This window comes from Mauremys reevesii, linkage group 7, assembly GCF_016161935.1.
Source record: "Mauremys reevesii isolate NIE-2019 linkage group 7, ASM1616193v1, whole genome shotgun sequence".
Classification (NCBI taxonomy): domain Eukaryota; kingdom Metazoa; phylum Chordata; order Testudines; family Geoemydidae; genus Mauremys; species Mauremys reevesii.
In genome coordinates this window covers 102,593,118-102,880,017 of record NC_052629.1, presented here as the reverse complement: position 1 = coordinate 102,880,017, position 286,900 = coordinate 102,593,118, and the positions used below count along the sequence as shown (strand labels likewise).

Here is a 286,900-nt window from a genome sequence, read left to right as displayed (position 1 = left end):
GGAGAGGCGCTAATGAATGGATGGAATTGAATGAAGGGGGAAGCTGCCCTCCTAGGTTTAAACTGGCTCAGCCGCCATTCACTCTGCACCGAGAAGGAAAGGAGAGCAGAGTGCTGAGCCTGGGAATCTGGAGCCGTGGCCCATGCGCTGCTAGTGGCTGTGCTTTACTAGCTGCTTGGCTTGCTGGGGCAGTAACGATTCCGACTGAGCTTTATGATGATCTTATTCAGGAGCTGGGTATTTTCCCCCAGGACCCATCGGGCAGCTTTCCAGATGCCAGAACACAGGGCTGGTGCATTCCCATGTTGGAAGGGGAGGCCAGTTACTACGATTCGTATTTATAGTTTTCAGGAGCCAGTGCCGCCTCTGCTGCTCCTGCACTAACTCCATACTTGCCAAGTTACAGAGGTGGTGGCACTGGCTGCCCACTGCCAGCCTCCTCTGGCAGCAGAATGCCAGGGGGTGGGAAGGAGAGCAGTCCCATGATCTCATTTCTATAGCACCTGCCCTTTGGGGACGTGCACAGCATCTGATGAGGGATTGAAATAACAAAGTTTGTCATAATTTACAAACAAACCCTTCCAACCTTTCTGGTGCAGAGCCTGGAGCCCAGCAGCCAGAGCAGCCCTGTACTCCCACACAAACAGGAAGCGAGGGGGAAGGGGTAAATGAAGGCAGGCCTGTTCCCCTACAGAAATTCTCCGGCTAGGGACGGGTCATGCCCTCGCTGCTGGTAACTAGCAGGCAGCACCTAAGATTTCGTCACACATGCTGATGGCAGGACCTGTGTTAGAGGGGCGAGCTGCCTTCTGGGAATTCCCTTCCCTTCCAAGGGAAGTCTGGGTAACCCAGACTCTGTAAATCCAGAGACCAGAGGCACTGGTGCCTCCTGCTAGTCTACAAACCCCCAGCCAGCAACAGCTTTCCAGAAGAGTTGACAGATCCGTGTGACGTGAAAAATTCACACAATTCACGCACTTCAACATCCATAGACACCACCTCCACTATTAGCCCCAACTCTCCAATTGCCTCAGTCCTGACCTCTGGGGACCAGGAAGGGCATTCACTCTCCACAACCCATCGCAGTCAGGCACTTCCGCACAGTCTGCCAAGGTGATGGCCAGTTACTACCAGCAGTGTTGGCTTTGTGATGAGGAAGCCTCCGAACCACCAACTTATCTCACAAGCTAGCAAAACCGCCATGAGATGGTTCTGGCTCTGGACTACTACCAGCTTGGGCTGGATTAGCACTGGCCTACTAGGGTGAAAGGTACCATATATCTCATTCCAAGAGCAGCCACCCGCCCCCAAATCCCTTTTATTACTGATTTACAGATCTGTGTTGAACAGTTCAGTGTTATCACATTGTAACTGCTCAATGATGTACCCGCTTCTCCTGCAAACATATTTCATGATACACATTGTGGATCCAGTAATCCAATAAAACCACCTCAGGACCCACTGCAGTTTATGGGGAAAGCCCCATTTTTAACAAAGGTAGATCCTAGTTTAATCCCAAAAGTTTAGAACATGTTCTTCAGCACTAGGCACCTGTTAGTACAGAGAACTGAGAGCTCCCAGGTACCAATGTCATTGCAAGTCATAATTTACGTACATTAACCAGAGACTATGGGGACAGGCACTTTAGAAAGTAGCTTAATGGTGAGCATGAGGAGCATGGACTCACATGGATCTGAACAGGAGAGCCATTGTGCAACATTGTAACAACAGGGCACTTGATCTGAGATGGGCAGGGCCACCGCCAGTGTTAGCATACACCCCCAGAATGCAGCATACCCAGTAGGAACCTTCAGGGAAGAGGGTATTTTTAAAAGTCCCAGGGAGAGGACAACTAGCAAACTGGTCAAAGATCAAACCCAGAAGAAGGATGCTCTGATGGTAGAACAATGAGGTCTCTGCCAGAGATTTGCTGCAGCCATTTTGTAGATGGGGCAGAGAAGGCACATCAATAGTGCATGCTTCTTTGCAGCAAAGCTGCTTTTCCATCCATAAATAGAGTTCTGCATTTTCACATCACTAACTTGCCTATCAATGCATGATATTGGGAAATAGCAGGATCCCCACCCATGAATCCAGCTGGTTTTCGTTACAGCAGTAGTCATTTCACACATCAGCAGCTTATATAACCCCTCACCAGAACCCAAGATAAAGCTTTTATGGTCATTATGCAATCAAAGCAGCTGAAGTACTGGGCTAAGGTGGCAGAGAACCAACCCCTCAAGTTTCCCAGGAAAGTCTGTGTCTCTTGCTCCCACCAAATGAGACACGAGTACATAGCAGCAAGCACAGCCACCCATAGTACTGTAGTGATGGGACCCAGGTGGTGTTTAAGGGGATTTATGAAGTTGGCATGACAAGGCACGTCCCAAGTGTTCTGCCTTCGGAGGCTGGTTCTTCTGTTGATCCTTCAGCTTTTTGGAGGGGTGCCCATGCAAGAAGAAAGGACAAAATAAACACCCGCCTTGCCCCACCAGTGTGAATCTCTGTCTGTCTGTCACCATGGAAACCCCTCCCATATACAGCCCCATCCAAGATGACCTCATACCACCACAAAACAGACAGAGTGCATCACCCCACTCAGCTGTCTTGCCAGCAGCATATCTGAGTGCCTGGCTGGGGTGTGGGGCTTTGGAGAGTTGTTTTTCTGCTTTTGGGAAGTGGCTGGCAAATGAAGCACCATGGCATCCACTTTGGCTGGCACAATTTTTGGCCCCTGCTTACTTCCGCTCAGTGGAGGAACTTGAGTGAGTCCTTCACTCTAACAGCCATAAGCCAGCTGGAACAGCACGGGGTGCTAGACCACATCCTAGGACCATACAGTCAGACCAGCCCAACACCGCCTTCCTCGGCTGGAAGGTAATGCTGAACGGTGGCGACATGGCTTGTGTGACGCTGTCCCCCATAATGCTTTATGGGAATATGACATAACTGGAATATGTTTTGTGCTGCTTGTACCACGTAACATATCTCTGTAAAGGTTATGGTCTACTATATCTAGTCATCCCATTTGTACACAGATATTTTGTACTTGAGGTTAAGAATATTGGCTGTATTCTTGCTTGATTTCTAAGTAGCTTTGTGAGGCATTTGGTCAGCTTCTTTAGGAACCTACTGACTGCTATACTTACCTACATGCTTCCAGCTTCCATCCAGGATACACCGCACAATCCATTGTCTACAGCCAAGCTCTAAGACACAAGCGCATTTGCTCCAATCCCTCAGACAGAGACAAACACCTACAAGATCTCTATCAAGCATTCTTAAAACTACAATACCCACCTGCTGAAGTGAAGAAACAGATTGACAGAGCCAGAAGCGTACCCAGAAGTCACCTACTACAAGACAGGCCCAACAAAGAAAATAACAGAACGCCACTAGCCATTACCTTCAGCCCCCAACTAAAACCTCTCCAGCACATCATCAAAGATTGACAACCTATCCTGAAAGATGATCCCTCACTCTCACAGATCTTGGGAGACAGACTAGTCCTCGCTTACAGACAGTCCCGCAACCTGAAGCAAATACTCACCAGTAACCACACACCACAGAACAAACACACTAACCCAGGAACCTATCCTTGCAACAAAGCCCAATGCCAACTCTGTCCACATATCTATTCAAGTGACACCATCATAGGACCTAATCACATCAGCCACAACATCAGGGGCTCATTCACCTGCACATCTACCAATGTGATATATGCCATCATGTGCCAGCAATGGCCCTCTGCCATGTACATTGGCCAAACCGGACAGTCTCTACGCAAAAGAATAAATGGACACAAATCTGACATCAGGAATCATAACATTCAAAAACCAGTAGAACACTTCAACCTCTCTGGCCATTCAATAACAGATTTAAAGGTGGCAATTTTGCAACAGAAAAGCTTCAAAAACAGACTCCAATGAGAAACTGCTGAACTTGAATTGATATGGAAACTAGATACTATCAACTTAGGCTTAAGCCGAGACTGGGAATGGCTGAGCCATTACACACATTGAATCTATTTCCCCCACGTTAAGTATCCTCACAGCTTCTTGTCAAACTGTCTTAAATGGGCTGTCTTGATTATCACTACAAAAGTTTTTTTTCTCCTGCTGACAACAGTTCATCTTAATTAATTAGCCTCTTAGAGTTGGTTGGGCAACTCCCACCTTTTCATGTTCTCTGTATGTATATATATCCTCACTATATGTTCCATTCTATGTGTCCGATGAAGTGGGCTGTAGCCCACGAAAGCTTATGCTCAAATAATTTTGTTAGGGCTTGGCTACACTTGCAAGTTGCAGCGCTGGTAGAGGCTTTCCAGCGCTGCAATTACACCCTGTCCACACTTGCAGGGCACAACCAGCGCTGCAACTCCTGGCCGTACACCCAGGTCTGCTTGGGGTATAAGGGTTGCAGCGCTGGTTCTGCAGCGCTGGTCATCAAGTGTGGACACTCACCAGCGCTGTGATTGGCCTCCAGGGTATAAGGAGTATCCCAGAATGCTTTTAACTAAATTATTCCCTTTGTTTTGTTATGCAGCCTCTCTTTGTTTTGTTGTCTATTGAGCTGCTTCAAACATAGCTTCTGTTTGCTGTCATTAATCTGTAACTACTGTCAACAATGAAATGAGATAACCCCTGCAGGAGTTGAGTGTTTGCTTTGCTTGAGAGAAACGGGGAGGGGCAGAGGGGGGAAAGAGTATGTTGGATGCAGGTTGTTTGCAGTTAACAGTAAGGGGGTGGGAAAATTTTCTGATTTTGCCCAGTGTCGGTTCCAAAAATCCACTCTCTCTCTCTCCCCCCTCCGTCCCTGCCCCACACCCCCCTCTTTTGAAAAGCACGTTGCTGCCACTTGAATGCTGGGATAGCTGCCCATAATTCATCACTCCCAACAGCGCTGCAAATGCTACAAATGTGGCCACACTGCAGCGCTGGTAGCTGTGAGTGTGGCCACACACCAGCGCTGGCCCTGCACAGCTGGACGACCAGCGCTGCAACTACCAGCGCTGCAGATTTGTAAGTGTAGCCATAGCCTTAGTATCTAAGGTGCCACAAGTACTCCTGTTCTTTAGAAAGGAATTCGCAAGGTTAGGTACCCGATCAGGAAGCACTAGGGGAACAATGCATCTTGGAATGCTCCAATCCACATAAGAAGTCTTCCTGGAGACATACAAGATACCGTGTGGACAGTGGCTTCTGCCTGTAAAGACTGAGTCATGCATGGACATGTGACTTGCCCAGGTGACTCCAGGACTCCATCTTGGAGCTGGACTTTGCAGAGGAGTGAGGAGGGGGTCTCCACCCACAAGAGAAAGTCTATTTAAACCCCTGGGAGACCCCTCCATTTTGTCTTCAGCTGGCTAAAGAGGGAGCCTCTCCACCCCGCAGGATACTTGAAAAAAACTGGAACAAAAGACAGTAACTACAGAGGGTGTGAGCGATTGCTGGACCCAGGTAAAAGGAGATTAGTCTGTAAAAGGGAGCATTCTGGAATGGGTGAGGATCTTATCTGTATTCAGTTTGATTAGACTCAGATTTGCGCATTTTATTTTATTTTGCTTGGTGACTTACTTTGTTCTGTCTGTTACTACTTGGAACCACTTAGATCCTACTTTCTGTATTTAATAAAATCACTTTTTACTTATTAATTAACTCAGTATGTATTAATAGCTGGGGGAGCAAACAACTGTGCATCTCTCTCTAGCAGTGTTATGGAGGGCGAACAATTTATGAGTTTACCCTGTATAAGCTTTATCCAGGGTAAAACGGATTTTTTTGGGTTTAGACCCCACTGGGAGTTGGGCAGCTGAGTGTTAAAGACAGGAACACTTCTGTGAGCTGCTTTCAGGTAAACCTGCAGTTTTGGGGCAAGTAATTCAGACCCTGGGTCTTTGTTGGAGCAGACGGGAGTGTCTGGCTCAGCAAGACAGGGTGCTGGGGTCCCAAGCTGGCAGGGAAAGCAGGGGGCAGACGTAGTCTTGGCACGTCGAGTGGCAGCTCCCAGGGGGTTTCTGTGATCCAACCCATCACAGCTCGCAACACATATTCACACCCAGACAGGATTTCTGTGCTGGTGCATGAACTTGGGCCTCTTTCAATGTCATAGCTAACGCAGGAGAGGAACAGCTTCTTCTGCATATCTGAACCTCTTGATGCAGGATCCAAGATCTCCATCGTTCCCCAAAGCAGCAGACAAACCCCTGCCTTCAGAAAACAAGGCCCACTGACTAACTCGCATGAGACTTCTCCCGGCCTGAGCTAGAGTTGCTTTGCTGAGGTTTTGTCTACACTACAGTTTTTAGCGACACAGCTGTGTCATTAAAAGTCGGGCAGTGTAAATGCTGTTTGTCGGCACTTTTGCCAACAAAATACTTCCACCCCATACGAGCGGGATTCGTGTTGTGGACAGGAGAGCACTCCTGCCAACAACAAGCCATTTACACTGCCACTTGCCGTGGCACAACTTTTGCCTTTTTTTGGGAGGGCGAGGGGGGTGTGGAGTTAAGCATCTGCAAATGACTAAAGTTTTGCCGCGGCAAATGTCAGTGTAAACAGCTCGTTGTCGGCAGGAGCGCTCTCCTGTCGACAACATGAACCCCGGAAACCCAGGTGCCAGCTTCAGACATCAGGTCTCTAGTAGATAAATCCATCGCTCACGCTCCTGGCCCTTTAAGCAGCTGCATGCACCAGACTGCACTGGGAGATGTTTATATTACAATGTCACAACAGCCCTGCCAAGTTCCGCGCATCTGGAGTCTCAGTACACAAAGTCAGGAAAAGCAGGTCTGGGAGTCACAGCATCCCCAGGAGCGTCTTCTGCCCTGCAGGCCCCAGGGTTAAGTGCATTAATACTAGTGCCACGTTGTGACGAAGTGGGACTGGTTTTAATGTTCCCTCTGAATACTGTGGGGGGGCCTCAGCTCTGGCCGACCCTCTGTGGGTCCAGTCTGCTTGGTCTGTACCTGAGCCTGGAGCACTGGGTCTGTATGTGGCCTCTTTGGCCACAGTGATAGCAGCCCATGTCCCATTGGTCCCCTCGAGCTGGTCGGTTGGCCCTGACGCCGGATGTTCCCCTTGGGAGGGGGTTCTCCACGTTTTCCTCTTGGGAGGTCCCAGGATCACTCTCTTTCTGCATCATGGTGGGCCTGTTTCTTTGGGACTCCTCCCTGCCACCCCCCGACCGGCTCTTCACAAACTCAGCTTCCCCTTTGCCAGTATTCGACCATTCAATACTTCACTTATCTATGCAATAGCGGCATCCCAAATCAGTGTTTTGTGAGTGAACCATGCCTCCTGACCCCTCCTTCTGACCTTTAACCTCTGCTGAAAAATGATCTTGATTGTGGTTGCCGGGCAAGGAACCAGACAAAAATCCTTCAGGGATTTGAAGCAAAATCTTCCATAATAAGCAACCTCATGCTCACACTGTGACTAGAGCTGCTGTCCTATTACATCCTTGACAGAGGGAAAGGATGCTGCTTCTTCTATCAGTTGAGCTACCAGGCTGCAACTGCTGAGGTTAAGGAATGAAGTCTGTTAAATCCTAGCCTAGCCAAGCCAAGCGGAACAGTAGCCACTCTTCCCTATTCCCATCGGGCAGCACCCCACCCTGCACCGTCTGAACAGAGCCTTTGGGGGATCTGCCAGCTGCCCAGGTGAAGACTCTCACTTTGAAATATTCCCTGTTATGCCTGTCCCATTCAGGCCAGGATCCACAGTAGTCCAGAACAGAGGACAAGACATTGCTATCTCCAACCTAGAACCCCTTACTCCCTGCAGTGCCTCAGACAGTGAGTGGCTGGAAGTGTCACTCTACCTGCAGGATGGGAAGAAAGCCTTCCCATCAGTGCAGCTCACACAGCATGGCTGTTTGCTCCTGGACCACCAAAATGAACCCAGTACTAATCCAACCAAGATTTGTGGCACACCTGAGACACTGGGATTGCAGCTGTCACTTTTGACATGAAGGAAGTGAACGTCACTTGAGGACATAAGACTGCCACCTAAGAGACCCTCCCCTTCTAAGGACCAGCCTTCTGCACCAGCGTGAGAGCAGGGATTACCAAACAGCAGCATGCTGAGCCCCTGGGAAGACGTCACTCCTCCAGTGCCCCTCTGGTTAAACTATGAATAGCTTTGATGGACCTCAAAGCAGAAGGTCCCCATCCAGGCATCCTCAGCGGAGAGAAAGATCCTAGGGGGACGCAAGCAGAGAGGAAGAGAAATGAGGAACCTCTGTAGAGAGCACCTGCAGAGGGGAGAAGAGCAATGGCAGAATTCTTAGGTTCCAGTATTATTCCCTTCCCCAGCCAACAATGAGTATCAGGGCCGGCTCCAAGTTTTTTGCCACCCCAAGCAAAAATTTTTTCCCGCCGCCCCCCATCCCCAACTCTGCCCCATCCCAACCCCTTCCCCAAATCCCCGGACATGCCTCCTCCCCTGGGCATGCCACATTTGCCCTCCTACACCCCCTCCCTCCCAGGGTTGCCTGGGAGGGAAGGGTGAGAAGCGGAGTGGCAGCACGTTCGGGGGAGGAGGCGGAGGTGAGTGGGGGAGGAGCGGTTCCTCCGCCCCCTCCCAGGGTTACTTCCTGTGGCCCTCCCTGCACCCCCCACCACTGCAGCTCATCTCCGCTCTGCCTGCTCCCCTGAGTGCGCTGCCACTGCTCCGCTTCTCCCCCCTCCCTCCCAGGCTTGCCGCAAAACAGCTGATTCACACGCAAGCCTGGGAGGGAGCGGGGAGAAGCGGAGCGGCGGCACACTCAGGGAGCAGGCGGCAGTGGAGCAGAGGTGAGCTGGGGGGGAGCAGTTCCTCTCCCCCTCCCCCCAGTTACTTCCTGTGGCCCTCCCCGTGCCCCCCACCTCTGCAGCTCACCTCCGCTCAGGGCCGGCTCCCGGCTTTTTGCGCCCCAAGCAAAAAAGAAAAAAGGAGCTGGAGCGCCGCCCCTTGGAAAGTGCCGCCCCAAGGACATGCTTGGAGCGCTGGTGCCTATAGCCGGCCCTGGTAAGTATTGAGGGAAGGCAGAGACTGAAACCAAATCTTGCCCTTGAGCTGCACGTTGCCCCATCCCAAATCAACTATACTAGGACAGTGGGTGGGGCTGGGGCACAGCTGGTGGTTTGGCGCGAGAAGACCCCTTCTCCACCTCTCTCTCTCCTCCAAAACTACCTGACACTCTACATCAGCATCCCCCCGCCCCCGGACCGTTTCTGCTCCAAGCAAGTCTAGGACACAGAAACTGTCCCTTACAGCCCAGAGCCCAGAAGCTGGGGATGCTCCCAAGCCTAACTCCAGCACTGATTTCTTGCCAGTTTTTGTAGTGCCTGGGAGAAGTGAGATTTAGTGACTCAGTGCATCAGGAGTTAGCAGAGCCTACAGGTTCCAAGGAGTTAATGGGTCATATGGCATATTGCTGGGGAGTATCTTTGAGGACTTCACAGCTCAGATCATCATCCAAGTGCTCATTCACAGTGGTGCAGCAGAGTGCAAAGCCGCAGTAACACATCTACTAAGGCAAGCCCTAATGTGAGGAGCTAGTTCACTCATTCCAACAGAACAAGCAGGCCAGACCTACAGCTCCATCTAGGTACTTAGATGACCTTCAACACCAGAGTGCCTCAATCAATGCATTTGTATCTTCAACACCCCTCAGTGGTAGCAATGTATAATCCCCATTGCACAGATGAGGAATGGAATCATAAGGTGCTTTAAGTAATTTGGCCAAGGTCACACAGGAAGCCTGGCTGAGCCAGAAAGTGAACCAAGTCTCCCATCCACTAGCCTATCTTCCTCCCCACCCAGCTCACAGGACAGCATCATGTGACTGCAAAGGGGCTGACACTTTGCAGGTGTGTTTTTGAGCTCAGCCATATTAAGGGAGTAAAGGTTAATTGACCAACAAGCCAGGTACAGTTGAGTGGTAGCAACGTGGGCTTCCCAGCCATATTGTTTCATGAGAGCTCTCTCCCACCGATTAGCTTTCCTCTTCGCTCCATTACTGGCCATGACCTGGCCCTCATCCAAACACCGCTGGCTCTATGCCATGGCACCTTAGACTAGCCACACAAGACTCCAGAAGCCTGTGGGACAGAGGGAGGGAGCACAGGGAGAAGCTGTTCCTTAAGCCCTGTCCATATTGTGGTTAAGGCTGCTAATTCAGTTACAGTACTGTCCATGCTGCCGTCCTGGGAACAGTTCACCAAGCATAAGCATGACAGCCTTAGTCAGAATTGCTCTAAAGACCCTTCCTAGTGGAGTCTGAACAGGCTTGAGCTTGCAAAGCATGGATGAACTGTGCTCCTATTTTAAACCCTGTTCTTATCTGAACAGATTGTAAATGTGCTTAACACTGGCCCCCTGTGGGCCTGATTCTCCTCACCCACCGCAGGCATCAGGAGTGGCTCTCCCTTAGCAGCAGCAGGGGGAAGTTGGTAGAAAATAGAGAACCAGGCTCAAAGGATTAAGGCTCCTCTTCCAAAAGCTCTCCGGAATCCGAGGGAAGCAAGGACAAACACTTCTATCATTTGAACAGGAGCAGCTCTCTGCCGCTCCAGGGTTCCCTGTGCATCTATGATTAGTGTCAACAGTAATTTCCAAGGGGGGGGATAACTGAGTTCAGGTAAGGCAATTACAGACAATTGGCTGCTATGGACCATCCCTTGGCAAGAGCTGGATATTCCAAAAAGCCAGCTCTCACATATCAAAGGAGCTGCTGGTTTCAAAGGCAGATCCACCCCGCACATCCGAGGATCTGGTTCCCTGGTCTCCAGTGTGCACATGCTGTTCTATACACCCCTGGGTGGGAAGCACGGGCAGAGAATTCTGCACGCAATCCTAAATACCTCTCAATTCTCTCATTTCCTAGCAAAGCACAGCAATGAAGGAATTGATTTAGCACATTGGTTCTCAGACTTATTTAATCAGACCCCCGTTCTTTATGTCTGTGATCATTTACACCCACCCCAAGAACATATACCACCACCCAGCTCTGAAGGCAGAACAGAGAGCAGCAGCTGCTGGCTGGGTGCCCAGCTCTGAAGGCAGCACTACCTCCAGTGGCAGCACGTAAGTAAGGGAAGCAACATGAAAATTGATATTTGTCAATATCACTTTCCACAGGAAACTTAGCGCCCCACTGCCATCCTTCTGTGCTGCTGTTGCCACTCCAGGGCTGACAACCTCCAGGTGAGGGACTGAGAGAGGACAGCCTGAGTGGCAGGGCTCCAGCTGTCCCCTTTATTCCCCGCTTCCTGGGTGTGCATAGTCCTTCTGCACAAGCCCCCGCTGCCTGGGGCTGACAGCCAGAGGGTTTTTTGTTTGTTTGTTTTTTAAAAAGAGGGCAGCAGCTCCCTTGACACATTCCCATGCCTCCCTGGGAGGCGCGTCCCATAGTTTGAGAAGGGCTGATTTACAGGTATTGTTCAGCTCAACCACCACCAAGGGGCATAGGGGAGAGAAGACAACTGTGCACAACTGTGCGAAGGGCGTAAGCATCAAAAGAAGAGCCTTGTTTAGAGTGGAGGAAGGGGCTGTAACTAGGAGTCATTCATTCATTCATGCCCAACCACAGATCTCCATAGTCTTCTATCCTGGGCCATTCGCTCTAGCTGGTTCCAGGTATAGCCCATTTGCTATCAACCTGAAGGTACTGATGGTGTCTGGCCAGCGGATCTGGAGAATCCTTCTGAGGCAGCTATTAATGCCATCTTGTCTCGCTAATGCCTAGTAGGGTCAGGTTGTTGCTCCTCATCTCTGCTGCAACCTCCATGTGCCGATGGCAATCCTCCTGGCTGCAAGAAGGGTGACTTTCACCACCCAGCGTCATGCATCTTCGAGTTGAAGACCCTTCTTTTTCTAGGCTAAAAGTCTCTGTTAACTCTATTGTTGGCGTTTCTGTAGCAAGCTGATTTTTACAGGGTGGAGTTGCTAGCCCCACGCCCAACCCTCCTCCTTTACCCTGACTTGGGACAGGCAGATGGCCCCAAAGGACCTCTCTGGTGGAGTTGTAACTAGGAGTAATGGGAGAAAATGGAGCAGGGAAAAGTTTAGACAGTATCAGAACATTAGGGGTAGTCTACACTGGCAATGCTAAAGCACTGCTGCGGCAGCGCTTTAATGTGCCTCGTGTGGTCGTGGCGCAGCGCTGGGAAAGAGCTCTCCCAGCACTCTAAAAAAAGCCACCTCAATGAGGGGCGCAGCGCCCAACGCTGGGCCACTGTTTACACTGGCGCTTTACAGCGCTGCAACTTGCTGCACTCGGGGCGGGTTCACACCCCTGCGAGAAAGTTGCAGCGCTGTTAAATGCCAGTGTAGACAAGCGCTTAGCAGTATGGCCCAATAGACTGCAGAGTCACCTTCCCAGGCAAGTAGCTAAGTATCATTTAACTCACTGAAAACTAGACTGGTCAAAGCCCTGCAGGACAATCCTGCATTGTCAGGGGAATGGAAGACAGATTCATGATGTCAGCCAGGCCCCCTCTAATTTCTCTGAAATTGCCCTGTTCCACAGAGTTCCTGCTCCTTTCTCTACTCCCTGCCACTGTCCCACACTAGCCCCTGGAACTTGGGAGGTGGGGGAAGGAGAGAGATGAGACTGTCTCACGCTTTCAAGATGCATTGGTTATTTCCAAATGCGGATTCTCTCAGATCGAGGCTGCCCTGATGGGGCAGCACAGAGCAGTATTAGTAACAGGGACCCTGCCAACTAGTTCAGAGTTTTATCTCCCCTGGCACAGAAGAATCCAGATGTCAAGTATATTGGGACCTGATTACTCAGCAACTCATTCTCGAATCTCTTGTAAGAGTCTGAGCAAAAATCCATTGCAAGCCAGTAAGCAGAGGATTGAATTCCCATCACTATAGGCTCCCAATAGCAACCATCCCTGTGTTCTCTACCAGGCTGCTTCTGTCTAAAGGCTGCACATAAAGGGAAAAGGTTAGTTGTGCAGGGAGTAAATTCCTTTATTTTCTTTACAGCTGGTGGGCTACTCAAGACACCATCAGCATTTCTAAAAGCCCTGATCTCCAAAGCATGCAGACACTGGGGAACCTACAGACCAGGGGTCGGCAGCCTTTCAGAAGTGCTGTGCCGAGTCTTCATTTATTCACTCTAATTTAAGGTTTCGCGTGCCAGTCATACATTGTAACGTTTTTAGAAGGTCTCTTTCTATAAGTCTATAATATATAACTAAACTATTGTTGTATGTAAAGTAAATAAGGTTTTTAAAATATGTAATAAGCTTCATTTAAAATTAAATTAAAATGCAGAGCCCCCCAGACCGGTGGCCAGGACCTGGGCAGTGAGTGCCACTGAAAATCAGCTCACGTGCCATAGGTTGCCTATCCCTGCTACAGACAAATACTGTTTAAACAATCCTCAGCCAAACCAGCAGCAAGAAGATTTCTACAAACACTAAAGCATCCCACAATTCAGACACCTCTGCACCGGGAGAGCACTGACAGCCGCTTGTGCTGTGGGACACTGGGCAGCAATCTACATGTGGGGGTTAGGTACTGCAGCAGTTCCTTATTTGAGAGATCTGATGAGGTGTTAAGATCTCTACATGGACTGAAAGCTTCAGAAAACACACACACACACACACGGCAGATTTATACAGCTGTAGCCACTCATCAGCTTGACTCTGGCATAGCCCAGAACTCTATAAAACATGGCCCTCGAGTAATGGGGACATTTTCTTCTCTTATGCTGGAGCAGAAAAAAGAAACGTGAAGCACAGACTGGTAGAGAGGGTTGAAAGCTTGCCTCCTCTCCCCCTAGGTAGTTCTTTACAAAGCAGATAGCTCTAGTGAAGAGAAACTCTCTGCTCAGGGTTACATAAATGGATTCCCATTTGCCCACCTTACAGCTGTCCCCTTCTACCTTCCACCAACTACAAAGCTTGCTGACAGCATTAGACTCCACCAGCTTACTTGGCCTAGCTACAGGGCAGATGCAGTAAGGAAAGGCAACAAAGAGGATTAGGGTATAATTGCAGCCATAAACAGAGGCGGAATTGTTTATTGGTCCCACAAGTTTCAGGCAAAAGCGAGCATGTTATTAAGCTTTCTGGGCTTTAGATGTGTGTCTAACAAGCTAGAACTTGCAATGGCAGTTTCAGTGCAATTGCATCAAGAATATTTAACAGTTTCAAACATGCCTAATACATGCAGTGAGTTCGGAAACACCAATTCTCATTAAGAATCCTGATTTGGCACAATTGGCTTGGCTCACTGCATTAGTCTTAAATTCTGTGACTAACTCTTGAAAGATTTTACATGTTAAAATCCACTTGTCAGGGCAATGTCTAGAAATTAAGTGAAAATCCAATGAGTATTTATATCCACTGAACAAAACTTTAAATAAAAAAACATGTTGCAGTTTAGGAACAGAGAAATGGTGAGCTAGAGCCACCTTGTGGGAAGTATCTGCATTACCACTGTGCAAAACATTTGGCAAAAAGTGCATATTTGGGTCAAACAAACATTTCACCCTGGTGTCAATGCTGATGTTTTTCAATTCACCAAATATTCTGAAGAGTTTCAGTTTCTATTTGATCTGAAACTAGTTTTATTTTTGGAACTCCCAGCAAACTAAAACAAACGGTTCTTGGAACAGTTCTAATTTGCACCTCCATATTGCACATTTTGGGCCTGACCATACAGTCAGCTTTCCAGATATCCTGTGAATTTCATGCCTGTGAAAGATGCTGGATTGACAACCCAGGAGTTGTGTGGCTAGAGGAGACCAACCAGGTATAGTAAAGAGCAGAATAAGTTTCCTCCACTCTGCCCTGACTGCCCACCTCAACCCAACACAGACTCCAGGGATAAGATACTTCAGTCTCCATGGCCCAGTCAGTTCTTGGCCTCTCAAACACTGTTAAAGATTGGACTGACTATTGGTGGTTTGTCTGATGGGGACACTTGTCTATTTGGTTTCTGTCTAGGTCCTAATCATTTCACACAGAACAAGGACATCACAACTTGTTAATGGTTGATCAATATTGACTTAGCTTGGATTTAACCATCAGCCTCGAGACGAAGAGTTCTGAACCCCATTCCCACGCCTCTGTGCCATTAGACACCCATTTTTCCCTCCTTTACTAGTAGGACTAGTGCACAGAGGCCCCAGTCAGATCAGTGCCCCTGGTGCCAAACACTGTGCACAAGCAATAAAACAGTAGTGCCCCAAAGGGTTGTACCATACTACTGTTGAACCACAGCAGTGTGCACATCATGTGCCCAGTGGCATCCTGACAGCCTTCCTCCAGATGAAAGAAGTACTTGTACCTGGACTAGAAATGAGAGCTCTGAGCTGAAGTGGAGGTGGTATGTGTGCACACATTGGTAAGGCTACCCCAGCTCAGAGAGGCTCTCTACAAAAAGAACCTGAATGGACAGGAATGCTGGTGCACTCTTGGAAATAAGGAGGTGGGAAGTGAGCTGAGAACATAGATCCAAATCACTCATTCTAGAGAAACAAGCCACAATTTCAACCTCTCGCCTAGGCCAAGCTGTCTGCTCAAGTGAAGCTATGAACAGCATAGGACTCACGTGTAGTGAAGCTTAGTGCGTCTGACACACAGGAAAGAGCAAAAGAAACTCGAATCAGTACAGTTAAGTTTCATCGCACAGCAGAAGGCTACCACTCTCCTTACATGTACTGCCCAACTGGATGGCAGCTCCATCACTTTCCCTCCTGATCTTTGTGGCAGTTTAAATGCTGATGCTTGCTGGGTGGCAGCAGAGCAGATGAACTGCTTTCTGAAAGCAAAATTTTAGTCCAAGGTTGCCCCTTTACTCAGAACACCAAGAAAGAAAATACCAAGCAACCTCTTAGGTGAAGCCAGCTAATCGGTGCCATCAAAAAGGTGTCAGTGAGTAACAGTTCTGTTTATAGCCACTGTAAAGAGGCGCAAGAAAGAGCTGTGTTGATGGAAGAGTGAAGATTAGAGACATTTATCCGTCTGTTCTAGACTGGTGCCACAGAACAAGAGACCAGTGTCAAAGGACTCTCTGCAGGCTATGGCAGTGAGTGAACAGCACAGAGTGCAATCCCATGGCGAAGGGAAGCAAAACGTTTTTTCCATTTTCCTTAAAGGGAAGAAGGAACCTTGGAGCATTTATAGAAACTGACAAGAAGGCTTTGCAAGATTCCTTCTTCATGGCCCTCCTCAGTGCACCCCAATCCAGACCAACAGCAGCCCGGTTAGTCTTCAGCCACCTGCGTGTTAGTTATACTGGTCTGCAAAAGGTAAAGGGAAGAGCAGTGACTCCAGGCATCACTTAACTCAGCATACCCTATCACAGCCCAGATACTATAGCCGCATCTTTGCCCGTGCTAACGCTGCTCCAGTGTGTCACCAATCTGGAGAGGTTCATGAAATAACTTCCACCCCACACCTAGCCAACAGTGGCACTTTGCCATAAACACCCATGAGAGCCAACTCCATTTAAATTATATTTATTTGGCTCGGTTCATTTTAACAATTCAGAAGACAAGTGTTTGTACAGAGCTTACAGCAAGGCCCATCTTGCCACTGCCACACAGAAAAGATTCAGACACAGATCCACCTTTTGGGAGCCCCATCCCAGCCCAAGACGTCTCCATTTCCACTCTGCAGGGGGCACAGCCTAGAAACGGAGCCAGTACATGGCACTGCGGATCCGGTTGTAGTCTGGGAGCTGTTCGATGGGACCTGCGTGAGCAAAGGAGAATTAGTCACTTAGAATAAAGTGAAGAGATCCACCATCAGCTTCTCAATTCTATTGCTCTCTGACCCAATGACGCCACCACACCCAGACTCAAATCCTTACATGAAAACCTCAGTCCAACAGTAGAAAGAAACAAGTCTATGAAGACAGTTTAACTGGACAGTGGTTTTTAACACTACTTCCCATTTGTCTTGAAATCCCTTTTTCTTTTCTTATAGCTCCCTTTTGAAGATTCAAACTTAATCTTGGAGATCACTGTGCAGAGGAGGGGAACCCACCAGGCACTTAAGGGAGAGAAGCTGCTTGGGCAAGTTTGCCAAGGGGAACATCTCCTTGGCTGACAGACAGACATGCCAGATTAGCAATGCAAGGAGTCAAGCCCACTGATTCTTACATTAACTGATGTCACCACAGAGTAAGGAGATGACATTTGGCGGCCGCTACTGCGGTTCCCACCCACAGATTGAAGCTTCATTGTTAATCACATCTCTGTAGCTTGTAACGGAGCGGGAGGCTGGCCAGCAGCCCAAAGCCATTGTCTTAGCATCTGTGCCTAACTAGATTTTCAGAACATACTCTCTGGTGAACATGCTTCAGCATATCTGATGCACAAAGGCAGGGGAGACAGTAGTGAAGTTTCCAGGAGGGTAAATTAGACAGAGAAAGAAGCCAGAACAAACTACAAATTACTTTATACAGAAAACTTGCAGAGATCCACCGAGCAGACACCTTGCTCTCCATTATAAACAAAGACTCAACCACACGTTGGCTGCTTTTTAACCTGTGCCTATAACCAGGTCACTTACCTACTGCTGCGACTGCTGGGCATTTGTCATAGATGTATTTGCTGCAGACCTCCCGTACCATCCTAGCATCCACAGCCTAACAGGAAATGACAAGAACAGGCAACGAGTCATGTTTCTGATAGATACACATTTACACAAACTAAAAGCCGTTCAACTACCACACAATCCGACTGCCAAAGACCAAGAGATTTGACCCTTTCTGTTTATCTGCTCAATGTGACGCTGCTTTGAAGTTATTTGGCTACTTGTCTGCCAGGACAGTTACAGTATCCATGAGAAATTCCTCTTGAGGATATGGACAACCTGTGCCAGTCTATACAAGTAAAGTCTCTCAACTTATGTATTATATATAGTGCTACACAGTGCCAGGCAATGAAGTCCCTTGTTATATGGCTCTTGCGAGACTGCACCCACTATGTATCTGGCAGAGGGAGTTTGGGGATAAGTATTAAATCGACTTAGAAGTGAAGATTAAGAGTTCAACGTGAACCAGCCATTCTTGACCAGAAGGAAGAGTCAGCACAAGGGGGGCCTTTGGGAAAGATCCCCGGAAATACCTGTTAAAGAACACTTCTCTCTCAATATTACTCTAATGCTGCCATCTCAAAGCCAAATGGATAAGCAAAGGAGAACTTTATGACCAACTTTCTGCTTGTCAGTAAAATATTCTGGGTGGAATATCTCAAGCCATTTCTAGTTCAGGCTTCTGGTTAGAGAAGGTCTAACTGGCATATACTCACCGAGGCCTTTCCGGCTGAAGCTATATCCTGGGCATCTCATCAGAGGTGGAATTACTCAAATGAGCCCACATCACTAATGCTATAGACACTCACGTCAGTCACTTAACATGGTTTTATGTTGTACAACTAACCTAGAAGGGATGAACCAGCATCTAGATCTAGGGTGCAGGAAGGTGGTGTGAAAACACAGAACACAAGTATAGTCTTATGTTTGGCAATTCCACTATATATATTTCAGTTGTTTAACACCGACCCTGCCTTTGACTTGCCAGGATAAACAGTCTAATTAAACAGGTAAGTGCCTTAGATGCCAGTTTCTCAGCAGCAGATTTTATGCCCAACAACAAACACCTGGAGTAAGGTTAAGAGTGCTCCCGTAAGAACTGATACATACAGCAATTCTGGCATCCCATTCAGCTAAAGATATACGGCGGCCGTAGTTCAAGAGATGACTCCCAATATTTTCACATACAGGTGTGGTACCTGGGAAAGATGTAGAGATTCATTAGGAAAGACCTCACGTTTTGAGCAAGATAGTCAAAGGCCTTGCAGCACATCATAGCTAAGGCTACGTTTAGGTCCCGGAGGTCATGGAAGTCACAGAATCTGCTTCAGTCCCAGCGGCTGTGGGACTCTGGAGCTGGCAGCCAGCAGGGCCCTGGCCAGGGTTCCAGCGACAGGTAACTGCGGCAACAGGCCCCGCCCCACAAGATTCTAGTGACAGACTCCTGAGGGGGCCCTCCTCAGAGTTCCGATGACAGGCAACAGCCTTGCACGAGGGACGCCTTGGTGAGCAGCTGGGGTATCCCCATTTTCTCTTTGGGAAATATGGTCACCCTGCAGCTCCCAGCTGCCATGGGTGAAGGGAGCCCCCCCATGCAGTTTCCAGCTGCTGCGGGCAGAGAGGGAACCCCACAGCTGAGAGCCACCAGGGTGGCAGGGGAAGCCATGGAGCCACAGCAGCAAAAGTCACAGACAGGTCACAGCTTCTGTGAATTTTTGTTTTTTGTCCGTGACGTGTCTTGACTTTTACTGAAAATAACCATGACAAAATCCTAGCCTTAGTCATAGCATGACCACCAGTTTGGAAAAAAGTATGCAAGCAGCCCATACCATTAGTCAGCTTACAATAACCCAGCACCCACATGCTCCTTTAGTAGTTTATCCTAGGCAGCTCCAGTGGGAGCCAGAAAAATGCATTATGACTTCCACTTCTGGAGACCCTGGTTCACACCTAACTTGGGTCATAACTGAAACCAGCTGGATGGTCTCAACGTTGCCCTTAGCAGGCCTCACAAGGGTGGTGCCTAATTTGTTTTGGCACTGCCACCTTTGCTCAGGAGAGGCCCATGGATTCAAGGCTAGCATGGAGTGTTACAGACTAGGATCCAGAATTAACAAAGCTGGGGTGGTAAATTAGGACAAAAACAAAGGATATGCCAGCTCAGGGCTGAGGAACAACCTTGCATAATGCCTGCCAGTAGCACCTTGCTTCTAGCCAGTGTGCCTCCTTTTCAGGAGGGGCAGAACTTAGAGTGTTAAATAAATGCAAAGCAGCTGTTCCGTAGATTAGAACATACCATCCAGCTGAGCCACCAGGGCATTCCGTAGGATGTTCTTGGCTCTCTTCACCTCCCCATCTGTCGCACTCGTGCACAGACGCATCCTGAACAGGAGTCAAAGGGAATAAGGGGCTCTCAAAGACCTTCCACTAGTACAGGATGAGACGTGATTACCTCCACCCACATTTATTTTGAACACTACCCCTCAAATTTTCAACCTCTTATACAAACTGAATACTAGGTCTTCAACCCTCTTGCTACTAACTAATGCACCAAGAACGAACCTTCCTCATGTATTGTTCAGAGTGGCTACGAACTCAGTAATGAGTAGCACAGAAAGCTGACAGTTGGCCGGAGAAAGCACAGTGCTAGGCCAGTCAGAGCATACATGGGGGGAAATGAGAAATAGCTTACCCTAGCAGTCACAATTGGGAGCACCTCAATGGCAGGTGTGTCACTCCAACTTGGCAGCCACAAGTAAGAAAGCAAAGGGACCAGGGCATGCTGCCAGCTGATAGTCCACTGTTATAAACTTCAATCACTCACAATCTCTGCTGCCAGGATTGTTAAGAGTTGCAAATGGGAGTCAGTCACTGACCACTACCAAGGGATTCCAATTCCTGAGGGTTCTGTGCAGTTTGGTCTTACATCCCTTTCTAGTCCCTACAAGTCTTACATCCCTTTCTCCCATCCAGGGTCTCTTGTCTATTCAGATAGCAAGCTCCCGGGGGCAAGGACTGTTTCCTGCTCTGTGTGTACAGTTCCTAGCACAGGGGCTCCCAATTTTTGTTGTAGCCTCTAGGCCCTGCTGGAACACACATAATGAACTCTAAGAAAGACTAAACAAATGTGAAGTCCCTCTAATCCTGACACTGAATGGTCCCCAGCACCAAGGCATTTACCAGTCAGTCAAGAGGGCTGAGACTGTGCATTATGTATCACCAGGTCATCTTTCCTAAGTGTAACAAGATGGACAGACCGTGCCTTTCTCATGCTCTGGGAAAGGCAACCTTGTTTGGGGTAAGAGGCCCCAACACTAGAACAACCTCTAACGCACCAGGACAAACAGGGACCACAGCCACCATTCAGGGAGGCCAGAGGGATAAAACTAGAACAATGGGGTGAGATTAAGGCAAAGGAAGATTCGGGTGGGATATGCGGAGTCATCTCTCTTATAGCCTGAAGAATTTCTTCCCAAGGGAAGTTGTGGAAGCCCCACAGGAAAGGAGTAACACGAGATAAAACTCTAAAAAACATAAGACTCTTCTTGACAGTACAAGGGCTTGAACTTTGTAGGATATAATAAGTTCTCTACTAGATGTAGTCTCCATAATAGGGACTGACCATACGCAGCAAATCACACTCACCACTCTCCCTGAGCAAAGTGCAGTGTATCTTCTATGTTCAGAGCATCAGAAACAAAATGGAGTCCAAAGAGGCCTGTGTCAGAGTAGCAAATGTTGAAGGTCTGGAAACTTTGACAGAGTTTATTCTCCACTGCAATTGTAGCCAGCCTGCTGGATTGATTCTGCACATAAGTAAACACCCTCAGTGATTCAAATGCTCACCTTTCCTTTGACAGCTCAAATGCTTCCCCCTGAGCGGTTATAGGGTCAGAAGAGCAAACAAGGTAGAGAGCACAACAGGATGCCATGTGAGAGCTCAACTCCAGGCTCCATCCCTCAGAGATGACAAGCTTTCATGGTAGAAAGTAGTGTGTACAGCCTGCTGAAGGCTTTTACATCTCACTAAACTTCTCTCCTTTCCCAGCACTGCACTGTGGAGATGGTACTCGGTACCATTCCAGAAGGGTACCAAAAGGAAGGTGGGGGATACAGGGAGTAGGTGGCCTGGAATTAGAGTGGACCACACTACAGGCATGCCCTGCCAGAGGGAGTCTCTGTACAGAGATAGGAGAGGTGTACACTGCGTTTTAAACAGGTCCTCACCACAATGCAGTTATAAGATACGCCTGTGTCATAGGGATACATATTACCCTGCTCTGCTTCAATACTATCACCACTAAATGAACATTTTGTCTTTGCATCACAGCACAAGTTTAGGGAAGGGATACTCAGGAGTGTGAGCACCTTGCTGGGAATCGCCCTACTCGGTCCTACTCCATACCTGCTGAGTGTCTGCAGTGCAGCCATCCTCTTTGAGAAAGCTGCATATAGCTCTCTCCAGAGAGGGCTAGCAGGACCTCCTTGCCACACCCCATCCAGCCCAAGAGGTGTCCCAGATCAGCCCTGGTTAGCATTTTTATCCTGCCTTCTGGATTCACAGACAAGCTCCAGCTCATGGGAACATTTCAGAATTCAATATTATACACAACAGCTTCCTGCTCAAGGAGATCATAATGTTAAGTCACTACAGCCGACTCAGAATGCCATGCTCCCAAGTCTCTTACCTTACCACCTCCAAAGGTGCGGTCATAGCGTCCTATGATCGAGTTAGCTAGAAGGAGGGGAATATTGTCTGGATTGGACCATTCTGGCCCCTCCACTGCAATAGCGACATGAGCCAAGGGTAAGGCATCGTCTCTGACACGGATCTGAAAAACATCAAGGGGCATGGCAAGAGCAGAGTGAGCACTGTGGCCTTCTCTCCAGGGTCTCGTGCAAAGCATGGGTTCATAACTTAGGGGATTTGGTGCTGTCATAGGCAAAATTGGCTAGCTTTTCACCTGTAAGTTCTTATATATAATGTGCCCATCTTGTCACCAGATGCATCTGGTTTCTAGACTCCATTAGGTCACAGATGAAAGTACTAGCCTCAGTAAGTTCCTAGTGGATTTTGGTCACATCTACAACCAAAACATTTTCGCAAGACAGGCAGAGCTGTGTAGGGTCTCAAGACTAGAACAGCAGGGCTGCCGTAGGTCAGGACTGAGGTGCCATCTACTCATACAAAGAAACTAACATACAAGTTTACACAGAGATTTCATCCCCTAAGTGACCAAGGGCTAGTGTCACAAAAGTATGCTTTGTATTCAAAGCAATCAGCTGTTGCCAAGAAGAATTTACCTCACTCCCAGTGAAACGGCAGGGTGGGGGGATGGGCACTGCATCCTCCTTGTATTCAAAGGGAACTCCACTCAAGTGCTGCCTGGCAAGGTCTACCAGTTCTTTGTGGGAAACACCTGGGAAGGGAAACAGAAGGAACAAGAGATCAGTACAGCTACTTGAGCCTCTGAAACACAAGGAAGAAAAATTAATATTATGTACTATATGATAGACAAGAGCCGTAGATATGACAGAGCGCGCGCGATGGAGTCTAAACATCAGTTTTCAAATATCAAGACTTCCTAGGGCATTGTTTCTCAAATGCGGCCACCGTGGCTGCCTTTTCTTGGGGCCACAGCCTCCTTGGTGGTGATGGGGGGCAGGGGAGGTGAAGCAGCAGCCCCTCCCCTGGGGCTGCCAGCAGTGGTTGGGCCCTGCCCCACTCTGAAGCCAGAAATGCCAGAGGAACACGCAGCTGGTGAGTTCCCCACATTTTTGGGCGTGATGGGGCTCAGGTTTCCAGCTTCAGCCCTGGGGTAGCAGGCTCTGGCCATGGGCTCTAGCGGTGTGGCAGTGGACTCCATTCCCAGGCTCACCACTCCCCACATTGCCCCGGTCTCCACTGCCTCCTCCAGCCCTGGCTGAATGGCTCCAGGATCTGGCCCCAGCTGGGCAGAGGGTGAGGCCCTTGGCTCACCACCCCTTGCCCACTGTCCCTGGATCCCGCTGCCTCCTCCATCCACGGGCTCCAGAGGCATGCCCATCTCCTCCCCATCATCCCTGGCTCCCATTGCATCTATCAGCCCCGGCCTTCAGCCGCACAGCAACAGTCTCCGGTCCCTGGCCCCAGATGCCAGCCTGGCCCCAAGGTGCTGGCCCCTGCTGTCTCCTTATCTACCTCATCAGTGAGGACTTAATTTGTCCCTCGGCTTACCGGGGCTGAGTAAATCTGCTGTGAAAAGTGATATTTGTATTTTAGTTAATATCACTTTTCACTGCCTGCCACCAGCTAACAAAACTTAAAAACAAAAGCAACCAAAAAAGCAAATGAAACAAAAGACAAGAACATGCAAAGCACCTTATTTTTGTTTCTATTCTGTTTAGGTCCAGTAAAGAATAGAGAGAACCGTACATTACTTTTATTATTGAGTTTGCAAACCCCCCCTACCTAAATGACAATGCTTTGGACATGTATATGCACATATTTGTTTGCTTTTCCTAAAGTTAATTCAGTATTTTAGGAAAAATTGTCAGAGCAGCCACCAGCAAGAGTTGGTCGCTGCACTCTGAGGCCACCAAAAATTTTGTTGAGAACCCCTCTCCTAGAGTCCCAGGAAACTAGCACTTACCTCCAGCTGCTGCCAGGACCATGCGAGGGGCCTTGTAATGAGTGTCAATGTACGTAGCTAGATCCCCACGAGTCAGACGCCTGAAGAGCATACAAAACATGTTAATATCCCAACAATCCAGACCTGGAGGAGATAGGTTGAGCTGTGAGGGCTGGGTGGTCAGGGAAGGCAGGTACTCAATACAACCGAAGTGATGATGTATTCAATACACCCTTTGTTATGGTAATAACATCTCCTGGGAATCTGTCATCTAGCCCTCCCCTGTGCTGTACCCTGGAGACAGGAACGCTTAGGGAATTGGGACTAGGATACTGAACCTTTCACCTCTAGGTCTCCAGTTCAAATCCAGCCTATATCAGTTGTGACCAGAAGTCATTACTTTCAGATGTCTGTTTAGTAGCCTACCTACTTGCTAATGGGTCAGTGTCCATGGTCAAGGCCATCACCATAATGGCACTCCTGGCTGGTGTTTTCAGAGGCACCACAGACTAGGTATAGGAGAGGGCTCTGCTCTTGGCCTAAGCAGTCAATCCCCCCTAGTGAGGGCTGAGGCACAATGGCAGGGAGTATGTGAGAGCAGCTTGTGTAGCACTGCTCGTACTAGGCCTATCGTAGGGCAACAGGACTTCAAACTCCAAAACTGATAATACAGCATCCGTCACCAGCAGCAGGAAGCACAGAATCAAGCCAAAAATTGTAAGTCTATGGTGAACAGATCAGCCACGTGGTAAGGCACCACCTGCTGCATGCAAATGGGCTGGGTTGGCTTCCTTGTGCAAATACTTTTGTTGCTGATGTGCTTTACTAGCATGTAGTTGAGGTTATGCAGCTCCCCTTTTATCAAGTTCAGTGATCCATAACAGGAACTGTGTGCTCCCAAGAATTGTGTGTTAGCGGAAAGGGGACTGTCCTCGGGTGTATATCATACTCCAGACCTAAAAGAGTGGATTTGCTGCTCACTTGATGTTCTCAGTGGTTCCCTCAACAGTGTGGCTCAGGGCAGTGCCTTGGTAAGCAGTAGCATGAAGATAGTCAAAGACTACATCTGTCAAGTTGCTGTCAATTTCCTGCAGCTCCTGAAGGATGGTGCTCCGTTCCTTCTCGACCTGAGAATCCTCTAGGCTGCAGTTCTGCACAATGTCAGCCAGAATCTCGACAGCTACAACACAAACACACACAATTTCAGCAATTCCTTTAACTGGGCACTACAGAATGCAGCAGGAAACTGAAGACAGGTCATAATCTGGAGGAGGAATGGGTATAGACTGGAACAAACACTCTTCCGGGACTCAGGAAAAAGGGGGAAGGTAGGAGACGGCGATGGGACAGGGTATGTAGGGCAAAATGGGCTAACATACTAGCTGTTCTCCTAGGTTCAAGTCTCCATTGGATCACAAAACAGATAAAATGGAATGATTTCAATATGTAGAAATCTCAACATTAAAAATCAGTTCTCAGCGTGGCATAACATTTTGCTTTTCAGAGGCATTATAAGACTGGTACAGGAATTACATAGCAGTTCAGGAGTTCCATACACTGGCAATGCAGTGTGGGTACCCAAAACTGGAGGAGATATGGGTGCAGCATGTCAGGAGTCAAATGTGGAGTTCACTTGCAGAAAATTTGCTATGTCTATGGTTTGTCATAGCTAGTCCTGTAGGTCTCAGACTCAGACTTTAAGGTCAGAAGGGACCATTATGGTCATCTAGTCTGACCTCCTGCACAATGCAGGCCACAGAATCTCACCCACCCACTCCTGTAACAAACCCCTAACCTATGTCTGAGTTACTGAAGTCCTCAAATAGTCATTTAAAAACCTCCTTGCTCTCATGGGCAAATACTACTTCACAAAAGAACAATACAAATTGAAATCTGTATATTGCAGTGTGGAGCTGCACTGAAAACAGAACCCACAGGAGCTCCATTGAGCATTTCTGACCTTTAATAACTGAGTTAACACTACCCACCTTCCCAAACCCATAAAACAGCAAAGGACTATCAAAGTCACTCTCTCACCCAGCAACATTATTAAAGGCTATCTACAGAACAGTAGTATAGTAGACCGCAAAGGCTTATTTTAGAAGAATATGAAGCTGAAGGCTTGAGCACCATTCCATGACTATGTGCTCATCAGTTAACCATTCAGGACCTGCAAGTGCTCAGATTGTCTGGGTACTAAGTGAACCATGGCCTTAGAGTCTTTGCTTTGTTCTACAGGCACCTGATAACAAGAGACATAAAAAGGTATTTCTCTGACCTCAAAATCTTGATGAGAGACTCAACAGTCCAATGGTCACACTACCTTTGGGCAGGTCTTTGGACAGGGCTTTCATGAAGAAGGCAGTCTGCTCCCGGGAGGTGTAACTGTTCAGGTGAGCACCCATACTCTCCACTTCCTTTTCAAAAGTGGCACAAGGACGTTTCTTTGTGCCCTAAAAGAAACAAATGTAGCTAGAAACTGGTTAGGTTTTTCCCTGACAACTAAAGAACCAAATTAATGACAGATCTTCACACAACTCAGGGTGCCACTTTAGAAGTAGCTATGAGTAATTTGTTTCAATCCCACCAGACGCCAATAGGTACTTACTAATGAGGACAAATGCAATTTTCAGAATGCCCTAAAATGCTTGTCACCATGAACAGAGGCTGACGTCCCAGTGAAAGCTACCATAGCATGGCTATTATTCAGCAGGAAGGCTTGCTTGCACTAAAGAAGTGCTGCTCAGCAGGTGACGAGAGACTCTCGGCCATAAGGAAAGTTCTGTTATTTACAGCATTGTTCATTTAGTGTGGGCTAAATACCAATACAAGCTTTCTACACAGGTTTGTCCAGTAAATGAGTTACCACAATATCAGCAGAGTCTCCAACTTGTTATATATTAAAATTGTGAGCAATACTTTCTTTGCCACAAACTACATGAGCAGCAAAGCAAGAGTGCTTCGTTTTTAATAATTTTCATATTATATAGAATATATAACACACACAATCCTAAATAAATAAACATAAAATTACTGATGTTAGGATTAAATAAATTAGAAGGGTGGGTTTTTTTTGTTTGTTTGTTTAAGTGGGCTAAATTTTCACTGTTTAAAATACTTAACTCCATAGAAAATTTGTTCTGGACATTCAAGAGTTAGTCACAAGGACCTCTGCACACCCTTCTTGCATGCAACACAGCCATTGATTTTCATGCCACTGACTGGTCAATTCACTGTTTGGAGCCAGTTAATACCATCCCATAACTAGCATGGGAAACACTATAGAGAGTTAGGCACGTAAATCCCCTGGGCAGTGGCAAGAGTAGAGTCCCCTGAACACTAACTATGGGAGTCAGTACAAAGATTCAGTGCACATTCACAGATAAAATGCCTTTTTAACAGAGAGGACAGCTTGAACTTTTATTTTGCCCTCGTTGGTGCCTAAAACAGCCCCATATAATTTGTATTACAGTTGAATCCAGAGGTCTGGATCAGGATTGGGATCCCATTCTGCTAAGCGATATGATATACAAGGACATTTCCTGCCCTGAAGAGCTTAAGTTCATTTTCCTTCTAACTTACACAAGGTGTGTTCATGCTTTGGTGCCCACACATCCTAAGCAGTGACAAGTGGAAGAAGTCCAATTTTCTAACATGGTTTTGACTCATGGGAACCAGAACCACGTGTGAATTGAAGTCAAACAGAAAATCTCAGGGAGTCCAGAGTGATGGTTTGATCATAATCAGCTGCATAGGGTCAATTCCTGTGAAAAGTACCAGACCTAGCACATCATCTCACCTTGAATGCCAGATGTTCCACAAAGTATCCTGTTCCATTGTTCTTCTCACTTTCATAGCGGCTACCTACCCCAATCCACACACCCACCTAACAGAAGAGAGATGAGCTGAATAAATACAATTAGGAAATGCAGCTAGCAACATATGCAAGTTTCCTGTCACTAAGTAACACCTGGAGTTTAAGAGAACCCCACTGCTAGTACTAGGACACACGCTACCACCAGCATTGAAGGCTAGTATTGTTTTCTTTTTTTAAAAAGAATCTAGTCTATTTATGCCATTTACCTTGCCACATAAGATAATACTTTTCTGAATTTTATCAAAGATGTATTAAGCAATGAATGGCTGTCATAGTTAAGTGTAAGTAAGTCTGAAAGCTAGTTCCATATAAATGCAGGTGGGAGATCTGGGCAGAGCAAGAGAGCATCAATGGACTTTTCATACATTTGTTGACTCATTCCAAAGTAAGTTGTGCCTTTTATTTAAGCTCCAGTTTGCCCAAAGTCACAATCAGGTAAACACAAATGGCTGAATCTCTGCTGCTAACTTTGGTTCCAACAAGGGCTGGTCTTCTTTGAAAGACTAGTACATTACCTGAACTGAGTTAACAGTGATCACGGGAGGATTCCAAACTCATCTTAAACTTACTGTGCATGTAGGCTGGTCAGATTCCTCAGAAGCCACACGGAGGCCGTTGTCCAGAGAAGTAACTTGCGTCTCTGGAATGTTATGGAGTGCCTGGGCATAGGTAGCTGCACCTCGATTTCTCATCAAACTCATCAAGGCTGGCTAAAGAGAAAGCCACCATCAAACAGCAACTCACACTATAATACAGAGCTACCAACATATAGATTGCCAAGAGTCACATGACGGTGCAGACCTAATAAGCTAGTCCAGCAGAACACAGATTTACTCGCTAAAGCTTTCCCACAGTAGATCCCTAACCACTAATGTATATATTTTAAATAAGATGTGCCAGATTCTGAGATCTCTGGATACAAGAACACGGGTGTGTGTGTCCGTCCGTGTCCCCACAGGCTGAACGGAAAAGGATGAGAGCAATCAAGTGGGCTCAAGGCAAGCCTCCAGAAGCAGGAGTTTGGAAGTGGTCTCATTGTTAGGCGTTCTTAACGTAAATTGAGATCTTTTGCAGGGCTTTAACCTCATCCCAAAAATCATAATCTACACAATGGGTCTCCAGAGGCTGATATCTGTACCTCTCTACTCTTCTTTCCTACGCAAAGATTTGGGACAGATAACCAGCGTGAGTTTATGTTATCCTTCAGGTTTGTATATCCCCATTTACCAAACTCTCATCCCACAAAGTGTATATCTTGGTAGATCTGTACTAAGTGTACAGTGTATACACATCCTCTCCATTGTAGGGATAACACAATGAAAGTGATACATAGATCATGTTTCTTTACAGTGGCTGCTTATAATGCATGTATTTACAATATATGTAGCAGATTACATATCAACTATGTCACTTCAAATTCAAAGCCCTTAGTAGTGCAAGTCCTAGCTGTATTTGAGGCCTGTTCCTTCAGCTTCAGCATAGAACACCACCATTTATTATTAAGGTTAAGATTTTGTCACAGTTATTTTTAGTAAAAGTCAAGGACAAATCATGGGCAATAAACAAAAATTCACAGAAGCCCATGACCCGTCTCTGACTTTTACTAAAAATAACTGACAAAATGAGGCTGATGGCAAGGAGGAGGACTGAAGTAGGGTGAGAAGAGATGAGATCCTGAGCACGGCTGTGGAAGGGGTGGGGGGGTCCCCCCAGCACAGCTTGGAGCTCAGGGTCCTCCCCCCCTTTCTAACTGGCCATGTATCAGTAAGATAAACAAATTAAGAAAGACTATCCACAAGCACCAACAACCTTGCCATAAAATGATCATGGTAGAAATGGGTCTTCAGGAGGTTTTTGAATGTAGAAAGGGGAAAGGCCTTGCAGACCAGCTCATTGTTGGAGATTTGCATGGAAAAGGGCAGGCAGATACTCATCGGAGAATCAGACAAAGAGGGAGTTGAAGGATGGTTTCACCAGCAGAAGAGGGGATAGAAGAGCAACACAAAATATGGGCCAATAAGAAGGGAAGGGTGAAGAATTATGCAGAGATTTGAAAATAAAGACAAGAAGTTTGAACTTGATATGGAGGAGGAGAAAGATTCAAAGGGTGAGAATTGTTTTCTCTAATTTTTTTTTACAGTTAATTTTGAGCCAAAGTGGAAATTTTCTGTAATAGTTTTGTGAATCCGGTGTACCTCAGTTTCCCCAATATTTTGCATGGCTATGGGGTGGGGGAGGATGGACGGCTATTTGGTCTCAGGGCAGGCTAAGGCCAGGTCTACACTAGGAACTTACATTAATATAACTACATTGCTCAGGGGTATGAAAAATCCATATTCCTAAGTGATGCAGTTAAATCAACCTAACCCCCCAGTGCAGACAGCACTAATTCGACAGAATTCTCACATTTACAAAGCTACTGCCTTTCAGGGAGGTAGATTAACTAATCTGACTGGAGAAGCCCTCCCTGTCAGCATAGGTAGCGTCTTCACTGAAGTACTACAGCAGCACAGCTGTGCTGTCAGAGACATAAGTGAATGTTGCCTAGCTGTCGGAGCTTGAATGGGTCATTACAATGACTGGCCATGGCAACCCCATATCTATGGCAAATCCAATCACCAGGACATTGACACCCAGCAACCACTGACCCACAGGGAGATGGCCTTCCCCACTGCACAGCAGGAAAGCAGAGCAAAATCCCACAGGTTGAGAACAAAGGACTGGGAAGGTGCAAGGTGGGTGGGATAAGAGAGGTGGCTGCTGGAAGGAGTAACTGCTCTCACCTGAAAATGACCAAGGAGGTCAGATGGAGAAAGACACAGAGCCTGAACATGAGGGTTCACTACACCCTGGCTGGGCTCTGGGCTAACCAGAAAAGATTTGAACTATGCTTTAATCTTCAGTTCTCTATGCTAACTTAAGGCCTTCCAGTGCTGTGCTCCAGTTCAGCAATAAACCCGAGTGTTTTGACAGTGCTATTTGAGTGTCACTGTAAATACCCGGTGAAGCGCATTAATTCCCGAAAAGCATACAAGTCTCTACCGGTGATTTCCCTCAGTTGGACTCACTGAACAGAGCGCTCAGTGTGAAGCCAGGAGTGCTGAAGCCACAGAGGTTCAGTCTAAAGAGGCAGTGAGGTGGCATAGGCTGCTCTGAAAGAAGAGCGAGACCCATAGAGGGTCTGGCACACAGAACAGATTCCTCCTGGAGATTGCTCTAAAGCTGGGGGCATAGCAGCGATCCCGTGGATCTGTGACAGTTTGTTCTGTGCATTTTGACAGTACTTTGCATTGTCTGCTACACTGTTTCCCCTAGATCAGCGGTATTGAAACTGTGGGTTGCGACCCAGTACTGGGTTGTGGAATATAAGGCACTGGGCCGCCGCGGCTCTGGTCAGCACCGCCAACCAGGCAATTAAAAGTCCTGTCAGCAGTGTGCTGCCTCCACCCCAAGCACCAGCTCCACACTCCCATTAGCTGGAAACTGGCCAATGGGAGCTGGGGGGGGGGGAGTGGTAGAGGTGGTGCCTGCGGGCGAGAGCCGCGCAGAGCTGCTTGTGTGCCTCCGCCTCGGAGCCAGACCTGCTGCTGGCCGCTTCCGGGATGCAGCACGGTTCGTTGTGCCAGGACAGGCAGGAAGCCTGCCTTAGTACCCCTGCTGAATGGGAGCCGCCCAAGGTAAGCCCGGGCCATAATCCCCCGCCCTGAGCCTCCCCAAACCCAGAGCCCTCTCCTGTACCCCAAACCCCTCATCCCTGGCCCCAGCCCAGAGCCCTGACCCCCTCCAGCACCCCAACCCCTTGCCCCAGCCCTGAGCTCCTCTCACATGCCAAACCCCTCATCCCCAGCTCCATTGGGTCATGAGCATCAATCTTCTTCAACTGGGTCGCCAGGAGAAAAGTTTGAAAACCACTGCCCTAGATAACTAGCTCTTGCCCATGTGGATTCTGCACTCAGCAAAAAGGGAAAGTTTTCAAAATAGGAAAACATAACTGCAAAACTATGAAGTTTGGCAGGAGGGCCTAAGGCAGGTGTAGCACCAGAAGCTACTTTTAACTCATTTTTTAAAAATGGATTGACATTATGCTGACATTGTCATAGTTGACTGGTCAGGCCTTTGCTGCAGTGGGATCTAGGGCTGAAATTCCCCTTTTTAAAATAATCATATCATCAAAATAAAGAGTTGTAGCAGGAATAATTTTAAAAAAGCAACAGCTACTCTCCTCTTTTACCCATTTTCCTACCTGAAATACGATTTGATAAGCTTTTAGAGGCTTGTCTTAATAGTTTTAAAACTTGAAATTGTTGTATCCAATAGATCCCCAAATTGGATAGCAGGATTTCCTTGGATTATGAACTTCAAACAGAAGGTGCAGTACTCTGCTCCCCCACAGCATCGGAAACTGCACCCAGTTTTGACATACACTGAATTATTTTAGTCGGGAAATAGATGTCTATTTACAGATGCCAATGAGATGTCTGGTTAAGACTAGTGTCTCAGCCAGAGACTACTACAAAGGAGCAAAGCCTCCCTAATGTATACAACATCCCAGCACAAACCCGGGAACTGGGTGCGCTTCAAGGGCTATACAAGCTTTTAAACTTCTTCAATGCTCGCTGGATCCATCGGTGCTGGAAGTAGGGGGGCTGCCGCACCCTCCAGCCTGGAACGGTTTCCATCCCATGCAGGGTTTAGTTTGGTTCAATGGCTCTCAGCTCCCCCACCGTACACACTGTTCCTGCGCCCCTGGCTGGATCCCTGCCGGGTGGGATGGGGCGCTAGAGCAGGGGGCGTGTAGGATTTAGCCGCCCGCAGGTGCAGCGTTGAGGCCCCGGGTCAGGCTGATCTACCTGCAAGAAGCAACGGGAGCAGCCGCGCTCCTTGGCCATCTCCGAAGCGAAGCACCCAGGCCAGCTGGTCCCGCCGCGGGTGTCTCGGGGCTCTCGGCACTAGGGGAGGCGGGACCCGACCGGACGGAGGGGGCACAGGCAGGAGCAGCGCCCGACGGAAGGGCCCGTTGGCCTCGGACCGCCCCCCCCAACGGGCACGGCTCCTCCGGCCAGCCCCGCGCACTGCGAACCGGGCCCCGCAGGGGAACGGGGCCCCCGCACCGCATCCCCCATCTGAGCCCATCCGCAACGGGACAGACAGAGCCGGGCCGGGGCCACTGCCGGTCCCCGGCGCCTCCCCGTCCCTGTGACCTTCCCGGCGGCCAAGGCGGCCGGGCCGGGCCTGCCCCGGCCGCCTCCGCAGCCCCTCCCCCAGGCCCCGGCGGGGCAGCGGCGCGCGGCCACTCACCGAGGAGCGGGGACCCCGCAGAAGGGTTCGGCCCGCGGCACAGCCGGCCCGACACACCGAGGAGGCCGCCATCTTGTCCCCTTACCACTACCGAGGCCTGACTGACCCCGAGCGGAGCGAAAAAGACGCATGCGCGGGAAGACGAGCCGTAAAAGCACAGGAGCGCATGCACAAGTAGGCAAATTGACGAGGGGGGGGGGACGCAGGCGCAGGGAGAGACGGTCGCATGGGCGGAGACTGGGACAGCTTTTTAGAGCATGCGCAGCAATGGGCATAGCAAGGCTGAGACCGTGTTGCGCCCTCTGTTGGTTGGAGGTCGAGGAGCCTGTTCCCTGCGGGGGCTCCAGGCAAAGGGAATGCGCAGGGGGGGGATCGCACTGGGCAGGCGGCCCAGCCCCCCTGGGGCAGCACCACGCTGCAGCCCACGAGCCCCTGCCCGGGCTGGAAGAGCCCCACTCTCCCAAGGGGGGTGGATACCTGCAGCCTGGGGCAGATTAGCCCTCGCCCCTGCTCACGAACCCCCACAGGACCTGGGCAGGGGCAAGGCCAGTCTCCTGCTAAACCTTGGGCTCCCCAGGCCAGGCTGCAGCAGGCCCCTGCCACTGACAGGCCCGGAGGGAGGCACCTGCTGCTGCCTGCTGGCCTGGCTCTGCATGGCCCAGTCTGCAGGCGGGAAACTCATCAACCCGGAACCAGAGCCGGATTAACCCTTTGTGGGCCCCTCTGGGGGCAATGGGCCATGGTGGGAGGGGGCAGGGGTGTCAGTCCCGGAGTGACGGTGCAGCCAGGAACAATGGGGCCCAGCCTGGGGTGGGGGCGCTCGGCCCAGGTCAGCACAAGGGCAATGTTTACAAACCAGCAGCCGCCAGACACACACTGGCCTGACTGGCCTTGTTCTGCACCACACGCCCTTCCCCCACCCAGTACCCCCCAACCCTTTAAGCCCAGTGCCCCTCAAAACTCCCCCAGACTCCCAACAACTGCACAGCACCCCATAGAGACACCCCCCCACTGCCCAGCTCCCCAACACAAAACCTCCCCCATTGTCCAGCTCCCCCTCCCCCAGACCTCCTGAGATCACTCCCGTGCTGGACTTCCCTGGGCAAGGGGCCAGACCCAGCCTTGTGGATAGATTAGACAGGTCCATAATAGGCCCATTCTCAGTGTGGGCTTGGCACCATTGTAAACCCAGTTCTGCTCAGAGCTCAGCGGCTCCCTCTCCCTCACCTCCCACCTGTCAGGCCCCAAGGCATCACCTCCATCAGTTTATCTCCTGCTGACAAAAATATCTGACACAATGCTCAGCCGTGTATAAAGCTGCAATAGAATGAGGCAAGTTTTCCAAACAGTGTTGGAGCTTAGCAAGATGTGAGTCCAGCCCCAGCAGTTTGGGTCAGGTTGAGCTGTTCTTTGAATACGTTAATTTTATATTGAATATAGTCATTCATCCCCTGTTGTCTCTCTGCTTCTTAGTGGCTGTTCCAAAGCCGGAGTGGCCGTGGCACCACCTAGCATTAGCCTTCTTAAAACAAAGTCAAACAATTGTAAAAAGTATTCAGCGGGACTGGTAGAATAAGGCCACGATTATAAATAAGGTAGACCAAACGGACAGTATTTAAGAGTGGCTATAACGATGTAATTTGATGAAATGGTCAGCACTGACATGGATTTGAGGCTAGCCCTGACAAATGTCACGTTAATAAATGGGAAAAATAGTTGCTTTGTGTAACAACACAGTTTATTGAGAAATATTCATAGTGATTGGGTTTTAAGTCAGATCATATTTTCAAATTAAGTCTTAGCAGTGCAACATGAATCAGGCTAGATAACAGTTAATTATCAGAACTAATTCCTGCTTCTGTTAACTCCTTTACAGGTCTAACAGTCTATTCACTGACTAAACACATTTTTCAGGTCCTGTATTTACTAGATGCATTAAGCTGTAGAGTTCTTCAAAGGAAGTGGTGGGGCTTGGACACTTGAAAATATTCTGTAGGAACAATCCTGTCCTGGGCAGCTAATGGACTGGATAAGCTAATGTGTCTTTTCCTTTTCTGGCATCTATGATTTTCTCAAGAACCACAACATGTACAGTATTGATAATAAATAGTAAGCAATACCTCTATGTCACTGAATACACCCCTGTATTCACACCTTACACAACTGCAATAATCTTTGTACAAACTATGCCTTGTGAGGTATCATTTGAAAACTAATAACTCATTGATCAATAATGGCATGGTGAAGTGCATGTAGCAACATTATATGGAAAGTTATGAATATAAGCTGAAGTTATGACTGAAATGTGTTGACCAGATAAGTCTGGGGAGTGGGTAAATCAGCTTCTCGAAGACAAAGGACAAACTGACACCTCTAGTCAGGGGTCATTGAAGTTGATTGGCAATCACTGGTCAAGTGGCCATTCTTTGGCAGTGAAGGGGGGGCAGTAACAGACCGATTTACATTTTAACCAACACCATGGAACCTCTTTCACTGCTCCATCCTCATAGCTGGAAGAAATTTCATCTAGAGGTAACCCTCAGGAAAATGCATTTCAAAGGGCAACCAGCCTATAAAAGGGGGGAGGGAACACCCTAGATACACACACTCTCTCTCTCACACACACTTTTTCAGCTGAGAAGACAAAGGAACCAGCCTTTGGATGACCCTTTGACCGCACTCCCGTCCCTTTTCTTTTATTAGTTGTCCCCCGCAATTAGTGGGTTTCTGAGGTCCTGTGGATCCTCCCCTTAGGCTGAGGGGGGGATCCGTTAGCATGCCCGCCCCATTTCCCGGAAACCCAATAGATACACTCCGCTTTACCAACATTGATTCTGAGAGAGGCTCTACTTGAAAATTTAGTCAGCCCTGGTGCTGGGAACATTTGATAAGAATTTTACCTTAAACTGAGTATAGTTTGTTTAAGTTTAGTTACTAGAAAGTGATTTATCTTTATTTCTGTTGTAACCATTTCTGACTTTAATACCTTTAATTTGTACTCACTTAAAATCTCCCTCTTTGTAGTTAAATAAACTTGTTTTATTCTTTATTCAAATCTAATCCAGTATTGTGTTTAAACTGAATTGTTTGGTAACTCCAGTTAAAGTAGCAACTGTTGTACAATGACAACAGACGAACATCTGGATAGTCCAGGAAAGGGCTGTATGGTGCCAAACACACATTCTTTGGGGAAAATCCGGGACTGGGAGTGTGTTGAAATCACTCTGCAAGTGGTAACCAATTCTGGTGGAAGCCAGAAGCTGCTTCCTGTGACCTGCATGCTGTTTGCGAGGGGCCAAGTTGGGAGTTACAGCAATGCATTGTGAGGCACCCAAGGTTGCAGGACAGGTGGTGACAGCTCCTTACTGGTCTGGATTGCACCCCAGAAAGTGATACTCTGATCTTCGTGTTCTCTCTCTCTCTATAATAAAATCTGTGCATATTCTCAGGTTGGCCCATGTGGCAAGGTCAGAGTTTGCTCTTGGTTTTTTACCCACAAAGTTGGAAATGGGATGCAGTGAGGGGACAAAATCTTAGGCAGCCTCCAGCCTGTGGGCTGGTTCAGTATTGCTCTTTGCAGGGAATTTTGCACAGTCAATAGAACTGTTTGTCTGGTTCAGTTGAAGAACATCAATCTAATTAAACAGCCAAGTGGAAAACTCTCAAGTGCAGCTTCTCTCCAGTAATATTTCATAAGAACGGCCATACTGGGTCAGACCAAAGGTCCATCTAGCCCAGCATCCTGTCTTCTGACAGTGGCTAATGCCAGGTGCCCCAGAGGGAATGAACAGAACAGGTAATCATGAAGTGATCCATCCCCGTCACTCATTCCCAGCTTCTGGCAAACAGAGACTAAGGACACCATCACTCAAGTTAAAGGGACACACACACACACACACACCCTGAGGGGATTCCCAGGGGCAGAAGATCTTGTGTGTGAAGTGGATTCATAAGCCCATGAGATCCCAGATCTCCTGTGTCTAGAGAAGATTCCCAGCAGAAGGAGATTTCAAGTTTGAGATAGATTCCCAGTTTGTCCAGTAGCTAAAGTGAGGTCCCAAGGGCAGATGATCTTAGGTCTCCAGTGTCCAAAGCAGATGCTCAGCAGTAGGAGATCTTGTGTCTGTTAGATTCCCAGTGGCAGGGAATCCCATGTCACCTGCCCTTGTAAACATCAGCCAGCTCAAAGAGTCCTCTGGAAATGTTCCTTGGTGGCTCCCTCTCACCTGGTCAGCTCCTGGGGACAGTAGATGCTGTTTTTGGTGGCTACAGTTTAGTGCTGGAATAAGTCTAAAAAGTCAAATAATAAAGAGATTGGTTTGGTTTCCCCCAACTCCCTGGAATAACTCCACATTCCTGTGGCTTCCCCCCACCACCCGAAGGCTCTGCACTGTGAGGAGAGCGGGGTGCAGCCCATTAACACGGTTCTGTTCATCAGCCAGCAGGATGGGACCAAGAACAATATGATGTGCTCCCAGCTCTGACTGGCCTGGAGAATGGGGGTCTCTCTCCCACAGGATCTGGGATTTTTTCCCTCTGCAGGTCTCCAGGCCCCTGCTGACACAAGGGTTTCAGGGCATGCACTTGGTTTCCTTGCATGGCTGCATGTGCAGTAGCCCAGAAGGCCACCTGAATGGGATAGTGTTAATGATGGAGTTTGCTCAGAGATCTGCATAACTGAGAAGCAACTGAGGAAAAGTGAGGCGGGGAAGGACAGCAGATGATGGTGAGGTGGAGAGAGAGCACATTGGCTAGGCAAGGGTGGGTAGGGGAGGCGCACACACACTGGCATGGCTGGTGGAGAGAAGCATGCTGGCCAGCAACTTGTAACAAAAGCTGCTTTCACATCTGTAAACCTGGTGGACTGCCAGGGAGATTGTTTTTCTAAGTGAAGCAGAAAGACTGTGCTTACTGTGACCGGCTGTGGCATGCTCTGTCCCTGCCTCCTGGTGACATAGGTGATGGCATCATGCACTGAGGCGAAGAGGTGGTGCTTGGTGATGGTTTGGCTGAAGAAGTTGCCTTTTTCCAGCTGGTCAATGACAGACGCTGAGGGGGAAAGGTGGCACAATAACACCAGGACACCCTAGAGTGAAAAGCATGAGGACTGGCCGATGTGCCCAGCCTTGACCTCCACCCACGCACCCTCCACACCCTCAGAACCACCTCTCTCTTTTTCTTTGCTCTTTACTATTAGCCTTTGGGATTCTTTGCTTTGGGAAGTGCTGGCAAAATGATCCGAGCTGGAATTCAGGGAAACAGGAATGCTCCCCTGGATGTGGTCTCTGTTCTGGGGTATAAACAGACTCTGGCATTGCACCATGGGAGTTATGCCTACTTGCAGGGGCTTTGGCTGTTCTCCTGAATGGGGCTTGGGAAAGATTCCCCATGCACATAGCCTGGCTCAAATTCAGCTATGGCAGAAGCTGATGTGACTCGTGTTGACCTCAGAGGGATTTACACCAGGGCTGAATTTGGTTCCTGACGTGGGATCTGAACTACTAGTCACACTGGGTTTGAAACCAGTTCTGTGAGCAGTTTCCATCTGGGTAACATCTGAGGCTGGTATGGTTTGGAGAGGAGAAGAGGAGACAGGGGAAGGTGAAACCAGAAGCCAGAACCTGACTCTGCCCCAAAGGAGGGCAGATGGGGATTTCAGTGCGACAAGATACATCCTCCTGAAGGGAGGACTTGCGATCAAATGGAGGGTCTACAGCTTTGCTGCACCCGGGCTTTGAGGCCTCCTTACCATGGCAGCCAACAAGAAACACATCCACTTCTATCTCCTGGAAATCTCTGAATATCTGCAATGGACACAAGCACAAAGAGATGAGTCGAGCCCCTCCACAGACTCCCATCCCTGGGGGGTCATGTCCCATGCCCAGCAGCAGCACCACACGCAGAATGGGATGGGGTACGAGATTACTAGCCAACTGCCCCAAAGCAGCCCCAGATGTCCCCTTGGTGCTTGCTGCTCTTTGATACCATGGACCTGGAGCCAATCTCCTATGGGCTAGCGGGCTGCCTGGAAGACAAGTTAGGGATGTGAAACATACTCTACATCTTGATGCCCAGTTTACAGCTGACAGGCCTGGGCAGAGAGGGTGATGCAGAAGATGTTAAAATGCCAGCATGAGGGAGTGGGTGCGTATGTTGGAGAGAACAGCTCATCTGCGACAGACAGCAATGGCTCAGAGGGAGGGGTGGTGGGTGATGGGATCAGGGAGGGGATGGGGACAGGTTGGAGCCAGTGTCTGGTGAGATTTCACCTTATCTGGTAGCAGAAGAGCAGAGCTGAGGCACTCAAGTTCCCAGCACTGGGTGTCTGAATGCTCCCACTTTGCAGAGCTCTGTAGCAGAGTCCCCAGGGCAGCGGTGCCTGCGACATTTTCCCTGCCTTTCCCCTTACGTTCTTTAGGATCTTTATGCAGACAGTATCCACAAAGTTGACAGGGGTGAAGTCCAGTATGAGGGAGTGGAGGTCGGGCTTTTTGAGACCTAAAGACTCCAGGGTGGGTTCATTGAGGGCTTTTGGGGTGCTGCTGGCTTGAGGCTCCAACTCTATCGTGCTTCCATTGGAGTCAACCACTGCAGGGCCAGATCCATTGCAGTCACTCCCCAGCTCCTGTGGGGAAGAAAACAGTGCCCCCACCCCTCAAATGAGATGATGGCATTCCTCAGGGAGCACCTCAGCCAATAGCAGATGAGCGTCAAACTGACTGACTGCACCGTATCAGCACAGGCGGCAGTGAGAAAGAGGTTTGGAAAATATCTATTTCCACTGGTGAAAAACAAGGCTTTGAAATGAGACGTTAAACAGAGGCTCTGACCCCTACTGACACCAATCACCCCAGTACACATCAGAGTGGGAGATGGCCCATGCCCTAGATTAATGACATATCTTATTCCCCAGGTGTCCGGGGAGAAAGAAGGGCTGAGGGCTGGGAGGGTTTTGTTGCTTGCTAATGGAGGCTTTGTGTTAATGATAGAGAAAACCATTGTGGTTGAGATTTTACCATGACATTCAATTATGTCAGGCACTGTAGGACTTGGATTTTTAAAGATCAACATAGATAAATACCTGCATGTTGGTCTCCATGTCAATATCTACAAAGCCGAGGTCATCGCTGCTGGGGTCAGATGCCTCTGAGAGCTTGGAGTTAGTTTTCTGTTACCAAAGCCAGATGGGGACAGAGAACGTTAAAGAGGGGTTAGTGTAGCCACACAGCCCACATCACCCCGCAGGAGGCTTGTCAACCTCAGCAAGGAGGTTTGGGACAATATAAGTCACAACATATAAGCAGAGCCTGATTCAGTCCCGTGAGTCACCTAGTCCTGTATCCAGTCTCTGACCATGGCCAGGTGCAAAGCTGGAAGGTGCAAAGCTGCCAGAGTGGACAATTCTGGAATAACTTGCCCATGGGGGAGGTATCTTCCCTAGCCCAGTACCTAGTGGTTGGCTTTATTCATCCTAAGATTTCATTTGCTCTTAGGACTGCCCTTATGCAATGAGTGGGGGTTTTCACTGAGCTGTCTGCAATGGCACCCACCCACCATTCTCTCCCCGTATGAATATTACCATTAGTAAATATATTCTACACCAGGCCTAGAGTGGAAGCTTCTGGGGCACCCCACTGCTAACATTTGCAAGATGGAAAACTGACCATTTATTCAGAAGTGGTGGATAGAGGATTGGAACTGGGTTCTATCCCTGGTTCTGCCACTGGCCTGCTGGGTGACCTGAGGCAAATCACAGCTACATGCCTCAGTTTCCCCATGCATAAAATGGGAGTAATCTGACCTCTTCTGTGCGGTGCTTTGAGATCTGCTAATGAAAAGTGCTATATAAGAGCTAGGTATTCCTTCTCTTTATTCCCTTTCTCTTCAGCCAGTTTTGATCAATGACAGAACTTAATCTCACCCCAAGACAGCTTAGGGTCCCTAACGGCCTCTTCTGAGAGAATTTGCCTTTTGAAAGTCCAAATAACTTTTGCCAACTGAGTCTCCTATATTTGCTCCTACTTGACATGCTCAAAGGAATCTAGTAAGTTAAGAGAGGCATGATTTCTCTGCAGATGGTATGCTGGTCTGTTCCCATCATATGTCCATGAGGGGGCGTATAAGTCCCTCTTTAATTATTTGTCTGGCATTGAAGTTAGGTTCATTAGTTTGGAATTCCCAAGATCACACCTTGCACTTGTGTCTAATATCCGACCACTCACCAAATGCTAGTGAATCACTGTCTCCTTAATTATTAACACCAGCAGCCTCCTCCCCAACCTTGGACACAACTCCAGTGTCAGGTGGCTCCCTGGGATTTCTTTTCCATCCCTGGTGGCTCCAATCAAAGTACAAATGCTTGTCAGGCTCAGGAACATTCCCCAGGGGCCAAGGCCTACCCTTGGGTTCCCCCCACCCAGGGAAAGATGAGCCCTTTCCAGTGTGGGTCCATCTTTGATTTTGAAGACTAGGGAGAGCCAATCTAGAGAAGTGGGGGCAGAGAGGAATGGAGAGCTCAGAAGAGGGAGTGAGAAGAGAGAAAGAGGAAGGAGGAGACCAAGAGAGATATGTAAGGAGAGAGGAGGATGAGGATATGGATGAAGGGAAGGAGAAAGAGAGACTGGAGGGAACCCCAGAAGGAAACATTTGGCAGAGACGAACCTTTTTCTTCTTTGCCTCTTCCTTCTTGTCCTTCTCCTGCTGCTTCTTCTGTTTCTTGAGGGCTTTCTTCTTCTTCCCAATGAGGTAATCGACATTAATGCCACTCTGCAAAAGATACAGCTCCCTGGATATGGAAGCCAGTGACCTGCTCTCTCCCAACCCACTTCCCACTGCATGGTGCAGGGAGTCGCCACAGCTGTTCCTGCACAGAATGGAGCGCTCTCCTTCCACATCCTTTTCTTGGCTTCTGGGAACAGGAGAGCTTGGAGCACTGGTTAACTGCAGGAGCAGAGCCCAGGAGCAGGATAGGAAGGGTTGGCTTGCAGTTAATGCAATGGACTGGAACTCAGGAGAGTGGGGGTTCAATTCCTGGCTCTGCCACAGGCTCCCTGGGTGACCTTGGGCTTCAGTTCCCACCTACCTCAGAGGGGTGCTGTGAGGAGAATATCGCTGGTGTGTGAGATGCTCCAACACTATGAGGATAGGGGCCATATTAGCCTTTCGCTAGATCCACTACATACTGGGGAAGGGAGAACCCGTGCACTGTAGCATGAGAGCCGAGAGAATCAGGACTGTGGAGCTGTGCTGCTTTCCCAGCTAGACTGGAGAATAGCACCCCAGGCCTGAAGTGACCTTCTGGCCAAGGTACTGGAGACCAGGCTGTAGAGAAGAGTCAGGCCTCGCCCCAGAGTGTGCTACGTGAGTCCATCTCTGCCCCTGCCTCACCTTCTCCTTCAGGGCCTCTGCATACAGCTCAGCGTTGGCAAAATACACTGTGGCAGAAGAGCGGAAAATCTTCACGCCTGGAATTTCCTCAGTCTGGAAACAAAGACATGGAGGAAGTTGTGGGAGGGACACTGCCTCCAAGGAGTGGGGAAAATCAGTAATAGGGAGAGCTAGAGACATCACAGAAAAGCAAAGCCATGCCCCCCTGCCATCTCTGGGCTCCTCTCCTCCTCAGCTCCCACCCTCGGGTTCTCCCATTCTCCTGCTGCTCCACCTCACAGCTTGGAACTGCCTCACAGCATCCCTTAGAGCAGTGGTTCTCAACCAGGGGTACGCATAGCACTGCGGGTACACAGAGGTCTTCCGGGGCTACATCAACTCATCTAGATATTTGCCTAGTTTTAACAACAGGCTACAGTACATAAAAAGCACTAGTGAAGTCAGGCCAAACTAAAATTTCATACAATGACTTATTTATACTGCTCTATAAACTATAGACTTTTTTTAATATTCCAATCAATTTATTGTATAATGATACGATAAAAATGAGAAAGGAAGCCATGTTTCAGTAATAGGGCGCTGTGACACTTTCATATTTTTGTGTCTGATTTTGTAAGCAAGTAGTTTTTACGTGAGGTGAAGCTTGGGGTACACAAGATAAATCAGATTCCTGAAAGGGGTACAGTAATCTGGAAAGGTCGAGAACCACTGCCTTAGAGCCCCCAAAGCCCCTGCAGGGTCCCACTACTAGCAAGGCCTGCAGCTTACACAGCTCAACTGGAGGGGGACCTGGCTTTCTAGGGCTTTGTAAAGCACAAGGCACACTTGCAGTGCTCTGGAAAGGAGGAGCTCCTCCTCCCCAAGGGGAAGGGAAAGTGGCATCCAGTCCCTGAAGGCCAGTACTCACAGGCACGGCTAGCACAGGGAAGCTCCTTCTGGGAAGGACAAATGCCTGACAAGGACTTTAACCTTTTTACTCCTGGATGTGCCCTACCTCAGCTCCCCTGGCTGCTCATGGCAGCGTTGGCCCCAGCATCCTGGGTTGCCTAATACATTCAGCAGCAGCAAAGGAGCTGGTCTGTCTTCGTTCATGGGTCCCCTCTGGCCATTCCCACAACTATCTCACCACCTGCTTGTACCTTGTTATATTCCACCACGTCTCTGTAGATGTCTGTGTTGGAAACCTGCCCCAGGATGGAGTAGCGGGGCCTGAGGGGAGACAGAGGAAGAGAGTGGGGTTAGCAAAGGTACCGTCGATCCCGCGGGGAATGATGTTGTGCCTTACATTCTGAGTACTGCCCCAGTGACCTGGTGGTGATATAACATTGACAGCCATGCTGTGAGAGGGCATAGTAGTGCTAAACCAGGCTAAAGCCTTGTGTGTGCCCACGAGCTGCCATTGGCTATGGCTTTGCTTCATCCATGGGTGGTGAAGGTGGGCAGGGGTACAGCATTAATAGCAGCTTTTCAGCAAATGGGCTTCTCAGACTGTGCTGATGTCATCAGTGGCTCATATGTGCCCATTAGCAGCTCCCCGTGGTGTGCACACAAGTATATAGACAGGGCAGGGCACTACTAGTCACTCAGTAGCACTTACTGGAGCTCAGAGGGAGGTGCATGGTATATTGGGACAGTGCTACTCACATCTGGGTCCGGAAGATGACTGTGAGCAGGGAAAACGCCACAGAGACCCCCAGCCCCATGTCTAGGTTCAGCAGAAGGGTGGCCACGAAGGTCAAGAGCCAGATGAGCTGTAGCAGACAAAGGCAGGGGAAGTGCTGGGGAAGGGGAGCAGGTTTGCGGTAGACACTGGCTACTTCAGTGTGACGTTCACTAGTGCACTGGCCATCACTGCCAATGCTGATGCTGCCATGCAGTCCCAGGGAGAGCTGTACTGTGGGAGGGACCTTCCTTCAGGGGAGATGTTAAAACAAGGCCCTGCCTGCCTGTCTCTAGTGGGAATCCCGGGTGGAAGTTAGAGATCCCAGGACGCCCTATGAAAAGGGTTATGGAGGGGAACGCCAGTGTCCTGGCTGACATCCCCGTCTTGTTAACATGCACTCTCTGATGTACAAAGAGGGATAAGCTCTTGCTGAATGCAGATTGGCTAGTGCATTTACCTGCAGAGTCTCTGTGCTGTTGGGATTCAGTTCCCTGCTCTGAATCCTGCGGGGATCTGGTTCCCCGCTCTGAAGCCCCCAGGGATGCAGCAAGGCAAAAGCCGAGATGGGCCTGAGCCGTGGAGGTTAGATCTGGATCCAGTTCAGGCCCACTGCAGAAATAGGCCTGCACTGTGAGGTTCAGAATCTGGTCCCTGTGGTTTGGGGTTCAGAGTCCTGGTTCTGACAAATTTCTATGGCCCAAATTCTATTCTCAGTTGGTTCAAGCCTGGTAGGAAGTGTCCTGGGGGAACTGTCACCTCCCTTAGTAAGGGGCTATCAGGAGCCAGACCAGGGCAGCACTGAGGACTTCCCTTTTGTGCCCCCCAAAGGCAGAGCCCTATGGGACTAGTGTCAGGGGAATCAGGCCCCATGGTCCAAGGCCCATGGAGGCCTGTTGTGTTTCTTACCAGATCTATGCGATTGGACCTCCACAGCGTGCGGATGTCTGTGAACTGCTTGAACATGCCCTTCAGGTTCACAATGATGATGGCAGCTAAGATGGCCTGGAAGAGAAATCCCCAAAGCTGTAAGGACTCAGCGGGCACTATGGGGCCACCCCAGGACCCCACAGCCTGATGACTCCAGGGGCCTGTGTTTCCCACAAGCACCTGCCTGGACAGAAAAGGGTCCCCACTATTACTCTGTCCTCCCACATGGGACCTGACCTGAGCGGGGCGGAGCACACACTGAGCGAGGAAGCTTTGACCCCCAGTTCAGTGATTCAGCCAAAGCCAGGGAGGGATGGGAGGGAAATGCTGCCAGGAAAACACTAACCTTCCAGTGGCACTCCCTTTTGTAGAGACCACTGAGTCAAACAACACAGCTGCATTTTTAAAGGCAGGAATGGAGCGAAGGTCATTAACAACCCCTCCTGTAATGAAGGGAGCTGTGGTAATGCGAAGGGGACTCTAGCCTCATGCAGCAGGGTGCTAGCTGGACTCCTGCAGGAGTCAGGATGGGAGCATTTCCCTCTGTGCCACTGCATCACACAACTGGATAGAAGGGTTATGGGTGCTTATCTGTCATCCTGTGATGCCTCAAACGCCAGATAGCGCTGGAGGAGGGACTCTGTAAGAGATGCATCAATGATCTGATCCAGTGCGGCAGAGGAGGATACTAGAGAGGCTGCACAGACCAATGATCTGATCCAGTGCGGCAGGGGAGGATACTTGGGAGGATGGACCAACTATGGGAACTCACTTGTCCCTATATTTTTATAGGACTTGTGGCCCGCTTTTGTCCTTCATGGGCTGATCTATAAGTGGTGCCAGTAGCTGTAATGGGCCTGGAGACTCAGGGTAACTGTCCAGACGGGTGAGGAGGCAGGAAGGCAGGCAGCGCTAGGACAATACATACTTTGGGCAGGTCTTGGAAGAGCTGCCCAATCTTCAAAATGGTCACTAAGATGACAAGTGAGGCGATAACCCCGGCCACCTGGAGAAGAGAGGCGAGATCAGGGAGAGAAGGGACAGACGTGAATGGACATTTCCACCTCCGATGCAGAGACACCACCTGTATGTTGTGTCTGATAGAGTGGGCGTCACGCTGGCCCCGAGAGAGCATGCTGGGCGAGAAGGGGGTGCAGGTGAGCTCACGTAGGCAGGCTGTCTGGCCAGTGATCCAGCACGTCTCCCTTAGGCCCTCTCATGTTCCCATCAGGTCCGCGAGTGCCAGAGCAAGTAACAGGCAGCCCTTGCCCTGCGGGTGGGAGTTATTTATGAGAATTGCCCCACTGCCCCCAGCTCTCTGCTCCCAGTGGAGCATCAATAACAATTAACCCTTTAACTACTTATTTGGTCTGGCAGATGATCCGGCCCATGAATGATGGGTAATTACCGCCCGTCCATTGCCCACTGTCACCATAGGTTAACACCCTAGCTGGCTTTCCACAGCGCCTTCCTGGGGTTTTCGCAGTCAAGCCAGAGATGATAGCGGAAGCTTCGTTGCCTCATGCTGGAATCCTCCTGGATTCCTCAGGGCTGAAACTGATGGGAGCACCAGCCACTTGGGACTCACCTGACTGTTCCCTCCAGTGGTCTCCTGCACCAGGGTCCGGGACATGGAGCAGCTGATGCTGAAGCACTGGAAAAAGCCACCCACGAAATTACAAATCCCCAGGGCTATCAGCTCCTGCAAGAGGCAAAGCAGTGCGAGGGGTCAGGAACTGCATGGAGGCTCCACCCTTGCTGGGCAGAGCAGAGCAGGCCCCCGCCTGGTGTCATGGGAGACCCCAAAGAGAGGGGCAGGCACTGCCCAGACTCAGATTCCTGCCGAGTGCGGGTGCCAAAGACAAAAACAAAGAGAAGAGAGGCTGGAGGGGAAAGCCCAGAGCGAAGCGGGGTCCTCACCTGGTTACTGTTCACCTTGTAGCCGTGCTTCAGGGCAAAGATCTTGCCCAGGGAGATGCAGATGGCATAGCCCACCACGGCGATGGCAAAGGCATTGCCCACCACCTGCCCAAAGTAACTGACGTTGGGAGCCACTGGTGCTTTCATCCTGCAGCCAAGAGAAGGAAACCCAGCTGGAAAGGGGCTTTCCCTCAGCGATGGCAGCCTGTTCCCCCTGGCGCAGCCCCACCACGCCATCCCCGGTGTCACAGAGGCTGCAGCAGAAACGCCTGCCATTCTCTGCCCATAATGAAGTGCCTGCTACAGAGCCCGGGCTGCACCCTCACTCACCCACTGGGGATGTCGCCCACAACAGCAATCCCAAACTTGGCCTTCAGGCCGGCTCCATAGGAGATCCCCGTGGAGACGATGATCTGAAAAGAAGGGACAGCGTGAGGCAAAGAGCGTCCCTGCCATGCAACCCCCACGAGCCTGCTAGAGAACAGCAGACACGTGCAGGCCTCTGCTCAGGGCCCTCCTTGGAGGGGGTCAATGAAAGGGGCCGCCCTAGGTGAAAACCCAAACTGGTGGGTAGAGCCCACCAGCTGCTAAGTGCCTCCCCCCAACCAAGGGAAGAGCCCCAGGGCCAAGAATCAACAGACAAAAAAAGAAATGAACTGGATCAGACCAGGTGAAGGGTTTAAGGAGGGGACAGGATGAGGACAGAGAGCAGGGAATCCCAGCCAGCGCCCACGGTCCCACGGAGTAGCCAAGGGCAGCTGAGTCTCCATGACCCATTTCACCCAGAGACAACTCAGGTCTGGTTGTGGGTTTGTGCTGGGGAGGGGATGGCTGTCCAACATTACGCACCACTAGCCTGGGCCAGATTTAACCCGGGGACCTGCAGATGGAAGGCGACCGGGCTGCCTTTCTGGGCTCTGAATGCAATTGTCACCACTGGGGCCAGTGGACTTACTGGCTGAGAGACCTGGCTCTGGGTGCTCCCAGCTGCGCCTCTCCTGGCAGCTGATGTAAGAGGAGCCCATCAGTAGTTCTCTCTGTCTGGCCCTAGCACAGCCCTTGCTAGCGAAAACTGCTCTCCTTGGACCAGTGGTTTTCAAACTTTTTGCACTGTGACCCCTTTCACACAGCAAGGCCCTGAGTGTGACCCCCCCATACATTGAAAACAAGAGGGGGGGATTCATTTAATTTAAGGGAGGCTCAGGGCTGTGAGCCCCCACCGAGTTGACAGCTTGCAACCCCCATGTCACCACCTTGCAGCCCCAAGGGGTTACGACCCCCAGTTTGAGAACCCATGCCTTGGACAATCCCAGGGAAATCTCAGCCAGACACAGTCCCCTCCCTGGCCGGCCCCAGCACACACCCGGCACTGGGGGACACATTCTAGGAAAACTGGGGCTTGCCTCTGGAACACCGGAGACTAAGCCAAAACCTGGCCATCTTTGGGCCACGCCGCCTAACCTACCCAAGTGCCAAAACCTCCTGGCCACCGCAGAGGAGACGAAACACTAGCACGAGGGGCAGCCACTAAACAACCACCAGTACAGGCACCCGGCAGAGAACCAAGCCCCTATTCTGTGGGGGCGACAGCCTGCCCTGTGCAGAGCCCCATGGGGCTGGGTGCTCTAGATGTCATGCCCCTCCTTACCGTGATGAGTTCTATGGGGATGGGCATGGGGAGCTTGGAGGCGAACTTGGCACTGAGCATCTTGACAGCGAGGATGGCGGCCATGGCTATCAGGCTAGTGACCAGGGTGCCCACGTTGGTCTGTGGCAGCTTGGTGCAGATCTCAATGAAGGCCTACAAGGAGAGGAGGAGAGGAGACCATGACACCAAATCCGTTCAGGAGACAGAGCCCCGGCGTGGAGGGGCCACCCACTGGATACGTCCCGTGGAACCAGAGAGTGTCAGCGCATGCTCACATTAAAGTCTCGGCACTGGCTGTGTTATCCCCAGGGCAGGGGTCCTGTCATCCCCTGTGTACATTTGGCAACTTGCACAGAGTGGGCCTGTGGAGGCTGGGGTCGCCAAGCACTAGAGCAATACAGCAAGTAATACTGATACAGACTGCATACCCATAGGGTGCTGCACTGGCCACATCCCAAGGAAAACCAGCCTGAGGAAGCCTCCTCACTGTCCAACCCCAGTGAACACCCAAGGAGCACTACTTGCTTGGGAGTTCTAGGGGAATCCCAGCTGCTGGAGAGACCCGCCCTTCCGTATAGCCCCAGTGCAGACCCCATCAGCCCTGGTCTGGCCCCAGCACAGGTCCCCATTAGCAAACACTGCCCCCTGGGAAATCCCAGCCCAGTCTGACCCCATTAGCAAACACTGCCCCCTGGGAAATCCCAGCCCAGTCTGACCCCATTAGCAAACACTGCCCCCTGGGAAATCCCAGCCCAATCTGACCCCATTAGCAAACACTGCTCCCTGGGAAATCCCAGCCAAGTCTAATCCCAGCAGACCCCATTAGCAAATGTTGCTCCTCTGGGAAAGTGGCAGACTGGATTCTTCCATAGTTAAGCGTATTTATCAGAAAACATTAGTGGCAGCATCTAAGATCCTGTGAGGGCAGATCCCCTGCTGGTGTATGTAGTCATAGCTCCACTGAAGCCAATGGACCCCACTGAAGCCCATGCAGCTATGACCATTGACATCACCTGAGGAGCTGGTTATATAAAATGACAAGTTTGGTCCCGTTCCATGTGACTAAGATTTGTCACATGACACCTATTTACCAATCAGCTGCCAGCAGCCTGGGTTGGTTCACAGCTGACCGGTTGAGAGTAAATACAGAATTTTGTCCCTATGAGATGTTCCTTCATTTTATGGATGGAACAAGTTGACCATATCCTGAGCTCCTGATTCAGGCAAATTCCCATGAAAGTCAACAAGAGTAAAACTGAGAGAAGGAGGGGCCCAGGGTTTGACCCTTAAGAATGTCTGTGGTCATCAGTCTGTTACTGAGGATCCCCAGGGGTTCCCCAAACTGTATGCAGCACCAGAGAATGTGTTTGTGCACACACACCTCTTGTCTGAAAGTGTTCTGTAACAGGAGATGTAGGATCAGTGCTGGAAGGGTTAAATCCCCCCACCCCCACCCGCCCTAGTTGGGCTCTACTTACAGCGAACATGGATAACGGCCCTGACTGCTCAGCCACCTCCACCCCAAAGACGTACTTCAGCTGAGAGACCAGCACCTGGACGGCAGCGGCTGTGGTATAGCCCCGCACCAAGGGCTCGGACAGGTAGGTGACCACAAATCCGAACTGCAGCATCCCCAGGGCCATCTGGAAAGAGACCCAGTGATAGTCGGCAACCAACTTCCTCTCGCAGGGTTCTCACCCCGACACCAGCCTCGCCTGGGCATGGCGGGGCGTAGCTAAACATAAGGGTCGTCTTGGGCAGAGCCGCAGGGCTTGGGGGACAGAACTACAACTACGCGGCTGCCACCTCTTTCAGTTTTCCTGAGGAACAAATAGAACACTTGTATTTTTGCCCCTAACAGCCCTGGGCTGGGATGCCCAGAGCCTCCTCTGCTTGCCCTGGAAGCTCAGTGGGACAGAACCTGGTAGGGTTTGGGCTGGGAGGGCCAGCCCAGGGGGCACCCAAGCTGCATGACTGCGGTTTGTGCTCAGGGCCGTCTGCACAGCAGAGTACACAGGGAGGGGAGGGAGGCCCAGTGACATCTCTATCACTTGACCGGGTGGCTGTTTGGGGGAGCACCCTTTGGAAAGGATGGGGGACAACACAGAAATCTGGTGTGCTGGGCAGAACCTGAGACCCCTGGTTCCCAGGCTGGTGGGACTGAGAGCGGGGATCGCACTTCATACAACCATGCTGATTGGCCTAGCCACAAGCGGAGTAGGGGTCAGCCTCAGGGCGGGACAGTGTCCCCAGTCCTGCTCTGGGAGGGGCTCACAAACATCACCAAGGGCCTGCAGTGAGCCCGGCCTCTGGACTGGTGCCAGGATGGACCCTTCAGGAATCAGCTGCGTGGCATCTCCCCCAGGACCAGCTCAAGGTCTCCAAGGGTAAATGCAGCTTGTGCCCCTCCAGGAGGGCCCAGCCACTGAGAGACGTGATGTGAGCAGCAGAGCTGGTCTTGGTGCTGGGGGGTGGAGGAGGAATGCCCCTTGCCCATGCTGTTCACCTGCCCTGGGGGGAATGGGAGCAACTGAGGCCCAAAGGACGAAGACAGAGCACGTAGCATGAGCCCAGCAGCACATGGGAAAGCTGCCACAGCCCCCAGATTCAATGGGTGTTTCAGGGAGCTCAGCCTGGACTGGGGGTGGGATGGCATGGCCCTCTCGGCCTTGGATCTGTCAGGGTCCCTGTGGACACTGGTTCTGCCCACCCACCAGCCTTTCAAACAACATCCTGGCCCAGTCTCCTGCCCCGCCCGGAGCACCCTACTCACCTGGAAGATGCCCACCAGGATAGTGAGTGTAGCCACCAGTTCCACCCTGGCGCTGTCTCTCCTTGCCTCGTTGAGGACTGTCTCATTTGTGCCATTGACCGGATCCATGAAGTTGCTGTTGGGCATCAGTGAGCCTGTCACACTGCCGATCATGACAGAGATGACGGCAAAGGGGCCTGCGTGGAGGGACAGAGGGTGAGGTCATGAGAGTTGCCAACTCAAACCTGTGCCCTGGCAGACTGTGTGTAACCGAGACCTGCCCACCCTGTATTCTCTTGGGAGCGGGGCACACCCAGGATGCCTCTGCTTATCACCAGTGGAGGGGCTCCCTCCTGTAGCCAGCACAGCCACCCGGCTGCTCGCTCATCTGTATCTGGCTCACGGGTTCACTTTGAGCGCTCAGCTAGGGATGTGCAAGAATCGCTTACAGGGGGCATGTGGCTGCTGGCACAGCAACTGCTGAGTGCTCTTTGTGTGGGCGGAGGGCTATGCACACACTCCTCCAGTCCTGTGCGTGGGGCGAATCTCTCCAGTTCCCTGGCAGTGGTGAGTGTGTGGGCCCAAGTCTGAGCTGTGTGCATAGGACATATGCTCCTTTCCTTGGTGATGCAGGAGTGCAACGTCTCCACAGGCCCCCCATCCTGGGCACCCCCAGCTCACCCACAGGCCCACCCATCCTGGGCACCCCTGGCTCACCCACAGGCCCCCCCATCATGGGCACCCCGAGCTCACCCACAGGCCCCAGCTTTCTGTTCATGCACAGCACCCTGCCCCCCCCCTCACCCACAGACCTCCATCCTGGGCACCCTGGCTCACCCCAATCACCCAACTGCCTGCTCACCCACTGAGATGTGCCTAGATGTTCCAAACAGGAAGTACAGGAAGACAGGATAGAAGGATGAATAGAGGCCAGTGACGGGAGGCACCCCTGCCAGGAGCGCATAAGCTAAACCTAAACACAGCAATGAAGGCAGGAGAGTTACTAGAGGCTCCCCGCCCATCCCATGCACCCCCCACCAATCCCCCCGCCCCTATGCCACCCACCCCAGCTCCCTGCCCTCCCCATCCTGCCCCACCCCTTACATATGCTGCCTTCCCCCATGACATCCCACCCTTCCCCCATCCCATACACACCCCACTCCAGCTCCCCGCCCTTCCCCATCCCATACACACCCCACTCCAGCTCCCCGCCCTCCTCCATCCCATACACACCCACCCCAGCTCCCTGCCCTTCTCCACACACACTAACACCAGACCCACCCCTGCACACACACACACACACACACACACACTCATAGCTCTCTGCCCGCCCATACACACACCCCATAATGTACTGTATACCCTCCCCCACAGCTACAGCAGGGCTACAGCCTTTGGCCCACAGGTGACCGGGATGGGAGATGCCTGGCTGCACCCCAGAGCGATCACCCCTAGAGGAATGTGTTTGCAGGCACTCCCATGGCCGAGGTGGGGGCTGTGGTACTTACCCTGGGGGAGGTGCATGATGCCCACACTGAACCCCGACATAATATCACCGAGGAGCCAGTCCCTGACTGGGTACCGGGGCAGCCAGCTCAGGATCGGCAGGAACTGGAACAGAAGGGACTTGGCAGCAGCACATGAGCACCTGGAGGGGTGGGGGAGCCACGAGTGAGGAGAAAGCTCTGGGCTGGACTAGGGCCTACAGAGTCAGAAGGGCTGGAGCAAGGGGATCCGGGCCTTGGCAGTCCCGCCCTGTCCAGGCAGGGGTCAATGCACTGAGAGCACTAGATCAGCTAAAGTCCAAACCAAACGCCCCCCCTGCAGGACCCCTGGACTCCCTCTGAGGGGCCGCTTCAGTAGGGACTGGAGCACCAAACTGCAGCTTTAGAAGCACCAGGTCAAGTCCGCATGCAGTGGTGGCAAAGTCCCGTGCAGGATACTGGCCCAGGGCATCACTGGCCTTCCTGCTCCTTCGGCCCTGGGCTGGCCAGGGGCCCAGCATGCCCTGGGGGGGATGCCTGGCACACAGCACTCCCCACCTGGCTGGCACTTGGCTGTGTGTGGAGTCAAGGAATAACAGCTCCGGCAGCACCAGAGGGCATGGGCCAAAGGGCGAGCATGGCATGGGTGCCCCCCAGCCTGAGGGGCTGGTGCCTTTACACCCCTTCCCCCTGCTCTGGCTCCAGCGGTGGGGCCTGGTGCTGGGCAGTCCCAAACACAGTGCTCTTTCCTGGGGACAAGAGCCATTTTAGCCCTGGGCCCCTGCATATGGACAGGGCAGGAGACAGCGGGAGCCCGGTCAGGCAAAGAAAAAACACCCTGCCAGAGTCCTAAAACCCTATCAGCAACCCACAGGGCGGTGCCACTTCCCCCTCTCCAGTGACTGGGGAGGTTTGTGAAGCGCCCCCTACCTTACGTCCCGGAGCCTGCTGCAGAGAGAGGGCCGCGGCGCCTGGGTTCTCGGTGCGATCTCCTCTAGCTCAGCCTCGCTCAGAGCCTCGCTGTCCGCCTGGGACGCCCAGGGGCGGCGCCGCAGCTCGCTGTGTTCCATCGTCCCGGCACCAACCCCACCCGCACTCAGGCTGAGACGAGAAGGGGAGACGGGCTGAGTGCTGGCAGTGCTACTGCCCCCCGGGGGATGCCCACGCCCTGCCGCCACTGCCTGGAGGCCAGTTCAGCCCTGTGTGCTGGGGAGTCCCAGGCCACGGGTGCCTCTCGGGGAGCTGTTTCTCCTGCCAGCTGAGGAGCTGTGCCAGTCTCCACCGCTCCATTGCCAGCTGAGGAGCTGTGCCAGTCTCCACCATCTGAGGCCAGAGTCTAAATCCGCTGAGCGATCCAGTGGGTTGGTGTGACCTGGCAACACTCACAGTTAGACTCTGACCCCAGGAGCCAAGGACAGGCCCAGCCTTTGGGAGCTCCCAGAAGCCATGGGGGCAGGAGAGAGCCAGGGCTCAGTGGGGGTGCAGGGAGCTCAGCAGTGCCGGGGGGCAGCACAGCATGGAGCCTGCTGTCTGGGGAGGACACCAGTAGGCAGACTCACTTTGGGGGCACTGGAGCATTCAGGAGCAGAACTACTCCCTTGGAGCAGCCCTAGGCCACTAGGAGATGGATGGATCCAGGGCCCTGCCTCTTCGGACTGCTGGTGCTGTGACTCCCCTGCACCTTATGATTAGGGGGCACAAGGCACCAGGATTTGGGAGGGGAGCCCCCTGCCTCTCTCCCACTCCTGTCCCTGCACCAGAATCTGGGCCCAAATCTCACCCCCAGGAACACTGCAGCCCAGGCCCTTGGCCGCGCAGCTCCGCGTCACTGCACGGCTCCAGGCTGGAGTCAGTGCTTGTCCGAGCCCAGCCTGCTCCCCCGGTCCGATCCTGCAAGGAAGTTGCAGCTCCATGCTCATTACCTCGCAGCTGGCTGCTTTGGAAATGATTCTGCGAGGGGGCAGTCCCTGGGCAAACCCAGAGTGATTCTGGGCCACAGTGTGGGCCCTACACTCACTGCCCACTTTGCAGTCCCTGGCATAGGGGCAGGCCCAAGGGCTTGAGGGTGCATGGCCAGTGTGCTGTGTATGTATTCCAGCTATTCTGGACTAGGGGATGGTCCGTTGGGGATCACTGCATCCCGAGTGCAAGTGCAAACAGCCCAGTGGCTGCTCTGTCTAGCCTATGCCAGGGACAAACAGCGACTGCTGAGTGGCCAGGAACAGGCTCCCTGCAGCCAGCCCAAGCTCCACAGGACAGCCCCATGCTGAGCCTGCACCTGCAGACTTTGCACTTTTCACAGGAGGGGGTTTTGTTCTCAGCAAGAGTAACTGACTTTCTAGGCTAAACGGGCAGCCATTGGTGGGGTTACCCACACACTCCATCCCCACCCCCCAGATACTCACATGTACAGCCGTGTACCTATACCCCCCCGCTCCCACCCTCTGACAGACTCATGTACAGCTGTGTACCTACACCCTCTGCCCCGCCAGCCATACAGATCTACAGCTGCTATACCTCCACACCTGCCCCTCAGACACATACCACCAATATCCACTGCTCTCCTTCCCTCCGATACATACAGATACAGCTGTGATCTTGTACCCTCCACCCTTGGCCCTAAGCCACACACATGCACAGCTGCATACTTATACCCACTGCTCCACCTCAACACATACATACAGCTGTGTACCTATATCTGTCCCCGCAAACACTATCATGTACAGCTGTGTACCGATACCCTCTACCTCCACCCCCCAGACACTCACATGTGCAGCTGTGTACCTATACCCTCCACCCCCACCCCAGACACTCACATGTGCAGCTGTGTACCTATACCCTCCACCCCCCACCCCAGACACTCACATGTGCAGCTGTGTACTGATACCCTCCATGCCTGCCTTCCTCCGCACATGTTCAGCTATACAAGTGCACGCACATAGGCATGCACACACCCCTCTCCAGTGAGAATTAGCAAGGATTTTAATTGCCAGGTCTGAATGTGTTCAGTGCTGGTGAAAGGGGCCAGAGCAGCAACCCTAGAGCCTCCATTTCTGCAGGCAGAGCCTGGCTTCCCGGGAGGGGTCATGGGAGGGAGAGGCACATCCAGCCTTTGGCATCTGTTGCCATTGCTAAGCCCTGGCTGCGGGGCGGTGGGAGGTGCTATCGTTGGGGCAGCAGGCCCTGCTCCCAAGAGCGACTTTGTCTCTTGGCCCTGGGCTCAGCCCGCTGCTCCATCTCACAGGGCCAGACCTCGGCTAGGTGGGAGCCGCCCAGTCAGAGGGCAGGGCTCAGGTACACAGGGCACAGTGCCAGCCCCCAGAGGAATGAAGCAGAGCCCACTTGGCTGTGGGAGCGGCAAGGGCTGGCCAATCACCTCTCCTTGCTCTGAGCCCCTCGTGAGACCCCCCACACAAAGCAGCGAACGAGCTCAGCCCTTCACCCCAGGCGTGACCCCTGCCAGTGCTCAGGGTTTAGAGCTACAGCCACCAAGGAGAGCTTGGCCTGTGCAGCTCCCTGGGGGCCTCACAGGGCTACAATAGCAGCACAGCCGTTCCTGCTTGGGCTGGTGCCTGGGCTCTGAAACCCAGCCGGGGGGATGGGAAGGCTCTCGGAGCCCGAGTGGGAACAGCTACGCAATTTTTCGCACCATCGTGCGAGCCCAGCGTGACCACCCAGCCTTTATTTAAGGGGCATCCCTGCACAGCAAGCACAGCACAGGTGCGGGGAGGGCTGCCTGTGGGGCACAGCGCACCCTGAATAGCTGGGCATGATGTACTGTGACTGCCCGCAGGCAGCCCCCCAGCATGCCCTCCGCTGGGGGCCTGGAGGAGGGCTGGGACGTTCCCCAGGGACCCCCTTAGTACAACAGTCAGGCCCCTTGCTTTCACACCAGCATCCCAGTGAAGGCAGTCGCAGCAGGGCACGGTGGGGATACCTCCCCGTGGTGCTCCGTTTCCTTGCAGCGACAGGGCTGATCAAGGAAGTGGGCTATTTCCCTCCCAGCCAGCCTACCTCAGGGAGAGCCTAACCCATCCGTCCCGTGGGGTTGGGCAGAGCCAGCTCTGCGCTCGGGGTCTGACGGCACATCTACACTGCACCGCCATCCCCGGCAGCGAGTGTCAGAGGCCAGGCCTATGGCCGGGACTCCTGGGGCTTGTGTAAGGTGAGCCCATTTGGGGGGCGGGGGAGAGCGGGATGGAAACAAACCACGTGAGAGACAAGGGTTTATTTTACAGGAGGTTTTAGGGAAACACCATTTCCCTCAGCACATTGTGTATTTTTTCTCAATTGCCCTCCAGTACACTGTATGAGTCTCACAAGCTTCCATGTAATGTTAAAACAGTGCAGGAGGTCCCGGAAAAATCAAGGATGGGTGGTGACCGTAGGCTCGCACTACGGTGCTAAAAATAGCAGCGTAGTTGTCCCCGCTCGGACTCGGAGAGCCCTTCCCAGCCGGGTTTCAGAGCCCAGGCACCAGCCTAAACGGGAATGGCTGCGCTGCTATTTTAGGCTGGAGTCTCCAGTGGGCAGCATGCCAAAAGTCATTGCTGACTGGTTGCTCTGGCAGAGGCCAGAGGCCAAAGTGGAACACATCGCAACAGCCACATGCTGACAACCCCTCCATGCACAAATCCACTGTCTGCACCTAGGGCTCTCATACCTCATGGAGATGGGGGCATAACCCCCATTAGTGCTAACTGGGTGTCCCACCCCTGCTAGTGCTAATGGGGTATCCTGCCCCCCTTGATTTGGGGCATAGCCCCCATGAGCGCTAATGGGGTGTCCAGCCCCCATGATTTGGAGCATAGCCCTAGGGATGGGTAATGGAGGTGATCTGTGCACACTCAGCTCAGATCCAGTGAAGCTGAGGCCAGGCTGAGCTGCTCCTGGTGCTATGCTGAGATGGCTGGAGCAATTTCCCTGCTGGGTGAGATGCCCCTCTTCCCTCTGGCTAGCTGCAGCTCTCCCCCTCAGCGGGAGGAGACTCTGTCCCGCGATCGCTGGTGCTTACCTGGTGTGGGGTGCGAGCTGCCGTGCCTGACAGCCCTCCAGTGAAGTGTACACGCTCCTTCCCACTATTAATACTTGACTGTGATCTTTGAGACACCACTCCCCCCTCCCACCCTCCTTCACCTGCCAAGAGGGCGCCACAGCCTCATGTGTCAATAGGTTTAAAGGGGCAAACCCTGAAAGTGCAGTTGCCAGGCTGGGGGCCCCTGGGTGGGCAATCCGGCCCCAAGGAGGCTAGGGCAGAGGCCTGTGGGTCATCTACAGGGGGATGTCTCCCTGAAATCCCTTCCCGCACTGCACACCCTCCCACGTCTCTGTCATGGCCCCACAGCCCAGCCGCCTCAGGAGAGCTGGGTGGAGATCCTTGACGTCTACCAATGTGACACCTCAATCAGCCACAGGGTGGCCCTGCTGAGCAAAGCCCTGTGCTTCCATGACAGAGTAACCGGACGTCTGGATATTAGGGGCTTTGTCTTATCTATGCAACTGTATCCTCTCCTCGTGAAAAAATGTGTCTTGATTTTTTCCACATTTGCTATCTGGTCACCCTACCCCAGGCTGGCTGGATGAGGCCTCAGGGTGAAATGTTCCTGCTGGCCTGTCCATCTCTTCAGTCCTTGCCAGTCGCTGACACTGGGGATAGCCCTCTGCCCCTTCCAGAGACCCTGGCTTCCCCCGGGGTGTGGAGTGGGCACTCTTCATCCACACTGCGAGGACCAGAGGCTAGTAGCAGCCCAGGAGCTGCCTGCAGAGGGCACCCTCAGGGGCAACTTGTATGTTTCCTACCCAGGGGCAAGTTGCCTCAGTCTAGGGCTGTTCCCCACTCAGAGCCATGGAAACCTTGCTCCCAGTGGATGGGAGCCTGGGGCAGCAGGAGCCTTGGGCATTGTCAGACCACGCTGGGGCGTGTATTGGAGTCTAGGGACCAGGGCCGCCTCTAGCGTTTTTGCCGCCCCAAGCACAGCTGCGGCCATTCGGCGGAAGGTCCTTCGCTCCGACAGGGAGTGACGACCCCGCTGCCGAATTGCCGCCGAATGGCCAGATGTGCTGCCCCTCTCTTCATTGGCCGCCCCAGGCACCTGCTTGCTAGGCTGGTGCCTGGAGCTGGCCCTGCTAGGGTCTCTCACAAAGAGACCCCTGGCACCAGCCCTTCCCATCTCTCAGGCAGCCAGATCCCAAACCAGACAGGGCTTTGCAGGTCACAGCCAACACCCCTAACCAGAGGGGGATGCTGCTCCGCTCTGTACCAGCAACAGTTTGGCTTCAAACAGCCCCCCGTCCTTGCAGGCCTTGGCCCTGCTGCCAGCCTGCTCATGCTGCATGCCCCTGACTTCCCTCCTCTCACGTCCCCGTCCCTCCCCCCGCCGCCAACTCCATTCCCTGTCACATCCCCAAGCAGCTCTGCACCTTTTCTTGTGCTACCCCCCAGGATCCTTTCTGAACCTGCAGCTATGCCCTTCCCTCTGCTCCTTCAAATCCTGCCCCAGACCCACTCCTCCCAGGCAGCCCTGTCCCACTATCAATGCCCCAATCCAGCCTTTTCCTGGGCACTGCCCCCGAACACACCACCAAGCACCACCTCTCAGGCTCTTTCACTGCCAGACCCCTTGATCTCCCAGCACTCCAGAGTGCCAGATCCTCAGTGCCACAGACATCCCTGGCTCAGCAGGAGTAACCTTGGATGGTCCTAGAACACCCTTGCCTACAGCCTCGGTGCTCCCATAGGCCACTGAGTTCTTAGGGCAATGCCCACTGGCAAAGGTGGGTGCTTACCAGAGGGTTCTACAGGGACAGCTGTACCTAGTGGCCTATTCTGTGTGCACTCACTGAGTACATGAGCTCAGAGCAAGGAGTTCCCTTATCTTGTTCCAAAGTTCCCTGTGAGGCTCCCTGAGTTCAGCTCAACCTTTCACATCTTCCAGCTCCCTGGGGTGGGAAGGGGTTGGGTAAGGTTTCAGTCTAGCATTGCTGAGTCATAGCCAGCCCTCCACCTGCGTGACTCACCCAGCATTAGTGGAAAACAAAAAGCACTCTAATTAGGCGCTGGGCCACTCACAGACACAGGTCCCCAAACCATCCCTGCCCGCAAGGGCATGCAGCCTACACATGATAGGACGCAGCAAGTGAATGGACATGGGACACTGAATGAAATTACCCCAGTGCTCATGGATGGGGCTCAGAGCTGCCTGGTCTCAGCAGGAACCATCCTCAGGTGAAACAACCTGTGGTTAGAAAACCCAGTGTAACCAGTTCCCATTGTGCAGACACTTGCGTGGTTATCCTGCTTTCTTCCTCTCACCATTTCTGCTAGAGGGCAGCATGACCACATAGCCACCGAAGCTAGGGTGGGTTCTAGATCCTGCAGCATCTAGCGCCAAAACAACCTCATCTCCAATCCAGAGCGTGTGCCATTTCAAGAGACTTGTCCTGTCCAGGAAGCCTCTCCCACACTCCTCTTGCCTTCTCTGGTGGCAGAGCACCTGCTGGAGACCATCTCCTTCTGCCAAGAGAGATGCTCATGGTCACAACACGCACTCTCTCTCCAGGCACTATCAGAAATACCACACTGCACGGGGTAGCTCTGCCTCTGTTTGGCCTCTCCAAACAGAGGCAGAGCTACTCTGTCTTTGTGCTTCAGCCCATTTCTCTAAAGAACAGTCACCTCCTCACTCGTCTTCACTGACTGTTTTCTCCAGTTGGACCAAACCTCTCCTACCAGAATATCATTGTCTGACACCCAGGGCTACCTACAGCTTCTTCTCCAGCCCCACTCCCTCTTAGAGCAGCATTTGGGATACTTGTCTTTCAAGTATCAGCCAGAAGATCAGGTTGGTGCATTTCCTAAGCTGGCTGTGGGTGATCAGCTGGTGCATCCCTTAGCACCAGGAGCTTAGGAATATCACCTGCCTAGCAATGCTAGCGCCCACAGCATCTCTGACTGCACTGTGCCCATCAGCGTGGTGTTCGAGTAGAGCCAGCTGAATGTTTCTAACAGCTGTTCAAGAGCATTTGGTCAAATCAAGTCAGCATACCTTGCTGGTATCTGGGCCCTTTCAGTCACTCTCAGGGGAACACTCGCACCAGTAAAGAGTTGATTTGCAAGGATGTTCACAGGAGGTGAAAGTGCCACAGATGCTTGTGCACTTCCTGGGTATGTGCACAGAGAAAGTGTCAGGCACACGTAGGGTGTGTTTTCTCTAGGGAGTTTTAATGCCTTCTTGGCAATGGGGGCTAGGAGACAGACAGATCTTTGTACAGTACCCTGCACAATGGGACCCATTCTCTGCATGGGCTTTGTGCAGTGCAATCATAATATTTACTGCTAACTCATACTAGCATGTTTGTGAGTGCTCCCCATGCATGAGGTACCCAGTCCCATGGGCATCCCAGAGCAGTTGCAGTGACAGGCCAGCAATGCTTTGCCAGGAAGATGGAGCTGAAACATTTGCACACAACACCCTGTAGGAATTCTGCTGGAGAGCAAGGTGTAAAGCCCAGGTCCATCAGTGGCTGGTCCATGGGGTGGGGCTGATGGGGCAGCGTGTTCCAGCATCCTGCGCTCTGCAGAGTCCACCCCTCTCTCTCCAGGGCCCATGGGCTGCTCTCAAACACGCATGTCCCAAAGGCCATAAAACCCCTGGTCTTCCAGAGGCCCCATCAGCTGGTGCAGCCTGTCCCAACCAACCAGATGCTCACTGCTATAGACTTGTCCTCCACCAGCCTCTATGCCAGGTGGGTGTGTCCCTAGGCCAGCTAGTCTCTGGCAGCACCTTCCCCAGGAGGGTCCCGCCTGGCTGTCTGGACATGCTGGGATGGCCCCTATGCCCTGTTGCTGTAGCTCCTCCCACTGAGCAGCACTGCTCATTCCTTCCCTTATCGGGGACTGTACCGGAGCTGTTCCAGTCCCCATAAAGCTATAAAAGCACTGCCACCGGTAGCAGCTCAGGGCCATTTACAGCCTTTTTATTGCCCCTCCCTGTCTCACTTTCCTCATTCTGTCACACATCCCCACTGCTACGCCCTCCCTCATCACTATCCCCATCTCTCCCCCGTCTCCTTTCACTGAACTTCAGGGCCAGTGTATCACTAACCCTAGTGCAAATCATCCATCCAGGAGTAAGGGGGCCAACTTTTTACTGACCACACAAAACCGAACACCCTTGCCGCACCCCTGCCCTGAGGCCCCACCCCTGCTCACACCATCTCCCCTCCCTCTGTTGCTAGCTCTCCCCACCCTCACTCACTCACTTATTTTCCACTGGGGGTGCAGGCTTTAGGGTGGGGCCAGAAATGAAGAGTTCAGGGTACGGGAGGGGGCTCCAGGCTGAGGCAGTGGGTTGGGATGCGAGAAGGGGTGAGGGCTCTGGGATGGGGCCAGGGAAGAGGTACAGGCTCTGGACTGGGGGTGCAGGTTCCAGGGTGGGGTCATAAATGAGAGGTTCAGGGCTCAGGCTGGGGCAGGCATTTGGGATGTGTAGGGGGGTGAGGGTTCTGCTGTGGGGCCAGGGATGAAGGATTCAGGGTGCAGGAGGGGGCAATGGGCTGGGACCAAAGGGTTTGGAGTGTGGGAGGGGGCTCTGGGTTGGGCCAGGGGTGCATGGTGGGGGGAAAGTGACAGCTCTCGCTGAAGGTGCCAGCTCTGGGGAAGGGAACCTTTTTTTTCTGTCACAGGCCATTGACCCACAGAAAAAAACAGGGTGAGTTGGCACTGTGGCTCCTGCCCCCACAAGGGGGGGGGGGAAGAGTCAGGGCATCTGCTCCCCACAGGGGCCGCACAAGCCAGATAAAATTAATCATGGGCCGGATCTGGTCCACAGGCTGTAAGTTCCTCACCCTTGACCTAGGCGTAGGAGCCAGATGGGGGACAAACATACCGGCTGCTTCCTGGGAACCACGCAGCACGGCAGCTAGCAGGGAGCCTGCCAGCCCCACTGCACAGTGCTGCCAACCGGACAGTCGATGGTTTGGTCAGCAGACACCGAGATCCCTTTTCGACCGGGGGTTCTGGTAAAAACCCAGAACCCCCTGGTCACCCTATCCAGGAGTTCCATAACATAGTCCATGTCTCACCCCCAGGGCATGCAGTCCTGTCATGGAGTCAGCAAGCAAAGCATGGATGACCCTCAGGTAGCTTCCACATCTGGGCTGCTCTTCTGTCCCCTCCTGCCCTGCCAGGACAGCCACCCCAGCCCTTTTAGCTGGGAGTTCATCCTCACCAGGGGAGCTTCCAGCACTGCCCCTGTTCCATTAACCTCCCACCCCAGGCAGGCCAGACAGTAGGCCTGGCCTAGCTCTGCCCCACCCCCTGGCCCTCAGCAGGCTACTAGCTCAGCATGGAAACCCCTTTCTCCCCCCTGTTACTTCCCTCTTCAGCGCTGGCTCAGCAGGCCCTGCACTGCCTTCAACCCTCTCTAGCCCTGACTCTCCAGCTTGGGGAGATCACAGCCCACCTCTCTACTCATCACCTGCCTTCACCCTTCCCCCACTTGCTGAGCCTCCTTGGTAGGCCCAGGTGCTGCCCTGCCATCTTTATTGGCCCAACTGGGAGCACCTGCTCTGGCACAGGGGCACTGGGCCTGCTTCTTTTAAAGGGGACGGGTCACCCTTGCTAGGGCCTAAGCAGAGGGCTGCAGGGCTGGACTGAAAGACATGAGGAGGTCTTGGGGGAGGGGAGCTCAGAACCCGGATAACTTAGTAAGGAATTTAGAGATCACAGCTCTTAGAAATTGTTTAAATTGGCCCAGTGGGCCTAATTCTCCTCCCCACTACACAGAGTGTACCTGGGGTAACTGCTGGCTTCACTGGGATTACTCCTGATGCTGCAACACAGCGTGGAGTGAAGACTCAAACCCCAGCTAGCCAAACCTGGCAAAGGGTGCTCTGGGAAAGGCCCTTTTTTCAGTAATAAAGGAGAGGCAGGTGTCTAATCTAGTGGCGATCTACCATAACCTTTGCGTTCAATTTCATGGCTTTCTCCTGGCCCTTCTCTTTCTCCTATTCCTTGGAGAACAGGATCTTGTGTAGGAGCGCCGGCAGGAGAGGGAGGGGCTGTCGGACAGGGCTCAGGCATGATCTCTAGCTTGTGAGCACTTATCGATCTCCTGCTATCAGTGGACTGTGGCTTAGCAACGGTGCTGCTCCCCTGGCACAGAGCTGACCCCTTGGTTTTTGAGACGCTGCTGCTTTGAACCATCCAATATTATTTGTACCCAGCCAGGGCCGGTGCAAGGATGTTCCGCGCCCTAGGAGAAACTTCCACCTTGCGCCCTCCCCTCCCCCTCGCACCCCCACCCTGAGGCACGCCCCCACCCCCACGGCAGCTCCCCCTCCGCTTAGGCGCCGCAAGACTGGGAGGCGGGAGAAGTGAAGTGGCCACGGTGTGCTCGGGGAGGAGGCAGGGCAGGGGTGAGCTGGGGCAGGGAGTTCCTCTGCATGCCCCCACCCCTACTTGCTGCAGGCAGCCCTCCCTGCGCTTCCCTGCCCCAGCTCCCTCTGCCTAAATGCCGGCGGCAATCGGGGCGGCTGAAGATCCGGTCGCTGCAGTCACTGCCGAAGAAAATGGCGCCCCCCAAATCCTAGCGCCCTAGGCGTCCGCCTACGTCGCCTAAATGGTAGTACCGGCCCTGTTTGTACCCACTCATCACTACAAATGTGTTCAACTCCTGAGGCTCCCTCAGGCTAGTGGCTGCTGGAGTCGCTTACAGCAGGGCCTTGTGAGTGCGAAATGCTGCCCGCTCAGAGGAGCATTTTACACCCCTTGGTTCCGGGGGATGTGGCAGCACAAAGAGCCAGGTGGGGGAATTGGCCCACAGTCATACACTGAGCCTCCCTTACTGGTATGGGCCCCTCACCCCAGAGCAGACCCTCGCAGTGCCAGGAGGCTCTGTGCTGCAGGTCAGGCTAAAGGGGTCTGGGCAGGGCTGTGTGGAGGGCCGAGGAGTGGAGTAGCAGAGGGCTGCAGGTCAGGAGCCTGGGGCAGTGGCTGAGCTGGATGGGGGTTGGGGCGAGCACAGCAGTGCAGAGCCTGCTCAGGCAGTCCTGGCCTGGCCAGTGCCCTCGGCCCTCCCTTTCACATGCACTAAAACAACAAATGAGGAGACCTAGAAAAGAGAAAACTGAAGGGAGGCTTCCTCGGTCTCTGTGGCCACCTGTCCTTGTGCAGGGAGAAGCTATTCTCCAACTACAGGCTGGCGGTGTTGGAACCACATAGCTCCCACATGGCTGTGCGGGGCTGGTCATTACAAGGAGCCTGCGCTTCCTGTAGGGATAAAAGCCTATCGGCCCACATCTCACACACCCACCCAGCTTGAGTGCCCCATGAAAAGGGGGAATTGTCCCCCAGCTTGCTGGGATCACGTCCTGCCTGCAGGATCCCTGCTCAGCCAAGGACAGTTCTGCTGACTTAAGGCTTCCAGATAATGATTCACGGGCTGTGTGCCTTGGCACTAGGGAGTTGGGTGGGGGAGTTTTGGGGAGTGCCTGCCCTGCTCCTGCAGTTGAATTAATCTCACAAGGGGGCTGGGCTGCCTACCAACTTTAGCTTGGAGTCTGTCCTCTGCTATGGTGCTGGGGTGTCTGGCTGTGGGGTCTGGCTGGGCCCCACTGGACTGTAGGTGTTTATATGGCTCTAGCACTGTAGGAGGCTGCAGTGTCAGCTTTCTAATTAACTGCTGGGCTCTTAGCTATTACTCCAAACATCTCCTACTCCCAGTGCCCCCCATTTTCCCCTTTTCACACACCAGTGCCTGCACATCTCCCTGTCTGTCTCATCCCCTCCCACTCACAGGGGGACTCAGAAGCTCTCTTGCTCCCACCCACCCTTCTTTTGCATGGTGCCCTTTCAAGTGGGACAGCTGGAGTGGTGGGAAGGCCCAGACTCTATGCCAGCTGGTCAGTGGCAGCTCAGCTCTCCCCACTCCCCAGGGAGATTAGCTGAGGTCCATGCACTGTATGGTACATGGGTCTTTTGGGTCAGACCTTCAACCCTATGTGGCCATCTCTGCACGGTTATTAAGAGCCTGGGGCACTTCTCCAGAGCTAGGCTTTCCCACCCGCACCCTTGCTTAAATCTTCCCCTTCCTGCCCCTCTAGTGTGCAGCATGCTGTGTTCCTGCTGACCTCCGCCCTCCACGCCCGATGCGTTGTGGACAGTCCGTACAGCGCGCTGGGCTTCTGTGCTGTAGATGGCTATAGTGACGGAACGAACTGAACCCCGGAGCAGAGTGAGACACAGGAGGGAGCCTAGGACTGTTTTATAGAATTTTATTTTCAAATCTGGGGCTTTCATGGTACAATTTTACACGGCCAGGGACGGAGCCCGTGGGCCTCTCCACTCCCTGCCAACAAACTGGGCAAAGGAGAGGAGAGGAGACAACCAACCCACCAGAGGATGCGCTCCGCAGCCGAGGCCACAGCAGTACAATCCGCAGAGTCACTAGCTAAGCACAGCTTCCAAAGATGGAGGGGGGTCTCCCCTCCCCAGAACATTCTCAGCTGCAAGGCAGCAGGTTGTAGTGGCACGGGAAAGGCCAGCAAGGCCTGGCACAAGGCTAATATCATTGCTGCTCTCTTTTTTTTGGCACATGTCACTAGCTCACCATTTGGCAGTTGTGTGAATTGCTGTCGTCTACAAAGAGTCAGAGGGAGGCACCTGCGGGCTTGAGCAGGATGCTGCCCTCCTCCCCGAAGTCGCAAGCTGGCTAGTGTTGGACAGGGCTGAAGATGGGGGCTGTGTTCACTCAGCAGTGCAGCCCGCGTGGAGAGCTCTGCATGGATGTTTCCTAGGGAGCTTTCGGGGGGTGCCGATGTAGTCCTCCACCCTAGGTGGCCGGCTGGAAAGCAGCAGCATTCTAAGAGTTAATGGCTATGGTCTCACAATCAACCTGCCCCACCCATATCAGCTAGCTCCAGCCCAGAGCTATATTGGCACCTGCCTCTCCTGAACACAGGGTTGTGATCTCCCACAGCCGTCCCTCACTGAACTAATGCTCCTTGAGTGTAAACAAACCGTTCATCCAACCAACCCCCTCCAGAAAAACAATTCCACAAAAAATCGCGTTCCATTCAAAACCCAATTACAAGCCAACCCAACCAGCTTTTTGGTGATAAGAAGTAGCCCAGATCCCCATGGACTCACAACAGGATGGAAGGTACAAACAGCATTTGAAGAAAGATGCAGTTGTAGAAATCAGTGTAACAAACAGAGCTCTAGGTCCTGGTTATATACAGCCTGAAAAAACAGTGTAAACAAGATTGTTCCTGAAAGGAACATGGCGCTGAGAAGGCGCCACAGGGTGACCAGCACAGATGGGGAGTCTGCATTCCCCAGCGTTGTCAGAACCTGCTCTTTCAAGACAGAAGGCCAATATCGTGGCCTGTGCTTTCTGCTCCACTGCACATTAGAGCTTCATTTCTGTAAACAAGTAGGTGTGTAACCCTCTTGCCCACCCGCCCATCTCTGGGGGGACTGCAGCACGCTGCCCTGGTCTCCACGGCCAGTCGAGGTGAGTGAAAACGTGAGCTGCAATGCTGCAGTGGGCAGTACAACCTGGGCGGGTGCGGGGAGTTTCCGCCACTCCTAAAGGGCCTTGCTCACGTCAGACCCGGGCCACGAGGCAGCTCTGATCAATTGCTTCCACGGCAGAAGTTCTCGTCCTCCTGCGCACACTTCGCTCAGGCTGCAGGCTGGAAGGTCACAAGGCCCTTTGCACTAGCTGCCAACTGTGGCATGTATTTGAGAATACAGTTTTTAATCACCATTAACATTTCCAAGGCTCCTGCTGGTGGCGGCATGGGCAGTGCCAGGGCGGCCAGATCTCAGAGGATGCAAACTACCTTCCATCCTGTTTGCACAATCACTGGAAAAACTTTCCTTGTGTAAACATTACATAATTTGAGTCAACATTACGCTAACGTGTTCTATGGTAATAAGGCAGTAAATAGGGTGTCATTACTCTGTAAGTAGGTGATAACCAGAGCAAGACACACGAGGCCACTGAGGGCTGCAGCCTGGAGAGAGAGACAGATAACACCCCACGCTCACTTTAGTAAACACATTGCTTTTGACAATCAAAATGGACTGCATTGGTGGTTGAGAGGGTATAGCCAGGCACAGACTGTTACCCATGGCAGGGGGAGGTAATGCCTGTGCCTCTGGGGAAAACAGCAGCAATACACCAGTTAAAGAGGGCTGGGGGGGGGGGTTGGCAAACTTTCTTTTACTTCCATTTTCATGTCGGGTTCAATAAGCAAAAATCCAGCCTATAAAATGACAGGGCTCATGAGGGACTCCTTGGGATAATCAAAGTCCCCAGCCCCTTTGATGTGGGGAGGAAGGATAAGCCGTCAGGGTGGCTTAAATGTCAAACTACAGTGTGTTGAAAACAGCTTCCCTCTCCCTCTCGACATTCAGGACATTCTGAGCTGCGGGCCTTTGCAGCAGACAGGGCAGCTCTCACTGCTGCCAGGGGAGCGTTGGGATGGCGGGGAGGGGTGCACACAGTGGTGGGCTGGAGCCGGTTCCCACAGGTTCCCAAGAACTGGTTGCTAAAATTAGACCTCCGTGGAGAACCGGTTGTTAAAGGGCCAGGGAGTGGGCAAAGAACTCCAGTCCGCGGGCCGGACCACCCTGTCAGGATTCCCAGCTGGGGAGGCTGAAGCTCCCCCGGGCCTTCCCCTGCTTCCCCCCAGCTGCAGCATGGCCAGCCGCCGGCATCAGCTGGGCAGCTCAGCTGAGCTCCGGAGTCATCCTGCTGCTTTGAGCTGCCGGCAAGGTAAGCGGGGAGGGGGCTGCAAGCTCTAGGGCAAGTGGGGCAATTTGCCCCAGGCCCTGCAGGGGCCCCCAGCCCCACAAGTATGCCTCCTCCTGCCCCGGCCCCTCCCCTGCTCCCCTCCCCTTAAATCAGAACTTTTTATAGGGAACCGGTTGTTAAGATTTTAGCAGCTCATCACTGGGTGCACATGTGTGGACATGCACATGGAGCCACCTGGGTATAAGCTCACTACGACCCTATTACTGGAATCTGTGCCCGACGGAAGTGCAGCCTGCAGTACAGGCCAAGGGAGATGCTGGCTCCTGTGTGCTAGGGACTGATGTGTAAAATGGAGATAAGAGGCTGCTCCTCTATTGCAACAATGGTGCCCTGACCAGTGCCCTCCAGCCATGCTCCCTGGCTGGCTGGGACCATCTCAGAGCTACTCCCCTTAGGCCACTTGGTGCTAACCTGGGACTTGGGGAATTGCCCACTCTTGGAGACAGCACAGGAGAAATCTCCCCACTCCCCTGCAGAGCACCCAGGTCTAGCTCCCATGGAGAGTGGTGTCTAGGCTCTCTCCCTGAGCCAATCTGTAACTCTGAGGCTCCTGGGGTGGGGTTTGCTCCAGTCAATATTAGGAAAAAAAGAGGACACTGCACACATGATGGTGGCTAAAAAAAATCAGTGTTCCCCTCCGTCCTCCCTGCTGAGAGGGGCCCACTGGGGACTCGGGCCTTTGGAGATGGACACTCGGGGAGAGGCCCAGAGCGTAGGCGCCTTTGGAAGGCTTCTCAGAGGCTTGTTTCACTCGGCAGGAGCTCTCACAGATCAGCTTTGCCTTCCTGTGTTCTAACCCTACGAACTCGGCAGGCTTTCCCACTCTGCCCGTTTCGAGCAATGGCTGTGTGATGCAACACAGCTCTAACACAAGCATGGGCTTCTACCCAGCACAAAACCTCAGTCCAGCTGGGCACAATTGGCAGCCTCTGCTCAGCACTCAGACAGTAGGAGACTCCTCCTGAGAACTGAAATGCATTGATGAGCTACAGCATATGCAGGACTAGAAAATCCAGGCTGCTGGGAGAGAGTGGGACTGGCCCTGGGAGCAGCAGGACAGGGGGGATGGCAGGGCTGTGGAGGCAGCGGGGCCGGAATAGCAGGGAGTACTGCAGGTCAGGACACAACACAAAGGGAAGCCTGGAGAAAGCCGCTCCCTGGGCTCTGGGCTTCCACACGCACAGCCCCACTGTGGAAAGGCCAGCAGCAGCCCCTCTAGTCACAGCTGGGACTCGCTGTCAAGACAAACACTGTCAGCATCACAGCAACGGGAACAGAACATTCCGTAAAAATAACCATAGAAATTCTCTTCTCTCTGATTACAAAGATACAAAATGTATAAAACCCTCCCCAGCCCCATCTCCTGTGGCCACCCCCACCCCACTCTCTCTCTCTCTCTCTCTCTCTCTCACACACACACACACACACAGTGTAGAAATGGTTCAGAAAGGAAGATTTCGGTCTGTTTGCTTTTGATATGTAACCAGCGGCACCAGCCTGGGTTTGCTCACGGTGTAGTACTTCTCCCCACCTCTGGGGTTGCCCTGTTGAGCAGGCGATTGGTCAGTGCAGCTCCATTCTGGTGCAGAGGTACCTGAGACCCTTTCCTCCCAGAGATGGTTTGCCTAACTCTCCCCTCCACGAGTTCTCCAGAACCAATGGGTGGGGAGGGCGAGGTAGATTTGGGCCTCTGACCACCATCATCAGTTCTTTTCTTGTAGGCGCCTGGCACCCAGGGACTCCAAACCTCTGCTGAAAGTGTCTGGCCAGGCGATCATCCCTGCTTCTTCCTTCGCTCTCGCCGCAGCTCGGGCCCCTCAGGAATGACCTTCACTTCTCGTTATTCTTCTCAGGGAAAAGGAAACAAAATTAACAAATGTAGCCTCTGGTGCCTTACTACCCAGGCCCAAGTGACACTCCCTGGGCTCTCCCTGCTTGGCCAGGGGCTTGGGAAAGCATCATGCTCACCTCCTGGTGCAATAAATAATGTTAATGATGAGGGCAGGGTCTGGCTGTGGCTCCCAGAAAAATGGCCAGGCCAGGCACATATAAGAAACAGAATACAGATCTTTTCCCTTGGCCATACCTATTCACCCAAGTGCCTGTGCCATGTACAGCTGAAGGCAACAGACAGATCTGTACCCTGCCATGCATTCTAAAAAGCATAGCTCAGAGCCACTTCCCCTCCGTCAGTACCCAGCAGGTGTGCCGGGATGGATGCTGAGCCCCAGAGGAGCATAGGGGTACCCCGTGGGACAGCTGCCCCTTTAGAGATGTTAGCACTTCCACCCATTGTACCGGTGTGACAGTGTCCTACAGAGCGTCACAACCAGTAAGTACTTTTAGGGCCTAGTTTCATCCTATGGGAGTTGATCCCGTTTCTCCAGGAGGCTTTGTGCTTTCAGATCCCATACTCCAGGTGGTAATACTCGGTTGCTCTTTCGTTTGTTTGGTAACTAAGTGGCTAGAAGATACAAACTATCCTCTGGCTATCTCACAGCATGGCCTGGACTGACTCGAAAGCTGCCCTGGAGAAGGAGAAATACTTACTCTGAATCTGGCGACAGCTCAGAGATACTGTGGGATGTAGCAGAGAGAGGTGGTGACGGGCACAGCACAGAGGGCGTTGAGGAAGTCTGCACAGCAGAAGGAGTTGCTGTGGTCTGTGGGCCAGAGGGAGTACTGGAGGATTGCACAGAGGACAGGACAGAAGAATTAAAAGAAGCAAGGATGGAAGAAAGGATATCTAATTGCTCAGTGGAAGGATGTCGGCTAGGGATTGCTTCCAGATTTTCCCTAGAAGGTTGTCTCCTAGACAGAGGTTCTAGATTTTCTCTAGAAGGAAGCCTTCTAGAAAGTGGTTCTAGATTTTCTCTGGATGGCTGTCTTCTAGAAAGAAACTCCAGATTTTCCCGTGATGGATGCCTACTAGGCACTGTATCCAGATGCTCTCTGGAATTAGATCGTCTGGATAAAAAGTCCAACTGCTCTCTTGAAGTTTGTCTAGCTAATGCTAGCTGGTCCCTTGAAGGCTGTCTTCCTGAAAGCAGGTCCAATTGTTCTCGAGAAATGTCTCGACTCAGTAAAGTGTCCATTCGATCTCTAGATACTTGCCTGTTAGGCAAAGTGTTGAGCCACTCTCTAGAGACCTCTCTGACTGGCCCACAGTCTAGTAGTTCTCTTGACCCAAATCGACTGGGTAAAGTATCTAGATGGTCTCTAGAACCCTGCTTCCTGGGTAGTGTATTCCCATGATCTTTCTGATCAGGCTTGGAAGCTAATGTATCTAGGTCTTCTCTAGACGCATGCCTGCTGGGTATATTTTCCAGATGTTCTCTAGACCCATGCCTACTAGGGATAGTGTCCAATTGTTCCCTTGATCCAGGCCTGTTGAGAATGGTGTCCAGTTCCTCCCTGGACCCATGCCTGCTGCGTACAGCTTCCAAGTATTCCCCAGCGTCGTTCCTACTCAGCTGTTCTCTGGACATCTGCCTTCTCATCAGCATGTCGAGTTGCTCCCGGGAAGAGTACCGGCTAGCTGGCTGAGAGAGGCTACCTGCACCAGAGTAGATTCTGCCATAAGAGGCAGCAGGAACAGCCCTGTGACCCAGGGTGGATGTTTTGTACCAGGAAAGCTCGTTGGTCATTCTGCCAACGGATGGTAAGCCTTGCAGAGCTGGAGGGTACTGGAGGCGATTCTTCAAAATCCCTGTGCAGACAGAAACAAAGTAGAAAGTGAAGAGAATCTCCGTGACAGTGCAAACAACTCTCCTCACTCTCTGCAAGAAAGCAAGGACAAAGAACTCGGCTTGGCAGCTTGGGCGGCCCTGCCCCTCCCCAAGATCACCCCAGGATGGAGGAAACTGCCACCTGTGTTGGCATGTTGCAAAGCTTTCAAGATCACAACACCCTGTGGCCCAGCACCACCTCACCTCCACAATGGACGCATGTCCCAGTTTACTAGACATGAGGAGAAGCCACTCCTGTCAGTGGCTTGCCTGTAAGAGTGCGGCACTCTTGGCTTAAAGCAGCAGAGGGGACATTACCAAGACCACCTCCCATTCCGTCCCTCGGCAACACGTAGGGGAAGTTATAGCTCCAGTTCAGCCAAGGGAAATTTCCCCCTTGTCTCCGTTCCTTACACGTTCTCTCTCTCCGACAGGCTCTAGCCTCACTTTCTGACTACGGGTGGATGGCCAGCCTAGCACACTGTCAGGGAGATGCTGGGCGTGCCAGGCAGGGGCACGGGGAGACTCTGGGGGTGCAGCCAGTGGGACACTCTGCCGGCTGGCAGCTGGATATATGTCCACCCAGGGAGCACTAGGCTGGCTGCTCTGAGGCTAGTTACCTTTCCTCTGGCGCTGGGTCTGGGTGAGGGAGTTCTCATCCCCGCTGGTCAGGGCCAGGTCTGGCTGGTTGTTGTTGGCAGCATCCTTGTTGATGTCAAAGCCCAGCTTCCGCTCAGACCCCCATTTCTGCAGAGAGCAGGGGTGAACCTCACATTCGCCCAGTGCTGGCCAATAGGACATCAGGTCATTGCCATCCACATCTGGAGAAGAACAGTGCAACATATCGGGGGAGGGGGGAGAGGAATCAGAGTTATTCCCAGCTGTGAACGGAGCAGGGCCTGCTATGACACTCACTGGGATAAGGTCCCAAGGGCTGCTTGACCACTAGTAACGTGCTGTGGGGCTTGCAGGAGCAGAACCAGCAGATGGGAGGGATGAGGCGCTTTCCCTGCCTCTGCTGGAGTCACCACATCTCCCGGTGGTACTAACCTCTCCCTGCCAGCAGGGACTGCTCCCAGGACCTCCCAAGCAGCGCTTTGCCTTTGGGAGGCCTTGCATCACATCAGACAGCAGCTACATCAGAAACACGCCCTGCGGGAGGAGACCTTCAGCTTGGTCTCCCCATGCTCCCTCCCTCCCAAGCTGCTTAGCCCCAGGCAGCCACAATGGCTCCCAGGCGGGCCCCCGGCCTGTGGCAGGGCTCTTGCATGGTACTTGCCTTTGGGAGTGGTGCTGGTGGGGTTGGTGAGGAGCCGCTCGCTGTGCGCTGCCCGTTTGAACTGGCGCTGGAACCGGCCTCGGAGGCGTACGTTCTCCTCGCTCTCCGACGACGGGATGGAAAGGCTGCGCTCCTCATCCAGGGAGAGGTCACTGTCTGAGTCAGAGTCTTGGTCTGTCAGGGCACACGCAGGGTGGAAGCGGTGGGGATGGGGGCAATCGGATGGCTTTTGAGCAGGGCAGGGAGGGAAGGGATCTTGGTTTCTGGGTTTTGCCTGCTAGCGTCCCGGGGTTATATCCCCCAGTCTAGCACTCCTCTGGCACAAAACACAGACCCCGTGTTTGGACATTCCCAGGCCAGGCCAGGGCCCCAGCCCCCCGAGGGGCCTGTGCTGTTGTTTTCACCCTGGGAAACTAATTGGCCCAAGGGGGGCACTGGGCACTCCCTCCTCCCCCCCAGGCTGAGCATACTCAGGAGTCGGAGTGACGCTGCTGGGAGTGGCAGGTGCTCAGTGTGCAAAGGTGCAGCAAGAAACTATCACCTCAAAGGCTGCTCACTAATGTGGGAAATGCCACTTGCTAGGGCAGCTTCTAGGCGGCACTGAGCCTTCTCACGTCCGCGGGCAGGTCCCAGGGGTGAGCTGGCTGGGTCTCAGCCTTACCTCCCCCTGCATCACGGTGAAACATGGCCACATCGAGGTCCGTGGGGCCGGTGTGACCAAGCAGGCTGTGATCCAGAGCTGAGCCCTGACGAGCCATCACATTCTCTCTGAAACACACACGGCAAAAACGCTCAGACCCCAATTCCTCACCTGGCAGCATCTGTCCCTGTCCTGGGGTAACGGAGGGCTCTCCTCTCACCTCCCATATCATATCTGTGCCTGGCAGAGAGGTCAACACATGGGCAGAGCCCTGGGACAGGGCAGGGAAGGGACTGGAACAGCAAGGAATGCTGCAGGGCAGGAGAGGAGGGCATTGGCAGAGCTATGGAGAGCTCAGGACTGGAGTAGCAGGGGGCTGTAGTGGGTCAGGAGTGGGGGGCACCGGCAGAGCTGTGTAGAGCTCAGGACTGGAGCAGCAGACAGGCCCATTATGGGTCAGGTGTGGGGGGCACCGGCAGAGCTGTGGAGAGCTCAGAACTGGAGCAGCAGGCAGGCCCGTTATGGGTCAGGCGTGGGGGGCACCGGCAGAGCTGTGAAGAGCTCAGGACTGGAGCAGCAGGCAGGCCCGTTATGGGTCAGGCGTGGGGGGCACCGGCAGAGCTGTGGAGAGTTCAGGACTGGAGTAGCAGGGGTCTGTGGTGGGTCAGGAGTGATGCAAGCCAGCAGAGCTGAGTGTGGCGACTCAGGATTGAAGGTCATAGCAGAGGAGGCATAGGTAGCAATGGTCCAGAAGGGCCAAGAGGTAACACCTGCATCTCCAGAAGAAGGCAATGCCCTCCCCATTCCATGGTGGGCCCCACTCCCATCCCGCTCCACGTCTGTAATTTCTCAGCTGTGGCCATGTGGGCCAGCCTCCCCCTCTGGCTGCTTCCTACCTGAGGTAGCCCCTCTGGCTGGAATGGGTGCGGGCTGAGCGCACGCTGCTGACTGAGGAGATGGTGGAGGCCCCCAGGGTGATGCGAATGAGGCCGCTCTCCTCAAACAGGGCCGTGTTATTATAGGCGTTGGGGCCCTGGCGAGGAAGAGACACGTGGAGAATTTGTTAGGAAGACTGCAGCAGCTGGGGCTCGAGATTCTCTCTCTGCCCGGCCCAACACTGTAAAGGGCGGGGGTGGCCTGTGTCCGTTCAGGAGTTTCCAGCCTCAGGCACCGCAAAGAGGTTCTCTTCCTTCACTGGTGAGGGTCCCACCAGCCTCCCCGTGGGGCACGGAGTTCCCAGGGACATGACAGTACATGAATTCAGACATGGGCTGTGGGGCTAGGACCTGGCCACGGGGTGGCTGTCTGGCTGAAGTCTTTCCCACTGACCTTCTGGAGCAGGACAGCAAGGACCAGTTAACCTGCATGCTCGGTGGGGAGGGTGGGCCCAGGGAGGGATTCCCTCTCAGGCAGAGTGCAGGCTCAGGGACGGAGAAGGCTCTTGTCTTTGGGCTCGCTCACTGGGGCAGTGCTCGTCCATACCCACCTGCGCAGCTCTAGCTGCCTCCTCGCCCTGACTCTTCTTGCCAAGACAGGCCAGTTTCCAGGCCTCCTGCACCTCTTCATTCAGGACGCAGAACAGAACCAACACGGCCAGGCCCTGTGAGGGAGGGGAAGAGAGGCTGTGAGCCTGAGTGGGGAGGGCAGGGAAGCACTCAGCACAGCCGGGAGCCCACACTTCCACTCTTCCTGGCAACGGGGCAGTGCTTTGGCCATTCGGGAGTGTGCTAACGGAGTCAGTCAGCTCTCCTCGATCGCACTGCCTGGCCCTGCATCCAGCTACTTGCGTTTCAGTCAGTCACGTTCACACTGCACCCGGGCCTCCAGCATAGCGCAGAGTGCTGCATCTGGACCCCTGACAGGGCAGCAGGGCCACAGAGCGGAGGCATTTCTGTGCTCACCAGACTCATGACTCCATTAGCCTCTAGAAGAGGAAGGGGACAAGCGGCTGCCCCTTGGAGAGTGCTTCCTGCTGGCCAAATTCATTGTGGGACTCTGGGGGAAGGGGACGGGAACAGTGCCTGCCATGCTATCCCACCTGACGCATGAGGCCCAGCAGTGGTAGAACCATTTTCTTCCCCCAGGAACCGGCGTGTCTGCTCTGGGGTACAATTGCTGGACACTGACAGAGCTTTGGGCCACAGACAGTTACTAACATGAATAGGCTCCAGCCAGCACAATGACTCAGTGCTAGGAGCTTGGCCTCCCAAGATTGGTCTCGCTGCTCTCTGGGCCACCAGAGACTTACAAGGGGGGCCTGCTCGCTGCAAGCTCCTGGGCCCAGTGGCATGGATGGGGAGAGAGGCTGCTCAAGGGTGATGGGGTCAGTGGAAGAGGAAAACTGAAACTGGGGTTGTCTGGGCAGCTCTGATGCTGTGCTGTGCACACAGTGACTAGGGAGCAGTCTGAAGGCACATGACAGCAGTTCCAGGCCCACTGGGGTCACAGTGACAGCAAGGCCTTGGCTTTGGAGGTGGTGGGGGATAACTGGCTATCCAGAGAAAGCTTAGGATGGGGTAGCTCAGACAGTGGGTGTTGGTGGCTGTTAGCTTTCCCCTGCATGCAGTTCTCAGCAGCCCTTGTGCATCCACTTCAAACATAGGCCCAACTCTTTGCCGATCCATTTTATGACAGCAGAAAACTCCTCTGAAGATGGTCATTATTATCCCATGATGTCCCAGAGCAGGGCTGCCTCAGAAGGGGTATCATTAAATCATAATAACCAACTCGGGCTTACAACTGAAGTCTCTTCTTGGTGCAGCGGGTCTCTGTTCCTCTACAGCAGTGGTTTTAGCCTATCATAGAATCATAGATAGGCTGGAAGGGACCACAAGAGATCATGTAATCCAACCCCCTGCTCAAAGCAGGACCAATCCCCAAATGGCTCCCTCAAGGATTGAATTCACAACCCTGGGTTTAGCAGGCCAATGCTCAAACCACTGAGCTATCCCTCCCCTCCCCATGTGTAAGGGGGTCCATGAAAGGTGGTCATTAACACAGAACAGTGGCTTTCAACCTGTGGTCTGCAGACCCCTGGGGGTTCACAGACTGTCTGAGATTTCCAAAGGGGTCCTCACCTCCATTCGAAATTTTTTAGGGGTCCACAAATGAAAAAAGGTTGAAAACCCCTGAGCTAGGCTACAGAATTAGCAGGCGAACATGGACAATGACCACTAGAGGGAGCAGTCAGTTCATGAGTGAGCGGAGCAGCAGGAGGGGGCCTGAAATCAGGAGCTCCAGGGCAGCACAGGGCTTTAGCTAAAGGAAGCCAGAATGTCTGGCGGATTAGTGAGCAGAGAAGGAGAGTGACAGAATGGAAGGGCACAGTCACTGCTGGAGGGCAGCTGCTCTAAGGGAACACCTCTGTCTGTGTAATGCTCCTAACAAAGGGAGGCTCGGTGGGACAGCTCTTGAGTGCCAAACCCACAGGGTGACTGGCCAGGGGGAAGCTCGAGGTGCTGAGGGGTTAGTGTCTGCCATGTGTTTGAAGTGTGCACCAACCTCAGCTTGTCTCTGTGCCATACATACCAGAGAGGCATGAACAGCTACTGTGTGTGTGCGTGCACATGAGAGAGAGCAAGCCCATCAGCAGGTGTGTTAGTGTGTGTGTGCATGCACATGCGTGTGAGTGGCAGAGCCCATCAGCAGGTGTGTCAGTGTGTGTGTGCATGCACATGCGTGTGAGTGGCAGAGCCCATCAGCAGGTGTGTCAGTGTGTGCGCATACACATGCGTGTGAGTGGCAGAGCCCATCAGCAGGTGTGTCAGTGTGTGCACGCGCACATGCGTGTGAGTGGCAGAGCCCATCAGCAGGTGGGGATTTGAGATGTTTGGAAGAATCTGTTTTGTGTTGCTTTCCTAAGATAAACCTGCTTGCTGAGTAAAAGCTCAATGTACAGCAGTGCTTGAAGTGGAAAGAACAAAACATGGGAGCTGCTGTAGTACTGCAAGGCAGGTCTGAGCTGGGGAGGAATGCATGGGGGAGCTGGAGAGAGGGGGAGCTCCAGGGCTGGGCCGGGCCATGGAGCCGAGCACAGGGGAGCTGGAGAACAGGGGAGCTCCAGAGCAGGGCTGGACCATGGAGCTAAGCACAGGGGAGCTGAGGAGCAGGGGAGCTCCAGGAAGGCTCCAGGGCTGGGCTGGACCATGGAGCAGAGCACAGGGGAGCTGGAGAGCAGGGGAGTTCCAGGAAGGCTCCAGGGCTGGGCTGGGCCATGGAGCCGAGCACAGGGGAGCTGGAGAGCGGGGGAGCTCCAGGAAGGCTCTAGGGCTGGGCTGGGCCACGGAGCTGGGCACAGGGGAGCTGGAGAGCAGGGGAGCTCCAGGAAGGCTCCAGGGCCGGGCTGGGCCATGGAGCAGAGCACAGGGGAGCTGGGGAGCAGGGGAGCTCCAGGAAGGCTCCAGGGCTGGGCTGGGCTGGGCCATGGAGCAGAACACAGGGGAGCTGGAGAGCTGGGGAGGTCCAGGAAGGCTCCAGGGCCGGGCTGGGCCACGGAGCTGAGCACAGGGGAGCTGGAGAGGGTCTCATGGGGGAGCTGGAGGAAGCACAGGTGAACGCTGCAGAGTGGGTGCCACCAGACCCCAGCTCACTGTTTCCCATCTTTCCTGCGCTCCTCTTGTCTGTCTTGTTTCCCTTTAACCTGCCTTTCCATTGTTTACATTTTCCCATCACTGCTCCTTGTCCAAAGGCACCAGTGAGAGATGCTCCCGAGGGGAGGGGCAGAGCTCCTGCTTGGCCTCCCGATGGGCAGGCTGGATGGAGAGTTACCTGGAGACTGCAGAGGACAGTGTGGAGGTAGTGGAAAGCCAGGACACTGTTGTTGACAGCCAAGAGGCCAAAGAGCCAGGTAGTGCTAATAACTAGAAGCAGAACAAAGGAGCTTCGCAGCGTCATGCTGGAGAGAGAGAGACAGGCAGACAGATACACACACACACACACAGAGACAGGGACGCAGAGGTTAGAATCTCTTGTTAATCTACAGTCTATCACTCAGAGACAGAGACAGAGGGGAAGTACACTCCTGTCCTGAGCCACCAGCTCCCCACTCCGCGCGCCAGCACCACAGTGGGACAATACACTCCCTGCAGCACGTCTCCAGCTCGTGGGCCCACACCCAGTCTGGACAGATCCCTACAAGCTGAGCACTGACAAAGCACGTAGGAAGACACAGCCCCAGCCCCAAGGAGCTTCTCTTCTGGATGAGACAGACAGGACGGTTCAGACACGGTATCCCCAGGGTGACCATTTGGGCTCAGGGGAGGCTCAAGGGATGGCTTGGAAGAAAGCAGTGAAGGCATGAGCGGAGAAGATGCAAAAGGGGCATTTAGGAGGGCTGGGAAGAGCGTAGGCAGCAAGATGGGGAGAAAGAGAAACAAGCACAGAGATGGAGGCTGGAACGGAGCCCTGGATACAAGGACAGGAAGCAGGAATGGAAATGGCAGCTGATGGGGAGCCAGTGATAGGGTTTGAGCAGGGGACTTACATGGGCAGAGCAGTGGGAGAGGAAGCACCTTTCAGCAGAGGGCAGATGGACGGACTGGAGAGGAATAAGGTGAGATGTGGGGGCCTGACAGGAAGAGGCTGTGGGAGTGGGGATAAGAGGAAAGGACGGATGTTAGAGAAGCGACTGATATTGGCAACAGAAGCAGTAGTGGAAAGCGACTTCAAGGCTGAATCCGGGTAACAGGGAGGCCAGGCAGATTTTGACAGTGATGGACAAGGGGATGGCTTGTGGGGAAGGGAGAGAAGTTCAGATACTTGTGCCAGGGATCAGAGCAGCAGACCCTCCACTGGGATCCTGGCCAATCAATACTCACAGAACCGATTTCTTCTTGGTCTCCTTCTGACCTGGGGAACATGACATCTTGGCCACCAGCAGGAACATCACCCCATTCATCTGAAAGCACAGAGAGTGGTTAGAAGCTGCTCTGCTGCTCCTACACGGAGGTTCTCTCTCTCTCCAGTCCTGCCATCTCGATCATGTGCCTCCACAAGCTCCTGTACCCGGGAAGCTGAACTCTGTGCAGACCCAGGCTCGTCCACCTCCTCCTCTGTCTGCTCTACACAAGCCCCACTTCTCTGGGCTACATACTTCCGCCTGGGCTTGGCGACATGTGACAAGAAAGGAAGCCCCGGGCGGGGCGGGGGGGGGAGAGAGCACAGGAGAAAGGAGCAAAGCTCAAGGGATAGAGAAAATATAAATGGAGGAGGGAAAGCAATGAGAAGAGGAAGAGGCATCAGAAACCAGGGGAAGGTAAGCAGAAGGCAAGGGCAGCAAACACATGGAGTGCAAAGAAGGGGAGGCCATGGGGGGGTGGGCCGGGACACGATATAAACACGAGAGGAGTTTACCACAATGACGACCGTAATGGGGCCTGCAAAGCTCCAGACCAGCTTATCGTGGATAGAAATCCAGCAGAAATCTGGATTCCCATAGCCCTCTGGGTCCAAGCCAACAGCCAGTCCTGAGGGGAGAAAAGGGAAAGGTCAATTCCATGACACAGCCACCTAGGAGACAGTGGGGTCACTTTGCACTTCCACTATGGCCTCTTCCACCAGAGGATCTCAAAGCAGAGACCAAACATTGGTCAATGCAGCCTCAAAACGCTCCTTGGAGAGCAGTATCATTGTCCTCATTTACAGATGGGGAAGACTGCAGTATAGGGAAGAAATGACTTGCCCCAGGCCACAACAGAGAGCTGGGGCAGAACCAGGGACAGAACCCATGTCTACTTACTCCCCGTCCAGTGCTCCTCCTTCCCCTCGGTTCCTGCCAGTGCCTCTGGCCAAGTTGCCATAGCAATGGAAATATCTAGCAATGGCTAAGCTGTCTCTCCTGCTTTGTGAGGTCTGTGTCCTATGCCTCGAGATGTCCATCTCAGCAGAGCCTCACAGCAGGGCATTTGCTGCCAAGAACACATGCCCCCAGTGGTGATGAACCTTGGGAAATGGATCGAGATGAATTGCCAAAGAACATTTGCATCTCATGCTATGAATCCTAGAAGGGCAGGAGCTTCATGGCCATCAGGCCAGAAAGGGTGAGAAGCCTTGTAGGTTCTTCTGAAAGAGTGAGACCCTGGCCTGTAAACCCCACAGACATTTCACACCAGAAAACTACAGCACACCCTCTGCTGTGGTATCTACCACGTCAAACACTAGGAGTGGTATAAATGCATAGTGTCTTCATCACTGCCTTGTGTCTAGATAACTCCTGCACCATATTGTAGCTCACTGACTGTATCTCCATGGTCTAGAACAGGGATCGGCAACCTTTCAGAAGTGATGTGCCCGAGTCTTCATTTATTCACTCTAATTTAAAGGTTTCACGTGCCAGTCATACATTTTAACGTTTTTAGAAGTCTCTTTCTATAAGTCTATAATATATAACTAAACTATTATTGTATGTAAAGTAAATAAGGTTTTTAAAGTGTTTAAGAAGCTTCATTTAAATTAAATTAAAATGCAGAGCCCCCTGGACTGGTGGCCAGGACCTGGGCAGTGTGAGTGCCACTGAAAATCAGCTCGCGTGCCGCATTTGGCACCCGTGCCATAGGTTGCCTACCCCTGCTCTAGAATCTGTTGGCAGTGTTGCTCCTGGCTAGACCCATACAGCACAAACACACACACAGTGGCAAATATGGATGCCCACAGACATGCACATACATCCCCTCCACACCCATTCCCCCACCAGACACTCAGGCTGGACAATGCTCATGGAATCAGAAAGGAGACAAGTTCTGAGGCCCATGCACTGTTCCTTCAGCAGCTGGCATTGACCAAAGGGGGTTTCTGAGGCCAATGCCTTTGGCATCGCCCAAGGCCGAGCAGTTTCCATGTTGTAGCAAGCGTTATCCATTTCCTCCCTCCCTCAGAGCGGGAACCTGTCTTCCCAAGCATCTTTGCCCAGTGTGCGGTACCTACCGGTGATGATGGCAGGCACCCCCCAGCCAATGGCATAATAGAACCTCATGGCTCCGAAGTTGATGTTGCGGGCTTCGGTCTGCATGCGATAGATGTGGAGGCCCTGCACGAAGAGCCAGGCGAAGGTGGAGAGGAAGAAGTAGTGCAGCAGGATGGCAATCACAGTGCAGAGGAACTGAAAGGAGCAAATCACCACTCAAAGAGTGGACAGCCCCTCCAGCTGGGGAAGGGGAAAGGCCCTCCCTTGCCTGGCAATCTCCCTTGCTGCAGCAGAGTCAGTCCCAGAGCATTTCTGACATCCCCATTCTGCTCTACACACTGCAGGTAGCTGGCTTGTGGGATCCTGTACCTCTGCTGCATGCCCCTGACCTAAGCTGCTGATTCCCAACCTCCTAGAAAGGAGCTAGAAGTCTGGGTCCACAGTCAGTAATAAACCCTGGAACGACCCACCCCAAAGAGCCCACATTCAAACCAAGCAGCCTCATAACCCTGCTCATGTCCCTCTCCGACACACATGTCGCTATCCATTGGGTAGGTGGTTGAGTGATGCCTTCTGTTCTTCAGGGATGTGGGGAACACTCTGTCACTTCTGGGGCTTGAACCAAAGACCTAGCTCAGATCCAGGAGCTGCTCCATTGGTGCTACAGGAGACTCTCCAGTAGTCATCTCACTTCTGAGCTGGATGCACTACAGCCTCCAGGAATGAGAGCTCATCATCCCATCAGACATGGGCCTCTCCTGATTAGCAACAGCCTGTCCTAAGTTGCAACCAACTGCCCTGTGCCTGAGAGTTGGCACCACAACCTAACGCTATGGCTGGTGCCAGGGCCCTAAAAGGGGCTGGGATTCCATGGTGAGGAGCATGGTATGAAACGTAGAAAGAAAAGATTGGATTACATCGAAAAGAGAATTTAGGGGGAAGATTCCTCCCTGGGGGAATCTCCCACTTTTCCCCTATTAATCCCTATGAACCTGGGAGGTTGCGTCCTGCAGGATGATTCCAGTGCTCAGGTTGCTTTATGCAATACTCACAGGGCCATTATTTAAACTAGGTCAAATATGAAACACTGGAGACTAAACTAGCAAATCATTTACACTCCTGCTGCGTTCACCCAACAGTTCTGTTCTCCTGGGCCTCCTTTCTACCCTCTAGGTCTCCCCATCTGATGACTGGAGTACTGTGTCCAGTCTGGAGTACTGTGTCCAGTTTTGGGCCCCACAACAAGAAGGATGTGGAAAAATTGGAAAGAGTCCAGCACCGGGCAACAAAAATGATTAGGGGGCTCGAGCACATGACTTATCAGAAAAGGGTGAGGGAACTGGGATTGTTTAGTCTGCAGAAGAGAAGAATGAGGGGGGATTTGATAGCTGCTTTCAACTACCTGAAAGGGGGTTCCAAAGAGGATGGGTTTAGACTGTTCTCAGTGGAACCAGATGACAGAACAAGGAGTAATGGTCTCAAGTTGCAGTGGGGGAGGTTTAGGTTGGATATTAGGAAAAAAAATTTCACTAGGAGGGTGATGAAGCACTGGAATGGGTTACCAAGGGAGGTGGAATCTCCTTCCTTAGAGGTTTTTAAGGTCAGGCTTGAGGAAGCCCTGTCTGGGATGATTTAGTTGGGAATCAGTCCTGCTTTGAGCAGGGGGTTGGACTAGATGACCTCCTGAGAACCTTTCAACTCTGATATTCTATGATTCTATGATGCCATCCCACCTAGCTGCACTTAGGACTGTTTCCTCCTCCCCTTACCTGATTTTCAGTGCGGTTGATTCCCAAGAGGAAGAGCAGCTCGGAGAAAAAGAGGGTGACACATATGTTGGAGTGGATGCCCCGGGTGTTGGACTTGAGGCCTTTCAGACATGTCAGGAAGGAGAAGGTCAGCAGCAAGGCCACGAGAGAAAGAGACACCAAGGAATAGGTGACAATGGCCAGGGTCTCCAGGTCACCCTCCAGCTGCTGCAGATGGAAACCAAAGACAAAAGGCAGAATCAGGCAAGAAAGCATGAGCATGTGTTGGCTTCAAAGGTCTCTCCCTCTAACTGGGAATCAGATGGGAGAAACAGCCTGGGATTTTCTGCTACATTTCTGCAGTGGGCACTGTCTGCACCTGTGTAACCCAGAGTTCTACCCTGAATATTCTGGTGCGTTTAGATCATGGTCACCACCGCATCAGGGGCTGCTCCATTCTGCTACTTGTCCATGGTGTGCCCAGCACAACCTCATGGAAATACATCCTCTTGTTCTGGTTTTCACCACTTGTGGTTCCGGCCTCCCCTCCCACCAGCCTTCCCGCTCCTTCCTCCCTTCTCTCCCACCTCTGCAGAGCTAGGGTTACCTCTCGGTGGGAGCTATCCATCAGCACCCCAAAGGTGCCAAACTGGGAACACTGGCAGCGCACATGCGTGGTGTTTCTGAACACGAGATCACAGTCCCTTGCTGTCCAGAAGCCGGAGGGATCAGTCCTGCAGCCGCAAGAGAACACAGAGCAATCTCAAAGGAATAGGCCTTCAAAATCACATCTCCTGTCAGGCCTTGGGAGGTCCGGGGGTGCATAGGTGAGGAGCATCAGCCTGCTCAGAGGTTCTTTGGCTGCCTAGACAGGTTCTCTACTCCTCCTAAGGTGGCAGGATGTAACAGGATATGTCCATGTTTGGATGCTGAAGAATCTACTCAATGCTGCCTGAAGTTGGTGACCTGCCCTCAGCAGTAAGGACAGTGCAATGTGCCAGAAGGCAGCACCTTGGCGGGCCAGTTCCACCCTCCCTGGTGATCCCCACCTCTGCCCTAGCAAGGGGGCTATGTGACAGAGCTTCGCCCCAGCACACAGCAGCAAGGACGGTTCAGGAGAGTCAGGGAACTAGTTAACGTCTCCAGTTTCTTTTACTAAGCCCCTTGAAAGCAGCAGCAGTGAATGGCCTTGGGGCTAGTAAGACTCTTGGGCTGGAGCACGGCGCAGACAGGCTGGGCACTTACTGGCTGGAATGATTCCACTGGACACAGAGGGGCTTGCTCCGGTTGGCTGTCTCCAGCAGGCGGAACTCCAGCACCAGGGGTGTGTCCAGAGTGCCCTGGACAAAGGTGTGGTTGCTGAACACGGACACGCTCACTATGGGGGAGTTCATGACGGGGTTCTTGGGCAGTCTGCAAGAGATGACAAGGGTCTTGTCACTGAGCCCATCAGCCACCCAACCAGTCAGACCCTTGTCAAAGAATGCCAGGGGGCTGACAAGGGCTGGGCTGACAGCCTGAAACACATCCACCTCCACAAGACAGGCTGCACACTGCCCACCCAGCCTCAGCCCTGCCTTAGGCCGTGGGGAGAGGGCAGTTCATCCTCTGTGGTTCATCCAGGCCTTGGCCTCTTAGAAGGCTGCCAACACAGGGGCCAAGCAGGGCCCGTTGTGAGAGTGGTTTCAGTGTTGCAGATACCAGCTCTGGACAGAGCCCCTAGCCTCCACACAGGCCACTAGGCAGCAGTCAGATGAACCAGGCTGGAACGCTGAAAAGCCCTGCACCCCAGACCCTGCATGGCTGGTAGTACCCAGTTGCTTGCTACCTTCCCTGTAGAGAGCGCATGTCCCGGCAGGGTGACAAACGTGCAGTGGCCAGTACCTGAGACTGCGGCGATCCACCTGGTAGCGAGCTGGCAGCAGCCCCCCCAAGGTGCGGTAGATGATGAGGATGATGATGGTGACAGCAGGCTCGGGCTCCGGGAGGGTCATCTCTGGGGAGGAGCTCTCCACTGTGTTGTTCACTTCCCTGCTCATGGGCGTGGGGGCTGCTGTGGGCAGAGCTTGGGTCAGAAAAGGCGCCTGTAACAAGGGTGTCTTGTCTTGTTCTGAGGCAGAGCGTAGAGCCGGGGGGAAGGAAATGCCTGGTGCCACTGGCCATCTCTGTGGCCATGGCTCATGAGCCACGTACCAGCGCTGGGCACTATGTAAGGGACACAGCGGTGTCTCTTGGGAAGAAAGTTGTACAAAGCCCCATTCATCTTTGCTGGGGCTGCAGTGAGGAGCCCAGAGAAGTCCATGGCCATAGCAATTCTCCCATTATGGGAGGCATCTAAGACCACCTGCAGGGTCCCTGCATCATGGCAGCTTCCCCACCAAGGCCAGAGAGGGCCTCCCGAGTCCAGCACTCAGTGCTATTCCCAGAGATCGCCAGGAAGCAATTCCAGACACTCCCTGCAAGGGCACAGCAGGCTCCCAGCTCCTGCGGGCCCGGAGGTCACAGCACCAACAGGATGCTCCCTCCCAGCCCAGGAAGAGAGGGGCTCTCTCCTCTTGGCCCGAAAAAGGTGCCAGAAGCCTTTGGGGTAAGACACAATTGGTCTTTGAGGTCCTGGGGCAGAGGAATTTCTGACAGACCCAGGAGACAGCCCAGGCTGGGGTTCTGGCATTGCATGTCCCCCCACCAGCTACCCTGCATGCAGTGCTTGTCCCTTGGGCAGATGGTACTGAATACGGTGCAAGGCATGAAGAGAGGCCCAGCAGAGCCTGCTGGGGAGGCAGCCAGTACATCATGGTCATTCCCTTGGGCTCAGGGCAGCCATTCACTTACCTTCCACTTTGGGGGGTGTAAGCACCGAGAGCGGCAGCACCACGTGGGTGTGTGGGTCCCACATGGCCTGCCCCCGGAAAAGGCTGCTGTGGTAGCGGGGGTAGCGCCGTCGGACATGGGTGTGGTTCTCCATGCGGTCAATGCTGAGCACTGTGTGGGGAGGAGACAGAGGAATCAGGGGCCTGGGACAGCTCGGGGAGCCAGGGCGCAGGGTCGTTACTCTGGTTGGACAGCGTGGCAATGGGACGGGCTCAGCGTGCCAGGGTTAACACGTTTGCTTCTCTCTTTGGAGTAACCAATTCAAATGTGTCTGAGGTCAGGAGTGCAGTGTGATGGGCTCAGCCCAGTCACTTGTGGATCCCCGGTCACATCTGCACTTGCAAAGCGGAGGGAGGGAGCAATGCTGTGGGGAGTGAGAAGGATGTCCAGCTCCCGTCTGCACTCGCTAGCTCTCTCTGTGCTCACTTTCAGGAGCAATGCACTCACTGAGTTTGCTGGGCCTTGATGTGGGGACTGTAAAAGGCACATGTTCATTCCCGTACATACGCTCCCTAATGGGACCACGTGAGAGACCCAGCTCCATGTGAGAGAACTACCTATGGATGCACACCCCAAATCCACATGTGAGTTTGGGGAGAGTGGAACCAGTCAGCCTTCTAGTCATCAGAACCCCATGGCAAACCCTCAGCGAGTTAACAGCAGGTAGCCAAGGGTATGCTGGCCCCTTCTGCGGGGTTAACCCTTAGGAGGAGTTGTTGTGGTCAGTGGATCCTTTCCTAAAGGATTTATGGAAGGCTGGGAATAACAGAGAGGCAGCAGCTTTACTGTGGTAGAATCACCATCCCAAAGACACCTACTGGCTTGCGGCTTCCTTGGGGGAGTGTTCAGGGCAGCGAGGAATAACTTCTTTAGCTGACACTACTGGGGGAATAAATTGGAATGGAATTGCTACCACTGCAATTTGGCCAGGACAGAGGGAGTAACACCGCCACTCTCACAAAGAGCAACGGGGGGGGGGGGGGGGGCTTTAATCACCCGAAGGGGTGGGGGCCATGAGTTTAGCTTTATATCCCCTCCAGCAGCACAGCACTCCAAGTCTCAGCTGACTCAGAGGAAAGACCATCACTTTCTGCAGCACTCCAGGCTTTCCTGGGGGCCTCCCACCCAACAGCTGACCAGCTGCACCCTCCTCAGCTGACAATCACAGCTGGAGCATGGCCTCGGATTAGCATTTGGGCCTGTTGTAACTCTCTGAGGTGTGGTGTCAGAGCTGCATGCCTTGCACCACCGCCCTCCTGGCAATGCTTCCAGCCTGTTGCCTACTCACTGATGTTGGGGGTCACCACACCAACAGGGTTCAGGTAGGTGAGTTTCATGTTGCTGGCGAGTGTGCCCGTGTACTCTCTCAGCTGCTCCATCAGCCCCATGCTTCCGTGTTCGCTCTGCAGCAGCATGTCCCAGTGCTCCTGGTTCTCCGGGGCCAGCACCGAGCTGCCTGCCCTCAGCAGGTTCTGCAGACAGAGGGAGAGTCTTCAGTGGGCTTGAAGGTAAAAGACCTTTCTTTGAAATCTTCTAAGCCTCCTCTCTCCGTGACCTTCCCTGCTGCTGCAGGTGAGTCAGGAAAGAAAGGGGACGGGGTGTTCTCGGAGCTGAGCATTGCACCACTGGGAGACAAGCCCACACTCTCACCCTTTGCTGTACTGGGAAGGGTTCCCTCACTCAATCCACACTGGCCCTTGCTCGGTCACACCCCCTTGGCTCTCCCCTGCCCGCCATGGGCTTCACAACCTTTAGCTACTCACAGTAGCAATGAGATGGGGCAGGCACCACCCCTGATGGCTCACAAGCCATGACAAAGGTTGCAGCCATCCTACCTGGAGGTAAGGACCTCTGCTCCACAGGGCTCAGAGCTGGGGCTGGTGAAGCTGAGAAGGCAGCATCCTTCGTCCCAGAGAAGCTGTGCTGTGGCTGACCAAGGGGCAGTGCCAATGAGTTCTGCCTTGCTCAGCAGGGAAGGGTAAGGAGGAGGGCTCCTCCCAACAGGAACGGCGCTCACCTCATTGAAGTGGGCGTCCTGGGTGGCCGTCAGGCCGAAGCCGTGCTGCCTGCTCTCAAACTCCATCAGGTGGGACAGCAGGCGGTAGGTGATGTGAACGTCGTTGCCGAAGTAGCGCTCCATCTGGTCCGTCACCACGCGCAGCCGGTGCGCCAGCTTCTTCGCCTCAATGGTGTTCAGCTCCGTCTCGTTCCGCTCCAGGCCCTTCAGCTGCCAACAGAGAGAATGAAGACGGGATGAAGCAGTGCGATGTGGAGCTAAAATCTGGTCCCTCCCTCCCCAGCTTTAAGCCAGGGGTAACAGGGAGAAAGGCTGGCGAGCTACAGTCCCAGCTGCTAGGTTAGGGGATCAGATTGTCCTGGGACTGTGCTGGCCATCTCTGCAAGGCTGTCAATAGAAGAATTATCTCTAGAGACAGTCACAAGGTCAACGGCAGGCGCTGGGATCAATCAGTCGCTCGAGTGAGCAGCAAACTGTGCCTCAGGAATCTGCTCCCCTGGGAGAGAAGAAACCCGATGACAGGTGTGTGTCATTTAACTCCATACAAGCGGGTCTGATAGTTATAGAGACACCCCTTCAGCCTGAAATCTAGTCAACTTCCAAAAGAAGTTTCAAAGTGGTTTCAGGTGCCACGTCTGCCCAGGGGCCCAGCCGGCATTTGCTGTGGTGTTACCATCACATTTTCCTGTTTTAAAACAGACACTCTTTTCTCCTCCGCTGCTGTGTGAAAATCCACACAAACCACCAGGTGAAACTGACTATACTAGGGAAAGGGCTCTGCACAAAGTAAACAAACTGGGGAGAAAGAGAAGCTAATACAATGTTTTCTCTCCCATCTCATTTAATTACAAGCATCTTCAGTGTTTGTCAAAACTGAGGTGGACTAAACAATATTCAGAGAGAATTTTGATTTTGACAGTTGAGAGCATCCCTTTAACTCTCTACATCTACAGGCTGTTTAGCTCTGGAGCAGCGAAGCTGGGTATTACTGAACCCCAGGCAAACAGCAGCTATTGATTTGTTGTTGTTATCCATTTGTGTGACAAAACAGTGAACAAAAAAGTAACTTCAGCAGAAGCTCCCCAGCAGGGCAAAGGAATTTCAAAGACAACAGTCCAGCTGTAATGACTTGTCCCACTGCCTGGAAACTAAATTGTTAGAGGAACCTAAAGATTCCTTATTTAATCTTACTGATTAGCCAATAACTAAGGCTATGTCTATGCTAGACAGTTTACAGAGGCGCAGCTGTATTGCTGCAGCTTTGCTGCTGGAAGCTCTCCCCTGTAGTCACCCTATGCCAATGGGAGACTTCTCCCGTTGACATAATTAATTCACCTCCAACGAGCGACAGTAGCTCTGCTGGCAGGGGAAGCTCTCCCACCGACGTAGCGCTGTCCACGTCGGCACTTCTGTCAGTATAATTTAGGTCGCTCGAGGGTGGTTTTTTCACACCCCGAGGGACATACTTGGTTGTGTAGACATGGCCTAAAAATGAACACACTAGGGGTGATGAGAGAGCGACTGCATTAACTTTTATTGCGATTGAAATGGAGGATGCTGAATCATCTGATCCTGTGGCCCTCTTGGGATTATTGATGCTTTCTCTTCGAATACTGGGCTGGGATAAATTCACTTATCCATCAGGGGCAGTTTGTGCTTGTGATAATCTGACAAATTAAACTAAAATTAATCCCTATGTCAAGGAAGGGCAGGTTTGGAGGATCCAAGTACTGACAGGGGCTCCTGGTGGAAGCAGGGTCATGTTCTGGTCCCCTCTAGGGCCGGATTTTCAAGAGCTCAGCACCCATAATTGGGATCGGATTTTCAAAAGAGCTCTGGTGTTGGATACTGAGCATTGTGGAAAGCCCAGCCACAAGTCTCACAAGGGTAGCTGCTGAGCACAATGGAAAGTCCAGCCCTTATTTAGGGGCCTAAATGGGAACTGAGCTCTTTAGAAAATGTAGCTTCCAAGGGCTACCCTGTCCCAGTGAGCTGCAGCCTGGAGGAGGAGTAAAGGGAGCAGTTACCAGAGTAGAGAGCTCCTTGAAGGCAGGCGACGTGCAGTTGAAGAGATCAGGCTCCAGCCAACCTTTCTCTTCATCGCAGTGGCGAATTGCTGCACCTGAAAGAAGGGGGCGCTGCAGATTCAAAACTCAGAGATGTGGGACACAGTTTCCCAGCTGGTTAGGACAGTGCTGTTCCCAAAGCTAACCCACCATGCCGTCAGTATCACTCAGAACAGCACCAGGAAGTAACACCAAAGCCCTGGATTGCTGAGGGGGCCAGCTGAACTACCCATTCTGAATCCAACTCGCATTCATCCGGGAGTTGTCACTAGCAAGTCCATCTGTGAAGAGTTCCAGTTTCTGTAACAATTCACCCAATAACTGGGAAAAATCATGATCAGACAGTGGGTTGTTTTTCCTATTTGTGGCATGTGATTGGTTACCCGTGTAACACGGTGTAGCTGACTGGATGAGACTTTTAGAGAGGGGACTAATGAATAGCAAATAACAAGCAGTGTAATTCACGGGGTTATTGGGGCTCAGTTCTATGTACCTTTGCATATTGACAGACAAGTATGTACCTCCCTTAGTGCTCACCTGACCCCACAGCTGACTAAAGACATGACTGACAAATCAGTCCACCTGGCCTGGTGCTTGCATTCACTGAAATCCCTGCTGGGACACTGCATCTCTCTCTCACAGCCTTTGTCTGCTTAGAACTTTTTGACACGAGGAAGTCAGTATGGTATAACTACACCGGTGTAATTATACGGTTTTAGTTACTCCAGTATCTCCCCCTGGGTAGTCACACACATTCTGGAATAAGGGTCCACACAGGGAGTTACACCTGTATAGCTACAGCAGTATAATTATGCCAGTGTAGTTATGCTGGTAGCTTTCTCTGTGTAGACAAGTCCTTAAATGATAAGCTCTTTGGGCAGCAACCATTTCCCACTCTGTATGTACATAGCCTAGCACTAGTAGGGGCCTGATCTTGGCTGAACCTCAGAGCTCCTGGAATAGAAATAATAATATATGTTCTATCAACCAGTTCTGTTTAAAAACCACCCACACAACCAATATCCTCATTAACAGCCTCCCAGCAGGGTCCACGTTATCCATCCCAAAAGCAGTACAATGATAATCAGCAGCAGCAAGTGCATCATTAATGTCAGTCAATGTCACACCTCATAGACCTAGCTATCACATGAAGCACACCATGCACTATTGCCATGAGTGGCACCAGCATTGCCCACGTCAATGTCCAGAATGGGAGCAGCGCCAGCAAAATAACAACTCAGCACTTAGGGGACTACACACACCTCTCACTCTCAACTGGATCAATGGCATTATCTCAGTTTTACTGATGGGGAAACTGAGGCTCAGAGCGGGGAAGCAACTTGCCCAAGGTCAGACGGGTTGGTGGGGAAGCCAGGATGAAAGGTCAGGAGTTCCTGGCCCAAAGGAGCTCCCACGTTCAGCTTTCCAGCCCCTTCATCATCATCATCGCTATCTTTCCCTACAGGCTTCTCCTCCTCCATATTGCCAACAGCCGCATCAACCCAGCTACCCAGGCCAGAGACAGAAGGGGCTCAGTGGTGGAAGCACCCAGCAAAGGGGGACCCACTCTCCCTGTTCTTCTGCTGAAGGGACGGCAAGAAGCAGAGAATGAGCCTCAATCCCTGTAACAATCCCTGTGGCCTCGCTGAGTTGCCATATTTTGGATAGGATCCTGCAGAACATTCTTAGTCATTGAGCTCCTTTATCAAGGCTTCCTTCATGATGTGCTAACTAGAGAATGGCCCTTCCCACCCACAAGGGTGAATGGACAACATGGCATGTGAGATAGGTAGGGTTGCCAACTTTCTAATGGCACAAAACCAAATTCCTGGCAACCCTAAAGGTAGGGTTGGGGCCACTCTACTTCTAGAACATGGGACATGATGAAGCTAGGTCATGGGTTGCCGTGATTCCCCATTGCACTGGCCCAAGGGCCATAAGCCGGCCTGCCAGGCACAGAGAGCTCCTCTCTGACAGCTGTGTGTTTGTTTCAGCTCTTTGTGTACCCCAAAAGATCCTCTGCCTCAGCCACGCATGGCCCCCACCTTGATCAGTCCAAATGGGGTCCTACTACCGTCACTTCTTTCCATGGACTCTCTAATGGCCCTTCATCTGCTTTCCCCGATAGATGGCAGCTCCTTTCCTCTGGTCTGAAGGGAGGTGCCCACTAGCCTTTGACACTCATAGCACCCTGCGAACCAACCAGCAGCAGGTGCTAGCAGAGCAGACAGCACTTACTCTCCTCTTCCTCTAGTTACTAGCCCTTCCCCCTCAAAGCCTAAACAAGTGAACTCCTCAGTAGCCCATGGCCAAGGCTGACTGGAAACTGGCACACATCTCACAGGGACAGGAGCACTGAGAGATCCCAGTACCACAGCCTATTGGGCCACCCAGAGCAAACGATACAGTGTAAAGGCAGCAAGACATAAAGGGGTGGGAGGGAGTCCGGCTGCAGCTGAATCTCTGCAGGTTAGTTTGCTCGGGGATAGGAAAGGCAATCGAGGGCGGACATGGATATAAGGAAGCCAATGCGCGGTGCAGCGTTAGTAACACAGTCAGCAGCCCTGGAAGCATGGGGTCTGCGGGTGTCTCAGGCAGGGAGAGGGGAATGAAAAGCCACGCAGCGCAGCCCTTGCAACACATAGTGAGGGAAATGGGACAACACCGGGTCCTTACCTGCACCCCGCAAACCTGATCAAGAGGGAGCAAAAATGGGGAAGAGAAGCGACATGGTTAGGAGCTGAAACCTGGAGTGGGAGAAGAACGCACGTCCCCGGGGAAAAGTCTGGAGGAGGGGAGGGGCTGGGACTGGGACTGTCTCTTTTTGGCTCAGTGGCTCCGAGGCTCAGAACCGCCCTGGATTCCCAGAAACCAGTAATTCCCATCTCCCACTGGCCTGGAGGTTGCTCTCCTCCCTTTCTGATGTGGCACTCTCCAAAGTCAGCCATGGCTGGATCGCTACAACGCACTCTCGCTGGGGCTGCCTTTGAAGCCTGCTCGGGAGCTGGGGCAGAGTGTGGCTGACAGGGCCACATCAGATCTCCACTCTGCACTGACTCATCTTTGCTTCAAGGTGCTGAATGTCATCTCCATGGCCTGGGATGCTGCTCTCTTCCTCTGCCCCACGGTGGCAGTTACAACTGACTGGGACTCTCTGGCTCTCTGCAGCTAGGGCTGAACTCCAGGAGGAGGAGGAGGGAGCAGCAGGGCATTGTGGGTGCAGAACCTTCCTCTGTGTTTCAGGGTGCAGTGCCAGCAGCATCTGCTCAGTCAGCAGTGGATGCAGTGATAGGTAGGGCCGGAGGGAAGGGGTGTTCCCAGGATCCCCCCTCCCCCCCATTTTTTGTATGAGTGATGTTTCTGGACCTATGTCTAGGCTGCTCAGAGCAGTGCCCTGCACTCCCGGCTGTGTTGAGAAGACCCCCAGAGAAGCTCCAGTCAGGTAGCTTGGATCTCATTGTCAGGTTGCAGCTCCACTTCTCTGTCTGGAACAGGGTCTGTGCAGATTTCCTCTGCTCTCACAGCTCCTCAAGCTCTCTCTTTTCCAGTCCATTTTCCCTCAGACAACAATTCTCCGCACCTCAAAGCCCAGAGACACAGGCCTCCACAGCTCCAAACCTGACAATCACAGCAGCTCCTCCTAACTGCCCAGGACAGTGCTAGCAGCAGGAGCCGGCCATCAGGGGGTTTAGAACCTTGTCGCGGGCTGAGGGGGGGGGTTCATCTTTCTGAGGCAGATGGACATGGCAGGATGTTCCCTCCAGGGCTCCAGCCACATGCCCCTTTCTGCAGCCATCCCGTGAGGATCACTTACCCAAGGAGCCTTTGGGACAAGGCACTGCAGCTGGGAGCCCAAACTTGGTCTGAGGCCACCAGACGCCAGCTCTCAGGGTTTTAGGGCAGCCGTCATAGAGCACTGCAAATGGAAACAAAGGAGCCGGAGTTAAGCAGGAGCAGAGGGGAGGGGTTTTGCCCCAGGAGAGTGTCCCGCAGGAGGGGATCAAGGGCAGTGCCCCAGGAGAATGTCCGACACCGTCCCTGAGATTCTAGTGCCTGAGCTCAGAGGCAGGCCATGCTGCGCTGGCTGCAGCTTGCTGTCCCAGGCAGAACATACACGTGTCTCCAAACTCACCCTCACAGCCACTTGGTGTCACCTCTGCAAAAGGGCTGTCACAGCTGTTGCACTGTCGACCTATGACTCCGGGCCTGCAGTGGCACTGGCCCATTTCCTGGTCACACGAGCGTGAGGAGGAGCCAATGGGGTAGCAGTCACAGGGCAAACAGGTGTCACTCCCTTTGGGACGGTAATGGAACTCCTGCCGGAGAGGGGCAGGGAAGGCAGTTAGACAGATGAATCATGGGAGGGGGAGGAGCAGGGTGGCCAGAGGAAGGGCCCCAGGGGAAGTGAGGGGCCTGGAAAGACGGGGAAGGACACAGTGGGGAGGGAAGGGGGACCAGCCAGACAGCAAGAGCGGCTAGGGAGACAGGCACCTAAATTTCAGCTTCTTAACACTGCACTGGCTGGGCACATCCCCAAGTTGGGGATCAGGGCCAGCCCAAGGTCAGTGTGGCAGCAGCCTATGCAAGGCAGCACATGCTGTAACTCTTCCAGCTTCCTCCCAACTTACAGACAGGTCTCCCCAGTTCTGTGTGCACGTACGCCCCACTTCCCACCTGCCTGCCACTGCCCTCTCCCCCCGCTCTCTGTGAGGTTCCCCAGCAGATGGGGGGGACCGAAGCGCAGCTTTCCACAGGAGAGCAAAGACGGCCCTCAGGGAATTCATTCTCTGCCCCAGCTGGGTGGCAGTGGAGTGCCACAGGGCCAGGGCCAGGGGACTACGAACGGTGCTGGCAGGTTGGGTGTGCGCGAGGGGTGTGGGCCATTGAAGAACAGGGTAGATAGTGGTTGCCTAGAGTACTATAGGCCAGAGGAGGCCACCGACAAAGGCAGATGGGATGAGGGCCATGGCTCGGGTGCCTGAGGGTGGGGGAGAGGAGGGGTATGCATGCACAGCTGCCCCCTCACCTTACAGTGGCACTGCCCGTTGGTTTTATTACAGTCTGGGTCGAAGCCCTTGTTCACGTCACAGTTACAGGGCCCACAGGTCGGGTTCCCCCACCAGCCCTTCGGACATTGCTGATCCACCCTGAGGAAAGAAACCCACAATCACCTGACAGCCTTCTCTCACTCACCCACCGTGTCCTGACACCCCCCCACAGGAGCACGGCCACCTTGTGAGTGCTTGTGAGCTACTGGGAGCAGAGTTTGGCTCCCAGGCTTGGCCCCCGCCCCCAGCAGGCAGCAGGCTTCCCTGCTAGGGTTGGAAGGAAGGACTTGCATTGGATTTGAGCAGCCCCACTTGGACAATATTCAGAGCAGCACTGATGGGTTCCAACGAGAGATGGATTCAACTTTCCCTCGGCCAGAGGGACAGAAAAAGCAACATGGGGTCTCTGAAGAGGAGCAGAGTGGAGTACAGGGAGGGGAAATCCCAGAGGAGCCCCCATCCCTCCTTTAAAGCCAGCCCGCCTGTCAGTGCACTTGCACCAACGAGTGCACTCTAGTGACTGGCCAGAGGGGGAGCGCTGCCTCCCAGGAGAGCCAGGGGAGGGAACACACAGACCAGGACCAATCACCTAGTGCTCTAGAGCACATCTGCTGCTGCAGCTTATTCTCCACCTGGTGTCACCACCCTCCTTCGCGGCTGCTTCTCCACTAGCCATCGCTACAAAGGGAGAAGCCTGACCTCAGCGGGGCAGTAACAAGCAATGGCCGATCCCAAACCCTGACTTAAGCACCAACATCCTCTGAGCACCAGGATCCCTGCAAGGGGCCTGGAGACTGCTGCTGGGAAGAGAGCCGAGTCCCGCCGAGGCACAGCTGCCCTTTGGCTCACCTGTGCTCGCAGTACTGCCCAAAGTGGTTTCCTCCGCACTCACACACGTAGCCAAGGGGAGAGCCTGGCTTCCGTCGACACACCGACTTATTCTTGCAGGGGTTCAGGTGGCACACGTCCATGCAGTCCCCACCGTAGTATCCTGACGGGACAGACACAGACCGTCAAAACAGGGAGCGAACCGCCCTGGCTTCCTAAGGAAACACTGTGAAAGTCCAGCCGTGCTGGGGTAGAGGCAAGAGCGGGATGGAGTTTATTCAGGTGGATCTCAGGGCATTATGCTCTCTGAGCCAGGCCAACCAAACTTCTGCCTGCCGCTTTCTAAAGGGATTTCCGGTCTCTGTCTGCAACTGGGTTTTAGCCTCCCAGAGGTGAGCAAGCTACCGAGTGACCCATTGCTCGTAGTGCTGTGGCTCAAGGGAGCATTGCTGTGTGTGGAAATAGCCCTGAGGAGTGGTGGCAGGAGAGACGAGAGACAAGCCAGGCAAAGGGGAGAAGCAAGGAATGGAAGAGAAACAGAAAAGGGAAACGGGGAGTGAAAGGAAGCCAGAGCTGCCTGCCGCTCTGTTGGATGGGCCCTACCTGGCTGGCACACGCAGGAGTAGCGCTGCCACTCATCCCTGCAGATACCGTTGGCAGGGCAAGGGCTGGAGTCACAAGGGTTGGGCACGCTGCATCCTGCCTCCACGTTCAGAGCTCTGTTGGGCTTGGGCAATGCCATCCCAGAGGGCGTGTCACCTAGGCGCACCCCCTGAAAACCAAGTCAGAAATACATGGTAAAGCCAGGTACATTCAGGAATGGGGCTCAGGACTTCAGCGACAGGAGCCTGGCCAGGGTGACCCAGCTTGGCTCTAAGGCAGGGACCCTGGTTCCACCCTTATGGCTGCAGGAGGCTCCAGTCAGCAGATCTGACTCCTACAGATCTGAGAGGTGTTGCCCTAGAACCGAGCTCCCCAGAGCTGCCAAGGGCCCTGGAGAGTCACCCAGCAAACGTTGCCAGGCTGTTCCCATCAATTCCCCTTCCCTGCTGCTCACATCCTGCTGCTCCACCCAGTGGTCACCTTCCATTCTTCCAGGGCCCCCCACGAGAGTGCTCAAGTCTGAAGCATATGTCCACAGGGGCTCTGGGTGCAGCCCCTGGGAGCGGAGGGCCCTGGACTAAATTCCTGTGTGTGTCTGGAATGGGCTCTGGGATCAGCCTCTGCAGCTAGGTCTGGGGACTCCAATTTCCCACCTCTGAACACTGCCCAGTGTGGGAGGCTGCTGGAACTGAGCACTCACCTGTACACAGCCCTTCAGACCACTCTGCACCTCGCCAGACCCTGGGATCCCTCCAATGTGAAGATGCTTCACCTTTAGCCCATGCAGCTCATTTCCAACAACCACCGTGTCCTGCAAAAGAGGCCAAGAAACAGGAGCTTCACACAGCCACCCCGAGACCCCAAACCTGGGTCTGCAGGTCACCGGACTCCCTTCCTGCTCCACACAACCCTACTGTGCAGAGATCTAGTCAGGTACATGGAGATGTACATGCCCAGCTGCCCCCGAGGCCACTGAGAGGCATATTAGCAAGGCCTAGACAGACAGACGGAGTCAGAGATTACAGATCTCACAGCCAGGACCCCAGCCCTCACACTCTGCTCCCCAGCTGGGCCCCCCCGAGTGAGCCCAGTGGCTGGGGATGTGCGGCTACAGACCTGGTAGAGCCCAAAGTCCAGGTTGACCGTGATGATATAGCGCACGTCGCGCCCACTGCGAACATCTCGCAGCTCCAGCTGGAGGTCGTGCCACTTCCCGTCGCTCAGGTGCATCTGGTCCAGGAGGAGCTTGGTGGTGTGCCCAGAGCCTCTACTCACCGCGAAGGAGAGCATGCCGGAGTCCAGCTGAGGAGAAGGGGAGCCAGCGACAGAAGTGGTGAGCAAGGCCCAAGCCAGCTCAGGTTACTCCCCTTCCTCCCCACTACTCCTCACCTGTGCTTTGAACGTGGGGATGGGTGCCCAGCTCAGCCAGGAGCCCGCCTGAGAGACTTCCCAGCTCTGCGCCAGCCAGGAATCTGCTGTGACACATAGTGTGTCAGCCCTGCTGCTGCACTAGACTGGAGGGTAAGTCACAGGGACCTGGCTCTGACAAACCCCAGCTGCAGTAGCTGCTCCTGGCCCCATGCATGGAGCTACCAAGTGGCAGGTTCCCTCTGTATTCAGTGAGCAGGCTTTCCTCTCAGAGCCGGGAGGAGAGCACGGGGGGCCCTGCTGCCCACGCTGCATTTGTGGCTGCAGTGGCAGTACCTGGCAGAGGATGGTGGTGTACTGGCCGGCATGAGCCTGAAGCAGCGCCCCATCTAGCTTGCGTGTCCGGAACGCCAGCCCCACATACCACGGCATGGAGATCTTCACCTCATTCTTGAAGTCCCAGGAAAGGATGCTGTTGCCATGGAAATAGTGAGCATGGTGCATGGCTGGAAGGGAAAGCAGGAGCATGAGGCCGGTGGAGGTTTGGAGCAATGTGGGGAGCACTGATTCCCACCCAGGACCTTCACTCACACTTCATTTGGCAAGGGAGACTAGATGGCTCAGTCTCTGCAAGGTCTGAGCAGACCAGAGCCTGGCTGTACCTCTTGCCAAAGAGGGGCAGGGAGCTCCATGTACTGCTGTCCCCGGGAGGCGCCAGCCTCTCAGTGGAGTTATGTATTTATTTCTCCAATCTCTATTGCACCCGTTGCCAGGGCAACTGGCCTCTTCCCTTCTGGGAAATAAAGCATGAATGCTGGTGACCCCACACACCGCAGGGCCCCGGCGGGGAACCCCTGTGGGAGCGACTCCCACTGACGCATGGACAAGACCATGCAGGGCCTTCAGCCCCACCGGCTCCTTCTCACCAGAATGTTCAGGGACAGTTTCAGACCAACACGTCCCTGGCGCGCCCCCAGCCTGCCTCTCCGCAGGGCTCACTCACCATGCCTGCAGTCCTTGCCCCCGAAGCCCACAGGGCACTCGCAGGAGAAGGTTCCCCAGCCCACTGAGCAGGTGCCACCGTTCTTACAGGGGTTGGAATCACAGAAGGTGTGCTTGGCGTGGCATCCTGGGGACATTGCCGACACGCGGCCAAGGCAGAGACAGAGGAGGGGACTGTTACTTGCAATGGCTCAGCCCTGACCTTCCCCTCCCAGCACCTTGAACACTGAGATGGGGGAGAAATCTCAGCAGCTCCTCAGAGCGACCAAAGGTGGAAGCCGCGGCTGAGATCTCTACGCCCCCGTCAGTACACAGCCACCGTGCTCTGACCTCCTGCCCAGGATCAAGGGCCCCTTATTGTGTGAAAAGGCAGCACAGAGCTAGAGTGACTTTTGCCAGGGAATCCCCCTAGGGACAGGCTGGCTTTGCATTCCCCATATGTGCTACCAGATGTAAAGCTCCTGGATGGTGCAGCATGGCGAAGCACTATTTGGGGATGAGAACAGGAGTCTTTCACTGCTAGGATCCTGGCTGGAATCTGGCTGAGGTCTAGACTATCCACTGAGATGTGAAATAAGCTGCTGTCTGTTCAGGTCCTTGGCAGAGCAGAGGCGTCTACTTCGCAAAGAAGACCAACAGAACTGGCAGGCCCTGCGCTCCTAGACTGAATGGGCTCTGGAGACCGAGTTTCTCTCTTTTTCCTGGAAAGAGTCGGGGTCCTGTGAGGAAGTTGGTGCTAATTGCTACCTGTGCTGTTGTTATTAGAGCCTGGGCAGCCCTGTCTATGGACAGAGGATTCTGTGTCCTGGGCTGTCGGCCCAGCAACTTTTGGTAGCTCCGTTTTGGGGAGACAGTGGGGAGCAGGGAGGACATGCAGCCCTGGGCCTTGGTACAGAGCAGAGGTGCCACACACTCCTGTTACCTGCAGAGGTCCCATTGTTTGCAATGTAGGTAGCCAGGTCGATCCGTTTGCTGTCGATGTACAGGTCTTTCATGCACCCCACAAAGTCCCTGTGGGCCACTGGGAAGTTTTCAGGCAGATTGGGGACCCCTCCGAGGAGCAGGGGCCCTGTGAGGTCGAGGGACCTGTGAGAAGAGGCCTGTAAGAGGCATTTGTGCAGAGATCCAGGCCCCACACAGCACTACATTGGTCCGTTCCCCTCAGTGCAGCAGCAGGCTGTTACAGCCTGCTGGGGATGGAAACAATAACTGAGGCCCCATCCTGGGTCCCATAGCCAACGGAAAGAGGCAGAAGCTCCATGCTTGGGCTCTGTGGCAATGTCATCATGCATTAATGCCAGGCCTTTGACACTGTCCTGCCAGACAGGCACGCAGGAGGTGGGACAAACCAAACACAACCAGGACTGTGGGGGACTTCTGGCTCCATGGCACCCCAGCTTTCCCAGGTCAAGTGGAGTATACGCTGAGGGGGAGGAGCAGTGTAGGCTCCTTCCTGCCAGGACTTGGGGAGCTCACAGCTCCCGTTTAGTCTGGTTATCCCTGTTCCTGAATCCCTCACTCCTCTGCAGTGAGCAGCAGGCCCTCGGGACACTCACTTCTTGGAGCTGGACTGCGTGCCCTCTGCTGCGCAGGAGTAGTTGCCAATCTCACTGCCGAACTGCAGTGCCACTGATGCATCGCATTCATCCACCATCAGGATGGCCACCTTGTCTTTGGAAGGCCCCTGCACCACCCCCAGGGAGCCAATCTTGGGCTGAAACCAAAAAAACAAGGAGTTAGTAGGGGGTTTCCCTCAGCTCCTTCAGCACAAGGAGACACACCATGTGCACGGCACAAATGTGCCTCAGATGTGCAGGTCTCTCTGGGTGGCCTTCTAGCCTGCATCCCTTCTACTTTCACAACGATAGAAAAATGAGACCCAACTCCCATTGGTGACGAGGCCTATCAGTGGGACAAAGAAGGCAAGAAGACAGGTCTCCTGGCTAGGAGAATCAGAACTGGAAAGCTGAATCAGGGCTTGGAAGGCAGGACAGCAGGGACCTCCCTAACGAACTGAGGGTCTCCTGTCCTGGACATCCAGCCTGGACATTCACACCCCTCAGCACTGCTCAGCTCCCCCAAAACGTGCCTGCTGGGGAATCCTGCTCAGTGATTGCAGCTCACCAATTCCAGGCTTGCAGCCAGTGGGACAAACAGGATAATCCCAGGGAAAGAAAACAAAAGGTGGCACGTACCTTGTTGTAGTAGCGGAGCTGCACTGTATGCCACTGCCCATCACTCACACCCCCTGGCAGGTACGGGGTCACCAGGGTGCTCGACTCACCTGAAAAGCACGACGCTGTTACACACGGTCAGACAGACAGATGTGGTCAGGCAGGAGGGAGCAGTGCAGCGACGAGGGTGTGAGTTATGCATCCACAGGGCTACACTCATTCCCTGCAAACAGTCCCCCATGCATCCAAACACCATGTAATTTACACACACACACACACACACACACACACAGATGGAGACACACACTAACATAGTAGTGTACACACCCACCCGCACCTGTAGGAACAACAGAGAGTCATAGATTTTAAGGCCAGAAGGGACCCATCTAATCTGATCTCCTGCATACCACAGGTCACAGGACTTCCCTGAATTAATTCCTGCTTCATGTCCAATAGCTGTGCTTGAAGTAGAGAAGATCTTCTAGAAAAACATCCCATGTATGGGAATCCACCTCAACCCATTGGAACAACTTACTAAGATTAATTCCCCTCACTTTTAAAAACTGTGCCTTATTTCTAGTCTGAACTTGTCTAGCTTCAGCTTCCAGCCATTGGAGCTTGTTATACCTTGTCTGCTAGATCGAAGAGCCCTCTGTTACCACATTTCTGTTCTCCACGTCGGTACTGCTAGACTGTGATCAAGTCACCCCTTAACCTTCTCTTTGTTTAGCGAAATAGACTCGGGGAGATTAATCTTTCTCTAGAATGCATGTTTTCAACCCTTTAATCATTCTCATGGCTCTTCTCTGAACCTTCGCCAACTGCTCATCAAAAGAGGTTACACTCACTAACTCCAAGTTGTTGGCTGAATGTTTTCAACCTCCCCTCCTAGAAGATGGATCAGAGACACAAATGTCACCCTGCATGTATCAGTGCATAGCAGGCTGGGCCACTGCCTCCCTGGTCACAGTGTTGAGTGTTGTTCTTTGATTCACATGAATGAAAATTCTGTTTGCTTTGGTATTTCTCTGGCAGGAGCCCAAGCAAAGAAACCAACCTTCACATTCATCTTCTTCCCAACTTTCTCACTGTTGGCCTTCTTCCCACTAAGCGGCCCTCATGAAAAGAGCTGATGCACAGACAGGTCACTTGGAGGCAGTGACATTACTGATGAGCTCTCTATTATTTTTAAGAGGGGAAGGAAGCCCCTGCTACCTAATGACGTGTGCTCCAGTGAGAGGCTGGCTGGATACTGAAATGACGAAGGGATGAGCTTGCTCTGCACTCTCAGGCAGCTAAGCCAGAGAGCTAAGGACTCAGCCATTTAGGGAGAACGCTAGTGAGCAGATGAACAGCACTGCAGAGCTGTGCCTGAGAGGCTAGATAAAGACACCACACCCCAGGAAGGGGCTGCTGATCTCGGAGACAACATGCCTGCCCTGACCCCTGCAGGAAGTGAGCAGGTAGAAAAGATGTGCCTGAATAGACCTGAAGCACAGTCACCCAGAACAGAGGCAAAAGAGAAGCCTAGCAGCCCAGCTGACCTCCCATGCCCTGTTCGTACAGACCCGTCTGCTCATGACAGACCCTCGCAGCCCATCATACATCTAACCCCCACCCACAAGCCTGACCCCAGCAAGCTTCCCTGGCATTTTTCTACCACGAAGACCTAAGCGGCACTAGAGCTGCTGCACTTGTATTTCCACTGGGAGAGCGAGCGGCCTGCCAGCAGCTGAGGTCACCGTCCAGAGACTATTACAGCCACACAGGTGAGAGCCGTTTCCTTTGGTAATTGCACATTAGCTGATTTGCAGCTGATTGGTTTTGCTCAGCTTGAATTGCTTGGGAAGTGTTTTACTGCGCCTGCTGAAACCCATGAAAGGGAATGGGGTTGGGTATCTCGGCATGCAGGGTGTTGAGCTGGCTTTAAACCACTGCTCAGAAATGAGGGCTTCCGGGCCATATGCTAGTTTGTCTATGTTAGGCATCAATTTTAAAGCAGAGCGCGGCTTCCTCCTCACGGAGCCGAGCCCTTCATCCTGAGAGCACAGAAGCAAAAATGGGCTTTCACGGGCCTTTCAGATTTCATCTGATTGGAATGTAAGTGACCTTTAGTCCCCTAAACACCTATGTGCGTGCGTGCGCACACACCCACACCCCTCCACTGCCTTTGATGGCGATAACACACACACATACACACACACACCCTCCACTGCCTTTGATGGCGATAACACACACACATACACACACACACTGCCTTCGATGGCGATAACACACACACACACACTGCCTTCGATGGCGATTACACACACACACACAACCCCCCCACTGCCTTCAATGGCAATAACACACGCACATACACACACGCACTCCTATGCATGCATACACACTCACATCCCCAATGTACACTCCTATACACACAATCCTATGCAAACACACACACCTCTGCACTCACACCTCCTGCCAGCTCTGATGGATGCCACACACACACACACACACACACGGGTGTGCACTCCCTCTCTCATAGCCATACCCCTGTGCACACACCACCCTCACACACACATGCTGAGAGGCTCTCGTGCCCGTATGCAAGTTGCTGCTATAGCCCCAGGGCCACAGGATCCGGGTACACGCACCTGTGGAGTATTTCAGCTGGACCTGCCCATCAATGATTTCCACGGCCAGGAAGTCATGCTTCTCATTCAGGCGCCCATTGTAGAGCAAGAGGCCGCTGCGCTCCAGGGTGGCGAACCTGACACGGAGAGCAGAGCACAGATCCTGGGTGTGCGCTCACGGGAGTGCAGAGGGAACAGTTCCCCTTAGAGAGTCACAAGGGATTAACTGATCCAGCCATTCCACTCCCTTTCAGCGGGAACAAGCTAGGAATCCCCATGGACAATACTTTCCAGGGTGTATTTACCCACAGCAATGTGCATTTACCCCGCAGCAGGCAATGATTTGCAGGAAGACCTGGACACCAGTACAGAAGCACATTCTGGCTTCTGGTTCCAATTGGTGAATGAACTCTGTGCTAGAAGAGCTCTGTACCCACACCAGGACACACACCTGAGGAGGCAGGATAAGCACAGCATCTATTCCCTGGGGCACCCTCCAGAGGAAGGGCAGGCTGGGGACAACTGCAGATGGTATTCCAGGGGGAAATGCCCCCTCAAACAGAATGGGAAATCACAGCAACAGCTGGCACATCTGTTATCCCGGTTAAACTCCTTGAGCAAGAGCACTGAGAGGCCCTCTGGTGAGAGAGAGCCTGATGGGGCCCCATGCCGCTCTACCAGCAGGGCTCCAAAGAGGAGCTGGGAGGCGGGGGGGACAGAGGGGTGCTGAATGCAATATCTGGAGAGAGCTTTTCCCTGCAAATCCCGGGAGTGAAGGGTTTACAGAGTGCAATGGAAATGTTTCATAGGCCCCTGGGCTGGGCAGGACCAAGGCACTTCAGTGGGGAGGGCTCTGGGCACTTCAGCAATTCACTGGACAGGTGGGCCCAGGAGTGTGCCCACAGTTGGTGGACCCTAGGCACTTCACAGGAGCCTCGGAATAAATTGACGAACTCCCCTTCCCCCCCTCCCCGGTGCTTCAGTAGGGACCTGGGCTGGGAGAGTCCTTGGCTGGGTGGGTCCCAGATGCTTTGGTGGGGCTCTGGGCACGCATGCCACGTAGAAGGAAGAGCAGGACTTACGAGAGGGAGAGGGTGAGGTGGAACCTCTGGCGCAGCCCCCGGAACATGACAAAGGACGTGGGCGGGAAGTAGCGTGTGGAGACTTCGCAGTAGGGCTTCTCAAAGCCCCCGGAGGGGCACTGGCATTGGAAGCCACCATCCGCAGAGTTGGTGCAGGTGCCGCCGTTCCGGCACACGCCGGGGAGGCAGCGTCCCGAGCGGCTGTCCACCTCGCAGTTGTCACCTGTTGGGGATGAGAACAGAACAAGGGGCTCAGGACACAACCTGGAGCAGAGCTGGGGGGCTCCCAGCAATAAGGGATGGAGGTCCCTGCCCCAAAGTTGCCTGGACAGGAACCAGCCAGGCTGGAGGCCAGTTGAACGGGTCTCCCTTCCCCATAGCTGCACGAGCATCTGACAGCAGCCCACAGCCACCCCAGTTCCATTCCCCAAGCACCAGGGTGGGCGTGGGCTGGGGAACCTTGCCCTTCCCAGGCCCTGTAAAGAGTCCCCCTAGCAAGAGGCTGACAGCTGGCCAAATATCCTCCCTGACTGTGAGTCACTCAACCTCGGGCCCATCAGCCTCGGTGCCAGTTCCCTGCTCCCCAGAGTCCCTGGTGCTGGCCAGTTCTGCCCTGCCGCACTGAGAGACCGTGTGTGTGAGACACGCTGCCTGTTGCTCCGGGACAGACATGGCCCAAGGGCGGCCAGTGCACTCTGGGTGGCAGGATTTACCTGCCTCAGAGGGCTGTAACACTGCCCCCTGCAGGAATATGACGGCCCTGCAGCTCTGTCTGTTCTCACTCCTTAGTTGAGGGACATAAGTCACATACCAGGGCGAAACCTAAAGGTCCCCATGCGTCCCAGGAGGCACCATCTCAGTGGTGCCCTGCCCCGTCACCCTGAGGCTAAGTGTCTCCCATTGCTAGGCCTGAGGCAGCTGAGCTCAGCTGTGGGTGCAAGGCGCACAGGCTGAGGTCTGCAGGAGGATTCCCGCCGAGCTAAGAGAGCTCCCTTCAGATCCCAGCATAGGCACAAGGCAGGTTTTTGCTCGTCACCCAGGCCGCAGAGCTCAGCTGTCCCCCAAAGCCTCATCCCTAAGGAAGAGATGTTTCCCAGCCCTGCCTGCTGCCTCCAGTCCCCGGAGGGGCTTTCCTGCCCAGGATCCAGCACAGTCCAGAGAACAGTGCCACAGCGAGGTCAGTACGGTGTGGGCAGCAGAGCCTGCAGGCAGCTGTTCCCCAGCTGCACAAGGCTCTCCGTCACTCTTCCTAATCGCCACAGGGGTGAGCCTCTAACCTCCCCGAGCTCTGGAATTTGGAGCACTGGCTCTCCAGCCCAATGGGATCACAGAGGTTGCAGGCGGGGGTCGCTTTGGGGTTTCAGTCCCTCTGCCCCTGAGCTGAAATGCATCTGCCTTCTGGGCTGCTAATACTGCTGCCAGTGCCAGTTGTAACCCCATAGGCTGGGAGAGGGGACCAGCCTGGAGTGGGATGTGTACTGCTCACCAACAACCCACCTCCCAGCAGCTCTGAGAGATGAATCTCCAGACAGTGCCTCCCAGCTCCTGCTTGCATCTGGCCCTCTCATCCCCAACTGCAGAGGGCCTCTCATAAATCCTCCCTTCTTCCTCTTATGGGACAGGCTTGGTGCCTGGCTGAGACAGAGCAGAGGGTTCCTCCTATGATGAGCCCAGACCCAAGTCATCACGATGCAGCACAGCAGAGTGATCCAGTGGGGGGCCGCGGGAAAATATTTTTGCTCCGCCCCATCCCCGCACCATTCCAACCCCTTCCCCAAATCCTCAGCCCCGCCTCCTCCCCCGGGCACACTGCATTTCTCCTCCTACCCCTCCCTCGGCACGCTCGGGGGAGGAGGTGGAGGTGAGTGGGGGGGGGAGCGGTTCCTCTGCCCCCCCCGGATTACTTCCTGCAACCCTTCCCGTGCCCACCACCGCTGTAGCTCACCTCCACTCTGCCTGCTCCCCTGAGTGCACCGCCGCTGCTCCACTTCTCCCCCCTCCCTCCCAGGCTTGCCGCAAAACAGCTGATTTGCATGGCAAGCCTAGGATGGGGGGGAGAAGCAGAGCGGCGGTGCGCTCAGGGGAGCAGGCGGCAGCGGAGCAGAGGTGAGCTGGGGGGGAGCGGTTCCTCTGCCCCCCCTCCCAGGTTACTTCCTGTGGCCCTCCCCGTGCCCCCCACCGCCGCAGCTCACCTCCACGCAGGGCCGGCTCCCGGCTTTTTGCGCCCCAAGCAAAACAAAAAGGAGCCGGAGCTCTGCCCCTTGGAAAGTGCCGCCCCAAGCACATGCTTGGAGCACTGGTGCCTAGAGCCGGCCCTGGATATTACCATACCCACCTTGTTTTTCTAACAGCGTATGCACAACAGACTTCTACGTAACAGCACAGGAAGCAGAGATGGAAGCAGAGATGGAAAAGACCCATTAGGTCTCCCCCTCATTACATTCTCCCCAAGGCCAAGGCAGGATTGCTGCCCCCAAGCCAGTGTTCCAAGCCAAAGGAGAGTCCCTCTAAAGACAGGGAGGAGTTCACTCTCCAGAGTTTATGCAGTCCCTGGCCTTTCTCCTGGGCCTGCTGTCAAAAGGTTCATGGGATGGCAGTTACCCTGGTGGTTTATAATGAATACCCCAGTCCATTAGGCTACTGGACTAAAGCCAGGCCTTGTGTCCTGTTACCTGGTTTCCTGGCTGTGGACAGGGTTCCCTGTGGATGCCCCAGGTTCTGTTACTCTGGGGCACTAACCCCATTCCATCTCCTTGCGAGTCCCTTCATGGGAGCAGTAATGTGTGCCCTTTACCCCTCACACCACTGCCAAGGCAACAGATGGAAATAAGGAAATGGGCTGGCTTTCCTCAGCCAGTGCCAGCAAAATCTGCTGCTATTTCTGTCTTCCCTTGCAACTCCTCAGTCCTGGCCTGCGCTACCCGCTCCTGCTCCAGTTGTGGGCCCACACGCTGTGCAGCCAATGCAGCTCGGTCCACACTTCAGCATCCCTGATATGCTAATTCTGGTCCCAGCAAAGCTCTACTCATGTACTGCAGCCCAGACCTGCAGCCTCCCCCTCATTACATTCTTGGGACTCTACCTAGCTCTGCCGATGTCCCTCACATCAGCAAAAGCAGTTGGTCCAATAAAAGATATGACCAGGGCCGGCTCCGAGCTTTTTGCCGCCCCAAGCTGAAAGAGACAAGCTTTTGCACTTACACAAAGCTCAAATGCTTGTCTCTGTCACCAACAGAAGTCGGTCCAGTGAAAGACATTACCTCACCTACCTTATCTCTAATATCCTGGGACTGACACAGCTACAACAGTGCGTGCACTGTTGTCATTTGCCTGCATGGCCACTGGGTGGCGCTGCCTGCCACTCAAGGCCATGGCTGGAACTTCAGCAGGGCCCTAAGTTCACACTTGCACCATCATTCAGACAAGCTGAACTCTTTGCCATGGCCACTGAGGCAGGAAATGTCAGTTCCACTGGGGTTTCTCTCTGCTGCCTGTGGCTCTGGAGAGGGAATGGAGGGGTTAGAAGGGACGAATCTCTCTCTATTTCAATACTCTCTCATTAGCTACCGGAGCTTACAGGGCTTTATGGCATGGCCGAGAACACCTTCAAACTCGTAATTACTGAGGCTCTTACTACACATGTAGCCCTGCAGACCGAAGTTCACAGGCTTGCTTAGGTCACCAATGCAATGAGTGCCACTCTCTCAGCCTCGATGCATACGAAAATCAGCTCACAGTTCCTGCGGAACTGGAAGTCTCTGCCCCAGGGAGGCTGGAAGGGGCCACTGCTGCACGAGGGGGCAGGATCTGTGGGTCAGTACTGTGGGGCATCAGCAGAGCTGTATGGGGAAAGCCAAGGGCTGGACTAGCAGGGGATGAAGTGTATCAGCCGAGCAGTACTGGGATGCTTCAGCAGCTCCTGCCCACCCTTTCCTGAGTACTCAGCACTCCAGTCTCTCGGTTTCACGTGCACTCATTTCATCAGTTCCACTAAGAAGAAACCCTTATGGCTGTGCCCTGCAGCATTGCTGGTGGAGCATCTCACCTGTATGCTCTATAACATAGCTAATGGAGGAAGCTGGGTCTCCTTTCTTCAACAGGAAACTTCTTTCTCCGTGACCCTGGAATGGCCAAGGTTGCCAGACGCCCTTTCTCCATAGGGAAAACACCCTGTAATCCCCAGAGTGTTGCCCTAGGACAGCTCCAGGGAAGATCTCTGAAGTCGTTGGCCCAGACCCCCAAAGATATTTAGGCTCCTAACTTCCACTGACATCAGTGGGAGTTGGGACCCTAACCCCCGGGGAGGAGCTGGGCCTGTGACCCGATTGGTGCAGGGTGCCAGGTTGGAGAGCACCAGATTTATCTACCCACCGAGAGGGCATAGGCCAGGGAGTGGTAGGGCAGGCTTCCCTCCCATGCTGCCCTGCCCGTGTGCCTCAGCCTTGCCCTGGAGGGACTCTGTCCCCAGGAGGTGAGGCATTTACTCTCCAGGGCCATTCTGGTATGAGCTTTCCCACAGGGGGTGATTAGCACCACCCCGTGTGATCCTGCAGGAACCAGACTGGCACCCCACACCCATTTCACATAGGCCATGGCCACAATTACAGCTACAGCTGGCCAGCCGATGAAAGGCTCTGTCTATCTTTCCTCCAGCCCTGGAACAGCCAGGCCCAATGATCTGAGCCCTCACTTGAAAGGGGAGCACTGGAGGTGGAAAGCGCTGTCTCTAGTTGCCCGCCCCCAGGCTAGCCACCACCCCTTTCACCTGGGTTATGTTTGTAATGACCCCACATGGTATCTGGAAACATCTGTCCCTGCACTGTACCTTGGCTCAGGACGAACCTCCCAGCCTTTCCAGAGGGACATAGGGTGACCAGATGTCCCAATTTTATAGGGACAGTCCTGATGTTTGGGTCTTTTTCTTATATAGGCTCCTATTACCCCCACCCCATCCTGATTTTTCACACATGCCGTCTGGTCACCCTAGCCGGACACCACATGACCCTTGGGAATCCCCACATCCTGGTCTCTGCAGTCTCAGCCCCCACAGTTGCCAACTGCAAACTGGAGCCCTTGTCAGTGACTGCAAGAATGGGGGATTCCCACATACACCTGCCCTGCCTGCAACATCAGCCTCCTGTTTTCTCTTTCCCTGCCCTGTGTCTCCCTTCTACCACAGATCAAGGCTGATCCGTGCAGCTATCAAAGGGGGAGTTCCTGTCACTTTAAATCTGGGAACAGGCAGCCATGCACCCAAGGGAACCAGAGACATTTTTCATTGTCTCTGAAATGAAAGCACCCTCCCTCCCTTTGATGGGATCAGTAATGTATTCCTCTGAGCCGGCACTGTGGGGGGGAGGGAGGGGGGCTGGAAGGAAGGAAGCAGCAGCCATGTTTTATTCATCCCAACTGGAGGGCTGGGAACTCCTCACCCTCCTCCCCTCTTTCTCAAGTGGTCGCAGGCTCCAGAGCTCCTCAGAGCCCAGGGCTTGCAGCCCTGGACAATCTGATCTCCCCTCTTGGTCTGTCTCTCCTGTGGTATCTACTATACTGGCCCTTCCCCCACCCAACAGCAAGTGTCCCCCACACCCACTGCCTTTGGAGTACCGTCCCATACCCGTCTCATCTCCAGGGAACTCAGGTGCAACAGCTATTCACTTCCCTCCCAACACCAGCCCACCCTCTTTGTGCTGAAGGAGCACAACCAGGGCCGTCCCCAGAATCCATTTCTGGGCGCTGACGTTCAGCCTAGCATTAGCCTGGGCCCATCGCACAGGCCTCCCCGCTGGTGACACATATCGGCGCAAATCAAACAGCCCTCGAATGGGATGGGGCTACATCACATTGGTGACATGCTGTGGCGTAAGCAGCCTGATTCTAGTGAGCACAGAAACCCAGGGCCACCCCAGCATCCTTCCCAGTGCACAGCGATCCAGGACAGTCCCCAACTCATTACTCCAAGGGAATCAGCATGCAGGGAGCCCTCTGTCTGCCAGGCCCCAGTATCTCCACAGCCCAGCTCTAGGTAAGGCCTGGCCTGGACTCTGTGCTGTTACCCCACCACACGTTAGAGGCTGCTGTTGCTAGGTCATTGGGGCCACAGGGTCAGGACAAGAGCAAACCAATGTGAGGAGCATGGAGCCCAATGGAAGGCCCAGGTCCTGGAGGGGTGCCTGTAGGCCAGGGACTCCTATCCACATGGGTCTGGAGAGGAAAGGGAGAGAGCAATGGGCCACGGACAGCCCATGAGAACCCTGTGCATGAGGGAGAAGGAACAGAGCTAGGAGTAGGAGGGTGAGAGTCCTGGGCACTGACAGACCCCTGCTCACCTCCAAAGGCCCAATCTGCAGCAGTTTCTGGCTGCGGCACACACCCTGGCAGGGCAATGCACCCTGTGTGCACACCGGTGCTGGCTGGCCCAGGCTACCTGCCAGGCCCTCCCAGCAGGCTGACACTCCCTCTCCCCACACGCTGGCTGAGCTATGCTTGCCCATGTCAGTCAGCCCTGACAAGGCTTTGACCAGCCCAGGGGATGATGCTCAGAGCTGGGCTCAGGTGACAGAGCAGGAGATAGGGATTGGGAAACAGGTGATGAGGGCTATGGAAGCACTTAGACAGACAGAGAGAACCTGGGGTGGGAAGGGAGGGGGGGAGCTGCCTCTTCACATTTTGTCTCCTTGAGGCTTCCAGAGCCCAGCAGGGAACTACCCAGCACTAGGTCCTGTTACCTGCCCGGCTGCTTGTGGGGGATGGGGAGATGGCGGGAAGTGACAGGGAAACGAGCTCATTAACCTCTCTGCTAATGTCTGTTCACACTTTAAATGCTGGGGGTTAATTACTATTGACTTTGCTTATCTCACCAGTAACCACCAACACAGGAGCTGCTCACAACCCTGCCATCTGCTACCCCCCATCCCCCACAGCAATTCTTCCCAGCTGAGGGGAGCCACAGGCCTGGGAGCCAGCAAATGAGATCCTCACTCCACCAGCAGCCACAGGCTCCCTTCCCACTTCTCCATGCAGCAAGCACAGGGCTAGTTTAGGAGGCCAATGCCTCTGCCAGTCCAGTCCTTGCACCTCTCCCCATGTCCCTCAGTCCTGACCAAGAGTACCCCCATCTATTGCAGTCCTAGTATCCCCACGCAGCTCTGCAATGCCCCTCGCCCCTGACCTGCAGCACGTCGACTCCTCCAGGCTGGCCCAGCCCCCCACAGCTCTGCAATGCCCCTTGCTCCTGACCTGCAGCACCTCGACCCTTCCAGGCCTGGCCCAGCCCCCACAGCTCTGCAATGCCCCTCGCCCCTGACCTGCAGCACGTCGACTCCTCCAGGCCTGGCCCAGCCCCCCACAGCTCTGCAATGCCCCTCGCCCCTGACCTGCAGCACCTCGACTCTTCCAGGCCTGGCCCAGCCCCCCACAGCTCTGTAATGCCCCTCGCTCCTGACCTGCAGCACCTCGACTCTTCCAGGCCTGGCCCAGCCCCCCACAGCTCTGCAATGCGCCTCACTCCTGACCTGCAGCACCTTGACCCTTCCAGGCCTGGCCCAGCCCCCACAGCTCTGCAATGCCCCTCGCCCCTGACCTGCAGCACCTCGACCCTTCCAGGCTGGCTCAGCCCCACCACAGCTCTGCAATGCGCCTCACTCCTGACCTGCAGCACCTCGACTCTTCCAGGCTGGCCCAGCCCCACACAGCTCTGCAATGCGCCTCACTCCTGACCTGCAGCACCTTGACTCTTCCAGGCCTGGCCCAGCCCCCACAGCTCTGCCAATGCTCCCCAGTCTCAGTCACGCTCCTGCAGTGCCAGCTGTTCCTCATGCTCCCGGAGGCTGGCACTGGGGTACAGATTCACGTTTCAGCTTAGCAGCCTCTACACCCTTATTAGAATCTCCTTCCCTGATGGACAGCACAACCCAACCTCTCCGTTCCTTCCCAAGCAGCGGGGGTGCTGGCAGTTCGGGAATGACGCTCGGTCTCTGCATTTCCCCCGGTTGGAATAGGCCATGCACCAGCCAGCCTTACTTCCCCTCCTAAGAGTGGCTCCCTCCCTGCCCTCCCACCTGCTGGGGGAGGAGACCTAAATGCACAGAGTGGCTCTGCCAGATGCTGATAAACTGACTGGCTGGGGAGATGCAGTAGATAGATCTGGCTGCCTCTGCCAGCAGCACTGTGTGACCGTCACAGGCTGGAGCCTCCATCATAAGTCTCCCTACTGCTCCCTCAGTGCACTCTGCAGCAATGGCTCAGAGGAGCAGGCTCCTTAGCAGTTTGATTTCCCCGAGTGAAATGAAACTTTCTGCCTTGTCAGGGACAAAAGGCTGCTGAGGATGGAAAGCTCCAGCCACAGCAGAGCTGAGGGTGGATTCCATGTGTGGGAGGCACCTGAGTGTCATGTCTGCCAGCCTGGAACATCTGTGGCATTGCAGCCATGAGCAAGTGGGAGGATGAGCAGAAACAACCGCCTCTTTCCTCCCCACCCCAGGCACATTCCCCAGCCCCAGGGAAACTGTTGTTCTGAGAAAGCGATTGAGTGAAGAGGACGGAGAGAGTCCCCTCTCCATGGGGTAACCCCCAAATCCCCACTTCCTGACATACTGGGCTAGGACAAGGCATTTCACTTTAGTCAAAGGGTTTCAGCCTTGTTACAAACAGCTCCATAGAGCCGGGAGCTCCCGTGGCTTTGATTCCTGGTGCCAGGCAGAGGGCCATGGCATTTTGTACCTAGTGCCTCCATCCTAGTTAAACCAGCAAAACACAAGCCAGGTGACATTTACAAACTCAAAGCAGCAGAATCCACTAAGTCTGCAGCATTAGCAGCTGATTCCTCAGGAGCGAGGGGGATGGGAAGAAACCAGAAGACTGCTCAGGGCCATGTTAATACCACTCTCCTTTCCCCTGTTACATACAGCACCATGGAAACACAGGGACTTCTGTGGGGTAGGGCAGCAGCCTGGCAGACAGAGTTGCTCAGCCCAGTGCCACGCATTGCCCAGTATGGGAGGAGGCCTCTGCCTAGACTCTCTATTGTCCATCCAGGCAGACAGAGTCTGACAGACCCACACGGGGTCCCCATTCTGGAAGGATGAAGGGTTAAACTGACCAAGTCAGCGTTTGCCCCTGTGGTTCTAGCAAGCTGTTCCCAACGAAACTCTGACATGCTGCTGCAATGCGTCGTTTCGGATACAAAAGCCGTAACCAATCAACCCTGTTCTGGCTCCTTTACAGAGCGAAGACCCAGGATTATTACTGCTGGAAAGGTGTGTGGCAAAGACATGTCCGAAAACTGGTCTCTTTATCCTGGGATAGCAGAGACCCTCTTCCCCACTGATGGCCAGGCCTGGCAGAGCCGTGCCCACAACACAGTGTGCTCCTCCCCCTCAGCGGGGATCAGGCACTTACCTGTGAAGTGCTGGCGGCAGATGCAGGAGTAGCCACCCTCCCTGCGGGTGCAGATGCCCCCATTATGGCAGGGGTTGGAGTAGCACAGGTTGATCTCGGTTTCACAGTAGTCCCCGGTGAAGCCCTGGGGGCAGCGGCAGCGCAGGCCTGTGATGGGGTGGATGGGCCGGAAGAGGGTGGACGGGGAGGCGATGAAGGGAGCTGAGCTATCGAACTTGAGCACGGAGATGCACTTCATGTAGTTCTGGCATGGCTCCCGCAGGCAGACGTTGTCATCGAAGGGCAGCACCTCCAGCATGGAGATGGAGGTCAGAGTCATGCGCTTCATGTACAGCTGCTCCTGAAGCTCCTCTGAGCTGAAGAAGTGGCCGCCGCGGGGAGCCAGCGCTGAGAAGCTGACGTTCAGCACTGAGCCACCCACATCCGTGTCGTTCTGGATGTTGAAGATGAAGACATCCTCCTTGGGTGTGGCCAACACAGTGGCCACGCCCTCCAGGAAGCTGGTGAGCAGCGGCGAGAGGAAGCGTTCCTGCCACATGTTCTCCAGCCGCACCGTGATGCTGTTGGCCAGCATGTCCTCCGTGATGACGATGGCACGCAGGACGCACTGGGCTGTCACGCTGTGGATCCCGTCTGCAGAAGAGACGAGGAAAACATTAAAGCATGGCAGTTGTTTGACTGGAAGATGAGGGCATGAGTGGCATAGAGCTCCAAGTAGGGCCCTACCAAATCCACGGTCATGAAAAACATGTCACGGACCGTGAAATCTGGTCTCCCCCCATGAAATCTGGTCTTCTGTGTGCTTTTGCCCTATACTATATAGATTTCAAGGGGGGAGACCAGCGTTTCTCAAATTGGGGGTCCTGACCCAAAAGGGAGTCGCAGGGGGATCACAAAGTTATTTTAGGGGGGTCCTGGTATTGCCACCCTTACTTCTGCGCTGCCTTCAGAGCGGGGCAGCCAGAGGGCGGCGACTGTTGGCCAGGTGCCCGGCTCTGAAGGCAGCATCCCGCCAGCAACAGTGCAGACATAAGGGTGGCAATACCATACCATGCCATCCTTACTTCTGCGCTGCTGCTGGTTGTGGCTCTGTCTTCAGAGCTGGGGTCCCGGCCAGCAGCTGACGTTCTCTAGCTACCCAGCTCTCAAGGCAGTGCCACCGCCAGCAGCAGCGCAGAAGTAAGGGTAGCGGTACTGCAACACACCCTCCCCCCAACTCCTTTTTGGGTCATGACCCCTACAATTTCAACACCGTGAAATTTCAGATTTAAATAGCTGAAATCATGAAATGTATTATTTTTAAAATCCTACGACCATCACATTGACCAAAATGGACCATGAATTTGGTAGGGCCCTATCCATGAGTAACCAGAGCTCCACGGATCCCACTTCAAGCTTGGCCTAAACTCCATGGCAAGGCCTAATTTCTGTGGCTACTCCAGCACCCAGAGAGAAGTCTCTGCAACAACTTTTGATACACTGAATATTGGAGGGTATCACTGTGTTTAGTGTGAATAACCCACTTAAGACAGCTCTTCCCACACTGGTATTTAACTGGATATTGAATCCTGTTCATTACACTACCTCTGCATGTACAATTCTCAGCGTGCCACTGACCGGTGTATTAACAACACAACACAACCACCACAAAAGCTGTCAGAGGGAAGCTGAGTCTCTGGCAGTTGAAAAGGGCAGCTTGGGTTGTGGCCTAAGGATGTTACTTTTGAAATGATTGACAGTGAAATAGTCAGCAATGGTGCCATTTAAACTGTCATCATTAAGTTTGAGAATTAATTCTCCACTGAGGGCAGTTCCACTACAGAGTTATTGTTTCAGGCACTCTGCAGACTCAGGCAGACATTCCTGCATTGATTACGTTCAGGTCACATTTGGAAGGCTTCCCTTGCTACCATGAGGGCTAGATATTTTTTTTAAACGATAGCTGAGATTCTGGAGCATGAGTCTGTGCCACCACTTAATACATGGAATCACAGACTACATGAGGCCTGTATATATAAACAACATGACAGGGTGTGCACCAGAGCGCATGCCTGCTGTGCTCAGCGCACACTGGACCTGGGCAGAGTCTGCCACTACACTTCTGTTTGATTTGGGTCTTTGCACACTTGGGAGCAAATTGGGTGCTCATGAAAATGAGCAAGCAATAGTGCTGGCTAGCCATGGGCACAGCTGGGGGAGGGGCTGAGGAGTAAGTGAGCACTGGGGTGGCGGGAGCTAAGAGCAGATAACAGGGTTTCAGTGTGTTTTGGCTACTAGTATTCTGACAATTCTTTCTGCTTTTCCCTCCCCCCTTCCCTCTGTCTTCTCCCCTTCCCTCTCCATCCCCTTCCTCTCTTCTCCTGGGTCTCAAAGGCTCTATGCCTGTCTCACTGCTTCCTTCCTCCTCACCATCTGCTCCTGCTCTTCCTTCTTCCCCCAACTTGAATTGTTTTATTCTCTTTTATCTTTATCTTCCTTACAAACAAACTCCAGCCCTTGGGATCCTGTTCCATGCACAGTTCCGTGAACATCCCTGGAGCTTGCTGAGGTGGCTGCCCCTTTCCCCTGGAGCACAGGCTACTAGCAGCTAACACTCTGCATCCCCATGACGTCAGATTCAGAGTCCTCAGCTCACCAAATGCTCAGGGGCAAGCCTGCCTCCTCTGGAATGAGAGTGGAGAGGGACCCTTCCTCTAGGCCGCAGATCTCAGTGAGCGATGTGCAATCAAGGCAATGGGCTGTGTGGGACTCCCTTCAAAGGCCAGCAGGGATGGTGTGAGTCTCCCTGGCAGTGAGAGACTGCCCCCCCGGGCCTGCCCACCTAGCAGCGTGCATAGGAAAACATAAGGTCACAAGGCAGACTCCTGGGTCTAATACTGTTACTACTCCATTATTAACTGGTTTCTACAGGGTATTTCAAAGCTTCAAATATTTCACAGAATTCAATTCATGTAGGGATCACTTTCCACACCCTGGGCATTCCGAGCTGGCTGCCCCTTCCCCTGGTGCCCAGGCTGCTGCTGGCAGCCGACACAGAGCTTCCCCCGACTTTAGACTCGGCATCACTCCACTTTCCCTACCACTAAAACGCATCATGCTTTGGGTGGAATGCAGCAGCACTTCCCAGCAACACTACACAAGAGTTTAGCACAGAATTTAGATACTGCAGTGATGAGTAAGAAGGTAGGTAGATACAGCCAAGTTAGGGTTTAGCCATCGAATGGAATAATATAATTACCCAGTTGGGTTTTGCCAGGACAATGAGACTAACACCCTGAATCTTGCAAAAATGCCATGGGTTCTTTATTCATCAGGAGTGCACTGGGTCATAGTTTTCCATCCTGCTAACTACCCTACCTGGTATTAAGCCTGCTGGTCCCTGGTATGGCTGTTCTTAACCTTCCCTGATCTAACTAGGGAAAAGTAGGTTTCTGTTATGTCTACAGTAGCACTTTTGTCAACATAATTTCTATTGCTCAGGGGTGTGAAAGACACCCCTCTGAGTGACATAAGTGACATTGACAGAAATGCTCTCCTCTCCGACATAGCTACCGCCGCTTGTTGGGGGGTGATTTAATGATGTTGATGAGAGAGCTCTCTCCTGTCGGCACAGAGCAGCTACATGAGCGATCTTACAGCGGCACAGCTGCATCGGTACAGCTGTGCCTGTAAGCTCCATAGTGTAGACATGGCTACGCAGTGATTTTATTTTTTTAATACTGACAGCAAATTAGTGGCTTTGTCAGGAAATATTCCAATGCCCCATTTGCTCACAAGTCCAGCCCACTCACCCCTCAGCCACCACGGGGCCCCTCCCTTTCCTCCTTCAAATCTTTTCCTGGAAGACGCTTCTTCCTGCAACCCCTGCTCCCTTCAGGCCCTACTCATTAGTGACGTCAGCTGAGTTGCGCCGGGGATGAATCTGATCCTTCTTCTCTTCATGAGAAATCCCCACATCTTCCTGCCCCTTGTGCATTTTTCTCTTCGTGAGCCAGGAAGCTCTTCAGGGCAGGGCACGTGCTCTGCTGATGCTCCGCGAGGCCGTGGGGAAATTTATAATGCTATAAGAATGTTTTATAATAATCATAAGAAAACTTTCAATTCACCATCTAATGGAACAATCCATCTTCAGACTTACTAGATAGCAGCCCTGGTGTCATTTGGCACTTATCCTTCATACATACAAGGTGCTATTCCTCACTTGTCTACTCCCTGGGTGGCTGTTGTGTGAACTTCTCCTACGGGCGGCACCGCACGCAACACAGATTCTGGGAAACTCCAGATTTAAAAACAAACCTTCTTCAGCAACAAGACTGGCACCAATACTGTGAGCCAATATTCACACCAGCCTCAGTGTTTAGAACGGCTGCAGCAACTCATGCACCTTGCTGGACCAGGGGAGGTGACTTGCACCTGAGACTAAGCTCAGCCACTCTGCCTCTGACCCCAATACCCCTTAAAAGTGCTAACACAGGAAGGGTGCTGGGAAATGGATGGAGCTGGTCCCCTGTAGAGACACAAAAGGCCTGCAGGCTACAGAACCAGTGTCCTCCTCCCTCTCCCCTTCCTGAGCCAGTGCGATCATCTCTGCAAAGCACCACTTGAAAGAGCCTTGATCGGTTTCCTGGAAGGGGCATTACTCTTCCCCTGTCTGCTGCAGAAAGATTGGGCCTGGCGTCTGACAGGAAAATGGATTCCCCAGAAATGGCCTCGCACATTCCCTTTCGCAGGAACACGGGGCATCTTTAATCCACGCTATTGTTAACATTTTTGTGCCAAGTTCAAGGAATATCTTGTGGCTTGGGACTCAGCACACACAAGGGAGGGGCGCTCTGATTTATGACATAGCTTAGGGTTCAAAGGAAACATTCATCTTGGCAGGAAAAGCGAAGAGATGTGAGTGGATTTATGGGGCTGTGCCACTGTGACTAGGACAACTTACATGGCCTGGGAGGGAACCCCACCTTCTGCAACAGCCTCCCCTCCTCCCAATCACCCCTCCGTGTCCCACCATGTTGCCCCTGCAGCACTGGGGAATCCAACACACTGTCAGTCCCTTTTCTTAACCTCCCCTCCATGCCCTGGAGAACTCCTACAGCAACTGTGGGGGGACATTCTGATAGTGCCTTTCGACCCTTCAGAGGAGTTAAATCAGCAATGGGCACCCACAGGCCAATACCCTGAACTCGAGACGCTGAAGGTCCCTCAGGACACTCCTTTGAAGATCCCTCTTCCCAGCGTTACCATTTGTGGAGGGTGGTAGCATATCAGTGCCTAGCAAATGCTAGAGCCCAGACAGAGGGGGACACAGAACCATTCCAGAACTGATGCAAACGGACTCAGGGCTATGGGAGGTCTGCTGGAATGCCATTCCCCCCCCCCCCCGCCCAAGAAATGACATCCTTATCAATCCCCCAGCTGTGCTGAGAAGACATAGCCCATGCATCAGTGACTGACCTCTCCTTGGAGGTTTCAGTGTTGCTGGCATGATGATCTGCCTGAGCTCACACAAACAGCAGCCTCCTAGACCTCCCCATCAACCCAATGCTGCCAGGCCTCACTGCACCGCCCCGGCCCTATCTTCTACAGTGCACTGATGCATTCAAGCGGAACTCATAGCATCCTGTTTCCCAGACTGGTGCAACCACCCGCCCTGCTTTTTCCAGGATACTTCCGATTCCCAGGGGATGCTGCTGTTTGCAGCATCGTTAGTTTGTGCCCCCAAAGGATTGTGGGCCAGCGCAACAACCTCAGCTCCCCTCACCACACACAATCACACAGCTGTGATGCCGAGACTTTCTCCTGCACAACCAGCCTGCTAGAGACACAGGACTCAGTTTCTCTGCACATAGCTTCCTGCTGTGTCACTGCCCCTAGAGCTGTGGCAGGGCCTGGAGGTGAGGGGGCTCAACCTTTTCCCTGCGGGCTCCTTCCTAGCCCACAATAGTAGTGCCTGTGACAGCAGCAGCCCCAGGACAACATGATTGTGATGGAATGGCTCCAGCAAAAGCGCTTCCGGAGAATAAGAAGTCAAGTCATTACGCTCTGGCCCATACATCTCTGCTCTCTGTGCTTTTATTTATACACCTTTCATATTGTTTCCTGCAGCTGAAAACTGAAAGACGAGTTCTCAGCTACTCCGCCTATCTATAACCCACGCTGCCTGCTCCTCTCCGCTATAACAGAGCACCTCCGGATCCTCAGCCAGTGTAACCGCTCCATTAGCAGGACACCACACCAAAGGCGAGATGCGGCCCTCACGCAACAGTCAGAATGGCTCCTACCATTTCCAATGGGAGGGGGGAGCTGCCTTAATTACTAGTGTAAGTGCACAGAGCTTTTTAACTCATATTAATAATCTCTGTCCCACCCTCCACATGCTCCTGCGCAGAGAAGCATCATTGTGTTCTCAGTGGAAGGTCTGGGGGGACCCAAAAGTCCTTCTGGTCTCCCCCACATTGTTCATGTCATGGTGTTGTGAAAGGGAGAGCCTGTATCCTAGGGACAGCACAGCAGGAGGATATTATCAGCCCCTCATTCCATGTCTGTGCTGCCAGCCCTGCCAAATGGGAGATAATTGCATTCGCTATCTCCTGCTGTGCTGACATAACCTGGGCTTCAATGCATTACATACAACCAGTGGGCATTGTTGCTGGGATGCGCAAGAGGGCTGACGCTCCAATAGACAGCTGCATTCAGATCTTACTGCGCTCACAAGTGAAATGAGTTTGGGGGACTCAGTCTAATCCCTGTTAAAGGCTCCAAATCACAGAGCCCAGCACAATCTGTCACAAATGGCCCCGTCAGAGGTTGAGGTTGTAGGTTTGTTGGCAGCACTGGGAGCTGCAAACCCTCCTGAGCTCTAACTGGAAGCTTGGTCTCAGGAGATGAAGGGCCAACGTATTTAAGTGCTAAGCTCCCCATTTCACTGCAACACTCCTCCAGCCCCCACCAGCCCCACTCTGCCTCTGAGCTGCCTGCACAACTTGGCTGAGACGCCAGCCCTTTGATTTCCTCAGCCCTGTTTGAAGTTCAGCACTTGGGAGGATTTAAAAGATTGAAATTTCTCCCTTTTCCCTCTCTCTAAAAGGTGACTGCTTTTCTGCAACGCTGAAAATTCTGGTGGAAGCCTCCCTCACAAACACCAGCACTGGAGCTCTGGAGATAAGATTCAAACAGGGCTGAGAAAGAGCGGGGGCAGGAAGGAGAGGCACCATAGCAATCACCCAAGAGCTAATCTCCTGGTGGATGGCTTGGGGGCTTGCTTTTCATTTTAAATCCAACTCGTTATGTTTCATGTGGAAGTGAGGCAGAAAATCTCACCCGAGTTCTCCTTGTGAAGCCCCCACTGCTGACTCTGTCCGACTCAGAGGCAGAGGAGGTGGTGGTGGGGATAATGGGGGGAACCATCGCCATCTGCACAGTATGAATAGAGGTTAGCACAGGCTGGCATAGGCCAGAAAACAACTCTGGTTCCAACCAGTACCGATAGGATGCTTTTTACCTGCTTAGATCTCAGGGAGAGAGGCAACACCATCTAACCAAGAGCCCTCCATTTGGGTGTCCTGAATGTGTACTCTCCTCCTGATTGTTGGGTGTACTGGGAATCCCAGGCAAGAATGCAGTGACAAGAAGTTGTCAAAATTGGATGATTGTTTGGTGGCCCCCACGTGAGATGAATTTGGGGCCTGTGTCACAGAGCACACATCTATCAGAGAAATCAAGGACTGGCTAGGCCATAGAGTATAAACTCTGCTTTGATTGCTACAGGGGGGTCTTTCTGTTGGCAGAAAGTGGTGGGTGGGAAGCTTCCCCAACTGCTGCTTTGCTCTGTAGGAGAGAGGCCTTCAGTCCGCAGGACCATCAGTCTAGCTTGGAAATCCAGACTTCAGAAATTAGAGGGATGGCCAAGGGCTATGAAACACCCAAATGCCAGCTCTTCCTCTCATCTGGGGCAAACTGAGCACCACCAACTCTACAGCGAGTGAGTCTTTTCAGACCAGACCCTAAAACAGGGGTCAGCAACCTTTCAGAAGTGCTGTGCCGAGTCTTCATTTATTCACTCTAATTTAAGGTTTTGCGTGCCGGTCACACATTTTAACGTTTTTAGAAGGTCTCTTTCTATAAGTCTATAATATATAACTAAACTATTGTTGTATGTAAAGTAAATAAGGTTTTACAAATGTTTAAGAAGCTTCATTTAAAATTAAATTAAAATGCAGAGCCCCCCGGACCGGTGGCCAGGACCAGGGCAGTGAGTGCCACTGAAAATCAACTCGCGTGCTGCCTTCGGCACGTGTGCCATAGGTTGCCTACCCCTGCCCTAAAAGGTGAGCTCCCGTTCATCCTATGTGGACAAGACAGATAACTGGGAACTTTCATAAGAACTGAAATTTGCCCCATATCTCTTCCCTGCAGGTGCTGGATGTTGACTACTTCCTCCCCACCCCAGAGGTGGTGGTTCCATTTATGAGGTACTCAGGGTAGTGAAGTGGTGAGGCCCTCTAGCAGGCTGCCTTCTCCATCCTTTGGACCACCACAAACAGGCTGCATGCTTCTGAGTTTATAGACACGGGTGCTATTCACTGGGTCCCCTCCACCAGTACAGCCCTGTACAACAACATACAATTGGAGGCAGGGCCGGCTTTAGGAAGTGCGGGGCCCAATTCGAACAGTTTTGACGGGGCCCTGGCAGGGATGACTATAAAAAAAAAAATTTAAAAAAAGATGTAAAAAAACACATGGGGCTTGTACTCACCGGGTGGTGCTCCGAGTCTTTGGCGGCACTTCGGTGGCAGATCCTTCACTCGCTCCAGGTCTTCGGTGGCACTGAAGGACCTGCTGCCGAAGTGCTGCCAAAGACCCAGAGCAAGCGAAGGACCCACCGCCGAAGACCCCGAGTGCCGCCAGGTGAGTAAAAATTAAAAAGGCGCCTCTAGCCAGGGAAGAGATTCTTACTGGGAGCGGGGCCCTCTTAGGCGCGGGGCCTGATTCGGGGGAATTGGTGGAATTGGCCTAAAGCAGGCCCTGATTGGAAGTACACTTCCTTTCAGTCCACCCTGGGGAGAGAGCGAGGGAAAGATCGCATCCTGCTGCATTCCCTTACCTTCCTTCCTGTGCTTTAACTATTCCCAGCTGACAGGCTGATTGCTCTCATTAGCTCATCAGCCTGCTGCCTAATTAAGTCACTGAGCACCCAGCCCCCCCAATTAAATCCATTCCCTGAGGGAAGTAGCTAGTACAGTACCTCAGGGGACATCTACACTGCAAAAAACACCCTGCAGCCATGAGTCTCAGTGCCCAGGGCAACCAACTCAGGCTCCTAGGGCTCATGGTCTAGCAGGGTAGACATTCCTGCTTATGCTAGAGCCCGGGCTTTGGAATCTGGCAAGGGGGAGGGTCTCAGAGCCTGCAGGGCTGTAGCAACAAAGAATGTGGCCCCCTCCGAACATATGTCTGGGGCCCCTTACAATGCAGAAACATTTTTTTGCCACTTTTAGGGGCCCCCTTCCTTGCGGGGCCCCCTCCGGTCGGAGGGTACGGAGGGCGCTCGCTACGCCTCTGAGAGCCTGCGTTCCCGCCCAAGTGGGAATGTCTATGCTGCTGTTTTTAGCCCTGTAGCACGAGCCCAGGGCTTGCTGCCGCAGGGTTATTTTGCAGTGTAGCTGTACCCTGGGTTCTAGTTCCTAGCACTCTGCCACAGGCACGTGGGGCTGCATGGTGCTAGGCGGAGGGGAAATGTTAAATGGGATTTTTTACAAGTCCTAGATATGAAGGTCTCCAAATAAACAGCAGCCCTTTGGCCCTTTTTGCTCTGCTTCATTAATCAGTTTTTCAGGGAGGTTGTTGCTCTAGCGCTGATTCTGAAATCCCCTATAGCACCCTTGTCAGAATCAGGAGGGGCAGGGGTCCCAGCATGGCAGCCTCTTCGTCCACGTGAGGGGGAGGTTGTTAGGACTTTGCATTGCAGCCCTCTGTCTGGAGGAAGGGAGGGGATTTGAGACTCTGCACTGCAAGCCCATTGCCTCCTCTTTCCTTGCCCATTTTCTTTTCCAGTAATTGCAAGTACAATCTGTGTGTTTGGTTGGTTCCATCCCAGTTGGCTCCCACCCATAGACAGAGGAGCTCCCTTCACTATGCTCACTGGGTGTTCAGTGCCAATCAATAGGCAGGGGGCACGTGCCTGATTTATAGCTCTTAGAGCTTAGCAGACATGGGTCTGGGTTCTGGGTCGGACAGGAGAATGCCTGGCAGCAGAACTCTGAGCAGCGAGAAGACGACATGCTGGACTGGAGGCAGGGGGCTGGGTGTGTACTTGGCTTTGGCCTCATCTGCCCTGAGACTGGAAAGCACAATAAGCACCTGTCTAGAGAAGCCTGTGGATGAAGGAAACAAACTCTCCATCTCCATTCAGATGCTGCTGGCTAGACTTGGGATATGCCCCTCATCCCCACTGCCTTGTATTTGAGCCCTGAACTGCTGCCTTCATGCTATGGTGAGTAGGAGGCAATGAGACATGGGAAGGGAGAGGCAACAAAAGTCACTGAAGCTGCATCAACACTGCCAGGCAGAAAGAGAACAAGGAGCTTCCGTCCCTCTATACCTGACGCCCACAGATCTCTGCACCCCCCTCAAGCCTTCATTGCCTCTTAAATAATGCCCGTGTCCTCAGGGAGCGATGAGCTCTCTCCCTGTGGCTGATGCGTCGGGGTGGGGGGGAGGGACGAAGCGTCTATCCAGCATTAGACAGCAGGACTGTCAACAGCTCATCAATACCTCAGATTGATCGACCCAGTGGGTCCCAGAAGCTGTGATGAAACAGGGAATTTCCCACGTGCTGCAGCGGCTGCCCAGCAGCCGCACCTACTTTTCTGCTAAGCATATCTGACCCAGTGTGAAGTGCCCTGCGTGTTTCCAGTGCTACAGAAACGATAACTGAGCTAGTGGGGCAGCCAGTGTTGGACTCATCTCAGGACTTCCCTCGTCTCTGGAGACCTGGGAGATGAAGAAGCAGCCCTGACGTCTCCTGAGGGGAACTCAGACCCAATGAAGGGGATCCCGATAATGTGACAGTTTGGATCCCAACGTTGCGCACTCCCCACCCCGCCGGGCTGACTGTGTAGAATCAGCCCTTCTCACCCAAGTGCTGGGAGGGTCATTCTGAGGGGCACTTCCCCACAAATGGAATGTGCCTGAGAGCAAATTTCCAGAGGATCCCCTATTTCCCCCTGTCCTCACAGAATGGACTTGTGCCATATTAGTGCTGCAGACTGGGGATGACGCTGAGACTGGCAAACTCATCTCACCTCTGATGACACGCGATACCAGAATCCAGACCATGGATGGTGCTTATGAAGCGCAAAGCTGCGATAAAGACTCCACCAGGCCTTGACAATGCATTCCCTGTTTGCGCCAGCATGAAGATCTGTTCATTGTAACATACCACCCAGCCCCTGCTTTACACAAGGGGGCTGCTAGTCCAAGTGACCCCATGTGGGCTGTTCAGTATTCACTGTCTGCACAACACAATGCATCCCACTGACAGTACTGTCCTTGCGGAGCTCAGGCCTTTGCTTGGCCTCCCTGTCCCTGCCACATTAAGGGGAAGCAGATGGTTCAGGGAATGACCCTCCAAAAAAACAAAGAAAGCCCAAAGCCGACTGGTGGCACTAACACCCCAGGGAACCATTTAATCACAGACTCCTCAGCCATTCTGATTAAATCCAGGCCCCGGTGAATGGATGGAGAGCCAGATATTGGTGAATATTCATGTCCTACAAAGAGGGGTGTCCTGGAAACTTGCCTACAGGGAAGGTAGCGAGGAGATGGGGGGGTGGGGGAAGAGAGCTTCCAGCCTCAGGGCACACCCAGGTCCAGCAGCAGGGAGGAGGGCTTGCTACTTTTGCATTGAATTGAGGTTTACAATAACCACGTACAAAGCTGGAGAGGTATATAGCTATAGAGATTGGAGAAATATATAGCTATAGAGAATTCTTTCCTGGGTGCTGGCTGGTAAGTCTTGCCTACATGCTCAGGGTTTAACTGATCGCCATATTTGGGGTCGGGAAGGAATTTTCCTCCAGGGCAGATTGGCAGAGGCCCTGGAGGTTTTTCGCCTTCCTCTGCAGCATGGGGCAGGGGTCACTTGCTGGAGGATTCTCTGCAGCTTGAGGTCTTCAAACCACAATTTGAGGACTTCAATAACTCAGACATAGGTTAGGGGTTTGTTACAGGAGTGGGTGGGTGAGATTCTGTGGCCTGCATTGTGCAGGAGGTCGGACTAGATGATCATAATGGTCCCTTCTGACAAAGTTTATGAGTCTATGAGATTGAGGGAGCAGCTCAAAGTGCTCCACCCCCTCAGGATAAGCCCACCTATCCTGATAGAACAGGAGCCCTGGATAGGCCTGTGTGCCTCAATGCCCCAGGTGTTTGCACTGTTGCTGTAGATGGTTTGGTCCCAGGATATTAGAGAGACAAGGCAGGGTGAGCCTTGAGGTAATATTTTTAATTGGACCAACTTCTGTCGGTGAAAGTGACAAGCTTTCCAAGAGGAGCCCTGTATCACTCGAAAACTTGTCTCTCTCACCAACAGAAGTTAGCCCAATAAAAGATATTACCTCACCCACCTTGTCTCTCTCACTTCCTCAAGGGAGATCCAGCTATACACCTGGAAAGCTGCTCAGCCACCCACTCCACCCACCTATTCCCGGAGGAGATACCCATCTATATGGCCTGAGAGGAATCAGTTGTCAGCTCCTCACTGCCCATTCCTCTTCCAAGCTGCACCACTTCCTGTCCCTCCTTGTCACATACATACACCTCTCTTTCTCCTTTCAGACAGGTTGAGATGATTACATCTCATTTGAGGGGGTTCAGGGAGGGTTCTTTTCCATTCATTTACCAGTCTAGCCTTGTCTCAGTCCATGAGGTACTCAATGCTGCATTATGATGGACCATCCCAGGCTAACTTTGCAAGTGAAGAGAGCCTGTGAGGTCTCAGAGGCTGCTCTTGAGTTAATGGCCTGAGAACTGAAGATAAAATTGCAGCCACATTCTGTAAAACACCCTCTGAAGAGGAAAGGGAAGAAAGGAGCAGAGCAGCATGGCCAGGCTAGGCTAAAGCAGCCTAGCATCTTTATCTCCTCTTCAGTCACACTGGGGCCTCTTAATTTCTCACAGCCATGGGGCTGTCCGGCTTGGGGCTCCCTCTGTTTCTCCCCTACACACATACACACTTTGCTTTGTCATTCAGTGCCCTGGAGCAGAGAACATTCGTGTGTGAGAGCTTTTGCAGAGGCTTTGTGTCCCTCTCTGCCAGAGAACACCTCTATAACAGTAGGTTTGGGTCCATCCATGGTGGAAGCCATGGACAAAAGCTTGTCTGTATTTTGGTAAATAAATGGCCTTTGTGTATGATCTTTACACCCCTGTCCCAGGCTCTCTGAAAGCAAGGAGGACAGAACATTCAATCCCTGGCCACAACCACCAGTCAAGCTCATTTTATCTCCCTTGCATTGCTGGTAGCAGCATGAGCTTCTAATTACTCTCCACTGACATGCCCAGGACTGTCTTGCTGGACCTCCTTGCTGAGACTGCCAGCCAATGGAGATGATTATTGCTAACGGTGATGGGAATATAGGGAGTGTGGGGATTTAGGACGGGTGGAGGGGAATCACACATTTATTAAAAACCTAATCAATGAGCAATGGAACACTAGACAAGTCAGTTTGAACAGTGCGCCCAGGAAAATACTCCACTGTGACATGGCAAAGGGAATATGGGGAGAAGTTTGCTCCTGCATTTACTTAACATGGAGCTTGGAAAGTGGTTCCTTTATCTCCCTGCCTGTCCTTTACGACACCTTTGCTGACCAACTGAACCAGTACTTACAGAGGACAAAAACCAGTCTGCTTAGCTGGTTGTAGAGATCAAAGTTACAGTCCCAAGACACAGCACAAGATGTCCAGAAGCAGGGCTGAGGTTAGTGGCACCACAGCTGCAGTAGGAGGGGTGGGAGTATAAGGTACAGCATGGCCATTCTTATCACAACCCCCCTGTATCCTTTGCAGTCACACACAGCTTTTCCAGGGTTCTTTCTTGTTTAACCCAAATCCCAGGATCCCCCACCTCAATGCTGGGGTCTAAACTCTTGTCAATAAACCTACATAATTCCCACAATCAGTAATGGGAGTCACACATGCATCTGAATAGCAGAATATGTTATTTTGCTGGTTCTTTCCTACTGTCCTTTACAGGTTGAGTTCTTCTCCCCAAACACACAGCAACTAATCACTTATTTATTCATCAGGCTGTTATGGACATCCTGGCTGTTAATTCCTATTACATGGGCTTAGGGCAGTGGTTCCCAAACTTGTTCTGCCGCGTGTGCAGGGAAAGCCTGTGGCGGGCCGGGCCGGTTTGTTTACTTGCCGCGTCCGCAGGTTCGGCCAATCGCCGCTCCCACTGGCCGTGGTTTGCCACTCCAGGCCAATGGGGGCTGCGGGAAGCGGCGCGGGCCAAGGGATGTGCTGGTGGCCGCTTCCAGCAGCTCCCATTGGCCTAGAGCAGCAAACCGCGGCCATAGGGAGCCGCAATTGGCCAAACCTGTGGATGCAGCAGGTAAACAAACCGTCCCAGCCCGCCAGGGGCTTTCCCTGCACAAGAGGTGGAACAAGTTTGGGAACCATTGGCTTAGGGTAAAAGACTGTCAGAAAAGTGAACTTGGGTTGGGAACGGGGGTAAGGATGCTCTGCTGTTCCAGCTAAGGTATTTACAAGGTGCCAGTCATGCTGGGCCAGATCCTCAGCTGGAATAAATTCATGCAGCTCCATTGAATTCAGTGAAGTTATGCCAATTTACAACAGCTAAGAACCTGGCTCACTGTATCTAGGCACTGTACTGTTAAAGATACTGGGTAAGTGAAAGCCAATGGACCTAGCAGAAAGCCAACCACCAATCACGTTCAAACCTCTGACCCCAGAGTGAACGTCACTAGATGCTACATTATGACACAATTACATCTGCTCATGACAAATGCTGCGTGAGGAAGCAGCCATCAGAGACTAGTTCTGCACACTTGGAGCCCATCTCCGAAGTACAGGGAACAAGTTCAATTCAGGATATCCCAGTTTATGGTTAATACTCAAGCCTGAATATCTCAGTAGTCCCTTTCCCCCTAATGATAGCTTAATGTCTCTTTTTCTGGTGCCCAATGCCATGCAATCAGAAACAGCGAGGGATGCAGAATACACAGTCTTACTGTTGTTTTTCCTAACACTTCAATCACCAGGCCCCATAAGCCAAAGATACAGAGAAATCAATGCCTCATAGAAAATATTTTATTCAGAAACAATTCTCCCTGAACACCAGCTTTTCTGTATGTCCTCTGGGACCTTTGTCTTTTAGGAGCTCAGCAGCCTCTGATGTTTCTTTCCCCATCTCATGTCATAATCCTGTTTTTAGCATCACAATCAGTTGTCTAAGAGAGGATGATGCCATCACAAAAAAAGATTCACAATGTTCACATGTGGGAATAAGGAGCAAGAGAGATGCCTATGTTGGAAAGATCTTGGTGTTTTTTACAAAAATGTCTTTAGGAGAAAGGCATGAAAGGAAAGCGAAACTAAGAGAGAATTGTTTCTGAGGTAAATGTTCCTCTCTATTTTCCAGGAGGCATCAGCAGCTCTTTCAAGTTTCTGATATATATAATTGGGGGGAAATGTGAAATCTTGTGAATCTGGTCAAATTTAACTTACATAGTGTATTATCACGAAATTAATTACAGGGCCTCTTGCCTTGGCAGCTTCAAATATGGAGATTAAAACATAACATCCACGGACAACACCAGACTGTTACTTAACACCTAACCTAAATAAGTGTGTGTTGCACCATGCTCTAAAGGTTACTAGTCTTGGGTTCTAATGGACCTGCAAGGGGAGCAAATTCCAAAAGCAGGACTGCTCCAGAACAAAACTTGGCACCAGACATGGAGGGCAAATTCATCCCTGTAGTAACTTCACTGACTTCAATAGAGTGATTTGACTCAGAGTGTTTAAACTAAGGACCTGACAATGAATGCATCCCACTTGATCTTAAATGCCATGGTGAAGTATAAGGTAAGAGGCACCATAGATAACTGGTTCCCAGACCTTTCCGAGCTTTAACAATCATCACCAACACTTTGAATTGCACCGAGACGCAAACAGGGGTCTAATTCAGAGAGCTGAACTAACAATGTTATGTGCTCACTGTGAGCTACCCAGACCCTGCATACTGAATCAGCTGGTGTTTCAGGATGGACTTCGGAGGTAGCCCTAAATAGACCATATTCCAGTTGTGCAGCCTGAAGTAACAAAGGCGTGGATGACAGCTGCAAGTTCTCAGGCTCCTGGCTACTTGGTAAAGACTAGTCACCAGAGCTGTTCGGGAGGGGCAGCAACTGCTGCAGTAGGACTCCAAAGTGCAACCCATTTTGGTTCGAGTTGGGCATGCACTCTCACCACCTGCCAGGATGTGGAAGGTTTTGTGCACTGATACCCACTGTAAAAGATTTCAAGCACTGATGAGACAAAATCTCATGCAAAATGCTAGCTGCCATGGAATAGTTAGCTATTGTGCATGGGGTTTTTGATCTTGTCACTTCCTAGAAAAAGGCTTGTGCTGTGATGCCTGCCATAAGACTTGCCAAACCAGGTTAGACCAATGGCATATCTAATCCAGTATCCTGGCTCAACACTGGCAGATGCTTAAAATGAAGCTGCAATAACCGCAAAGTGGGTTTTATGCACAGAGGACACTAATGATGATTGGCTCCATAGGAAGCTGCATCCAGCCTTCTTTGGACAGAGTATAGGTCTGACATGGGGTCTTTCAGAGGGATTATAGGGGGAATCCAGGTGGAACCACCCACCCACCTTCAGGAAACTCCTGTACATTTTCCTTTGAGACCTGCCACTCCAACTTTAACACTTTATTCCTTGGAGCCAAAGAAGTCTATTGTTTTTGCTGCCTATCAGTGGTTTTGTTATTTCAGTCCCTGTGCAATAATATTGTTTTAGTACTATCAAAGTCTTCCCTTCCTCCTCACACCATATTAACCCTACCAATGACAGGGTCCCATCCTAGTAGATAACAAATACAGCTGGCAGCCAAACAGAGATGAAGACTGAATAGGCACTTAGCCTTCAATTTAGTGGTCTATTCTGTTTCATATTTTCATATATTCAGTTTAGTGGTAATCTATTCTTCAATGTAGTGTTATGTTCTAACCTTCCTTCCAGACTGTAGCCCTCTAGCATTTTACCAAATTGACCAAAAACCCACACAGAGCAATGAAAGCTTCTCCCACACTGGGAATGTTCTTGGTCTGTTATATGATCATAGCTCTGGGTATCTTACCAACGTGCTTTTATTGCTGTGAATCTTCAGAAATGAATGTAGTCGTGTTACAGAAGGAAGTTCATTTTGGTGCAGTGGCTTTAGGACTGCACTGTATATAAATGAACAGTGTAATCAAATTTTAATTTCAGTTCATTTTAATCTGCAAAGTGCCCCTAGCCCTTCCTTTAGATGTCACTATAATTTTGTGTTGATTCCGACTGTGAGCTTTGGGCCTTCCATCACTATATGTTTATAAAGGACATGGACGGTGCTCAGTAAATAACAGAATAATAAAAAATGCCATGGCTACAGGAAGGTGACATTCTTACAAAGCAGGTCTAAACCTAAACACCCCTCATGCACACTGAAGCCAACAAAAGGCACGTTTTCCATTCTGCTCCCCTTCTGCAAGACTGGGCTTCCTTTCTTAGCCTTCTCGCCATGGTGAGCTTAGCTTTTTCTAGCCTCACTTCCACTGGAAAATGATGACATGGTAATTTCAAGAGCCTTGTTGTTCTAAGGTAGTTTAGTGCAAGGCCTTGAAATGTGATTTCCTCCTGCCTTTGTGCAGGGTTAAGTGTATTAGGAGGCAGAGTCTGCATAAACATACTCTGGCAGAAGCAAGAAAGGTCAGCACCGCTCCCCCCATCTCTAGTAATCAGCCTGTGCATGTGTGTGTCTGAATATGATATTACCCTGCCCTGCAGTTACAATTAACCCCTAAAGAACCTCAATCTAGTGAGGCGCTGTAGCTGAGTACGCTGGGCTGGACTGAACATATCAACATTTAAAGCCCATACTGCATCTTTTGAAAGAAACAAGGGCCTTATTTTCCGAGCTCACTCACTAAACGAGTTGGTAGGGAGGGGGAAGGGGGAGGAAGGGTTAGATGGAAGCTGAGGATCTGTGGAAAGTCATGAATAATGTATGCCTCCCTAGACACAGCTAAATAACTTAGCCTGTGTCACTGATACCCTCCAAATGGACACCTCCCCCACCTCCTTCTACAAGTCACACACAGGTTATTTGGTATTTCAAGAAACACCCTCTACAAGGCAGGAAGGATGGTCTTGTGGTAAAGGCAAGGGACTGGGACTCACAAGATCTACATTCAGATTTGGCTCTGCCATCAGTTTCCTGTGTGACCTCAGGCAAGTCACTTAATCCATCTGTGCCTCTGATCCACATCTGTAAAGTGGGGATAATAATAATTCTCTATGTCACAGGGGAGGTTAGTATGGATACACACATTAATACAGGGGATACACACCACACAAGGACCTACACTGACAGTTTAGGAGATACATTTTAAACCTCTCTTCTAAAACTGTGTGCATGAGCTTTTACACCTAATTTCTGTGCATGCAACAACTTGGACTCCAAAAAATGAATTCAAAATTGTAGAAAATGCTTTTGAAAATGGAGCCCTAAATATTTGTAGCATTAATATTCCAAAGCCAGAATTTTAAAACAAACTATTTTTGGAAGGGCGAGAAGAACAAACAGGGGAATGGTAACAGCAAACATATGAATAAGATTTTTTAAGGGGCTGAGTTCAAGCCCCAAGCTTGATCCCTCACTCCCTGAATCAGCAAAGGCTGAGAGCACAGTAGCAAGAGCATGCTCAGGCCCCAAAGGATGGGAATGGCTTGCTCCCTAAGCTAGGAGGGGCTCAAAGCAAAGCAGAGATGGCACATTTAGCCCCAGGGTCAGCAGCCTCTAGGAACCAGCAGGAGCAGTCTGTTCAGCCACCAGGAAAAGCAGTGTGCTTCCCAAGCCAGCATCCTATGCAGTGTATCACAGATACTTGCCTTTACTAGAGAGAGCACCTCATGCTTAAAGCTATGACTAACTGATCTTCTAGCTAAATAACAACACTTTGCTGTTATACAGCATTGTCATCCTTACATTTCAAATGCTTTACAAGACATTCCCGTAGTATGGATATTATCATAAGCACCCATTTTATTTTATTTTTTCAAATTTTAAGTAAAATAATGGCCCAAATGCTGAAAATTCAGCACCACAAGATACATGTTGGAGTCTCCAGCCTGGAACCACCTGAACCTCTCTAGGAAATGTTACACTATCACAGTCATCCAACGAGTTTAAATATCTTACCTGTGACCGTCACTAGCATGGAGGCCACCAGGGGACGATTGTTGTCCAGCTTACGGCTAAGCCTCAGCTCACCACTTGACTGATTTACAATCAACAAGTGCAGTTCATTGCCCCGTTCAAAAGTGTAGATGAGCTTGTCGGACACATCTGGGTCATAAGCCGGGATCTTCCCTATGACCCCCGAAGGGAAGGTGTTGGACCTGTTGGAAATGTAGTTGTTGAAGAGGATCTGGAAGTTCTTGAGGACAGGGCTGTTGTCATTCTGGTCAATGAGCTTGATGTGGACTGTGGCTCTGCTGACCAGGGGGGCAGACGTGGCCTGGACCACAATTACATACTCGGGCTTTGTCTCATAATCCAGGTCAATCAAGGCAGTGAGCTCCCCGGAAAATATGTCCATCTGGAAGATCTCCGGAATGTTGCCTTCCACAATCTGATACATGATCTGGGCATTGGATCCCTCATCTGGGTCAATGGCTGTGATCTGGGCCACCACAGAGCCCACAATGCTGTTCTCCTTCACCAAAACCTCAAACTCTTCAGCTGGGAAAACAGGGGCATTGTCATTCACATCTTGAACAGTGACTTGAATGTTGACTGGGGTTCTTTGCGCGGGGACCCCCCTGTCCACAGCATAGGCAGTCAGCTCATAGACTGGGACACTCTCTCGGTCCAGCCCGCGGACAGTACGGATAATCCCAGAGGTGGGCTCTATGGTAAAATCCCCATCCCCGTCCTCCCCATTCTGGAAGGTGTATTGTACCCGCCCATTGGTGTGGGCATCGCGGTCAGTGGCAGAGATCTGGAGCACGCTGGTGAATGAAGGGGCATCCTCCGATATAATGCCTTGATAGTGAGCACTGACAAACTGAGGGGCATTGTCATTTACATCATTCACCATGATTTCTACATAGGTGGTGTCCGCTTTCTGAGGGATCCCATTATCTTTGGCAGTGATGGCCAAGGTATAAGTGACCTGGTCTTCATAGTCCAGCTCCGCCTGCAATGTGATGGCACCAGAATCCGCATCAATACGAAACTGAGGAATATTGTCCTCTAGGTAATAAGTGATCCTGGCATTTTCCCCCACATCATCATCAGTGGCACTGATTACCACCACAGTGCTGCCCACAGGACGGTCCTCATTGACACTCTCTGAATAGTGGGCACTTTGGAACACAGGCCTATGGGTGTTGGCATCAGTGATGTTGATATGAATGTGACAGTTGTCATGCAGGGTCCGGTCAGAGGCAGTCACTGTTAGCACATAGCGCCTCTCTTGCTTGTAGTCCAAGGGTAGCGAGAGAGTGATCAGCCCCACTCCTCCCTGAGTGCTGATAGAGAAGCGGTTCCGGGTGTTCCCCCCTGTTATCTGGTAGCTTATGGCACTGTTCACATCCCTGTCGATTGCCGTGACACTGAGAACACTGGTCCCCACAACAGCATCCTCATTTAAACGGATGAAATACTCCTTTTGGGTGAATTCAGGTCGATTGTCATTCACATCCATGACAGTGACAGTGACACTAGCGGAGGCAGATAAGGATGGAGAGCCATGGTCCCGAGCCTCCACCCCAAAGAAATAGTGCTCCACGGACTCACGGTCCAAGGGGCCACTCACTGTGATCCACCCAGTGGCGCTGTTCACCACAAAAGGGGTGTCAGTTGAAATCCCAGTTAGTTTATATTCCAGACGAGAATTCTCTCCGTAATCTGCATCCACTGCCTGGATGTGGATCACTGAATGGCCAAGGGGGGCATTTTCCAGAACGGAGATTTGAAAAGGGGTGCTGACAAAGATTGGGGCATGATCATTAATGTCCACTACTTGGATGCTGGCCATGCCAGTATTGTTAGACAAAGGAGGGCGCCCTGCATCCTGAGCACGTATCCTCAGGGCATATTCACGTTCAACTTCAAAATCCAAAGGCGCCACCACCTGTATTTCCCCAGTCACACTGTCAATGGAGAACTGCCCCCTGCTGTTCCCACTGATGATGTTATAATGGACTAAAGCATTATTGTCTTTGTCCATGTCAGTGGCAGTAACTCGCAAGATTTCTGTATGGGGTCTTATATCCTCTCTCACCTGGACGATGTAGCGTTTTTCACTGAACTGAGGGGCATTGTCATTCTCATCCAGAACTGTGATATAGACTTTAACCATGGCAGATCTGGGCCCAGGCTCCTTACCCTGGTCGTTTGCCTCCACCACCAAAGAATATTTCTCCATGTTCTCTCTGTCCACTTGCCCACTGGTGGTGATCAGACCTGACCTGGGATCTATCTCAAAGACAGAGTGGGCTGCTTGTTCATTCACAAATCGATACCTGATGTTTGCATTGGGTGGGGAGTCCACATCTGTGGCCCTCAGCTGTAAGATAGGGTAACCTTCTTCTACATTTTCCCTAATAGTCTCTCTGTACTCACTCTGCTCAAAAACAGGGTCATGATCATTTTGGTCAGCAACAGTTACAGCAATCATGGTGGTGGCAGAAAGGCGAGGGACCCCATGATCCACAGCAGTAACCCGGAAATAGTGCAGGTCCATAGTCTCTCTATCCAAAGCTTTGGTGGTGGTGATGAGACCATTCTTGGGGTCAATGCTAAACAGCTCCATAGACCTGCTATTCATCAGGGCATCCATGGAGTAGACTAGCTTCCCAGCCTCCCCTGAATCCAGGTCTTGTGCTGCCATAGTTATCACAGGAGTCCCTGGAGGCTGGTTTTCAGCCACCTGAACCTGGTAATTGTACTGAGGGAAGTGGGGGTGGCGGTTGGCTGCCCTGCCAGTCCTTAATAATGGTAGGAATGCACTCTCTCTCCTCCTCCTCTGCTTGACAGACGGATAATGTGATAGATCAAGCTGGATAGCTGGACCAGGCTTTACTGGCAGGTGAGCAAAGAGCTCCAGGGCTGACGGGCTCCCAAAGTCCACGGCAAAGCAAAGAGTTTGTAAACAGCCTTTGGTGGAATCAAACAGGTGAAAAAACAGACAGGGATCCTGCTGTCTGTGCGGCGTGGGCGGAGCGCGGGCTGGATCGAGTCCCAGCTCCGCTCTAGGAGCTGTCCCGGGCGCAGGTGGTGCTGAAATTGCCTGTCCCAATTCACCGGCCTGCGCCTGCCCTTTAGTATCCGTCTCCAAGCGCACAGGATGGTCCGGGCTGGCTACCCAGCACTCACCTGCGCGCCGGCAGGACGTGCCCCCGTGCGGCTGTCTCCCTGCACACAGCTGAAGGCAGGTCACTAGGGTCAGCCACTCACTGAGGTGCGAGCGGCCGCGGAGGCGGGGCGGCGGCCTCAGCTGCATCTTTGCAAACCAGGAGCGGCTCTCCGAGGCCGGCGGGTACCTCTCCAGGTGCCGGGGCCTCGCCCCCGGGGCCAGGGACCCCCAGATTTCCAGCTGCCAGGGATCCGTGAAGTTAGACGCTCCGGGACTGGGCTGGTGCCTGGACACTTGTATTACGCACAGCCTCTCGCCGTGCAGGGAGGGCCCCGCGCCCGCCGCGCTCAGCCAGCCCCCGGGGGAGCTCGGGGCCCCTGTGGCAGCGCGCAGGTGGCTCCGGCTCGCACAGCCGAAGCAGGCTCCGTCCCTCTGGCCGCCGGCATTGTCCAGGGAACCGGCCGCATTGTCCCGGCCCCGCTGCTGTCCGCTCGCCTCCTCTCCTGGGCTCCGGGCCCCGCTGCGGTCGGTCCCGAGGGAGGCGAAGGTGCCTGGGCGCTCCGGACCCGCACCGCTCTCTGGCTGCTCGGCCGGCTCCCCGCCTTGGTGCCACGGCGGCTTGGTGCAGCCTTTCCCGCTAGTCCTGCGGCCGGGGCTCGGCGCTGCTGCCCAGCCGCCGGGGCTCTCGCTGCGGGGCTGCCCAGCGCCCTCCCGTGCCAGGCCCGGCGGCTTCGGGGGCAGCGCCTGGGCGTTTATAATCCACAAGCAGGGGGAGCCGCCGGCCCGCTCCCCCCGGGCAGCTGCCGGGCGCGGAGTCCTCTTCGTGCCCCTCAGCGGGGGCCCCGAGCCAGCTCGGGGAGACCCACTGCCCCGCCGCGGCTTCCCCGGCAGGGCTCCCCTCCGACCCCCCGCCCGCAGGAGGGGGCAGCCGCAGCGACACCCCCTGCCCGCGGCCAAGCCCCAGCTGCCCCCGGCGGCCGGGCCGGCTCCGCGCAGCTCACCCCGGAGGACTACGCCCCGCCAGCGGCCCCGCGCACGGCAGCCCCCGCTCGGCCCCTCCTGCCTCCGGCTCTCCCGGCTCCCCGCTCGCGGCGGGCGCAGCCCCGGGCCCTCGGCTCCCGCTCCCCCCGGCCGAGGGGGACCAAAGGGAGAAGGAGAAGCAGCAGCAGCAGCAGCCGCCCCCGGCGGCTCGGTCCCGGCAGCGGCGACGGCGGCTCTGCCATGTTCCCCCCGGCCCCCTCCCCGCCCCCGGGCGCCCGGCCCAAGCGCGCCCGCGGCCCCGCGCTGGCTCTGCCCCCCGCCGCCCCGCCACCATCTACAGGCGGCGGCTGCCTCCCGTGCGGGCCGGGCTGCTCCGCGGCGGCGGCATCGCCTCCTCCCGCAGCCCCAACATGGCTCCCGGCTGCCCCGATGGTCCGCTCCGCCCTCCCGCTCCCCTCCCGCCGCCCCGCAGTGGTAGCGCCCGCCCGGCGCAGGCGGCAGCCGCCGCCATCTTCACTGTGGGCGCGAGGGGGCGGGGGGAGAGAAGCTGGCGGAGCTGACCAGGGTGCTGAATGGCGCGTTTCACTGCGGAGGGGGCTGCGCGCAGCTGGCAGGGCGGGAAGGGGAAAGGAAGGACTGCGAGGAACGGGAGGGGGGGTTGGGGGAAGGGCTGTGGGGAAGGGGTCCGGGTGCTAGTGGGTGTGGGGGGGAAGGGTTGTGAGGAACGGGGGGTTGTGGGGGGGAGGACTGTGGGGAAGGGGTCGGAGTGCCAGTGAGGGAAGGGCTGTTGGCGAGGGGTCAAGGTGCCAGTGGGGGAAGGGGTCGGGGTGCCGGTGGGTGTGGAGGGGAGGGCTGTGGAGAAGGGGTCGGGGTGCCAGTGGGGGAAGGGGTTGGGGTGCTGGTGGGTGTGTGTGGGGAAGGGCTGTGAGGGGAAGGACTGTGAGGAAGGGGTCGGGGTGCCGGTAGGTATGGGGGTGAGGGCTGTGGGGAAGGGGTCGGGGTGCCGGTGGGGGAAGGGCTGTGGTGAATGGGTCAGGGTGCCAGTGGGTGTGTGGGGGGGAAGCGGTCAAGGTGCTGGTAGGTATGGGGGGTGGGTGGGGGGAGTTGATATGGGAGGCAGGGGCTCAAAGGAGCTGGTCAGAGCAGTGGTGGGTGTCAGGGGAGGATGTATTTGGGTGCTGGGAGCAGGGAAGGGTGCTAAGGGCTGTGGTAGGGGAATGGTGCATGACTATAGGGGATTAAGGCCCCAGCCCCTTTTTGCCTCTTGCCTACTCCCCCTTTGTCTCACCTGTGTCTCCCTTCTCTCCCCCTTGCTCCCTTCTCCCCTGCCCTCCAGCAGTAACTGATATAAGACAAGGGCCAAGTAGTCCACAGGCTACTGCCTCCTCTCCCACGACAGACAGGAGCAGATAGGAGGATGGCCAGGCGCCTGGATGTGCTAATCCACATAGAGCCTTTGCCTCAGCTCCTATACAGCATAGTACATTGCCCCCAACACGCATTTTTCATGTATCCGACAAATTAACTCCTGCTCCAGCATCTCCCTTTTTTAACTAAAATGCACAAGCAGGAAATAGCTGTTGCAGGACATATTCACACCATCTCTAGGTTACATTTCTCATCCCCCCCCTTATTTTCTCCCTGCTTCGTGCCTGCTCTGTCCAGCTTTTTTGCCTCTTTGCCGGAAGCACCAGCAGAGGTAGGCTGGCCATACTGTATACTTCACATAGCATTGATGCTGCCATATAATTTGCATGGTGAATTTCAAAGCTGCGGGTAGATGGGAATGAGAAGAGGAGGTGCCCACAAGCTCTAACCTGCATCTTTGCCTTTTTTGATTAAATTTACCATTCTAAGTCATGGAGAAAACATAAGAAAATTGATAATAGGAATGCTGCTTCCTTGGCCCTTGGCAGAGGAACTGGATGATGTAATAAAGGGCTGACCAGTTCTGGCTTTTATGAGTCTGAGATTACTCCATCAACTCCAGCCTAAAGACTCGGCCCCGACCGTACACAGAAGATGAGTGATCAGACAGCACCTCTCTACTGTCTCTTAGCACCAGCAGTAATGCCACTTAACTAGTTTTTTAATCTGGATTCAATTCTATACTCCTAGTTAACAAACATGGTTCCTCCCATGACCATATGGTTGCCCTGAAATTCTTCCTTCCTTTGATCATTAGATGGCAATGTGCTTCCTGCCGGAATGAGAGGAAAACCAGAAGCTAGGGAGCATGTGGCTGAGAGAAGAGGGACTAAGAACATTGGGAGGAAAGCACATGACCAGAATTCCATTTAAATTAATGGATGATGCAGGTCAGGCTAGCATTACATTATCTTTCACCCACTTCCTCACCCCTGCCCATGAGTCACTCTCAGTTAATCACCAGATTCAATAACACTTTTCTGAGGAGGCTAATTTATGTATTACAGCAAGCTCTGGGATCAGTTTCATCAGATACTTCCTGGAAACAGCCTGTCAGACAAATTACAGAGCACAGCTTTCTTTCACTTTCAATTCTAATATAGAATTTCATTGCTCTTTTGTAGCTTGTTCTTTCTGCTAACATTATAGTTATAGTTGTACCACACAAGAAACATTAAGAACAAATTGTATAAAAGGAGGTTGTTCTTCATGGCAAGCCCCCACCCTAGCTCTGTGCCCATGTAAATACAGGAATCATCTGGGAAATTAAACATCAGAAGTTACATGGAGAGAAAGTTAGATTAGAACTTCTTTGGGCCATTTCCCTGAGTTTTCTCTCACACTCTTCCTGTGATTTCAGAGTTCCTAGACATATGGATTGCCAGGCCATATGAGATATCTGGCTCTGACAGTAGCGAATCTCAGATTCTTCACTGAAAGGTGCAAGAAATCTCACGATGGACAATTATGTCAATTTCCCCTGTGGGCACCTGCTTATTTCTAATCTCAAGCAGTTAGTGGGTAGTTTATGCTTTGAGGCATGAAGGTCTCTAACTAACATTGTTTAAAAAAATTCTAGCAATGGTAACTGGGGATGTTCCTATTATTTATCTAGAGACCCAGTCCTTTTTTGACTCCTGCACATGAATTTAAATACCAAGCAGCAGACTGAGAGCCAGAAGCTGCAGAGCTCTTATTTGGACTGTGACAGCAATCTCCTCCTTGGACCTGGGTAAGTAACAATTTACTTGCTTCAGTTTCTCCAACTGCAAAATGGGGATAACAGCATTGATTTAACTCGCACACAGGGCAATGCGAGGCATAGTTAGGGTGACCAGATGTCCCGATGTTAGGGGCTTTGTCTTAGATATGCAACTGTACCCACTGCTCGCCTCCCCAAAAAAGTGCCTTGGTTTTTCACACTTGCTATCTGGTCACCGTAGGCATAATCAGTGAGTATTTGTAAAGAGCTGAGCATTGCGATTATTTTTTAACTCAACCCTCCTTAAGAGTTTTAAAACTTTTCAAATGTTCTCCTCCCAGGCACATCTGTGCCACTGGAGCAGAGGAGATGTCCCCTATTATCCTTGTAAAGAGCTGACCATGGGCTAGGGCATCCCAAGAGTTAATACTCCATTGCCATTTCCAATGATGGCTTCCAATGGTACAGCCCTGACCACCCCTAGCCCTGGCATGTGGATGGCACAGGCCAATGCTCCACTGGCTAATCGGAGGCTGCTGCAGAGATTTAACAGAAGCTGGGCTAGGAAGAGAATTCAGATCAGAGCCTCATTGTCCTTATTATCACAATGGAGAGAAACCATCCCCTTCACTCACACCAATGCCTAGCATTGGCCATTGAGTCAGCCGGTTTTTGTCTAGGAGGTTCAGATTTGGAGCTTATGCTTCCCCTCTCATTGTGTAGAGTCAGAAAAAGCAGATACTCTAGTTCCTTGTATTTCAAATCAGGCTTCCCCACTCTCTGTACCATGGTCACTGCCCACTTGCAAAAGAGGAGACAGGATTAATGTTTAAATATCTGACATGTTACCACAATAACTATTGATACAAGGCCCAGCATATAGAAAAGGATCTAACCAATAATTATTTACTCAAGGGAAATGACATTTAATGAATTCAGTCCTATTTAATCTAAAGTGTAGCCATTACTCTTTATTTAAGTTTCTGTATTTAAATAAGGGAGTGATCTTGCCTACTTGTAAAATCCAATTATGCAACACAGATAGAGATCACCTGGCACAGCCCAGCCAATTACTGCTGTGAAAACTTTAGAACCTGCTTAAACAAACAGAGGGGCACAGCGGAGAAGCAAGGGGCCGTTGCAGCTCACCTCATTTGAAAGGGTACTTCAGCTCTCCCGGCTGAAAAGGAATTTTATGCAGTAGGAATAGTTCTTCTTTAGAATGTGAATGGAATTCACTTTGAAATCCCAGTAACAGGTACAGAGCATGCTTTTTAAAGTAACATTATTGCTGTCCCCTCATAGTCATTATAACATCAACAACCAATGAGAATATACATGAGCTGGACTTAACTCACTGGACACCATCTACAGCAGATTGAATTTTGTTTACCTTCTGCTGGTAAAAGAAATGAACAAGCAGGAGGACAAGAGCAGCTCTGATCTGGCCTTACAAGTTGTTGGAGCTGGTTAAATATAGAGCTTGCACAAGTTTTTCTAGAGTACTATATACATTTTTTCTGAGATGGGATTTTAAAGATGACTAGCTCCTAATAATATTTTGTATTGGTAAAGCACTGCACAAGCTATATACATACAGCAGTAGCTGCAGGCAGCAGGGTGTTTGATCTCTTATTAAAATCCTAAATGTCTCATCATAAACCTAAGGCACCGATAACACAGTGATGGGCAGCAAATAATGCATCAACACATGAGCTAGAGACCAGATAACAGCACAACAATAGGGAGTGAGTAGGGAACATTTTGGAGAAGGGGCCGCTGGAGCAAACCGACACAATTGTAGTGAAAAAGGTAATGTGATTGGGTAGATTCTACTCCAGGCCGTTCCACTGACCTGCTGGAGAAATCATTTAGCTACTTTCAGCTTCAGTGTCCCCATCTGTATTATGGAGATATTTACTCCCCTTTGTGAGGCACTTTGAAATCCTTTGTGTTATGTTTGTACAGTTCCTGGTACAACAGGGTCCTAATTAGAGCTGCTAGGTACTACACCTCTACCTCAATATAAAGCGACCCGATATAACACGAATTTGGATATAACACAGTAAAGCAGTGCTCCGGGGGGAAGGGCGGGGCTGTGCACTCCGGTGGATCAAAGCAAATTTGCGGTAAGATTTTTTTGCTCCCGAGGACAGCGTTATATTCAGGTAGAGGTGTACTAAACTAGAAATACCAGACAATAATAAAAAGGTGCTGTAGAAGCCCTGCATATTATTGTTAGGATCCAGGCTTACAGCCACAAATCTGGTTCTGTTCCAGCTTGTTGCCTTATTCTACTTACAGGAGGAGAGAGGAAAAGAGCTGAGCTCAGATTGCACTTCCAAGGCAGATCTGTGAAGAAAGAATGAGAGAAATTAGAAATGGGACAGACCCGCTGATGTCATCCAGTCTGTCTCCTCTGGGGGCCAGTTCAGATTGCCCCTTCAGTACGCTTGTGAGTGCCACATTCAAGACCTTCATGACCTATCCCCACCCTACCTATCATCTGTATTCATTACTGAAAGGTCAACTCCTGCCGCCAATCAGCCCATGATGCCAGCCTCTATTGTCTACTTGTTACATTTTCAAACAAGCACCTTTGTTTTCTGCCCTGTTGCCCCTCACATCTGGGAAAAACTCCCTCTAAACATCGCAAAACTAACTCTAAACCCTCTTTAAAACTTCACTCTGGCGTGAAGTCTATAAAAACATGAAAATGGTTAGGCTGCTGGTGTGCTGAGCCACTGCCTATTATGCTGACCAACATTGACTCATTGTTTTCCAGTACTCCCCTGTTGACCTGTCTGTTTCCATCTGTTTTGTGACTCTGTAACAGGGCCAGCTGCCTCCTGAGCACCCCCTCATAGCCAGAGGTCATTCTGAAGTGCCCTGCTACCAATTTCTCCCCTTCTCAGGGCCCCACTTATTGACTCCTTCTGTACTGGCCCCCCAGGCCCCAATCCCCCTTCAATCACTCTGCCCCTTTAGGCAGAGTCTCCCCAGGACTAGATCCCAATACAAAGTCTCTCAGGCTTTACCTAGCTGGAGTTCAGCCGTCTGGCTTCCAGGCCCACAAGCCCTTCTCTCAGTCAGGGTCTGTAGTGGGAGCTGGATCCAGTATTTCCAGGTTTTACCTGGCTGGAGCGCAGCCTCCCTCAGCTCTCTGGTTCTGGCTTCCAGTCCAAAACCCTTCTCTAAGTCAGGGTCCCTAGCAGGAACCTCCTACTCACTCCTGTCACAGCTCTCTTAGTCAGAATCTGGCTACCATTCCCTGAGCTCCCCCTTTCCCCTTCATTGCAGCCTCCTGCTGTTCTTTGCAGGACAGCCACCCTGATCTTTTCCAGCTGTGACTCATTCTGTCAGTAGGGTTGGCTAGCCACAGCCCTTTGGTGGGTGAACCATGCTGTTACAGTCTCTGTAAGCTCTTTGGGGGCAGACAGAGTCCTTTTGCTGTGTCTGCATAGTGCCTAGCACAATGGGGTCCTGGCCCACGACTAGGGCTCCTAGGCACTATGATAAATATGATTCAAATAAGAAATAATCATTTGTCCCATTCCAGGGTTGAGTATTCCAAGTCTTCTCAGGACTAGGTGTACTAGAGTTCTCAACTTACCAATTCCAGTGCCCTCCTCCTTGTTCTCTGACATTATCCAAAGAAAAAGTTGGCAGATGAACATACTCAATCCAGCCAGGGTCCTTGCTCACAAAGAACTGCATGCAGTAGCGAGTTCCTTGTGCACTTCCAAATAAGCTACATGGACCAGCTAGGGGAAGGGGAGAAATCTCACCTTACGGGTGACTTGGCTGGTTTGAAGAAATAACAGTAAAATCCTCCACATTCATCAGGCCCAAGAGTTTAATTTTAAAAGTACCAAAGTGCCCACTGGGAAACGGCCCAGGCATCTAGCGAAAGCACAGTCTGTGCCATGCAGAGAGCAGGCTTCAGATCTGTCTTTAACCCAGTTGGCAAAGAAGGGGAGTGATGCAGGAATGGCGGGGGGCCCTCCTGCTGGCCCAGCAGTGCTGTGATGAGAGCTGCACTCATCCCTTTTCAGCCAGCAGAACGGGGAAACGGGGAATATCTTGCAAGACAACTCCCACCTGAACAATTCTATAAGCTTCAGCATTACACCACTGTTTGTGAAGCCACAGGCTCTCTATAATAATTCTTTGTGTATGTTCAAAGCCCTTTACCAACATTAACCAAGTGATTGGTGGCTGAAATGCAGGCATAGGTGGTGGGGGGAAATATGGTATTGCTGAGTCACTGTTGCCTCGCTCCAGGGCTTCCTTCAGGTGCTATTTAAAGAGCATTAGGCTCTAGCCAATATGGTTTACACACAAAAAATGGTAGGTGCAAGTGAGCCCGTTGGGAACATTCTCTTCTGCTGGTTCTCGTGTCTGGCCCCAGCTGCGTGACACTGCTGTTTTCCTTGGCGCCCTTACAGAGCAGGCTAAGGGGCTATTCTGGCTCCCTCTCACGTGCTAGCACCCAGGATGTGCAAACTAATGAGAATGAAGAGGCTTTCTTGTAATTAGTGCAGCTCTGCTCTGGGGAGCCATTTGGGTCTTAGAAAAACAAAGCAATAGTAGAAAGACCCACCCACTCGGTGCCATCTGCAACAGTATGCGGGAATGGATGGTCTGGCAGGCTGCTAGTGGTTAGAGCCCGATCACAACAGCACTATTCCACATTTCTATAGGACTTAGGAAGGCCATTAGGAGTCAGGTAAAAACATGGCACCAGTAACAAATCATTATGCCAAAAGATGCATCTGTTTCAGAATTTCATGGCTTCCAAAGTGCCTATGATCTAATCTGGATCTTAGTGGTCAGGCATCCAGTGACTTTCAATGTAGATTTTTCAGCAGAGCCGATTTTATCACATTCACAAAGAATGGGCTTTTGTTTCTCAGGCAGACAGCTTCCCTTTTTTCCATGCGAAAAGGAGCTGAGCAGAGGCGGATATTATGTGGGCAGAGATTCTCCAGGACACTGCTAATAGGATGCTAGGTTATCTGGAATATAACAACAGCTGCAGCTATTTGGCTTCTTCTCTGAGCACAAGTCTGCATGTGCATATAGCACTGATTTAGCTAATCTGCTCTTGCTCCCTGAAAGGACAATCAAACATTTCGCATTTGGGAAGAACAAGACTAGAGGGAAAGTTGCATTGCAAATTGAGAAAAAGACACCCTGACTCTTACGTTTGGGGCAGCTCTCTCGGCAGAGTTAGTTTATTATTTTGTCAGTCTCATGACTTAGCTGTTAGTTTTATCTCACTCAACTAATATCGCAGCCTAATCCACTGAAGCCTGTAATAGGCTTTGGAATAACAGGGGTTTACATCCTCATTAGTGTTCAGCACTAGATGTCAGAAGAAAGTAACATCGGCAGAGTCCCCTGTAAGACAGCCGAATCCAAAGAGAGCTGCTAGGTAGTAGGGGCGGTTGGGGAATGGAAAAATCTAAAATTCACCTTGAGGATTGGAAAGGGGGGACAAACATGGGTGAGGGGTAACTAAAAGGGAGCAGGGATGGGCAGGAGAAGTACAAGGAAGGGAAAGTTACGAAGAGCCTGAGCCTGCAAACAGTTACTATGAACTTAGTCCCACTGAAGTCAATAGTAGTGAGTATTTGCTCGGTGACTTTAAGGCAGGGACTCCCTCCCACCTCTATGCCGGTTACAGCATGGAGCTCACTGACAGCACTCCACTAATGTTTATACTAGGCAGTAGATTGATGTCCTTATAATGCACATACAGTGAAGCTAGAATTGCACATTGGTGTTGTGTGTATTCAGGCTCTGTGGAGCCTGCTTGCTGGCGATTCAGCCACCTTACACAGAGTGTGAAAAATGCACATGCCTGAGCTCCATAGCTATGCTGATCTAACTCCCAGTGTAGACACAACTAGATGGAGGGAAGCATCTACTCTATGGCGGTACAATGGTATAGAGATGGTGCTGTAGCTGTGCCATTGTAGGGCGCATACTGTAAACACAGTCTTAGTGACCTGATTTTCAGAAATGCTGAGGACCCAGCACTTCCTATTGAAAGTAGGAGCTACGGGTCCTCAACACTTCTGAAGATCAGGGGCGGCTCCAGGCACCAGCACGCCAAGCGCGTGCCTGGGGCGGCAAGCTACGAGGGGACCTCCCACAGGCGTGCCGCCGAATCCGCGGGACCGGGGACCTCCCGCAGGCAAGCCGTCGAAGGCAGCCTGCCTGCCGTGCTTGGGACGGTAAAATACCTAGAGCCGCCCCTGCTGAAGATTACACCACTTATTTTGGAGCTTATCCATTAGCTCCGGCTTTTCAATACCTTAGTCAAGACTCCTGCATTCTTTCCCAGCTGTTCCAGTGACACTCTGTAATTAAAGAGAAAAAGTGCTTTAACTTCCCCATATTGTAGCTTGTCTCTGTGTTTGATAGATGCTGGATTCAGTCATAGATTCTTAAGGTCAGAAGGGATCACTATGATCATCTAGGTTATGTCTACACTAGCGAGCGTACAGAGGCACAGCTGTACCGCTGTAAGATCGTTTGTGTAGCCACTCTGTGCCGACAGGAGAGAGCTCTCCTGTCAACATAATTAAACCACACCCAATGAGCTGCAGTAGCTATGTTGGCGGGAGAAGCTCTCCCACCAACATAGTGCTGTGCACACTACCATTTATGCTGGCAAACATTATGTCACTCAGGGGTGTGTTTTTTCACATCCCTGAGCAACAAATTTTGCAGATGTAAGTGGCAGTGTAGACATGACCCTAGTCTGACCACTGTGCCAGATTATTTTGGGGGCTTGTGCACTATGGAAATTGGGAGTTCCCCACCTTAACTCAATTTGGCCTGGTTGCTCCCATCGTGTCAGAGAGGTGGCCGGGTCAAACGTGAGCAGCTCTGTAGCCCTGCGTGCCAAGTCGCAACGCTACTCATTCAGGTTTGTCTAGCTGCTCCTTCGGCATGAAGAGGGGCACTCAAGCCACACGTGAGTGACATTGCAACCCCAAGAGCCAGGTTGCAATGCCACCCACCCAGATCCGGTGGTTGGGGGCGGGTCCTCCTGATCTGGGGCCCCAGTAGAAGTGCACTGAATGCACATTGGTTAATTTAGGCCTGCTGCCAGCATAACACAGGCAATAGAATTTCACCAAGTGATTCCTACATCAAGCCCCTAAACTTTTATTTGAGCTATAGCATAACTTCTAGAAAGACATCCAATCTTGATTTAAGACCACCTGCTATCAGAAATCTTCTCAGAGAGCTATTCAAACTGTGATCAAGATACCTTTCAGCTTTCTCTTTGATAAATTAAATAGATCAAGCCTTTTCAGTCTCACTCTGCAAAGAAAGTTTTCTAAATTTTGAGTCGAATAGCTGGTGGTCCTGTCCCTCTTATTTTTACTGAGAGTAGAGCTAAAATATTGATATCATTTTATCAACAAAGATGTATTAGAATTAAAAAGTACAAAGAAGGGCAACAAAAATGATTAGAGGTTTGGAACTGCTTCCATGTGAGGAGAGATTATAAAGATTGGGATTGTTTAGGTTAGAAAAGAGACAACTGAGAGGTCTATAAAATCATGAATGGTATGGACAAAGTGAATAAGGAAAGATTATTTACCCCTTCACATAACATGAAGCAGAGGTCACCCAATGAAATCGATAGGCAGTAGGTTTAAAACAAACATAAGGAAGTACTTCACACAACACATAGTCAATCTCTGGATCTCACTGCCAGAGGATTTCATGAAGGCCAAAAGTGTAAGTTCAGAGAAGAATTAGGTAAGTTCATGGAGGATAAGTCCATTGATGGCTATTAGTCAAGATGGTCAGGGATGCAACCCCATTACAGGGGTGTCCCTAAGCCTCTGACTGCTAGCTGCTGGGTCTGGAGGACAGAGGATGCATCACTAAATAAATTGCTCTGTTCTGTTCACTCCCTCTGAAGCATCTAGCACTGGCCCCTATTGGAATACAAGATACTGGACTAGACGGATCATTGGTCTGACCCATTATGGCCATTCTTATGTCTTAGGTTAGATCTGTTCTTGCTTGTGGGGCATTTTATTTTATTTTGTATGACACCCTTAGAAGCCCAAATATACTTTCAATGCATTTGGGAAACACCAATTCACAACCACCCCATTCCCACCAGTGTCCAACCAGACATGGCCCCAGATTCCTTACTTCTTTGTAGTCATACCAACAATGGCTGCAGAAATATGCATGGCTGAGAAAATTTGATGCATTATATTCGTTCCAGTGGAGGATGTGCACTGGGGAGCCTAAGATCACAACACTGCAGTTTAGTATAGAGCTGATGAAGCAGCTGTATTTCATTTTACTGTAGTACAGTATTTCATTTAATGTCTTGAGACCAAAGCTGTAAATTCCAGACCATTTGAAAACCAGGGATCATTCCCTCCCCCTCTCAGAAACACTGAACAGTAGGTCCCTTGTGCATTCTCACAAGTTTCCCCTGGCCTGTGAAATGTGCTCCTGACTAACTTACCAAGCTACTACTCTCCTCATTCAAGTCTCTGCCCCCCACTCTTTTGGTGCTGCCCGCAGAGTATTTTTCAGTGTTTTAATCTATTTTATTTACATATTTAAGCCCCTGGTTTACACAGAATAACCAAATGCTCTTTCGTCTGTTCCCCTTATCCCTTCCCCCCGGTTATCACCCTCATTTCACTGGCCCTTGTCTACACCTCACAAGTAAACATCTTATGTCCTCTGAGAAGGGCCTCGCTTGCCATCTTGGATGCTATAAAAATAAATCTCCAAGAGCCTTTATTGCTTTTGATTTGAGAGATTTTTCATTTCTGAAATGCAAATGTGGAACAACATACACAGAGCTGATGCGACCATGGGGAGAGGAGATGTTACGGTGCTGTGGACTTTTCCGGATAACATCCTAGTTCACACATATAGAATCATTTTATCTGCATTCACTAAGAGACTTTAATAGGGCATTTGAGACGACATTTATTTGTAGGAGGATTCAGTTTCTGCTTTTCAGCAAAACAATATACAGACAACATAGCTCTGTCTGTTCACTGACATCCCCGCGGCAATAGAGGGAGTGGTAAACAAGTGGGAAATTTCAGTTTACTTCACCAAACTTCCAGGCCCCCGCGCCGCGCCCAGCGGCAGCAGGCGGCCAGCCAGCGGCGGCAGGCGGGCAGGGCGAAGCGCGCTGGGACCCACAGACCTCCGCAGACCGCAGACGCCGGAGCGGCCGGAGCCCGCGCGCTCCGGTGTCGCATCCGTGGGCGTGCGGGGGAGGTCCAGCTGCCGGACCGGCGACCGCCGCCGCGGCGCCCGTGGCGTGCTGCTTTGGGCGGGCGGATCCAGAGCCGCCCCTGCTAAAATCTAAGCAAGAACACTCACAGCACAGGGTAACTCCTAGGGATTAAAGATGGGCTGGGAAGAAGTGAGGGCCCAGGGACCCCAAGGGGGAATTAAGCCCAAGAAGAGAGTGTTGTCACTGCTGAAATAAAGTGCAAACAAAACTAATGAGGCCTAGGTGGGTGGTGGTTTTTGTTTTTTTAAATGGGGGTTGCTGTTTCAAGTGGTTTTGCTAGCAAAGCTACAAGTGGCACAACTGGCAATGCAAGTTCTTGAATGCTCTCCCATTCTAGCCTCTTTACAATCCCCAACATGGCCACTCCCTCGGCTCGCTATTCCTAAACTTGGGCCTGTGCAGCTGATGGCAACAGGCCTTTCCTAGCACTGCTTTGCCCCGTTTGTAACCAGTATTCTCCTTACGGTTATTCCACCCCAAGGCCAAGGAGACTTTTGACTCGCCCTCTCAGCAAGGCCCAGATCACAACATGCAGTTTGTACAGGCACAAAGCCATCTTCTGTATGAGGAGAATGCAAAGCAAACATTAAGGAGAAAGGGCAGCTTGCCCTGGGTAAGGAAAGCGACCTCCCTCATGGCAATACAAAAGGCAGGGAACTTGCACTGAGTTTTTAAGCTTTGCTTTAGCCTAAGCTCACATTTAACCCCTGTCCATCCAGAAGTCCCCCAGCATGTTTAAATACGCGTCTGTCTCATCTTGCTATCCTTAATTGGACAGCAGGCTGCTGGTATCACATTGCAGAGCCCCTTGTGGGAGCGCAGGGATTAGGCAGATGTGCGGCCAAGACAGACAGATGAGTCAAAGCTGACAGCTCGCTGGGAACTGCTTAAACACACACAGTATTTCCTTTTCTGTGCAGAGGTCAGTCTGTGCAGCTGCAGTCTGGCGTTGTTAGATACTGGGATTGAGCAAGGCAATTAGTGAGCCTGCATATTACAAGGCAGGGACAGTCTTCCAGGGCAAAGGCACCAAAGGGGTCACAGAGCACTTCACACAGTCTGTCAGGGGCAAGCGAGACTAGCTTGCTGCCAGGAGAGGGAATGGGGGGGGAGAAGGCTGAAGCAAATGACCTCACTTTGGAGAGCTCAGCAAGGGAAGAAATAACATTCTAGGGAAACAGCTAGACCTGGGAAAGGATAATGGGACCTGGAACTGGGCAGCTCACTTCACCCCAGGAGACTGGTCACATTTATACCCTGCTAATCTGGGATGGGTTCATTCACTTCTGCCCGAGCCAGCGCAAGAATGTTGTTGGAAAGAGGAACAGAACCACTCACAGAAGCGGCCTCGGCTCGTTTTGGCATCTTTTTGTTGTCAGAGGTCACATGGCACCACAACTAACTTCTCTCCCTCTTGTTTTAATAGCAGGTGAAGAAGCATGTTCCCCTCCAGCATGTTACAGTGAGCTTGGCAGTGGTTACTAGGGAGCCATTGTGAAGATGCTTTCTGTGCGCAAGTGGCTTCCCCACCCTCCTCCAAACACCATCTACTCAGGCTGGAGAAGTCGGAGCTTACCCACTTCCCTGGGGGTGGGGTTTTAGTCACAAAAGGAACTCAAAATGAAGTAAAGTCCAACTCAGGCCTTCTCAGCCCACACCCAGTGTCTTCTCTATCTCTCCTCTGTCCTGCTAGGGTTGCTGCAGGCCATTGGATTGAAGATGAGGGAGGTGTATAGTGAATCCATGTCTTCATAGTGCTGCGTTATTGCTCCTGGCTGAGCTCTGTGTTGACTTTTCACAGTAGCACTTGCCATGTGTTCATACAAGCCTTTTAGCATGTGAAAGTAGAAGGCCTGAAGCTTGTCTCTGACTTTTTGAGTTTCAAGATTTTTTTTTTTTTAAAATCTATAAAGGAGTAAAATGCAAATAGTTGCCAGAGATGATGTGTCATTCCCTCTGGGCTTGTTCCAAGCCCATAGACTCAGACTTTAAGGCCAGAAGGGAGCATTGGGATCATCTAATCTGACCTCCTGCACATTGCAGGCCACAGAACCTACCCACCCACTCCTGTAATAGACCCCTAACCTCTGGCTGAGTTACTGAAGTCCTCAAATCATGATTTAAAGACTGCAAGTTACAGAGACTCCACCATTTACTCTAGTTCAAACCAGCAAGTGATCCGTGCCCTATGCTGCAGAAGGTGGTGAAACACCTCCCCCCTGGGGTCTCTGCCCATCTAACCTGGTGGAAAATTCCTTCCCAACCCCAAATATGGCAATCAGATAGACCCTGAGCATGTGGGCAAGACTCACCAGCCAGACACCCAGGAAAGAATTCTCTGGAGTAACTCAGAGTCCTCCCCATCTAGTGTCCCATCTCCAGCTGGTGGGGATATTTGCTACTAGCAGATGCAGATCGACTGCATGTGATTGTAGGCAGTTTCATCAGACCATCCCCTCTATAAATGTATCAGACTCAGTCTTGTAACCAGTTAGGCTTTTCCTCCCACTGCTTCCAGTGGAAGGCTGGTTCCAGTAGCACTGCAGGGACTGAAATGGGTTTCCCTGCTGTGACTCACCCATGCTACTGAGGGGTGCAGTGGCACCAACACTAAGTAGAGAAGAGAGTCTCCAAGCTCTCAGTCCTCCAGCTGCTGTTGCTAAGCCAGTGTGGAGGTCAGAAGACTGGTTGGGAGCCCCACTCTCCTCTGCTCTCTCCCAGTTTCCTTGAGGGAGACGGGAACTCACTGGTCATTTTCCTTTTTCAGGTTAGGTCCAGTCACTCTTTCCATAACTGGATAAGCTCTATGCACAGAAATAAGCTCCTCCCGCCCATGAAGACACATTAAGGGAAAGCTACAACAGATTCTAACAACATATGGGAGAACATAAAGCTAAGTATTGTCTCCAGCACATGGCGAAGTTTGAATGGTGTGCAGTAAGTCAGTCGTGGTCAGGGGCGGCTCTAGACATTTCGCCGCCCCAAGCACGGCATCATGCTGCAGGGGGCGCTCTGCCGCTCCCGCGGCTCCGGTGGACTTCCCGCGGGCATGCCTGCGGAGGGTCCGCTGGTCCCGAAGGCACCGTGCCTGCTGCCCTCCCGGCGACCGGCAGAGCGCCCCCCGCGGCATGCCGCCCCAAGCATGTGCTTGGCGTGCTGGGGCTTGGAGCCGCCCCTGGTCGTGGTTCACACATTACATGAATATAAAAATAATCAGCAGCCTCATTCCCTCAGCGTCCTGCGGGTCACCAAAAGCCCATTTTGAATGAGGAAGGAGATAATTGATGAAAGCACATGGGAAGATACAGATCTCCCCCACTCAATGGCTTCTTCAGTTAGAGACATCACTATAAGGCTGCACGTGATAGACTTTAGTGCAGGGGTTCTCAAACTGGGGGTCAGCGTGAGGTTATTAGGTGGGGGGTTATGAGTTGTTAGCCTCCACCCCAAACCCTGCTTTGCCTCCAGCATTTATAATGGTGTTAAATATATAAAAAAGTGTTTTTAATTTATAAGGAGGGGTCACACTCAGATGCTTGCTATTTGAAAGGGGTCACCAGTACAAAAGTTTGAGAACCACTGCTCTAGTGCATTGGCTATTGTCCAACTCCATTCCAGTGGCTCCTGTATGTTGTGCCATAGTTAACCAGAGACACTACACAGCTGTGCTTACTGAAATACAAGCAAGGCTATACAAAAGCCGTCCACCTTTTTCATGCAGTACCCTGGAAATCACTTCTCAACCCCCACGCTGTACTATTAGTTGTTTCTCCACACACACTGCCGTATTTCACTGTTAGGAGGAGCAGAGTGACACAGATCAGCAGACAAGCAGCTTTGCTGAAATGTATAAGGGCAGATTATCAACAGCCAGTACCACAAGCTGCTTTGTTGAAATTTAAGTCCCAGGTTTCAGGCTGGTGTTTGACCGTGGCCTGGCAAGCAAACAAACAAATGAAATGGAGGTTTCCTAACCAGTCACTAATAGGTTAAACCCCACTCCATAAATCCCCCCCGAACAGAGTACAGTCATGGGGCTCATCTCTCCCAGAGCTGTCCTGCAGGTCCTGGCAGGCAGTGCTCCAGTGCCTGCCAGATGGGTGGACAGGGTAAAAATAAAGTAACAATCCTGACTGAGAAAGGAGGGAAGAGAAACTGGAGCTACACAAAAGTCAGAAATGGATGGACATGCTTGAGAAATCTCCAGAGGTCTTAATAAAGGAGGGGAAGTGTAAATGCAAGCAGGGAACAGACATACCCAACTAATGAGAGCCTCAGCCATCAAACTGATTACACATCACACCTCCTTAAACACAGGATTTGTGTCAAGAAATCCAATTGGAGGAGAAGTGATGCTTAAAAAAAAATGGTGAGGGTTTCCAAGTTTATTTGTTCTAATTACCCAGCTCATGTCACTGGGGAGGGCTAGGAATTCATCGGGGCAGTGGCATGGCACAACAGTTGTAATTGAATCACTCCAGCCAGTAAGACAAATGCAAAGGGTCATAGACAACAGACAGCTTCCCCTGTGCTAGCCCCCAACGCCATTCACCGCTGAGGCACAATGAAAACACACTCATCTGAAGAGATACTGGTCTAATAATGGCCCATTAAATATAATGAAAACTCAAGTGTGTTATCTGTGCCTGTCGCCTGCATTCAGCCTTGGCATGGCTAAACAGGCACCACGATAATGAGTTTACAGAGGAAAAGCTACTTTGATTCTCTCCGATTTACTAAGACCTTTTCTCTCACTGCAGCTACATGGATTACCTGACAGGATTCCCATTCACGCAGAAACTCACTAGCTTAGGGAAACCGCACAGCCACTCACCCTCCTGACTGGGGGCAGAGAGCCTCTCACCATGGCATCAGAGCTGAAGTGAAACCCCACACCTTGGATATTTTCTGCTCCTTCACCTTCAGTGATCTCCTATTGTAACAGAAGGCTCAGACTTTCCCAACCCATCACTGTTCCCTTCCATTTCCTCCCCTGTGGGCAGGTGAATCCTGTCTCATGATGTTTATGATCAGCCGGTCATATTGCCCAATCTCCCCCCATCTGCCACCCTGCCCGCTCTGCCATGACTGCCGAGATCCAGGGAATGCACAGCAGAAAAGTTTTGGGCATCAAAAGAATCCTGCAGCTCACATCAATCCAAATGGCAGCTGCCATCACCCTGATCCTCAGACAGCCCCCATGCTGGTGGCTGGAGTTCCCTATGCAATGTGGGGACCTGGTGCACTCTAACACGCCAGGAAGCACTGATGCTAGCTTGGCTGGAGTCCTTGGCACAAGAGGGGGCGGTGTTGAGAAGAGCTTCCTGCACCAGAAGCACCAACTCTCCGTGCAGGTGCATCTGCCTCAGCTCAAGTGCTCCAGCTGGGCAGAGGTCCAACAGCTCCTAACATAAGGTGAGAGGAGAGCCTTGAAGCCTGTACTGTGAGTGTCACAACAGCCAGGCAGGGGACCAGGAGTCAATGGGTGAAGTGGTAATGCAATGTATTGATACTCAGGCCTTGTCTACACTACAAGACTATTTCGAATCAACTTAGTTCAAATTTGTGGATTCGACCTTATGAAGTCGAATTTGTGTATCCATACTAAATACACAAATTCGAATTTCTGAGTCCACATTCACGGTGCACTGTGGGAAGCTATCCCACAGTTCCCGCAGTCCCCGCTGCCCATTGGAATGCTGGGTAGAGCCCCCAATGCCTGCTGGGGGGAGAAATGTGTCGAGGGTGGTTTTGGGTAAGTGTTGTCATTGAACCGTCAATCACAAACTCGGCAATCTGTTCGTGCACTTTTCTGGTCAGTGACAGCCGGACGCCACAGCACTGCAAGCATGGAGTCCACCTCTTCCACAGTCAGCTGCTGAGAATTGGGCTACTTTTCAATGGTGCTGCAAGCACTGGGAAACATCAACGCGGGTGGCCGGGCAAGGTTCATGATGCCTGTGTTTTCAGGAACTGTGGGCTGCTCAGACGCCTGCAGGAAGGTAGTTTCTTACCCGACCACGAAATAACTGTTGTGGATGTGCAGATGCCTATAGTCATCCTCGGGGACCCAGCCTACCCGCTAATGCACTTGCTCATGAAGCCCTATACAGGCGCCTGGGACAGCGACAAGGAACTCTTCAAATACCAGCGAGCAGCGTGACCTGTGACTGTTCAGTTTCTTTACAGAGAAGCTGAACCTGCCCCTGTTTCTTTACCCAGTTACTGTTGACTCTCCTACTTCCAGCACACGTGTAAAAATAAAATACATGTCCCATTATTACTTAACAAAGGTTTCTTTATTCATGACTTTTCGTGAAAGGGTTGAAACTGGGACGCAGGCTGTGCTGTAAACTCAAGGAATGACAGGCTGCTGCTCTGCGCTCCGAGCAGTCCCGAAATGCTCTTTCTTTCAGAGCCTGCCATTCCTCTTATGGAATTCTGTGTGCGGGCGGATATGTGACCTTGTGGTGGAGGAGGACGGATACAGATTCGCTGCAAAGTCACATCTCCCCGCCCACACAGATCCTGTGCCTACTGACTGCACCGGTGTGACCCGCTGCTGATACTGCCCCCGTGTCTGTACCCAGGGAAAGGTGACTGTCATTCAAACACAGTCTTCTTTGAAAAACACGGAAACAGTAATTAACAGCAAAGCATTTTTATTAATTAAGTAGACAGTAGGGGATGGGACTGGGATTGGGACTACTGTGAGTGTGCAGATACACTGCAGGGTGTCTCTGTCCTCTCCTGCAGAACATCCACAAGGCGCCTGTCCAAGCAGCGCTTCAGTCGCCTGCTTGTCTTCCTCACGCCACCTCCACAGAGACGGTCTCCTCCACTGGCTCTGCTGGTCAACATCTTGTCCCTTGTCTTTTGCCAGCCTCTGTGAGGGGATGCTGTGGCAGGTCTGGAGACAGTGGAAGCTGTGAGATGTGCAAAGATACATTTAACAATTAACTGAGTCTAGGCTGTCTCTGTGAATTTGCTGGGGCACAAATCATTTTCACGGGATTCTGTAAAAATGTCCAGTCATTCCTTCCTCCGGGAAAGCAACGGCAGACAATCATTTGCAACCATGGACACTGTTTTGCCTTTTGTATATGTCACGCATGACAGCAGAGATGGTACAATATGGCTGGTAACCATCAACCATACCATAAATTGGTAATAAGATGGTAATAAGATGGGCATGGTTACCTGTCCTTTTGCACTGCAACATTTAGCAGCCAGGAACTGGGAATGACTCCTGAGTCAATCCCTCCTTTTTGGTATCTAAAAATAGAATCAGTCCTGCCTAGATTATGGGCAAGTGTACTAGAGAACCACTGTATCATAGAACCAGAGAGCACAGCTGCTCTGTGTCCGATCCTTCATAAATTATGAGATGTATGCTATTCACAGGGGTGCTCCTGCAACAACACCACCTGTTCATTCCATTCTTACCCCAGCCTTCCGCATTGTCCCCCCACTTGTGTGATGAAGTAATAAAGAATGCAGGAATAAGACACAGTGACTTGTTTGTGAGAAATGACTGGAAGGAAGCCTCCAGCTGCAATGATAGTCCAGGCAGGACATTAAGGACTGTGGGTGAAGGAGCCCATCATCCCTGCTAGTCCAGGGCAATTGAAATTTTTATTTACATGAAGGGTGGGGCTGATGGAGCTCAGCCCCTGTTGCAATGATGAGGACGGTTACCAGCCATATTGTACCATCAGCCATCAAAATGATCGACCTTACTGATACTAGTCGGCATGGTTACCAGCCCTTTTGCACTGCCCATGTGCCCAGAGGCTGGATGATGACGATGGGTATCAGTCTTATTGTACCATCAGCCACCCATGGCGGGGAGCAAGGATGTTGGTGTTGAGTGCTGCACCATCATCTGCAGCATTCAGTAAAGATAGGGTGACATGTAAAAGACTCAGAGGATTGTTTTCACTTCTGGTGGTGGAAATTGCCAAACTATGCCCTGACCCACCACAGACACTGTGTTTGACCCTAGAAGCATTTGGAGCTCATCCAAGAATGCAAGACAGCAGGAACTGCCATTATATTCTTTGGCTTAAAAATACTTTGGACCAGGCGTAATTAGATGCAGGAGTAGATCACCCTGAGGAGGGTCACTGAAGGAGATATAAACCAGGCAGAATGCTCTCTGAGTACCTCATGCCCATGCAGCGTGCTCGGGAGAGCATGCTCCCTGAGTACCTCATGAAAGCCTGAGGAACCTCCTGTGGAGGCCGATTACCTCCAGGAGAGCTTCGTGAGATCTCCCAGGAGGATTTCTGTTCTATCCCATATAGAGAGAGACTCCTTTTCACATACTTCAGATTCCTGTTATATTAAGAATAAAAGTTTACATGTTACTGCTCCTTCCCTGATTCAGGTGATGAAGAGATCCTGGCTGTCGGGAAACCAGCCTCCACAAACCCTTCCTCATCTTCCAACTGTCCGTCGACACTGTTCCATCGCCAGAGTCCATGGTCACTGGTGGGGCAGTGGTGATTTTCCGGTAACCTTGTCTGGGGTCCTTGATTTTTGCATCCCGCCTGTATCCTCTGTCTCTCATGGACACACCGATCAGATCCAAGAGTTCCCAGTCAGTCTATGCTGGGTCCTCTTTCTATTCAGAGATTACATGAACTCCTCTGCTGGAGAGCTCTGCAGCGATGTCCAGCCAGGACGTCAGATTCAAAGTGCCCAGACAGGAAAATGAATTCAAATTTTCCCGGTCATTTCCTGTGTGGCTGGTCAGAGAATCAAAGCTCGGACTGCTGTCCACAGCATCAACAGAGTGGTGCACTGTAATTAAATGGCTTCCTGGTGAATTAAAGTCCTAGTGTAGACCAGGCCTCAGAGACATTCCCCCCCGTGCTTAGAGCAGGCATATAGGGAGGAGACAGTGGCCTTGATAGAGAACAACATGGGGCTAGTGGCTATGACAGGAGGTTCATTGGGGGGCTGCTGATCCCCTGACTGTCTTCTGTATCAGCTTCTATCTTGTCTAACGAAGCCAGAGCTCAGTAGCACCCAGGCCACAAGTGCATTGGGGAACCGACACTTGGGGGAGCCCTCTATTGTGCTGGCAACAGCGCAGGGCATTTCACTGGTGATGCTTCCCCACTGGGCTGAACCAACATTAGCACCAAGTCTGGCACTCAGCCAGCTTGGCTGGCTTAGTCTGTAGATTGGAGGGTTTACCTGTCAGAGCACCCAGACACTAGCCTTAGGGCAGAGTGACAGTGGTCTCCCTGGGGTTCCTCAAGAATGGCTTGAGGGTAACTGCTCCCATTTTATCAGTGCTGGGGGAGGCAGCTGCAGATTTGTCCAACACCCCTGCACACAGCCCCAGGGGAGCGCTGGCTTCAGTTTGGTGGCCCTGGCCTTGGAAGAGTTCAAACAGCGAAGAGCGGGAACATTTTTCTGTGACTGTTTTATTTCCTTCATTCAGCTTCCAGGTCCACAGGACAAGCTTCGTTACATGTAGTATTTCCAAGGTGCGATAGGGCCATTAACTAATCTTTTATATTGCCATGTTCCTTGATGGCCCATCTGATTTTGATGGCTTCTGGATGGGCAGGGGGATTATTCCCACACCTGGGTTCACAAGTTCAGAGCAAACACTCTCAGTTATAAGGCAAAACGTATGTATTTTCTTTAGTGTGGAATCCCGACATTACAGGTGAGATTAATGCAGGCAGCAATTAACAAGCATTTCATAGAGTCTGAACACTAAATACATTATAAGACAAATACCTATTTTGAGCAAAACAAACATACAGATGAGCTGGTCTGGTCTCCAGCTATGAGTTTGTCAGTTCTTAGCTAATGCCTGCAGCCCGGGCACGAGCTGCCATCTAGCCTTCCAGCATCACGGAGACTTGCAGGCATCAGCCTCCAGAACACTGGCTCTCCACCAGGGACTGCACCTGTCCCATTGTGGTGTTGCCTCCTTGCTCCCCACAGCTCTATACTTCCTGCCCCTCTTGCTGACTTTCTCCAGCCACGAGAGCCACTGCCCACCTCCTGTGGAGCAGGGACCCAATCTGGCAGCCACCGCTGGTGGCAGCGGTGGAGGGGAAGCAGGTCTCTTCCTGACTTGCTCTGATGCTCAGATCTGCCAGCCCAAGCAGGTGGCAGGAATCACAGGAGGGCAACTGTCCCCCTACTGAAATAGCACCCCCTGGAGGATACCATTTGAGAAGGAGGGCTCGCAGGTAAGCCAAAGTCTCTGGTAAGTTTTGCCCCAGCATAGAGGGGCTGAAACTGAAAAGAATTACCATGATGCAAGCCTAGAACAGACTTCAGGAGCCCAACGTTCAGTGTACCAGCCAAACGAGTCCTACCTCCAAGGCAACTGGGGCAGGTTTCACCATAGCAGAGTCAACATGTACCCTTTTGTCATAAACAGTTAGTTAAGGGTTAAGGTTTTTGTCTACCTGTAAAGGGTTAACAAGCAGTGCCTGTGGACACCTGACCAGAGGACCAATCAGGGACAAGATATTTTCAAATCCCTGTGGAGGTTTTTTTTTCCCCCTGTTCTTTGTTTCTTAGAGAGTCTCTCTTGGGAATTAAGAGAGTCCAGACATCTTAATCAAGTCCTCCCAGGTTTCTGCAATAAATTCTTCTATTCAAGATAGTGAGTATTAGCAAGGAACTAGTATTCTTATACTTTTATTTCTGTATTTACAATTCTGTGTTTTGCTATAGAATTTCTTTAAGTCTGTACTGTGATTGCTTTTACTGAGAAGGAAAGGAGGGGGAATTCTCTCCAGAGATTGATAAGTTTAGACCCTGTATATTGTTCCAATTTGGTTACAAAGACAGTGACTTTTCTTTTTATTCTTTAATACATTCTTTTCTTTTCTATTAAGGACTTGGTTGATCTTTCTTTGGGTGGATTCTCAAGGAAAGGGGAGGGGGAGGTATCCCTCTGTAGTTAAATCCCGGTGTCTCTCCTAGGAAAAGGGAGGGGGGAGGAAGCAGGGGGGAATGGTTTATTTCTCCTGGGTGTAAGAACTCCATGGATTTGGGGCTCTTGGAATCCCCTAGGATTTTGGGGAAGGACTGTGTCTCAATCCACGTACTTGATTGAGTGGTGGCAGCTTTTACTAGATCTAAACTAGGATTTTAGTTTAGAGGGAAACCAAGGCAGGTCCCCACATTGGAACCCAACAGCTCTAAGTGGGGGTGAGACCTATGACACCTTTCTATCACAGTATTCTAACGAGCACCTCAGAATGAGGCTGGAGCAACCCCTCATCCCCACCTCATTTTTACCTACCCCATGGGAAGGGTTGAGGGTTTGGTAACAGGTATACAGCTAGCTTCAACAGCAGAAGCTTGATTCCTTAGTGCTTAATAAAGACAGTTCAAAATCCTCTGATGCAGGATGCCAAATGAAACGGAAGCTTTGCTGGAAGAAGACAAGTTGTGTGTGTTGTAGGATGTGAACTGCAACTCTAAGCAAACCCTTAATCTATCGGAGAGATATTTTGCAGGCTATTGATTGCAATGTGGCTTGTAGCAAAGGTGACCGAGACAGGATGGCTTGTTGCTGCTCTCCATTCCATGTAGGGTGACCAGATGTCCCGATTTTATAGGGACAGTCCCGATTTTTGGGTCTTTTTCTTATATACAGTCCTATTACCCCCCACCCCCATCTCGATTTTTCACACTTGCTGTCTGGTCACCCTAATTCCATGGCTCTATCTGGTCCGGGCTGGGCAGAGTCGTTTCACTGGAACCTCCCTCCCTGAGACTGTCCCTCAGACTTTTACTCCTTCCTACTCGGATCAGAAACGCCCAGAGGCCAGAAAAGACGGTTACTCACCGTTGTAACTGTTGTTCTTCGAGATGTGTTGCTCCTATCCATTCCAGTTAGGTGTGCGCGCCGCGCGTGCACGGCTCTTCGGAAGACTTTTACCCTAGCAACACCGGCGGGCCAGCTGGGCGCCCCCTGGAGTGGCGCCGCTATAGCGCTAGATATATACCCCAGCCGGCCCGTCCGCTCCTTAGTTCCTTCTTCCCGCCCGTGACGGCCGTTGGAACAGTGGAGTGCTCGTTTGTCCTCCACATCCCTAGCTCACCTTGGTTCTAGTTTTTGTAGTTAGTGTATATAGTAGTTAAAGTAGTTAGTTAAGTAAGTTATTAGGTAGATTAAAGGGAATTAGGGGGGCTTAGCCCCTCTTTTCCCGTCCGGTGCAGGCGTATGCCCAAGACACCGGGGTTTAAGCCCTGTGCGGCTTGCCAGCGGCACATGCCGATTGGGGACCCTCATGACTCCTGCCTGCGTTGTCTTGGTGAGGCCCATCGACCGGATAAGTGCCCTATTTGCAGGTCGTTCAAGCCTCGAACAAAAAAGGAGCAGGACATTAGATTAAGGCAGCTCCTAATGGAATCGGCGCTTACCCCTGCGGTGCCGACACCATCAGCTCCGCCGTCGTCCTCGCCACGGAGCGCCCCAGCGGTCCCCGACCGGTCCGGTACCGAGACTCTTAAGAAGCAGCCGGCACTGAAGCCACGGCACCGTTCCCTATCACCATCCGGGAAACGGAAGCCGCAGCCAAAGTCTGGGAAGACTGTTGCATCAAGACCGCCGGTCCAGCAGCCAGTGTCGGCCCCCTCGGTACCGACCTCGACAGCGCCCAGAGGCCAGAACAGTTCGCTCTCCCCATTTCTGCCCATCCTTTCATTGAGATGGGGCAGGGGAGTTGGGTTTGGGCTCATGTATTTCCCTACCTGGGGCTCTGGTGTCTGAAAAATCAACTCCTGAATTACCGTAACTCCCATTTAAAGATTAGCAACCGTATACTTTGCACTAACATTTAGTGAACAAACCAAGGACAAGGGTTCACACCATTTTGCACTGGCCTTTCCTCAGTCCCCACAATAAGGATGCAGCACAGTCTCAGCCAGTGACTGAATGCAGTAGGCAACAGAAGTGTTCTCAGGCGCTCAGCATTTAAGACATTTTTATTTCTTTGCGTGTTACATTTACGTTAGTGATTACGAAAATACAGCTCCCTTTTGGCATTCAGACATTTTGACAGGGAAAATAGATTTGTTTCTAACAGGGCTGTTCATTAGCCTTGAATGCTCCAACGCTGATTTCATGATCCACTCACCCTCTTTAGGCTGCAGGGCCATCACAAGATCCCTTCCTGGGCTTCACACTCACATCGCACTTGGGGCCCAAGCCCTGACCACACAAAGACTTCAAGTTTTGCTCATTCATCTGCTAATAACCAGTTGCCTAAGTATTTCCAGTTTCATTTCTAACAGCATCTACACAAAGCACTGCAAAGCTCCAGCGAAGGAGCGCAATCACTTATGCAGTGCCTGTGCATAGCAATAGGTATTGCAGACCCATGTTAGCTTGTGACCACATCTGTAACATAAATAAGAAACAGATTCATCCATTTTGTTAGAGACCTAGAGAAAATATAGCGGGTTCTCCACACTTGTGCATATCCACAAGCAGAGTTACTGGACACCAGGCTCAAGCAACCTTCAGGCCACTGGCACATGGAGAGGAGCTAGGCAGAACCAATCGCTACTAAGCTCAAGGCAAGAAATCCACAGGCTGTAAGAGCAGAGCACCCCATGCCCCTAGCTACAAATACACACCTCCGTGTGACACACCAGAAGCTGGGAAGACACTAGGAGACAAGCTGCAGGTTCAGTTAGCAGGATACACCTTAGCACTGTGTCTAGGCCAGAGGCCTCTGAAAAGAATAACGTTGCCTGGACAACTGTTACTACTCTGCGGGCACAGTGTCAGAGAATCTCGGATTTAATCATCACTATGTAAAGCAGACTGGAAAAAGCAGCTGCTGGAGCAGGCTGTTAGGACCCCAGTTGGTGGGCTGTAACCCAGAGAGCAAGCCAGGGGTCAGGAGGAAGCGAAAGGCTCACCAGACACAGTAGTGGAGATGTAGCTAGCTATCCCATTTGCCAGGACTGCAGCATATTTGCACTAGCAGCAGAAAACAAAACAGATGTTACAAAAGCTTCTTCCAAACACTGGCCTACTCCACTTGGTAACTGCAGGGAGAGATGTGTATGGGGATAAAGGATACTCTACGGCAAAGGCTTTTTACTTCGGGACCTCATACCCCAGAACAGCTAAACATCCAAAGCTATCCAGCGTCCAGGCTGGTAAGTCCCTCACAAGCTCTGTGTCCCCTCCTGTTAACAATAGCCGCACAGCTGATGAATGACTTCCTGTCCCAGTCAGAGCATGACACTAGTGCCAATCGTCCTCTTCCATTCAGGGTAACAACTCTCATAAAGGGCCAGACCTCAGGAGTGCCCTTAAAATGCTTTCTGCTGGGGTGTTCCATTGCTGACACTTCTACAGGGCCTGTCTGAACCCTAGGCCTCACCCGGAGGAATAATATGTATAAGCAGGACTGGAAGGGGATGGGGAGAAGTGTCAACATGAGACATTTTTGTTCCAAGTGGCTCTCTCAGTCCAATCTGATGGTCAGTTAGCTGGTTCCTGGAGACATTTCTGGGAACTCCTTATACATTTCCCAGATGATCATTTTGTCCATCTGGCACTGCTGCCCCTCCTCTTCCTCAGCCAAAATGCGCTGCAAGGTACCTTGCAGGTCAGAGAGCCGGTGCTGATGCTGCAGGTAGGGTGTGGAACGCATGATCGCATGCATTAGAGACAAATACTCCATCCTCAGCTGCAGTGGGGGGGAAGACAGAGCACAATGCAATATTTCAATGAGATAAACAAGTGTTCCAACTTCCAAAAAGCATTAACACTGGAACAGCTGCTGCGGTGTTACCATCAGGAGTGAGATTCCATCGCAAGCACCTGCTTTTCTGTGGGACTCATTAGTATCTATGGAATCTTGATGCTTTTCCCAGGGCAACTTACAACAGTTACATCAACAGATCCCACTCATCTGCTTTTAGGGAGGTGGCTAAAGCAAGGAACTCCCTGTCCCTTGGGAGTCCCCAGAGGGAAGGGACACAGCCAGTTACCCCGGGTGGGAAGTGAACCCACCAACTGAAACGCAGAGAAATGATTCTCACAGGTTAGCTCTTCCTATATCTTTCTGTGAGTGGATGGAGGATGGATGGGGCAAATTTTCATGCCTCTCCCCATTCAAACCTGATCCTGGCTCCCTGATCACTGTAGTGGTCCCAAGGGCTGAAACACCTGATCTGACAGCAATGTGGGGACTCTGTGAGGGACAGAGAATTGGCAACAGCTCCCTAAAAGGAGCCTTCAGTCAAGTACCTGGACTGTATCATTCCTCCAGCTTCTACAAGGGCAGACTGGGCTTGCCTCACTCTCTGGTCCCGTTGCTGAGGAGTGCCGGCTGGCCTACAGTTGCTGAGTTAGCAATGGGACATGGAACTCCAAGGAGTCCCTGGGTGTTGCTTGGCCTAAGGCCAGCTCTGCCAAGCAGGCAGAGGACAGGAAAGAAAAGGGATCCAGAAATCACTGATTACTCTATTCCAGAGCACCCATTACTCATCTGGGCTATTCTGCTTCACTGCTAGAACCCGCCTCCTCTCCCCACCATGGCTTGAATAGCAAGAGGCCTTCTCTTCCATTGCACTGGAAAGTTCCCTTCCTTCCCAGATCCCAGCCCCAGTTCCTCTGGCTCAGCACCTTATCTCCAGGGGAGAGATCGGCAATCTGCCGCACCGTTATGTCAATCATCACCATCATGTCCGTGTGGTAGAAGATGTTTGCGGTATCCTTGCTGGCAAAGATGTCCTGAAGGAACTTCAGCACCGAATGCGGCGGCAGAGGCTGGTGCTTGAAGATACAAACCGGATCATCTGGGGGCCAAGCCGGAGAAGGGATGAAGGCAGGTTGTCATAGGAAAAAAAGTCTGTGTTAAAATCTATAGTCAACATTTGTTCAAGTTCTCTAGCCACCTTCTTTGGATTGAATCTCTGCACCAGGACAGAGCCAGGACTTGAGCGCCAGGTGCCTTCCCTGACCTAAGACAGCTACTCCAAAGCACTAGTTCAGACACTACACCACGCGTGGCAGCTGTGAATGCTGGGAGAGCACCGGCATGCACAGCGCATAATTCCAGGCTGCATAATTGGGATGACGGCTCTGCAGGGCACTGAGCTGCGACCGAACTCATATATTAGTCTAAGTATTAATCATTATTTGTGTTTCACTAACACATCACAGGACTTCAGCACTACCCAGCACCCCTCAGAACTTGCTGGCCTCCCTGAGCAGCCACACTCATTTTCTTCTCCCTGGTTTATTAATTTTGGTGCAAAACTCCCTCAACAGCCCCCTAGTCCAGCCGAGCTTGTATCTGAAATGAGCTTTCACCATGGAGACCAGCCTAATAACCTACTCAGAAGCAAGAAAATAATAAACGCCTCCAGCTTTAAATAGGCCAGCAGCATCTCCACTCTCTTCAGAGCAAAATATTCATACACATCCCAGAGAGGCTTCTGAAGTACACTGACCCCTCTCCTCTGCCTTAGGGGAAGGAGGATGCTGGAGTCTCCCCAAAAGATTATTGCTTCGAAAGAGTCTCAACTGCTGCTGTTTTCTTGCAGCCGCTCAGGGTGAGGTGGTAGCATGAGGTAATCGGGTAGTGAAAGGGTTAAGTAAAGGCTTTGGAAGGAAGTCAGGTGGACAGCATGGAGGCTGTATGCAGTTTAACTGATGTTGTCCAAAGACCATGATTTACAACCCTGAAAAGAACTGAAGCCAGAGAAAAGAACTACAAGTATCACAGACACAGGATGGGTTATTTAACAGCATGTCAACAGAATCAAGCTAATACCGGTGGCTCCAGAAGGTATTAAAAAGCACAATGCAGTGGCAGATAAACAGGTAGAAATACTTGACATTGTGCTGACTGGGAGCTGAGCTTTATGGCTTTCTAATGGTCTGCTTTACAAATACAGTGGACTGAACACTATACTGGAGCTGGCAAATCAGGTGGGTGATTTGAAAAGGGAAAGTGTACCTGTAAGCAACGTTCTCGGAGGACAGTATTCCCTTTAGACCCAGCATCTGGGGCACCTGCTCCCCAGCATGAGCAATCAGGGGAGTGATTCAGAGCTTGACAGACAAGAGGCAGGCAGGCAGATCCTGGCATGTGGGGTACAGAATGCCATCTCAGGAGGGGCACGAAGACAAGGGAAAAAACTGCCTTCCATTCTCAGGAGGAGATAACGCTGCTGTGCTGCAGGTAGGCTCAGCAGAGTTCAATTGTTAGTTTTCTAACTGTGAAGATTTTTTATTGATTCTTATTTTAAAGATTTCTTTCCTATTTTAAACTATATTTATTTCCATGGTTGTGGGGGGTAGGGCTGGGGTTAGGGCAGTGCTGACAGCTGGGCTGCAGGGGGCTCCCTGTGTGGCTGAGAGGCCCAAGACACTGGGGTACAAGGTGCAGGGGAGGCTGGGGTCATCCTGGCTCAGCAGAGGGCTCCCTGCGTGGCCGCAGGGCTGGTGACACCCAATCCCTGCAGACACAAGGTGTGGGGAAGGCTGGGTTTCCGGAACAGTGGAGCAGGGACTCCCAGCCAGGACTGCAAGGAGAAGGATGATCCCTTGGCTCCCGGGGAGGCAATCCCACTGCTGAATAGTTCCTGCTGGGGAATGCTCCTGCACTCCTGGCTGGTGATGAGTGAGTGGGGCCGGGGATGCCTGATCTGTGCAGCACGCCCACTTGTAACCAATTGATTCTTTTAGTCGATTTCAGCAATGGCTGAAATGCACTCTGACCTACAGTTCTCGATTAAAACCGAATCCTGCCAAGCCTAGCCATTCCCACAAAAGACTGCACTAATCTCAGCTCATAGGGATCGGCTTGCAAGAGAACATCAGTCCACCTGCTGTTATTAGTCACTTAGCAGATGTCATCAGCAGGGCTTTATTTCAGACAGTTTCTTCCTCAGGAATGCAGCCTTGTCCACCTCACACTGAGACTTGTATGAGAGCAGCAAATCTTAGTGAAGCCATAAGCTCATCTGCCAGCTGCCCCCTCTAACTCTCTGACCTCTCACTGATATTTGCCTCATCTCTCTAGCTCTGTGTTGCCATTAACCTTTCCCACCTGCTGGGAATGTAATAAAGTTGATGAGACACTCACCTCCCCTGTTCAGTAGCAACAGCACCTTTTCTGTGAAGGTCTTGACGTTGGAGTGCTTGCTCACCGTAGTCATGATCACATTGTGTTCTGGAACTAAAAGATGAAACAGGCTCACTAGCAATGACAGATCTCTTTGCAACACATTTCAGGTTGGCTTAAGTGAGTGGCAAAGGAAAAGAAACAAAATTCTAAGCCTGTCTTCACGCCACTGACGTGGGACTCTTCGGGGTGTCACAACCATTGCTGTGCTCAGAATGAGAATGTCACCGGGTTGGACAGAAAATCTCCTCCAAATTTAATGCATAAACACTGGAATTTCACTTTCTATTTGCACCTGGTGAGCTGGCTTGCTGCTAGCTCCCATCCAGGGGATCAGAGCAGCCTTTGGAAATACTCTGCAAGGCTTTATACTCTGAAACATCACTTCCATTCTATTTTAGATCCAACACTTGAAGCCAGAGGACCCACCCACCCCAATATAGGATCTCCTTCACTTTGTCAGGTCAGCAATACCTTGGTGGCCTGGCACCTTTTCACACCTCAAAAGTAAATAAGGGCTGGGCATGTACTTGTATAACACCCCCCCAAAGGGAAACCCAGGTGCTGATGAAGTGCACCACACTAATGACCGCTAAGCCTCAGCATGGTGAAAGAGGGAGGCAGAAAGCGCCATCTTTTGTATGAGGTGACAAACAGATTAGAGGAAGATCTACATTTTTGCAAGAATAGATGGGTTAATCCTAGTGTCCTGGCCAAATTCTTACTTGAGTTATATTGCCTCCCTAAGGTTTAGTTTGAATACAGATTTATTCATCTCTTCCTGCTCTGAACTGTTGGGTGGAACACTGCCAAAGTGTTTCTGTGGTGGGGATAGGGATCCTGGTCTATACTGTTTAATTTGTAAAGTACTTCAGGAGCCTTCAGATTGAAAGGAGTTAATCTATTAACAGATCCTAAGGAAGCTTTAACTACCTCTGCATTAGTGAAGTGCTAATATTCTGATAGATTCTGAAGGTTTGGGAATAAAAATTCAACCTACTAATAAGGAGCCTGAACATCATTTAGCAAGTTCTCGGAATACGAGAACACGTCACTCTGCTCTCAGCTTCTCGCTACACTCCAGGTGGGCAATAATCCCCCAGAAACACACCGCCCGTCAAGTGTTATTGCCTAATTACAGAAGCCAGCAAATGCACTGGGTAACAGTAAGAAAGGATAATGAACGAAAGCAACCGAGAGAACATACTTAATCAGTGTCTGTGCGATAAACTTTCATATGAAATTAGAAACAAAACCACAACTACCTGAATGTTAATGAAAGGGAATACAAAATAACGGGTGAGCTATTGGACATGTCCTTGCTGCTTCAGCCTTCCCTCTCCATGAAGCCAAGGATAAAGGCATTGTACAGAACAGCAGCAAGGAAACAACACGACAATTACAATATAGCAACAGGAGATCTTGCATATTCAGGATTAACAAGCAGAATCCAAGCCTAGGACCTAATATTACACTGCCATCTTCTAAATGATTACGGACTCCAAAACTCTTGCAAACAGCAGCAGCTGGGAGAGGTTAAGCTTCTTTCCACAAGACTAGATCTTTTGCTTATTAGTAAGGAGCTCGGCATGATGAGGGATCAAGAAATCCCAGAGAAAGTGATGCCTAGCAGAATATGTTTATGAGACTGACCCTAACGCATCTACGTTTAATGAGATTCAGGAGGCACAGCCAGGGATAAGTAGCAGCTCTGCCAATCACCTGAAGGAGAGAGAAGATTAGTAGTTGTGCAATTATATTGATACGTGCCCACTAACGTAGTGAGATGTTCCTGTGACGTTAACCCACGCAAGTGCATGGCACGATATAAAACCCCACTAAAATAACTGACTGAAAGAGTGATGGGAATCATGTGGGCCCCGATGGCTTGACATGCCCCAAGGGGTTAATTGGTTTTGACAAGCTGTCATTCACTTAGAATGGTATTTTCACCTGGAATCCCAGGTGGGGTTGTATTTGCCGACTCAGTGCTGGCCAGAGAATGAGTCAGGGACTCACTCTCACACATGCACACACACACTTTCCTTAGTGGGTGATTAAAATCACGCCCTGCCCCCAAAGGCACTCTCTTTCTAGGTCCTTGCTCAGTGCCTACAATGGAAGGCTTGGAGGACTAGAAGAGAGAATAAAGAAGAGAAGGGAGCTTGGCAAGTTAGCACAGTGCAGCCTGGAGGTCAAGAAACTTTCCCTCCTGTAGACCACCGGAATCCTGTGAAAGGGAGGAAAAGTAATGTCACTGACCTGGAATGTGGAGATTAAAGGCCAGAAGGACATTAACAAACAGGTCAGGCAGTTGCTCTGTGGTATCTGAGGGCAGCCCCTCTTCAATCACATCCAACAAGAACTGGACAAACTGTGAGTTGAGGTGCTCTGTACATGAGGAGAAAAGGGCTTTCAGTATCTAGTGCTGATCAAACACGCTACCCTCCCTGATGCAAGACATCGCCTGCTTCTTTTACACTTAAGAGCATAAATCAGCTGCAATTTCAGCCACTCAGGAGGTAACACCCTGGTCACTGGATGGCCAGCTGTGGGGTCTTTGTGGTAGGAGATGTGAATGGCTCAGAAAAAAAAAAATGCACATTTCACAGCAGTGCTAGAAGCAGGGCACCCGATGGACAGTTTTGCTGAGTAAATGCATTCCCAAATTTCTATTCTAGCTACTGTCCCAGCAGCAAACCAACCAACAAACATAAACATTATGGGCAAGAAGAGATTTATATTCTTGCCCAGTACTTTAGTCTATTTAAAATTAATCCAAATAATTAGTAGTAATTAATTTTAACCTAGCTATTAGGAAAGTGCTGCAGCCCATGCAAACAAGGACACTTGCAGGAAATAATCATCGGATTATACTAGGAGAGGAATACATGTTTCTAAAAGCTTGGAGAGATTCATTCTGTGCTCCCCATTTCACTGGCTTCAGAGATTGTGCATCTTTATCATGGAGTCTAGTGAACTAGCTAAGGAGACTCCTACACAAACCTCTCCAACAGCAGCTACATCTCTCAGGGATGTGGAGAATCCCTCCTGTATTCTAGTGTACATCTACACTGAAGCGCTGCCGCAGCTGTGCCACTGTAGTGTTTCAAGGGCAGACAAGCCCTTAGGCTTCTTGGCAATGTTGGGCCAATGACTCTCCTACGTTGTGCTGGTGCAAAATTCGGAGAGGGGATAGAGAAGGTGTAGGGGGCATCTCTCTCCTCCCATGCATGCAGCAGGGAGAATCCCCCTCTAGCACTCTGGAGAGCTCTTGGCCACCAGGAACTGCCCCAAGATGTCTAGGCAGTAGATTTCCTTCTCCACAACACACTCAGTTCTTACCATAGTGGTGATATGGCAGTGGCTCTCCCATGGAGAATATCATAGCCAGCACCAGTGCAGAGTAGCACATCTTTTGATGGTCTGCAAGATAAAACCATAGATCCAGCCATTAATATTCCCAAGTGTCTGCCCTCTGGTTTGAGGTGATAAATGATTTAATTCATATAGGAAGGTAGGTAACTACCCTCTCCCTTTTTAAGAGGAATTTCAACCGTGAGGCTTAGAAAAGACACCCAGCCAATGAATGATGGCAAGGCAGAGGGGCATTTCAGGACAGCTGGAATGCTGCAATACAAACAAAGACCTGTATCTAACAATACATGCATGTGACTGTATCCCTCTCTCTACACTCTTCACATATCATTTGTCATATTCCAGTCTACACATTTTGGGACCAGGACCAGGTCTTCCTATGTGTTTGAGAACACCCAGCACAACAAGCCTTGATCCTAATGGGGGCCTCTGAGCACTGCAGGGATAAATACATTAACTAACAGCACAGTGAGCTAGCACAGGATAGACTTAGGAAATCTAGATTCAGTTCTCAGTTCAGTTGCCACATTTAATTTCCCAACACCCATTCTAAAACAAAAAACCAAGCCAAAAAAAAACAACACCCAAGCAGCATTTTGAAAAGATTTTTTGTTCCCTGCAGCTCTGCCAATGCAGCTCACACTTCATTTACACCATCCTCTATTAGTATAATCCTGTACTTTCACAGGTGTGTGTACAAGCACACACCTAGCTCCATCAAGGCACCTCTCTTCTGACATATACTGTGCCTGCTAGTCTAATCTTGGACTTCTTGTGAATATGAGGTCCAGTACCAATCATGTGTTAACCACTAACACAGATCGCATCTCAACATCTGAACCTGCAAGAAAGAGCCGTTACAAACAGAAAGTTCATGAAAGGTGGCCAGGGTTAAAAAGAGGAAACCCATTTTCATCTATGACCCAAGGCAGGGTTTGAATCCTCGTCTGTAGAGAAGACAGGCCAGTTCCGTAACTCATGTCAGAATCCAGACCCTCTCATGTTTGGAAAATACATTTTGTGTGTGTGTGTGTGTGTGCGGGGGGGGGGGAAGGGAGATTGGGTTAGCGGGAGAGGCAGGGGAGGAGTTTGATGGGCTGAAGTTTCCTTTGATCCATATTATTTCTATAGAAACTGCATAATTCATCCAGCTTTGGAGGACACCCTGTTGAACTACACCAACACATCAGCTATGTGCTCCAGTGGAAAGGGAAGAGGCAAAAGCAGCAGGGTGGGAATGAACATGGCAGACATACGTTTTCAATCAATTTTGGGATCATAATGAATGTTCTTGTTTTTTCCTTCTTTCTTAAAAGGCTCTTAATAAACATGACAGGTGAATAATTAAAATCTCACCTGTGCCATCCCTGGACACCTCCAACAATTTATGTAATAAGTTGGAACCAGAAAAGCACCCATCCTTCTAGCCATCTTTAAATACTTCCTGCTTCAATGGTTAACATGTCATAGCTAGGTTTCTTTGCTACTGTGTCTGCATTCTTCCATTTTCAATGGATCAGCTCTGCCTAAGTTTGTTCAAAGTCACCTAAGACTGCAGCACACAATGCTCAAGACTCCAGGTGTGAATTCTGCTGGCTTTCCAGGATACACTTGTCTCATGCATCAATCTGTCCCACAACCTGCTAGTCTATCACAATTTTCACTGGCAGTAGCTATACATGAATGCTCCACAGAACCATAATCACTGCCTTTCCTGAATCTTAATTAGCTGGTGTACTTCAGTAGGGGTTTATAGAAGAACCATACACAGCGCATATGTCACAATGAAATACAGTCTATATCCCCTCAATTCCATCTGGAAGATTTCAGGAAGTGGAGCATTAATGTTTGCGCTGTGTTCTAGAAGTGCAGAGTGCTAGATAAAGGCTAAATACTATGTTCAGTTCCATCTACCTGATAGCGATTGGGTCACTTATACATCTGATATAAATAAAACCTAGGTTTTTATTTGTGGGTTGTTTTTTTTTTTTTTTAAAGTTGAACAGAAAGGTACTTTTTATGCTTTGAAAATGTAGATTTGGTAAAAGTTTTTCCATCCAACATACGTTTCCATAATGATGCCATATTTACTATAAGAGGCGTTCTGTCTGTAATTCATTTCCAGAGCACCTCACCCAATCCTGCCAGATTTAAATATACCATCTGTGAAGGGTCTTGTGCCATACAGTTTGTTCTTGCATGTACAGACTACAATACTATCACTGTGGTATCTTACTGCTACAGAATTGACTGAAACCTGGTGATCATTATTGAGTGCAGTAGCTATATCATGAGAAGAAGGTGCCGAAGAACCATATACAGTCTAATGCTCCTGAAAAGCAATCTGTACTAATGGTCTCTTACACACAGACTGAGGGAATCCAGTTGAAGTGTGGAGTCAAACAAACACACCATCACACATAAGCTGCTTGTCCATAACTTTTCAGATTGTAAACTCCGTGGGCAGTGATTGTGTCTAGGTCAATGACGCTTAACCAAAAATATTACAGCATTATTAAGATTAAGAGATTACCTGACAGAGGTCTAGAGATTGAACGCCTGAGAAGGTAAACCGGGAACTCCTGGTAAGTCTCATAATACAAAAATGAGGGACACTCAATGACATTTTGAAAAACAAAATTCAGAATGAATCTGTGAAACTCTACTACAAGGTATAACTGAGGCCACAGTTTAGTTTAATTTTAAAAAAGAACTGGACATTTATATGGATAATGGGAACGTGCAATTAGAGGGGATGCGTAGGGAGAATATGGGGCGTGTGTGTGTGTGTGTGTGTGTGTGTGTGAGACAGTACCTCCCATAAGGCTTTATGGAAATATGCTTAGAATGTGTTTTATTCTAAATATGCCATGTAACACATCTCAAAGGTTATGATCTACGGAATGTATTAATCCTATTTGTATGCATGTATCATTTTTGTATTCGAAGTTATGAATGTTGGCTGTCTACTGGCTTGATTTCTAAAAAACCTTAGTAGAGCATTTGGTCAGTTCCCGGAGAAAGGAATGTTGAAATTAAGTACCTAATCACGAAACACTTAAAAGACAATGGATCTTGGAATGCTCCAATCCACATAAGAAGTCTACTTGAGGACATTCAAGGTAGCATGTAAACAATGGATGCTACCTGTAAAAACTGAGAGTCATGCATGGACATGTGTCTTGCCCAGGTGACTCCAGGACTCCATCTTGGAGCTGGACTTTGCATAGGAGTGAGGAGGGGGTATCTACCCACAAGAGAAAGTCTATTTAAACCCCTGGGAGACCCCTCCATTTTGTCTTCAGAGAGCATCTCCACCTCCCAGGATACTTGGAAGAAACTGGAACAAAGGGCAATGACTACAAGGGGTGTGAGTGATTGCTGGACCCAGGTAAAAGGAGATTAGTCTGTAAAAGGGAGCATTCTGGAACTGGTGAGGATCTTATCTGTATTCAGTTTGATTAGACATAGATTTGCGCATTTTATTTTATTTTGCTTGGTGACTTTGTTCTGTCTGTTACTACTTGGAATCACTGAAATCCTGCTTTCTATATTTAAAAAAATGACTTTTTACTTATTAACTCAGTATGTACTAATACCTGGGGGAGCAAACAACTGTGCATCTCTCTCTATCAGTGTTATAAGAGGGCAAACAATTTATGAGTTTACCCTGTATACACTTTATCCAGGGTAAAATGGATTTATTTGGGTTTAGACCCCATTGGGAGTTGGACATCTGAGTGTTAAAGACAAGCACAATTCTATGAGCTGCTTTCAGGTAAACCTGCAGCTTCGGGGCAAGTAATTCAGACTCTGGGTCTTTGCTGGCGCAGATGGGAGTGTCTGGCTCAGCAAGACAGGGTGCTGGAGTCCTGAGCTGGCAGGGAAAGCAGGGGTAGAAGTAGTCTTGGCACATGAGGTGGCAGCTCCCAAGAGGGTTTCTGTGATAGAACCTGTCACCGGGGGGGTGGGGGTGTCAAGTGACTCCCAAGACTGGCCAGCGGGGAGTGGGGAGGGAGAGGCTCTCTGTTCTTCTCTCCCTGCGCCTCTCCCCAGCAGCTGGGCGGGGAGCAGGACGGAGCCACTTCTGCCTTAAAGAGCCTGGCTGGGAGGCACGCTCCCACATACGCGCACACTCACCTCCCAGCCAAGCTCTTTCAGGCAGAAGCACCTCCATCCCACTTCCCACCCAACTGCCAGGGACAGGAAGAGCAGCTGAACGCACAGGGGGAGGAGGGGAAGGGAGAAAGAGGAGATACAGGGAGGGAAGGACAGATCCTCCCCCCCCCCTCAGGGAACATGGGACAGGGATAGTGCTGTGGCCCTGGGCTGGGCACAGGGCAGGAGGGGTCACTGAGAAGAGTAGACATGTGGGGTGGTCACGTGTCCTTCCCTTTAGCTGGTACGCACCCAGTACGGGAAGGCACCAGTCGCCTATCCTCATTACCTGGAGTTAGGAAGAAATTTCCTGCCATAACTGTCCAGGTGTAATTGTCTGACATCCTCCTCTGAAGCATCTGGTGGGGGCCATTGTGAGAGGCAGTATGCTGGACTCTTCCTATGTTCCCACTAAGGCTCTGGTTTGTGCTTGAGCTTTAAAGGCAATACTGGAACATGAATAAACGCTGACTTGAGAGCAATGTAATCACTCAATACGGAAGCAAGTACATGGTTTATTATCAGTATATTGAATGATAGGCTGATGTTTTGGGGCATTACAACCCTCCCTAGTCCCCTTCAAGATACTGGACACTCACTGTATCCTCTACAATGCCAGCCCTGTGTTGAAGAACTGAGGCAATAATCAATCATGACATTTTTTAGGATCATACCAATGGCCAGATTTGGAGGGGGGGGGAGAGGAAATAGCATTAATACAATTATTTTGAAAGAATACAAGACTGTAATTCAGCTGAGGGGCTCTATTGCCATCAGATGGCATGCACACAGCTCAAGTGGTTACAAGAGGCAGTAAGGCATGCTAGTGAATTCCTGCCACAGATTTCTCAAACTCGCTGTGGTATTTTGTAAGACAGCCCTTTGCCGAAACATATTTTCTGAAGCTTCTTGAAGAAGGTCTTCATAAGCCCCACCCTACCCCATCTCAAAATGCAGCAATGGAAAAGCTGGGTAGGGCAGGTGAGGATCAGTGCTTAATTTGTAATGAAAGAGGTGCCAGGGCTCAAGCGATTTTTTTTTTAAGCTTTCATAACTGACACAGAAGTGCCGGGGCTATGAACTGCTAGAGGTGCCAGCCCTGGCACAAATTAAGCACTGGTGAGGATTGTCTCCAATACTCAAATGAAAAGATTTGACAGTAGAGTTGTGTGTATATTGAACTGCAACAGGGAATGGTCATGATTACAGAGGAGATTATCCGTCTGTTTTCCTTAGAATTGTTCCAGTTAATTCTGCCTCACTGTGTCTTATTATAAACCCTTCTAACAACACATTGATAGATCTGCAAGCTAGCGGCATCACAGGAAAATGACTGTCCAGGAGCAATAAAAACAAAGCATCTGTCAGAAGACCTGGACAGCAGCCAACGTGCTTGCATCAACCCCAGGGTAAGGTTTTCTCATCAAAGGCGTCCGGGATTCATGCAGAGAGCTTGAGCCTCAAGTGTTCCTCTGTAACTAGTCAGGCAGGATCCTGTGGAACTCCTGCAGCCTGCTTTACAATCCCCAGTTGCTTGAGGGTTGGCATGGATTGCTCTGGCCCCTACCAGCCACAAAAGGGATTAGATACTCTACAATATATCAGACAATGGAGGAGCTGCTATTCTCAAATTCCTAGGGCCAAAATAAGCTTAAGTCACTTCACGATTCAAGGTCATTTCACTCACGGTACTGTTTGCAGTTAGTTCTCTGTGACAGGAACCTCAGTGTTTAGCTCCAAAATGGTATGTGGATACTGGTAAAGCCTTACAAATCTATCTTTGGATGACAGGAAACAAAACACCCTGCAGGTTGGCCAGGGGCAAGAATACAGGCCCATATTATCACTTCTCACCACTCGCTTTCCTCTGTGGCTGAAGCCCTCCTGCTTTACGATGAGCTGCTGTTTAAACTTTCCATTGAAGTGAATGGAACATCAGCACACACAGGGTTTTTTGGCAGCACAGGCAACACACACGTGATAAGGTGCACCTGGCATGCATAACACAAGGCAACACAGGATCTAGACACGACTCTGTAAAGCTACCTCAGCTAAAAGCAGTCTCTGCTTCCTGCCACATAAACCAGGGAACACCTCCTTTAGGCGGAATGGGAGCCTTTCCTGATGTGTTTCTCTGATGCTTATACTGGTAGAATGCAGCTGCCGTTTAAAGACATCAGGTGAAGGTTAGGGAGGGAAGGGATACTGAGAATGACTCTCAGAGTCCAGGTCTACTGACTCGGGCTTGCGGAGCTTACACTACGCCACTAACAACAGCAGTGTAAGCATTGGGGTTGGAGTTGCAGCTCTGAAGCCCACCCCTGTTCCCTGAACTTCAGAGCCTGAGCTCCAGCTTGAGCTACAACATCTATACAGTGCTGATGTTTTCAGCACCATAGCATAAGCTTGAGTCTGCAGCCCCTGACTCTGACTCAGTGACACAGGGGTTTAAAACAGAGTGTAGACATATCCTGGGAGGTTGCAGGGCAGGAGTCCAACAGGAGAAAATGAAAATGTTTCAGTCCCCACCCCACCTGCATCCGCCACCGTGGTGCTTTGTAGTTGTCCAATAGTGAAGACAGATTATGCTGCAGGGAAGCCAGATTCTACCAGAAGAGCTATAGGACGACCCCATTCTACCAAGAAAGCTGGGTACATGTCAAACAGGATTACGATGCTCCACTCACATGGAGCTCAGCAAGGATACGCACAAGTCAGCTACTGTCAGAACTTGACACTTCCATTCTAAGGGAACCAGACTTTGATTCCTAGGTTGGCAGCACTGGGAGCCACACAGCTCCTGGGAACAGTGGCCCCTCTGGCCAGTTAATGAGCAATGCCAAGGGGCTCCAAAGGAAGGGACGGCACAGATGAAGGGCAGAGAGAGGCTGAATACTGCAGCACTGCCCTTGCACGGAGTATAGCACGCAAACATCCGCCTGGAGACAAACTTTATGAATTAGTGATGGACGCAAGAGAAAGTTTATTTTTAGATGGCAGCAAACCAGCAGTAACCTTGAACTGGAGGCAAGCATCCTGCTACAGTAACAATCAGAGCTCCAGCTCCAAGCACTTTCAAGTCAGACAGAAAGAAACGCAATGTGTCATACTCATCGTTAAGACTACGTTTTAGTCACGGGTATTTTTAGTACAAGTCATGGACAGGTCACAGACGGTAAACAGAAATTCACGGGCCCGTGATCTGTCCATGACTTTTACTAAAAATACCTACCGTGGGGGGGGGGACACTCTGGGGGTGCCGTGGGTGCTGGGGGAGGGGTCAAGGTGACCTAAGACCCTCCTCTGTGCTGGAGGAGAGGGGGGATGGGCCATAGCGCATGGCCTGGGACCCCCGCTGGCACTGGGAGGGGGGGCAGACTGTGGCACGGACCCCCGTGGTACTGAGGACAGGGTTGGTGTGGCTCCCTACCCAGCTCCGTGTCCCTGCAGCTCCTGGGCCAGCACCAGCTGCTGCAGAAGTCACGGAAAGTCACAGAATCTGTGACTTCAGTGAGAGACTCGCAGCCTTACTCATTGTGTATGGCTGATAAGCCAATGTATTTTAAAAGAGAAAGTTTATAATGGTATAAGCATAATGAACTGAGTCCTTGCTGTATTAATCCAATATGCATTGTGCTGCTCCAAGCTTAAAGCATTTTTCAATCACTCCTCTTCTGAAATGCATAATGTCAGAGTCTAAGCACAGAGGAGTGCAGAGGGCACTGCATTAGGCTAAGCCCTCATTCCCCAAGACCAGAAGGAAGCATTGTGATCATCTTAGTCTGAACTCCTCTAACAGAGGCCAGAGAACTTCACCAAAATAATCCCTAGACCAGATCTTTTAGAAAAACACCCAGTCTGAATTTGTCTAGCTTCAACTTCCTGCCACTGGACCATTCAGCCACCAAATTAGCCACATCCATCCTTTCCATTACACAGACTGCTTGGTTGGTATGGGCAGGCTATGAGTTAAGAGACACAGTACATTCCATGACCTCTGTGACACTGCACCCCATAATACTTTATAGAAATATGCTTATGAGTGTAAATATGACATAACTGGAATATGTTTTATGCTAATATGCCATGTAACATATCTTTGCAAAAGTTATGATCTACTGAGTGTGTTCGTCCTATTTGTATAAATGCATCGTTCTTGAATCTGAAACTAGGAATATAAAATATAATTCCAAGGTCCTATTGTAGTTATGCAAAGTGTGGGCCATTAATGGTGGTTTGGAATCTCGATGGCTCCCATTAACCAGGACGATTGGTTGTAAATGGCTGTGTTTACTTGTAAGTCTTCCTGTATACCCGTGTGCTGGGAAGCGAGTAATGAAGTCTTACAGTGACATGTGATCATGTCACCTGAACTGGAATCCATCTTTAACCTGGTGCTTTTCCATTTAGAAGGAGGGGTGGGAACCCAGGGAGGGAAAAAGGATTCCCGCCTTGTGCCAAAGATATATAAGGGGATGGAACAGAACAAAAAGTGGGCTGCAGTCATGAGAAATCCCCTAGCTACCACCTGAACTGGAACAAGGACTGTACCAGCGGAAAGGATTGGGCCCAGATTAGAAGGAGGCTAGTCTGTCAAAGAAGCTTATTGGAACATCTCTGAGGGTGAGATTTACCTGCATTTAGCTTCCTACTGTATTAGGCTTAGACTTGCATGTTTTATTTTATTTGGTAATTTACTTTGTTCCGTCTGTTATTACTTGGAACCACTTAAATCCTAGGTTTTAATAAAACCTCTTTTTACTTATTAATTAACCCAGAGTATGTATTAATACCTGGGGGGAGGGGCAAACAGCTATGCATCTCTCTCTATCAGTGTTATAGAGAGCGAACAATTTATGAGTTTACTCTGTACAACCTTTATACAGGGTAAAATGGGTTTATTCCAGGTTTGGACCCCACTGGGAGCTGGATATCTTTGTGCTGGAGACAGGAGCACTTCTTAAGCTGTTTTCAGTTAAGCCTGCAGCTTGTGGGGGACATGATTCAGACTTGGATCTGTGTTTGCAGCGGGTAAGTGTGTCTGGCTCGAACAAGGCAAGGTACTGAAGTCCCAGGGAAAATGGGCTCAGAGGTAGTCCAGGCACATCATGTGGCAGTCCCAAAGGGGTTTCTGTAATCCAACCCTCACAACCCCATCTCTCAGAGGCAGCCTGCGTGGAATTTACTTAGCTCCGGGGAAAGGTATGTGATGGTCTTTGTTCCAAACCGAAGGATAACAGCCCTATTAGTCCCTTTGGAAAACATGGTCCTCACTCAGAACATAACAGGTGACACTTCTGCAGGTTTCATAATCAGCCGGAACTTGTCCAAGAATTTAAGTTTTGCCCAAACGTCTCTTTGCAAGATAGACTTCAAACCAGGGTACCTGTGTAACAAGGGGAGACTGACTCCTCATTCAGTGGGTAGAAAACTATCAGGTTATCACTGCATATTAATAACACCACAGGAGACTGGATGGGGCTCAGGTTGGGCTCAAGGTATTAATAATGAGAGACTTTCACTTAAATTACTGATTCTAATCTAGCCCAAGTGGTCAGTGATTAAAAACTACCACCACTTGATGGGCTGTTCAGTGGGCCCCCATTTAAAGTGAGGCAATGGGTTCTCAATCCAGTTTCTAATAGGCAAAGTATCAATGTTAAAAAACAACACACCACTGCCATTGACATTAGCTGGCCATCTGACAGTTTCAGTAGAGAGACTAGGGCCTGGTCTACACTAGGCGTTTAAACCGGTTTTAGGAGCGTAAAACCGATTTAACGCCACACCCGTCCACACTGAGAGGCCCTTTATATCGGTATAAAGGGCTCTTTAAACTGAGCTGTACTCCTCCCTAACGAGAGGAGTAGCACTAGTATCGGAATTACCATATCGGATTAGGGTTAGTGTGGCCGCAGATCGACGGTATTGGCCTCCGGGCGGTATCCCACAGTGCACCACTGACCGCTCTGGACAGCAATCTGAACTGGGATGCAGTGGCCAGGTAGACAGGAAAAGCCCTGCGAACTTTTGAATATTTCCTGTTTGCCTAGCATGGAGCTCAGATCAGCACGTGTGGCGATGCAGTTAAAAATCAAAATAAAGGAAGAGCTCCCGCATGGACCATGCGGATGTGATCGCTGTAAAGGCAGGCAAATCTTTTCTATCAGCGCTCCGTTACAGAAGACGAAATTCAAAATCATTTTTAAAAAATCTCCAGACAGACGCCATAGCAGGGGCTCAGCGCACTACTGCATGACAAACATAACGGAAAGCCAAAGAATCAAATGGACGCTCATGGACTGGAGGACTCAAGCTATCCCACAGTTCCTGCAGTCTCCGAAAAGTATTTGCATTCTTGGCTGAGCTCCAAATGCTTCTAGGGTCAAACACAGTGTCCGCGGTGGGTCAGGGCATAGCTCGGCAATTTACGCACCCCCCCACCCACCCCCAGAAGTGAAAGGGAAAACAATCCTCTCTTGACTCTTTAACATGTCACCCTATCTTTACTGAATGCTGCAGATAGACGCGATGGTGCAGCACTCAACACCAACATCCTTGCTCCCCCCCGCCATGGGTGGCTGATGGTGCAATATGACTGGTATCCGTCCTCGTCATCAGCCTATTGGCACATGGGGCAGTGCAAAAGGACTGGTAACCATGCAGACTAGCATCGGTGAGGTCTATCAAGGGTGCCTGGCCCTAATTTTTCCTGGTAGATGGTGCAGTATGGCTGATAACCATCGTCGTCATAGCAACAGGGGGCTGAGCTCTGTCAGCCCCCACCCTTCATGTGTAAAAAAAAGATTCAATTGCCCCTGGACTAGCAGAGGGATGCTGGGCTCCTCTCCTCCACACTCCTTACTGTCCTGTCTGGACTATCATAGCAGCTGGAGGCTGCCCTCCACTCATTTCTCACTAACAAGTCAGTGTGTCTTATTCCTGCATTCTTTATTACTTCATCACACAAGTGGGGGGACAATGCTACAGTAGCCCAGGAAGGCTGGGGGAAGAACAGAATCAACAGGTGGGGTTGTTGCAGGAGCACCCCCTGTGAATAGCATACAGCTCATAATTTCTGCAGGATCTGACACAGAGCAGCTGTGCTCTCTGATACAGTGGTTCTCTAGTACACTTGCCCATATTCTAGGCAGGACTGATTCTATTTTTAGATGCCAAAAAGGAGGGATTGACTCTGGGAGTCATTCCCAATTTTGGCTTTTGCGCCCCTGGCTAAGAGCAGCCAGGGGCACTTATGACAGCAGCAAATGGTGCAGTGCAAAAGGACTGGTAGCCATGATCATCTTTTTACCAATTTATGGATTGGTAGATGGTGCAGTATGGCTGGTAACCATCTCTGCTGTCATGCAAAAGCAAAAGCATGCTGCTGTGTAGCGCTGCTGAATCGCCTCTGTCAGCGGCATCTAGTACACATACGGTGACAGTCACAAAAGGCAAAACAGGCTCCATGATTGCCATGCTATGGCATCTGCCAGGGCAATCCAGGGAAAAAAGCCGCGAAATGCTTGTCTGCCGTTGCTTTCCCAGAGGAAGGAGTGACTGACGACATTTACCCAGAACCACCCGCGACAATGATTTTTGCCCCATCAGGCACTGGGATCTCAACCCGGAAATTCCAAGGGGCGGGGGAGGCTGCGGGAACTATGGGATAGCTATGGAATAGCTACCCACAGTGCAACGCTCCAGAAGTCGATGCTAGCCTCGGACCGTGGACGCACACCACCGATTTAATGTGTTTAGTGTGGCCGCGCGCACTCGATTTTATACAATCTGTTTTACAAAACCGGTTTATGCAAATTCGGAATAGTCCCATAGTGTAGACGTACCCTAGGAATGAACAGACCACAGAGACTGCCTTCCCCTCTTATCCCAGAGGTGGTTCCTCCAGGGCAAGATTTAGGCATATTAGCAGTGAAGTGTGGAAGAAGCCCGCAGTGCTGTTGCTTGCATCGTACCTGTGAGCATAGGGCGTCAGTCTCCAAGGCTGAGAGTCAAGCACTTTTTACAAGCAGTAATTCCACTAAAACCCACCCTACAATACCTGCTACCAGTCTGTGTGATGAAGGACTGTACGGTATATTTGACAGAAAATGAAACAAGGAAGAGCAGCAGGAATATGCAAATTAACCCTCAACATCAGCTCTGTTATGATGAAGAGACCACAAGAAAATGTCAAGAGGACCCACTTTGCGGTAGATGGGGGTGCAGGAAAGACTCCAGGACTCTGAGTCAAAAGCTTTGGAGAGCCAGGAAATGGTTAATTCTAGATCATTTGGATTTGGCAGCAGCAGCAAGAACAAGCATTTTATAAACAGCTTCCAAATAAAAAAAGCATTTGGGGTATGAGAAAGGGGGGTGGTGGAAAGGGATATGTTTAATGCACTCCAGCCACATGGCTTTACATCTCAAGCTGCTCTAAAGTCACAGGCCTCCAATCTTCCACACAAACATCCCAGCTACTAAACTAATTTTACATTTTAAATGTCAGGCCCTAATTTCCTTAATGGGAGCAGCTCAGCCCCAGCAAAACAAGCTAGCTGTAAATACAGAGTCGCCATCTCAGAGAAAGCCCCAAATTTAAGGGGATGAATTGAACATGTTTTGATAACAAGCTGCCCCAAGCCAAGGATCCATAGGGCACACTATGTCTCTGACCTTTCCACAGTCTCTCATCAGTGCACTCCTCTTAGGCTTGGTCTACTCTTAAGAATTAGACTGACCAAGCTACATTGCTCAGGGCTATGCAAAATGTCTTGTCCTGTGTGATGTATTTAGATTGACATCACCCATGGTGTAGATGTAGCTAGGTTGATGGAAGAAACTAACACCTCTTTGAGAGGTGCATTATATACATTGATGCGAAAACTCTGTCAGTGCAGGAAGCAGCTACACTTGAGTGGCACAGATGCAGAGACTGCAGTGTAAACATACTCCATGATAGGCTCTGGGCCTCCATTTCACTCAAGGGGAGCCCTGTGGCCCTCCTACTCTGAGACTGGATCCCTGGCTTCAGGATGCATTTCTCACAATGGCTCCTTAGCTCAGTGCTCAGAGAAATGGATTAAAATACAAGTCCATAGACAGGAATCTTACCTGTCTCGCTTTCCCTAGCTTAGGTAGGGAGGTCTCATTTAATATTGGACTGGGAGACTCTCAGACAGCATCTTCCTTACTGCCTGGCCCACAGCGGAGCTCAGGAGGCCCAGATTAGAGAAGTCTTCCCCACTGTGGAGAGCACGTTACTAACAGAAGCCTCAAGTCCCAGTCAGCTGGCCTGTTTTCATGGGCACTGCTCCTTCTCCAAGTTTAGGCAGAGGAGGGACTATGGTCAGATAAGTCATCTCTCATCCACATTCCAAAAAGTTAGTGGTTTGGTTGAGACAAGGTGAATGAGGACCAATTTCTATGGTCTAGTTGTCAGGCTCCATTGTATCTTCACGGCAGCTCCATTCACTTCCTGATAGCCCAGTTACCAATCCCAGACATGGCTACATGACACACCCTAACCCTCTGATTGCCTATTCCCTGCTTCCAGAGAATCTCTCTAGACAGACGTTAACTCTTTGAGACCAGGTAACAACCAGCACAAGATTAAACTGAGTCACAAAAAATAACATTTCCTAAGAATAATGCATAAGCCTTCCATGCTCTCCACACCCTCCACTGAAGACAGGCTGATCCAATAGTGGTCTCAGAAAAGAAAAGGAAGATCAGAGATAGCTTTTGGCTTGCTAAGGCGAAGGATAGTGGAATAGCAACCTGAGATCTGAGTGTTGGAAAGCAGAGAAGGCTGTTTACCATTTAAGGTACTGACTGGCATTGCTACTGCTTCTCATTACAAAATGTCATGGCTTTTCAGAGTTAATTGCTCTTCCTCATTAGTCCCAGAGAATCCGGAGATAGCAAAATTACCGAAGGCTACCGTAAGAAAATTAACCACTTCACTAGTACTCCAAGCTCTGGTAACTGGCACTCTGGTCTCCTACTCCTGTCATTAGTGTTGAATCTCTGTGCTCGGCCCCTGGCAACTACCCAATTCCCACTCATTTGTGTAGACTCTAGCCTACACTTAAACTCCATAAGGTCTGGCAAGAGTGGCCTGACATCCAAGGGATGGGAAGTAGTAGTATAGCTGAGATCTCAACCTGGGCGTGGTACCATTTCTAGTGTCCATCACCAGAGTATCCAGCTGCTGATCAGGTCAATTAGATCTGCTTAAACTGGCAGGTGCTTGAAGAGTCTGGGAACCACATGGATGGAACTTTTAAAAAACATTTGAAAGTAAACCAATCTTCAAGCCAAACCCACCCCCCGAGTCCCGGATCTCTGGTTACAAAGAGAAACAAGTGAAGGGAAAATGGCATAACAGTAAAGGCAGCACAACCTATTACAGATGGGACCTGTTCAGCACAGACAAACTATTCTGTTTAAGCAGTATTAGCAGCTGGTTAAGTGCTGAGTTGCCCTTAATTCATTATTTAAATCATATGGAGAGGCAGAGATTAGAAAATCTGTCTTTTGGATCAGACCAGAGTCTATTTTTGACCTGTATTTACTACAAACCTCTTAACACTCCCTCCTGCATTATAGAAACCTAGCTACATGGTTCCGCCAAAACCAACAGGAATAGACAGGGCAGGTTTCTGAAGAGAATATGTACATCAAATAGAAAGCAGTGAGGAGAGAACCAACCTGACAGCTGGGAAGGCAGAATCCTTGGCAGCGGTGTAGTTCTAGTGCAGGCAGAGTGAGACTATGCTGCATAGTGCATTCAGGAGTGAGGGTGAAAAATAAGTAACTCTTCTGTCCCTGGTTTTAACTGCACACCATTCCCTAGTTCAGCTGTCAGTCCACTGCTCCACACCACAGAGCTAGACAAGTCTAAGCTGCAGACAGACTTTGGAAGCTGCCTGATCCTCTTCCTTCCAGGGAAAGAGGGGGCTTCATTTCATTTGCATAAGGATAAGGACACCCATTCCCGTTATTCCCTCCCACTCAGAGGGGTTTTTAGAGTTACATCTGATACAAAGGAGGACACAGTCCATTGCTCCATTTCCACACAGATTTAATTAATGCTTTCCTTCTCTGGGTTGCATCTGACAGTTCACACAGGGGAGAGGCAGGCAGACTGTGACAGTGTCCTCACGCCCTGCACTGAGCACGGGTATCGTGTAACAAGGCAAAAGAGAACCGCCCTCAGCTTGGAAAAGTGAACAAGTTCTCAGGGGAGTTTCCAGCTGTAAAGATTATTCTTTGGTTTTCCTAAGAGGCAGCAGCAGCCCAGAGGGGCTTGTTAAACAGGTTTCTTTGTGTTTGACATGGAAGCACCACCCATTCCCTCAATTAAACTGTACATATTGACACATTAGCTTCACATGTCTCCCACCCGCTCTTCCCCCCGCCGGCCCCTGGTAAGGAGGGGTTGTTTTCAGCTGTCTAGTTTCAGGTAGTAGATGAGAAAGTCAGCAGAATAAACCAGAGTTAATTGATTAGGAGCGCACCTGGAAGAGTATTGAATCCAGTGCCTTTGGGACAACCTATCAGGGCCGGCTCCAGGCACCAGCATTCCAAGCTGGTGCTTGGGGCGGCAATCCCTGTTGTTTTGCCCCCAAGCAGCGCGCCGAATTGCTGCCGTGGACGGCGGGGGCAGTCCGTGTGCCGTTAGGACGGCACGCGCGTTTCCACGATGGCGGCAATTCGGCAGCAGCATCTATGTTCAGCTGTCCGCGGCGGCTTCAGCTAAACACAGAAGCTGCCGCCGAATTGCCGCCGCCGCGGAAATGCGCCTGCTTCCCTAAGGGCACACAGACTGCCCCCGCCGTCCACGGCAGCAATTCGGTGCACTGCTTGGGGTGGCGAAAACTGTAGAGCCGTCCCTGCAACCTATAGTGAGAGCCCTACACACCAGAGCCAGCCCACTCCTGTCACTGCAGGATGCTTTCATTTGCAACCAGTTCTCAGGTATGCTCAGGCTATATGAGGGATCCGAATCCAGTTGACTTCAGAGGGAGGGAGAGTATGTGTGTTCCCAGGCCAGTGGTGCTGATGACCCCAGTGAGGCAGGTTTTCTGTTAATCTTAATGAAGCATCAGCTTCTATATCTGTCCTTTACCCGGGACCCAGGCACACAGCATGTGTCCAGAACGTGCTCTGCATGGCACTCACTCATACACCACCTCCCGTAGGCTGCCTGCATGCACTCCTCTGAGAGACAGGTTCAAGGGATAAATTAAAAAAAGGAAGAGTTATACTTAGTCAAGTGAACTGTCATACTGGTGAGATGTGTTGGGTCACATCACCCCAGGGAAGGGGTAGAAGCTCCACTGCTTGCATTGAAAACTTGACTGGACAAGTGGCCAGGAAGCATGGAGTCAGGAACAATCCTGCACTGACTCCTAGTGTTGGTGGAATGATAGATGGGATTTATCCCCATCTTCAGCTTCTCGACATCTCGCATGGTTAAACCCCTGGCAGAGTAGCTCCTGACCCTAATGAAGGGCCAACGGAAGGAGAGAAGACGACCTATGACAGGAGCTATGCCTACACACTCTGCACTAACTGGAAGCCTCAATGTCACCATCCATTCCAAGCACATTGGTGACAATAATGAGCAACAGAACTAATCGCAAGGAGGGTTATTCCATTTTAGCCAGTACACATCTCTCCAGTCGTCAGCAAGGGATGCACACTTAGGAATGGGGTGAAAAGGGTGGTGTACAGAGACAAAGCCTGCCTGAAAGAGGCCAGATTTCTTCCTCAAGGATCTGCATGCATCTTCCATTAACACCATGAACCAAACAGAAAGCTGAGACTCAAAGCAACACTTGGCAGAAATAAAGAGTAAGCTGAAATGATATTAATTTATGCCACTCCCTGCATAACTGTATATTCAACAGCAAAAGTGTGGGGTGCTATAATATACAAGGTATTTATTTATTTAGCCCTAAATCAAAGGATTAAAACTAAAGCTAGGTTTTATAAGGTTTAATTAAGTTGATACTTATTTTAAAATAAGTGTACATGTCTCCCTTAGAATGCTTAGGACACAATGAACTGGAAGCTCAGGATGGGCTTGAACTCCAAAATTTAAAATTCCCCAACAGCACATAACCTTTCTAATGGAAAGCCGTGCCCCTAGGGAGTCACACCTAGGAGCAGTCCATAACTATGGCTCACCTTGCGTATGAGTCTGCATGTCACGAGCCAGCTCCATTGGAAGGACGGAGTTAACGAGAGTGGAGATAATAGCAGCGTCTAAGTTGCACATTGCTCCAAAGCACTTCAGCAGCAGCAGCCGCAATGGCACTCTGTGTTCCTAGAAAGAAAGGAATCCTTCCAATTAGACAAAACCACAGTTGAGTACTCGGTTCAAGACTGAAGCCAAGCAGAGAGCTTGCAAGTCCACACTTACTGTGACCAGTGCAGGTGAGTGAGCAGAAGTGCAAGGCAGCCCAACGTTTCAACCCATTATCAGATATGGCACAGATCTTTCCAGTGTACAAGTTGATCTAGCCCCAATACCAGCTTTTAAAAACTGTACAGATTTTTTTTTTAAACTCATCTTTGTGCTGGAATCAGCTACTAATGCCTGTACTATTGATGCTAACAAAAGGTACAGGGCAGCAATAGCGCTCGCCTGAAATACCGTGCACCTCATCCGCAGTTTGACTGTTGTGACGAGACAGTTGAAGAGAGCCTAGGGTGTATGATCCTATTTTGGCCCCATCAAAACCAGATCTGATTCAATCTGAATGCCTGTGCCTCTTACAGGGATACACAGCTTTCATGACACCGGTAAGGAGGGGGCAGATACAATGCTCCTAGAAGACCTATAGCTTGCAAACCCCTCCTTTACTTAGGGAGTAATCATAGTGAAGTGCGAGTGTGGAACTGAAAAGGAATTTTAGCACCTCAAGATCTATCAGGATCTATTAAAATCTAAACCGATTTTGCAGCATCTCTGATAATTAATGAAAAGGACCTTGAAGGGCTGCTATAAAGTTGTCAGGTTTCATGCTGAGAGAATGGGTTTTTAATCAGAAGGCTTTGAGTGCACAAAGCAGAAATTCCACCATCAAATCTCTTTTCAAGGCAGTGGTTCTGCTTGACTCTGAAGCTCTCCCTCTCCCTGACAGGAGCCCTGAAGCTAGGCTTCACCTGATACCACTCCAAACACCAGCCGACAAACTGGTCAGAGAGATCAAAAGACACCCAGAAGAACAGAGAGAGGAATCCTGGCACCAAGTGTCACAGGTACTAAAATCCAATGAGTAACTTTACCACTCTCCACATGGTCATTCATCCTGTGACGTCACGTTCACAGAGCACACCATGGAGAGCAATAATGCACTGGGAACGCCAGCAGCCTGGGCTGTGTACTCCTGACTGGGCTTCCCAGTTCTCTCTAACATGTTGCGGCCTCTTCCACAGCCAAGCTCTGGGTTTATACAGAGCAATGTTTTATTAAAAGCTGACTGCACTGTTTGCTGTGCTGTGGCTGGGGACTAAGGAAACATTTTCTACCCATGTCAAAGTGCTACCGCAGTGAGCCTTAGGAAGGGAATGGGGCAGAGAAATATTTCTATAGGCACGGAAGGCAAACTCCCCACTTCTTCCTCAGAACATCAATTTCCTTCCTCAGTCCCAGGGCGGCTCCTCACAACCCACTTTCCTAATCAGAGCTGTTTACGGATGTAGAGCCATGCATCAATTAAGAGAGGAGAAGCCACAACCTGTCGGCCTTCCCAAGGCATTCTCAGAAATCCTTCCTCTAAACTATAGTAGAGCTGCTGCTTCTGTTCCTTTGTGGAGCTAAAAAGAAATCGGCAATCTTTACCCTTCAGACTGCTTACAGGTACAGTACTAGATACTGCTCCTGAAGCTAGACTCCAGTCCTACCTCCTCATTGTCCATGTAAAGCTCTGCACAACCCACAAGTATAATACATAGTTACCTAAGTGCGCAAGGAGGATTTTCTGAAACTCAGTCTAGTTCAGAGAGCAAACTGTCCAAACGGGGAAAAGGTTTACATACATTCATGCTTGTTAACCCTTCTCCTTAGGGTCTACAGGAAAACCTCCAATAGAAGACAGGAAGAATGCAACACCTCTTACCATCTGATAATATGCCACAAGGGACAGGACTGATTCAAACTCATTCTTTTTGCACATTTTCTTGCAAACGTCAGGATCTGCATCTGTCTGGAAACACAATCAAACAAGTGAGATTGTTAGCATACTGGAGAAGCCAAAGGGTCTATCTGGAACACAGAGAGGCCCCAAGTCAGGCTGGCCTTTCAGCAGGATAAAGAACTGTTCCCATCCCACCAGGTCCTCCATCCCCAGGACTTCAGTCTCCACAGCCCAACCACCCTACAAAGAAATTAGGAGGGAAGCACAAAGACAGTGCCTGGGGAAACAGCTGCCCTAGAGATTCCGTATCAAAGTGAACTCCTGGAACTGCCTCAGTGCTGTGCAGTCTCTCCCTGCATGTCTTACATGCTGAAAGCATCTGAAAAAGGTGTACCAAGAAGGGTTTTGAAAATACTGTTTGTGTTGCAGTCGCACTCAGAAGCCCCAGTCAGTGCTGGGCTTGCTATGTGAGACACACGCACATGATGCTTGCAATCTATAAACATTTTGGTTACGCTTGCATTGTCTTCCTCAAACTTGGCAGATCTCACTCTGCAGAGTTAGTGGGGGGAGAAACAGAGGAAGCTGGATTAAGCCCATCTGATGAGCTGTATGTTTTAGGGTTGGTCTTCACTTAAAAATTAGATCAACCTAGCAACATTGCTCAGGGCTGTGAAAATCTTCACGCCCTAAGCGCTGAACTAGCCCCCCACTGTGGATGCAGCTAGGTCGACAGAAGAATTCTTCTGTCAACCTAGCTACTGTCTCTTGGAGAGATGGACTGATGGCATCAACAGAAAAAACCCTTCTGTTGACATAGCAAGCATCTACACTAAGGCACAGCTGTAGCTCCGTAGCTGTCCTGCTTTATCGTCCGCAGTGTAGACGTGCCCTTGGAGAAGCAGCTGAAGCTCGTGTGTTCAGAAGAAATTAAGAGTTAAGACCTTCTACACTGGCCTTCACACAGTGCTGGAAGCAGTAACCCTTTTCACACAGTTTAAAGACCAGCATGGGCAGGACCAGGCAGTGTTAGCACGTTGTTAGGGCTTAGGCTAGAACACTAATATTGTTTGGTCCATGCATGCTGGCCAGCCAAATCATGAAACAAGTTTCAAGTGGAACAGTGTTCAACTGAGCTTGCAGTGTGTCTGGGGAGGAGGTTTTTGGTGGCTATTTATTTATTTACTTTTTAAAGACGGGTGAATAAAGAACCTAGCACTGTAAAACATGGGTGGATGATAATTTTGCAAGGTGGATTTAATCCTGGTTCCTAAGCACGACAGACCCCAGGCAGACAGAGCCTTATTCAGAAGCTTGCAACTTAAGTCCCAGTTTGCTTTAGTGTGTGTGTGTGTGTGTGTGTGTGTGTGTGTGTGTGTGTGTGTGTGTGTGTGTGTGTGTGTGTGTGTGTGTACACACACACACGGCAGGGCTTGTTTAACACCCGTTATTAATAAACAGCAAAATACTCTCGAACAGCTGTCTGATGATTTCACTAAGGGCTTGTCTACAGGGTGAGTTCGAGTGGTGCAAGCTAGGATATGACTCTGCAATGCCCCAGCTTGCTCCACCGTAACTCACTGTGTGGACACTGCTCTAGAGCAGCAAAAGTCCCACAGTGCGCCTCAGCATACTGTGCTTTCAAGTCACACTCCAGGACCCTTACTGCACTGGAGCAGTGACCAAACAGCGAGTTACTTTGCAGCAAGCTGGTGCACGGTCGAGTCTCGCCTGGCTTGCCAAACACTAACGCCCCACACGGACAAGCCCTAAGGAAAGAATATTGAGAGAGGAAACCTACAAGGGGATCTCGGCTTCACTAAACCTACTTAAGAAAGCAACCCACCAGGATACGGAGCAGCTCTTCCAAATAGCAGCAGATGACATTTTCATCCTCATAGAGTGCCCAGCTGCGCTGCTGGGCATCATCTTTGTGCCTGGCCAGATCTGCAAAGATCACCTCAAGCCGCTGCTCATCATGGCAGATCTGCCCTGAAGGCAGCCCAGAATTCAGATTCTGCAAGAAGACAGAAAAGAAATACCAGTAATAGGGGTCCTGATAGTTAGCAGTTTTTTGGAGAATAATTGTTTCAATGGGTATCCTTTACCTGAGTCCTGAGAGGTCACTTCATTCAAACAATAACTGGCAACAGGTGGACAGTGAGTTTAACACACACACCCCTCTGCTACTTCAGCTTCTAAACACTGTTTTCTGGTTCTCTCCCCCTTCCATTCTTGCAAAGATAATGAAAATTACTGAATCAGTGAAAGGAGGCTCCAGGACTCGTGCAGAGTCAGAAATCATCTTTACATCTCCAGAACCTTGACCACAATGCTGAAGAGGCAGTTTTGCTTGCAGAGGGTATGAAAATCATGCTGAGTTCTCATCAGAGGTTCCAGTGCAGAAACATAAGGCTGGACACCAGAGCAGCTGGTTGTCTCAGTTGGATCAATGAGCCTAACATCTGATCAGCTCCAGAAAACATTCCTACAGCCATGGGAATTTATACCTGGGGATTGCATGGACCAGATAAGTACAGTTTAGTACATAAAAATCCTTCCATCGCTGTTAACAGGAAATGGGAGTGCCACATGTCTACAAAAGAGCACGTTTTGTCAATGCATTGGAAGGACACTGCTGAGTGGAGAAGTTTATCTATTTTCCATCAGAGGAAAAATAATCTACAACTAGCTTCTACAGTAACTCCTCACTTAATGTTGTAGCTACATTCCGGAAAAATGTGATTTTAAGCGAAATGATGTTAAGCAAATCCAATATCCCCATAAGGATTAATGTAAATGGGGGGGAGGGGGTTAGCTTCCAGGGAAATTTTTTTCACCAGACAAAAGAGACATTATAAAAACACACACACAGCATAAGTTTTAAACAATTTAATACTGTACACAGCAATGATGATTGTGAAGCTTGGTTGACGTGGTGAAGTTAGAGGATGGGATATTTCCTGGCGAATGCCTTACTGCTAAATGATGAATTAGCACTCAGCTAAGCCCTCAAGGGTTAACATATTGTTGTTAATGTAGCCTCACACTCTATAAGGCAGCACAAATGTAGGGAGGGGAGACAGCATGACAGATAGAGATAGAGACATAGTGTGTGTGTGGTGGAGGGGGGGCGGGCGGGCCCTGGGGCTGCCGCGCTTCAGCCGGAGCTCCGGCCGCTGTCGCGGGGCCCTGGGACTGCCGAAGACCCCGGCGGAGCAGACTGCCACCGGGATGAGTAAAAAAAAAAAAAAAAAAAAAAATTAAAAAAGGCACCTAAGGCGCGGGGCCCGATTCCGGGGAATCGGGTGAATCGGCCTAAAGCCGGCCCTGTCTATAAGACACAGTTTTGTCCCACAAAACTTAAAGTTCAGCCAGCAGCTCTTTGGATGTGATCCCAGCAATACAGTCCATTTTTCTTACACTCAGAACTGGCAGATTTTCATTTCACCTGCCAGTTGTGTCAATAATTAATAACAGATTAGTTCATATTAGTACAGCACTTTGAAGATGTTAAAGCACAGTAAGTGTTAAGTATTAGGATTGCTACCTTCTGGATTAACCTGTGCAGGAATCAATTCCTCTCAATTTGCTTAGGCTCTGCTTTTCTTTATATAGCCAAGTGAGATGACAGTGCACCATAGATTTATGAGTTTGTATGTAGTCACAAAGATCAGTAAATCTCTCTCAGATTATTATTAACAACGTGTCTGGTAGTATTTACCATGTGCAAAATACTGCGTGCGCACGCACACACACACGCTAAATCCTTGCCCTGAAGAGCTTACATGCTTGAGACAAAACAGAGAGATGGAAGGTAGGGGAAAGGCTAACAACTAAAGAGAAAGGTGGCCAGGTGACAGACAGCCATACCCTGATAGAATTTTATATGCCACTTTTTTTCTATAAATGAAAGCTTACCCTACATCTTAGCTATAAGCGAACTAGTTTTTTGTGGCTATCATGGTAGAGGAGTGCCTTAGGAGGAGTCTGAATGAGGAGAGGGTATTGTCTTTGAAGATTAATTCAGGAAGAAGATTCTGTGATAAAGGGGCAGCACTGAAAGTATTGAGATGTCAGAGAAGAAGTGGAGAATGGGGACAGGTTGGGAGGGTACAACACTAGACGAGGTAAGCACTGACTATCAGAAGGGGAAAAATTATTCAGGACCTTGAAGGCAAGAAGCAGCAGCTTGAACCTGATGAAATGGAGGGAGGAAGCCAGAAGAGGTTCAAAGATGGGAGTGACCTGGTCAGATTGATGGGCCACACTGATGAGACAAAGGAACAAAAGGAAGTGGTTTATGAGGGAGTAACAAATATTGCCCTTCTCTGTGCAATGAGAAAAGAGACACCTCCCCCCTCCCACCCCATCATCACTACTTAAATTCGGGAACAATTTATTTTTCACTACATGTATGATACAATGTGCACCGGGCCTTGGCCTCAACAGAGAGGGATGAGGCCACGAACGGAATCTAGTCACACTTCGTTTTTGCCACTTATGCTGCACCTCAGACAGTAAAACCTTTGAGCAGTAACTCACATTAGAAACAAGAGCAGCTCAAGTTCATATCAGAGGAGAGAGCAGAAATCTTTTTTTAATAAAGCACAAATGCAGCCCAGTTCGTCTCAAAGCATGCACTGGTAGCTGCCATAAGCACTTCAAAATGTCAAAGAACAAGCTATTGCCAATGCAGCTGAAACCTAGTAACCCTGAACTGAAAACTTAAGTGCAATGTTTAAGCTGTTTTATTAGAGAGACACTTGTTCATAATTTGCTTAGTGGCATCTGAGGTGTGAACTAATTAGGATTTTTTTTTACTACATAATTGAAGCACTGAATCAAAGTGTTCTTGTCGCTGTTAATTACACAATCTTTGTCAGGCTGAGATGATGAAGGAGGGAACGTGTTGGTTTAACTATCACAATCCACTACGTACTCTTGAGAAAGGCATCTTGGGACACTGCGGAGGGACGAGTGGCCAGCTAGATTACCAGCAGGCTGGTGTGAGACAGAGGGTGACTTTCAAAGAAACACAAAGCACAAACTGATGACAGCAACCATGCTAAACAGTGATTTAAATCACAGACTCAGAGGGTAGATGGAAGACACCTACTTGGTCACATCCTTCCCTTTGCCTGTGCAGGTTTGTTTCTTGCAGTACAAGCTCAGGTGCTTTGGCTAGCCCATTTTCAAGTGTCTCAAGTGATGGAACTTCATTGGGAGACTATTCTACATCCAAGGGCCAGCCCCTGTGAGGGGGTTAACTGTGGCCAGTATCTCTTAGTAGGTGTCCAGAAATATGCCGGTTTGCTCTTAATAGAGTTAATAGTCAGGATGCCTTTTTAGATCGTCTACTTGTTTTGATGATTAACCCAAGCTCTTCTTAGCCTCTCAACACTCAAATCTCTGCCTTTATAATCCCCCCTCCATAGGCTTTCCAATTCCAATGAACATAAATCTGCTAATGGCCATGAATGAGATCAATCTCCTAACAAAGTGCTCCAATCGGACTAGTAGAACCATACCATGTGCTGTCTTAATGGAATCTCAGCACCATTCTCTTCTCCCCCAGCCCCAGCAATGAGGTCAGGTCTCTGCTTATTAAGCAGCTTGGCAGCTATTACAGCCCTGCGCACACTCCACGAGGTCATTTCCAGGAATCAGACTGTTACTTGGGAAGGCAGCGGACACCTTCAGTGAGTGGATGTAACTGTTTTCATAATGAAATTTGCTTTGCATTTGTTTGTTGTTCTTAACAAAACAGCTGGTCCCTTCCAAATGGAAGGAGAACCATACGCTGCTACAGGGCTTTCATTTCTGCTGAACAGAACATGATTATTTTCAGAAGCTTCTCTCTTGCCACCTCACCCCCTCTGCTAACAAACAGATTGTCGATTCTGGTCTGCAAACTTGGCTGCAGAGCTGCAAAGCTGTTCTTCCTGCTTTTGTTCCTTTTCTACTTCCTCCTTCTCTCCAAGCCACCAATTCTGGAAAATCACTGGTGCTTTGAGTACAAACACCTTCCCAGAGACTCCCCTCCAGATCAGCATACAGCAACAGCGGCTCCAACATACAGCAGCTCTTCAGGAGAGACACAAAAGGGACTCTTCTGTATTTCACTCTTTGCTGTTGTAACAAAGGCTGCCCTCCATCCTTCATTTACAAGAGGCGGGTAAACCCCCCTCAATAAGTAGCAGCTAATGCAGAGAAGAGCTGGTCTCCTCAACAGCTCTCCCCAGGAGACTCTAGTCCAGATTAACAGAGACACTTAATTTAATTTATTGAGCCAAACTCTCCAGGGTAACCTCTCTGAACACATAACGCTTTCATTTAGGAGCACGTTTTGCTCCCTGGCTGGGCATGTAATAATTAAAGAAATCTTCACTGGAAATATAATCCTGTTAGAAAGCAGGATTGTTCTGCAGAGAGGCAGAGTCTGGTGTGTACAGATGTGCAAGCGTGTCACAGGGAGAGAGAGGAGAGGAGTTACTTGGCTTTCGACCACCACATTAGCTACGCTTCAGTAACGTCTTCCAGACTTCGCCTTTCAGGTGTTCCAGCCATCTGTAGGCCAATAAACATTCACTCCACAGATATATGCGGCAGCAGATTTCTCTGGCTGACGGCAGTCCTTGATCAAGAACTGCCATGAGAGGATGGTGTGCTCAGGGGGGTCTGGCAATGACTTCCCCAAACAGGGCTACTTCCGTAGCCATTTATGAACAAAAGGCCTCCTAAGCCCTAACAATTTTCAAAAAATATTCATGCCCTCTCTCTTAGTGAGATACTGCAGGAACCTTTTTCGGCCTGTGCCAAGAGCAAAGCTGCTGTACAAGTGTCTCCCAAGTGTTAACACTCCTGAGCTCCCCACGCTTCTGAACAAGCAAGGGGAACAAGCCTCCCAAAAGCTAAACGTGCGCAGAGTGGGAGAAATTTTTCAACAAGATGGAAATGTCATTCGTTTTATGCAACAGAGACTTACAGAAGGAAACTGCATTCAGTGCAAAGGGCAGATTGCTTCCAGAAGCAGCAGAAGTGGAGCAACAGTTTGACAGTGTCAGCAATGAGATTTGTCACGGCTAGTTACAGAATGAAAGGTAGCAAAGTTCACATACACACACTAAATGCATCATAACCCAGTGCCAGCAAGAATCCATAGGAAGTTAATGGGTTTACACACTGGTCCTTGTGACTCAGGGACCTCTTGATGCCAACCGGCAGGGTGCACAGTGTTACAGGGATCCCCTTGGTCTGGTCTCTAAATAAGTTTGTCAACGGGTGACATGTGAGGTCTCCACTGAAAGCCTGTTTCATGCTTAATCATTGCTAGAGGTATGTGTGGATAATATGTAGGGAGTTATGTATATACACTCATAATTATGCTAGTTGGGGCTCGCCACCAGAAGGTGATAAACAGGTTTCTTTCAGGCAGGAAATGCTTACCTACTTGCCTAGCTACATGTAAACTACATAATGTATATTTCACAATGGATTCCTGTTTATAGACAGAGCAAAATGCTAATCAAGAGACTGCAAAGTCTTCAGGAGAGATTCTCTGAAGGAAATAAATAAGCAGCACGGGGTACCCAGTTTACAAGTGAAGACAATGGATGGTTAGAACTACAGTAAAACCTGCCAAGAGTGACCTCTCATGGGAGTTAGCAAAAGTGATTGCTTGTAAGAGAGGTGGTCCCTCTGCAAAGGTTTGCACACCAGAGCGTGGTGATGTTCTGTGGCCTCTGCAAGTAGTGACTTGTGACAAGTGATCTCTTTTCAGGGGTGATCTCTAAGACAGGTTTTACAGTATAGCTGGGGGTGCAGAATACATACAGGTATCCTTCACCTAGAGACAGGCAGCCTATTGGCTTGTCTTATGAACAACGCGTCACACCCAGTCTTGCTGTTTAATACTGGGAGAGAAACTTTGGGTGAGCTAACTTTTATGAGACAGGCAAACATCTTGTTAGTTAACACTTCTGCTGGAGCCTAAACTTATGTATCCATTTGTTTCCAATTTCCATTAATTCTACTTGATTTTTCTCAAATCTCTATTTATACTTGTTTTCACTATAAACAAATTTAAGTTCTGTAAGCTGAACTGAGAGGTGATCTTGAAGTGCAACTGGTAAACTGGTGTTCCATTGGTTTGGGAACAGCAGATGGGTGATTTCTGAGTGTGTCCAGTGGAACAGGGTCTGACGCTCCAGGGGGTTGGTTGGAGGGCTCAGGGCTTGGAGCATGCCTATTGCTGATGTGCGCAGGCTGTGTCCAAACAGGGTTCTAATGTAGTCTGGCCTCCCAGAAAGCATAGGGTCAAACCAAAATATCAGCTAGCTGTAAGCATGACTGGTTTAACATGGCTTGTGCCAATCCACGCTGGCCATCCCACTTACGTTCGAACTCCTTTGACCGAAGTAGAGCTTACAGTACTGTCAACAGCTTTAAAGCTTGATTTTAATGGAAGTGCAGATGGATCCTGACTCCTGTGTCATAAGTGGAACATTGTGACACTGCAATTTCACAGGAGGCATAGATTAAACTTCTTCCAGACGAAAATGTAACCTACATTAGAAGGAAAAAATTAAACTATTCATACTTCTTATAAGGTTCTAAGGTAACTAATCCCACAGATAGGGCATTGCTGCAGACAGCTCAGTAAAATGTGCAGCTGCTCAAAAAAGCAAACAAGATACGAGGAGGAGTAAGGAATGGCATGGAGAAAAATATTATAATGCCATTATGTAATTTAATGATGCAGCCTCATCTGGAATACTGCATGCAGTACTGGTCACCCCATCTAAAAAAAGATATTGCAGAATTAGAGGTGGCTCAGAGACGGGCAACAAGAATGATCAGGGACTTGGAAAAACTCTCACAGGAAGAGAGAAGATTGCAATTGTTTGCTTTAGAAAGGAGATGAATAATAGGGGACATGATAAAAGCATATAAAATAATGAATTGTCAAGAGATGGTACATCAGGAGCTTCTGTTCTTGTAGTGACAGGGAGAACAAGGAGATATTAAATGAAATTAAAAAGGTGTCAAATTCAAAAATGATACAAGGAAATGATTTTTCACACAATGTGTAGGCAGACTGTATAACTAGCTGTCACATAATATGATAAATCACAGAAATGGAAGGGACACTTGAGGAGTTATCAAGTTCAGCCCTCTGTGTTGAGGAAGGACCAAGTAAACCTAGACAATCCCTGACAGATGTCTGCCCAACCTGTTCTTAAAACACCTCCCCAACAAATGTTGGGGATTATACAATCTCCCTTGGAAGCCTATCCCAGTGCTTAACTACCCTCAGAGTTAGAAAGTTTTTCCTAATATCTAGCCTAAATTTCCCTTGCTGCAGATAAGCAGTCCTATCGTCAGTGGACATGGAGAACAATTGATCACAGTCCTCTTTATAACAGCCTGTAACATATTTGAAGACTATTTAGTATCTCCCCTTCCAAGTCTTCTTTTTTCAAGACTAAACATAGGACTTTTTTAAAAAACTGGGTAACAGGTCAGGTTTTTGAAATTTTATCATTTTTGTTGTACTCCTCTGGACTCTCTCCAATTTATCCACATCTTCCCTAAAGTGTGGTGCTGAGAACTGGACGCAGTACTCCAGCTGAGGCCTCACCAGTGCTGAATGGAGTAGGATAATAACCTCTTGTGTGTTACATATGATACTCCTGTTAATACATCCCAGAATGCCATTAGCTTTTTTTTTTTTTTTGGCAACTGCACCACACTGTTGGCTCACATTCAATTTGTGATCCATTCTAACCCCCAGATACTTTTCAGCAGTACTACCACCTAGCCAGTTATGCCCCTTTTTGTATTTGTGCATTTGATTTTTCCTTTCTAAGTGCAGTATTTTGCATTTGCTCTTTATCAAATTTCATCTTGTTGATTTCAGACCCATCTTTCAATTTGTAAAGGTCCTTTTGAATTCCAGTCCTGTCCTCCCAAGTACCTGAACACCTCCCAGAATGGCGTAATCTACAAATTTTATAAGCATATTCTCCACTCCATTATTCAAGTCACTAGTGAAAATATTGAATAATAGTCAGACCCAGGACTAGCCCCTGTGGTAGTCCACTAGAGACACACTCCCACTTTGACAGTGAACTATTGGTAACTCCTCTGAGTATAGAGTTGCAACCAGTTATGCACCCACCTCATAGTAATTTCATCTAGACCACATTTCCCTGGTTTGCTTATGAGAATGTCATGTGGGACGGTGTCAAAAGCCACACTAAAAGGACAAGAACTTTGCAAGATTTAAAAAGGGACTAGTGGACATTTATATGGATAACAAGAATAACCAGAATTGTTGTAGTTAGTCCTAACACAACCTTTGGAAGGGTATTGAACCTCAGGGTTTAAGCCAATTCTAACTACTGGAGACCAGGATGAGCCCTAACATGGGGAGCAGATGATCCCTTTTACCCACTGGGATTCTCACACCTTCCTCTCAAGTATCTGGTTCTGGCTACTATCAGACACAGGACACTGGACGAGATGGATTTCTGGTCTGATAAAGTGTGGCAATTCCTATGCTTCTGAAGACTTCATACAGCAAACAAAGGAGTTTTTTCTTGTCTGATATTCAGCCCAATAAATCCTCAGACCAACTCCTCCAATTCCTGAGACATGTGTGCTCCTACGCATGTCAATTCCAATATATCTTTCCAATAGACATTGCAGCAAATACTTTTGTAAAAGCAAGATTTTTCATTTTCCTTCATTATCATCACCTATTAACTGTGTAATTCATTAAAAAAGGAGGCAGGACAAGAGGAGAGTGACCATAGCTTAGGCAATGTCAATGCTTGCTTGGGGAAGCCACTTAGGGAGATTTGCTGCTGTGACTCAGGTTTCCCAAAGGAAAACATTCTGTCTTGGTGTCATTTTATAATGGGAGGGCCTCTAGGTATCCTGAGCACACAGTGGTTGGTTAATTCTGCTTCCTCTTTTTAAGGGTTTAATGGGGAACTATGGCTCATTAGTAATCTGAGCTCACGCTTTTAGAAGTTACTCCCATTACAAAGTGAGCATCAGACACCCACCAGACTAACTTAGGGGAAATAAAATATCAGAGGCATAAGAGGTCATTTCCCCCTCCTAGATCGGTGCCTTGCACTGGGTTCTACAGAAGAGGAGCACTATACATGAATGGAAAATACACAAGCAATTCAATCTTCAGCTTATTCCCAGCATGCTCTTCTGGAGGTAACAGAGTCTAAAATTGATTTAGTAAACCAGTGATTTGACTTCAAATTAAAAACGAGAAGAATAGAAGAAAGGGCACAACTAATTAAAGAATGTAATACAAAGCTTGAAATGAGCATGAGATTTACTATGGAGTTCACTGATGCTTTAATCAATGATGTCTCACTTTACTTAAAAAAAGAGACAGAATCCCCCCATGGATAAGTGTCTCTACTGTATGAAATGAAAGGAGAGGCTCCAAAGAGTTTTATGAAGTGTTTTAAAAAATATGCCCTTGCCTTAAAGCTGAAAGCTGAGCCACAGCCCTGTACATTGTGTCAGTTTGTAAATAAAATCCCCTTGGGAACATGGAATGTTCTGGTATAATCAAGGATATAAACTTATAATGATAATTATTTTGGGGCTTGTCCACATACAAAAGTTGTATTGTTTTAACTATACTGGTATAACGCAAGCAGTACAACCCCGGCTACAACTAGTTATACAAGTACAAAGTTGCCAGTCCTACACAGTAATGTGAATAAGCTCTACCAATATAAGGGACCTCTGTATCAGTATAACTACATCACACTAGGAGATGTACTGGCATAACTAAAAAAAAATCCTCCTCCCAACCAAAATAGTTGTACTAGTACAAAAACTGTGTGTGTGTAAACCAGACCTTGGTGTCTACCCTCAGAGAAATACTGCTGAAGATACACTGATAGACTACATTTCTCTGGACAGGGGCAGTGTCTTTTGTTCCTTGTACAATACCAAGTACAAAATGCAAATACATTGCCCCCCCTCCAATGAATTACAAAATTTAATCTCATGTTCCCTAGGATCTAGCCACAGCTATAAAACAGACGAGGGATCCTACTTTCAGGAACTTGGTACACAGTCTTCACTTTCACAACCAACAAAGTTGGTGATTCTTTGCAGAAATAGAAAAAAAATCTGTTTTCTCAGAGCACGATAAAGCTCAAAGTATTTTTAGAGGGTTGTTCAGGGTCCAAGGGAAAGGAAATTGAGCAAGGATTCATACAGCTCGGGCCAAATCCAGAACATCTGCACGATACATCAGTTACAAATTATTTCTGAATCTAGATCAGACATATAAGTATATTATTATTGAGTTTGAAAACAATTACCCGATAGGTTGTGGCCACAAAAATGTGAGCTGTTATGATTACTTATGGGTGATCTTTTCAATGTAGATAATTAACTGGATTATGATTTGATCTAAATTTTAAATACCAGTAGTTTTGGACATCTGAACATCTCTGAACAATTCACTAATTTTGCCATCAGCAATGGAACTGTAATCTTAGATGTTTATAAGGAATGTAGAATGTACTCCTTGTATTTAACAAGTGGGAGCTAAATTTATTATCCCTCCATTCAAAGGTAAGGGCTGCCTAGACACTTGTCTGTTTCAATGACTACTGCAAGATGCAGTCTTCTTATTTTTGTTTGTGCATGTATGTAATCGAGTGAGGTGGTGAGGGCTTGGAATTAGTTTATTAGGCATGAGTTGAAGATGGTGATATTACTCAAATGGCTTGGGAATTATTCCCTAAATGGGTTAAAAGAGGGCTGAAGAATATATTGTGGAACAGCCCAGTATAGAGAGCAATAGAGAAACTTTGTCTCGGGGAAAACTATTTGAATCTTTACGGTCCTGATGGGAAGACCAACCAAAGAGCCTAAAAAGGTGCAAAGTAAGTTTAGTGTATTCTGTGGTCACAAAAAATAAGGTGATTATTTGTTACAGCCACACATGTTGCATAACTGTGCATAGAATTACTGTATAGGGGTAAGTGTAACACTGTTGGAGAAAAAAAGTGGGTTTATGCACAGAAGTTCTTTATAAACATCTGTTCATTAGTCATGGTTCTATTTTCCCCCATTTACAGATGTTGCATTGATATTTGTTCCACTACTTGCAGAAAATAACTGCCACTCTTTAAAAAGGATCTGTACCACAATAACTTTTCTCCAGTCCTGTGCTATCTCCATGTTTTTAAAAAAACTCTCAGAGAACCAACTGTTAATGGCTCAAGTTCTTTGGCTAATTCTCTTATGATGTTGGCATGCACAGTACCCAGGTCATATGACTAATATATTTACTTCAACTCATCCCTAAGTTATCCCCTAGCTGCTGCCCAGAACTAGAGCACCAACTCCTATCTCTCCCCTACACAGGTACCGTATAGCAATGTCACTATTCCATTTATGCCCCCCAGATCAGTCTTCATTATTTAGTATAAATCCCATCCCATTTTTCTTATTTTTCATTAGTTCTCTAATATTTCTCAGTTATTCACCACATGCTGAATGTTCACCAGTTGAGCAAAGCAAAAGCTTTGCCTCTGCTCTTTCCTATCTAGGTTTAAAACACTGCTAACCAGCCCCACAAATTCTGATCGCAGGGTACCCAAAGTCAGACCTCATCCGAAAAAGCCTCAGTGCATCTCAAGCCTTCCTGAATCTCACACACTGGTTTCTAACGCGTTTCCTTCAGTTTTCACTCACACTGGGCACCATAAAACTCTTTGATCTTTTCAGTTGACCAAACTGATCTTCAGTTCTCTTCCTGGATACTGAAAGTCATTCTTGTGCCTATCAGATCCCAACTCCCTCATGTTGTAGGTTCCCACATAAAGGATTTGGGTATTTCTATGTAAGGAGATCCACCATCCGGGAGGCAGCATGCTCTCCAATGGCTTGTGTCTAGTCACACATGGCCAAGACACAGAATGACTCATCAGTAATGCTTGCTGAACCTTCCGTGTTGGCAGTTCCCTTTGATTGCTTGCTTCGCCCTCACTAGTCAGGATACCTGTCCTCAGACTTGCCTCAATCTTATCCTCTCATTCATGGTTAGAAGAATGCTGAATTCAGAACTTCTGCTGAAAGTTTCCATGCATTTGAAAAATCCAGCAAACGCTTGCAGTTTAGGAAGAAGTGATTCAGTGGTGGGCAACGGGGAGGCTAATACAACACACTTGCAGCCACTAGTTCTCTCTCCTTCATCCCTGTGGCAGTCACAGTATGGGAAATAAACTCCATGGAGAAATGCTCCACCACCATCTCCTTCTCCTCTAGGAGAGCAGCCAGTTTATACTTTGTCCATATGTAGCCATCCCCAGCTTCATAAAGAAACAGGACCAAAGTACAATTCCCCAGAGTGCATTGGATCCTGCTGTATTTGTGCCCATTGACATCTTACTGTTAGCACTACCCTCTAGATCTAGAAACTCTATCCCCCCAGCTCTGCTCCTACCAACTCACCTGTTTGTTGTTAGTGTCGCAGGACCCAAACTGTTAATCCTCCATCCCTTCATATGTAGTCTCCTGTAATGCCCAGCTCCTCTCCAGCCTACGCACAGTGCTTCTAGAACCCAAGCTGATCACCAAACAGATCTCAATACCAGCTTCTTCTTTTCATTCACTTATTCCCCCCCAAGAGTCAGTTCTTACTTTCACAGCCTGTCTGGAATAATATCCTGCACAATGTACCAGACTACCATTTCCCTGCTTGTCGCTAGCTAAACCTACTTGGGTTATTTTTTCCTAACTCACTCACTTCTCCCTGAAACCCCCTCACCTCCGTTCATTCACTCACTCATCTTATTTTAATTTGGACTCGTCTCTTCTCACTTAATTTGGCCTCTGAGCTCCAGGAGCAAACTGCAGAATATTACTTCAATCACATTTTAATATTTTGCCCAGTCCCTGTATGGTGCCCTTTTGCCAGAGCTCAGCATTTCCTTTACCTTACTTTCCACCAATGAGATGAGGATCTGCTCCATGATGTTATTGGTTGCTGGGATGGAGCTCTGAATGTGGCCAATCACTACACCGATAGCAACCCGTGACAGCTCATAGCTGAGGTGGGTGTTCCTGCGCACCAGCTCGATCAGTTCAGCACCTATTGTCTTTGGCACAGACACTGCCTGGCTGCTGGATTCTGGTGCCAACAGCTCCAAAGTAGCTGCCTTCTTATCATCAAGGCAAAGAGAGTTGAAGGCTTCTAAGCCCCCGGATGGGGCTGGAGCAGTCGTCTTGACTTGCAGATTCTTCTCCCCATCCATAGGGAGAGACCTCTGACCTGCTGTTTCAACAGGAGGTCCTGGGGCAGCCCTCTTGGTCTGGGGAGATTTGGTTGCACCACCCTTTGTTGAAGTCCCATGCTTCAGGTGGGCTGAAGGGCTAACATCCAAGCTGTGTGATATTGTGGTGTGGGCACTCCTTCTGGGGACAGGGGGAGGGGTGTTGGTGGGGCTGGAAGTGGCCGTTGGGAGAGCTGTTTCTGATGCAGTGGAACCAGTGTACAAGGTATCCAAGGAAGTTGTACTTATAGAGGAGGCACTGGAAATGGACCCAGAGGTGATTTCAACAGCATCTGAAAAGGAACAATTAAAAGGCCTTAGCAACAGCATCAAAGAAAAAGAAAAACAAATTGCCGCAGCAGAGTCCATTAAGCAGCTCATTGTGCATGCTACCAAAGCGGTTTAACTTCTCTTCCTGGCTCACTCATCTCAACGCAAAATTGTATTAGGTCTCTCTTGAGCATTCCAGTAAAATAACCTCTTCAGGAAGGGGAAGAAAGCTGTTCTGTAGAGATTCTCTTCAAAAGGCTCACTGAAACTAGGAGAGAGGAGTCTTTTTTCCCCTGGTTTAGACAATAACTTCCCCCTCCTCCCCCAAATATACTGCATGCATGTAGCCAGTACTTTGATTGATGTATCTGAAAATTTCCAGGTACATAAGATTACTCATTGCGGCAAGCCTCTCCCTTCTTCTGTAAAGATCCTTCCCTGCAGCACTAACTGTACGCTCTGCTTGGCGTCAACAGCAAGAAAAAAGCATTTGGCTGACAGGAACGTGTTGTCCACTTTCTGCACTCTAGGTAATCGGATTATAAACCTGTTAGCTCATACTGCCCTTTCCCAGCCAGTACAGGAGTACCTGCTAGAGTATATTTCTGAGTGCTTTCTCCTGTCTAGTTTTGGCTAACTCTAGCAATGGTACTTATACCACTTCTCTAGGGAAACACTAGTCCACTGTCTGACCAACCTTACTGCTAGGATGTTTTTCCGAACATCTAGCCTAAATTTTTCATTACTCATATACTTTGTCCCATAACGTGTAAAAATGGGGCTGCCAACACCCAACCTCTCATAGCTTGGCCAGGAAGATAGTTACTTGGGTAAAAAGTGGCATCAATCAGCTACTTTCTGTGAATCCCAAATGAAGATATTTGAGATCTGTAGGAGAGGAAAAATTCTGATTTAGGAACACCTTGATTCCCAAGGATTCTGATTTTGCATGCTGCATGAACGTACCCCCAGCCATTCACTGCTCCTTATTGACTCCTGCTTATCCATAGAAAATAAATCTCCTCCTTAGGCAACGAACACCCTCCCAAACTGAAGAGGCAGAGCTTCTCTTGGGCCAAAGGGCCAGTCACCTCTGGAAGAGCCTTCTGTTTTTCTGCTAGCCCTGGGTGATGTTTTGGTAATCTCACAATCTTACTCCCAAGTCGAAAGCCAGAACACGAGTTGCATATCCGTGGCTAAGAAGCCCATCAGTAGGCCTCTATGAATAAGGCAATAGTGGGATTGGCTACTCCAACTGTTCAGGCCAAAAACATGTGGGGCTGAATAAGAGCTCACATCTCCCATGGAGATCTCTACCATTCTTCATTTTCCTCCTCCTCCTCCTGAAGACGATCATCCACGTACTTCCAGTAGATTTAATTAAATCAAGGGAACAGATAATGGATTCAAGAGAATCATTCCCAAGGGTAGAACCTCTCATTACTATAGTGTGGAATGGCTCAGTACCATGAAGCAGGTTGCTGCCTGTTCCAAACTTCAATGAACTGCCCAGAATGTGACAGATCTGTCCTGCACCCTGCAAGCTCATTTACAGGGCATTAACAAATCCCGGACTGAGTTTGGGGAGAGTGACCCATCGCGACAATGTAACAGTATGAGCACAATGTAGCACTGGGGCAATACACAACCACCACAATATGAACTGTGTCACAACGAAATAACTTTCACTCCCCGCTCCTCTACCTCATAGGTCTAACCTCTAAAGGTTGCAAATCAATTTTTTTGCTTAGTATTGGCCCAGTAGCACTCCACTGATCAGTACTGCAAGTTCTCACTACCAACACAGTTACTGTGCTTGCAGCACATGCACCTCTGATCTTCTCTGGGTTAGGGAGTGAAGACACCACACTCCTGTCTTTTGCACAGGCAAGCCACCAACTATGCAAAAGTCTGACTGATGTGGCCATTATACGACCAAAGAGGTAGATGGACAGTTATCAAAAAGCTTTTATTTAACGGACCCTTTCCTCATTGCATTAATAGTGAGTGCCCCCTGGTGATCTAATGGCATCATCACATCCAGATTGGAAAAAAAACAAAACAAATTCTCATGCTGTTTTGTTGAAAGATCCCTATGATACTCCTGAGAGAAAACTTATACAAGGACCACAAAACTCAGGTTATATGCTTGTCAAAAAAACTATACAACCAAGCAGAACAAATATTCTAAAGCTTCTTCTGCAAACACTGTCTTCCCCCAAAATTAATCAGCTTAGGAAGTCCAGAGAACACCAAGCCCAGCATCCAATGCACCCACAGTTGCTGGGAGAAGCAGCCACAGGTGCCAGTCAGCCACAAATCATGCTTTAGGACTAGGGAAGGGCATAGGGAAACACTAGTCCCCAACACTGGAGTTTTAGGATTAAAATTGTGATGGAAATTTCAGCCCAGAGTCACCTGAGCAGAAATCCAAGAGATGCTTTTCTGAGGTGCAGACCAAAACCAGCCAGAATTGCTGCTACCATTACACATCTTCCTATATTTTAGTTCAGTGTTGTCTGCCTCTTGCCCAACATAAAAAAAAAAAAAAGCTTTTCCTTACTTCTAATGGGTGCTTCCATCTGAGCATTCTTGCGTTTCTCTGGTGGCGGGGGTGTGACAGGAGCAGCACGTCGGGGCTGTGGCGGGATCTAAAAGGGAACATTTTAGAGCAATCAAAGGAGGTTGACAGTAAAGATACACTTCCTATTATAAAACCTTTGTGTGTGTGTTAATTTGTCCTTAATATCTTTATGGAATGATGAGAGAGATGTAATAGGCGGCTTCCTGCAAGAACAAAGCAGAAACTCTGAAACCTTGCTTTATTCCCTCCCCTTGACAGGAAAAGCAGCCCTTGTTTAATTGCTATGTTCAGCAGCACACAGTATGTGTGTCACATAGACCTGTCAAGCATTTACTCTTTTCTCATTCCAGATGCAATCCCACACGTTCACTATGACTTTACAGTGATCTCAACAGCCCCACAGAGGCAGCAAACAGTGTGCATATTTAAACACGCTTTTGGAGAGATCCATTACATCAGCTACAAATATCCTTGCAGAAAGACAAAGCCAAGGACTGGAGCTACGTAAATTCCTTCTTAATTCATACTTCCATAGCAATTTCTTACACAGAGAGTGAGAAACCAGGGCTAGAGTAGCTGTGTTGCCACAACCCCTGTATTGTTCCCTGCTGCAAGAAGTTTCAACTAGAGAGCTTCACAAAACTCCCTACAGCTAGTACTTCCCACCTAATTCTCTCCTCCTGACAATGGAATAACGGTGGAATAACGGTGATTCCTCACGACTCCTAAATTCTCACCTTTTCTTATGGATACAGGGACCTCACCACGATTAACCATATCTTTATTGCTTAGCATTTGCATGACTGCAGTTTGCTCCATGTAAGATTACGACCCCAGACCAGTGGAAAACTGCAGCCAGCATTGAAAATAGCAGCCAACTTAAGTGGTGTTTCCCTCAAGGAAGGGCATTGCACCAGAACTCACTGAACTGCACAGGCTAATCTCCATGTGGAAACTAAAGATGTAGTTTTGGACCTACAAAGACATATATTGTTTGGGGCCTGACTGCCTGAAAGATGCCTCTATCCTTATGTGATACTGCAATGGCTGCACTCAGGAGAAGTGCTCACACTGGAATCCTCGGATCAGACAGCAGGCATTGGTGCCAGGGTCTCAGTGCGGTGCACTAGACTCCAGCTTGGTCCCACAGAGCCCTGATGTGACAACAATGAGGCCATGCTACAATACTAATTTTTTCCAGGCTTCCTCTTTAATGGTATTTGGGAGGAGAGGATTTTATATTGATGGGCTGGGAAGAAGGCTGCCTTTTTTGATATACTGAATTTCTGTGTGTTTTATAACGCCTGTAAAGCAAACAGTGGGGCCAAGAATTCAAAATCATGAACCAGGCTCTCCAAAAATAAGGAGATTTTAAGAGATAAGTTTTAGTTTCTTTTTACTCAGCTTGCTTATGAGCCAACTGGGGACACACGTTCAAAGTTTTTCTCTGCAACCATGAGGCCCAGAAACTTGTGTTCCAAATGAAACCTGAGATACTCCCATAACATGACTCCTCCATCAGCTAGAGCTTTATGAAAATGTCGCAAGACTTGCAATGTAATTGCGAAAGTTGGCAATGCTGCCCTGAACAAGGCTTGTTAGAAATCTGAATGAATAAGAGCCCCAAATAGTATACAAAGCTCTAACAGGACTACAGTGGCATAGGGCTAACCACAACCTGGCCCCACCATGCTCCATCTCAATTGCAGCACTAGGAGCACATCCCCAGCAACATTAGCAGCTTCAAGAACACAAAGATTGCTCTTCTTGGAAAGTCTATCTCTGAAGGCTAATAGTGACACCATTCTTAAAGAAACTGCTTTGCCAGATAGATCACCGCAATGCACTCCACACAGGCTGCTCTACTTGGAAGTCCCAGCTGCCTGCTCAATGATGTTTCATTTCACCTGTGCTCTGCAATCTGTAATGGCTTTTTTCTTCTCTGGGTTCAATTAAGTTGTCAGCCTTACCCTCTAAAGAGTAAACTAATAAGGTTCTGGTTACTTCAGACATAACCCCTCTCCTCATACAACACAGTGAAAGTGGAGATCAAATGGAAGCACTCAAGCTTCTGCTTAAGCAGAAAGGAGGTTTTGGTTTGGAAGCAGATTCTTCTCAATGAAAGATTCTTGACTGTGGAATCGGCTTTCTCCCTCTCAGTTCAGGGCCTGAATTTACTAAGGTCCAGACCATGCTGCTGCAGGTTGAAGGCTTGTTTCTCAAGGCACAACTGGCCAGAATCCAGCACCACACCTACTTGCCTTTTAAAAATTATTAGTCTTTGGCCCTAAGAGACTGCACAGCTGTGAGAGGCACAATTAGAACAGAGGAGGCCTCTGTAAAATGCTGGCAGAAGGCCCTCCCAGGCTCTTGTAAGTGCAGCTGTGCTAAGGTCAGCCCCATCTTTATAGCCATGAAGCTGCTTAGCTCACCACAATCACACTTACATAAGAGGTAGGTTTTGGCAACCTGCTTCAGTTAGTTTATAAGATCAGCATGCCACTATTTGGGGGCAGCAAGGGAAAGAGCTCATTCTAGGACACTTCACTGGCTCCACTGACCCTACCAAATTTGCCACATATTTGACCCCTACTATTATAGAGTAGCGTTTGTACAGCAGTCAAAGTGTCATGGAACATAACCTATACATGGAGCTCTGGAAATCTTTCCTGACAGCGGAAGGAAAGAAAAAGTGATTTCTGCAGCATCTAACCTTTGTTTTAAGGTTATCTTTAAAAAATAAGCCTTGAGTCCTCACAGCTGTGAGGGGAATGTGAACAAGGCAGGGCCATCTTCCTGAATGTGCAAAGAGAATACCCGGCACCTCTGCTGTTTGGCAAAGCTGTGAGCAGCAGCAGAGGTGCTGGGTGTTCTCTCTGCACACTCAGGAAGATGACCCCGCTGTGACAGACTCCCCTGCCTTGATCACATTTGAAAGGCTTACCTTCACAACTGTGAGTACTGTTAAGTGGGCAGCAGTGAGAGTTTCACTGATACCCCTTTAATTCTGAATAACTCAGTGAAAGGTGTCAATAATCAGGTGGATTCATGTTGCTGATGGGTGGCAAAGCTGTGAACAGCAACACAGGAAGGATTCCAAATGAGAGGAGTCTGGAAGAGGGATAGAACAGTAGATACACTTCCCTTCTCACTCCCGTACCCACTGGGCACCAAGAAGCTGAGTGGGTTAGGGAAGGCAGACCCACACCAACAGTCAAGGTGACAGCCCCTTCCCGTCCAGCAGCCAGTGAGAAGAGGCTGAGCAAGAGGCTTCAGATTGATCTGACACCTGCTATATGGAGACTTATATTAAAAAAATGCCTCCAGGCAGGGCCCACGCAGACCCCTGTAAGATTCTCAGCTGGCCCCCTCTTCTCAGGAGCTGGGGGGGGGTGGGCTGGGCTGGACTTCTCTGCAAGGGTGAGGGACTCCCAACTCCATTCATTCCTGACCTTTTCTGTGTCCATCACTTCCTTCCTTCCAGATACATGCAGGATTTTTCTCTGGCCAGAGAGGGCAAGAGTGCTGCAGGAACTAATCAATGCTTCTCCAAGCACTGCCTGGGAAGAGAAGGGGGCACTGGAGACTGAAACTCCTATCCCACAAGGCTGGGTAGTAAGAGATCAAGATTGATCCTCAAACTCCAAAGCTTAGAAGTTGTGCTGTTCTCAGCAGTTCTTGTACTTATTTTTAAACAAGTATAATATACTCCTTTAGCAAAGTTTTGCTAGGATGGACACTACTGTATATAACAAAACCTCGAAGAGCAGGAGCACAATTAGTTTATACCCAGGAAAGTAGCTTGCTGAGCATAAACAAATAGCGGGTTTTATAACTCTTCCAGTTTCTAAGGCTTCAAACCTTCCCTATTGTGTCAGGTAGTCAAAATTAAATGGGAAAAAAAACTTCAATAAGGGAGAGTTAAGGTTGCTTGGTGGTAGCTCGTGCCCTTCTAAAATGTTGAATTTAGCTATACTCAGACTTCTGAAAACCAAGAAATGCAGAATTAAAGTAAACAGCCACATAACCTTAACTCTGCCCCCTGGAGCTAGCAACAGCCACTGGGAATTATCTGTATGAACTGCAGCTGCCTTGACCGTGTTGAGTGTAGTTGTATTGAATGACAGCGGAATAGGCTGGAGCAGATTGGAAGAATGGCGACTGTAATATGAGGAGATCTGGGTCTGAGTCCCTCCCATGTGTGTTATCAAAAGAGAGAAGTGCACGCGTACCCTGAGGTTCCTGTCTGCATTATTTCAATACAGAATTGTGTAGGCTGTTGGTAGCAGGGTACTAGGGCCTTCTTGCCATGGGTACTGGCAGTAGTGAAGTGGATATGAGAGCAGACTGTGGAGTTAATGCTGGTTAGGCTTAGGTGGCATCCCGTGTGCAAGTGTGAAGGGATTATAAAAGAGTAGGAAGTGGTTCTTAAATGTTAGAAGTGTGGTATTCTGTCCAGAGAGTAGACTCAGTGTTTGAGGGTAGGGAGAGTGCAAGTAGCACCTGTCCACTACAGTGAAAAGGCAATGGGAGGGTGTGTGTTAGGGTTATCAGGCCATAACTCTGCCCTTATATGAGTTAAAGTTATGTGGGCATTTACCTTAACTCTGTATTTCCTTGTTTTCAGACGTTTGCATTTTGCTCAACTTGACGTTCTGGAAGGGCACAAGCTATGGCCAGGCAACCTTAACTCCACGTTAAAGTGTTTTGCCATTTAATTTCCTCATTTTTTAAATAGAGAATTGTTTGTTTTTAGGAGTTAATGGTCATTTAGACAGTTGTAGTTCTCAACTATGTTCACAGCTGATATGCTACTGTGGCTAGGTAATAACTGAAAGATCTAGCTTTTCTACAGTGCTTTTCATCACCACATCTCAAAGAGCTTTACATCACTATCCATATTTTACAGCTGGGAAACTGAGGCACGGAGCAGTGGAAGAGCTAGGAAGAGACCAGTCCAGTGGTCTTCCTACTAGACCACACAACTGCTGTGAGATTCTTCAATGCTCCTTCCCTCTCTTGCACATTTTGTTACAGTGGGCTGGGGATAATCGCCATGCTCGGAGATGTTTGCAACGTGTAGTTACCAACAGGGCCAGTGAGAGAAATCTCATCCTGACTTTTGTCCCAAAACCATGCCAATTTCATTACATGATGGTTACAGTAACTTTAACCAAGTGAGAAAAAGAGACTGGGGTGTGTGTCTCTTGTTCTCTGCTCCTGCCCCACCAATCCCCGCAACATGTAGTCCCCAGCCCACTTTTTAGCTCCCCTGACCTCTCCTAGCCCAAAAAGCCATTAGCTGGCACCACAGAAACCATTGACATGTAAGAAGTTGCTCCTTGCAGTGTCCTGCCTTACCCTACTGCTGCTTAAACACACTGCAGGAAGCAGCTTACTGGAGGGCCACACACCATCTTGGCTATGTAGCCCAAGCTGCACAATGAGCTAGGGCCTTCGCTCCCACTGCCAGCTGGGATTCCTGCCCCTGCTTCAGCCAGGCTTCCCTGCCTTGCCTGAGGTGTACCCAGTCTGCCTCTCCTCCAAATCATGTCCCTGCTTCACACTGAACAGCCTCCCCACCCCACACAGGGGTGGTGTGTAGCTTAACTATTTATTTTCTGAGTTTCAGCTGTGTAAATCTGTGTTAACTTCATTCCCTCCCATCCCAGATCACATTGAGGGTCAGGAAGAGGAGCTAAGACACCCCTCAAGAAGAGCATGATGCCCCATATCCCAGACCACACAGTGGGCAGAGAGAGGGGCTCAGATCCCTGCAGAGGGGTGGGACTCCCCCAGATCACAGCATTCACAGGGAACGGGAGAATTCAGGATTGAGAGCCACCCCACTACTAAACCCCCAACTTCCTGTTACCCCTCCCATTCTCCAACCTCTCCCATCTTCTCGCCCCCACCGTCAATTCCTACCCCCAATTAAAGGCCCCCAATTCTTTTTCCCCTCTTACTACCCATTCCTGTTTATCCCCCAATAATACCTGTATCACTCGCTGCAGACCTAACCCCCTCTCCCCCATTACCATACCACCTCATCTTGCTCCCCGAATCACCCCTCCCCACCCTGTAAACGGTCTCAAGCGTAGTTTCTTTTCTTATCAAAAATAGTTTCATTCCATTCTGAATATTCTGTTGTACTCAGATTACATTTAAAAAAAAAAAACTTGCTAGGGGCAGATTTTTACCAAATGTTTACAATTCATTCTCAGACTTCTGCCCAGGGTTGATTTCAAAGTTGCTAGATCTTGTGAATTTAATGAAATGCTGTTTTTTCCTTGGGGCTGTATCTTGGGAACCCCTTGCTCAAATGACCCAACATATGTCTACACTGGAAACTTCAAAGCGCTGCTGCAAGAACGCTCCGGCGGCAGCGCTTTGAAGTGAGTGTGGTTGCACGTGAGCACTGGGAGAGAGCTCTCCCAGCACTCCTGGTAATCCACCTCCATGAGGGGATTGGCTCCCAGCGCTTGGAGCTTGTCTACACTAGAGCTTTAAAGTGCTCAGACTTGCTGTGCTCAGGGAGGTGATTTTTCACACCCCATCGCCAGCAAGTGAGAGTGCTATAAAATGTAAGTGTAGACAAGCTCTTGGATTACAAACGCCACCCTACACTCCCATGAGACATAACAAATTTCAAGCCAATCCAAGTAAGCACACCAATTCTAGAGCACTAAGAAGAGTCATCCTTTTAACAGGAAGGGCTTCCAACCTGATCTAGAGCAGAGCTGCTGCTCAATTTTATAATACTGCATAAAACTGAAGGGAAAATGAAGTGGGGGGGCCTCTACATATCCACCCAACAACCCAGCAGGCTCAGAGAGGTGTTAAGTGGCCCATGCATGTCAGTGAGATGTTCCCAGCTGAAACAATACCTGATGCAGATGTCTTAAGTACCAACACCACCCGCTGATGTGAATGGAGCAGTTCAAAGAAAGAACTAAGGTCTGCTTGGCAGCAAGAGTCCCATGATGCTCTGCAGGTAAGTTAATTTTCAGGAGTGGAATTTTACTAAGCAATAACCTTTAGAAATTGCTGCAAGAGATATATTAGGGATATTAACCACAAAATGTGCACAAGAGTTATAACAACATTACCCCAAAACAGAAATAAGCAATGACTAACCATAAGGTACTGAGGCAGTTGTAAAGTTACAAGGGAACAGAAATCTTAGAAAATGACCTAAGATAAGAAATAGGTACCAAAAAGGAAGAAATAGACAAGTATTGGAATGAGAAACACAAAAGAGTAATATGGGTATAACAGCCCTGAGAAAGAGGAAGTAGACACCATCCGCAGTCTGGACTGACGGCAAGTACGTTCGGAGAAGGGCTTCTGCAGCTGTTGATATCTCATGCCTCTCTGGGCAGGTGCTGTCTTTGTTAAACCAACAAATCCAAACAAAGCTGATTTATCTGAAGTTTGTTATTAATAAACTAACCTGGACTCGAGAACCCCTCTCACTAATCACATTTACAATTTTTACAAGTATTAGTTATCAATTGGATGTTAATTATCAATGAATTATTAATCAGTTATTAACAGTGTTCCCTCCCCACTCCCCTGGAGAGTTTATGATATGTGTCAAGCATGAATGTTCTCAGCTCCCCACCCTAGTCTCAGCAGTATGTTCTTGGTGCATACCAGTTTGAGCTCCCCATCCAGAGGGGAAGGACTTCCCCAGATCCTGACTCACATGGGAGGAGGGAAAGGGGCTCAGACACCCCTAGAAAGACAAGCCCCCTCAAATCTGACTCTGGAGGGGGCAGGGTTGGATGGTCACATCCCCATAGATGGGCAGGAGCCTCACATTCTGGCACATACACACAGATGCAAGGCTCACACATCACTAGGGGGCAGGGACCCCCAGATTTCAGCTCACATGGGGGATAGGGAGATGGGGGGGTATAACCTAAGATATGTCAGCCAGGTTCTGGAGGAAGGTTGCCTAAGTGAGGGGGTCACATCTCTGTGGATGGGCCAGGTGGCCTAGACCATGATACACACATGGGAGGGGAATGTGGGGCTGACAGGTGCCTCTGTCCCATTCTTCCTCAGAGTGCTCGGGGTAGTGCTCAGATTCGATGACTAACACACACTTGGGGACACCCAGGTCCTGTGATGCAGAGGTAGTTTTCCGAGAGTTAGCCTCTCTCTGCACATGAAAAAACAATGAGGAGTCCTTGTGGCACCTTAGAGATTAACACATTTATTTGGGCATAAGCTTTCGTGGGCTAAAACCCACTTCACTGTATTCCATTAGGTGGGCGACGAGGCATGTGAGTCTTAGCTTGCCTAACTGGAGAAGAAAACTTTTTGAAACAACATTTTAATTTGATTTCCCTCAAAGGCTGGTGGGTACCAAGCACTCTGGGTAACCCTTGAGAGTCAGTCCCTGGTACAATGTGAGCCCTGATTTGATCTCTGTCTATCGGCAACAAATGTGTCAACTTGAAGAAAAGCGGTCTTTTCCCCCTGGGCTGTAACTCAGGAACCCCTTGGTTAAAAGGCCCCAAATTTAGATCACTGATGGTACCCCATGTCTCCACAAGATGTATCAAATTTCAACAAAATTTGATTAACAATGTGGATTTCAGAGCACTTAGAACAGTCAAGCTTTAAACAGAAAGCTGGCCTTAACCTTAACTCTAGCAGAGATGTCACTCTGCTATAATGCTCTAGATTTTTTTTCTCCTCCATAGGAATTAGTGCTCACGTGACTACCTTAGGCTGATGAATTAAAAAAGTGTCCAGCTACACTCTCCATTCAGTTCAGCCTTTGAGAAGCAAGGAGGCAGCCGCACTGTTGAAGTGTAAACCACCCACCAAAGTTTTCTCCTTTATCAGAGGGCTTTAGAACTGGGTCAGTTTGGCTGCCTACAGGGGCAGAGTACTGGGGTAGAGAATGTTAGTAAGCCTGTATACCAGCCCCTTTTTATCTCCACAGACTTATGTTTCCTTATTAAGTCAGTAACAAGCCCCTCCTATCAGCAGTGACGGGGTAATGGTGCCACTATAAACGCTCATCTTGGACAGATGCAGCAACCCTACACCACCATGTCCCATCTGTATGAGGGGAACTCCCATCTCTTTGCTACGTCCAACCATGTAATCAGTTACATAACCTACTCCAATCGCTGCTAAGTCTGTCCTGGCCTGTCTCTTTGAAGACTTGTTGACGGCTTACAGTAATTTGGTTCCATTTAGATAGAATTCTGCTTTTAAGTCACATTTCCTGTGTTTTCCTCCTCTAATTCGTTACTACTAGGGATGTTCACAAGAAAACAGGATCTTCACAACTTGAGCACAGGAATAAGCAGATACACAGAGGAATTCCTAAGGAACAGAGATCCTGTTTTTGTGCAGATTTAACAAGGAGGAAATAAAAGCACAGAAAAAAAATATGACCTAAGCAGAACTGTCTCTAAAAACAATGTATTTCAAAGTATTCTCTGAGGAATCAACAGCTCTTTAAAAAGGTGTCAAGAAAGAGCCAGTAGCACAAACTAGAGAAGATCTTGCACGTTTACATAGTCTTGTATCCTCAGTGACCCCGAAGTGCTTTATAAATGTAAAGAATACACAGAGATCATACCAGCCATGCCTGGGATGGGACACAGCAGCTGTATAGTAGCAAACAGTGAAGCTACACTATAGCTCAAGGCAACAAGTGTGACTGAAACTGCACAGGGAATATTATGTATCATACGAGAGGGAGGGACTCTTTAAGGAAGAATTTAGAAGAGGCCAAGATGCTGTTACCTGATAAAGACCTTCATCATCCTCTTGGATCTCCGTGTTTGGCAGGCTGTGATGTCGCTCATAACCTGTCCGGCACATGCCATTGGGCTGTCGTGCTAAATCCAAATGGTGATCACTGGAGGATGGGGTCATAATCATTCCCTGACTGGCTGGTGAGTGACCTTTGCGTGACACAGTCTCCTTCCGATGATGGATCAGTTTCCTGGCAGATGGAATGGAAACAGGGGCATTAGGGACACGGGTGAAGCGATGAAGTCAGTACCCAATGCCAAGAAGCTTAAGTCTGAAACTGGACTGTGGTTACAATAGACGTCTCCATAGTAAGGATCTTTACTGAGGATAGAATAAGTCCAACTCCACTGAACTACTAAGGAAGCACCTCTCAAAGAGGAGGGAAGGGTCTTTGTAAAAAGCACATGATTTGTGAATCAGGGTTCACAGGAGATGTATCTCCACTTCATGGTACAGAGGGCTAGTTCTTATGCCACACGCTTTAGACTTGCCTGCACCTTAGTTCTATGGCTCCCTTACAGTGTCCATGATTGTTTGATCTGAGGTGAAATAGACATGCCTTAATCCATAACTCGAGGTATCAAAAGTCTCATAGCAAGCAATTGTTAATGGTGTATCACAAAGACACCCTGCTCTGATGTTCGCTAATCCCAATAGATTTACATTTTTAAGCAATGAAGGAAAGAAGCAAAAGCACCCAACTTCAGCAAGCTCTGGACACCAATTCAGCCTCTCTCCATCTTTAAATGCCACTTTCTTTGTCCCCCAGGAGTAGGCTGTTGAAGGATCACCCTGCAACTGCTGCCCACTGAAGGTAACATCTATTCTTTGTATTATATACAGGTTCTTATACTGTCCTCAGCACTGTAATGTCTCGGAGCCTTCCGGAAGTGCATTAAGCAATGTGGCTGACATTTGTCATGTGTGGATCTATTCTCCCTCAGACCCTCTCCCATGGAGAAAATTGTGCGTACAATGCAGTGATTTATTTGGGCTTTTCTGAGGGATGCAGGGGGTTGAGGTCCAGTATCCGCAGTGGAGATGCCCTTCTAGAGATGCTCTTCTCCAAGCCAACCACCACAAATTGTGTATTTGTGGGTGGGTGAACACACACACACAAAAATCATCAGTGCCTATGGGATCAATACCTTTGCATCTGGAGCCTTAAGCACAACTCAGACCACCCAATGAGAGGAGGTGCAAGCCATGCACTATGCAGTGAGCACCACTGCTCAGGTGGGTTTTTATTTCAGGGCAGGGGAGTTGTGTGTCACTCTACTAGCTGCATAGTTTCCTTTACATGATGCATTTGGCAAATTCAGCCTTGAAACCACTTTGTAGCAATGTCATGATGCTGAAGTATCACTTCTCTGAGCGATCTTCTAAAAAGTGCCTAGGTCTTTCAGTGTCACTGGCTGGACAGCAGCTGCAGAAGGTACAATTACCGTGCTATCACCAGGGAAGGAAGAGTCCTCACCCTGGAGGAGCAAGGGCCAAGGGACAGAGAGAAACAAGTAGTCTCTAGACCTTAACACTCCATCACTGACTTTAGCGGAGAGATGTTCTCTAGTTCATGTTTTAACCAAGAGCAGATTTAAATATAAAGGTCAAGAGGCCAAGTGACCTACGAGTTTGGGGGCAGGGAGAAAGGAACCAGAGGGACAGCTGCATCTGAGAGGGCAAACTGGAACGGCCAAAGAAGGTGCAAAATCTCTTTTCCCAACCTGGATTGCAATTGAACCAGAGTATCCCCCCCTCCCTCACACTTGTAGAGAGAGCTGTCAAGCAAGCCTCTAGCCAATGTGACACTCTAAACCGCATGCAGTGGGTTAGATTGGCAGACAGGTGCCCCGTGAGTTGGAGAAACTGCTTTGCTTGGAGGAAAATGGAATTGTGGGCAGAGATTGAGAGTAGGCACTGCAGTGGTGACTGGAGACTCAGCTGTTCATCACCTGGCTCTCACATCAGTGAGTTGGAGGGCTCCCTGAGTACTTCAGTCCTTTGTTTACTTAGCAGCAGTGGGGCTCCAGTTACCAACAACCAACCCGGCCATCCCTTATTAACCACACCCAGGACTGGAACAGTGAGCAACCTCCCACCGTGGCTGTACCACTAAGTTCACTCTTTCCCTGCCTCTTGGGAAAGAGCATGAGCTGTCAAGTCTCAATCTGTCCCAGGTACTGGCTGTACTTACTGGAGGACATCCCTCTGCTCCAAGTTGTATTTGCCTCCATTCTTCATAGCTGCGTTGTGGATAGCCTCAATAGCTCGGTCAATAGACTGCAAAACCACATCTTGTTCCAGCACCTATGGAACACAACACGCTACATGTTACCATATCTTAATTTTCAGATTCCTTTCCATCGCACTTCACAGTAAGGGAAGCTGACAGCATAAGAAATCCACAGGAACAGGCAGTGCAGAGAACTCAGATGACTAATGGAAACAAGAGAAAGGCTTTAGTTGCCCAGAACCACGGCATATGATGATAGTCAGTGTCAACTGTCCTGGTCTGTTCATTACCTCTTTGAAGAGCCAACTTTTTAAAAATTGATTTTTTAAAATGTGCAGGTGTACACAAAATGGATTCTGTCTATTCAAGATTTATTGTTAGAAATGAAAAAACACATCACAGCTCCATGCACTTGCCTTCCGGGCCCTGAATTCCAAGAATTCATTACATGAAGATCAATCGCAAAGAGCATGGAACAGCTCTTCAGATCAATTTCACATTCAGATTGCCACAGTAAGCTTTTGAGTTTCCACTGCAACACACAGTTTGTTTCATGCTCATTCCTTCTGCTACATTTACCCACCTCTGGAGTAACATGCACACCAAGTATCTGGAGACCCTCTCATGCCAGTTGGCTACAGTACTGTTTGTCCTTTTATTCACATTTTTCTTGCTAGTTTTCTAACAATTTTGCTGCTGAAATGGCTTTTCCAGATTCCCACTCAAGTCATCATTGTATCATTTGCTCTTCTAGTTACATGCCTGCCAGCCAGTTTAGCACATTTTTTTTTGTTGACAATACCAGCTTTTCAAGATGAAAAACACCAGAAAACATCTAATTCATCAGTCAGACCATGTCCAAAAGCCTTGGAACAGGTTTAACTGTCATTCACAGTGGCTATGCATTCAGGAAAATAATACTGCACCACACTAGCAGGATTTAAAACTGAAGCAGTTTCCCCAACCTAGTTGAATTACAGGTCAATCCTTCCTTTAACATGGACTTTGGACCTTCCATTCCCCAGTGATTTTGCACCATGGCTTTGTCTATTTAGACTTCAAATCCTAGATCCATTTCTCCCAACCCACTTAGCAGAGATGGAGGAGGCACCATTCTACAGAACCCGGGCTAGGTGCTTATCCACACAAGGCAAGTTGGACCAGGGCCAAATAGCTTGCATTACAAGGAATGACTGGAATGAAAGGACAGGAAAGATTCAAGTTGGCCACTATGCTTGAAATATTCCTAAAAGATTTTGTATATTAAGACTTTACACGTATTCAGCACCTTCTACCTGAAATTCTCTAAGTGCTTTACAATCATTACGCAAGCCTCACTTTTAGGCACAGGGCAACCGAGGTCCAGGGCAGACTATGTATTGGTGAGTAATTTGTGCAAGGTCACAAGAAGTCAGTAGTAGAACCCTGAATATAGATAGTTGGGAATTAATACTCCTGGGCTGAGTGTGCTGACCATTAAGAAAAACCACTGCCTGCATTCTCAGTTCAGTGCATGTGGGTTTTCTGGTTGTAATCAGGCATTCACTCTCTCCATCTGTCTGAATGCTGAGGATCTCCTTCATTTTTCCTTGCTTTACCCCCTGCCCACATCACAGCAACCATTTATCTGGCCAAAGAGCATTTGGAAGCTCATCAAGGATGCACCTTAATTGGCCATGGGGGGTTGCTGCAGAGCAGCACAAGGCAATCCCTCTCCACAGGGGTTGAATGTGCTGTCTCCACAGCACTGGTGTGCAGGCTCTGATAACACACTATGTATTATTTATGCATTGATTAATTAATAAGCCAAATGTGTATTTACAGCAACCTGCAGACAACACTGAAAAATGCCAAACAAGGCAGGGAATGAAAGTGCCTCTGAAACACTTCTTTTTTCAAAGAGACCATTTTTAGTTTTTTTGTAAGACAAGCGATAAGGAGAAAACAGCAGGGGAATCTGTTTTAGGAGACAAATCCAAAGCATGTTAAAATAAAAATATCTGCTCATTAAACACCACAGATGTGAGCTAAGCTACTTCTAACAGCCCAGCATGCACCCGGGGAAAAATCCCCCTCAACCCTTCCCCTCATAGGCAGACTTTTCCACCTCTAATGAAAGATCTAATTTAAAAGCCCAAGCAGGGCGTACCTGAATATATTTAGACCAGTGTTTGGGAAGGGAGGAAAGGCAAAGCATTTCAGAGAAGGCATTTCACATTCTGAGAAGATAGGAGAAAATTTAGGTGAGCTGTGTTTCCCCTCTGGGACAGGGACAGTACAACAGTAAGGAACTCTTCAGTGCTTCCCTCCCCAGAGGAGGGAGGGCAACTTCCCTGAAAGCTGCCAACAGCTCCTCTGATAAAAATGTTTTAGTCCCTCCACCTGCAAAGCCCCTGCACTGCTTCCAAATGTCCTGGCTGAAGGTGTGATGCAGCACTTGCCATTGCCTCTCAATACACCTCTACCCCGATATAACGCGACCCGATATAACACGAATTTGGATAGAACGCGGTAAAGCAGCGCTCCAGGGGGGAGGGGCTGCGCACTCCAGTGGATCAAAGCAAGTTCGATATAATGCGGTTTCACCTATAATGCAGTAAGATTTTTTGGCTCCTGAGGACAGCGTTATATCGGGGTAGAGGTGTACCACCACTGAACTGGTCAAAGGGCTTGCTTACCAAATGACGCACTCACTTCCCAGTATATCCATTCACTGCATCAAACCGCACAATTAAAACAATTCTCAGGCTTTCCACAAAGTGTGCACCACTACCAAATCTTGCCACTGCATGATCTTATGGTGATTCATCTCACTCTCCCCAAGGCCCAGTGCTATAGTTAATCACTGCTCCATTACATATTCACTTAGACTGGAAGCTCTTCAGGGCAAGGACTACACCTTTGGTCTTTAAGCACCATGCTTGCAGTGCTGTACAACTGTGTTGCATACCTTGTGCTGATTGGCTGTTTGCTGCAGCCTCTCCTGCCCCCTCCATTCCTTTGCTCTACCATCCAGCTAATCCACATCAAAAGGAATGAAACAACAAAATCAAGGTACAGAACCAACAAGAAATTTGCAATCCACCACACTTAACTCTACTTACATGTTATATATCCCATTCTCTTACCTAGGGTTGCCAACTTTCTAATTGCACAAAACTGAACACCCCTGCCTCACCACTTCCCAGAGGCCCCACCCTGCCCCTTCTCTGAGGCCCCAACCCTGCTTGCCTCAGCCCCCTCCCTCTGTCACTCACTCTCCCCCCACCCACTCCCTTTCACCGGGCTGGGGTGCAGGAGGTGAGTGAGGGCTCCGGTTGGGGGTACAGGCTCTGGGGTGATGAGGGGTTTGGGGTGCAGGAGAGGGCTCCAGGCTGGGGTAGTGGGTTTGGGTGCAGAGCATATGGACTCTGGAATGGGGGTGCAGGCTCCAGGTGGGGCCAGAAATGAAGAGTTCAGGGTGCGGAAGTCTCTGGGTTGGAGTGTGAGGAGTGAGGGCTCCAGCTAGGGGTGTGGGCTCTGGGGTGGGGCCAGGGTTTCAGGAGGGGGCTCTGGGCTGGGACCAAGGGGTGCGGGCTGCTAGGTCCCAGTGGCCCCTAGGTGCACGGGCAGTCAGGGAGGCTCCATGTGCTGCACTTGTGCCTGTAGGTGCCACCCCCAGAGCTCCCACTGGTCAGGGTTCCCGGCCAATGGGAGCTGTGGAGCCAGCGCTTGGGGTGGGGACAGCACACAGAACCTCCCTGGCCACCCATGTGCCTAGGGGGCCGTAGGGACCTGGAAGCCACTTTCGGGAGCCGCATGGAGCCAGGGCAGGCAGGGAGCCTGCCTTAGCCCTGGGCCACCTCTGCACCATCGACTGGACTTTTAACAGCAGAGCTGCCAGGGTCCCTTTTTGACCAGGCATTCTGGTCGAAAATCAGACACCTGGCGACCCTACTCTTACCCTTTGGGTGACTTGGCTGTTTAGACTAAGATCTTCAGGGCAGGGGACTCTCTCTTACTCAGTGTTTGTATAGCGCCTAGCACAACGGAGTCCCATCCTAGGCACTACCATAATAAACATTATCATAATGAATATAGCAAAGAGTCCTGTGGCACCTTATAGACGTATTGGAGCATGAGATTTCGTGGGTGAATATCCACTTTGTCAGAGAAAAGAGAAAAATTCTATGCAGTCAGAAAGGACCATGGATTCTGTAAAGGCAAAATGCCCATGCATTTGACTTAGACCAAATCAGCAGGCCCCCAACAGCAAGGATACCGGATCATGGAGCCCTAAGTATAACTAAGTGGTCAGTGGAACTATAAAATTCTTGTTAGCTATTGACTATATGGTCTATGAAAAAAAACTGTGTAGACGAGGAAACGCTAACTTTCCTAGAAGGGAACAAGGGCTGACAGGGATTAAATGGACACACTGACTACGGTGACTAGAAGAAAGTGAGTGAGTGGTTGAAGCTGCACTTTCTTATGTATCCCCAGGTGGGGAAGTGAATGTACAAGGATACAGCAGAGTGTACTCACAGGGCTATTCTGTGTTTGTACAATGCAGTGGTGGACCATGACCGGGCTGCCGAGCCACAATTCTAAACAATAGTGCTTTAAGAAGAATCAATAGGATACTCTTAGCTAACATGGATGGAGTCAGACTGATATTTTAGAGATGTATTTGTAATGAACTGGGAAAATATTTTGATTAATATTGTATGTCACTCAGTTTCCCTGTTCCATTTTGTACTGCTGCCTACTCGAACACATACAGCTAAACCAAAGGGCGCTGTAGAGGTGCCAGGTAAGAAATGTAAAACAATGACACAGATTAAGTCCACTTCAGCTGCACAGTTGTAAAGAAGATAACAATTGATAGCTCCATCCAGGCTGGAATGGGGTACCGTCCCCAAGGCAAACTGGGATCAAAGACGACAAACAATTTAAGAGACCACAGAAAAGGGAGAGGGGATTTGGGTCAGAAAGGAAAAGCTGACAGCTGGGAGATAGGGAGAGACATATGCTGTGAGCAGGCAGCTAAACCCAGCTAGAGATAGAGTTAGCTGGGATATGAGGGATTTATGCTGGTGTAACTAATATCAGTGTAGGCCTTTCACTGTTACACTTTTCTCTAAGTGTATGTCTACACTGCTATTGGACACACAGCTGGCTGTGCCAGCTGACTCGGGCTTGCAGGGCTGTTTAATTGCACTGTAGACTTCTGGGCTCGGGCAGCCCAAGCTCTGGCACCCTATCACCAAGCCCAGAAGTCTACACAGCAATTAAAGAGCCAGTCTCAGCTGACGTGGGCCAGCAGCAGATTTTTAATTGCATTGTAGACATACAATAAATGCTTTGCATCTTTTGAAGAAGCTATTTCTATATCACTACAAACATATAGTGTCAGACACCCAGAGAAAAAGGGCTTCTGGGTGCCAAGCCCAGTGGGACCTGCTGAAGTAGTCACAGCTGGTGCCCAAGGGCTGTAATCCAGGTCCCAGTCAGAGCAGGTGAATTGCAGAATTCCATCCAAGGAGTTAGGCTACATCTACACTGCAATTAGAAACCCACAGCTGGCTCATGCCAGCTGACTCAGGCTTTCAGGGCAAGGCTGGTTAATTACAATGCAGACTTTTGGGCATGGGCTGGAGCCCGGGCTCTAGGACCATGAGAAGTGGAAGAGTCCCAGAGCTTGGACTTCAGCTACAGCCAGATCATCTACTCTGCAAATAAACAGCCCTGCAGACAGAGCCCCACGAGCCCGAGCCAGCTGGCCTGGGCCAGCCGTGGGTGTCTAACTACAATGTAGACATACCCTCAAAGGCTCGAGGCTTCACATTGGGGGGTGATGCACTTGGTAAGATCCATAGATGGGCCAGTGGTGCAGCTAGCCTGGCAACCATGACAGTAGTGACAGATTTTATTTGAAAAAGCATTTATACGGATTTTCATTCCAGAAGGTCGTACAAGAAGAGAGATTAATTGCAAGTTTGTTAAATCAATTAAAAAGAAATGGTATCAGAGAGACTGTGTGCCACATCTGGCCTGGCACAGGTAGGCTGGATACCAAAGGTGAAGCAGAGGGAAGAGCAGTTAACTTTGACAGCCACTGGCCACACTAGTGTTGGATTAGTTATACCTCAGTTTATAGCCTATAAAATGGGGCTCCTCAAATACAACAAAAATCTCTTATGTATGTGAAATTCATTTAACTAACAGGTTACATTTAAATATGCACTTGAACAGTATACAAGAATTGAGGTTTCCTTCTTTACCTTCCATAAATCAGTATTTCTCTCTCTACTGATAGCATGAGCAAACAGGAAGCATGTCGCTAAAGCTGGTCTGCAGGCTTCCTCTTACCCCGTAGCATGGAGAGCAAACATTATGATGGGGAGAGGAGAGGCTAATACAGATCTACGCTTTGTACCACCATGAACAGCCGACCAGTAGCACATTTCAATCTGTGACTGGAGAAGCGCACCCTTCCCAGATCCCAAAGGGACAGGGATGGACACCAGAATGCATTTCTCATTCCTGACATACTCATTCAGCTGAGGGCAGTTTTGTCTTGAGGAAATATTTAAACCCTCTAAAACTCTGATTTTTTTTTTCCCTCCTGAAAAATAAAATCCAGAATTTGTCAGTATTCTTGCTATCCCTCTCCCAGTACCGGGAAGAGAAATTTCAGTCGATTCACGGTTTTAGCATTTCTCAGAAAACCCCAGTGGGTGTATTGTGTACAATGGCATTTTAACCTTTCACCTCAACAGTCCTCCCTCCCTACTTCCCTAATACCACCAAAAATAAACTTTCCCTCCTTCCTCATTTTGCATTCATCTGCAAGTGTCATTCTACAAAATGCCTGGGCTCTTTAAATGCAACCAGAGCGAAGAACTTGTTCAGCAGTCCAGAATAATCATACCTTTTAGACAAGCATTCTTCTAGACAAATAGACTCTTATGGGCTGAGTGAACAGAAAATGGACTGCAGCCATGCTCTGTGCGCGCGCACACACACACACACACGTGTAAGATTTACATATTTATTGCATTGGCCCATTACAGATATGACAGGCCCTACAAACTCTCCCTTCTAAAACAAGCTTTTCCTTGCCTTTGGGAAGGTTAGACAGAAGGTAACAATATTCCATCTCTTTCAGTCTCTCCCAATTCTTTATGATCATGGGGACATCTGATCATGTGCTTTAGCAAAGTCATTACGCACATTTCAGTGTTACCAATGCTGTAAGAGAGCATAGAATCCTAGAACTGGAAGGAACCTCGAGAGTTATCTAGTCTGGTCCCCCGCACTCATGGCAGGATTAAATATTATCTAGACCATTCCTGACAGGTGTTTGTCTAACCTGCTCTTAAACTATGGAGATTCCACAACCTCCCTAGGCATAGACAGGGGTTCAGATGATTTTACCATCATGTCATTGCTCACGGTCTCCTGACAGTAGTATGAACATCAGGCCCTCCATTAGCAGCTTAGTTCTGGTGCAGTAGCACTGTTGATGACTGTTGAAATCAGGATATTTATTTTTCCAGTGCAGATGCACCCAAGGACTATGATACAACACAAAATTGATTCTTTGTTACTCTGAGGGCTTGGCTACACTTACAAATTTGCAGCGCTGCAGCAGGGTGTGAAAACACACCCTCTGCAGCGCTGCAAATTGCGGCGCTACAAAGCGCCAGTATAGTCAAAGCCCCAGCCCCAGCTGTCCGTTATTCCCCACAGGGAGGTGGAGTACGGACAGCGCTGGGAGAGTTTTCTCCCAGCGCTGGCGCTTTGACTACACTTAGCGCTTTGAAGTTTAAGTGTAGCCATAGCCAAAGATTAGAGATGGACATTACCTAGGAAAAATACCAACTTGAAAAAGTCTTATTCTTTAAGATTTGCACTAACAAAGCAGCAAATGCATCCAATAACCCAGCAGGACAATGACCATGTCAGATACAGTATTTATAAATTATTACAGATCAAACCTGCACCCTTCAAATTAACATCATAATTGTCAAAGTAATATAAGATGAGCAGTTTAAAGAAATGATTGAAGCACTTTACTCTGAATATGCTTCTCAGAACAGATTTAAGTTCACATAGCCATTACTAGATGGCAGAAGTGAAACAAGAGAACAAATTAAAGAAAAAGAATCCACATCGACACAAGTACAAAATGGTAAGTCAGTCCTGAGAAGTGACCCGTGATGGTTACAAACACCTACACAGGGAAAAACATGCACCTTCTTTCAGCTATTGTTTCTACAGTTGAAAAGGAAACTGCAGACCACTGTGTTTGCTGAAGATGCCATTCAAGAATGAAGAGAAAAGTATGACAAGATGGTCTTTAATGAAGCTATGAAAAAGGACAATTCCTCAAGGACAATTATTCTAAACTTCTGACATATGGGTGTTTGGCATTTTATTTAAACTTCACTGAAGAAAAAAAATCAGTAGTAGTAGTTACAGAAGTCCAAAAATTCTTCCACAACCACCATTAGCCTCCAGTTTAATGGCTGAAAAAGGAGGCTTGATTCCCCAGTTCCTCAGTGATATTTGGTCTCTATCTGCATCCAGTTACCGCAAGTAAATTGAAATGTCTGCAAAGCACAAGGAAACTTTGGTCAAAACATAGTTGTCATATAAAATGTGAGCTAATTACAAAAGCAGTTGAAGGTGGTTTTAGAGGTACTTGCCATATTACAGACTGATGTAGTCTCAGTTGAAATCTGTCTTGAACTGATTAGTAAAGAACTGGATCTACACAAGGAGAAAACTGAAAGACTATTCACAGAGGCTATGGAATCGTTCCATTACTTGGCAAACATGACTGATCCTAAACACAGAGGTCACAGGATGGCGTCCACAGGAGGAATCAACAGCTGAAACATGGCTGATGGAACCTAAAGCTGAGTTCCTTTCTTCTGTTATAGCATTTAAGATTGAAGATCCATATTTTTACCCAAATCTACGTTTAGGAAGGAGGCTGCAGCAAAATGGTGGAAAATGGAAGGTAAAATTATGGAAGACAGAACAGCTGAGTTTAGAATGCTGTCATTTTTCAAAAGAACTCTTCTACATACCCAGCTCAGCAGCTATCATAGGATTGGTATGGTTCAATCTTTGTAGTAAGCAAGGGCTGAAAAAACAAACTGGTAAAATTATATCAGTATCCAAGGACAGACAGGCACAAAAAACTGGGGCAGATACAAAGCTTTATTGGGCTTTACTGTATAGCTACAGAATTTCAAGCTTTTCATTTTAGACAATTTTATGTTTGAAGGATACGTTTACAAGATCAATCACATGCTGTGCATTGTGCTTTATTTACTACCACTTTGCACAGAGTTTTTTTTATTTGTGTCCCTTCCTCCAGCAGTAATTTCTCTTTCCCCCCCCCTGGGGGGGGGGGGAGGAGAATCACAACCTTGTTCTGCTGTCAATACTCATACTGCCAATAACAACAGGAACAGATATTAGCAGCAAGTTCTACAGTTTGTTTCAACCATTTCAGGAGAGAGTGTCTGACTTGACAGGAGAGAGAAGGGAGAAAAATAAAGCTGACCTCACTCCCCTGAGCCATTGCTTGCTGCTAGATCAATAGCAACCATCAACAAGCAGTTATTAGAGGGAAGCTGCCAGCAGTCTCACAGCACCTCTGTCACCTGCAGGGTTGGCCAGGTGCAGAGAAAGAAAAGCTAGGGATTTGAGAGACAGGAATCAATGAGGGTGGCAGGTAAGCTGTGGATTTAGACCAGACAAAACCTAAGTCTGCCACACAGAGCACAAATGTAGCTTTCAGGTATATGCTCCATAAACACAACAATATGTACTTTATTAAAGCCACTAATGAGGAAAAAGCACTTCTTACCCTCAAGGGGCAGACTGAGCGGAAAGCCATTAGTTAATTTTTTTGCTGGGCAGATGTGAGAATTGCACAAAAAGAAATGTAAACTAGACAGAAAATCCCAAGGACCTTTTTAGCAGCTGTTGCAACAGAACCCTAGGGCCTGAGAGAACAGACTGTGCTCCTTTCTACCCACCTTTTTAACAACATCAGCATAAACTTTAAAGAAGCCATGAGAAGTTCCTTAAACAAGGATTATTCTGGACTTGAGGATCAAAGACAGCCTGCCAGCTACAGGACCAATTAACAGCCAGGCTGGAAAAGGAGCCTCCAGTGTACTGGCATGCAATCTGCACTGCAGTCAGCACAAGTGCAAGTCAGCACTACAGTGGCACACTCACTGCTGCACTGCACTGTTGCTTTAGTAAATCCACGTGTAAAAAGATTTACTATCAAGAAGAAATAAGCTAGGTGTTCTAGAAGAAGAACAGTGGGGTTAGGGGTGAAGAAGGGGGTTTTGTTGACGACCACGTTGCACATTTACAGAATGCATTTACAGTATGTGACATAGTTAGGTTGTGAGGACAGACTAGGCCTGACCAACTACAGAAGGAAACAGGACCTCACTTCCCCACCACCCCCCCCTTCCCATCACCATTTTTCTTTCCACCAAGAGGCTGAGCCCTCTTCAGGGTGATGGATTTTTTCCTCATTGCAGATACAGCTGCTCACTGTTTGACTATTTCTCAATATTTATACAGGCAGCATACAGTTTGCACACACATCTAACAACAGCACACAGCAAGTGTGACACATCATGACATGTACAGACAGGATGTGCATAAAGACATGTAGATGTACTGATCAGAGTGATAATCTATGAGCAGATCAGAAGAGCAAGAGCAGTGAGGCATCCGAAGACATTGTTTTTATGCATTTGACAGATGATCATGCCCCTTAAGATGATGAAAGATGATGATGCATGACATATGATGAGATGATGGGATGATGTTGATGGGTGGGGAGATTCACTGACATGCTGAACTGCTACCTGCTGTGCTGCTTTCCTCCCTGCCCCTGCCAGCCAGAACTTGCCCACCCTGCTGCTGCTGCTCAGCATGCTACTCTGTCTGGACCATGCCCCATGCCAGACATGCTTAACCCAAAACAGCCAAAAACCTGTCTGTCTTCAGCAGCACCCCTACTCTGCTCCCAGTCCAAATCCCATCCCAATCAAAAAAAAAACTCCACCAAAAAATAACTAATATAAATGGTAATAAAAATATTAAAAATTCATAACTGATATCAGATATAGATATATACAGCTGTTTGCTTGCACAGCTGCTCAGTTAGTGTTATTGGGTTTATTAATAGTGTTTTATTATTAATAAAAAAGTAAATTCAAATAATATAAGTAATAAATAACAGACAGAACAAAGTAAGTCAACACAAAAAAAAAAGTAAAAAACCAAAAAAAATAAAACATAAAATAAAGAAACTGATAACACATAATATCTCACCTCAGAGATGTCAAGCTTCTTTTCACAGACTAGAGACTCTAAGTCCTGTGTCCTGGGCATGAGGACTTCCCTGCATGAGGACTGGGGGGGACCCCCCAGACCTGGGAGGGAGGAGGGGAGGATCTTTTCTGTTAGGAGGCTCTGTTGTGTCTTTTGTGAGCTGAGTCAGATGAAGGTGAAGATGAGAAGACCTTGGCTGATCCTTCCTCTGCTTGTTTCTGCTCCTGGGACCTGGAGAGACTGAGTGAGAGGTGCAGACCAATCTCTGTCTGATGTCATTTGACTGGGGCCCATCCTGATGGCTTGTTGGGTGTTTCTGGTTGGTTGTTCTAGTTTGCCCAAAGCTGGCTAGTGAAGGCTGGTGCATCTGGCTAGAAAAGGAGTGCAGGTTGTGGACTTAGGAGGAGCAGTGAAAGTCAGTAAAGGAAATAGAAATAAAAATAATAAAAAAAGGAAAAAAAAAATAAAAACACTGAACAGACTCTTAAAAAACAGAACATCAGCAGCAGAATAAGGAGAGCAGCAGAGAGAAGAACTAGATAATCTTATAAAAACTAACTACTAATAAAAATAACTAACAATAACAATGAAATATGAAATAAAAACAAAAAAAAAAAAAAAAAAAAAAAAAATTCAGTTCAGGGCCTGGTGAAGAAATAAGAAAGAAAGAGGTGTACAGAAAGACCTGTACTTTTCTCATGAGCCTCAGAGCACAAGGAAGGGAGCAAGCAGACAAAGACCCAGGGACACTGGTTGCTACACTGGTCTGCTAGTAAGTCAGGACACAGGAATACACAGCAAAGTAAGTAAGTGACAATGGGCTCTTCAAAGAAAGGTGTAACGTGACCCAATGGCTGGAACTTGAAGCTAGACAAATTCAGAATGGAAATCAGGAGTAAATTTTTAACAGTGAAGGTTTTTAACCATTGGAACAAACTTACAAGGTCACAACGGATTCAAACAACATTAATAAAAAAAAAAAAATTATTTTTTTTTAAAAAATCTCTAAAAAAATTTTTGATGGAAAGAAAGTTCTCTGCCTGTGTTATACAGGTCAGAGATAGATGACATGGGCCCTTCTGGCCTTAGCATCTAGGAATCTATGAGTCAGTTATGAGCTCTAGGATTCAAGCCAATTAATGATAACGTTGTGGGGAAGTGGTTGCTGCACATTAAACATTTCTATCAGTTGGAGTCCCATTAATCAACAGTGAGACCCTCTGAAACAGGAGCACAGCCTGGGCTGACTTTTAGGACCAGGATAATATCACTGCACAAGTCAATAAGCCCTTAACAAGCACATGTGTGCCCACTGTCAGATGCCACTTAAACAAAATAAAATAAAAAAAGTTAATCTTTAGGCCTGGCATGCCACTATTTCAATTCCCTGCTGTGCATTCTTCAGGAAGCCACTACACTGGGGTTAGGCAAACAGCAATCCCCTGGCTTGGAAAGAAGTGAAGCTTCCGATCCAGAACTTCAGAATTTAGACAGCAAGATCAAATGTGGTCCACACATACAATAATCCCTGAAGCCAGCCCAGGCTCTTACAAGGCAAGCTTAAGACCACAAACAAGTTTAGACTTCCCCAAATCTCACAGCTGGAGGCGATTTCCCTCCATCCCCCCCACCTACTGGAGCACACAAGATCATCCTTTGGAATAACAGCCACATAATTATTTCTAATACTGCTTTTATCTCATGCCATCAAGATAATGGAAGAAAAAGCCTGAAATCCATTCCAACAATTAAAGGGCTGTAGGGGTGGTGGGGTTGGTAGTCAATAAAGATGATGCTAGGGCAGACAAACTTCATTATTTAAAACGGAAAAGCTTCAAGGAACTCTGCTTTCTTCTGGCTAACCAGAAAAGAGCTCTCAGCTCCAATACCTTTGATTCTGCAAAGCTCAGGAAAGTCTGACTCTGAAAATATTTCAGGAACGTGTTTCCAGCGTGCGCGCGCACACACACACACTAACACTATCCGTACATGAATCATACAATATTATTGACTGGTATGTCACAAGCTTTCGTTTGATACTACACAACACTTTTTACAGATAAATACTATGACAGTAACGTGTTAGCTGTAGTAAGTGTTTCAGGCCTGACAGGCGCTCACAGAACATTGGGCCCTCTGCCAGTTGGTACTGAGGGGCTCTTACGGTCACAATCTAGTATTTTGTTCTTCCACAAGGAAAAGCAAGCTACCCAGTTAGATTAATCGTACATGGCAGGAAGCGAATACAAAATTAAAATAGAGCTAACCCTCATCACTGCTGCAAGTTAATAAGCCTTGGGTCCAGGGCAACGATCTTTCTTTAGTGGTAATGGATCTTTGCTCAGAATACTGTTGCAGACTACCATGGGGAGGAGAGGGCGGGGGGGGGGGAATACAGAGAAACAGATGCAGTAGCTGATGAATCATGTTTTCAGTCTCATTTCCATTCCTCCCACATGACAAGTCTCTCATTTTGTATCACAAAGGTTTTGCTGTGTGAAATAAATCAGGGAGAATTTGGTTTGGCTGATCTCTTCAATAAAAGTCAAAGTTCTTATTTATTCAAGAGCCACCAACAGCAGAATTGAAGTTGTGTTACTTTGGAACCTGATGCTTCTGCCACTATGAGGAGATTGGACAAACAATGAGGGCACAGGGTGGTCAAAGTCAAAACGGTCCAAAGATTGAGCTCTAGAATAAAAAGAGTTGAGAAGAAGTTGTATTCATCTTCATCAATCTCTGAGGAACCCAGTCTCACCAGATCTAAACTGGGACTGTCACTTAAAACACACAGGAATTTTTAAAAGCACATCTGGCTTTAAAAGCACATATCTCCTGCTCCTGAACTTGCTGAAAAGAAACATGGTTTTGATTCCTCCCATGGGGCTAGATCCAGTCTCCTCACTGGATTTTAGCATTTGAATAATGGAAATATTATGAGCAGACCAGATTTCATGTTATTTTGATTCCATATAGGGCTCTGAGACAAACAGGTCTAAAGGTACAAACACAAATTTCAAGACATTCAGGTTTATGTGAGTTCCTGCAAAAGTCCTATTCATCAAGACCCCACTGGCTAGGCTTTGTAGTCTCATGAAGCCTTTTCCCAGAGCTACTCCCCTGGAGACCACAAGGGTAGGTAAGGAAGCTGTTCACACCCATATATGGAAATCCTTGGCCAACCTATACAGAGAACGGGGACCATCATTTCAGAAGTGTCCCGACAAGCCTCAAGACAGATGCAAGACATTTCACAATTTTGATCTAGGATTCTCACTTCCCTCTAGATAACGGAGATTATGTAGGGTGCAGATTTAGAAGGTCAGGTATTCCAACCTCATCCAATTTATGGAGCAACAATGACGTAGAAAGCCCTACTCCCAGCCGAAAGAAAGATGCAGCAACTGGACAGATGAATTCATCCCCAACCCTATATGGGAAGAGAATAGCCAGAGAAGGGGACTGCGCACTTACACCAAGTTTCTAGAACACACAGCTTGTGTGTTCTGAAAGATGAGCACAGGGCTGGGAGTCAGGAACCCGAGTTCTAATTTCTGCTTTGACACTATCTCTCTGGGTGGTCTCTGGCAAATCACCTACCTGTCACCTGCCTCAGTTTCCCCAGCTGTAAAATGAGAATAAAAATTTACCTAACCTTATAAGCATAGCTCTGAAGCTTAACATATTAGTGTTTGTAAAATGGTTTGGGGTCTTCAGATACACAAGAGCAAAGATATGCCCACTATTACAATTAAGTAATTCAAAGTGAAACTCGACAACACCTTAGCAAAGGGTTCAAATGGAGATTTCTGTATTGATTGTCAAGGTTAGGGGAGAAAGTGGGAAACATGCTAGGCCAGGGTCTCAAATACGCGGCCCGCAGGCTTATTTTCTGCGGCCCGCAAGCTCCTCACGCCCCCCCCCCCTCCCCAGCATTTACCTAGAGCGGCTCCTGCCCAACGCACACCGGGGGAAGGGCAGGCTCACAGTGCCTGCCTGCCCTGCCCCCGCGCCGCTCCGGGAAGCCAACGGAACCTGCGGAAGGAGGGGCGCAGGGGTGTGTGGGGCTGTTGCTTCAGGCACTGCCCCCAGCAGCTCCCATTTGCCGGGAACGGGGAACCCCTGCACCCCTCCTTCCCCAGGTTCCGTCGGCTTCCCGGAGCGGCGCAGGGGAAGGGCAGACAAGGAGCCCGCCCCCCCAAACCTCTCATGCAGCCGAGCCCCCTGCCACACCCCTCCTGCACCCCGCACCCCTCCTGCACCCCAACCCACTGCCCTGAGCCCCCGCTGCACCCCTACCCACTGCCCTGCTGCACCCTGCACCCCGACCCCCTGCCCTGAACCCCTGCTGCATCCCACACCCCAACCCCCTGCTGCACCGACCCTCTGCATCCCGCACCCCAACCCCCTGCCCTGAGCCCACTGCCACACCCTGACCCCCTGCCGCACCCCTCACCCCTCCTGCACCCCACATCCCAACTCCCTGCCCTGAGCCCCCACCACACCCCTCCTGCACCCCCTGGGGGCAGGGAGGGGACTGAGTTGGGGTGGGGATTTCAGGGAAGGGGTTGGAATGGGGGCAGGGAAGGGGTGGGAAGAGGTGAGGCGGGGTGGGGCCTCATGGAAGGGGTGGAGTGGGGGTGGGGCCAATGGCAGCACGGGGGAGGTGTCAGTAAATGCGGCCCTCGGGCCAATGTACTAGTCCTCATGCGGCCCTTGTGGTCGTTTGAGTTTGAGACCCCTATGATAGGCCCATCTCTCTATTGTAGCACTGCTGCTCCTTGAACCCCATTAATACAAGCACTTGGGGAGAACGCATCTAGTTTCAAAATTCTTCCTACTTTGCCTGATGACAACAGTAATCTTTGTCCACTTGCCAAGACTTGAGAATGGCTACTCCCTTCCCCTTTAGAAGTTAATCTCATTGACTCCTGAAGGGGATGACAAAGCAATCCATGTGCACACATTTAACGAATAATCACCAGTCCAACATGCAGCAAGAAGAATTACAGTCTGTCACCCACCCTTGTCAGATCAGTTTCCTTCCTCCATGAAGTGCAGCACGTTTATCGCATTTGTTCAAAAGTGGAGTCATTGCGTGTGGAGAACACAGCTAGACATTTAACACACAGTCATGGAGAAGGCTGCTCTTCTCACAGCAATTAAATAAACTAGACTAGAAAGGACATTCCTACCCCCATCTGAAGCAACAAGACACTTTGCAACAAACACTAATATAAACAACAGATCAGATGTAAAACAATGAAATCCACTGATCTGGGGTAGATCTATTACTGCTTAAGTACCAGTTGATCACCACGCTGGCAGTGGACAGATTTGGCCCTTGCAACAGTAAGAATTCTGTATTCAAAATGCATCTTGTGGTGAAATAAATTACAAAACTGGAATTGCTACTGCCAAGAAAAAAGGTTTCAGATTAACATCCCCGCCCTTTGGAACAACTATAGATCACATGCATTTACTTTAAACTCTTTGCACATGTAGCTCCACTAGAACCTATGACTCATAAAATTTGGGTTATGATGTTGACTATATAGGACCTTGTCTCTGAAGTCTAATTTTCCTGCAGTCTGTACAGTGCTATGTATTAAAGCTATTTGTATTTCTTTTTCTAATAATACCCCTTGTGGAATTGATTCTTTTACCAGTGCCCAGACCGACAGCTCAGTTACTGAATAGATAATCTTGGTTTGGAATGGCATGAAATTTAAATCCTTCACTAGGGAACAAGCCAAGATGTTATTAAAAATTCTGTTTATTTTTATTTACATCTAAACTCTACAGGCAGGGTAAGAAAAAGGCAAGGCTGTTTCTTGGAACGAAAGCAGAGCTCTAGTAACAATGATGTTAACAGACAGATTCATCTGTTTTCCAAATTTCACTGTCAGACAAAGAGCTTATTTTATATTCTGGATTTGATTTTTCCCATGGCCACATAAATATGCCTGGTTCATGCAAGGAATATCCAGAGATTAGCAAGGGACTAGGATATGGTATCTGTGACTGGAGTCTTGGTTAGCTTACACCGTCTTATGAGTCAGTTGCAAACAGAACAAAAAAGTATATCTTCCTCCCTTCCCAATAAAGTCCTTTGTAACTCTAAGCTGTTGTGCCACCACCTTACTGCAGAGGGCCCTGTAGAGACCCACCGAAGGCCCCACACAACCACCTCTGACTCAGACTAAGCAATAATCCCAATACTTACACAACACATGAATGATTAAAGGATGGGAAAACATGCCTTATAGTAAAAGGCTCAAGAAGCTCAATCTTTTTATCTTAACAAAGATGGTTAAGGGGTGACTTGATCACGGATTGTAAGTACCTACAAGGAGAAGAAAGACTAAAGAACCCATTATCAAATTTAACAGACAAAAGTATATCAAGACCCAAAGAGTGGAAGTTAAAACTAGACAAATTCTGACTAGAAAAAAGGTGTAAATTTTTAGCAGTGAGGATGATTAACTATTGGAACAGTTTATCTAGTATTATATGGATTCTCCACTATCCAAGTAATTAATGAGAATACTGAATACTACCAGACCCAGGGCTCACCCCTGTGGTACCCCACTAGATACGCCTTCCCACTTTGACAGCAAACCATTGATTACTACTCTAAGTATGGTCTTTCAACCAGTTGAAATTACTATAAGGTGTATGTACATCTAGACCATATTTCCCTAGTTTGCTTATGAGAATGTCATGTGAGACTGTCTAAAACCTTACTTAAAAAAAATAAAAAAAATCAAGATATATCATGTCTACTGCTCCCCACCACCGCATTAGGCCAGTAATCCTGTCAAAGGAAATTAAGTTGGTTTGACATGATTTGCTCTCGACAAATCCATGCTGCCAATTCCTTATAACCCTATTATTCTCAACATTGTTTAATGATTTGTTCCAGTATCTTTTCAGGTTTCAAAGACAGGCTGGCTGGTCTGTAATTCCCTGAGTCCTCATTGATCCCCTTTTTAAAGACAGGTACTATGTTTGCCCTTCTCCAGTCCTCTGGGACCTCACCCATGAGCTCTCAAAGAGATTTGCTAATGGTTCCCAGACTGTTTTAGCTAGTTCCTTAAGTAGCCTACGATTAATTTTGTCAGGCCCTGCCGATTTGAATACCTCTAACGCACCTAAATATTCTTTAACCTGTCCTTTCCCTGTGTTAATATTAGTTGTGTTGAGTATCTGGTCACCATTAACCTTTTTAGTGAAGACTGAAGCAGAACAGGCATTAAACACCTCAGCCTTCTTCATCAGTTACTAGCTCTTTCCTCACTAAATAGAAGGCAAGTGTAGGTATTCGTTTTTCCTCTTGCTCCTAAAGTACTTAAAACACCTCTTCTTATTGACTTGTATGTCCTTTGCTAGGTGTAACTCATTTGTGCCTTAGCCTTTCTGATTTTATGCCTACATGCTTCGGCTATTCTTTTGTATACTTCCTTTGCAATTTGTCCATATTCCCACTTTCTGTAGGATCCTGATGGAGCCATATAAGCCTCTTACTATATTCTTCCTTCACATTCAGGATACTTTGCAGATGTGTTTTTAAACATTGTTTCCTCAAGAAACTGCCAGCTCTCCTGAATCTGAACTCCTTTTTTCCCTTAGATTTTCTTCCCATGGGACATTGCCTATCATTTCTTTCAGTTTGTTAAAGTCTGCCTTTAAGTCCCTTGTCCTCTGTCCATAACTAGTACCTTTCATCTAAGTATCTCAATGTTTTGACAACAACATTAATTTAGCCTGAATCCTCCAGTGAGGTAGGTTAGTACTATCCCCAGTTTACAGACAGGGAAACAAGGTACAGAAAAATTAAGAGACCTGCACAGTCCTGTACCTTAACCACAAGAGCATGCTTGCTCACAAACACCACATGCAATGTAATCTCAGACCAGAAGAAAAGACCTTGCCTGCAAACAGGTACCCTGCAAAACAAGGACATCTGTGTTTGCTCCCCACCACAGACAGCACATTCCAGGGACACATCACCTAGTAAGAGCAATGTACAGATGTTGTGTCTGAAACAGCAACTCATCCCTTATAATTAAGCAATAGCTTATCATTTGTTCAGATGTAAACAATAGGAAAGATTCTTTAATACACGCATACTGCATGCATTTTGTAACTTTAATTGATCTCTTGATTAAACAGATCTGAAGTCTCAACATCACAGACCAAGAAGTAGTGAGGAAGTAGTAATACAAAACTTAAGCAGCAGAAACTGAAAAACCCCAAAACAACTTGTGGACAATTAGATGAGAACTAGCTGTGAACGGCTCAAGGCTGAGGATAGGCATTGGGGGGGGGGGGGGGGGATGTGCTCCAAAACCAATACCAAAACTCTCTGACTGTTGCAAGACACTGAATGTGGTGGGGAGGCGGCAAAATTGACTGAGTCACCCCAGAGACACTTTCCATCCTCAATATCAACCAATCTACTAAAGTGCTTCCTGAAGCCCTAGAGGAGGACAGCACACACCAATCCTTCATTTTGTATCTTCCCTTCATACTCCTTTCTCTTCCCTTACCATTAACAGCCTCAAATACAATAACCAAACCCACACTATTTAGGAATGAAGCTGTGCTTTCAGATGCATACTTGTACCATTAATTGATTTTAAGTAAATGGAAGTGCCATGTCCACCTGAAAGGTGCATTTGACCCTTTAACTCAGTGGTTCTCAACCAGGGGTACATATACCCATGGGGGTACGCAGGGGTCTTCCGGGGGTACATCAGCTCATCTAGACATTTGCCTAGTTTTACAACAGGCTACATATAAAGCACTAGCAAAGTCAGTACAAACTAAAATTTCATACAGAGAATGACAGCTCTATATACTCTATACACTGAAATGTACATACAATATTTATATTCCAATAGATTTCATAATTAAATGACATAACAAGAAAGTAATAGTGCGCTGTGACACTTTTGTATTTTTATGTCTGATTTTGTAAGCAAGTAGTTTAAGTGAGGTGAAACTTGGGGATACACAAGACAAATCAGACTCCTGAAAGGGGTACAGTAGTCTGGAAAGGTTGAGAGCCACTGCTTTAACTGGTTTCAATGTAAAATCTCCACTTTTGGGCAATCACTTTGAGACCACTGAGGGTCCCTCCTGCCCCTCATTTATGACCACTGTACACATTTATTAAGCATGTTCATGAATGTTAAGGAGTAACGGATTTGTCCTCTGGGCCACCAACATAGCTCACACGCAGCAATCCAGGGCATGGAGACAAGTTTTATTGGATTCAAAAAAGCCTAATTATTTTTAATCAATGTGCAACAAGTGATGAGAGCTTATCTTAGCAGTCAAACAAAAAAAAGGGGGGGGCTAAAGATCACTAGTGTATTTCTACTTTAATCATTCAAAACTGTGAAACATTCTAGAATTTCATGTCTTTAGCTACGGTAATTAGAAAGGGCTATAATTCCCCTGGCTGAGTAATTTAATTTCAAATAAAATTACATCTCAAAGCATTAGTGGGCCCTGACATATCATCTCAGCTATTCTGACAGCCTGAAGAAAAATGTTTCATTTCAGTTTCTTGAGAGTGCTTAGAAGTGCAGGCTCAGCTGTAAATCACTACCCGCTCCTTATTCTCTAAAATAAAACTTTATTCTTAGCCTAAGTGCTTATTTGGGACTGTGTCAATGCCCTGATTAGGCTCTCTCGTCCGTTAGAAGCTCTGCCACATCAGAAGCACACAGAAAAAGCTATTCAAGTGCCACAGAAATTTAAGAGAATTACATAACAGATTGCACTTGTGTATACATTTATCTGCACTGTTCAAGAATGAGTTCTGCTTCTTACAAGGGAACACTATTTCAGGGGTAGGCAACCTATGGCATGTGTGATTTTCAGTGGCACTCACGCTGCCCAGGTCCTGGCCACCGGTCCGGGGGGGAGGCACACACACACTCTACATTTTAATTTAATTTTAAATGAAGCTTCTTAAACATTTAAAAAACCTTATTTACTTTACATACAACAATAGTTTAGTTATATATTATAGACTTATAGAAAGACTTTTTAAAAACATTAAAATGTATTACTTGACACGCAAAACCTTAAATCAGAGTGAATAAATGAAGACTCAGCACACCACTTCTGAAAGGTTGCTGACCCCGACCCCTGCTCTATTTATATAGGGTGAAACCCTGTACTCACTGAAGTCAGTGTCAAAATTCACAGACTTAAAGAGAACCAGAATTTCACCCATTTTATCCATAAGCTATTGTGGAGAGCCTTTATTAGGCAGAACTTACCCACAAATGCTTCCACTCCCATGACCCCAGGAAGTGACCAGTACTTGCTTCCTCAGAAAGAGAGGTGAAACCTAATAGAGCTGATGGTCAATTGTGCAACACTGTGCACTTTACTATATATGTATGTAACTTTGAGTTCATATTGCTGTCACTCTTGTCTTTCTCCTCCATCTCAATTAGCTCAGCCACCTGACATGACTTCACTATTTAGATCAGTGGTTTTCAACTCCGCGGACCCCTGGTGGTCCACACACTATGTCTAAGGGAAAATGAAGTTTCAGATCCCAGAAAAGGCATTCCGTTTTTCTGATTAATCAAAACTATTAATACCCCACCCTATAGGTCAAAACCCAGAATTATTGTTGTTACCTTAGAAGCCCACAGTTTAGCGCCCTCTCTCATGCTGCATCAAATGCCATGCCGAGCATGTACAACATTTATCGTTGAATTTGTTCAGTCAGTTTTCAGTCTAGGTTTTCTATGGTAGGGGTTCACAGACTACAAGTTGAATTTGCAGAGGGGTCCGCACCTCCATGTGAAATCCACATCAAAAGAGGTTTAAAACAACTGATTGAGATAATAAGCTCTTTGGGACAGGAACTGCTTTATTTTGCATTGTTACCTCACCAAGTACAATAGGGTTCCAATCCCGCAATACAAATTAATAAGAGGGCAATGACGAGTTTCAAGGAATTATCTCAAGTTCACACCCTAAAGCAACCTTGGTTAAATAACTAACACTGTTATTCCTATGCATATAAACAGCTAGTCCTTTTCCGAGTATCACTAAAATACTGGCTCAATACTCTGTTCCAAGAGTGAATTTCACAGATTGCTTACACACAGACTGCATGAAGCAGTATTTTAATTTAATCATGTGCCTGTTTATTCTTGTACAAAGGGACAGGGTAAATAGCAGCCCGAGACACTCCCTAACAAACATTTTAGTTCTCTTGATCATATCACCTTTCCAAGTTAGGCAGCCCATACTTTTTCGCCCCCTCACAAACGAAAACGTTGTTCCACCCAGTATCCTACTTTTGTTGTCCTTCTCTAGACCTTCTGTATTTCCTGCTTTTCAGAGACGGAGACCCCCAAACCAAATGCAATATCCAAGTTAGGGAGGGCTCAAATGATTTTGACAATGCTAGTGTAATATTTTCCATGCTATTTTTTATTCCCTTAATATAGCTGAGCAGCAGCTTATTTGTTACAGGACAACTAGCTCCCACTTTAGACAGAAACGTCTCCACCTGCCACCTATTTTTGATAAATTCCAATCCAGGAATGGGAGGCCAGTGTTTTATAAGACTGACATTATCTCCTCACTTCATATAATGCAGTATTAATATCAGTTATTTTTAATAATGGATTAGGGACTGGGACAGTGTAGAGACTGAGCCACAGAGGCAGGGCTAAATTGTAGTTTAAGCACCCGGTCGAAGATCAGAAAAAGGAAGCCATTTCAAAGTGAGCAGCACTGGGAGTAGAGAGAAGCTTCTCAATTCTTAGCCCTGAGTAAAAGACTTCATAAATGATGCGAAAGCCAAGCTGAGCCTCAGAGGCTCTGATAAAGGCACTGAGATCAAAGTGAGGCATAGCAGGTGCAAACAGGAAGTGCTGCCCCAAGCTTGACTTGTCTTCTCTAATAATTACTGTAACAGAAAGTTAAACTAGTGAACTAGAGTGACTATTTCCTTCTTACAGGAGGAAGCCATGTAACAGTGGAACCTTCTCTCACTGTCAGGAACTCCTGCCCTGTGCAGGGGGAACATCAGTTATTCCCAATGTAGCCATAGCATCACCATGGTAATTTTCCCACTCAGAATCAACTCCTTTTTACAAGGAAAAATGAAGTCCCAGAGCAACAAAAAGGCATATCCTTAAGTTGAAAAGAGCATGAATGAAAGTCACCTCTCCAGCCAACAGGGCCTCCAAAAGCCAAAGGAAATACTAAGTCTATCCTTGCACAGTTGGTGTTTTATATCCATTTAGGCCTGTCAATTTCATTTATTACCGCCTCTATTATTGAAGTGCCTAGGAGCTCTAAACATGGACAAGGACCCCATTGTGCTAGGCACTGTACAAAAACAGAGCAAGACAGTCCCTGCCCCAAAGAGCGTACGTCAGTATAAAACTAGAGGGTTGCACACTTAGTTGCTTCAGTAGGCTGCACATGCTAAGGGCTTCCGTGTGTCACCCTCTCATCTCCCTGTATTTCATGGGTTCCCTGAAACACTTCCCAACTCCTCCTTCATGCCAGGAGCTCTGTGCCCCCACCCCCGAAAATCTCTTCTCCAACATACTGGGAAGATTTTTATGGGGAGCACCTCCCAAGCATGAGGGGAAGCACGGGAGGTGCTTGTTTGAAAACGTAACAAGAGGCAAGTGGAGGCTGGCATCCTGGGCTGATCAGCGGCAGGAAGCAAAATCTCAATAGCAACATCTCAATAGGGTGGGGAATAAGCCATGAAGAGCCTTGAAAGTGCAGACAAGTAGCTTAAGGTGGATGCAATTGAAAAGGGGAAAGCCAATGGAGGGATGCAAAGAGGGGGTGACATGGTCAAAGTGATGGGCTAGGAAAACAATCTTTGCGGCAGCATTCTGAATGGGTATAAGCTGGGCCAGACTGCATTTGTCAAGGTTAGATAGATGGATGTTGCGGTAATCAAGACACAAAATGATGACAGCCTGGATGAGAGTTTTAGCTGTGTGCATGGACAGGAAAGGCCAATTTTTAGAGATATTATGCAGAAAGAAATGGCAATATTTAGACATAGCCTGAAGAGAGGTCCAGATGACACCCAGGTTATGGGCCTGCATGACAGGCAGGATGGTGGTGTTGTTCACAGTGATTGAGAAAGGAGGAAGAGAAGGCAACTTGGGAGACGATTAAGAGCTTTATTTTAGCCTTTGAGCTTCAACTGGTGGCTACAGTTGTGGCTACTAGTTCAACTGGCGGCTACAAGATGTCAGAGAGACAGATTTTAATTTGGACAGCGGGAGATAGGTCTGGAGTACAGAGGTAGATCCTAGAGTCATCAATATGAAGACTGCAGTTGAATTTGTGTTTGCAGAGGAGATTAGCCAAAGCTAGAGGGAGAAGGGAACCAAGGACAGATCCCTCTGGAACCCACATGAGGAGGATCCTCCACGGAAGGATCAATTAAAGGGACAGGAGAACCAGGAGAAGACAGTCACAGAATGCCAGTGACAAGATTTCAAGAAGAGCATGGTCATCTGTGTCAAAGGCAGTTGACCGGTCAGGAAGGATGAGGATGGGGTGGTAATTCTGAGAGCCAGCTATGAAAAGGTCATTAGAGACTTTGACAAGAGCAGTTTCAGTGACATGTCGGGGCAGAAGCTGTACTAGAGAGAGAGTTCAGGATGGAATTTGGGGGAGAGGGACTCCACAGAGCAATCGTAGACAGCGTGTGCATCAGGCTTTGAGATGAAAGGGAGAAGGAAGATGGGGTGGTAGCTGGAGAGGCAGGTGGGATCGGGTTGTTTTTTTAAGATGAGAAAGACTAAAGCTTGTTTGTACTGAGGGGAAAGAACCAGAGGAGAGTGAGAGGTCAAGGAAAAGAGTAAGGGAGGGGATGATAGTGGGTGAGAGAGTGATCAGGAGATGGGATGGGATCACTGGGGCAACAGCGAGGTTATAGAATATGAGAAACTTCTGCATCTGTCACAGGGGAGAAAGGCAACAGTTGTAGGAGAGGAAAGGAAGGCAAGCCAAGGGACTTATAAAATTGACAAAATATGGTGTCTTAGAAAAACAAACCATCAGAGATCCTATGTGGAGAGAGAATTGGAGGCGGGAGGAAGGGAAGGTTTGAGAAGTAGGTCAAAGGTGGCAATTGTGAGCATGGGACTCAATTAAGCTGAAAAGTACAGCTACTTAGCAAGAAAGGTGGCATAACTGAAGAGAGGAAGTCAGTCTGGTGATACAATTTCTGCCAGAACTGCTCAGCAGCCCAAAAGCAGGAGTGGCAGAAGCGGATGCTGGGGGTGAACCAGGTCTGGAGGTTGGCAGAGCAAACCTTGTAAAGGGAGAGAGGGACAACAGAGTCAAGGATGGTGGAAAGTAAAGCACAGAGAGAATAAAAAACTATATCATAGAATATCAGGGTTGGAAGGGACCTCAGGAGGTCATCTAGTCTAATCCCCTGCTCAAAGCAGGACCAATCCCCAGACAGATTTATGCCCCAGATCCCTAAATGGCCCCCTCCAGGATTGAACTCACAACCCTGGGTTTAGCAGGCCAATGCTCAAATCACTGAGCTATCCCTCAATGGAAGAAAGTAAGAGACAGCAGGAAGGAGAAGGATGAGAGCATACAAGAAGTCATCAATGCTGATGGAATGGAAGTCACAGACAGGGCATGCGGGAGGTGCTGATGGGCGATGCTGAAAGAGACCAGGAGAGAACTGGACAAGGGGAATGGGGCAGCAGAGAGATTAGAAAGAGCAGTGCTTAGCAAAGATCAATCAAGTGAGCAGCCCTTCTGGTGAGTGGGACAGTTGAACTAGGGAAGCAGGTTGAATGAAGAGGTGAGGATGAGAAAACATGCAGCTAAGGCATTGGATGGGTCATCAACAAGGACGTTGAAATCCCTGAGGATGTAGGTGGGACACTGAGGAGAGGAAGAGTGAGGGCCAGGAATTGAAATCAGAGAGAAAGCTGATGAGGAGGAATTGGGCAAACAGTGAATGACAGTGACATGGAGGGGGAGAGAAGAGAAAAGTCAGGTTCAGTGCTGTTCTAATAAGAAAGAGCAGCAAGGGGAAGAGAGAGAGAGGGGAAACCTAACATCCCCACCATGATCTGACACAAGGGAGGGAGCATTAGAGGAAGAGAGGCCTCTGTAAGGGAGGACAGAGGAAGAAGCAGTGTCAGACAAAGGGAACTAGATCTCAGAGCCAGGAACTTGACGGAGCGAGATATGAATCAGTCATGGATGGCTATGGTTTTAAAAGAGGGAGTGGGCCTTCCAGAAAGAGAAAGGGAGGAGGGAGGATAGGCGTGAGGTCAGGAACAGCAGCATAAGAGGGGTGGGAATGGGTGTGGAAGGTACAGATGAGATGGAGAAAGAGCCAGATTGGGGCAAATGTCACCAGGGGTGAGGAGGAAGGTGTGTTGATGGGAGGAGAGAGGGAGATTGGGATGGGGATGGAAAAAGGAGCTGGTTTAACTTGCGGGAACTGTAAAGGGGAGAGGGCAACAAGGAAGGGAAATGGAGTCACTGGGGGGAAGAGAGGGAAGAACAGAAGCTGTGATGGGGCATGGTGAGAGCAATGCATGAGTGGCAGACGGGTAAGATTACATTAAAAAAAGCAGAGAGTGAAGGTTTTCATTCCATGCTTTCCACTAATGCGATCACTGCAAATCTGCAGCAACAAATCTAATATTTCAAAGGCATTCATGAGATAGGATTTGCTTGGATAGGATTTGCCACTCCAGGTCAGACTAGTGGTCAATCAAATCCAGTGTCTTGACACTAGCAGTGGCCAATACCAGATGCCTCTAGGGCAGTGTTTTTCAACCTTTTTGATACCAGGGACCAGCTTACTGCCTTCCTAAACTGTGTCACAGATGTCTCAGGACCAGCACCAGTCCATGGACCAGTCAATGAGAAACACTGCTCTAGAGAAAAGTAGTAGCCCCTCCCTGTAACAGGCTTGCCATTTCAGAGTCATATAGGTAGTCAGCAACACAGGAGAACCCTATAATAGACTGATTGCCACAATACACCGATCCAGGGCTCAGGGATTGCAACACTAGCCTTCTTAACCAAGTGTCACTAGTAGTTCATATCTTACTGGAATCTTCAGTTCTTCACAGCTTATAAATACCTTCAGGGTAACCTTAAGAGGAAGGATAGAAATTATTCAATTTCAGAGACAGCAGGACAAAAAGGAATAACCAGAAACTAAAGGAGAAAGAGTTCCGGTTACATATTAGGGAAACATTTTTAGAGGTAGTTGGTGGGTGGAGGCTCCCTGATTGCAGTGATATTAGAAGATACTAGATAAAATGCTTTGCAGTCTACACAAATACAACACTGTTGCTGTGTGCTAGTGGATTGCTGCCTGCCACCCCAGAGTTGGCTGAATGTCAACAATGCACAACAGTGGGATATGGGAGGGAACATTTTAGCTGAGAACATGGAACCCATATTTTTCCATGCTAGGAAGGATAAAGGACTGAGGTGACCATGCCAGGATTGAAACTTATCCCCAGGAAGCTAGGTGTTTGAAACCTGATGCTTGGATCTCTGGCCACTAGGGCTAGGTAAGTATTAGTAAGAAGGCTGAAGCAACTATTCTCTACTTTATTCTCCAAGGAAGGAGAAGTTAGCCTTGCAAACTCCAGTGTGTCAGATTCTATGTACCAAGTGACCTTTTCTGGACTTGAGGTCTGGATACTTCCAGTGTCAACTCCATTGTCCCCTCTGCTGGAGAGTAGGCGGTCTTCTAGAACTGTGGTGGTACAATCCAAACCTTCATAGGCTGGAAGCCAGAACTTGGAACAGTTCCAGATTCCCATTAAGTAATTTCACATCTCACCAGGATGATGATAACATATGGGCTCTTTAACCCAGAGAAAGGACCCTTGTTATTCGTTACACTCAGCCTTCTCCCCTATTCAGCAGCCACTCTCCTCCCTGATAAAAAGAATAAAACCCCTGCTCCAAAGGAAGCTTTTAAAAATGAATTTTTTACTACTTCATATAAAACTTCAAAAGGCTCATCTTCTGTAATGAATGACTGTCTCCAACTGAAAAGTCAGGCTCCAATTTAATCTCCATATTCTTCTCCTGCTCAGAAACCACTTAAGTGTCACCCATGCAGTTTGTGACGAAAACTAAACCTCCTGCCAACTGGCTCCCTCTCATTTAATCAGAAGATACGAAGCTTTTGTGTTGATGATTTCACTACGACAGCATCTGCCTGGCATTAGCTATTAGCAGTGTTTGTCTCTGCTATGTCAATAACTCAAGGCAATTATCTTATGTGCCATTACTGGACGGCTCAGTGTCGGGTACAGATTCTCACTTGTTTGATCAGCAGCACCTGTTAGCTTTGTCGTTTGTTACAGTTTTGCTTGCTAATATTGCTATTTCAGAGTCTGCCAGCACCACTGTGAAATCTCTATTTACAGTTTAGAGCTCAACCGAGGCTTCACATATAAGGTCTAAATTCAAGCAAGAAACTATTTCTGCTTCAAGTTCTGTGCTAGTTCTTATGCAAAAGTAGGAGTAGGCCCTTTATCTTTCCCTCAGGCCTGATCTACCCTTAAAATGTATACCAGAAAAGGTATGTTGATTAGGGGAATGATTTTTTTAAAAACCAGAATAGCCATGCCAGTATAAGCCCTAACATAGATGCAGTTTATAAGGGCAAAAACGTGCTTTTGTCAGTATAGCTTATGTCTCGGAGACCTGGCATAAACTGTGCCAACAGAAACACATTTATGCCAGTATAAGCTACATTTATGCTAGGATGGTTTGCCAGTATAGCTCTATATACATAGGTATGCTGGCAAAACTTTTCAAGTGTAGACAGGGCCTTGTTTATTTTTTGGGAACCTATCACTAGTATTTACCCCTCAAACCACTGAAACACTCTTTACTAATCCATAATATAGCCAACACAGAACTACAGCAGTGAAAAATTTATAGAAATATCAACAGCAATTAAATGTTTTTTAAGCAACCTGCCGTTAACTGCAGTCAGCTGCAACATCCAAATCACACCAGGCACCATGCATTCTTCCCTTTGCTTAGCCCACAACGTATTTTCTAAAGGCATCGGCTGTCTCTAAAAGGAATTTGCTTCTACATTTGAGTCTCCCTATTTCATGGCAATACCATTGAAATTATTGAGATTAAAGTAGAAAATGTCAGCAATTTTGTAAGTGGAGGATACCAACAAACTAGAAACTCTACTCCTGTACTCGCTGGCAGCTTATGAAGAATACGTTTAGAAGAGTTGTTTTTAGTATGAACTGCGTGTTCTTCCCAAAGAAGTTAAGGTATGAATTTTCCACCTGTGTTATAAATAAGGGAGAAGCCTGAAAATAAGAGATGACTTAAAAAGAAAGGTACCTTATATACTCATTCATAAATTGAATATTTGTGGTAAAAATGCGACACATCAAAGAGCAGCGGTTGGCTTATAAACAGATCCACCAAAATTTGATGATTTTTAACTCTATGGAATCATTGAATTGAGTACCTAATACATTGTCCTTTTGTTAACCTGGAGCATCCACAGGCATGGAGCCCCTCAGCTCCTTGTGGCCACAGTTGGACGTTCCCAGCTAATGGGAGCTGCGGGAAGTACTTCCCACAGCTCCCATTGGCTGGGAATGACAAACCGCGGCCACGGGGACCTGAGGGGCTCCATGCCTGTGGAAGCTCCAGGTAAACAAAATGTGCCAACCTGCCAGCCCATTACCCTGACGGGCCAGGAGCCAAAGTTTGCCGACTCATTTATTGATGTCAATACTGCAGCCTTTTAAAGTTGAAAAGCCTTTGTTTAGTGGACTAGATTGGCTTGAAACGAATACTAAAAGAGCAGTGCTGCAGATCTGCATGACATTTGACCCATGCATTTCACAAAATGCTACACCTTACAAGCCAATCAGAAAAATACAATGAGCAATAGTACTAAAACACTGGTGTCAGTATGTTATTGTGTAATTTGATCTCTTCATGCATTTCTACCAATGGACCTCGTAAGTCTCGAGCCAATATGAAAATATAATGTGCAGAATCGATGGAATCTCTAATAAAATTTAAATAGTCTATCGTCACAGACATGCCAATCTATAGGGCTGCTTTGAAACAAACAAAGAACAATAATAATTTGACAGTGATAAAGCAGGTGACATTCCTATATAAAGTCCTACAAAATCTATAACTATAATAATAATCTATTTTCATACTAGTATTTAAAATGAATGGTGAAATCAAGAGAAAATGTCTACTTATCACGCAGAGTTCAAACTTAAAGTTGTTAGATATGCAGAAGCAAACAATAATTGCACCACTGCTGGTGAATTCTGTATCAATGAGAAGCAAGTAAGAGAATGGCAAAAAAATAAAAACAGTAAAAGACATGCCAAGAAGCAAGAAAAAGTGTCCAACGAGGTGCGCTTCAATTTCCTGAGCTGGAGAAAGATCTCAATAATTGGGCTGTTGAATGTCGACAAAATGGGTATATTGTCAGTAGAACTGGAATTCGTCTGCATGCTCTCCAAATGTCAGAAGACGACAAACACAAGTCAGTAAAGCCATCAATGTTTGTTGCATCAGCGGGTTGGTGTACTCGCTTCATGAACCGTCATGGTCTCTGTCTTCGTCAGCGAACAAAGATAGAGCAAAAGCTGCCAAGAGGTCTGGAAGAAAAAAATAGAATCTTTCCAAAGATTTATTATAAAATATTGAAAGGAATATGTATTTGAACTGTCACAAATAGGAAATATGGACAAAACACCAATGACATTCGATTTCCCGAGAACAGAACGGTAACCCGTGTTGATGAAAAAACAATTTTAATTAAATCCACTGGCCATGAAAAAAATCCATGTTACGGTGGTTTTATCATGTTTGGCAAATGGATCAAAGCTCCCTCCTGTTATTTTTAAAAGAAAAATCTTGACTAAAACATGAAATTTCCTGCTGGTGTCACTGTAAGCGCACATGAAAAGGGATGGATGGATGAACGTGGGACTATTGAATGGCTGGAAAAAGTGTGGAATAAGAAACCAGTAGCACTTTTCAAGAAACCTGCTATGCTCGTTTGAGACATGTTCAGAGCACACAAGATGGAGGTGGTGAAAAATGTGTCCAAAAATATGAAAACTACTTTGGCTGTAATACCTGGAGGCTTAACTTCAGTTCTACAACTGCTTGATGTCTGCCTGAACAAACCCTTTAAAGACAGGCTACGCAAAATGTGGTCTGAATGGATGTGCTCAGGCATGGCGAAGTTGACAAAATGCAGGAATCTTATGAAGCCCGAAATCAATCCCTTCGCCCAGTAGATCAAGGATGCATGGGTGTCCATTCCCTCGGAAATGATCGAAAAATCATTTTGGAAATGCTGTATCAGCAATGTACTCGACGGGTCAGAAGATGATGCCATATTTGATGATGACACAACAGAAGCTGATGATGAGAAGGAATCTGAGTCTGAAAACGACACTGCCGACATCAACGATGACAATGCAGGTGCAGCTGTGACTGAAGCCGAGTTTAGTGAACTGTTTGGTGAATCAGAGACTGATTCAGACTTTGAAGGATTTTAAGACTTTTTAAAGTCTCATTGTTCTAAGTTACTTGTTTTAAATATCTATTTACTGATTTTAAATACTGACTGTAATTTTGAAGGTGAATACATATTTGTTCAGTTATTATAACAGGTTTTTCGTTAGATTACATTAAAATAATTCTAGCAAAACTTTTGAGTGTTTCTTGTGACACCAACTTTTAAAACGTAACAGAGGTCGAAAAACTTTGGCTCCCGGCCCATCAGGGTAAGCTGCTGGCGGGTCAGGACGTTTTGTTTACTTGGAGCATCCGCAGGCATATAGAGCCTCTCAGCTCCCAGTGGCCGCAGTTTGCTGTTCCCAGCCAATGGGAGCTGCGGGAAGTGGCAGCACTTCCCACAGCTCCCATTCGCTGGGAACAGCAAATCGTGGCCACTGGGAGCTGAGAGGCTCCATGCCTGTGAACACTCCAGGTAAACAAAACGTCCAGGCCCGATAGGGGCTTACCCTAAGAGGCCAGGAGCCAAAGTTTGCCAACCCCTGAAATATAGGGTTGGTTTATGAAAGGGTCATATAGTTTTTGCTATTTTTATCTATCCATCTTGGGGGGTCAGCTTCTAAACAAACGGGCTAATGAATGTGTATATACGGTAATTCTCCTGGTACAGACAGTGCCAGGGAAAACTCACCTGCTCTTTGCAAAGGTTCCCCTTTGACATTATTTTAATTTCCTTCCTCTGGGAAGCATTAGCAGTATGAGATGTTTACTTCTTTTGACTGTGATTGTCGTGACATGTACTGCTTACCAACAATCTGACTGCACTATTAATGAATCTGCTGACTTATGTTTGCAATGGTGACTCCTTCCCGTTGGTGACATGCTTTCTTTCCCTGCTCAGTACACATTGTCACTAATCATTAGCTTCATTATTCTTGTAGTGATCATGGTGACATTAATTACCTCTCAGCATCTCGTCATTAATTAGCATCAAACTTTTTAAATAGAGATGTGGTACGACTTATTTGCATTCTTGTCTCAGACAGTCCACTGAATTGTTTAAAGCAAAGCTTCAGTCAGAAAAAGTTTTTTCCATGTCAGTTCTACTTGGTTAACTGATAAAAGCAAATTTTGACTCCAGACAGCTCTGAAAAGCTGACCTGAAAGCACTATATCACATCACTGAATGAGAGGCAGTCAAAACAATTAAGTATTGTTATAACGACAGAGCAGCCATTTGAATTTTATTCTGCCTCATTCATCATCAGCGTGATCACCAGTCAAGTTCTGGCTCCAGAATCTTTATTGTCAAATACAGAGGTGGCAGAAAACCCCCCATGCTATTTCCTGGTAACAGGTTGAAATGGCAGTTAGGAAAGTCAGGTTTGAACTAAAGGAGAACAAATATGAAATACCAGAAGCCATTTTCATGGCTTGTCATAACCCTGCTTTCATATTCATTTTAAAATTAGTTATTAATATTAAATGTCTCAATGTCTCTATCCCATGCTATAAGGTGATATGCAAGTTTTGCTTTACAAATGTAAAAATGCTTGCTCTGAACCTGTGAAGCCAGTCATGGGGAATGGTCCACTGTCCATCAAGAAGGACCATTAAAACTAAATGGGCCACTGTGGAACATCAGGATACAAAGCCTTGCTTAATGTCCCTCTGAAACTCATGAAGGTGCTACGAGCAGGAGATCAGCTTGAATGCTGGAAGAAGGGGATAAAATAAGAATGCAAGAAAATGTTCTCTCTCTCATTTGCTGTTTGATTCTTACAGGGCTGGAGCTATGAAACAGAAGCAAAAAGGTCCTAGGTCAACCTGGGTTAGCCCTAAAAGGCATTCAGTGCTGACAGGTGACTACAACTCTAATCGTTTAAAACCATAGACTAACTAATTTGTGTATACAGGTTTGCCTGCTTTAACCTGTAAATAACTCTAATTTCTTTTCCCTGGTTAATAAATCCTTAGTTTACTATAGGATTGGCTACAAGTGTTTTTGGTGTGAGATCTGAGGTACAAACGGACCGAGGGTAAGTGACTGATCTCTTGGGACTGGAAACAACCTGAATCTTTTGTGATCTTTGGTGTACAGAAACCAACTATCACTAAGTCCAGATTGCCTGGGTGACAAGATAGACTGGCGTACCCAATGGGATTGTCTATGACTCCATGATAAGATTGTTCCAGTGCTTCAGGAGTTCACATTTGTTACTGGATTGGTGAAATCTAATTATAGAACATATCACCAAGTCACTGAACTTATTTAGAAACAAATTTACTATTTTTATCACAAGATTAGAGCTATCTGAAAATCACCAGCATATTAGAATAAATTGGCTTCTATTGACATTCTGGGCTGTATTTTCTCAGGGAAACCAAAAATGTACCTGCAACGTGTGTACTTCTATACAGAAGTATTTGGTGTATGCAATTTAGAGATATTGTAGACCTCACTGTAAACCCTGGGATTAGTAGGATAAAAAGCTTGACCCAAACTGTACATATAACAAGAGTATTGCAGGATCCATGTTTTGCCCAGGAACCCGCCATTAAAACATGCCGTCACACCGTAAAAGAGGGCATACAGTTTTATCTTCTACAGCACCAACAAAAACGTATGGGTTATCCTTGCTGTTGTGATTACCACATGAGCCCTCATCACTCTGACTCCTATTAGGGTTGGAGGAGTCTGTCCTCTTATTTTCTATAAATTACTAATGTCACTGACTTAACTATAATTACTGCCCCTATCATTACAGCTGGTTGTTCTTAGCTTCTCCTCCAGCCCCCTCATCAGTGCTGGGACAGGCCTGTTATTAGCCCTTGTATTACTCTCTACATTAGTGGAATGGGTGTGATTGCTGATCTCCTGCTAAACATTCTCACTTATACACAGTAGTAGCTGTGAATAGTCATTCTCAAAGCAATTCTCTGCACATCTGCTCTAACACATAGATTGTGATAGCTGCATAATTTAAAAGCAACCCACACTGGTAACTCCAGATGTTATAAGCCGCACACAGCCTACCATCCACTCACTCATAGCCTCTGAGAGTAGACTAAGTATATATGTAGTCTCACCAGTGTAGGCCTTGTGAACTTCTCCTCCTCCGGCTCTCTGATGAGTGCAGGTGATAGAGAACTAGCACATCACTTCTTCTCCCATACTGATGCCCCCCCCGACTCCCTTGTCTTCTCACCAGTAACCATTATATGTAGGGCCCAACACATAACCTGTGTCCTTAGAGTGAAGTCCCATATCTCTTCTCTATGGTCCTGATCTACAGAAGTTCAGTGCACAGCTCACATCACCAGGTCAATGCTTCCTGGTCCTTGACCACCAAAACGTCCAAAGTGTCACCTCAGCAAGATGCAAGAAGCCCATCTCTCCAGGGTAGAGGTCCTCATACCTGCCCTTAGCCTCATGATCCTATATTGCTGCAGATAAGAGTCACATCTCCCCTGGGCAGTACAAGCTGATCCAAGAACTTCATGACTATCATTTGACACAGCCTCTCTGGGGACCAGGAGGCCTGTGCACAGACTTTCTTGCTACTATAGCACCCCATGACTTGTAACTTTTGAGGGAAGAGGCTGGCACATAGCCCTTCCCCAGAAGATATACCCTCTAAAGCCTGCACTCCAGAAGTTCAGATCACAGTCAGTCTCTGATGTACAGTCTCCCTGTTCTTCATGCTAAGCCCTGTCCTACAGAGGTAAAAGGCCACGCTTCATCCTCTGATGTGGGACAGCCAGGATAGTGCCCAGCCCTGTACCCCCCAACTGCTAGTCTGCAGCCACCGCAGGAGAGGGTCCCCTACACAGCCTGTAGTGTCTCCCCCCCCCCACACACACACACACAGCCCGCCCACACCCAGCCTGTAGTATCCTCCCCATCCCCATCCCAACACAGCCTGGCCTCCCCACAACACAACCTGTCCTCTCCCCCCTCTGCCCGGCCCCCTAACACAACCTGTCCTCTCCCCCCTCTGCCCGGCCCCCTAACACAACCTGTCCTCTCCCCTCCCCTGGCCCCCTCACACAACCTGTCCTCTCCCCCCCGGCCCACCCCCGGCCCCCTAACACAACCTGTCCTCTCCCCCGGCCCCTCTGCCCGGCCCCTAACACAACCTGTCCTCTCCCCGGCCCCTCTGCCCGGCCCCTAACACAACCTGTCCTCTCCCCGGCCCCTCTGCCCGGCCCCTAACACAACCTGTCCTCTCCCCCGGCCCCCTCTGCCCGGCCCCTAACACAACCTGTCCTCTTCCCCCGGCCCCTCTGCCCGGCCCCTAACACAACCTGTCCTCTCCCCCGGCCCCTCTGCCCGGCCCCTAACACAACCTGTCCTCTCCCCGGCCCCTCTGCCCGGCCCCTAACACAACCTGTCCTCTCCCCCGGCCCCTCTGCCCGGCCCCTAACACAACCTGTCCTCCCCCGGCCCGCCCCCGGCCCCTAACACAACCTATCCTCCCCCACGTCCCCTCTGCCCGGCCCCCAACACAGCCTGTCCTCCCCGGCCCGTCTCCCCAACACAGCCCGGCCCCCTCTGCCTGGCTCCCTAACACAGCCCGGCCCTCTCCGCTGGGGAAAGGACGCTACTGCCGCCGCCACGAAGCACCGAGCCCATCTCCCCGGGCCCCGCCCGCTGCCCTGACCTGCAGCCGCTGCAGGTAGGAGGCCGGCGCGTAGCCCGTCTCCCCGGAGCCCGCGCGGGTCACCAGCCACCAGTGCTGGTTGCTCCGCTCCAGCAGCAGGAAGGTCTCCCCCGCGGCGAGGGGCAGCGAGTTGGGCTCGGCGGAGCGGAAGCTGTACAGGGCCCGGTACATAGCGGCGGGCGGGCGAGCGGCCGGCGACTCAACGCGGCCCTCAGCTGCCGGCTCCTGATGTCAACACGGACCCACCCACCAGCGCGCCGCGTCATCCATGACTAATGACGTCATCGCGTAGCCCCGCCTCCTTGCCTGCCCCTTCTGTTAGACGTGAGCGCTCCCTGGTGGGCCCGCCTGGCGAGTCCGCTGGACCGCGCCCCGCGTGACTCTTGCCGGGGCAGCCCCCGCCGCAGCGGGCATCCCCTCCCCGCTGCATGGCTCTTGCCCCCCCCGCAGCGGGCATCCCCTCCCCCTGCACCCCCCAACGGGGCATCCCCTCCCCTTGCATGGCTCCGGGCCCCCCCCGCAGCGGGCATCCCCTCCCCCTGCACCCCCCAACGGGGCAGTCTCTCCCCGCTGCATGGCTCCTGCCCCCCTTGCATGGCTCCTGCCCCCAACGGGGCATCCTCCCACCTGCATGGCTCCTCTCCCCGCATGGGACCGCGGCAGCCCCTCCACCCGAGTAGTTCCTCCCCCAACAGGGCATCCCCTCCCCCCTTCCCTGCATGTAGCTTCTCCCCCAGGTCATTACTGTGTTCCGTCCCCCCTCCCCCGGCATATGCCATTCTTCCCGTACCACATCACTCCCATCTCCTCCTGCAAGTCACATAATACCTCTGCCACCCCATTGCCCCCTCGCGGCATATAAACCCTTTGCTGCGTGGCTACCATTGCCTTTCCTCTGAGAACATCCCCACACTGAATCACTCTCGCTGATTGCCCCCCTCCCTGCCTCCAGTATCAAGCCACCATTCCTCACCCCAGCTCCCTATGTGACTCCAGTCACCGCAGGGTGTTGTAGAACCATGATTCTGGAATGTGGACATGAGTTTTATAAAATACACAGGGGTGGATTCCACCCCCTTTATGCTGCTCCGGCAGTGTAATGGGCCTATAAGAGCCCCTGGGGGAACTACATGGTGCAGGAGTAGCATAGGTCTGACATATGTTGCCCTATGCTCCCCCAGCACCTTGCCACCCTTAGGGTAGGGGCGAAGGTGGGAGGGGCAGGAAGAGTGAGGCCACAGCACTTTGGCTATTTTGAGATGCAGAACACCCCATTGGATGCCCACTAAGCTACTGTAAGTTAGAGCATCCCCCCACGGTTGGGGACAAATATTAGGATGCATACAGCATGAGATAGGGAATAATACAGAAAAAAAATACAATACCATTATGTAAATCAAAGGTTTACTCTGGTCTGGAATACCCTGTGCAGTATTGATCACCACATCTCAAAAAGACTACTGCAGAATATTGCAGGTTCAGTGCAAACAAGGAGAGTGATCAAGGGGCTAGAAAAACGCATGCAGGAAGAGAGCTGGAGAAGATTGGGATATTTACCTTAGAAAGGAGATGAAGAAGAGGGGACATGATAGACGTATATATCATTACAGACATAACAGTGATGTTAAAAGAACATTAATAAAGTTAATTCAGCCCCCTTGTGCATCTGCCATTGCGATACAGTCTTTAATTACATGATCAAACACTATTTTGTCCACTGGACCCCTGCCTCATTTAGTTCATAGGCTGGAGGCACAGTGCTCACTGAATGAGCTGCTAGTCAATATTTGTCTTTTCCTTGTTCAGTTGTGGCCCTAGGCTTTATTTACTGCATGTTATGCAAACCTTGCTCTAAGACCGATGTATTAGTTTCCTCATGGGTTTTTCTATAGTACTCATCACTATAGCATCTGAGTGCTGCACAAACATTAATTTATTTTCACAACTGCCTTGTCAGATGATTGGGTATTACTATCCCCATTTTACAGATGGGCGCTGAGGCACAGAGAGATTAAGGTCAAAAGTAGAGCTGAGCAGATGGATACAGGATTTTCTGTTCTGTTCAAAAGTCCGGGATTTTGAGAAAAAAAATTCCTTAGCAGAACAGGAGGGAAAAAAATCTCAGAAGTTTTCATAGAATGGCTGCATGGCCAGCAGCCTGCCTGCCACCTTGGAGGGCAGCCCAGGAAGCTGGCCACTCACCTCCCTGAGAAGGTGAGGGTCCCTGGGTTCCACTTCTTTGCACAACGCACAATTAATCTGTGCAACTCACTGCCAGAGATTGTCACTGAAACCAAGAACTTGGCCTAATTCAAAGAGGGATTGAACATTTATATGGATAGGAAGACTATCCAGAGTTATTGTAGTAAAAATAAAATAAAATAAAATGAAGCAGGGATATAACACTTCTTACTTTAGCATTGAAGTCAACCTCTAACCATAACAAGTAGGGAACTGGCCTAGTTGGAATTAGGGTCTGATTCAGTGTAGCAATTACTATGTTCTGAAATCAGTCTCTCACCCATTATACCCAGGCAGGGGGCTGCTGTCAGGTACATTTAGGAAGTAATATTGTGTAATATTGCAGGAGTCTTATCATTCAATGACAACATTAGAATTCACAAAATCACTTAAAATGAGACAAAGTTCAAAGAACAATGACCAGCAGCAAACAATGCAAAAAATACAGTGGAAATGAAGCAGTCTTTGGTTTGATGAATACCCAGCAGAGGGCAGTAAAGATTCATGAAACAATCAGGTCATGGTTCATTGTCAGTTTTCTGTACAGGTACTTTAGAATGCAATGGGCCCAACTGTGTCCCGAGAGTCACACAATGGAGTTAACCAGAAGTGTATAAGCAGATTAGAGGGTGAGACTGGGTCTAGTACATCAAAGCAAACCCGTGCCCTTTGGTTTATTCCCAGTGTTGAGCCTCCTATTTAATTTCCCACTTCATACGCGCATCCCAATTCTTTTGCCTCTTATCTTCATCTCCTTTGCATGCTCCCTTGCTTTGAGCCTTCTACGATACTGGCCCCTGTAACAAACAGTCTCCCTGACCGATATCTCCTTCAAATCCTTTCTTAGAAGCCACCTCTTTAAACAGCCCCTTCTCATCATTAATAATCCCAACATACTCCCTCTCCTATCTGCTGCATTGTCTTATTGGTTGCAATGTTGTTGCAGCTGTGTTTGTCCCAGTATATGAGACAGACAAGGCGGGTGAGGTAATATCTTGTATTGGATCAACTTCTCTTGGTGAAAAAGACACCAAAGTTGTCCAATAAAAGATATTACTTCACCCCCCTTGTCACTGTCTGTATTGTCTTATTCGCACAGTAAGGACTTGGTTTGCACAGCTTCTTACTGGCCTCCATGGGATTTTTGGGTGCTCAGCAACTTACATGGTAGGGAACATGTACATTAACTTCCCTATAGGACTAAGGTGATGATCACTGCAGGGGCTCTAGATGTGCTCCAAGTCACTACCGAACCATGTAAAGGAGAATTGCTTTTAGCCACTAACTTTTAAAAGACACCAGATAATCAATTAAAGGCCAAGAACCTCATTCAGGCTTTTGCTACCTCTGATGCTTTACAGTTTGAGATGCGGGAAATTGCCCCAGTTTGACTAAGTAGGTTTCCAAATGGATTGAGTGAAATGGATGCCGTGCACTCACCCCTCAGGTGTGAAATCTTCACTTGGTTTCCGAGTGCCTTCTATTGACTTTCTTAAACCAGCTTAAGAATGTCCAGATGAAGGGGCTGCACTGATTTAATTACATCAATTGGGAAACTGATTTAGTGCAAGTTGTCCGTGTAGATCAGCCCTGAGTCAGGCCTGGTCTACACTACGCGTTTATATCAAATTTAGCAGCATTAAACCGATTTTATGCTGCACCCATCCACACAACGAAGCCCTTTATATCGATATAAAGGGCTCTTAAAACCGATATCTGTACTCCTCCCCACCGAGGGGAGTAGCGCTCAAATCGGTATTGCCACGTCGGATTAGGGTTAGTGTGGCCGCAATTCAACGGTATTGGCCTCCGGGAGCTATCTCACAGTGCACCATTGTGACCGCTCTGGAAAGCCATCTGAACTCGGATGCACTGGCCAGGTAGACAGGAAAAGAGCCCTGCGAACTTTTGAATTTCATTTCCTGTTTGGCCAGCGTGGAGAGCTCACCAGCACAGGTGACCACGCAGAGCTCATCAGCACAGGTAACAATGCAGTCTCCTAAGAATTGAAAAAGAGCGCCAGCATGGACTGCACAGGAGGTACTGGATCTGCTTGCTGTATGGGGAGAGGATTCTGTGCTAACAGAACTCCGTTCCAAAAGATGAAATGAAAAAACATTTGAAAAAATTTCCAAGGCCATGATGCAGAGAGGCCACACCAGGGACTCAGGACAGTGCCGTGTGAAAGTTAAGGCGCTCAGACAAGCCTACCAGAAAACCAAAGAAGCAAACGGAAAGTCCGGGGCAGAGCCAAAAACATGCCGCTTCTATGCTGAGCTGCATGCAATTCTAGGGGGGGTCTGCGACCACTACCGCACCCCTGTCCGTGGATTCCGAGGTGGGGGTGGTAATCGCAGCCATGGCTAAGGATTCTGCAGATGGGGAAGATGAGGAGGACGAGCTTGTAGAGAGGACACAACACTCCGTTCTCCCCAACAGCCAGGAGCTTTTTCTCACCCTGACGGAATTACCCTCCCAGCCCTCCCAAGCAATTATCCCAGACAATGAACACATGGAAGGGACCTCTGGTGAGTGTACCTTGTAAATATAAGACATGGTTTAAAAGCAAGCATTTTTTAATGATTAATTTGCCCCGAGGACTTGGGAAGCATTCACGGCCAGTACAGTTATTGGAAAAGTCTGTTAACATGTCTGGGGATGGAGCGGAAATCCTCCAGGGACATCTCCATGAAGCCTTTGCAGAAGGTTTCTGGGCAGCGCTGCTTTATTCCGTCCTCCATGGTAGGACACTTGATCACGCCATGCATGTAGCAAGTAATCTGGTATCATTGCATGACAAAGCCTAGCTGTGTATGGTCCCGGTGATTGCTGGCATTCAAGCAACATCCGTTCTTTATCTCAGGAGAGTGATATCGTTCATGGTAACCTGGTTGAAATTCAGGAATTTAAATAAGGGGACAGAGATGGCCATTCCTACTGGGCTGTTTGCCTGTGGCTTAAAAGAAATCCTTCCCTGCAGGTAGCCAAGCGGGGGGAAGGGGGGGCGCGATTGGCGCTGAGCTTTTCCACGTTTGGCTAGCAGAGATCTTTCCTGCTACCAGCCACACAGTTGCGGGGGAGGAAAGTGGGGTGTTTAGCAGTGATCTTCCATGATACCAGCCACGGGGTGGTTTCTGCTGCTGCACGTTAACAGGAAAGAAGCAGCACTCAACGGGCTTTGCTTGCTATTTGGGAAATGAGGGCGCTGGATAAATGAAGGCTGCAGAAGACGAAAGACAATGGCTTACAATGGCCGCATGCAAGCCGAATTCTGCTGCCCGGACCTGCGTCTGTGATCTGTAACACCAAAGCCGCAGGCACTAAGATGCAAAATGCGACCTTGTAGTGAAAACACATGTGCTATGTAAGGTGAATAGTGTTGTTCACTGTGAAAGAGTATGACCATTGTTCTCTAAAATATATATTTTTAAATACTTCTCTCCCTTTTTTCCCTCCCTCATGCGGCTGCAAATTTTTCAAGCCTCCCTACTCCGTCCCAAAGGCTATCTCAGATAAGGCGACGGAAAAAAAAAGACGCGAGAAGAAATGTTTTCGGAAATCATGGAAGTGACCCGCAATGAAAGAGCTCATCTGAATGAGTGGAAGGACGTGGTAGCAAAGTACAGGAAAGATGCCAGTGACCGTGAGGACAGGAGGGACGAACGTGAGGACAGGAGAGATGCTTGAGATGAGAGGAGAGATGCTCGAGATCAGAGGTGGCGGCAGGAAGATCAGCGGTGGCGGGATGCAACTCTGGGGCTGCTGCGTGATCAAACTGACGTGCTCCGGCATATGGTGGAGCTTCAGGAATGGCAGCAGGATCACAGAGTGCCGCTGCAGCCCCTGTATAACCACCCTCCCCCCTCACCATGTTCCTTAGCCTCCTCACCCGCCAGATGAGTAAGAACGCGTGGGGGGAGGCTCCGTGCACCCGTCCACTCCACCCCAGTGGACAGCCCAACCAAAAGGCTCTCATTATTATGAAATTTTTTTAGTGGCCTTTTCCTTCCCTACTATTCTCCTCCCAAACCCCACCTGGGCTACCTTGTCAGTTCTCTCCCTCTTTTTATAATTAAGTAATAAAGAATACATTATTTTTAAATGAGAGTGACTTTATTTCCTTAGATAGCAAGCTGTGATCGAAGGGGTGTGTGGCTTACAGGGAATGAGTCAATCAAGGGGGGGGGTTCGTCAAGGAGAAACAAACACAACAATCACACTGTACCCTGGCCAGTGATGAAACTGGTTCTCAAAGCTTCTCTAATGCGCACCGCTTCCTGGTGTGCTCTTCTAATCGCCCTGGTGTCTGGCTGTGCGTAATCAGTGGCCAGGTGATTTGCCTCAGCCTCCCACCCCACCATAAAGGTCTCCCCCTTACTCTCACAGAGATTGTGGAGCACACAGCAAGCAGCAATAACAATGGGGACATTGGTTTGGCTGAGGTCTGAGCGAGTCAGTAATGTGCGCCAGTGCACCTTTAAACGGCCAAATGCACATTCTACCACCATTCTGCACTTGCTCAGCCTGTAGTTGAACAGCTGCTGACTACTGTCCAGGCTGCCTGTGTATGGCCTCATGAGCCATGGCATCAAGGGGTAGGCTGGGTCCCCCAGGATAACGACAGGCATTTCAACATCCCCAACTGTTATTTTCTGGTCTGGGAAGTAATTCCCTTGCTGCAGCCGTTTAAACAGAGTAGTGTTCCTGAAGACGCGAGCGTCATGAACCCTTCCCGGCCATCCCACGTGGATGTTGGTGAAACGTCCCTTGTGATCCACCAGCGCTTGCAGCACCATGGACAAGTACCCCTTGCGGTTTATGTAGTGGATGCCCTGGTGCTCCAGTGCCAAGATAGGGATATGGGTTCCATCTATTGCCCCACCACAGTTAGGGAATCCCATTGCAGCAAAGCCATCCACTATGGCCTGCACATTTCCCAGAGTCACAACCTTTCGTAGCAGCAGCTTAGTGATTGCTTTGGCTACTTGCATCACAGCAGCCCCCACAGTAGATTTGCCCACTCCAAATTGATTTCCGACTGACTGGTAGCTGTCTGGCGTTGCAAGCTTCCACAGGGCTATCTCCACTCGCTTCTCAACTGTGAGGGCTGCTCTCATCTTGGTATTCTGGTGCTTCAGGGCAGGGAAAAGCAAGTCACAAAGTTCCATGAAAGTGCCCTTATGCATGCGAAAGTTTCGCAGCCACTGGGAATCGTCCCACACCTGCAACACTATGCGGTCCCACCAGTCTGTGCTTGTTTCCCGGGCCCAAAATCGGCGTTCAATGGCTAGAACCTGCCCCATTACCAGCAGGATCTCCAAAGCGCAGGGGCCCACAGTTTGAGAGAATTCTGTGTCCATGTCCTCATCACTCTTGTTGCCGCTCTGCCGTAGCCGCCGCCTCCTCGCCTGGCTTTGCAGGTCCCGGTTCAGCATTGACTGCATGAGAATGCATGAGGTCTTTAAAACCAGGGGTGGCTCCAGGCCCCAGCACGCCAAGCGTGTGCTTGGGGCGGCACGCCGCAGAGGGGCGCTCTGCTGGTCGCCGGGAGGGCTGCAGGCGGCTCCGGTGAACCTCCCGCAGGCGTGCCTGCGGAGGGTCTGCTGGTCCCGCGGCTCTGGTGGAGCATCCGCAGGCACGCCTGTGGGAGGTCCACCGGAGCCGCAGGACCACTGGACCATCTGCAGGCACGTCTGCGGGAGGTCCATCGGAGCCGGGGGACCGGCGACCGGCACAGCGCCCCCCCCCCCGCGGCATGCCGCTGTGCTTGGGGCAGTGAAATGACTAGAGCCGCCCCTGTTTAAAATGTCCATGATTGCTGTCTTGAGCTCAGCAGGGTCCATGCTTGCCGTGGAATGGCGTCTGCACAGTTCATCCAGGAAAAAAGGCGCGAAACGGTTGGCTGCTGATGCTTTCACAGAGGGAGGGGTGAGGCTGTACCCAGAAGCACCAGCGGCAATGTTTTTTGCCCCATCAGGCACTGGGATCTCAACCCAGCATTCCAATGGGTGGGGGAGACTGCAGGAACTATGGGATAGCTATGGGATAGCTACCCACAGCGCAACGCTCCAGAAAACGACACTAGCCTCAGTACATGGACACACACCGCCGAATTAATGTGCTTAGTGTGGCCACGTGCACTCGACTTTATACAATCTGTTTTTAAAAAACGGTTTCTGTAAAATCGGAATAATCCCGTAGTGTAGACATACCCTCAGTAGGGCTCACACAGAGGGCAAAGACAGAATTGTTTCATGGCAGTCAGAGGACTCCACCCTGTGTCACTGACAGCAGGCTCTGGCCCCATGTGTTTTATTATGGTGAGCCAATTCTCTCTTGGGCAGAAATGTAGGTGACCGATGAACCAAACATTTCCGCTTCTAGGTGGGTTGTGAAAGGGAAAGTGGGTAAGAGGACACTCGTCTGCCATTTAGCCCTTTATATGATCTCACTAGTATTTAAAAAAAAACAGCCAAGATTAAAATAGCCTAATGCACAAGGCCAGGCAACTCCTCAGCCAGGTTTTCCTCGAGAGAGGGCCTGAGCTAATGACAGAATGAGAGCCCGGGGAATGGCCAGAGGTCAGCTTTGTCTCTTGGGAACATTAGACTCTGTCCAGTGCAGACCTACCTATTTCTGTGGAATCTGCTAGGAGCTGGGTTTTGATTGTCATTTTAATGTTTTTTTTTACTTCACTAGTGTGTAAAAGAGGCAATGGGAGAGGAAAGGAGGAATCTGGCTGTCAGATGAAGCCTCCTCTGCATGCAGTGATCCAGTAGGTCAGGCATGGAAGCAGCAAAAATTAAGCAAGTATTTCGTCAAAGCAGCAAAGCTCTTTGAGCACGCAGTTCTGCACTGGATCCCTCCCTGCACCTCTCAGGGTATGTCTACACTTTGAGCTAGGGGTGTGAATCTCACGCTAGCTGAGATTGAGCCAGTTAAAGGGTAGCTGTGACTGCACGGCCAGAGGGAGGGCACATACCCACCAGAGACCCTAGGCACATAGTCAAGGCAGCTAGCCCTGCCTGTTGCTTGTACTGCGGTGGCTACACTCTATTTTAGCACGCTAGCTCGCTGAGAGTTAACGCCTGTGTCCTTGCGCTAGGAATCACACCCCCAGCTCCAAATGTAGACACATCCTCAGAGGGTAGGTCTACCCTGCAATCAGGGGTGACTGCAGCAAGTGTAGACGCACCCGAGCTAACTTTATTCTAGATAGATCAAAGCTAGCTCTAGTAACAATAGCAGTGCAGCAGCAGCAGCACTGACTACTCGAGTGTGCATCCAGGGTCCTGGGAAGGCAGGGCTAGCCCATGCAGCTGCCTGTGCTGCCCTCGCCTGAGTGCAGGGTAGACATATCCAGAGTGATCGGACCTGCCAAGGAGTCACTGTTCAGAGCCTGCCAAGGGGTCACAGATGAAGCAGAACCAACCTTAACACTTGTACAGTACAGTGGTTCTCAACGTTTCCATACCACAACTCATGTTACAAAAGAATAAACCTTTGGGACCCCTGTCCCAGCTAGCCCTCCAGGAAAAGTGGGGGGCCATGATTGCCTGGGCAAGACCTTGGGCGATAATGCTTTACCACTGCTACCGGCAAACAAGGAATATCTCCCTGCCCTGCTCTGAGGGTGGAGTGGGGGGAGCATTGCATCTGTCCTGGCAGTAAGCTTGCAGCCCTCTGGAGGAGGGCAGGGATCTGCTATACCTGCACTCTTTGCTGTTTGTTCTTATTGCTCTCTTACATCTTTCTAAAATGCCTCTCCCTGTCACGTGCACACACTGCGCCCAGAAGCCTCACAAAGGGCCTATAGGACAAAAATAGGAATTTTCCACGAGCCGAACCCAAACTCTCACCTGCTAGCACAACAGCGAGGGGCTTGGATCACAGCTAATTCCCACAGCCCAGGGGCTGTGTGCATGCAAAGGGGGAGAGGGACAAAACCCTTACCTCACATAGCTAGTATAACAAACCCAATCCCAGGGGCGCCCCCTCAGCACTGGGGCATGGAGAAGGGGGTGACAGCAAGACAAGGGAAATTTCCCCCACTGACTGGGGGAGTTCATTTCCCTTTAAAAAACACAAAGAAATGAAATGATAAAGTCTGCACGGATCTCTGCCCAGACCCCAGCCCTCTTCCGACAAAGCTGGATTTCACCCAGACCCCTGCAGGTTCTCCTGCCTTTTCCCAGCACTGCAGATCATCCAGGGGTTTCTGTGTAAATGAAGCTCTGTCCCGACCAGCTCTGGTGCTGGGGAGGCCACAGTGCACCACAGGTAAAGGGCACAAAGCGCTCTGTCAGCAGGCATTTCTGACACCTGACGAGACGATTCCCATAACTGGAATGTTACACTCACTGATTGCAGCCTGTTTAGGAAGGATTGAGTCATAGAAGAGGTGTGTGTGTGTGTTGAGGGTTACATTAAGGCACCAGTCCTGATACTAGTTATTGATAATACAGAACCTCAGGATCTTGAATACATACGGATCGGCGTGCCGGCTAACAAAAGCCCAGGTGGGAGTGATCATTATAATGGATAAAGATGAACTGATCACTGGACTGGAAACTGGTGATTGCCTAGGCCTCTTTAATCTAGCGGAGAAAGACACAGCAAGAAAGAAAGGCTGGAAGTTAAAGCCAGACAAATTCAGATTAGGAATAAGGCATCGTTTTTTATTTATTTTTTTAACAGTGAGGGTGATTAACCATTGGACCAAACCGCTAAGGGAAGGGGGGTGGATCTTTCCATCTCTGAAGACTTCAGATCAAGGCTGGTTGCCTTTCTGGAAGATATGATTTAGCCAAACATGAGTTACTGGGCTCTGTGTAGGGGTATCTGGTGAAATCGTAGGGCTAGAGGTCAGACTAGATGGCCTAGTGGTCCCTTTTGGCCTTAAAGCCTATGACTCTGATGCAGCAGAGCAGGATCAGAGCAATGCAAGTTCCTGGTGTGTTGGGGAGATGGCCACTGTGCTGCTATTTCCTGCCTCTGAAGCTTTAAACCTTGGTTTTGGGGAGGATTTTTGCCCGCTGTAGTAGCAATGAGCAGGGACGGCTCTAGGCATTTTGCCGCCCCAAGCACAGCAGGCAGGCTGCCCTTGGCGGCTTGCCTGCAGGAGGTCCCCGGTCCCGCAAATTCAGCGGCAGCCTGCGGGAGGTCTGCCGAAGCCGCGGGACCAGCGGACCCTCCGCAGGCAGCGGACTCTCCGCCCTCGCTGTGACCGGTAGAGCGCCCCCCGCGGCTTGCCACCCCAAGCACACACTTGGCGTGCTGGTGCCTGGAGCCGCCCCTGACAACGAGTGACCTGGGACCTCTGCTGTGTTGGTTGGGCCTGATCCCCACACCGTGTCGCACAAATCCCTCACGAGCTGCATTGCCCTCCTGAGCCTGCTCTCTCCTCCCGGGAGCCCGTGCCCCTTCGCCTCGGGTGTGAGAATTCACCCAGCTGGGGGAGGGCACCAGAGGGGAGAAGGGGGTTTGTTTGGTATTTAAAGTGTCAGGAGCAACCTTCCCTCCCGCACTGAGCTGCACTGACCCGTTGTGGGGCGGGATTTCCTTTCTCCCAGAGCCCTTTGGCTTCTCCTTTTGCTCTGTCCCTTTCCTGCACCCGCTCCCCACTAGCTCCCTCCCAGGGCTTCCTGCTGCTGACCGTGCACTTCCCTTGCAGCCTGCCCCTTCCAGAACCTTCTGGTTCCAACACCGTGTCCTCTCCTTTCCTGCTGAGACATCCTGCCCCCTACTCTGCACACCCTGCTCAGTGGTGCCACCTGTACTCTGCAGTAAGACACAAGCCCCCCCGAGCCAGGCCATCCCATGGAGTCCCCTGCCCAGACTCCCTTGGCAGTGCGGCCGGCCCAGGGCTTTGCTGAAGACCTGGCTGTCAGCGCCGTCTCCGTTCTGCACACAGCAGGCACCTCTGGGGCCAGGTGCAGGCAGCGCCTTCCCTGGCATGTGCCCAGCTGCTGTTTGCACAGAGGATAATAGAGCCTTATTTCCTTGAAGTCAGCAGCACAGCATGTGCCATGAAGTGAATGCAGCAACCCCCCACCTCCCACGCAGCCTCTGACAGTGCCAGGGCCTCACCCTGTGCTTGGCACAATGTACTGAGAGGGGATTGAAGGCACAGCACCCTGAGGGGCCCTTGGGTTTCCTCTCTCCTCTTGGTCTAATCAATGCTCTTTCCTGTGTCCAAGGGCCTTCTCTGCAGGTGAGGGCGGCATTTGCATGGCCCAGCTTCTGCTGCACACAATTAGCAATGCTGCCAGGTCAGCTTGGATTATCCTAGACAAACCAGCCCAGTCTGTAGATTACAAAACATCCCCCTGGCTTTATTGGGGGTTGGGGGGAATTCCTGGACCCCAGACTGCGGGGCCTGAGCTAGCTCCCTATACAAACCCAAACCAGCTCCCCCTCTTCCTCCCATTCAAGGCTTTCCACAACTGCACAGATCATCTCTCCTTTGCTGCCTCCACCTGATGATCAACTGTATCCTTCTTCCACTTGACTCCATGTTTGCCCCTGGAATGCCCTCCTGACCCCAGTGCAACAAGCGTCTTCCCTCTGCTTTCAAATCCCTCCCCAGCGTTATTAGGCCAGCTTCAGAAGTCCTGTGATTATGGGTCAGTGGTCACCACTCCATAGTTAAGGTGAGAGCTAGCAAAAATACAAACGTGCAAGCTCTACCTCCACTGACATAATCCTGCAATGCCTCAACAACACAGTTCATGACAGCACACAGATAAATCATTCCATGTCTAGTCACAAAAATGGCATTCTACTCCACAACCATGTCCTCTGATAGCACTTAATGAATCCCGGGACTAGATTCCATTTGAAATCTGTGTCACATGCTTCATAGACAATAGCTATCACCAACCGCCTCTTCCCATAACAGAACCACACCGGGGACCAAGCTATGTGGCTGGTGTAAAGCAGTGGGGCAACAGTGAGTGTCCGGGGATGACATGGCAGTGGGGAACTAGACAGAACCCTGACCTCTTCACGTCCAGACTTTCTAACCTTGGGGTATTTTTACTAGGTAGATTTTGGGAAAGAAACTCCAATTTTGGAGGGCCAGAGGGGGTAGCTAGCTGGATTTCACTGAAATTCACTTTCAGTGTTTTTAATTAAGTGTCCTGCTTGCGAGTTCATTCTCAGGCTGTTGCCGAGCTCCAGGGACTCCATTGCTTGGCCACTTGGTGTTTTCTGCATCTGAATGGTTGTCTTTTGTGCGTCTTAGACTGGAAGCATTTTGGGGCAGGGGTTGGGCCTTACGTTGCATTCCGAATCCTCGCCAAGCAAACTCATTGCTGGCTCTCGGCAAATAGCAGCAGCAGCCAGGGTCAGAGGGGAGCGCTAAGCAGACAAACCTGAAACACTACTGTCAAGATGAGGCCTCGCTGTCCCCTGAGCTCTCACCCTGCAGGAGGAACTAGGTCTGCAACCCTCGAGCAAGAGGAAACTATCAACAGTTCACTGAAGTTCATCCAGGAGCTTGGGGGTGGGCGGTGCTGCCCGTTTCCTGCCAGGCAGAAATACGCACTCTTGCCCTCACTTTTGTTTGCACATTACATGGCACTACAACATCATGCTGCTTGGAAGGGAAGGTCACACAGGAAGGAGTCTTTCCCCAGCAGAAGCAGACATGGATTCAGCAGGCCTGCCAGTCCACACATTAATAATGCCCAGCAATTTCACCCAGAGAGCTCCCAGCACTTTCCAAAGGAGGGGAAACAGCACCATGTCCACATTACAGATAGGGAAAGTGAGATACAGAAAGGGGAAAGGACTTGCCCATAGTCACACAGCAAGTCAGTGGCAGAGCTGGGACTAGACCCAAGGTCATCCATCTCCTAGGCTGGTGTACTGTTCACTGACCCGCATGCAGCCACATGTATGGCCACCTACATAGACAGCTGCCCACCTATGTTTGCTGGAAGACAGTTTCACTGCTAGTTTGTTAGTAACTGTTTCACCTCCCCACATCATCTGGAAGAGGGGCTACTGGATCCAGGATCTTGAGTAGAAACCTGCAAAAGAAGGTGGGTTTCAATTTGCCCTGGGGTCTGGGACTGAATACAATGGCACTTCTGAGCAGTAAGGTAAAGTTGTTCTAGTAATGTGCAAGTTCTCATGCTTAGCCACATGGCAACCGTACCTGTGCTACGAGCTTTCTGTCTTCAAACAATACAAATAGGTGGGCAGCCTTTCCATGCTCACACACTATATGCTTTGTGCGTGCTCTCCATTTCCAAAGGCATGCATGCCCATGGCCAGCTACCCATGCATTGCCTGCAGGTGACCATAGAGGTGCTGCATAGATGCAAGTGGCTGGATGTGTGCAGCCCACTTAGGTTGACCAGACAGCAAATGTGAAAAATTGGGACAGGGGGTGGGGCTGATAGGAGCCTATATAAGAAAAAGACCCAAAAATCGGGACTGTCCCTATAAAATCAGGGCATCTGGTCACCCTAAGCCCACTCTGCATAAACTCTTCTTTTCTGAGGACAACATATATATATGTGGGCAGCTGCACAGAACTGATGGCTGACACACATGCTACATAGATGCATCAGTCTTTGCCAGGTCTGAATCCTTTGTGTGTGATCTTTACTTCCCATAATGTAATATGTGGCATTACTGTGCCATGCAGAGGTGCACACTGTATGGATATAAACACGGAAGGAAAGAAGGTGGTGGGGTGTCAGTCGTTGTCCTATGTATTTACGACTTTGTTTATATGTAGGGCCTTTAAGTGCTACGTGGTTCCAGGCAGGGAGCACTGCTTTGAACTCACTTCCATAGGACCATCATGTTCCTTAGGACAGTCAGTGCTTAACCCCTGTGAATTTAACTGATAAAATCTCATCGATGCAGCTTCCCCCCCAGTTCCACTGATGACAAGCACCAAAATGAAGGTTTCCTGCCAGCATCGGGGACAGGCGCTCACCTCACAGGGAGAATAAATCATCTCACCAGCAGCATAGTGTAAACAAGGCCAGCAGGCTGTCAGGAAGGGGTGAGGGAAAGGGAGCATCTGAGGAGCCCTAATTGAAAACACCACTGAGAGACTGTCCAGCCAGCCACTGCTTCCAATCCTGACTCACAGTGAGAGAGCAAGAAGTAAACAGAAACCGAAGTCAGAGTGCTGGCCGTCTCTGGGTGACTGGCTGGAATTTCTCCTCTTTGAAGAGAGAGGGCTGTTTTGTTTTGTTTCGTTTCCTTCTTCTCCTCTTTCAGGAGTTCTCTTGCATAATCTGTTGTGCTCAGAATCTATAGACTCCCAAGCCCTGGTCCCCTCCCTCCAGACTGCAAAGAAGGAACATTCAGCTGCTGTCAACAGCTGGAATTCTTAGAACCGAAGACGACAAAAGGTTGTGTGGGTCCAGGGAGCACGGCAGGGGAAAGGAGCCAGTTCTCCCAGAGTGGTGCGTGGGAGAGTGCTGTCAAAGGGATCTTCTATGCAGACTCACACATGGCACGTCCCAAGACAAACTACCACAGCCTTTAGCTTGGCTTGCCCCAGCTAGTTCTGCTCAGCAAAAACAAGCTCTTTGCCTTCACCCAGCTGCTCTCTGTTGACATTTATTCCTTCCCAAGCCCTGAGGATCCTTCATGTCACCCCCATCAGCATCTTTAAAGTGGAGCTGTAATTACAGAACTGAAGTGACCCACCATGTAGTTTGTTGCTTGGGACTTTGATCACAGGGTTTAAGGAAAGGCAGGGACTCCCCATATGTAAAGGTAATGCCGCATGCCATGGGGTCAGCTCTCTGCTGAATTTCCTTAGCCCATGTCCAGTGCCTGGCCTGGAATAGGTCTCTCTGCCTTCTGGAGCTATAGGTATAAAACCCCAGAGGGAATCGAATGCCTTTGCCCGGGGGAGGCAGAAACCAGACAGGCACAGAGCTGGGATTTGCCCCTTTCCTCCTCCAGCTACCCCAGCACACTTAACAACATGCAGAGAGTGCAGAAAGGTGTAGAAGGAAACTCAGAGCAGCTTTCCTGTGCTCCGCTTCCTCCCTCTCACACCCCAGTGACGTCAATGACATCTTGCCTGCACTGCGCCATGCGGGACCAAGGGCTAGAGAAATGAGCCCCTGTAGCTCTGATTCTGTTAGTGATTATACCTTAATAGGGACCGTGCGCCGCCATTCTCTGGCTCCTTTCGCTGGGGGAGCACAGTGCACTTCACAAACGTATCCTCTCAGAAACTGAAGCACCAAGGGGTGTGATAAGTTGCCCACCATCCGGTGGCAAGTATGCGGCAGTGTTTGGGACTAGGACTCAGAAGTCCTAACTCCCAGTCCTGAGCTTCAGCTGCAAAGTCAGTCGTCCTTTCTGTGTGCCAGGCCCATGAAATAAGAAAAGGTTGTTCCTCCCAGAGCACTTTTCAAAAGACAGCTCAGGGAGGCTTGTGAATGGGCTGCAGGGCCTTTCATCTCTATGGCACTGCACTCAGTAAGACCCTGGGTCAAAGAGGACTGGCTGGCTTTGGAGCGAGGGGAATGGGATACAGAGCCTTCCGCTCCAGGACACTGGTTCTATTCTAGAGCAGGTCTGGAGTGACAGGAAGTTATTACCATCTGAATCCCTCTGTGACACGAATAGGGGCTCTCACTCCAGTTCCAGGGGGCATCACAAAAATGGCCCCTGTGCGGCCCCTTGTTGGCTGCCTCAGAAGAGACACCAAGGATGGGATGGGCCATGGAGACTGCGCTCCCCTCTTGCATTTAGAGGGGAAGCCTCTAGGTCATGGTAAAGCTAATGGGCAAAGTGGAGTGAGCGCCTCTGTGGTGGGGAGCTCCCCTGACCATTGCCCAGGCTGAACCTGTGCTGAGCATAGACAAATGGAGGATTCGCTGCCAGTACTGCCCAGCGGGCATCCCACTCACTGCAGAAATTCACTTCTGAGCCCCCATGACAGCTCCATGCAGCGGGGCGGGTCCAGCTGGCTCCTGGGGTGCTTTACCGAATTGCAGCAGACACCTGAAATCCAAACCCACAGTGCGGGTGGAGAGCTCAAAGATGGCGAGTTACCTAGGAGGGAGTGAAAATAAAACTCAATGGAAATTACACCCTGCGCGTCCATGGCTCCAACTGGATCCTGGCTTCTTCTGCTGCCTCCCAGAGCAACATTGTGTCCTGGACAGAAGGATCATCACCCCAGCTCACCCTCCCTGGCCACAGGTCCCTCGGGGTGGGGCTGGCTGCATTGCTTAGCAGGTAGGATGGTTCTATCAAACGTGGGGCTCCTGGGCAAAAAATGCAAACAAGCAGCCAACAGCTCACAGCCTATTCTGAGGCAGCCAGATAATGACACCCAATGGGGCGCCGGGGGTAATTTTAAGGTACCGTGGTCACCACTCACGAGATCTTACCTCCCACATCACAACAGCTTCGCCTCAGGAAAATAAATTATACAGCGGCATGAGGGGGATAATTGGAGGCTGGAGCAGCAGAGCTATATAAAGACTGGGCTGCTGAGATTATATTTTTACCTTTTAAAATAGATAGATTTTATTTTTAAAATGCCAGAGACGAAAGGAGTTTAAAAGAGTTCTGGTGCCTCCTAGTCCCCTCCCCACGCAGCCTTTAACTGCTCCCCTGACTGCAACACTCCCTGCCACTTCCCCACAACTTCCCCATGGTACCTTCTGAAACCCACAGCCTCTCCTTCTGCCCCACAGTCCCATCCACACCCTTCGTGGCCCTTACAGCCAGCCTCTGTCACCTCTGCAGCTGCAGCATCCTCAGCAGGTCTCCCCATAGTAAGTCCCCAGCTTTCTGGCCTACAGCGTCCCTGAACCATCTCCATATACTCCCCCTCAGGCCTTTGGAGGGTGGCACCACTTCTGAAGTATTCTTCACATTATTGGCCTTGGCTTCAAAGACAGGCTCAACACTGGGCTTTCTCCCCCTTGGCATGGGCTTTTCCCCAGCCACCACTCTGTGACAGTAGCCAGTTGGCATACGTATCACACCATGTGCCTCTCAGCTTCTCCAGCAATTTTAATTTGGGAGTAAACAACTTTTCAGTCAACATTTCAGCAACAACTGTCTTCATTGGAATTGAAGCAAGCAAACCTCTGCCCTCCCGCAGGCACCTCTTGTGTTCCATTCACAAAAACAGGAGATGAGATCCACGCTCCTGCCACTTCTGACTTATCCATCATCATGTTATATAGCCAAAGTGTGGCAATAATCTAGTAAAATGCATGATCTAAGCCCATTCTGAAGGATAGTGGGTTCAGTTCTGGGCCCCTCAGTATCAGAAAGAGATGGAGAAGACTAAGAGAATTCAGGGAAGAACAATGCATGCAATCAAACATGGGGCTCCTGGGCAAAAAACCTAGGAGGCCTGATTTCCCAGGAAAGTTTAAAGGAGTTAAATACGTCTAACTTGTCCAAATAATCATAGAATCATAGGATTGGAAGGGACCTCGAGAGGTCATCTAGTCCAGTCCCCTGTACTCATGACAGGACTAAGTCTTATCTAGACCATCCCTGACAGTTGTTTGTCTAACCTGCTCTTAAATATCTCCAATGATGACGATTCCACAACTTCTCTAGGCAATTTATTTCAGTGCTTAACCACCCCGTCAGGAAGTTTTTCCTAATGTTCAACCTAAACTGGCCTTGCTGTAATTTAAGCCCATTGCTTTTTGTCCTGTCCTCAGAGGTTAAAAAGAACAAATTTTCTCCCTCCTCCTTGTAACAACCTTTTATGTACTTGAAAACTGTTACCATGTCCACCCTCAGTCTTCTCTTCTCCAGACTACACAAGAACAATTTTTTTCAATCTTCCTTCATAGGTCATGTTTTTGTTGCTCTTCTCTGGACTTTCTCCCATTTGTCCACATCTTTCCTGAAATGTGGTGCTCAGAACTGGAAACAATACTCCAGCTCAGACCTAATCAGCATGGAGTAGAGCAGAAGAATTACTTCTTGTGTCTTGCTCACAACACTCCTGCTTATACATCTGAGAATTATGTTCACTTTTTTTGCAACAGTGTTACACTGTTGACTCATATTTTAGCTTGTGATCCACTGAGAACCCCAGGACCCTTTCTGCAGTACTCCTTCCTAGGCAGTCATTTCCCATTTTGTATGTGTGCAACTGATTGTTCCTTCCTAAATGGAGTACTTTACATTTGTCCTTATTGAATTTCATCCTATTTATTTCAGACCATATCTCCAGTTTGTCCAGATCATTTTGAATTTTAATCCTATCCTCTGAAGCACTTGTAATCCCTCCCAATTTGGTATCATCCGCACACTTTATAAGTGTACTCTCTATGCCATTATTGCAATTATTGATGAAGATATTGAACAGAATCAGACCCTATGGGACCCCACTTGATATGCCCTTCCAGCTTGACTGTGAACCACTGATAACTATTTTCTGGGAATGGTTTTCCAACCAGTTATGCACCCACCTTATAGTAACTCCATCTAGGTTGCATTTCTCTAGTTTGTTTATGAGAAGGTCAGGCGAGACAGTATCAAAAGCCTTACTAAAGTCAAGATATACCACATCTACTGCTTCCCCCGTCCTCAAAGCTTGTTACCCTGTCAAAGAAAACTGTTAGGTTGGTTTGACTTGATTTGTTTTTGACAATTCCATGCTGTTACTCATCACCTTATTATCTTCTAGGTGTCTGCAAATTTATTGCTTAATTATTTATTCCATTATCTTTCTCGGTACTAAAGTTAAGATGACTGTAATTCCCCGGGTTATCCTTATTCCCCTTTTTATAGATTGGTATTAAATTTTCCCCTTTCCAGTCCTCTGGATTCTCTCCCATTTTCCTTGACTTTTTGAAGGTAATCACTAATGGCTCAGATATCTCCTCAGTCAGCTCCGTGAGTATTCTTGGATGTATTTCATCAGGTCCTGGTGACTTGAAAACATCTAACTGGTCTAAGTAATTTTTATCTTGTTCTTTCCCTATTTTAGTCTCTGATCCTACCTCATTTTCACTGGCATTCACTATGTTAAACATCCAATCGCTACGAACCTTTTCGGTGAAAACTGAAATAAAAAAGTCATTTAGCATTTCTGCTATTTCCACATTTTCTGTTATTGTTTTCTCCCCTTCATTAAGTAACGGGCCTACCCTGTCATTGGTTTTCCTTTTGCTTCTAATGTATTTATAGAATGTTTTCTTGTTACCCTTTATGTCTCTAGCTAGTTTAATCTAGTTTTGTGTCTTGGCTTTTCTAATTTTGTCCCTACATGCTGTGTTATTTGTTTATATTCATCCTTTGTAATTTGACCTAGTTTCCACTTTTTGTAGGACTCTTTTTTGAGTTTCAGATAATTGATGATCTTCTGGTTAAGCCAGGGTGGTCTCTTGCCATACTTCCTATTTTTCCTACGCAGTGGGATAGTTTGCTCTTGTGCCTTTAGTGTCTCTTTGAAAAACTGCCAACTCTTTTGAACTGTTTTTTCCTTTAAAGACTTGCTTCCCAAGTGATCTTACCTACCAACTCTCTGAGTTTGCTGAAGTCTGCCTTCTTGAAATCCATTATCTTTATTGTGCTGTTTTCCCTCCTACCATTCCATAGAATCATGTACTCTATTATGTCATGATCATTTCACCCAAGATGCCTTCCACTTTCAAATTCTCAATCACTTCTTCCCTATTTGTCAAAATCAAATCTAGACCAGCCTTTCCCTTAGTGGCTTTCTCCACCTTCTGAAATAAAACATTGTTTCCAATACATTTCAAGAACTTTTCCCAACAGATGTCTGGGCAGCTGAAGTCCGTCCCCTGCCCCCCCAAGTCCTGTGCTGAGGATGATTTGGTTAGTTATTTATAAAAGGCCTCATCTACCTCCTCTTCCTGGTTAGGTGGTCTGTATTAGATCCCTACCATAATACCATCCTTGTTTTTTACTCCTTTTATCCTTACCCAGAGACTTTCAGCATCTCAACCTCAGTCCAAGAGTATATATTTTTGATATATAAGGTAACACCACCTCCTTTTTTCCCCTGCCTGTCCTTCCTGAGCAAGCTGTACCTTTCTATGCCAATATTCCAGTCGTGTATTATCCCACCAAATCTTTGTGATTCCAACTATGTCATAATTGTGTTTATTAACTAGCATTTCTAGTTCTTCCTGCTTATTCCCCTACTTCTCACATTAGTATACAGACATCTAAGATACAGATTTGATTCCCGCCCCCCACCCCCATGTTGTCTCTTGTCTCTCCCTCATCCATGCTATAATGGCCCAGGCTACCCCCAGATTCTGACACTTCTCCCAGGTCTCCATGTTTTTGACTTACCTATGGGCTTTGTCTCCTGCCCTCATCGAATATAGGTTAGCCAGTCTGTATCCAACTATGCTCTTCCCCTTCCGCAATAGGTGGACCCCATCTCTGCTTAGCAGTCCTTCTTCCCAGAACACCATCCCATGGTCAAGGAAGCTGAAGCCCTCCTGGCAACACCATCCTCACAGCCAGGCATTCATCTCCAGGATACATCTGTCTCTGCCTGGGTCTCTACGCTTGACTGGAAAGATCAAAGAGAACACTACCTGAGTCCCACGCTCCTTCACCCTTACTCCTAGAGCCCTGTAGTCAGTTCTGATCAGCTCAGGGTGATACCTCACAATATCATTAGTGCCCACATGGATGAGTAGTATAGGGTAGTAGTCAGAGGGCCAGATGATCCTCAAAAATCCCTCTGTAATGTCTCAGATACGGGCCGCTGGCAGGCAGCATACCTCCTGGGATGCCATGTCAGGGTGACAGATGGGCACATCTGTCCCCCTCAAAAGAGAGTCACCAACAGGCACTACCCTACATCTCCTCCTGGGAGTATGGCTGCAATCCTCACAGCCTTAGGGATACATGGCTTCTCCTCCTCCACCTTTGGGAGTGATTTCTCATTGCTCGTTGCCAGGGCAGCATATCAGTTTTCCATCACCATGCTGGGTGGGTTGGGAATAGGGGTGGAGCACTGCCTGCTGCCAGAAGTAACCAGCAGCTAATGTCCTCCCTGTGACAGAGACATATCCTCCACCCCTGACTGTGAAGTGATAGAACCATCCACAAGCACCAGGAAACACCAAGGAAGAAAGAGGACTAGTGGAAGGCAGGACAAATGGGCAGAATGGAATAATGGGATGAAACTCAGTCAAGGACAATTTAGGATGTAAATATCAGAACCACATCCTAAGAGCAACTGCAATCACCTCCCACAGGGCATGGTGCTGGGCGCCCCAATGCTTGGGGCATTTAAAACCAGACTGGAGCAATTCCTGGAGAATAGGATGGAGGAAATAATTCTGGCCCTTGGGTTGGAGGTGGGGTGGGTGGGTAAGGATGGACTATGGGACTTACCAGGATAGATCTTATCTATGTATTCACTCCACACATAATACAGCTCCTATACAAAACTTGAGGCACCTTTGGCATAAAATTAAAAGACCAGCCACATAGCAACCAAAGGGCAGCTTCTGGCGTTTGTGGCTTTGGTTACTCCCAGACCCCCTGCATACGGTGCTTCACTCTGTCCTCACACAGAGACGCTCCTATGGAAATCAATGCGTGCGAGTAAAGGCTGGGTAGGGGGCTCAGCATTCAACCCCTTCATTCTGCGCGTGTCCCCTAGCTGCAGCAGATGCTGAGTGAGCGCATCACAACAGACCTGAAGAAGAGCTCTGTGGACCTCGAAAGCTTGTCTCTTTCACCAGCACAAGTTGGGCCAATAAAAGATATTCCCTCACCCACCTTGTCTCAGCAAAACAGAGGCACGTACAGCCAGGGGGCCCAGGCAAAGGCTGCTGCGCCGCTGCGCCCCGCTGGCCCGGTCCCCTCCCTCGGTCCCCTTCCCGCTCCCCGCTTCCCGCTGAGCCGCAGAGAGCGGGCCCGGCAGCGGGGGCGGGACCTGCAGCCGCGGAGCTCCTCACCGGGGCTCTCCACGCGGGTTCGCTGCGGCGGCGGCTCGGCTGCAAGCTGCCGCGGTCATGGGAGGTCAGTCCAGAGCCGAGCAGCCGCCCTCTCCGCAGTCGCGTCCGGCGGCTCCAGTGTGGACCTCCGCAGGCATGACTGCGGCAGGTCCACCGGCCGCCCGCCGCCCCTATGCCCCCGCCCAGGCAGCAGTTTTTTGCTGGTGCCTAGAGCCGCCCCTGCGTACAGCGGCCAAAGGCACCATACGAAGGCGAAAGGGCCTAACGAGCCCCAGATGCTGCTGGAAGAAATGACCCAGCCAAGATGCAGTCAATGATTTTCTTAGAAAGAGCCACAGCAGGGACTGAGGTTAGAAGCTCGCCTCTCCCAACCCCCCATCCTGGGGGAGAGATCTGGGAGCCGGTCTAGACCTGCAGGCAGTACAGAGCACGCCCATGTGCATTAGCAGGCAGGAGAAACAGCGAGCTCAAAGAGCGAAGGAGCCAAATGCTACTCTCATTTTACACCCATGCAAGCCCGCTGAAGTCCATGCGCTGGTGCAGCGGAGAACAGAATTACCTAGCATCCAAGTGCAGCTCCATGGGAGTATGGGAATTCCCCTCCAGCCAGGCATACAAATAGGATGATTAGCGCCGGTGCTGGAGTACGAGTTACAGGAACATTGAGGAGGGGAGAAGAAGAAACTAGTCCAAGAGAAAGCTTTTGGCAGAGTTGGGCTGGGAAGCGGGGGGAGTGAGAGCCTGTGGAAGGGAATAAAAGGGTCTGGAAACACAGTGTCTTTGCCCTGGCAGGGGGACCATAGGGCAGATTATATAATTGTTTTTATGTTTGAAACACACATTTTGGGCCTAATTGGCCTGTGAGTTGTGCTGCTGCAAGTGGCTGGAAAGGCAGAGACACGATCCCAGGCAAGTCAGAGAGCAAATGTAGCCTGTTACACTGCCCTGCACAGTGCCCAGCATGGAGTGGTGCTGGGGTGTATAAGTTAACGCAGCCCCAGGGAGCATAGTGCTGTTTGGCATCATGGTGCAGCTGCTCTGCTGGCCTCCATTCATCCCCATGCATTGCCAGTTCCTGCTCTGAGGTCCGTTGTGCCGGCACTGCTACCTAAGGAGCTGAATGGGCCAGTCCCTCTCCTCCGTCTGGCTAGGGTTGAGCCATTGCCTTGGGCCCCAGCTGGTGTCCGGTTGAGTTATGGCATGTACTGTTTTCTCCTCCTGGTTCATGCCCATCACCAGCACAAACCAGACACATCTAGATCCTTTACTTGCTGGTGCTGTGGAGCTTCCTGTTCCGGAGTCAATGACTGGGGTCCCTCTTCCTTTGCTGGGAAGAGTCACATGTGCAGGGCACTTTGACCCACCCTGGGGAGCTGTCCCCTTCCTTGCAGTGCTCCCGGGACTCCCTTGGTTAAGGCTCTCGGCTGCCTAGACTGAAATGCACAGCGAGCTGTGTGTCACGACTGCGTCCTGTTTACCCTGGGATGTGCGCACTTCCGCTGGGTCACACCTCTCTCCCTGTCATATATGCCAGGGAGCGAGCGCTCAGGGTTTCTTTGAGCTGCTCAGCCAGGGAATGACTCCTGCACAGGTAAATAGCCCCAGGTCCTGGGGACGGAGGGAGGGGGAGAAGGGACGGGACTATAAACTGTAACATATTAACTCAGGAAATATTTAGCACTTAGCACGCGCCAGGGCTAGGGCCTGGGCTGAGCCAAGGCAGGGGACCCAAGAGCCAGGCTGTCCTCTCTGCTGCCCAGGACTGCAGTGAGTATGGGACACATTAGGCCACTGCTGGCAGACCCAACATTACCAACCTTGGTTTGTGTCCGTGGAGGGAGGTCTCTCTCTGTCCTGGGCATTCGAATCAGGCAGCCCAGGGTGTCACATGCTGCACAAGGCTCCTCATCCAGAACTCAAAAACTGAGCCACCCCTCTGCCCTGTCCATGATAGACAGACCCCAATATTGTGATCCCGGGCTGCTGTGCTCTAGGGTGATCCACCATCACCCTCCCATCTCCTTAATTAAAGCAGCTTTGGTTGGTGGCTGGAGCTCCACAGAAGCTCAAGGAACAAACTGAATCAGCAGACATACCCGCTCCTCAGCCTGCACTGACCATGTTTCATGCTGCACGGCCTCCATGGTGCAGGGGAGGATGCTCTACAGGAGACTTCCCAATGCTTCCAGCCCTGCACCCCTGTGACCTGTGGTGATGCTAGCTTCCTGCAGCCCACTCTGCACAGCAAAGCCTAGGGATCGTGCAAAGCCTGTGATACAGGGACAAGATATGCTGCACCACGAAATCGAGTTCGAAGCATCCAGCCCCCCATTTCACATGCATCATCTGCAAGGTTCCCACAGCCCCTTTCAAACAAGGATCTGATAACACTTTACAATCAGACATTAATCAATCCTCACAGTTCCCTGCAATGCAGTGTGACAAAGCAGGAATGTGCTGTAATAGTGTCATCACACCTATGAGTGCCTCTGTTTCCCTCTGTATTTTACATGGCTACCCAGTGAAGGCAAAGGGTTAAGACTGCTCTTGGGGCAGTGCAGGAGACATGAGGTGTGTGTGTCACCTCGCTGTCTGGGTGGAATGAATGGCTGAAACAGACCCAAATCAACAGAGGACCCACAGAGACAATAGAAGCCCCAGGTACTGTAAAAGGAACACTTAACAGAGGGAAGCTGCGGCAGGCAGGGGATGTGAACTCAGCATGGCTCTGCCAGAAGACAAAGGCCTGAGAGGTGACAGTAAGGGGATAAGAGCTGGCTTCTGGGAAGGCTCAACTGCTCTCAGCTGGGTCTAATAAAAAGACAGGGAGACAGAGCCTGAATGGAGTCCATAGCAGCTTGGCCGGCTAATTGCACTGGCTTGGCCAGATGGACTATGTCTTAACCTTTGTTTCTCTGTGCTTTATTTTCTTCTCTGCTAAGTTCCAGTTGACTACCAACCCTGCTCGGTTTTGAAAACACTGCCTGGTGCCACTCAAATACTTGCTGAGGTGCCCTGGACAGCTGGACAGAGCTCATGGTGTGAAACGGGAGTGCTAGAGCCCTGGAGCTCAGTCTTGGAGGTGGTGAAGCAGCAGCGCCTACCCTGAAGGAAGGGTGGGACCCTCCAAGAAGGGGCTCCTCCCAGGAGCTGTGTAAAAGCTGGGGGCGTAGGATAGATCCTGAGGATCTGTGATAGCAGGTCAGTTTTACTCTCATTTCAGAGACAGAGGAGCTTGAGCACAGAGCATGAAATTCACCATTGCCCTGCACCTTCTGTAGTTAGCAGCACCCGTGGCAACTGCTGCGAAAGTTACTTGTACCCAGTCAGTGACAGAGCTGGGCCCAGAATCAGGAATCCTGACTACCAGCCCTGGGCCTCAGCTGCAAGCCCGTCTGAGCCACAGCTCAGAGAGGGCTCCAGAGACAGAGCGGTTCCACCCCGCAGGCACAGAGCAAGTGTCATCAAGCAATTGATTCCATGACAGGTCAGTCAGATCAGCACTGGCTCCCGCTGGCCCTGCCACAACCTGTCACATCCCCCGCAGCCACCAGCAAGGGAAAAAGAAGCCCAGAGGAATTCTTCCAGCTGGACCTTCTACCCAAAACCCTCACTGACCAGGGTGTACACCGCCAAGCCCCTTGTGCCGAAAGAAACAGGCTGCTGATGGGCCAGTCTGGATGCCCAAAGCTAAATAACCGGCCTGGTATGTGGGCACCAGCGACACTGCACTGCACTGTACATGTGGTTATTCGAATGGCGAACAGGCCAGCCATGCAGGGCAGAGGAAAGTGTTAGTGAAGCACAAGGCTTGCCACAAGAGACAGACTGCTGAGCCAGGCAGACTGCCTCTGGCCCGAGAGATTCCTTCTCTGCATCCCTCCCTGGATCCAGGTGCTCCAGTCTCTGCAATACATCTGCACTGGTCTGGGCTCGCTGCTTGAACGGAACAGCCTGGAAGGAACCTCTCCCACAGTCACGTTGCAAAATGGAAACAACCAGGCTTGGTCCCAGCTGTCCTGAGACATGGGACATTAGGGTTCCCTAGTCATTAACATCCAGGAAAGGGTCTGGTACCTCAGCACAGCTGCTGGCTTGAGGGGAGAGCTCAGCTAAGGGTGCCTGGGAGATTCAGGGGCATGAACAGCCTTCAAATGGCCAGAGGCTATACAATGATTCCAATTCCCACACAGATGGTCTAGTGGGGTGAATGAAAAGGAGATGCCCCCTCCTCAGCCCACACACAGAAATGGGCCAAATTCATCCCAGGAGCAGCCCCACTAACGGCAGGGGAATTACACCAGCGGAGAATCTGCCCCAGTATCTTGCACACAGCCTGAGAGAGAGAGAGAGCGAGAGAGAGACTCTGTGGTTCCAGCATCAAGGTCAGAACCACTGAAGCTTTCCGGGTCTGGGGGAAGTTCTTACAGGGCTCCAGAGACCCTGGGCCGTCTGCTCTTTTTAATAACAACCTAGCGATCAGATTCCTGCAGCTCCAGTCAGCGTCTCCCACCCCAGCCAGAGTGAATGGATGGGAAACAAGCAGCCAGGTTCTCCCAGCCTTGTGTCCCCCAGGAGAAAGGGGCCTTTGAATTTCTGCTGAGCTGCTCTGGGCAGATTCTTCTGCTCCTGAGACAGTCACTTGGTAACAAGGCAGCAGCTGCAGACAATGTCTGTGTCCTCAGCAG

General features: G+C 49.7%; 4 protein-coding genes and 1 long non-coding RNA gene across 8 annotated transcripts; 1 reads left to right on the top strand and 4 right to left on the bottom strand.

The window, feature by feature from the left end:
* Nucleotides 1–16,454: 16,454 nt before the first annotated feature.
* LOC120369027 (cytochrome b-c1 complex subunit 1, mitochondrial) lies at nt 16,455–33,494 on the bottom strand. The gene is made up of 13 exons (XM_039481898.1): nt 33,338–33,494; nt 28,609–28,749; nt 27,962–28,048; nt 26,486–26,615; nt 25,144–25,342; nt 24,184–24,263; nt 22,856–22,971; nt 22,240–22,383; nt 21,197–21,357; nt 19,848–19,933; nt 18,662–18,750; nt 17,528–17,603; nt 16,455–16,705 (listed from the first exon to the last, which is right to left on the bottom strand). Exons 1-13 carry the CDS (start codon nt 33,407–33,409, stop codon nt 16,641–16,643), a joined length of 1,446 nt encoding a protein of 481 aa, XP_039337832.1. The 5' UTR covers nt 33,410–33,494; the 3' UTR covers nt 16,455–16,640.
* Nucleotides 33,495–37,496: 4,002 nt separating this feature from the next.
* SLC26A6 (solute carrier family 26 member 6) lies at nt 37,497–54,188 on the bottom strand. Its single transcript, XM_039481025.1, has 20 exons — nt 54,049–54,188; nt 53,143–53,282; nt 52,497–52,607; nt 51,656–51,831; nt 50,361–50,525; nt 48,883–49,035; nt 47,565–47,647; nt 47,235–47,382; nt 46,903–47,016; nt 46,243–46,320; nt 45,294–45,389; nt 44,369–44,475; nt 43,864–43,933; nt 42,725–42,817; nt 41,999–42,103; nt 40,419–40,505; nt 39,747–39,962; nt 39,087–39,141; nt 38,250–38,386; nt 37,497–37,627 (listed from the first exon to the last, which is right to left on the bottom strand). The coding sequence occupies exons 1-20, from the start codon at nt 54,186–54,188 to the stop codon at nt 37,604–37,606; spliced, it is 2,298 nt and encodes a 765-aa protein (XP_039336959.1). The 3' UTR covers nt 37,497–37,603.
* A 16,153-nt stretch (nt 54,189–70,341) lies between these two features.
* CELSR3 (cadherin EGF LAG seven-pass G-type receptor 3) lies at nt 70,342–138,138 on the bottom strand. The gene is made up of 35 exons (XM_039481026.1): nt 134,814–138,138; nt 115,311–115,943; nt 105,912–106,134; nt 104,851–104,966; nt 102,236–102,324; nt 101,597–101,754; nt 100,963–101,126; nt 100,042–100,167; nt 99,375–99,544; nt 98,787–98,972; nt 98,371–98,481; nt 97,671–97,839; nt 97,089–97,230; nt 96,218–96,338; nt 95,324–95,507; nt 95,006–95,107; nt 91,153–91,247; nt 89,126–89,335; nt 88,397–88,580; nt 87,070–87,219; nt 86,122–86,290; nt 85,483–85,650; nt 84,845–84,971; nt 84,259–84,465; nt 82,510–82,684; nt 80,941–81,053; nt 80,406–80,485; nt 79,357–79,483; nt 76,076–76,189; nt 75,486–75,622; nt 74,611–74,717; nt 73,965–74,123; nt 73,291–73,491; nt 71,493–72,651; nt 70,342–70,787 (listed from the first exon to the last, which is right to left on the bottom strand). Exons 1-35 carry the CDS (start codon nt 138,121–138,123, stop codon nt 70,760–70,762), a joined length of 9,714 nt encoding a protein of 3,237 aa, XP_039336960.1. The 5' UTR covers nt 138,124–138,138; the 3' UTR covers nt 70,342–70,759.
* LOC120368684 lies at nt 130,861–148,454 on the top strand. 4 transcript variants are annotated; one of them, XR_005582724.1, is made up of 5 exons: nt 139,452–139,522; nt 140,623–140,656; nt 141,143–141,275; nt 142,001–142,117; nt 144,392–148,454. It is a non-coding gene; the product is annotated as an uncharacterized LOC120368684 (long non-coding RNA). The 4 variants fall into 4 exon arrangements; XR_005582725.1 differs by lacking the exons at nt 139,452–139,522; nt 140,623–140,656 and adding an exon at nt 130,861–130,957; XR_005582723.1 differs by lacking the exon at nt 140,623–140,656 and having other exon boundaries at nt 139,442–139,522.
* A 15,903-nt stretch (nt 148,455–164,357) lies between these two features.
* Nucleotides 164,358–259,280, bottom strand: NCKIPSD (NCK interacting protein with SH3 domain). The gene is made up of 13 exons (XM_039481641.1): nt 259,045–259,280; nt 222,404–222,516; nt 220,198–220,399; nt 210,403–210,490; nt 207,234–207,862; nt 194,081–194,251; nt 192,217–192,303; nt 190,280–190,418; nt 172,892–172,972; nt 171,809–171,937; nt 169,508–169,600; nt 167,038–167,210; nt 164,358–166,096 (listed from the first exon to the last, which is right to left on the bottom strand). The coding sequence occupies exons 1-13, from the start codon at nt 259,213–259,215 to the stop codon at nt 165,893–165,895; spliced, it is 2,280 nt and encodes a 759-aa protein (XP_039337575.1). The 5' UTR covers nt 259,216–259,280; the 3' UTR covers nt 164,358–165,892.
* Between the last annotated feature and the right edge of the window lie 27,620 nt (nt 259,281–286,900).

What these genes read in the sequence shown, in the direction of transcription:
- CELSR3 (XM_039481026.1), bottom strand. Translation starts at nt 138,123, where the DNA reads ATGCAGCTGAGGCCGCCGCCCCGCCTCCGCGGCCGCTCGCACCTCAGT. An exon ending in TACACCCCCCAAAGTGGAAG is followed by an intron (nt 86,291 to 87,069) that starts GTAAGTGAATGG and finishes CTCTGCCCACAG; the next exon opens with CAGCCCCCACGCCCATGAGC. An exon ending in GGTGCCTGCCATCATCACCG is followed by an intron (nt 81,054 to 82,509) that starts GTAGGTACCGCA and finishes TTCTCCCCTCAG; the next exon opens with GACTGGCTGTTGGCTTGGAC.
- LOC120369027 (XM_039481898.1), bottom strand. Translation starts at nt 33,409, where the DNA reads ATGGCGGCCTCCTCGGTGTGTCGGGCCGGCTGTGCCGCGGGCCGAACC. An exon ending in GTCCAAAGACCTGCCCAAAG is followed by an intron (nt 25,343 to 26,485) that starts GTAGTGTGACCA and finishes TTTGTGTTGTAG; the next exon opens with CTGTCGAGATTCTGGCTGAC. An exon ending in GCACCTTTGGAGGTGGTAAG is followed by an intron (nt 21,358 to 22,239) that starts GTAAGAGACTTG and finishes ACTTATGTGCAG; the next exon opens with AATCAATCCAGCAGGCTGGC.
- NCKIPSD (XM_039481641.1), bottom strand. Translation starts at nt 259,215, where the DNA reads ATGTACCGGGCCCTGTACAGCTTCCGCTCCGCCGAGCCCAACTCGCTG. An exon ending in ATGATGAAGGTCTTTATCAG is followed by an intron (nt 210,491 to 220,197) that starts GTAACAGCATCT and finishes GTTCCCTTTTAG; the next exon opens with ATCCCGCCACAGCCCCGACG. An exon ending in GATGGAAGCACCCATTAGAA is followed by an intron (nt 207,863 to 210,402) that starts GTAAGGAAAAGC and finishes GTTCCTTTTCAG; the next exon opens with ATGCTGTTGAAATCACCTCT.
- SLC26A6 (XM_039481025.1), bottom strand. Translation starts at nt 54,188, where the DNA reads ATGGAACACAGCGAGCTGCGGCGCCGCCCCTGGGCGTCCCAGGCGGAC. An exon ending in CCACTGGAGGGAACAGTCAG is followed by an intron (nt 46,321 to 46,902) that starts GTGAGTCCCAAG and finishes TCTCTTCTCCAG; the next exon opens with GTGGCCGGGGTTATCGCCTC. An exon ending in AAGAGGCAAAGAAGAAAAAG is followed by an intron (nt 40,506 to 41,998) that starts GTTCGTCTCTGC and finishes CTTTGGTAACAG; the next exon opens with AAAACTAACTCCAAGCTCTC.